The following is a 268,344-nucleotide window of genomic DNA, read 5'->3' as shown; positions in this document are numbered from 1 at the left end:
GCTAACTTTGAAAATGCCAGTCCAGTTCTAAAGCTTAAAATATTTCCAAAATCTAAGCAAGTGATGTCTTATAAATAATACAGCTTAGTTGCACTCTCAAGAAATGCAACCGTGCCCAGAGTTATCTTTTACTGTCTGCAAAAAAATCCAGACAATCGTTAAAAATATATCACTAATTATTTATGTTTATTTCCCCCCAAGTGGTCAGAATTCAAGGTTTCTAAGTTATTTCAGTGAGGAATTTGGTGCTGTAGCCTGGTGTCAGGAAATGCATAACTTCTTATGGGCCAGACCTGAGAGTGTCTTTCACACGGTCAGCACCATTTTAGTTGATGTTTCCCACTCATCTCACTGAGTAGCCAATGCCAGGAATGCTGTGGATATTCTGCTCAGCCCATTTAAAGTCTTTTTTTTTTCACTGTGGACTGTGCTTTTCACAGCCACACCTTTGGATGAGTTTTCAGCAATGTTGACAGATGTATCTTACCTTGTAGGGTTTCTCTTTTCTGACTTGGAAACACCTGCAGGGCTGTGCACAAAGCAGTTTGGACCCAAATCATTGCACTAATTCAGGGAACTGTCCTGTAATTCACTGCACAGGGTTGATGTGCCCCAACACAGTGAGCAGAATTCCTCCTTTTTTTTATGTGTGTGAAAAGAGAATTTTACTCTGAGAGGAACCTCTTAATAAAACAGGGCAAATCATTGCTTAGCAAACACTCATACTCTGCTAACATCTAATTTAGAAGTTTTCTGTGGAAAGAAGACACTTGTAGACAGTCTACCACATAATGAGACTGTATTTGAAGCAGACAGATGGAGCTAAATGAACCAGGAAAACCTACAGCACATTTAAAAAGATCTGGTGTAGCATAAGAATTTTTTTTTTTTTTAAAAAGGGGAAAAAAAAGGCAAAAAAGAAAACAGAAGATTGATAGGATAATCCTGAGTATCTGCCCCTTAAGTATTGGCTATCTGAATGGCAATTTTTAGAATTCAGGAATCAGTTATATCCACACATTCAAGAAGATTAAAAATTAACCAGTCTGCCTTTATGCTTTGGTATGGTACTTGTATTTTTAACAGTGACTTTCTGTAATATTTAGAAGACAATCACGCTGCAGAAAGCTCACGTATTGTAAGAACTTTCAGAAGGTATAAGAGCAAGGCTTTCTCTCTGAAGGATAATGAGCACAGGAGCACCCAGATGAATTTGTACAGCTTGTAGAGAAAAAGCACAAACTCCTCTCAGCAATTTCTGAGGGAAAAGGAAGTTAACAAGAAAGAGAAATTTGATATAAACATACCGTCTGACTCACACAAATGCTGAATGCCAGCAATTAAAACATTTAAAAGATGGCACTGCATGTTAATGCTTCTTCAAAGACAGTCCCTATTCTTCTCTAGTCTTGTGTAATATGCATCATCTCTGGGGAGCTGAAAAGTTTGAAGGGAGGTCTTCGAAATCCTGAGTGAATCATTCCTCCCAGAGACATTTAACTATTGCCATCTCTTTGCCATAAACCAGCTGATAACCCAAACTTGATTGTAGTAGCAGTGTGGGTTTCTGTTGCATCATTCCAAAGCAGAGAACCTGAGGATATGTTTATTTATTACTTGGTGAACAAATATATTCTCAACAGATGACAGCTGAGGATAACATCCCGCTTTAATGGCAGTTTTTCACCGTATGGTTTTTTTTCCACTTTCCCTCGTACTCACTTTGTTATTTTCAGTCTAATAATTTAGGCACTGGCAAAACAACCACTGAGGTGTAATTTGCACACTGATGCAATAGACTGCTAGTGTAAGCATGGTCTGAAAATTCTACAGCAGTGGCCTAGGGAAAAATGAGGGAAACCAGGAGGAAGTAAATGTGGGGAAAGAGACATCATTTACAGTATCATGACATTCTGTCTGGCAGGCACACTTAAGGAGTGATGGTGTAAGTGTCACTAACTTCAGGGTATACTTTAAGGTAAATAGAGTTTCTCTTTCAGGGAAATTAGTATACTGCATCTTCGCACTTTATCACCCACAAGGCATCTGTAAATGTATATATATATTTATATATTTTAAGAATAAATAAACTGCCTGCATTTCAGAAGTAAATGAGTTCTGGCTCTGGATAAGTAATACAGGGTTATGTTTAGCTCATAATTGTCTCTGTCACATGCTTCTCCCTAAGATATATGGTCCCTACTCCTAAGCTTCTAAAGCTTTCTGCTCTCCCAGTGATCTGGGGACTCAGCTTCAGGAACTGACACTTTCTGAGGAAAGGATGCAGGGAATACCTATACAAGTGAATTGGATCCATAGAGTAACCAAAGTATGGAACAAAAGTGCCACAGTGCAAGATGGACATTTGACACATGTTAGGAATAGCTTGATTTTAATTTTGTTGCTCTTGAACAGACACCTTTTTAAGTCAGTCAGTCGATCTTCTACATCCCCTTTTCATTTTCAAAATGAATTCCCATACCAGGAAGCTCATAACCAAAGCTCAAAGCCACTTTTCCATACCCATGTTCACAGACTTGGGCCTAAATGACCTATTGAATAATTTAAAGCAAACTGGAACCATTTTATGGCCTCTTATAGCAGTTTTTCAGCTGCTTTGAGCAGTCATAGCTGCATAAAGCAGGCAAAGTGAGTCCCAGGACCTGAACCAAATATATACAGATTGCTAGTTGTGATGTTTAAGCCAAGATTAAATCTATTTTTGTATTCATTTCTGTGATGTGAGCAAGCTTAGGGCGAAGCCTGTGATAAGAATTTTGCTAGTGCAGAAGTTTTTGATTACTTTGGTTCCTGGCCTTGCAAAGGCATTCACAGGGCATTATATTTTGGTCTTTTTAGACGCTATTCCTCAATAAGTTGATCCTATTTTCTTTGCCTTTTAAGGGCAAGTCTTTTTTTCTTTCTAGCCATCTGCACCAAACGATAAGATATGGGCCCTGAGGCCCTCTCTTTGGTTACACTCACTGCTATTCCAGTTTAGATCCATATTTAAGTTCTGAGATCTTTTTTTTTCGGGAGCACGTGGCTGGGAGCTGAAGCGTATTTAATAAATCCGTTATGACACACTGAATGAAGTAGAGAGCTGATGAACAGAGATTGATTGTTTTTTGGGCTTGAGACATATGTTTTGAGAGTTAAGTTCCATGACTTAACACGAACATTTAACTTCCACAACGCTCAACACAGAGCTAACATTGGCCTGGGCAAGGCTGGCAGAGCCGTCCTCTGAATTTCTGTCAGATCGCTAAATATGGGGACAAATAACACATTCTGTGTCTTCTGTCAACACTTTCATGGACTTTCTACCCTTAATTGTTGACTCTGGCTGTCTAAAGGAAACTGGTTTTAAAAATTACATACTGCTTCAGTCAAACACATGCAAGACAACTGAGGTTTTCATTTACAGCCTCCCTCGTTTGCTCTGTGCCACACTCCACTTCTTTCCATTCACTTAGACCCTCACAGGGAGGAATACAGCTGAAAATTAAGCAGGCCAAGTAAATTATATCTGAATCCCAGTGTGGGAATTTTGTAAGTTGCCTAATGGGTCTAGCACCTAATCTGTCTTTGTAGGAGACAACTAATATTTAACATTTCCATTCATGAGGGGTAGCTACCCAGGCTGCTTAGAGGGTACCTTAAATTTTTGCATGCTATTTATTTTTCATTTCTGTGTGTTCTTAAACATCTTCCTCTGTCTGTTTGTTGGCTGATAAATCTAGCTGTTATAGTCTTGGTGTAGACATCATTTATACCTAGAAAAGCATATCTGAAAATACATTACCTTTAAATAGTGGGATCCATCACATCTGAGCTCCCATGTCTGATAGCCAAAAAGCTCCATTTCATTTCAGAAGAAAAATTACTTCTGTCAAGGTAAACAGAGTGCATTATCCCCCTTTAATAACCATTTTTAAGCATGCTTCTGTATTACTTTTTTTCACAGCTGTATTGCAATAAGCCTTAGAGTAATTGCCAGTTCTTCTGTCTAATAGGTTCATTATTCTTTTGCCATAATTGCGGCCATTAAACGTCCAATTGTTAAATTTCCACTCCTACATTTACTTAGTGTTACATTTTATAATGGGGGATGTCATTACAGCACCCCAGTGGCTACAGCTGTTGTTCAAAGTGTTTCTAAAAGTCAATGAGATATATGTGAGAGATGTCTGTATTTTTGATTTTCCACAGATTCTTTCCACTCCACTCTGTCATCTTTTTTTAGCTTTTACAAAGATAGCTGCATTTAGCTACCCTTTACTGAAAGTTTAAGAACCTGACCTATTCAAGAAGACATAAAGCTGTGACTTCAATATTTCTAAAGCACCATTTTTTCACTTTTATGAAATGATTCATATATAACAAGGTGATGGAGCAAAGATTTAACTAAGGGAAATTAACACTTATGGCTTAATAGCTTTTCTCAAGCACTGATTTATCTTTTGTCACGTTAAATTTGTTGGGCTTTTCTCTTTGTTGTAGAAGAAGACTAGCTCCTAGGGTTACCTACAGCTGTGGTAATAAAACAACCTCTTCAGTGCCCCTTGCTTCATTAGCTGGCATCTCTAAATGTGTTAATAATGCTAGGGTTTACTTCTTGTTTGTGTGAGAGGGACTTCTTGATTTGCAATGTTTCTTTTGGACCTGTTAACTACGCTCTATTAAAAAAAAAAAAAAAAGTAAAAATCATTAGGAATCTTCTTTCTCATCATCTATGTGGTTTGTGTGTGATAACTGATTTCAATTTGTTTGGTTTTTTTAATAATGGCACTGCAAAATAGTTTTGAGGCACTTATACTAACACTTGCTTTAGTTTCTGCTGCTGACAAGCATGGAGAAGCTGTTCTGGAAAGTGCTGGTAACAACAATTGTCAGCCCCAATCAGCTTCCCCTATAACCCAATCTGTGAGGTTATCCAGCCTCTCTTTGGGATATAACTCCATGTCCCTTTAAAACTCTCGTAGGCGGTATGTCATTTTTATTGCTTAGATTTCACCCTCCTCCATAAGGGGTTGATTAAAACTGCATTTGAAATGTATGTCACATGAGGGGATTTTAAAAAAGACCACATTTTCATTCTTCACCTCGTTACCAAGCTATAATTTTTTTTCAGTGATTAACCTAAAATTGCAGGATTTCGTATCAGTATATGCAGTGTCTCATATCTTCTCCCTCACACATTATAACTAAAATGGTATTCTATGGAATATGATTGCTTTACAGAAGAAAATATATTTTTACTTAAGTACTTTCAAAGAGAAATATTTTCCCATCCAAAATCCTTCCCCTATTGTAGAACATATATACTGAAGACAAAAACAGAAAGAAAAGAGGTCACCAAAAAAAAACCCAACCAACAGCTTGGGTTTTTTTCCTGTATGGAGGAAGGCAAAGAAAATCCTCCCTGATCTCTACTTCTAAATTGCAGTTCAAATCTACATCATTATCAAAGTAGAAAATTGTTACCACATCATGTCTGTGTACATGACATTTATCTGCTTGTTATAATCATGTTTTCAGTGCTGAGGTACTGGGTAATTAATTCTTTCAGTGTCTGGCACAAGATTACAGTTAGACTAGATATGCCAACGTGCTGAAGATGCCATTCAAATGTTCTGTTCTCTTGTGGAGTTCTTTTTGAGCAAAGTAGATGTGGCAAATTTCTACTGTAATTGTCAGCTCTGCAGCTACGGAACAGGCTTTGCTTTCCAGGATCCCTTGATTATAAAACTCAAGGAGATACAAAAGCTGTGAGAAAAAAATCCACTGGCTAGGAAATTGAAAGAAAATACAATGGGATTAGTGCTTACATAAGCAAATAGATAGTAGACAATATTTCTTTAATTAATTTGACCTTGTTTTCAGCTCTTTTTGGGGAATTGGGTAGAATAAAACTTAAACACATTCTTTATTTACAATCCAGGAGTTCCTCAGTCAGCAATTATCAGATTGTGAATTTCAGATATTTCAACCAGATGTACAATTCACTAATAAATCATAAGTCATTCTGCGAGCCATAAAACTTAGTTAATAGTTTGTAATTCACACAGGCTAGAAATAATTCCCATTTACAGTTTTTCATTACATTAGTTGCAAGTATCATCATCTTCTCTCTTCTACCCACAAACTACAACGGCACTATGATGCAGAAATCATCAGTGCTAGCAAGAAGAGGCTGAACATGCTGTGCAGCCTGTAAATCTGTCCACCTATAACACCTATAAGAAGTGGTGGGTAGGCCTGTGAGGTTGGGGGAATACTTTGCAGCATAATCTGAAAAGTGCAGTAAAGCTTTTTTCATACGTTAATTAAAAAGTCCCACTCGTTCAAGGCTCGAGTATACAGTTCATGGCTTAAATTTCACTGAGGGACTGAGCCCATTCATGAGGTAAATGTGAAGGCAAAGTGCTACCTAGGTGAGGACCAGAGTGCTGTGTCACTGGGGTTTGAGTCCTGGATGGGGATTTGGAATGCATTGTGATCTTTCATAAGTGCCAGAAGGAATGTTGTCAAGGGTAGGCTCTTTTCTGGTCAAGCTCTGTGAAAGTGTGAGGGCTTCTGTCTCAGTGGAAAAAGCTGCTCCTCAACTTTGTGGAAGAGTTTTTCCTGCCAGGCATTGCTGAAGTCAGAACTGAAAGGCAGCAATGAGCCTGCTTTTATGGGGTTAATGAGGATCCACACAGCAGTGGTCTGGGAATGTGCTTCTCTGACACTGATGGTTGCCCAGCACCATTTTTATGGCTTAAAGAGCCAAAGAACCTTGAAAAGGCTCCCCATGCTGCTGGGGAGTGGGAGAGGAGTGTTAGTTGTATGGTAAAGTTGTATAATAAGTCATGCTTGTTCATACAACTGAAGGATGTATCTGTGGATTAAATAGGACCTTTTTGCTTTCTGTTCTGCATGAACACCATCAGCTACGTTCCAGCTGTGAAATCATTGCTAATGGAGAAAGAAAAGATGGAAGATTTGTAGTTTAAGCTTCAATTCCCAAATTACGGCCCTTGTTCACGTTGTACCAATTGCAAACGAGCCCAGTCCCTGCCTCTTCTGGACTATCAGCTGGAAAAAAAAAAAATCTCCTGTGGTTTGGGAGTTGAATGACTTTTATATGGTATTGTTGGTCTAGACTGTAACCCACAGTGGATCTGCTCTTCTCTGTACTGAAGTCATCCTAAAGTCATTATTACAGTGACTTTTTCTGACTGACTATGCTTTCACTCCTGCTATTGTATTCTTTTCATTTCTCCCCACAGTACACCAACACATCAGCTTGAGCTTGAAATAACAATAACATTTTAGATAGTTTATGACACAGCCTTAACCTTTTTTTAATAGCAGTTTTATGTATTCAATATTCTGCTGCTCTTGTTGGCTTGCAGTCTTTCAGAAGTGCTGGTCACTAAATAAAATAAAGTTCATATTTATTGCCGGGTGTCATCTGAAAGCAATCGCTCAAAACAGGAATTATAATGTCTTCTGCAGATGAAAATGTTTTTGTGATGGAAGTTGGCAAGGCCAATCTGTTATCATGAGGCATGGAGAAGAAAGGCCAGTGTTCTTGACTGTTTAGTGAATGCACTTATTTTCCTTCTGCAATTTTCATTATGGCAAATTGTTTGACCTAGCAGAGAGACACCTTCTCAAGGCTGGGATCATATTGTTTTGCTAGTATAATTCCATCACAGTCAACAATGGATATAAATGGAAAAATGAGGCAGAAAGGTACCACAGTATAGAGTGATATGTTTTCAGATCAGTAATCAGTGTCTATTTAAAATAAAATAGAAATATATGAAATGAGATGCTTTGACTCCATTTTATTAAGATGAAGTGAAGTTTTATTACTACTGTTATGATCAAATGAAGGAAAATAGGAGTAGTGAGAGCTATGCACAGAAGAATAAAGGCAAGCAGCTAAAAATCTGTTACATTAACCTAACAGTTTCTGACATTCTGTAAAGTCATTGAGATGTGATTTTTCATCCAAAGCTAAAAAGTTTCTGTGATAGTATTAGTTAAATAAAAAAGGAAAATGGAAGTCCTGTATGTTGTGTATATCTCCATTGGAGGAGACACATATGTCTGATTTTCTTTAGGACAGTGGGAAAGAATAAAAATGCAAATTTTCTCATCTAAATTCTACAGAATAAATAGCAAAATAATAGCTCAAATAGCAAAAATTATTTGCAGAATAGTAAGTTCTACAAACGAAAGCACCGCTTTTTCCATTACCTTGCCAAGTCAATACAGTGGCATTTAACTGTACATATTCTTACTTTCATTTTAAAATCGATTTTTTTTTTGTTAGATTTTCAGTGTAATGAAAATATCAAGCCTAGGGTCATTCTTTCTCCAATTTTTATAAAAGTTAGAAAATATTATTTTACAGTATAAACCAGTATGTGAAGGAGCATCAGCCCTTAATTCATACCTGTGCAGCCCAGTACTCACATGTGGTTACACTGGGCCAAATTTAACAGTGCTGAAGGAGAAAAACATACACAGGTTGAACTTATGAACTTCTAAAGACGTGAGGTGCTTGCTCATGTCTGTAGTTCCCCAGAAGTTAAATTGAATTATGCAAATAGGACCACATGTGTACCTGCTGTCAGGTTCCAGTTAATAAATGGCCTTGCACCTCTGTTATTTTCACAAAATGCAAAAAAGATGCTTATGTAGACACTTCTTAAAAAAAATATGAATAAAATTTTCTATGGGGTGAGAAAAATAACACTATTTAGTCTGGCTTGCTGTGAATCAAACTGCAAACACAGTGTGTAACTTCCTGAAGTTCTGAACTGTTTTAATTACTTTATATCTCCATATGGGTGTTGGACATGCATTGAAAGCACAGTTATTAGCCATTGGAATATATATTGTCCTGGGTTTTGGTGAGGTTTTAATTTACAGGGAGTCTTGGACACTTGTTGAGTGTCTGAAAGGAACTGGAAAGGAGTGTTTAAATAGGTCTGCTTGCTGAGATTTGCCCCCCCATTTACAGCCTCACAACATGGTCCAAAGGAGATGCAGCTACCTTAGCACAAATTGTAATCAGAGCCAGTGCTTTCACATTCCTTTATTTTAGATCCTGGCACTGCAGGTGTAAAAGTCTCCAGTCTTAGTTTCTTCTGGATGTGCAAGCAGAGCAGGGAGTGACGATAAAAAGAGATCTGCCTTGCCATAGACTAGGTCATGTCCAGACTTGGTGGTAGTTCAGACTACTGCAGGCCAGCTCAGAGAAATGGGAGGAAATACTGCTGTGCCCTTCCTGTCAAAGCCCAGGATTGATTTGGTTTTGGCTGGTCCTGCAGTCCAAGGTGGCTGCACATAGAGTGGAAATTGCTGCCTTGAAGCAGGGAAGACTTAGTAAAATTACATTATTTTATTCAGTCACTGCTTGCCAAGATATTTCTCTAAAATACAAAATTTTCGGTTTACTTATTCTTTTTAGAACGAGGCAAAGGCTTTTTGGTTTGAGACTGTAACAAATTCTACGGTTTCACAATCTGTTTTTTAAAAAGTTATTTCTGACTGACAAGTTACAAATCATCAATCTTCCTTGTTCTTTCCTTCATTGCTGAGATATATTGATAGTTATGAGTCATATGAAAAAGAATTCGCATGTGTAAGTGGTTACTGGAATTGTTAATACAGACAGCAATGATTTGCCACTGCATTGGATAAAAATGTATTTATGGAAAAGATCTCTGAGTGGGAGCTCATTTTGAACAGACAGTAAAGAGTGTCTTGCCTTGTCTATCCCCTCTTTTCTTCCAAAGTTCTGGGAAGTCTGCTATATCTAATTCGTAGATGGTTCTAAAAATTACATTTAAAAAGAGCTTGGAGGGGTTTTTTATCCGTTTTCTGAACACCCTGAATTTAACAGGCTGACATCTGAGATTTGCCAAAGAAACTCATTTAAGCTACAAGAAGAAAATACCACTCCATATTTTCTCTTTGGTTGCTTCAGCTGTATTTTTTCCAATGGAGTTAACCAACAGAAAGATGCTGACCCTGAAAATATGCACACCCATGATCTCATATCCTTGTTTTACTGCTGGTCAGACCATCTGAAGTCCAAAGGTTGCCTGTGTGATTCCCACAGCTTCTTGCTTGAAGTCTGGGTAAGCAAATAACAACCTGCAGGCATTCAGATGGAGCCCTGAAGTCAGAGATGTTGCTCACTTACCTGTTTAAACTGTGTACTATCTATTTACACTGCTGCATCAAAGTAATAGTGAGAACAATCAAGCTTACTGGGGTGGGGTTTTTTTCAGTGTTTATTAGGCTGTAGAGACTGTGCATGTGCTTTTTCCCAAATGCTAATGAGGATTCCTTGTCATGTGCAACAGGCACAATCCAGATGAGTGTGCTGGCTGCTAATTTGCCATTATAAATTCCAATCTGAAAGCAGTCAGGGGAGTGAACATTTGACCTAGTCTAAAATCGATGGAAACAGTCAGCTATTGACAACATTTATCACGTATTTTAGGAGAAAATTTAGTATCAAGTGGACAAATTAAGTTTGGCTCCTTCATATCTTACAACCTGTACTTTTGCAGAGATGCAATTATTTTAAGAATCCAAAATAAATCTAAATTATTGCCCGCTTCTGACAATCCCAAATCCTAAACTTTCCAAAACTGGATTTGCTCTTATCTTCTTTTCAGGCTTCGAGAATATTATAGAAGCTGGGTTTGCAGGCTATTTTATGTTCACAAAACCATCTTTGAATCAGCTCAAAATTCTTCAAGGGCGCACAGGAACCGTTCTCGCAGTAATTCTGGTTTGATTACATTGACGATTGTGACAGCAAGCACTCGTGACCGTACGGCAAGGGGCGACAAAAGAATAGTCTGTGCTTTCTCTACGAGTTACCACCGAGAACAGATGAACTGTCATAGCTTTTAGCGACAAAAGTCGTGTCCACATTGCCCAGATTCCAATTAGCCAACTTGGAACACGCTCCATTTGTCAGGTTTTAGGCAGCGAGCAGTGCTGTTAGCTGGAAGCCAGAGACACTTCTCAAAGACACTCTCTATTACTGGCATAACACAGGGAAATATTCAGTTGTTCTCTACCAGCTATAACTTTTGTTTCATCGGCAAGTATGGCAGGAAACCTGGCCAGGCTTCCTTGCTTAACAATTGTAGCACAGCTTTCTTTCATCAGATTTTGATAACTTCGTCAGAGACGGGCACCAGCCTCTGCATTCTGACATTGCCAATTTAATATAGCTCGATAAAATCTCTTAAACGGATTAAAAGACTCTGATAAGCTTCACCTTTTCAATTTTTCTTGATGCTTTGTGTGAGTGCCCTAGGGCACAATATGAATATTAATAATAATGTCTAAGGTAAGGTAGATCTGTCTGCCAAAACACACCGTTTCCATTCTTTATCTCTGTTTTGTTTCCACTTGTTTTCTCTGTCAACAGTGGTTGTTGAAGAACAGAAGCAGACACGTACCTAATCTTTAGGTTTCTCAGGGAAATGTCTGCCAATAAATTGTGTGAGCTTCTACAAAACTGTGTCTGAAACTAGTTACCCAGACTACAGTGACACCCAATCCTTGCATACCCATGGAGGGGCCATTCTCTCCCTCCTGGAAATCACTGGGGCAGAATTGTGTTGTATCAGCTGTGGGCCATCTCTCTCTGTTGGGGATGCTTTTCCAGGGATCATGTTAACCCTTGTAACCCCTTTAGATTATCAGTTCCTTGGCCCCTTATTTGTTTACAGTGCACCTGACACTCTTAGAGCGCAATAATTAAAGATATAATGGATATCAAAACACCTCCATCTCACTTATAAGGCAGGATCACTTAAAGAAGGAGGAAAGGGGTGTAATGCATAGATTTAAAATTCCATTTCTCATTCATTTGGTACCATGTTTTTTATTTCAAGTCGAATCTTTCCACGATTCTCAGTAATCTATCTGAATCAAATCTAATCTAATCATGTCTTCTGTGTAACCAGGACACTCCTTTTTCCCTTTGGTAACTTCCCCCCTTGCTGGTCAGCTGCTCAGACAAGAACAGAACTAAAATTCCATTTGCTCCCTAACAGTAGTGAGCAATGATTATTCATTAAGTCTGAGAAACATCTTTAATAGGATTTCTGCCTGACTCGATCATCTTTCACTGCCTTCTGGAAAGGTTTACCAAGAGATCCTATTTTTCACACTCCACATTCCAAATTGAATCTGGAGTCTAGTTGCTGATAGCATTAAGTAAGACAGAAAGTTAGGCAGAATTTAGATAAAACTCTGTCATGATCAGAAAGTCCAAGATGACATCCATTTCCTGACTTTCATCGAGCTCCTCATGCAAGTTCTGCTACAGATGACAAAGAGGGATTCTTTAATTTGCAGTAGTCGTGTACCCTGGACACAGAATTAGGAAGCTTCTCCCACTATTCTGGTTATGTTTGCTTTTTTGCCTTCATTTTGTAATTCATTATTACGATCCATTGTATTCACTTCTTCCTTGCCAAATATTTGTGGATGTTATAACGTTCCCCACAGCCATTCTTCAGCAAATCTTAACAGTTCTTTTAATCCTTCTTCAAGACCATCCTCTCTAACCTACACAGAACCTCTCAGGTTGTTTTTTTTCCTGAATCATGTTCAGTTCCCTGACCCCTTTCCAGTATTAGAGTGCCAAAAGCTGTGTCCAGAATTCCATGTGCATCTCACCAAAGCCAAGATGATCACCTCGTTGGGCTGGGATACAATAATTCCACAACACAGACTCAGTTGCTGTTTTGGCTGCTTCAGGTCGTCACTGCAAGGTTTTATTTGCCATGCTTGGCTGTCTCTTTGGGCTTTCCAGGATGTCCCTGCTAAGGAATTGCTGTGCTTCAAAGCATAACAAAGCACGACTTGGAGTTTTGGAGGAAGATTTTAATCCTTAGTATTTTGACTCATATTTCTAACACTTAAGAGGGTTTTTTTTAATGATTTCTCTGTCTTTGACTGGAGTATAAACCCACTAAATTTATTATGAAGTTATATGCTGATATATGAAATATAAGAAATATTTTATTTTCTGCTTCCTTTAAATTTCACTGTTAAAGCATGCTGGCCTCCTGTTCGTGGCAATTTTTGCTTGCATCCTGTTGCTAAGACAGTGATCACACCCGAGATAATTTCAATAAATTTTTAATAAGATTTTGTGAGCATTTTGCAAAGTCTGTTGATACATCAAACTCTAAAGACAAAATAAGTGCAATCCCAGAAAGACCTTTCCTATGTCTACTTTTATAAGCATTTTGCTATTGGTTGAGACCATGAAACAGAGAGTAAAAAAAAAAATATACAAATTCAATTTAGATCAGACAAAAAGCTTGGGAGGGTCTGTAAGGGGGAGATTAGAACTGAAAATGGTGATAGAAAAACCATCACCAAATGTTGGATAAACATTCTGAAATCAGAGAGGTGACATCCAATACAGGCAGAGCTCTAGACAGAAACACCAACACACTGAGAATTGATTAGCTGTGCAAAATCACTGCAGATAATTATCTGGCCATAAACCAGACAGGAATCACTCCACGAATGTGGTGTTGGATGAAAAAAGCCAAAGCCTTTCTGAAGTGTGGAACAGGGGGGTGATTTAATTATGCCACAGCTTTTGGTGCTGCTGGGGCTCCCCAGGACCCCTGTGCTCCATTTGCAACCTCACACTTAAAAAGTGTGGGCAGTTTGGTGAAAGCTGAGAGAATGCCAGCAAGACAAACACAAGGTTTAGAAAGGAGAGATGGATATAATTTGTTGCTAAAGAAGCAGCTGAATGTAATAATCACCTGTGAGAAATGTAATGAAAAAGACAAAAACGTGTGGGTTTTATTTCCATATTTCTACTTACAATAAAAAGGAAGAAATGGGTCTGTTTGGAACACATAATACTGTTCTGATGTTAAAAAAACCTTTTGATTTATGGGAAAAGAGGTTGGGAGCAGGCTACCTCTGGAAGTTTTGCAAGCTTTTGCCTGAAGATTTTGGGAAAAGGAGGTAAGATATTCCCTATTCTGAGTGAGGAGAACTCCTCTTAGACTCCCTATAGTCATATTTCTCTATTCACAGTGCTGTTTCCACCCCTCAGAATGAAAGCAATATAATATAATAATACTAATATATAAAATAATATCATATCAGAGAGGTTTGACTTGACACAGACCTTATTTTAGGCCCCAGACAGCCCCAGGATTCCCTCTTGCAAAGGTTGGTGTAGCTGGTTGTAGAATTACACTGGAGTCAGATTTCACTGATGCCAACAGTTCACTGAAAGCTTTTTGGTCCAGCAGAGTTTCCCCAAGGTGAAGGCAGAGATCTGGGGAAAACACACCTGTCTGTCCCCAGGTGAGTCTGACCTAGGGAAGGGTGATAAAGACTTTGGGCTCCCAAGCCAGAGATAACAGGTTTGCTTTCCTTCTTTAACATCCACACCACCTTTTCTCATTTCTCTTTTTTACAGACCAAACTTGAAAAAAAAAAACCCCAAACCCACGGTGCAGACAGCTCAGTCATGCTTTGAATCAGTAAGATAATTGTCATGATCATTTATTACCTGGTCTAATTTCTCATTAGTGTACTTTTCTTCTTGATATCTTCAAATATTCTTTTATTCACTGTTTTTTCTTTAACACATTCAGTTGCTCTTATCTTTGTCCAGCTCTGCTCTTTTGTATATAGTTCTCTCAATTTCCAGAACATTCTTGCTGCCCTCCATTCTTTGGGTAGACATTTGGGAAAATGTGCTGGCTGCTTGGCATTTTCCTTTCTTTATTAGCACGATTGTATTGTATTCTCACACCTTTCAGGAGTCTCAGCATCCTTGAACTTCAATATCCACTGCTCTGGGAATCCATTCTTTGGCATGCACTAAAGGACTAATGGGCACTACCAGGGAGCATCCCCACTATTTAAAATCAGCTCTTAGTGTGAAAAATTGAAATTATGAAAGTTGGATCCACGCTGAACATTCTTTGTCTCCGATCTTTGCTTTCACGACTCGTGAAATTCTCTCTTGTGTATTTTAATTTTCATGTTTAAACTCCATTATTTTGCCACCTTGCAAATACAAAGGAGCTATATCCAGGCCTTCTATATATATCCAGGAATTATAACCAGCCCTACAAATTATTACCTGTACACAAAGGTCAGGAGAGAGAGAGTCCAAAAGCACACACAGCTGTCACTGTTTTGTTGAGATGGGTGATGGGATTCAGGTAAAAGCAGTATGAGGAGTTCCCTCTCAGCCAGCTATCAAACAGGGAAACTGTGAACCCCTCTTTGCATTTTTCACACTGTTTCTCAAATGAAAACCAAGGCTGGGCATTAATTTGTTCAGGTGTGTGGTTACTGTGACACTCACTGGATCAGTCCATTGGTATTACAGATTTTAGTTGAATTCATCTGTGGCCAACTCTCACCAGTACTGGAGTTTCTTGCAGCCATTAAATTTGTCTATCCACACACCATTCCCACAAAGCCACTGGTACTGCTTTCTAGGTAAATGTCATGCTCAAAGTCATAAAGGTTTGTGGCAAATCCCCGGGTTTATAGGAACCCTAACCAACAGTCCCAAAGTGATGGCATATGCAGGGTGTCACATGTCACTTCAGATTACTGAGAGCAGAAATACCTGAAGATGGAATTAAATGAAATAACCTTTAAATAAAATTTAAAAAAACCAATAAATTCTCATCTGATGTGGCCACTGAATGTCCTCCTCAGCTCTGATCTGAAACGCCACTTTTTAGCACTCTCAGTCCCTTTAATGAAACAGTGCCAGGCAGTTGTGCAGAAAACAGGACATAGTGGTCCCAGCTAATAAAACCTGGAATTTGTTGGGACTGTAGATATAAAAGTTCATGACTGAGTGGTTTAGAGAGTAAAGTTTTTATTTGTGCTAGGGATCCATGAAAGACAGGCAGCAAGAGAAGTGAAACCATGAGATGCAGAGGTGTATGTCATCAGGTACTGATGCAGGTAGATGCAGGTAAATGGAACTGCTCTAATTTTAATTTAAAATAAATTTTTACCACAGCTCTGTTTACCATTACGCCATTTTCTGCAAAATTAACACATGTAGTACTTCTGGAAATTTGGATTTTGCAGATACTGCAGCCTCCACTTGTAAAACAGTAAACACAGTTTGAACTTGTCAGCCTTGGGAATGCCCCTTGAACCTTTCAGTTAATGGAAATTATGAAGCTGTAGAAATGTAAATAGCCATACAAGGGGAAATCTATTAATCCTATTACATTCTTGGTTTACAAAAGCAAAGAAGGACTGACAAACAGCACAGATGCTGCCTGTGCATTGTCTTGTGGGGAGATCCACGTATGTTGGAAAAGGGAATTAATACCCCACTACCCACTCTTTAATTAGCTCTTGAGGAACATGTTAGATAATGCAGCCAGAGAAAGCCATGTAGATGAAAGCAGGAGACAGTGGGCACAGACAAAGTCAGCTTATGAGTCATGACATGCAGTGTCCAGAGAACAAAGCAGAGACTGCAAAATGCAATACAGCAACAAAGCAAAAAGCACCTTCAGTGGTTGTATGGAGTGAGGTGGGCTTGCAATAATAAAAAGATTATTTTTTGTGACCTCCTATAAGGCTCCTCTTTCTTCAGATTATCAACTAACTTTGCTGTATTGATAATTCTGTAAGCAGAAAGGAAAAACAGAAGCTACTGTATTTACTGTGTACTCTTGGTACAGGAAAGAAATCACAGATGTGTATAAACAAAATATTGTATTTATTTTCTTTGCACTGCAGTGACTCTTAGACCACTCAGTCAGGCCAGACATGAATGGGTAGTGGGAACTGCAGATCTGCATTATTTTTTACCTATTCAGTCATCTCCAGTTTTCTTCCTGGGTTTTATGGGGCTTCAGATTTGGGCTCAGGTTGCAGAATTACCAAGAGAGTGGGATAATATAAACATACTGCAGTTGGCTGCTTAGGAACTAGGTGAAGTTGAGACTGATTTACAGGAAATTTGAACATGTGTCCTACTAGAGGAATGAGCAAAGTTGGTGACTCATTCCTGTATTAAGACAAGGTAACAACTGTGAAGACAGATACCTTTATTTTCCAAATCTCTTGAGTGGACCCCAAGTCAATCCTACTAAAGGGACAGTAAATATTGTAAGATCTGATTAGTGTGTAAACTGATGGCTTTATAACCCTAAAATCTTTATGACCCATCTCAGTAGGCAGGAAGGGTATGTTTTGACTTTGTCCTGGATTACAGTTGCTAGAGAATGACTGACAGCTTAGAAAATCAAACCAGCATTTTTTGTACACACTTATGTGTGTCTGTGTATGTATTTCAATCCATAAAATCTCAGAAAATGCAAAAGCAACTTGAGCACCTTGTTACTTGGTTCACATGTGGATTTGATCCAAGCAAAATTCCTGTTTGGTTCAGAAAAAATTGGAAAAGGATGGCAAAGACCTGTCCTTAATCATCAGAATAACATACATTGTGCTGGAGCAATGTCCCTGGCTGATCCACACACAAAACTCTCAGATATTTATCCTTTATCTTTCTGCCAGGATCTGAGTCCTTAGAAAATCAAGGCTGGCAAATGAGTAAAACTGAAAATAATTTTCAAATGCTTGGCTTTCAAGTCATTTATCAAAATTTGGGAGCCAAAAGTAGCTTCAGCCTGTTAGTGCAGCTCGAGGTCTGCTGAAGGCTTTCATCAGGCTTCCCTCTAAGCACATCAGTCATACTTTGGATATAAACTTGTCTGCTGAATTTCAGAGAGTAAAATATGTGTGTTGGTCCTTGCAGGATGAGGGCTTTGAACTATGGGCGAAACTTCGCAAATTGTTTTGTCACCGAATTGTTTTACAGGAGTTCAAGAAACATCTTCAAGTACCAAAATGAATTAATTTACAGCATCTGCTAATTGCAGGTACTGTAAATGCCCCAAAAACATCTTAATCCAATGAGGTAAACAGTATAGAAAGGATGCAAAAGTCTTGCAGCTGCACGCCATTCTTCAGTCATATTTAAGCTCATTTTTATTGCTTATTTATAAATCCCTAGAAATAGGTGTTTCTGATAGATCTGCTGACAGATCCTGAACCAGAGTCACACAAATGGCACACTGTAATTAGACAGGGGGAGGGGGAATGAGTCTGATGTTCTGCCAGAGCTCATTAAAACGGGTTGTGCACTCCAGTGCACAGAACATCGCTCATGACTGGTAACAGAGGAGCACACTACTAGCTGGATAGGGAGGAGAACATGGAATTATTTTTTCTAAAAAGTGGGGGAAAAAATTGCAGAAGAATGGGGAAGTAACAAGAAGAGTGACTCTTCTTTTCAGGGACTGAGATAATGCTGTTCCTGACCACATGTTGGCAAACCAAAATGCAATTGTGCTTTACCATTTATTAGCAGGGCAGAGGTTTACTGCCCAGAAGTGCCAAGGCCAGAGTCACTGTCTTTACTGCCTAATCTGACTGGCATTTGTTGGGCAAGGTGCAAAAAATTTCTTGGCAGATCTGGTGGTTGCACTTGCTAATCACGTGCTTTATGTTCCTGTGCATTTATGTTTGCCATCACAAAAAGATGTGTTGTGGTGCCTAGAGCTGCCATTTCTTATTAAAGATGATGCAGCTTTTAGGAAGCATTTCATTTGGGGGTAACTTTCTTGCATTCTTGCTCATCTTCGCTTTCTAACAGCCAGTTTTTGACCCTGAGGGATGCTCTTAAATATGTGGATTAACACAGATCACCTCTTGCTCCAGCAAAGCCAAACAAACAGAAATTGCTACCTGGCACCTTGGCTTTGCTGGGTTTACTTTGGCCAGACAGAGTGGACACCCTTGCATATGGCAGCAGAATTGAGGGGGGGAAAATGCTGTTGAAGGCAGTCCCTGACTCATTAAACTTACTCTGCAAACAAATGTTCTGTAGTTCACAGAGAGGTAAAAAGCAGTGAAGCAGGGGCATGCACAGCAAAACAGCCTCAGGTGCATTGATACCATTAAAAAAAAAAAAAGTAAATACTGTGTAAAGTACTAAGAAACAAATGAGAGCAGATGTAGACTTGAAAGGAGGGGTTACTGTTTAGTAACCAATTAACAAAATCAGTGTAATTAAGCTTTCCGTTAAAAATGCAAAAATATTTCCCTTCTGTTGAGTCCCAATAAGAGAAAGCTTTGGAGAGTTTGAAGGCTGCTTCAGTCACAGCATGGCAGAACAGGAGGCCAAATTTCAGCACCTCTTCTGTGCAGGTCTTCAGAGGTCTAACATTATCGATTTAATATTTCTTTGGCTTTCATAAACTTTGTCTTAGCCAGTGTAAGGTATTATTATTCTGTAAATCCTGTACCAAGCAAAATATCCTTCTCATTTATATAGGGCAGGGGAGAAGATTTGTCCCCAGCCAGATGTTTAGTTGAGCTGAAGAACTGCACAGAAGTCTCTTGAGTCCTGGTTCAGTCAGTAAATGGTGTCTCCCAGTAAATTAGGTTTGGGATTCCTTGTTTGACTGCTATTCCCATATCCTATGGACATACTGTGCTCATATTACAGGAACAGTATTATCCCTGTTCATTACTTTTTGATCAGGGATAAAAAAAATCCTGGATCCAGGTCTGATTTCAGATGTCATCCCATAAATATACTGGAAAACCAAAGCTGATAACATTTTCTCAGCAGGAATGGGTGAATCCAGACTTGTGAGCCAGTGCTAATCCAAATCATGAACAAATGACCACATATTAACATACATGCTGAGATGAGGTACTGACAGAAATGCTAATGAAAAACAACTCTTCTCTATTCTGGGGAAAGCAAATAGCAGAACCACCTCTAAGGCTTGCTTGGTAGCTGCTTTGGAGCTGGTGGTCCCATGTAGATTGACATTTGCTGAGAATCTGGGATAGAGATTCCCTTGTACATGGGTAATTTGGAACTGGACAAACCAAGATAATTGTGGAAATCGTGGCTACTTGGGAAGGAAAGGTTTCACCTTCTTTACAACACTTCCTACATTTACTCTCTTCCTCCTGCACAGAGTTTCTCTTTGTAAATGTATGAACAGGTGTTAAGATGAACCAGTGAAGAGGTTACAGAACATTAATTGCTGCTTTGAAGTGTTATCTCCAGGGAGAGTAAATTAAAACATAAACAAAGCAGGTAATAAGTATGCTCCTGAGGCAACAGATAAGACTTGCTTAGAGAAGTTTCAACACCAAGTGACCCAGCATTTCACTGCTGCTGAGGGAGCAGAAAGGCTGTACCACAGGTGGCCATTCCTGAAGTCAGGGAAGTATGTGAAGAGGATACCAATTTCCTAACAGGTTCTTCTGAAGTGGGTAGTTCAGAGCTGGTTACACCAGATCTTCACCAGAGGACTATTCTTTAATCAGCTGAATCTGCAGGTGTCTGTCTAAACGGGTGCTGTGGCTGTTTTGTACAGTGGAACTGGGGGCCTGGCACACACACTTTGTGTGGTAAACTTGTCCATCTGGTTACCTGAGAGCTCGTTACCTGATCAAACTAGGATGCTTGGTTACAACTCTGTCCCACCTGGCAGAGCACTTGCAACCTCGAAGCTTACCTGGCAGGTGAATGGAGTCTGGATAGAGGTGAGGAAACAAATCTCTCTTTGGCAAGGACAGGGTACAGGAAAAGGTTTTTATCCAATGTATGTAAATCTAACTCTTTTCTTTTGATCACAGGGCTCTCCTGAGCTTAGCTGTATGGCATGACCCGTTCAGAATCGAAGTGTTACAGTGACGCACGTCAGTGATTGTGATGAATTCCCAAGGGTTATTTCAAGCTCTGGTTTCCTTGCGAGGTTTTGGTCCCATCCAGTGATTTTTGTTTCAGTTCTGGGATTTGACATTTCATATTAATAAATGGTGTTGATGAGACAGTGGGCATTAATATCAGAGTGGGTAGGAGCTTTACTGGCCCTGACATTTGATGAAGAGCTCATCTACCTACATAAATCAGCTTGCTTGCTGGAAGACTTTGTGATGTGTTTATTTCTGAACAACAACACAAGCCAAACAGATACATCAGTAAAGGGAAAGAAAGAACATATCAACAGGAGTCTGAATGGGGAACAAACACTGATGAGAATGAAACCTTATCTCAGGTTGCAGGAGCTGGTGTTCCCTGCTGCCAACAGCTTTCACAAACCAGAGGGAGAGAAATGTTTTATAAAAATTATAAAGAAGTTGGGAGACCCCCTTAGATAACTATCCACCTGCATGTAGCTGTCCCTGAAAAACCAAACAGCAGGAATAGAATCCAATAAATGCTTATTCTTCAGCACGGCCAAATGTCAGCCATGGGGCTTCAGCAAAATGAGCAAGCTCTGTCTTGAGTAAATATATATATTAATAGCTTGGAGCTGCACTATCAAAGAAAAACAGCTGAACAGCAGAACAACAAAACAAAGAAGCTCTGAGGCCTTCCACTGCCTACAGCAATATGCAGTGGAAGATGAATACTCTGCTCATTTCCATTCTAAACTAAACTCTATCTTCAATGCCATCAATATTATCAGTGTCATTACTGAACTGCAGCGTGAATTTGATGCAATAACTATTAATTAGACCATTTTGCCCTCCTCCAACAACAGCCCTAGTGCATCAGTTCCTAATGGAGTTTATGTTATTTTATTTTGATTTTGCTCAGAGCAGCCTTTGTGAATTCTAAGTTACTGTAAGGTAATTGAAAGTACAGCAAAGGTTATAGAATACCCTTCATACTTTACCAGCTCATCTGCTTCACAACATTACACATCAGCAGCATAAACAGCCAACTCAATAATGAAGAATGCTGACATAAAAAATAGCACCCTAGAATCACACACTCTGAGTCTTTTCACTCCTCTCTCAGTGGTCAGCAAGGTGAACAAAACTGAGAATGTCAAAGAGAGAGTGCAAAGCAGTTAAAACTTCACTTTCAGAGGCAAGAACCACTCATCCTTAAAACCTCATCAGCTGTTCCATTTGTCTTATACCATGATGATTGTTCTGTATAGCTCTGATACTTCTGGGTTAGTTTAAACCTAATAGGTGTTTTGTTGTGGGTTTTTTTGCCAGCCTATAGGTAAATTGTCATCTAACTTGCTGGTTCAAATCCTTCCATTGGTACATGAAACATCAGTAAGTGAATTTGCATTGTAGAAGCACAGGTTGCTGCATCATCACTCTGCACAGGGAGTGATGCACATCTGCCAGTACTGACATTGCTGTGGCTTCTGCCTCCTTCAGTCATTGAGCAGGGATAGGACAAGGAATACACATCTTTTCTTATCGAGCTCTGTCTCATCTGCTCCTTTGTGTTTTCACAGTCCCCATCACAAACAGAGCTCAGCTGCTCAGCTTCAGCAAAATGAAAAAAGGAAGAAATCAGGGTTTCTTCTGAAAACCCAGCTCCTTCAGTCTGTTGCAGGAACCAGGCACAAAAACATTGCAAAGATTTCCTAATATTCCCTCCAACGCTTTGCTCCCTTTTCCTAAGCTGTGGCAATGACAGCTGTTTTCCACCAATCCACGAACATGCAAACTGATGTTTGCCTATAATCTTGGAAGGGGACAATGGGTTCTATTGATCATTGCTATTGTAACACTTGCTGCTACTGTGGGTGAGTTTCTGCTTCCCCACTCCAATTATCTAAAGTTTAAGAGCTAACCTATCAACCAAGGATGTTTTTATGTCTATACTCCCATAGATAGATAGGTAGATAGATAGATAGATAGATAGATAGATAGATAGATAGATAGATAGATAGATAGGTAGATAGATAGATAGATATTCTGAAGGAAAGCACATTCTGGACAAATTTCATTTCAGTAATTAGTGAGATATGCAGGTTTGGATTTTTCTAATGGAAAAGAAACTTCGATGGAACCCAATTTTTTTAAAACTGCAAAATGCCACGACTCATATTTGGTTCCAGCCTCTGCTTTTCAGGTTTATCATAACCACTAAGCCAACATGTAACTGGAGTGCAGGCATCTGACCCAGCAGCTCCTGTGCAAGCAAAACCCCCATTGACTCCCACTGACTTAAGGGAAGTATCTTATTGCTACTGATGATGAGTTTGAGTTCCTACAAGCGTGAAGCTTTAGGTCCAAATGTGCTGAGAGGCTTAAAAATATCTATGAACATAACTACAGATAATCAGTGTTGCTGAAATGTCAGGGAAGTAACTCAAAAAGCGTCATGATGCAGTTTCCTTATCACCAAAGTTATCCCTGAATGGAAAGAGAACTACAGGGGCTTCCCTAATCTTTTTATAAAATCATTATGGCTTCATCCCTTTAGAACACTTGATACTCTTGGCTCCCCGGAGTGGAACAGGAATGATGGGAGCACGAAGGATACTTAGCCCTGAAATCTCTGATTTGGAGATTCAGTCCAAGTTTTGCCCGAGTGATTTATGAGGTAGATGCCAGGAAGGAGCCTGGAGGATTTAGCCCTGTATGTCTCTCTGGTTTGGACTCACAGGTATTTAAAACTCCATTATTGTTTCAGTAAAGCTGTGTAAGAATCTGCTGAAAATGCTGCCTCCCTCGATTCTCAGTGTCTACAGGATATTTCTTATGATAAATATTAATAATTTTCAAGGACATGGATGAATGCATTTTTATAATTATCAAAAACCAGACATACTGGTTTAGTGTTTAAAATTAATTATAGTATGGAAACTAGCATTCCATAAGGGAATTACATTAACTCATCAGAGTGAGTTCATTTTGCCTTTCAATTTACATTTGTTAAATTTTATTTACTGATTTTGTATTTAACTTCTAAGCACTTAGTGAAATCTCAATTTTTGTAAATAGATAACTTTATTCCTGGATGTTTGATTTGATGTGTATTTAATTTACATCACCATATATTTGAACCTGTTACAAGATTCATAAATACTAATAACTTAAGAGGAAAATAAGAGTAATGAACTTTCAAAAAGTTCCTGCAGTTGCAACATTATTCATGGCATGAAAACGGAAAATTAGTATTTAAGAATTTTACATTAGTTTTCCTTCTTGATGCCTCAGTTTAGCATGCTACTGAAAGGCAAGGGTGGCCAAGAACTAGAAACAATTAAACAGGGGCCAGCTAAATGTTCCATCACCTTATCTGGTTCTCCTGTGTACTACCACAGGGATTGCATTCCACCCAAAAAATGTCTCTCATTGGCCATGCAGCATTATCTGCAATCTTTCTCATAGTGGGAATGATGATCTGATTACACTTAATTGCAGAAGCCTGTGATAAATGGGAACCAGCTGTTTAGTTAGTTTTATCAGGTTCCTCTCAGCGTTTCACCTGTACTTTGCAGATTTCTCTGTTGCCATAGGGACTAATTCCAGCTTCCCAAACTTCCAGCGCTGAGGCTGGGGTGAAGGTTACAGGTCATGGCTTTAAGTGAGCTGGCAGTGGAAGGATCTCTGCCAACACCTATCTGCAAGGAGCTCCAAGCTCATCTGGTGCATGAGAGAACAGCAACAAGAAGTGGAGATGAGAGAGACTCAGGTAAGGGTTGATGCGCCCTGGAGAGCACCAGTGGGGTAGGATGTTCTCTCAGCATTATTAATGTGAACAAACTGCTGGAAAGCAGTGTAAAAAAGTAAAAAAATATCATAGAGGAGGGTTTTGATGTCCAATGTGGAGAAGCAGGGAGCCAGGAAATGGAGGAAGAGCCTGTACCACAGTTGCTCACACGACACCTGCTTTGACTGAAGGTATTTTCTTTATAGTGTTTGTAGAGGTAAAGGCTTATTCATTCCAATACTTCTGTCTGACTCTCTCAAACACTGAAGAAAATTAATAAAGAAGTTGTCTAGCCTTTGGAGAGTTCATAAGGATTTGTCCTTTTTTTCTTCATGGTGATATGTCTTACTGCAAGGGGAGGAGACACTTTTTCCTTAGATCACCCCAGCGATCACAGCATGGGAGAACAGTCCATAATACTTCTAAAGAATTATTCCTTCATAAAATCATGTGAAAATCCGAGTCTGAAGTAAAGTGTTTTTCCATTGGAAGCCCCACTGTACCCCATGTAGGCCATTGTGAAGGTCCTCAGACTTGTGAGTTTTCAGTTTAATGATTAGTGAGGGACTCACGGCAGTTCCACAGTTATCATCACTTCAGCTCCAAAATCTTTAGCTGAATCCTAATCCACTGTGTCTTTTGGAAGTGGTTTAGGAACTGCAGCTCCCTGCAGAATCTCTTTTAGAGTCTCCAAAGGGTTACTAACATAACAGAATGGACACTATTTTAAGCGCAGCTCTGCAAATACGAGCTCTCAGCTCTAATAGATTCTACTTTAGAGTCTCCACCCAATCTCCCCAGTCTTTTAAAGATTGGTTTGCTTCTATTAGCAAAAAATAGCACTGATAGTGGGCACCCTTGACTGGTCTCCCTCGAAAGTCAAAATTGAGATAGTGTGGTGCCATTAGTATGCATCCTGGCTCAGAACAGTGTAACTGATGCAATACGTTTACAGCAAATTCTGAAATTTCCATCATAGTAAAGAGAAACTGCCATTCAATCCAGTGAAATGCTTTCTCAGCGTCAAAAGATGCTATTACCACAGGACTGGCATCATTTTTCATCTTAAAGAGGATATTAAATAAGCACAGCAAATTCGTGCAGGTGAGCCCACTGTACTAAACATAAAATAAAACCACGCATTGTTCAGGATGAATTATTTTAATGCTTATACCTCGAGTCAATTGGCCAATAACTTTGCCAATTTGTTAATACCTGCATTTAGGAATAAAAGGGATCTGTGTAACCCAGATTGCTATATGTTCCAGTCTGTTTCAATGTTGCCACAATCAGCACCCTTCAGTCTGTGAAGTATCTGCTGGTCAGCACTTGGTTTGCATAATGTGGTGTTACAAAGATGAAAAAAAAAAAAAAACAGGCAACATCAGCTGGCCAAAAAAAAAAAAAAAAAAAAAGCAAGAAGGAAAGGTTCCCCTTTTCCTCTTTTGAAATGTGAAGGCCAACCTTGCCTAATGATTACGAGATTTATGAACAATTCAATAGCAATAGACTGTAAAAGTGAGAGGTCAGTCCACGTGTACACAAAGACTAAGCAGCTTTGGGTGAGATGAAAGATAAGACAGAGATCCAGCTCAGAGCAAGAGCTGCATTTTCAAGACAGCACAGCACGCTGGTAGTAACATCTTTATACAGAAATACTTAGGTTTGAGTTTAGGAATGTATTTTAATCACACAGATTTGAATACATAGCCTCCCTCTTCATGGATCTTGAGCTCCAGGCAGGGTGCAGCAGAGATGTTATTTCCCTTTGCACCACTTCTTTATTAAGATTCAGAAATGATATTTCACTTACATTAGGTATGGTTGGGGAGCATCTATTGCATACTATGCTTTCTCAGTGCACCATCTTCTACTTCTTCTGCTAAATCCTAATTAGCTGGCTTGAAATGTCAGCAGCCATGGGCAGCTTTAGGCCCCCAAGCTTTCCTTTCTGTTTGTGTGAGTGAAACTGTGCAGATCAGACTTAATACTTTTCTCAATATCTCGCTTGACGGTCTGTGATGATGTCTAAGACCTTGTTTATCCCTGACACACCCTTCAAAGTGCTTCCCACCCTGCACTGTTTTCTATATTTGCTGCATATATTCTTTCTGCCCTACTCTAATCCCTTCCTGTTCCTCTCTTACCCTTCAAATATGTAAAGCTGTGAATAGAGCAGTCTTTTTTCTGGATATTAGTTAATAATAGCCAGACTGTGAAACTAAAACTTACAGTACTGCATTTCTAATTAATCAGAAAGACATGCTGTAAGAATACAGCTAGAGACAAGTAGCTGTGCTAGCAATCAGCCAGTGCTCTGTTGGAAAGCAGCTTGCCAAGCAGACCCATCATTAGCCAGTCACATCATGGACCTCTGCATGGATTGGATTGGGTAGGTACATGGTGGAACAGATGGTAGGGAAGAGTAGCCAGGGAGGATCTAGTCCAGCTACTCAATGACTGGACAAGAGAAAGTTAAAAGAAAAAAGAAATGAGTGCAAATGGTTCTAGTTGAAGATGGGAGGGCAGGGGGGTGGGGAGAGGGGGTGTTTGAGGAAGTTTGTGTCAGGTGTTAACAGGGCACTCTGAAAGTTCTGCAGTAATCACGGGCCCTGGGATGTTTCTGGTTCAGGTCTGCATAATTTCTTGTAGCATCTGCCTGGAGAGGTGATGCAAAGCCCCCCAAAAAGCTGAGGAAAGGAAAGTGAAACCCAGAGTGGGACCATATGCCCAGCACACTTGCTAATAGAGGCTGGCTCAGTGTCCCATGAAATGAGCCTGTGCACAGCCCATCCTTGTCTTCTGGGGAAGAGTGAAGAAAACACATTTTATTCTGATGCCCATTGGTCTCCAATGTGTCTCACCAGCTTTTGATGGTGGTAATTCAAGAGAGACTGTGAGGTTTCATAAATTATGGTAGCTAGAAATGTGCAGAATCAGAGTCAAGAAATCCTCCAAGCCAGCATCTATATGAGGTCTCTTTCTGCCAATCTTCTTTGAAACTTTCTTCAAGCTGAGATGGGAGAAGTTGCTATTGCAGCAATCCTCAGGTGATGCTGAGAAATAAGAACTCTGGGTTTCAAGAACTCAGGAAGGTTCAGATTTCCAAAACAGCCTTTCTAATTTTCTGTGCCCCTCTTTAGGCTTTGTGGGCCTCGATACCCAAGGTACAGAATATCCACAGCTATGAGGTGACAGCTTGGAGTTGAGTGAGCAGCATTCCTTACTTTGTACTACACAGCTCTCTCCTGGAAATAGGGATGAGGCCACGTGGATTTTGTGAGGACTAGTTAGTGTATAGACAATGCTTCAATGTGAATAGTGCTTAGGATACAATTTTTGAGGATCCAATGAAATGGACACAGTCAATAGTTTCTTTGATTAAAATGATTGAGCCAGCAAACAAACAGCACTGGTACATAATTCCTTCTCACAGAGGAAGAAAGTCCAACACTGTCCACCTTGCTTACCAGCACAATATCAAAATATATACCAAAAAAATCTCCAAAATCAGTGACTGAACATTGAGTAACTGTCACATTATTTTATACTAACACATCACACCCTTTCATTCACTTCTCTGCTAAGCTCTGCTGCTTCTTCACTGTTTGCAAGTTCTTGAGGCACCACCCAGCAGGCTGCTGGTGAGTTGGAGCTGATGTGCAGCTGGACCTGAGCTGCTCTGCACGGGCTGGGCGAGGTGAGCCAGCTTTACCCCAGAAGGCTTCGCTCACAGGTTCTGTGCCTGAGTTAACATGCCAGCATAGACACGCTTTCAGATTCCAAGCTCCACGTTTTTCCAGGCTGGTATTGCTTAGAAATGGAGAAGCTCTCATTTATCAGTGGGCAGGAACTGAAGCCGCCAGGATGGAGTAACCATTGCTGGAGAGAGATTGGGACTGTGACAGAGATGGAGCGGTAGGAGACTGAGCAGAGGAAACTCATACAACGAGCAAGAACAGCTTGTGTCACGTTACCACCTGTTCCTTTGACATCTGAATTTATGGTCTAAACCATAAATGGCCTAAGGCCTCATTTATTTGAAGTCAGGACAGAAGCAGCACATGCCCTACAGAGCTGAAGCTTCACCTTTCAAGGGCTGAGCACATGGAGGACCGAACAAACCTTACAGAGTTTGGGGGCTCTTGGTAACAAATAAAATGAGATACTTACCATACAAACAAAAAATATTGTAGATTAAAGGACATCAAAGCAGTCCCTTCTGAACTAAAATAAATCATAAACAAAAAGGAAAAATAAAGTGAATAGATAAATATGAGTGTTTGAGGCCAAATGCATCTCCCACCAAGGAAATAATCAGATGGTATTAAAAGTACTGCGGCAAAACTGGAGTTAGAATGTTCCTGGCACTGTATTTTATGGGAGAGAAAAGATATATAGTCATCACCTTGAATAAAATATATACCATAACTGGGAAAAGTACAGGATCTTTTAAAGTTCTGTCACTTAAATAAAAAGCACGAGGCAGGTGGTGGTGACAAAGGCTAGGGAATGTGATAACAAGTATTAATAGCAGTTCAAAGAAAGAAGGGTACAGCTGCTGCAGGAAATGTTGGATCCAGCTCTGCAGCTGAGCTGCACTTGGTCCTCTGCCCTGAAGTGTAAGAAAGAAAAATGAGTGTATGTAGCCATGGATTTGCTCTAAATCCGTGATTTGAGGATGCCAGTAGACACCCAAGATATCTATCCAGCACGAAATAGAGAAGACTTGTTTTCTGTATTTGGTTAGGAGTGACAAATATTGCTAATATGGCAGAAATGTTTAAACAAGGACACAGTACATCACAAGGGAAAACAATCCATCTGGTTTAGCAGCTGGTTTGAAGCATTCAGTTAGGCATCTATTGCAGTGAAGAAACTCTCCCACTGTTTCAGGCAAGTTCTTACAATGCTTGTTCATCCTGGTTAGAGGAGTTTTCTAGGGTGGTTTGCAGGACCAGATTTGGATACAGGAACTAATTTTACAACCACTGTGTTCTCTCTTGTGGATTCAGATCCCATGTTCAGTTGCAATTAACCAAGCAAGCTACAGAACCGTGGCCACTGCCTCTTTAAAATGACTGCACCCTGGGCCTGGGATCCCTGATATTTGCTAGCAGAAGTCTATCCCCATCTGAACCTGCAAATGGCTGCAAACAACACTGTCTTTAACAGGCAGCTCACCTGAGACCCTCCTTCAATTACTGTTGACTTCTTTGGGAAACAAGAACACTCAGGACCTCCCAGCAGTGAGGTCAAAGCCCCTGGGCTTCATTTAGGAATCTGTGTCTGGAGTGTGCTGGGTAAAGGGAAGAGATTTGTACATTACAAAGGTGGCCACTAAAAATTTCGGGAGCACACAGGGCTCGAGCATGACATTTCTGAGGCGTGACAGGAGTCAGTGACAGCTATTCTCACACTGTACAGTGATTTATTGCTCTCAATTAGCATATATGCTTACATAGTGATATACCATGTGGATAGTAAAGATGATTTCTATAAACCTGTAGGTAAGAACAGTAGCTATTATCAAAATAAGATCTACATAGCTTGGCCACTGAAGGACTTTACTGGATTCTGTGACTGTGCCTTTTCAGTTTGATGCTAATGGATCCCCTTGTTGCCACAGTTGTTGTTCAGCCTGTCATCATAAGTGATGTTTTTGTTTGTGTTAGTAATAGCAGGAGAGTTTTCTATCGACTCTCTAATAATACATAAAAACTGCAAACCAATCCATAATGAGCACTTATCCTTCTTCGCTTCCTTTTTTTGCTCTAATGCTTCTATCTGCTTGATAATTTTGTTGGTTTTTTTAAGTTTAGAAATTCTGTTCCATTTAACAGTTTGACTTCCTGTTGGTGTAGTCTTTCTCTGCAAAGGAACAAGCATGCAGACTCTGAAAACTGAGGCATTCAGGATCCTGTTGAGATCTCTTAAATTACAGCAAAGACATCCCCAGAATATTCAAATGTATCCAATCCCTTACCAAATTGTAGTAATTATGTTCTCAGTTGCTTTAGTCCATATGTTAAATCTGTGCTCTGTTTATAGACAGGGTGTATGTCTTCCTTCTCTTGTTTTGGTAGTGAATGGTGAAACAATAGGCCATGGAGAACAGGTTCTGGTCATCCTGTGGCTTCCACAAGCGGTACTGGGCACCCTCCATCTGTAGCCTCCTGTGCCAATTTCTTAATCTTCAAAGTTTCCGACTTTAGAAGTGGAATTTTGAGAACACTGTATATTCCAGGATATGTCTTTTTTAACTTCCCCTCCAAAAAAGTGATTAGAATGAAGCACAGGGTTTCAAGTGTGGTTTTAAAGCACATGAGTCCATTCAGTTGAGATGGACGTTGTTTCTGAAACACCCAATACCTATATTTATGCTTCCTAGATTGGGGAGAAAACTAAGAAACAAGAAAGAAAAAAGCAGCAGATTCAGCAGATCTTATCTCACTATTTCCCCCTTCTGTTTTCATTTGCACTTCTATTTCCATGCAATATTTCATTTCTTTATGCATCTATCACTGTTTGCTTCTGTCAGAAGTTCAAAGGCAGCCTGCTTTCATAAAGGAGAGACAGTATTGACTGATCTATAATATCGTTTCTACCTTTTCTGACCAATCCTCAATGCATATTTCCAGTTTTGAAAAGCATTTCATGAATCACTGGGCAGTTTGAAAAAATCCATAGTGTAGGTTCATTACTTTGTGGCTGCTGAGTGTTTTCCATTGGTTGTGTTTGCAATGCAAAAAAACTCAGCCCTTTCTCTCGGGAAGAAGAGGTTAAAATTTCATATATACATAAATAATAAAACAACACGGGGAGGTGATACCAGTGTGATATATTTCATTCCCTATATACCTTTGACTGCCCTGCTGTCCGTTAATCCACACAAACCTCCATCATATTCCAACCTCCTTAGCACCTTCAGTCTCATTTTTCTAGGGAGTCAGGCAAAAACCGCTTACTTGTCCCCTCTGAAATGTGGCACTCCCAGCCATCCACACAAATGTCACTGGCTGCAGGCCCAGGACAAGCAATATTCTGTTCTACACTAGTGATCATGGTTTAAGCTCAGACCTCATGAGGCTGCAGAAGTGAGAGCTTTATACCTCCTAGTGAGCTCCTTGCCCCAGCGAACAGGGAGGGATAAAATGGCTGTAGAAGGTGATTTCAGCAGGGCCAAGAGGTGCCACTCTTGAGGAGTCAGATCCAGGGCTTCCCAGACCTCAGGATTATAATGGTAGCGACAAAATGATGCAACTTTACCAGGAGTCACTTTGAGATTCACTTTATATTTTTAACAAACATTTTCTCATGTTTAGCCATCTGTAGAATCTTAGGAACTCAGATTCTTCATTTCAAAGGCATAAGGATATCAAAGTGGTCCTGAGACAATTAACCTCTCCCCTGCATTCTATTTTAAGCACTTCTATCACCAATATTTTTCTGAAAAACACATACACATAGCGTGATGGGAAATGTATTTAAGTGCTTTCAGCCCTCCTGCAGAGTGACACACAGAACTCACCTAGACTTTAACTACTTATATCACACCAGATCCTTTTTTTTTCTCACTCTTTCGTGAAGGGTAAACAAAAACTTCCTTTTTCTCACTCTCTTTAAAACTAGGCACAGATCTAAATCAGTTTCTAAAACATTATTTATTTATTTATTTATTTATTTTCAGCAAAGGAGCCACACTGCCATCAATGAGTCACCAAATAATTAAACATTTAAGACTGTCTGGGCTTTCGTTCTGAGGAGGTGACAGGGCTGAAGGGCAGCTGCAGCTCGCAGTTTGGAGGCATTCTGTGTACTGACTGCAGGTGCAAACACCCTTCCTTACTGTTGACTACCAGTTGCTGAGGTGCACTGGCATCCTCCACTCCAGTACTCAGTCCAGGCCAACCACAATGTGGAAAGCAGGTTTATAATTGTTCATTATATTAAGGTATAAATTATGCTATGTTGTCTCTACAAGAACTTCATGAGGAATCGGCCCCAGTTTGAAAGGGTTATTTTATATCTCCCTGAGGGAATCTCTCTGAAAGACAATCTGGGCTAAAATGCATTATAAAAAGGTAGTTATTTCATTCATCCAGACAGCTCAGGGGAAGTTGCTGTTTAAGCAGTTTTATTTAGGCATCAGTGAAAGGGCTCTGCTGCTCCAAGTCCATTGTCAGTTTTCAGAGGTTTGTCTCTATCTGCACCACTACTTCTTACATGGATTTCTCGCTCTACATGGATTTTTATGTAATCATTAGCATCTTAGGTCCTCCTGAAGCTGCTGCAAGCAGATTTTTATTCCATATGACTATTCTGTCAGCCTGTAGCTACCAGAAAGGTGAAAATGAGAAGGGTAAATTGGAAGAGGAGACAACCCAATCTCTTCCATGCAGATGAAAAGCTCTCCTCAGTCAGACTTTGCTATCGCTCTGCCATTTTTTCCTTCTGTGCTAGGGAAAGCAGCTGTTCATTTTTTTAATCTGTCTTTACCCCAGCTCTAAGGAGGAATAGAAATGCATGTTCAGTATCCCTTGCATATGGAAAATAAATTGGTTGAAGCAGCAAGTCAGATGGACTTTAAGAAGTTTTCAGTATTGACTCATTTCCAAGTTGATTAAATGCTTGTAAGTTCAGCCTAGGCTCTTCTCCTTGCAAGTCTAACTATTGGGTATACAGATTCATATCTACATGTGCACAGACTCCAATAGTGTTAAAAAAAACCCAAACCTCCAGATAGCTAGAACTATTAGTTCATAGGAATTTTAAATTAAATTAAATAGCTGGGCTGTTTTCCAGACGATTTCTAAAGTTCCCATGCTTACACAAAAACCTCCGTAGGATTTACATTACACTACTGTATTTGTTTCAGTGAGCATTTGACTGCCAAGAATACGGTCTATGACCAACATGGCAATCTAATTAAATATTTGACGAGCAGAAAGCTGGACATTATTCAAGTCAAGCATTAAATTAGAAAATTTAGTTTGTCTCCTTTATCAGTAGATTTTTAAATCAACCTATTCTACCAAAACCCATAAGTTTAATGAATTTGGTCAGACATACTGTGTAACAGATGTCTAACACACAGCCATGAGCCTAAATCATAAAAATGATGCTTCACTTCGGCATGGCAAAATATATTAGAAAGGCTCAGAAAGGTCAGTCACCAGCAACCTGCTCGCTGGTATTTGAGAAACAGCACTGTAAAATGCATGAGCTGCCTTTTGTAGTCTCTTGCAGGAAGCCTTGGAGAGCCACAGATAATTTGCTTTCAATGATTCATCAAGTTGGCCCTTTGTTTCACTAATTTGAGTGTCAAGTGCAACCACATAATAAAGAATCACCAAGACCCGATAAGATTCTTCTTATATTGCTCTGTTTGTCTTAACAACTGGTACTATTGAAACCAAACTCACAAACTGAATAAATAGCAAGCATGTGTGCAATATGGCATTCTTCTGTGAAATGATAAAGCGTGTTTACTGCGCTATCCGCTGACGTACCATACATTCTTGTTTCTTTTTACTTTCTTAAAAGGCGCTAAATGCTGCGTGCTGTGCCCATGCTAGAGGTGGCATTTGTTTCACTGTTAGTCCTCCAATGAATTAGTAAAGATAAAAAATGGATTTCCATGACAATTCCAGCCTTGAGAAGGCTGCTGTTGTGACCATGGTTGAGTTACCCTGCTGATGGTTTTCTCCTTAATGTAATTTTTAATACTATATAGCTGTGGGTTAGATGCGAAGCCATATATTAGAACTATTATTTCCATGAGTAGTTTCAAGTGAAATAGCTTCATGATTAGGAGATAGATTTTTTTTTTTTTTTTAAAAAACGCTGTCAGTCTAATAACTTCCTGAGAGATCAACCTTAAAATGGCTTGTTTAGAAGGGATACATTTATAGACGTGGGATTCCCAGAGCAAAAAGTCTAGGTAATATGAGGTCTACCAACAAAGTTTTCAAAACTGAACTGAACACCATAAACACAAACAAATAAAGAACAAAGAACTTTAGAAGGCTGCTTGTGAGACTGGGAAAATGTCCGCCTTCAGAAACCAGAGATGGCATGGGGAACAAGTCTGGGAGATTTGCTTTAGAAAACGAAGAAAGCTTCTGTCAGGAAGGGTTCGAAGCCGGTTGTTAGGGCTGGGGAAAGGTTCTGTGAGAGGGTGTTGTCAGCGCCGCGCGAGGAGTTGAGGGCGTCGAATTTATTTATTTATTTATTTTCTTTTTTTTACTAACGCGAATTTAAAGTATTTTGCCTGAACGCTGCCAGCCCTCCCAGGAAACCCAGCTAGCGGTGGGAAAACCGGGAAATTTCCCGCTGGGGAAAAATACGAATAACATAACGTTGGGGTGTGGAGGGAGTCGTGCCCCGGTGCGACGAGCAGGGCAGGGCAGAGGCCTGGGCAGGGTGAGGGAGGGAAGGAGGGAGCGGTGCCCGCCTGGTGCCCGCTGGAGGAGCAGCGTTGGAGCGGGAGGCAGAAGTTTTAAGTTCCACCTGCCCTGAAGTCGCCGCTGCGCCGGCAGCAGGAGGCGGGGGCGGAGGCGGAGGCAGGCGGGGCAGCCGAGGACCCGGCTCTGGCAGGCTCCGAGGGTCCGGCCGGGTGTAATTCCCCCCTAATCCCCGCCACGGCGGCGCTTCCCTGGCCGAGCCATGTCTGCGGCTTCCCCGCCATGCCGAGCCTAGCGGGGAGCGGCAGGACTGGCGGCCGGGAGGCGCACAAAATGAAGACCCTGATGGTAAGTGCATTGTTGGCACTGCTCATCCCGGCTCCGGCGGCGGGGAGGGGAGGGATAGAGGAGGGGAGGAGAGAGGCGCGGAGCTGCCCCGGGCACCCTGCACGCCCTCCATCCTTCCCCGGCTCTTCGGGATCGCGCGGAGGCCACCAAAACCTCGGCGGCGGCGGCGGCCAAGAACTTTCCGCCTGCTTTCTTTTATTCGTGTTGCTCGTGGTTTGGGGGTTCTGTGTCTGTGTGTGTGTGTGCGTGCGTTTTAAGGAGCGTATAGAAAACCGACCTGCTCAAAGGACGATGCTGGAGGTACCCGGGCGGTGTGTGTGGGGAGGAGCGCTACATCCCCAGCACTCCTTAAAACGCACGCATTGAGATGCCCAGAGCGGGGACGGCGGCTCGGGGATGAGGCGCGGGGGAGCCGGGCGCTCTGAGGGGAGGAGAGGGGAGGAAGCGGGGCTGGTGGAGAGGGTGGCAGCCAGGGGAGCGGGCTGGCGAGCGAGGGGGTTCCCCAGTTCTGCCGCACTTTTGCCGGGGTCCCTGGCGGGTGAAACTTGCTGGGGGGGAGCGGCGATGCCCGCCGGCCCCCGCGGCGTGGGGAGCCCCGCTGAGCCGGCCGTGTCTCTGCCCCCCGCAGCGCCACGGGCTGGCCGTCTGCCTGGCGCTCACCACCATGTGCACCAGCTTGTTGCTCATGTACGGCGGCATCGGCGGCATCGGCGGGGGCCACCCGGAGCCGCGGCGGCGGCAGCAGCAGCAGCAGCAGCAGCAGGTGGCGGCGGTGCCCAGCCGCCCGCCCGAACGCGGCCAGCGCCACCCGGCCCTGCCCGTCGGGGCCGGGCTCCTGGAGGGATACATCAGCGTCCTGGAGCACAAGGTGAGCCCGGAGCCGGCAGCGGGACCGCCCCTCTCTCTCCCGGCCCCGGGGGGACGCCGCGGGGGGACCTGCCGAGCTGTCCCCGGTGCCCCCCTTCGGATGCCCCGGCCCCCTGGGCGGCATCGCCATGCCCTGGCTGCCCGGGCTGGCTTCTACAGCCTTGGGGTGCCGTCGTGCCCGGCCCCGAGGGCACGACCGAACGGGGTCGGGACCCGGTGTGTGAGCCTGCGGTTTGGCGTTTGTGCGGTGCTGGTTGCCTTCTCCCTTGCGCGGTGGAAGAGGGAGGGTGAAGTGGTTTTGTTTCTGGTGCCGGATGCTATAGCGACAATACAGATGTGTGTTTATGGTGATAATCGTAAGGGTTAAAGAATGAAGTTTATTTACTGGAAGGGAAGGTCAATAGGTAGGTGTTTATTCTTAGCTCGTTTTGTCGTGGGGAACCACAAAGGGTGTCTCCGGCACGTATATGACCTTTTCATCCCCCTCCTGGGAAGCAGAAGTTGCCAACCGTAGTTTCCATTATAGAAATTGGGGGCACTTCTTTAATGGGGAACAAAATTATGTCCCTCCCCTTGACAGAGAAATTACCGGGCTGGATTGTCAGACTGTAATATGTGTTTACCAGAGATAGGCAGACTAAGCTTTGATAGCTCGCAGGACAGATGTAGTGACATAAAGTGAGCAAGGTGGCACATCCACCTTGATGAGATGCTTGATCTTCAGGAATTTTCTCAGAAGGCAGATTCCTCTACTTTTGTGCTGTGTTCAGTTTGTTGCACTTACCTGGAAACTCCAAGGTCTCCCTCTGCCAAAACCCCAGATAATGTTTAGTACACACACCTCTTGCAGTAAAAATTTACAGTAAAAAATAAGGGAAGTGAGGAATCTCAACTTTCTCATGTTTTCACATCCCGACTGACAACTTTCTGAAAGATAGGTTGTCAAACACGTTGCTGGGCTCAGTTTAGAGGTACTGTGTGAAGACTGGTGACTTTGATATACAGAGATTTTTATTGTTCCTTCTGGCATCACTTTCTATGCAAGAGTTATCTGTAGGGCTCTTAACACAGAAAAATAGCACATGATGGTGCCTTGTGGGCTTTATTTGCTTTCTCACATGGTTCTCCTGGAAATTCTCAAATGTAATGTCTGTAGAAAAAGCAAGTTTGGCCACAGGCTTCCTACTGTGTGACGTGTCCCCTTGTAATTCTTTTCTTCTTCTTGAACATGACTGAAGTGATAGGTGTAGATATATATGCACATGATTTCTGTAAACAGCAGTAATTGAAAAGGCATCTTTGGATTTTTAGGATGCATATTTGAGTAGCCCTCTGACACTGGTAACTTAACATTGGTTTCTCCTGGCTCACAAATACCCCCCATTAATAGACAGACAGAATCACTATTCTGTGTTTATTATTTTCCAGGGTAATTTTAATGTTTCCCAGTCTTTTGGAGAAAGATGATCCTCTGGTTTTTTAATATATTGTAATGTGGCCTGAACCCCACAGATACTCCATTTCTGAGTTTCATTTCACACAGCTCATGCCTCACGGTAATAATCTGCTGAAGGTTTAATAACTTTTCCACATAACTTCTGTGGGTCAAAGAGAATATTGCACAATCCCTGCTGTGTTCCCAGCTTGCTTTGTCTTATTTTAATGCACATGAGATCATGCAGAGAGCTCTGCCACTGTGGTACACAGAGCAGTGAGGGCACTGTATTACCATAAGGGGATGATGGGGGAGAGAAGGGCTTTGGCTCTTGATGGTGTATTTGTTTTAGTAATTTCACTTAATAATCCATGTACATGAGATGGATTTACGATCTCAGAACATATAGGTTTCCTGCTGAATAAAAAAAATGGAGAATTGAAAAGATCACAGGCACTGATGGTTTGGAAAAAGAGGGATGCAGGATCGGTGATGGTGAGAATGGGGAGAGAGATTGCAAGAACTGAGAAATGGTGAAACGTTTTCAGAGAAACCATGTGTTTTGGGTGGGACACTGGAAACTGCAGAGAAGACAGCCTGATTAACAGGTGTCATAAAAGTCCAGCCCACAGTGAGAGAAAACGAGGGAACCAGGGAGGTTTAAGGAATATAAAGAGAGGAAGATGAAATTCTCTAGCTGTGAGGAGGACACGAAGAGACAGGGAGGGAGGTCTGGAGGGAGGTGAAAAGCACCTGTTGTTTGAGGACAACGGGCTTGGAAAGATAAGGGAGGAATGACTTCAGTAATGGTCCCTGCTGCTTTGATAGCACAGAGGTGACGGTGTGACATGACAATGAAGGGTAGGTTTTTCACAATACAGCCTCCTTAATTTCCCACGTGGAATCTTGGGATTATCTGTCAGGTTGAATGACCTGAAGCTGAATGACCATTACACAAAACTCATCCCTGGTACGTGTTCATGCATGAGTGACAGTTAACAGCAGACTAGATGTCTAGATCTACAGATCTAGGGGCTGAAACCTGTTCTTGTTTCTGAATCTCATAGTTTGCTCTCTTGTAAAAATCTTATTTCATGTTTGTAGTGTTGCACCCAGATGTTGTGCATTTAATGAGAGTAATGTATGTAGAAGCTATATGATAAGTATTATAGAACTTAATAGTATTAGTCCATAATCACAGTGTGAGTATTGACACTTACAGGAGCTGTGTATGAGGCAGTAAAGACATTTCTCTTCAGGGATAAAATTTAACAGTTGTCCACATTGTGAAATATCATGTATTGCAAATGTCTGTCACTACCAGCAATGCAGCTCATTTAGTAATGCTGGAGGATTGTGTGTGGAGACTACTTACCAGAAAATCAAGGCACTCAGTAAAGAACCAGTGATTTTGAAATATAGCTTGCAATATTGTAATTACCAATTATTTTTCTCCTTTTATTTCATATTCAGTAAGAATTATAGTTTCTCATCCATTCTGCCAAGAGAAGCAGGCAGTCTCTGAGAAAACAGCAAAATATCTAAGGTTCTTTTTACTGGGTTGAAGAGACTTTTTTTGCAGGAGTTTCCTGTCTCTTGGTCAGATTTGTAATGTTTTGTTTCATGGTGCTTTGCCCTCGTGGTTTCTGCAAGCCCCTTATTTCTGTGAGTCAAGCATCAGAGATCAGAACCCATGTCCTCAGCTTTAGTAGCCTGTCACAGTTTAGCAGTGCACACTTAATGTCTGTTGAAGTGAACTCTTAAAACAAAAAAAATTCAGAAATGCCGTGGATCCAGGGATGCGAGTGGATTGCTGTCACTTCGCCTCTGCATGTCCCAGAGCAACAGCAATTGACAGTCATTGTTGGGGGATGTTTGAAACGAATAAATAGTGTGGGTTTTTTTTTAGTTCCCAGTAGCCAGATGTTGCATCCGAAAAGATCTCACATTTGGAACGGAGAATATGGCTTGCTGTTGAGAGGTCAAGGACTGAAATGAAGCGAAGAAGCAGCAGCTTCCCTTCTCCTTGGAGGAGCTGTTGCTTCCTAAAGAGGCACATTGACAGGGTGCAGCACTGCTTAGCTACTGCATCTGTTCTGCATTAGAAAGGACAGGAGTCCTACTAGACTGTCAGGCTGACATCTTTCCTGAATTCTTTGTGTGTAATCTTGAAATTAAAGAGGTTTTGTCTCTGGCATTGGGGGAGGCACAGTGGATAAGCCTTTCTGTCGATTCATCACAGCGCCAGCAAGAAATTACAATGCTAATATTTTTAAAGCAATTACTGCATACAAATAACAGACCGCTAATGAAAGTAGGAAACCTAGCACTGTTCCAGAACTTGCAAGAAATAAATATTTAACCGTTATATTACTGCTCGGAAATGAATGTGAGAACTCTCTGGGCAGTTAAAAAGCTTTTTACCCAGTATTGACTCAACAGTTGGTACCGCGAATAAAATATCAGTTTGTCATGTGTGTAATTGAAGGGCATTTCAAGCCATCAAGAATTTTGTTTCTTATAACATTTTTTTCAAAAATCAAAATCAATCTTGCAGACCAGATGCATGGTTTATTAGAACAACGTTTAAGTACCTTAAGAGTGCATTGAGATCAAGGTGATAATTTAAGTGATCACAATGATTTCTTAATTTATGATAATGTGAATCATCATATGCAAAGGAATCTTTGTGATCCCTTTAAATTAATGCAGATCAGAGAATTGTGTAGTTAATGAAGTGTTTGAGGAAGAGCCTTTCTGCAAATAGTGCTATGGCTCCTTAATCTCTGAGACGCAAAAAGTTGCTCTTGGAGGAAACTCTTTTTTCCAGGATAGTAAACTTTGTGCAATTAAAATAGCATGGGATTCTTGCCACGTTTTATATTATTTTTAGTAGGTATTAAATCAAAAGAGGTTGGCATTTGAATTTTTACCTGGTTAAACCATTGATGGTTTGGGGCTGAATAGTTTGAGGGGGAGGTTCACTAAAACACCCTTCATAACTCCTGTGTAGAGGTGAGAAGGAATTAAATTATTTTGCAGGCTTTAGTGTCTTTTAAGTGAATTTATCACTGAATCATAAAGTATCTTACAGCAAAACAACTTGTCTTGCCTGAGGTGGGATCAAGCCCACGGAGTTAAATAAACCATGTGCCATGATTTCATTGCATGTTCCTGTTTGCCCCTGAAATTCTTACCAGCAGAGGAAGGAACACAAACTTTATTATGCAATTAAGTGTTTGATGGAGCTTTTATTATGTGAGAGATCCACAAGGGGGAGACTTTATTCTAGAATAACCTTGTTTGGGACACTTCCATCTGTCAGAGACCTATGCAAGGTGGGAGTCCAGAAAAGCCCCGTGCTCAGTGTTTTGTTGGCTTCTTGGCTTTCTATTTTTAGGTACCATAGTTACCTTTTACACTGATAAGCTGTAGGTTTATTTAAACCCTTACAAAGTTGACAGCTTGAAGAAAAGGAAAAAAAAAAAGTGAATATCCACACACTCAACTTTTGGATAATGACTGTCCTGAGCTTTATATTTTCTTGCTTCTGAGCTATTGCTTTTTCAGCCTAACAGATCATAACATTGGGTTTGTTCATTTTGATGACCCTTGTCTAAAGTTTTGGGCAGTTTCTGTGTGCAGTAGATGCTAACACATGGTGTGCAATGCAGAGCACACCACAGTGGCAGGAGATGATGGTACATTTTCCTTCTTTGCCAGGTTGCTTGGCACCTCTGCAAAGAACCCAAAGTAGTTCTAGCCTGGCACTGCTCCTGCTTAGAATACCTGCAGATATTTTTAAAGGTTTGCACATAGGTATCAGTTAGCTGTGTAGTTTATACATTTATTTTATGAGTAGTAGTTGGACACATCTTGTGTAGAATTCTGACTCCAGTGTGGGCTTGAGAGAGATCACAAATGTTAGCTGTCAGGATAATAAAAACAAGTAACATTTTACAGTTATCACTATTGCCTAATTCTTCCTAAAGTGTTGTTAAGGATAAAATAGTAGGGGTAGTGAGTCCAGACAGAGGTCAGGATCTGTTGCTTAAAAAATTGTCTCAAAAGAGCACAGACACCATTAAATATTGAGATGTCCCTGAAAACTGAACGGTGTTTGGTGTGCCTCTAGTACATGGTGTTGTAAATGGTCATTAATGTGACACGATGCATAAGACCCAGTCACAAACTAGTTCTGATCATTTATTGGTGGTTGAGAAGATAATGGAGAGGAAATCGTTGTTGTAATACTGAAAACAAGAGAAAATATTGGAGTTTATACCAGGTGAAGATGTTACCTCGTGTATTCTGTGACATTTCGTGATGCAGCTTTATTCTTTCCTAGAAATAGAGGCAAAGAGATTATTTCAGAGGCTTTATCAAAAAATATTGATGATGGATTTCATTACAAACCTAAATAGGTAGATGGTCAGGTCAAGACAGTTGATGCAGAATTGTGGTTTAATTTTCTCACATTATAAAAAAGTCACATCTCACAGCAATATCTGATACCATATATGGGTCATAATATGCTGTCTTGTTTTTACAACTGAGACAAAAAGTTCTTTTTTTTTCTTTTTCTTGGTAGAAGGAAAACTGCAGAAGCATGGATATGTTTTTGTTTGTTTTGCACTGCTATTTCTTGATTGTCGGATTATAGCCTTTTTTGATTTCTTTGGACTATAACATTTATCCTGAATCGTGAGGAGTGAGTAAATGTGCTGTCTGCTTACCTGTCTTCTTTTGTAAACATGCAAAATTCTTAATTGGATGGATATACAAAACACTTCCAGGCAGGGAACTGGTGAGTCTCTGTCTGCTAGTGGGATTTGCTCGTCTCTCATGCAAAACCCCTTAATTTTTTTCCCCTCTTCGTTTACCTCATTAATTTCGATGACCACCTTTGTATTTCTAGTATGTGCTGAAGTATATTACATTTGATAACCATTTAAAGTTGCCATATTGTGCACCTCTTTTTCACATGATCTTTCACTGTGAGCATTTCAGGCTATTTTCATCTTCCTGCGAAGACAAAGTGTTCTTTTGAAGGATTTTAATCCTTGGTGGAAGCAGGTCTGAACTAAATGAGATTTCCAATGACAGGAAATGTAATTTTTTGCTCACTGCTGATGGATATCTCTCAATAGAGTTCCTTAAGCTCTCCCTTTCTGCTTGTCCTGGGGCATAAGTGGATATTGAGTGTCATCCTAACTATGTGATATCCTCAAAACAATGGAGTGCAGGTGGTTTCCTTTTGCCAGTGACCTTCCTTGTGAGTTTAACCTGCATTGCTCAGTAACGCTCCGTGTGCACATCCTTGATGCTGAGGTGGCACTGATAGGAAGAAAACTCGGTGTATTAATTGAGCTTCTAATTAGGGCAATTATGATCAAATCAGCAGTCGTTTGGTGCTGATATAAGCAGATGTGACAGCACAAAAGCTGCTTTGAAGGTGAAGGTGAGGCATCATGATATTCACCTCACTCTGTTTCACCTCCTCCCTGAGCAATCTCCATTAGGCATCACTCTAGTTAAAGCTTGAAGTGTTAATACCAGGTTAACTACTAAAGTTTGCTACCAGCTGGAAAAGCAAATATTTTCCCTTCAGAAACTGCTATTAATTGTTCTTCATTGCCATTCTGAAAATAGCCTAATACATTTAAGAACAAAAGTCACATAGGAAGTGAGGAAACGAGTCAAAGCTGAAACCTCCTGCCTTCGAGAGAGCCTGTTGGCAACAGAAGTGCAAAATACAAATGGAGAAGTGGAGCTCTGAGGTGCCCCTGGATGGTCTGGATGAAAGCCAGAGTTGGGGACTGAGAAGCAGAAATTCCTATAGAGAATGTAGCATTTGAACTGAGGTTAGGCCAGCCTGGTCTGTGTCTGGGCTGTATTCAGAGAGACACAGAGTGTTAAAAGAAGCACAATGTGTATATTAAGTGCAATAATAAATATTGAATCCTTACTGGAACCTTGTGAGAACACTTCAGAATAAGATTGGGTTGTTTTAAAACACAGAGAGGGCAAACTAATATATTTCATGGATTACTAGAGTACTTTTTCACCATGGCAGCAAACTAGTGCAAAATATTCACTGTCCAAGGAAAGGGAACAGTAATAGGTTTATATGGTATACTGGCAGCATAGGGCAGGTTTTCTTAATTTAGATTTAATAATCTGGACTGTTGTAAGTAACACAGAACAAGAATATATAAATGTGTGCTTTGACATTGAATACAACACATTAGGAATTCATTGGAGCTGTACAAAAGTTTCCATTACAGAATGGGTGGCTTAGTTAGAAATAACATGGAAAAGAAGAGGAAAGTGTTCCTCAGTGACAACTCAGTATATTTGGAACATGCCTTTTTTTTAGGCAAATAATATATTTTGATTTTAGTATGTTCTTAGCATCCTCAGGTATCGGCATGATGTTAATATTGCAGAAACAAAATATTCTGTAAATTTTGTGCTGTTGGGACAGTATTGAATTAGAATATATCTTACCCTCAGCTATAGCAGGTCATAAAAGTAGATGTAATAACACTCAGCAGAGCATCAGTCTGAGAGTTATCTCTAAAGAAAAGAAAAATTCCTCAGTGCAAGGTTGTGCAAAGGTACATCTGTACCAAGCTTTGTGCACAGGGGAAGTTAAAGGACTATTGTTATGCTTAAGAAGTGGCTGGCTTAGAAATAAGGTTCTAGAGATTGCATTCATCACCCAAGTAAGTACATGCTACTCACCAGTTTGCCTGCATGAGGTTAAAACGTTTTCTGCGGGTTTTGACACCAAGCTGTGTTTTGCAGACAGTGACAGGAGTTACACCCAGGCTCGTTACCTTCCGGACTTTCTCACCTGCACCACGGTCCTCTGTGGATGGGCGTTTTTATTCCGTTTCAATAAACCTCACCCCTGTGACTTGTACAAAAAAAAACCCTCCTGAGGAAGCCCATGATTGAGGCAGAGGACAGGAGGATGAAATGATGCAGAGATTCCAAAGCTGGGTGGGGGGAGGCTGGGTCAGTAAGTCTGGGAAGTGCAGTTTGAGATGGGATTGTCAGCTTGAAATTGGGCAATTCTCAAATGCAGTAGTGCCAGGGTCTGACACTGCATTTGAAATACCAGCTGTTCTTTAACCTTAGCCATCCAAACTGTATACACCTTGTATTTGCAGAGAGTGGACATTTGGCCACACAGGGATGTTTAGCAAACATGATCTCCAAGATTTGTCCACGGTCTTTATGAAAAAGCTTTTGGCCAAGTGCATGGAAGCAGTGCTTTCCCAGCTTTCCTGTTCAGCCTTCCTGCAGAGCTCAGGGGCTCCCAGGAGTATGTGCTGTGGTACAGCCTGTGCTATCCCTTCCCTGCTCTGCTCTGGCTTTCAGTGTGGCATCTTTGGGTCAGTCCTTCTGATGCTTGGCTAAATTACATCCACAGAGATTGGAATAACGTCAGACGTGCTCCTGAATTTTGTTGCTGTCCATTTTAGTCCTAATACCACCGTAAAAGGGTTAGTTTTACACAACTCAGCATATTTGGTTGACTCCAAAATAGAAGCATAAAACCTCAAAATACAGCCAGTGGTCTGAATGCAGCTGCCAGAGTGACGCAGAGTCAGTACTGCCTGTCCTTCCTCAGCTCGTCTGAGTGTGCCTGGATAATTTCAGGTGAACTCCTCCCTTTTAAAACCAAAACATACTGTGTTTTATTTAGATAATTTCTTCCTCAGCGCTTACATTTTATAAAATGGTCACTGTTGATGCTATTGGTGACTGCCCAAAACACGTTTTACAAATAAAAAAACCTATGGCCAAGGTTTCACCGCTGTTTCCACTTGTCCATCTCCTCACACATTCTCTTTGTAGCACTGCTCCAGATTCCCCTCCTGTTTTTAACAGTGATTCACGAGCCTTACAAAGGCCGAGACAGTTTGTTTGAACATCCCTCGCGTCATCCCAGGCTGGGATGTGAATGGGACCGTACATAACAGCCACGGCACTTCAGTGAGGGTTTTTCCGAGTGCCAGCTGCCGTGATGTGCGAGCATATGCCCGTGTGGGATGCTGCCAGCGGAGGAGAGCAGGCTCTGCCCTCCCTGAGAGCTGCCTGGGGGTGCCTGGGCTGTGCTCTGGCAGCGCAGTCGCTGCTCTTGGCGCGTCGCTGAGCCAGAACTCGTGAGCTGGAGTGAGAGGCCGGGTTTATTACCCTGGGCTCAGCAGCACCTGTGGGGTGGTTATGAAGCTTCTGTGAGTCCCTGCAGTCGGCTCGTGGGCAGATCTTGCCTGTGTGGGTGTCGTGGGCAGTTATTTGCTTGCATCTCCCTGCGAGAACCTTTCCAGTCCACATCCCAATGTTTTCCTAATCCCGCTCCAGAGGAGCATTTTCACTCCTCTGCCAAGAATTTTCTACCTTACACAGTGGGAGAATATAACTCATAGTACCCTTGTTACTTCAGTTTTGGTCATTAGATTGCCACATGTTGAGTACACTTAACACAAAAGACTATTTTTCATAATTTCTGGTTTGTGCTGCTGCCTAATATGATGGTGTTGTGGATCAGGTTTTCAGAGTTTGAAATGGGACACTAAATTAGGTTCACAAAGCATGATTTAGTCATCTCAGTCACCACTTAGGACAAAATCTGCCATTGTCACTGGACAGATACTTGTTAAAGAAAAGATTTTAATTGCTTTGCTTTAGAAAATCATGTTTGAGAAGGAAGCTGTGAGGTTTTTTTGCTTGTAGCATGTCTATTTCTATATGCATAGGGTTATTTAATTTGAAATGTTTGTGTTTTCATTTGTGCTATCTGGCATTCTTACCATGATACATTTCTTTGGAAATATTGATGACTTTATCTTAGTTTTGGTCAGTGAAGAATTTCTGCTGATAGGATAGTTAGTAATATCTTCATTAATGAGAGACTGCTGAGCCTTTGAGCCTTAATGTTACTCTTTCCATATGTAATTATCATATTAATAGATTTAATTTTGATTTAATTTTTATGAATAGCCAAAAGCTCTGGTTTTTTTACAAGTAGAATCAAAACTAGAACTACACTTCTCACTTTTTGCTGTATCTGCTTTATGTCTCAGGAGCAGTGCAAAGAACCAATGAACCCAGTTACAGATATGCTGAATATTCTTTCCCAGGGGGAGTGTTGGTGTATCCCTGATGGTTTAAGGGCATAATTGAGGTACTTTGTGCAGCTGGTAGATGTGGAGGAGGGATATCAAGGCCAGGAGGGTATCTCTGGTATTAATGTGCCTGATTTCTTGCAGCACAGTGATCCCTTTTGATCTGCAGCAGTTTGTGCCATGCAGAACAGCTTTCAGGGTGTCTTTAATTATGCCCGTGGACGTTTTTTTGCCTGGAAAGTGAAACGAGGCTTTAGAATCACCTTTCCCTCCCAGCTGTGCTGATCTGAAACTTCACACAGCTTGTTCACACACCTGTCAGTGGAGGGATCGTGTTTCTGCTCTCATGAAAGCCACGGAATGTGCAGCATCCTGGGCTTCAGCAGAAGGTGCATTTGGCTCCCAGTTTTTCTTGCCAGAGCTCCCGGTGCTGCCAGGATGGAATAGCAAGAGATCCTGTACATACCTATACATATAACCTGTAATAGCACCTCTCTTCACATCAGACCTGGGTTGGAGACAATTCCCAGGACCTGAAAACCTGCCTTTGAGGTTTCCTGTGGCTGTGGAACGCAGTGAGACACCAGGAGCACTTCAGAAGTAGAGTTTATGCTAAAAAGAGAGCCATTATGCTTATATCAGTGCTCTCAGACACTTATAGGATAAATTGATTGATGATACGATGCATCAGCTTTATTAAAGTTTCTCAGAAATGATTTTTTTAAATTATGCCACTTCCTAGGGATATTTTTCAGTGTGCTATGAGGATGACATATCATATTTGTAGTGCATAATGTGAAAAAAATCGTTTTTACATGACAATTAATGTCCTAACATTTGAACTTTCAGGTATGGTGGTTAATTTTCATGGTCTGTGGCAAACAAAAAAAAGAAGAAGATTGATTCTGTTTGAAGGTGCAAGAGGTGATCTCATCCATGTCATACTAAGTCCAAGGACCGACAGTTATTTAAGTTCTCAAAACTTTTTAAAATTGAGTGTATTGTTCACAGGAAAATCTTGTGACTGAGAGCAGAGGTAAAACCAGCTATAACAGAGCAGTGTGTAAGACAGTTTCTAGTTTAACTGAATTTGAGTCCCATCCCTTGTGATTGTGAATGATGAGGTTGCATCTGCTTTTTTTCTCCTTTTTTTTTTTTTTCTGAATTGCTTTTTTTTTACTATGCTCTGTGCAGAGCACCGAGACTTTGAAATTCAAAAGAGAAGCAATCTTTAAAAAATAGTTTTCCTCGGAAAACAAATAGATCTGTCCAATTATTTTTTTGTTTCATATCCCGTGCTTGACATCAGTAAAACTACTGAAAATTACATTTCCCCGTGTTTATTAAAGTTGTGCTCCTATGCAGTAATACACATAAGACATCTTATACTGCCTTAAGGATTAAGTTAAGCTCCTTTGTCAAGCCTGTTGGTGTGGCAGGACTGTTAATCTTTCACTGTCAGAGTCTGGCTAGATCCTTCTTTAGGCTGAGGCAATGTCTAAGCGCAAAGAAATTAAAACAAATCTACTCCCACTGTATTTATGCTTTCATATTTTTGCACAGAGCAATCAATAAAAGGAGGTGCATATTTCTATAAGAAGATTGCATTTCGAGCTCTCATTTAGCAGCATTATATTTGCTTTATGTTTATGCTTGTGAAGTACGGAGGCGAAGTCGACAGCGTTCGAAATATTAAATTCATGGAAGTCACTGGGTGACAGCTCGTTGGAAGGAGGAAAGGGGATAATTCTGTGAACCTGCATTTCCTAGTTTAAATTCCATAGAGTTATCTACGGTATGTTCATGTTTTATTATCACGTCAGTAATTACTCTTGCGTTTTCCTTTCAAATTACAACATTAAGTCACCAAAAAAAAAAAAAATTTCCTGAAGTTGCAACATATTTAGACATGGCAAGGATTGAAACAAAACTGTATGGAAAGAATGGTGAAGCTGAGAGGCAGATTTAAATTCATTCTGAAAGATAAAAGCCCCAACAGGGTACAAAACTGGTAGTAGGGAACTACAGTATTGTGCTATGGGTGCCAAAGGTTTGCATTGCACTGTGGGTGTCTGTACCACCTAATTAATGTTTTTCTGACTAAAACTTGTGAAGAGGAATTTTTTAATAATCATCTGATAATAGCCAACTAGTGCAATTTGTGCAGATAGTCATCCAGTGAAATGAAACAGGCTGTTTGTTGAAGCAGTAGGTAAAATATATTAAAAATAAGCTTTTGAGAGTGATAGGTGCCTAAATTATGCTTTCCTAATCAGGCTATATTTAAAAAAAAAAATAGGAAAAGAAACTCTTAACAAATAACAATTTTCTTTTACATTCCCTTCAAATACAGTTTCAAGTGGCTGTTTTTATATTTTACACACATACAACCTTCCCATTTTCTGGAACAAGAGGTTCTTTCCCTTAACTCATTAAATAATAAAACTTTGTGCTTACATATCACCTTGCTTCTTGAGGATCTCCAAGTGCCTTAGAAGCATTGAATGGAGGCTCCTGCCCTAAAGTACAGGAGTATTAATCCCATGTGACAGAGAGGGGGATAGTGAAACAAAAAAGTTTAAACTGTAGTTTTGACCTTGAGTGTCCAGAGAGGAATTTCAGGGAGGACTTTTGTAGAGTGCTGAAGCGTTGAAAACTGAGGGGACTCAACCCAAGCAATCACTCTGAGATGCCTCACTTTGAGACGTGGCTTGGAGGTGAAATTTCAGACCTCGTTCTGTGCAACACTGAAGTTCCAAACAGTGCGTTGGGAGAGTTACGTGTAAATCATTTGAGTTCCTTCTCCAGGAGCTGCTGAAACACATATATTGAGAATTACAGGAGTTGGAGATTACACAAGAGCTTTCTGATCTGTTTTCTTGAGCTGTATAACTCCCCCAGCTTCATCATATGTGGCAATGTTCAATGCCAGATTTCCTCCTGTCAGACACGTAGAGTGGTTCCTTAAGTGCAGATCTGGGGGGGCTGGTTGAAAAAGGCTTTTTGTAGACCACACTTCAGGTTTTTGGCTTTCAGGTCCTGTCAAAGTGTCATCAGCTACACAGGCACTTAAATAAACGCCTTGATTTTTAGAGCATGTTGAACCACCACAAACTTTGCAACAACTCAGGTGGCTGGGGCAGGTTAACCCTTTAGGCTTGGTAGTTGATGTGCACAGCAGGGCTGCACATCACAGTATTTTGGGTTCCAGTAAACCTCAATGAGGCATGCAGATACAGGCACTGAACAGAGTTAAATAGGCACCCTCAGGTCCTTTGGGTAACAGTGTGTTCATCACACTGGCACCAGCTACTTGTTTTACATTAATTTACTGTGTCTTGAAATATTTGGTATATATTTTATTATGTAGTGTGTCTGTGTGTCGTGCATTTGGTATTTATTATGTGACATTTTATTAAAAATATATTTTAAAATCAAACACGTGAATTTTGTTGAGGGGGAGGAAGAATTGTGACAGCACATCTCAGACTTTTTTTTTTTTTTTTTGCATATTCAAATAGTCCCATCTTAGTTTAAAGCAAAACTAAAACCCTTTTCTGGCTCCAGAAGGCGACCCAACAAATAGGATGATTCAAAATTTACTTGGATATAAATGTTGTCAGCAACTGACTGATAATTTTGGAGTATGAAGTTTATCACAGTCTTAGGAGACACGAGTAGTATTGGAAGAGCAGGAACAAATCTTACCATGTACCAGTAAGGATCATCCTTAAGGCCTTTTAAGGCAGAAGGAATGTTTAGGCTGCCAGCTCCTCAACCTCTGGGAATGCTGATCCAGAGTTTCCTTGGACAGAGTTGTGGCAAAATCACTTGTGTTGTGACTGTGTTTGATCTGGTAGATTAAAATAGTAGATCTCTTTAAATTCTGTGGACTGTAGGGGCATCCACTGTATGCTTGGGATGTTGATAGCCCTCAGTTTTCTTTGCCTAAAATTTGCCAAGTCTAAAGAGCAAGCACAGAAATTATAAATACAAGAGGGCAGATACAAAAGGTTTCAATTATTTTATGTATGGCAGTAGTGAGATATGAGCAAGTGGGTACAGAAAGACAGGATTTATGAAGTGTGGCCTTTGAAAAAAACTCAGGTCACCTTTCAGGCTTAACATTATGCAGCTGAAGATTAAATGACCTCAGGGTTTTTTTTTGCTTTCTATGGATTAGGAATAAATATTTTGCTCTTCCCTTTCAAAGGGTAAAAATAAAGATAAGACAGTTCTATTCTTCTCATTTAAATTAGGAAAGTTTGAGAAGAGAACTGCAAGTAGTGAGTCAGGTTATCATGGATAATAACACTGCAATAAAAGCTGCACTGCACCCTCTTCAGAGTGAAGGTGTACAGACCAGGCCATTCTGATTAGACACTGAAATACACATTTTCCTGCCACAGCATTGTAGCTTAAGCTGGATACAAATGGTGAACCCTGACAAATAATCCATCAAGTGATGTTGAGACTCTGTCAGGGAAAGCAGCCTCAAACAACTTCTTTTTTTTCTCTCTCTTTATTATAATCCATCACTTCTTGCTGTGCATCTCCTAACAGTCTTATATTGACAGGCACTCTTGTAACTTCTCTCCCTTTGTATTCCTTGAGAGAACAAAAACATGGCATTGGGTGACTGAGGCTATTCCCACATGCTGCTCTGCAGAGCTGGGGAGAGACACACAAGGTCAGGAAATGCTGTGAATGAAATACCACTATTCAAAAAGCCCAGCCTTGCTTCTGCTAAAACTCGGTGGAATTCTCCCCTGGAAATCCATGGAAGCAGGATTAGTGCCCAGGTCTGCAGCCCAATCAATTGTTATTAGCAGAGGCTGCCAGTGCTGTGAGATGTTAAGCATCAGCTGCTGATCACCTAATAGAGCACCTCTCTTATGTTGGCACACAAGATATTTTCTGATTCTGCTTTGAAGTGTTGAAGTCTATAGATCAATAAAATGTGAAGGCAGAAAAGGGCAAGGGTCAGACCAGCTCTGTCGGATTCATACAGATTAGGAAAAAGAATGGCAGGCTGCAGTCCAGGGCTAAGGGTTGTTGGGTCCCAAATACTGCCTACACCAAGCGTTTCTGAAAATCTTCCTGTGTGGGTCTCACTGAAGGAGCATGAGAACTTACAATGCCACAAGAAATTGGAACCACAGTGTTAATACATAATTGGGATTGGGGAAATATAGTTGTGTTATTTTGCAGCAATTTTTAGGATTCTCTGTGTTAAAGGACAACAGTGATATAAAGTGACACTTGTTTTTCTATCTGTGTCTACCTTGTAATGAAGCATAGACCTTCACAATGCTATTGTCACATCTTATTCTGATAGTATTTGTGCAGCAACCATTTGTAAGGAATTCCCATCTGAGGGTTGATGTGTCAGTGGTCCTCCTCACATCTGAGGGAATCTGTATGGTTTTATGAGCAGTGCCAGGATTATACTCTTGGTGAAGGATCTGGAGGACAGATCCTAAAAGGAGCAGCTGAGGGAGCTGGGGTTGGTTAGTCTGGGGAAAAGGAGGCTCAGGGGTAACATTATTGCTCCTGAAAGGAGGTTGCAAACAGGTGGGGCTGGTCTCTTCCAGGTAGGAAATTTCCTCCCTGAAAGGGTGGTCAGGCACTGGAGCAGGCTGCCTGGGGAAGTGGTGGGATCACCATCCCTGGAGGAGTCCAAAACACATGTGAGTGGGGTGCTTAGGGACGTGGTTCAGTGTTGGAGGTGGCAGTGCTGAGTTAACAGTTGGACTCAGAGGTCTTTTCCAACCTTAATGATTCTGTGGTTGTGTGACTGAGGGACACTGAATCCTTGTTTTTCATTCTTGAAACCAGCACTGAGCTCAAGTCCCAGCAGTTCCCCAAGAGGCCAGAACTTCCTTTCATAAACCACTGACCTTTCTTCTTGATTATCTTTGAGAACGGGTGCTGTCTTTCAGTTAATAGAACTTTGTAATCAGGGAGCTGAGAGGGATAAAATAAAATGACAGTTTTTGCTGCTGGTTAGATATTAATGGGAATCCTGAATGCCTTTTAAATATGTTAGTCTAAATCTGAGGAAATGGAGAAGAGCTCTTGTGTGTATTAAAAAGGCTGGGAAAACAAACAAACAGAATAACCATTTGTCTGATGAGATTGAAGGATGTGTCACACAACTTAAAACTGGAGATACAGGTACAGGAACCCTTTATGACTGCAAATCTACAAGCCTTTGTATACTTCTGTGTGCTTTTTTTGAGAGATTTCCTATTTTAAATAAATAAATAAATAAATAAATCCTGTTTGTAAATACTGCTCCATGGTAAATGACTTTGGGTTTAGTCCTGTAGTTGAGACTGCAGGAGGAATTCAAACAGCAGAGTATTCCTGGAACTGAACTGTATGACTCTCATTGCTTATTGAGTGTTAAAACAGCTCCGTGCCATCTCTAAATTTATTCTCTGCTTTTGGTATTATCCTTTGCTATGGTAAACAGGATAGTTCAGCTCTGTGCTGCTTGCAGCAGTCTGTGCTAATGGGTAAGGGAAAGGTTGGTGTGAAGTCATTCTTGGACACTCAACAATCTCTGCCCACTTGAACACCCCTATATAATATTTTAAAAGTATGAAATGCCCTTAGTGTAAAATAGAGTCAGGCTGACTAGTCCTAGTTTGAAATCTTTAGATTCAAAACCCCAGCATTTCAAGTGTATCCCTCTCTGTCTCGATGTGCCCCTGCCAAGAAAACTCAGGCACCACATCCTGAGGTGTTACAGCCTTTCCATCACTAGGGAATATAGTTGATAACTTGGTCAAGGCATTAACAGTGTGTTTTAGGTGGGGATTAAAGGTATGTGTCTCATAAGCTTTGCTCTAGCTCCCACTTTCAAGCACTGAACTCTCCTTCCTACAGAGGCTGTTGAGAAATAGTGAAGATTTATATATAAAACAAATGCCATCAGCACCATCACCTGACCAGAGATTCAAGAGCCCCAAGGAGTGCATATTTTTTGTGTTAAGCATTTCTCTCAACACTGTGCACATATTCTTCTAGGACACCTCCTCTGAAATGGTGCTTACCTAATGCTTTGTATTGAAAGCAGCATTTAAAAAAGCGAATTATAATTTGGCTTTAGTGAGTGATGTTTGTTGGTTCATTTGCTTTCTTAGTATAGAAATGAAGATAGCATTGACAACAATAGAGAAATTGTTTATTCAAGGCCAAACAAAAATTAAACTGCTTCAAGCAGACCTTACTGTTATTCCTGGCAATGGACTAGTTGGCTTTGAGAGCAAAGCAAACAGGACCCAGTTACAGAATAAGGTGTTTATTTATGTTAACCTTATTCCTTTAAGCCTTTGTGCAGAGCAGGCTCTGAGGTGCCAGGTGCTTTCAAGCACAGGGCAAGGAGACACTCCCATTCCGTTGATTTTCTTTTACCATCATGTACCTGCCTAGCACTTCCATAGCTTTTCCTAAAGTGCTTTGAGCCCTTAGGGTAACAAGTGGATCAGTGTTACGACTCTCATTTTAAAGATGCAATTCCAGGTGATAATTTCATTATAAGCTAGGCAGCCCAAGTTGAGTCTGGTTTGTCCAAGAGGGCAATTGGTGATTGATCTCTCACTTGAGCTTATCTTGAGCCTTATTTTCTCTCTCCTGTCCAGCTGAGGAGGGGAGTGATGGAGCAGCTTTGGTGTCCAGCCAGGGTCAACCCACCACAGATGTGTTCACTTTTGAGTTAAGCCTTTGTCCTACAGGGTTGCATAGCTCAACTGTTAGGTGCTGAATCCAGGTGAAGCATCATCATCATCCTTGGAAAACTATACACATGGCATCACAACCAAGGGTCTGTATTTTGCATGCAATTGCCACGTTCTTTTCTTGTGGAACAATTCAGGGCTGTTAATTTTTATTTTACCTGGTGTAGCATATTTAACTGCAAAAGGAGCAGGCATTCTTTGCTGTGTAATCCTGTGACACACGTGAAATCACCACTGTTGAAGATATGAGTGAGGGTACACCAGGTTCACTGTTTTCTCGTGGATAAAGCATTTGGATAGATTCATCCAGCTTTTGAAATGGCTCAGTGAAATGCCAGTTCAGGTTTGTGCTTCAGAATGGTCCATCTTCTTACTTGCAGTAAAAGTGAGGATATGGATAGGTTGGGATACAGATGGGATCTGTAATTCACCTGTAGTGAAATTGTGATACATGGTGGATTTGGTTTGAGAAAAGAAATGGTTTGTGCTTTGAAGCCCAGTGATGACAATATAAATCAGCTTTTAGTTATGTTGTAGCTGTGTTTACCTCAAATTATTTTCAGGCAACAGTGCTAAAGTGGAACATTTGTTCCAAAGTCAGAGAAACTAGCTGCTTGGTCTTCTTCCAGTAAAGGTTAAATCCTGTGTTGGAAGAACAGTACTCTCAAAAATGCCAATTTTACTTGATATATCATCTCAGTATGAATTTTTTTTTAAAGTTCTTTTGCCTGTGTGTTATTTTCTCACCTCAGTGCAGTCTGCTGCTGTGCATTCAAATGAAATATACCATTAAGATATATAATACATGAAAGCCTCTCCTCTAAAGCCCAGTGAGACACATTTTCTCTCTTACTAGTAGATAGTGATAATGTAAGTCTCTAATCTCATTAGTTTGATAAAAAACACCCCATAGCACTTGGGTGCTTTAAAAGAGCAGAAAGTAAAAGAGGCATGATTAAGTTTGTAAAAATTGGAAGGAAAATGTTTCTTTTGAGGTTACAATACACTTATATTAGTTCAGCATTAGTGTTCTGAAAGACAAGGGAAGAGTCTTTGAAAACAGTATTTGCATTAATATGATTGTGATAAAACTACAAAAGGGCATGCTGATACCTTTTCCCGTTTGTGATTTGCCTTTCTGTCAATATTCTTTATGTTGTTTATCTTCTCACCCTCAATGAGAAGGAGCTGGCAACTGTTTTTGTTTTTAGCCAAGGTATTTATGATTATTCTCAGGTGTGTGTTGCTACTCTTTGGCAGCTTAAAGAATCTGTCAGCTCTTCATAAAGGTGTTTAGTAAATAGCATTATGGTTTTGTTCGAGCATTTAAATCTGACCGATGAGTTCATCTATTTGTTTTTGCAAAAGTCTGTTAAATCCATTTATTTGATATTTTGGCATAATTGCCTGTGCTTGTGTTAATGCTGTTTTCCGGAAGATTAAGCATATGCTATAGAATCTAAATTCCGGTTTCTGCAAGGAAATTGGTGATGAATTCGGTGTTTGATTTAGATAGAAAATTGAGTTTGATAAGGAAGGGAGAAGAAGCAAGCGATAAGGAAACAAATGTCAGATGAACTCTCCATGTATTTATCATTCACCTGAGCAATTTTCTTCTCATTCATAGGTCCATCCTATGCTTCTGAATGTCACAAGTCTCTTACTCCTTTGTGCTGCTCTTAAATGTAAATGTCATCTTAAATTTGTTTATCAGCCTGTTTTTGTTGAAAACATGGAAAAAAGGCTAAAAGGTCAATCATATTTAGCTTAATACAAATTATTTTCAGTAATTGTATTTTCACTCCTCATTGATTCTAATGGGACATAATATATTACATGTGCCCTAAAATCAATATAAAATACAAAGTACTGTTTATAGCATTATGAGTTAAAAAAAAGAGAAATACCCATTAATAGTCATGTGATTCATGTATGTGTTTTATTAACTGCACAGTATAATTTATCAGATATAGTATACTGAACTCCAGTGAAATCAATGAGAAATAGGTATGTGACTATTCACTGTGCTCACTTATTGTAATGGTTTGGTTATTTAGAGCTGCTGAGGGTTTATTACCAATATTCTGGCCCCTTTCTCCACCTCCTTTGAGGGAATTCTCTGAAATTCAGTGTTTTTCCAGATTATCCTCGACCACACCTTCAGTAGTGCATCCTTGAGCAGCAGCTGTGTCTTCTGGAATGTTAATGACTGGTACTTCCTTGGGGTTATCTTGGTTTTCATCCCGAGTGTCAGGCAGCCAGATGTGGTGAACACAACATTAGGGATTCCAATTATGTAGACAGAACTTTGATCCTGCACTCTGTTAGAATTTATTAAATGAAAATGCCTTGCGCTGGATTTCTGATGTTCTGGAGTCAATACCAAATTCATCACTGACTTCTGGGGGGCATCTTAGGTAATAAATACTGAAATGTATTCTGTGATTCTGTTGTTATTGAGGAGAAGAAAATCACTGTTTACTCTGGGACAAGCAAGCTGGGAGATACATTTCCTTCTGCTTCGTTTTCCCCAGAACTTCCAGTTCTGTAGAATTGAAGGCCACAGTCCTGCTAGCATATGTGCATAAATTCAGCTGCTGAGCTGTTCTAATAGTTGTGTCAGTATTTTATTTAGTAATGCATGTGACAGGCATCAGAGCTTGTACTGTAAACTTGCAGATTTAAAAGCAAAGGGCTCTGTAATAGGAGCTAAAGGACTGAGTTGCTCTAGCTTGAGCTGTGATGGACTGATACCTGTGGTAGAATGCATTTATACTGGAGATATATATGCAGAATAATAGAACTGTAGAATAATTTAGGTTGGAAAAGCCCTCTAAGATCATTATCAAGTCCCACTGTTAACCCAGCACTGCCAAGTCGCATATATACATATATTATGAGATCATATAATATATTATTGTAACTTGCACACTGAAAACTATTTTGGTTCCTGGAATATGAGAAAAACTGAAATATGGAGGAACTTGTGTCATGAATCTTAATGCTGTAGCAAAGGGGTTCTTGAATTAGAAACCTGACTTCTTCATATACCATCTACTTATGGCTTGTAAGTGAATTGATTAAACACCTGTCTCCCATCCTATACATCCATTAGCATAACCTCTGGCTTTTTGAAACCAGAAAATGTTTTCAGGCTTTGTAGCTTTTCTTCCTTTTGGAATAAAATTATTTTTTCAATTATTTTCAAGATTTCAGTGTAACTCAGCTGCTCTGAACATGATGATCTGGTATCATTCAGTCTTTTGAACACTTCTGCAATATTGGTCAGATGATTCCTACTGCCTGCATGTGGCTGGAACTAACAGAGTTCCTAACTTTCCTCTGTGAGTTATATCTCTCACTCTGGGTGTGAGGAAAGTCCTTTTCCACGTTTTTTATGTGCCCTTTTATTAACTTAATTCTTGGTATGTTAACTCTCTGTACAGAAGTGCAATACAGGGTCTGTTTTTATGCGCAGACCTGGGGAACGGAGTGTAATCCAAGCACTTTTTAATCAACAAGTGTAGTTTCATTACCTCTAATAATAGCTCATTTACCCACTGCCGGTTTTGTGTTGCAGAAGATGGGGATTGAAATTCTCCTCCCTGTATCTGTGAGCTGAAAACCACGGTGCTCTGGGCTTACCATCCCTCCGGGTGCTGTGCCTGCAGTTCACCCTGGAATTGTCCCATGGGAGGGTGGGGGGTTCGTGCTCCAGCCCCCTCCCTCGGGCTCTTTCTCTCCCATGAGCTCCTCACACTGTCCTGTCTGCTTGGCTGCTTTTGATCACCTTCCTTTCTGAAGGAAGGCTTTTGAAGTCAGGAAAAAAAAAGCTGAGCTTGTTTTTTCTGCTCCTCTCTGAGGAGACACATTGGAAGGACTATGAGATGTGTCCCCACTTACTGAAGAAATTTTCTTTACAAATTATCTCGTGTCAGTATCTGTTACATTTTCTAGCACTCTCTTTGAGACCTGACCGTTTGTCTACCCCATAAGTGTAGTTTTCTTCTTTCATATTATAGTGTCATGCTCTTCGTGACATTTTGCATTTTCTTGCCTTTAGCCCCTTTCTTCTTCTTTTCTTTCTGCTTTCTGCTTCCTGCTTGGTTAGGTAATCCCACTTCATGTTTTGTTTTACCTCTGCCTTTCAGTTTTCCCAGACTTCAGTTGTATTTTTGTTCTAAATACATCTCGGAGGCTTATGGCACTAATCAGGGCTTATGATGCTTGTTTTGCCTATTACATATAATAAGGATCAATACCTCAGCTTGATTCCTCCTAAGACTTCCATGTCTTCAGCAGGAATTAGGTTTGAGCCCCGTAACTCTGGCTAATGCTCGACATCACGTCCGTAGTCCAGCTACTGAGGACAGATTTCCTGCTCAGAAACAGATGGAGATTTGGGAACTGGAGCTCCTCCACAACCACTGTCAAATTTCCCGATACTCTGAGCTCTCAAAGCAGCCTTGCCTCCTTGGAGTAAATCCAGTCAGGCATCCAGCCTGGAGCTGGGCAGATTTTCTCTAGTCCTATTTAATTACGCAGGTCTATCTGTAAATTGCATTTCTGCAGGTGCATTTCTTCTGTCATAGAGAGTTTTAATCCTAAAAAAGGGTGGTTTAAATTCAAGCGTTAAAGAGATTTATGGTAATTACCTCCCCGAACTACACTGTAATACCAATAAAGTTAAATTTGATGCTAGTGCCCAAATCTTCGTATTAGTTACTAAATAAAAGCTATCCTATATGGTCTGGTCAGTTATTTGCAGCTGTGAATATTCATTTGTTTGTGTATCAGGTGTTTTTATGGGTAGATTGTTCATGAATACAGCTGGAGATACGTTCTGACATCTGTAAACATTTGTAGGTGATTGCATGGAGAACAAAACTCTCCTTCTAAAATCCTGATGGCATTGAGTGTCAGGAATGTTCCAGGATATAACAAATGTTATTTTAGCTATTTATTGGGTAGATGAATAGCCAGCACTTTGGCATTTTTTAATGGGCATTCATAAATAACTCTATGGGAGAAGGGTAATCCTTCTGAGCATTGCTCTATGTCATCCTAATATGAGGCTGTGGTTTGTGGAGAAATTAATGGTATTGAGTATACAAAATTACTTTAATATGCAGTAGATTTCCCTGTGTTTTGAAGATCAAAGGAAGTGTAAATATGAAAACAAATAGGATCTATTTACTTATTTTGCTCTAAGATAAAACAGAATCCCAACTGAAATGAAATTTATTTTAATTATTGATTTAATGTCAAATAACTTGCATGGTAAGAGTGTTTCCTCATTTGTTGTTAAGTGACTGGAATGGATCTGAAACAGTTGCATATGGTTCATATAATTTATATTTTACCAGTGAGCCATGTTATAATAATACTGAGAGGATGAATTTCTTTCATCATTCTCCCATACTATGCTGTATATAAAGGGACCAGCCTTAAAAACTTTGATATCAGTGTATCTGGCTTCTTTTAGGAACTGCCTACCAGAAAACAAAAGCATTTGAAAAAAAATATATTAAGGGGTTTTTTTTAATTTTAAGTATTTCAAAATCAGATTTTTTATATTTTATATTAACATATTTTGATACCTGGAAAACTGAATATAAACTGAAAGCTGTACATATATCAAATATAAGTAACTGAAGTGTTTACCTCTATCTGTACATTTTTCAGGCCAGGACTCATCCAGCTGTTTGCAAGCAGTTCTCTTTGCCTCTCAGGTAGTGCCTTTACTGTACAATTTCAAATTCTTAAATGAAAATAAAACTCCTGGAAACCCCAAACTTAGTTTATAGTGTAATGTTCTGTCATGAACAGGCGTCTGATGCACTAATTTGAGTTCCAGCATTAGTGCTGTGTGGTACAGGATGTCAGGGGTTCAGTGGATAATCAGAGCAAGTCACATTCCTCTGTACTAACAAATTGGGTTATTTTCAAGTGTACCATGTTTTCAACTTGATAAATGTTTAATTATGACAGCATTTAATTATGTGCTCAAAATCCAAAGATTGTGTTTATCATGAATTATTTACTAGGATGAAGATTTTATTCAGGGTGGTTTTTTTTGTTTTTCAGTATAGATTATTTTAGGAAAAGGGACTTCAAAGTCGATTTTAATACCTATTTAATGCCTAACTGACTTTGGCTTTCTCATGCTTCACAGACCCTTTGGGGGGAGGTCATGATGTTTAGTCAGATAAAACGTGGCACTGCAATTTGGAAGCATCAGTGTGTTGGGTCTCTGAATATTTGAGGATACCTCACATGTGGGATAGAGCAGCATGTGAGCACTGACTGGGATGATGCTGACAGACTATTCAGTGACTGCTGTTGAGGCCCCCTCCTCTCAGCTGCAGTTTTAAGTCTTAGTCCAGAAATGTCCACACACTTTGGGGAGTTTTTAGTGCTTTGGAAAGGTAGTGGCAGGAAGCCTGACCTTAATTACAGCTGTGTTTCAGTGAGGTACCTCCACATGTGGGTCCTTCTGTGACTTCTGTGAGAATAATGGCACATTTAAGCACGTGCCTAACAGTAGCTTTTGATTAGTTACTGTCAACAGGATGTAATCCACAGAAGGGGCATTAGTGCTTTTGTACCCCAAAATGAAGACCTTGGCACAAAAAGGGGTCCTCTTGCCCCATTTTCAGTTTAATGTTGTACGTTAATGCTATGAAAATGCATGAATTTTTGTGCATTGGTGGTCAAAGTCTGTTTGGAAAGGATCAGAAGGAAGCACAAAGTCTTTTGGAACGGAGAGATCAGTTTATACTCTGTGTACATCAGCATGCACTCCATGAATCTACAAAGTACAGGTTACAGAGTGATTTTTATATTTTTTTTTCAAGGATGTTTAAATTCTACTTACTACATTTGGTCACATGGGCAGAGTGTGCTGGACTACCCTTTCTCAGATAGTAGTAGTTTGCTGTGAGTGGAAGGTCTGAATTTGCATTGCCTTGGCCGGAGAGCCAGGGAGAAATGAACACTGGGATGTTGTTGGTGAGTATTGTCCCCAGGGAACTGCAAGTATTTATAAATTTATATCTTTATAAAATTGCAGAATTTAACTATCCTTCAGAAAAAAAAAAATTATTTTAAGGCACAGGTAGGGAACCAAACCTAAATGTGTGGGAAGCTCTGCAAACGTGTAATAAATAAATCAATTGCCAGACCTAAAGGATGTGAGGACTAAGTAAGATGAAAGACAGTAGGTAAGGCAAGAAGTTGCAAGGTAAAGCATAAAATAACAGTCAGATGTTGTGTTGTGTCTGAACTCTGAGAAGTTTTTGTAAGTGCTAGAGGGGTTATAGGTACTGTTTATCTTATATTGGTACAGTTATATGGATAATTTAAATAAAGTAACTGTATCAAACAGACAAAAACGAAGAAAGCTGAAGCATCACAGGATTAAATAAGCAACTGAATTACCTACAGCTGTTATATGTGCCTCTGCAGTGGAAGGTTCCTACATTATTGCAAAATGTTTTGAAGGTTGGAAACTGTAATCCAGAGTGATTTGTCTGTGGGTAGAAATGAGGTTCTCAATACAAGGGTGAGGATGTATGCCTGTGTGTGTCACTCCTGGTTAGGTTGGATGGGTGTGTTAGACAGAATAAAATCTTCTACAGTGTTTAAAAATATACTAGATGAGATTATTAACTGCTTACTAGGCTGCAGAGGAAGGCTGAAATATCTCTTTATAGTACTGATATCGAGGCAATGTATCTGATGCCTGTGAAACATCTGCTGTGGGGATTACCTCATGCATCAGGTACATTGTTCAGTTGATGTCTGGGTGCCTGTTGCTTTCTCAGCCCCCACCATCCTGTGCCCTTGTATTTGGTTCTGATTCATTAATACAAAAGGCCATGTTTTTCATATTACTCCAGTGTGTGTGGAACGATCACTTCAGGCACACGGTGAGAGCAGGATTTTTTTGGAGCGTGCATTTCAGTGGCATTCGAATATTAAAGAATTTTAGCATGATAACAGTTAATTTTTAAAGTATGTTCTGAAGGAGCCTGCTCTACATTTGGTAGAATAAGTTTTGAAAGAAAGGTTCAGCCTCGTTTGGGTCGCTGTTGTGACACTGTGCTCATCAGCTGTGCGACGCTGCGAGGCACTTCAGCGTCTGTCAGACTTGTAATCTGATGAGCTATACTTGGAATAAACCTGAGTTGATGAAACAATCAGTGAGCCTCTGGCACTCTCAGAACTGATTAGTGAAGACCTGGCCGGTCTTTGCTCACGTGACACGTTAACACTGTGCTGTTTATAAGGCTGAACCGGGGAGGTTTTCCATCCTGAGGGCAGGGTCACCTCATTTACAGAGAGCACACATCCTGCAGGACCTGGCAGCGTTGTGACTATGTAGATACCTCACTAGTTGTTGACTGTTCTGTTGTGGGGTTTCTTATTGATATTCCAGACAGCTCTGGTCATTTTTCCATGGGTATCAGTAGTGGCGGTGACTGCTGAACGCGCAGCGGTGATTGATTCAAATTTATGCATGTTAATTTTCAAACTTTCTGTCTAGACTCCGTAAAATCAACCAGTCATCCAACTGAGATAGAACTGAATTTCAGGGCGTTGCTTGACAAACTCTACTGACAGCTCGTGACACACCCCCACAAAAAGCAGTGACTGCTTGCTCCGTAGCTGATGTGTGACACGTTCCACACCCTATTTGGAATATTCTGTTCCGTGCATTAGGCCTGTAATAAATGCATGTGACTTGGTTCAGGGAGACAAGCATGAGCTTTCGTATTGGAGGAGGATTTGTGCAAACCCACTGATGTGATTACTTGCATATATCAGATTATGGGATTGGTCCTGAAGTCCGTGGATTTGCTGGAAATTACGGTCAAGGTTTGTGACTTTCATCTGCAGGCAAGCAAGGATGCTACAAAATAAACTGATGTAGAGCTGTGTAGCGTTACACTGAGTGATTTCAGCCAAAATCTGTCTAATAATAATTCAGGGAAATTCAGGGATAACTTTGGCACTCTACATTAGTATCAAGTAATTATCTCCAGCTAAGATAAAATGAGGGTCAAGATTGGTTCTGGCTATTAGAGTGTTGCTTGCTTTATTGAACATGTTAATTTAAAGCTGCATTAGGAAGAGATGAAAAAAGAAAAAGATTCTCCAAAGTGAATTTCTTAGTGACTTTTCTGAAAGACTGGTCTCAAGATGGTTTTAGAAGTTAAAGGAGGGTTGTTTGTAATTAACTCTTTATGTTGGTTGGATGGACAAAAGCTGCCATAAATTGATACTAGTGGAATACTTCTTGTGTGTGTGAACTTACCTCATATTTAGGGCTCTTAACTGGAAAGATCTCATCTCTTATTATAAAATAATTACACTAAGTTTATGATTTGGTATTTTGTAAAACTCCTCAGAATTATACATATGGGAGAAAGATCACAGCCTGGTGTCCTATCCTGACGTGGTTGAAACAGTTTGCAAATGTGCAAAATTTTAATGTGAGATTGTTTTCTTCAGTGAGGAGAGTGCTGCAAATCTCAGCTGATACGAGTCTGTGACTAAGCCAATTTCTTTCCTGTGTGAATACATTAACTGTGAGGATAATACCCTGAGAAATCCAGAGGGCCAGTTCTTCAAAAGTAGTTTGATGAAAATTTGCATTAATTTCAAACAGATTTAAGTGTCTATCTGTTTTAAAGATCTAGGCCAAAATATTTTAAAATCCATAACGTTAAACAGGAATAATGGAAGTTAACATCTTTTGACTGTGACTAGGTGTTATGTGAATGTATTGGTTTAGCTGTCCATCACTACTGTGATTCTCACCTAATTCTTTAAACTGGTATTTGCATGGAGGTTTTTTACAGCTAATCACTTTTTTATAATGGCCCCTGTAAATCCAAATACAGAAATATATTCTCAGTTGTTTATATTCCTTCTTTCTAGCACAAGAGGAATGCCTTAGAGTGTGAATTTGCATCAGAATAATTCATAAAGCAGTTTGTTGCAGGGCTATTTATTTCCTCCCCAGCCCTCTCACAAAGTAGCCACAGCAGAATTATGGATATTGAGATCTTTTCGTGAGTTACTTGTCCAGTTGTCCCAAGAAGGCAACTGGATACTGGACAGTGGTTTAGTAGATTGTGGGGGCAATTTAGGAGGCATTGCCTCAGAATGCAGCTGGAGATGCCCAGTGCTAGGGGCAACACAAACTCATTAACATAAGTTTCCACGCTCTGTGGGGTTGATGAAGAGGTCCAAGCAGAGTCAGACAGTGTGTGTGTTCATCCCAGCACATCACAGACTCTTGGGGAGCTCCTTTCAGCTCAGAGGAGAAGAACTACATGTGTTGGAGTTGTTGGTGCCACAGCAAAATGTTTTAGAGAGGTTGGTGTCCAGAATATATCTGGACTATATCTACATCCACACCCAGTAGTGGAAGATGCAGTGTTTTCACGATAAAAGTATCTTTGGTTGCACTCCTGAGTTGGTTTGGTATTTCAGAGGAACGGTTCTGTCAGGGTGAGTCATTTCAGATTTACCAGTAGATACTCCTGTCTGAGCAGCTGTCCTGCAGAGAGGTCTGCTGCTTTGCTCCTCAGACAGCTTTGTGTTGTGAACATCCTGGTCCTTATCAGCCCTGTCAGGAAGCAGACAGTTTGCTGCTCTGTCTATACATTAAACTGTATTCTGAAAATGGAAATATTTGGAGCACAGAATGCTCTGAGTAAATATTCCGAGCAGCACGAAGTAGTGAAAATAATAAAAAGACCCAGTCCTGCAAAGTGATAACTCCATTGAAGGCGCCTCATGGTGGTGGTCCTGTTTCTGTTTTCCATGTTACACATTGTGGAGAACTGTTAGTGTGAGGTCTGTCTGTACAAACACTGAGGAGGGCATCAGTGAGAACAGAGTTCCCTCTGTGTTGAAAATGTCGTGCCTTGGATGTACAAACAAAAGAGAACTTCTTTTTAATGTGGTTTTTATCAGACCCCCATTTCCCCCATTTCTGTTTTAAAATGTGCCCTCTTTTGTTGGGACTGGTCTACGTGCACTTTTTATTCCATTATATTCACATTCCTAATGGAAATAGTTGTCTTGTGCCACAGGCATAGATGTGTAGTGTCAAGATGCCTTATCCCAGAAATGCCTTTTATTCTTGTTTTCGAAGACCAGCTTATCATGGAACAAACACCATTGTACCTCCAGGTCTCCATCCACACCAAGACAATTGTACACTTTAATTATGCTTTGTAATTAAAATGATATGACTCGTGCATGTGCACTGTATTTCAGTGAACACGTTGCTTTTGATGTATTTTTTTTTAAGATATCCACCTTATTTTGCAGCGTGTTTGTGCACAGTCCTACCTCTCAGTACCAGTAGTCTCTTACATGTATCTAAGTCTCTGATGGTGCTTTGTATCCTCAAGTCATTTAGCCCTTTCTGTGTTCCTAATGACGTGGCTGACCCCTCTGAGGCAGTTCCTTGAAAGCAGGTAACAGTTTTTTCCCCTGACCTTGACCAGCAGGCTGCCTCTTGTGCTCAGCTCTCCTGGGGACACAGTTCTGTTTTCCCTCAGGAATGCGAAAAAGTAATTTCCCCAGATAACAGCCAAAAACCCAATTAAGCTTAGATTAAAGAAAAGGAGGATTTATTGGCATTTTATGGAATGGAGAAAAAGGAAAATAAGAGATCGGAGATATTAAATTGCCTGAAGTGGAGACAATGGACTGCCCGGTTGCTAACACTGCTCTTCAGTTTACAGAATAATTGGTGGAATTTTAACTGGGTTTAGCCACATAACAGTAAAACATTGTCTCTCCCACTGCCCAAAGCCATGTCTGTCTTTTTTTCTGCCAGAGCTGGAGAGACTGTGACATGCTGGCTTCCAAACACTGTGTGAGGCTGGAAAACCCCCTCAGTGACTTGGTCTCTGAATTTGATGTGAAGGTGTCAGTAGTTACAAAACATGTTTATTTTCCCTGTGGGATGCTAAAATACGTGCAAATTGGGCCAAGTGCACACGATTTTAATTTCCGTTTTCCGAGTACATTGTGTTTCAGCACATGCAACACCTTCAGTACAATGTATTTCACATCTCATTGTGATCTTCCAGAGGATCCATTGTCTTCTCATCACCTATTTGAATGGGACACGAGGTACTTCCCAGCTTGAAACACAAGAAAATGAATTATTTTGCATATCTTTAATTAACCCTCTCTTTTGTGTAGATTAAGATTGCCTTTAGCAACTGTCAGGTTTCTTGGCCAGTTGAATAAACAGCTTCTTGCATGCATTTCAATTACTGCACTTTTATATTGCTAATGAGACTAAGCAACAGTTTCTTGGAGGCAATCTTAATTTAGCAATTTCATTCACATTTTTATACAGGTGGAGTGCTCCAGCTATGTAATTAATGGTGCCACCTCAGCTTTAGAGTTGGATAGAGAATTAAAAATCAGCATGACAAATACATCAGGTATAATTCAAACTGTGAAACCACGTTACAACTTGAATTATTTTCATACCACAGCGCCCCAAACTGCTTTGCAGTGCAGGGTGTGCACAGTACAGACCATTCTGCCCTGGGAAGGCAGCAGCCAAATGTGCAGTGTTTGACTTGGGAAGGTTTGGTCGTGGCCAGAGCAGGGCTGTTGTGAACAAGCCGTGCCACCTCCACCTCTGGGAGCACTGGAGGGCTTTTTTATGGCCTCCTTGGCAGGGTTTCCTCATGGCAAAGAGGGCGTGTGAGCCTTGCAAGGTGAAGGGATTGAGCTTGCCAGTGTTATTAATACAGCCACATTCCTGCAACAGGAGGATTTGTAAGTGAACCTCTTAGGTGTTTTGTAGTTAGAGAGGGGAAACGTGATTAGAAGTAATTCTCACTATGTTATTAAACCCAGGGTCCAGCTTTTTGGCCAGATTGGTTCCCAGAGGACCTTGGAGCTGTTGTATTAGGAGAGCAGCCAGGGAAATTCCAGGGTCAAATGTAAAACAGCATCAGGGAAGGTCAGAGGGATGCATTTGCAAGTCAAGAAGACATTGAAGGGGATCTAATTATAGGCTTAATTGCTGTAGGTAATGACAATTCAAGCTACTATATTTAACGTAGCCTGGATAGTATAACTGAGGTCATCCAACAAATGAATCAACAAATCCAAAGCAGATTTTCAAGAAAACATTTAGAAAGGAATGGAGAGTCCTAGACCTGCTGAAGCCAAGAGGACTTTAATCAGTGAGCCAGGTTTTCAAGCAGAGCCCAACTTTCACCCTTATGCATAGAAGGGCTGTGGCTTTGCTTCAGGAAAGCATCTTCAGTGTGATAATTCATAAATTTCTAGTAATATGTCTGCTTATCACGTTGTTGGAGCAGTGCCTGTGGTACTCTGTGGGTTTTAGAGCTGGAAGGTGATCAGGGAACTCTGGTCCCACTACCTGGGGCACGTGGGAATGTTTTATGATTATTTGCCCCTTTTAATCTCTCCCCATCTGAACTACCTATCTGTCTTCATAAGAAGCTTAAACATCTCTATTGAACAGTGCTACATAAGTGCAGTAGCTTGATGTTTTCAAGGAGGAGACAAACAAGGGCCAGTGAAAGACTTAACTTAGGTGGGTGAAGTTAGTTGTGCTTTCCTAATTGTCCGTATTTGTAGTTCACGAAAGCAGAAACGATGTGGGTATCAATTCATGGTCTGTAAAACAAAATCACATTTTCAGTCTTGCATTTCAGTCAGTCTCATTTTTATGAACTTTGCAGTTGTGTTTCACTTGGGATGTATTTGGCTGCTTGACAAAGTGACTGGAGATTTATAATTCCTTATTAGTAACTCAAGGCTCTAAAGGGAATAACAGAGTACTTATTTACTTTTCTAGGTCAGGCTCATGATGTAGGAGTTTAATGAACTTCTACTAAACAGGAATTGAAGCAGAATTAAAATCTCAGAGTGCATCTGTCCAATAAGGTTATTAATCTTATTTTCTATAGGTTAGATGTTTTTCACTTGCACAGGGCTGTTTAGGCTGCACTTTCTCAGTAATCAGCCAAGAATATGAGACTGTCATACAGAACCTGGGATTAAGTCAATGCACTGATGTGATTTTGCTCTGAAATTACATTATGTCAAATAACTGTATTTATGTATCAGTGTTTAGGGCGGTGAGATCCCAGTTCACATGTGCTGAAAAAGAGTTTGTGATTCATGTTAGCAGCTAAACTATTGCTGCAGTTTGGATGCCTCTCAGATGTTGTTTGAATCAATAAGGTGGGCACTTCTCTGTCGAGAACACATTGAAATCTGTCCTCAAGAAAAAAAAAAAGGTGCAGTAATTTGTACTTCCCTGTAAATGTGAAGGGAACACAGCGTTTCATATTCTTCCAGGAGATACACCTTGGGGTTTACTTGATACTACAAAATTATTGATGGAGATAAAGGTGCATGAAAGGAAAACAAAAAACATGTTACATGACTACAGGCATGCTTTGCTCTGGACTTGTATTGCAGGAAATACCCAACATCTCCTCTTAAATCAAGAGTTTATGTTACATTCAGAAATGTCTGCGAATCAAATGTGTAAAACACAGCAATGTACTTGAAGATCCTAAGTATTTCACTTGATACTGTTTAAGCCCTGGAGGTGTAACTGTGTATGGACATAAAAGGCCAAATCTACATTAACATAGGTTTAAGACAGAATATAATCATATGAGGGGGAAAAAACCACAAAAACTTAAATGCAAACCAAGAGATAGTAGAAAACAACGAGTGAGGGGCTGTCTTAATTACCAATCTTTATGCTTATTTATAGCTCTGAGGAAGCACCTCCCTTCATGCTGTCACAAATACTGGTCCTGAAATAAGTTTCTCTGCCCTTTTCTCAAAACTCAGAGATCAAGGTCACCTTGGCAAAAAACCAGCTAGTCCTCAGTTAAATTACCAAGGAGGTTTATGCCATGGAGAGTAGCCTGGTGGTTCAAATGCATATCCACAGGGCAGGAGCCAAACCCTGCATTCGTCCCTGGTCAGAAGTGATGCACAATTCTTTCCCTAAGGATAAAACCCCCATCTTTAAACTGTCATCCAGTGTGGGGGTCACTGCTTTGTGCTTCCCGTTGGAGCTGTTCCTCTGGGCTCAGAGCTGAGCAGGTGTCCCAAATGCTGGGAAGAGCTCGATTAAACCACTGCTCTTTCTGCCTGTTATCCAATGACCGTTTTACATGGAGCTCGTGGAAGTCCTCAGGGCATGGACTGGCTTCTGGAGCCATCAGAAAAGCGTGTTGTACAGTCTCTGTTCACCATCTCTCCTCATTATTCACATTAGATTTTCTCTGGCTTATTTTTGCATTAAGTAATGGAAAGGAGTATTGAACTTTGAATTAATTTTCTGCCTTACTCCTCATCAACCAAGTGGCCAACTGGCAGAGAGTGCAGAATCCTAATTACTCTCTGTGACATAAGAAAGAAAAAAGCACCTCAGATCCAAATACCAAGGCTCTAAGGGATATATGAGATAAAAACAAAATGGCCTTTTATTAAGCAAATCTGATGTGGAAGAGAGGGAGGAGGGATTTTATATTTGCTTTCCTGTTTTTGGCTAGAGAATACTTGACTCAAAAGCAATAAACTACCATTATTCTTACTTGTAAAAAGCACTTAAGCAGAACTTCAAATAGTAAGATGAAATTCCTCTTTAATAATAGTCAAGTAAGGCTGTTCCAACGTGACAGCTAAGCAGAGAAGTGAATAAAGGAAGCTTTCAAAGCATTACTGGTTTTGTGGTTGGTCAGTGGAAGGACCAGTTGTAGTTGTTTGTTTGCCACAAAGAAAGGCTGAAGAAATAGGAAATTTTAGAGCTTTTGAGGGGAATGCCTTTTTAAAATGGCAGTGGGGATTGTTGCCTTGTTTAGGATGTGAATAATGGGAATAAATTTTTGAGTGCTACTGATGATGGCGATGGGAGGACCTGTGCTAAGGAGCCAAGGAGATGCTGAGAGAGGAGAAGAGATGTGATACAGCCAGGCACTGTTGTTTTAGAAGAGACTCTAATGCAGAAGCATTTGTAATGTAAATCTGGTGGAATTTGGCATGATTATGCAGGGGTGATGCAACTTGCCCAGTCAAAAGCACTTTTTAAACTGTATAGCTGCTCTCTGCAAAGTCTGCTTATTTCCTCCATAATATACTTGTTTTGCTGTCACAGTAACATGCCTCTAGAATGAGAATTGCCTAAGAATGGGAAAGGCTGAATGCAGAGTAAGATTGTCTCTCTTTCTCTTTGGGAGGGGTCAGTACAGACAATAATACAATAATAGCATTCCTGTCCTATTCATTAATATGTTTTTGGGGTTTTTTTTTCCACTAAGATATATGAACTGCCTTGAAAACTGGGTCAGCCTAAATGCTGTCACAAGTGCTCATCACCAAGCGTGTATTGCTGCATACCTGTCACACTCAGCTGCTGAAACGGATTTCATGAAGGGAGTAGGGTAAAAGGTGAAGCTCAGCAGGATCACTGGCTGTGAGGGAATCACACTTCTGCAGCTTGTCTGGTACAAAACAAAGAAAATGGGCAAAACTTTGCTTAATGCTGATAAATACAAATAGTATTTGGCTTTTTCTGTTTAAACTGATATTTTTTTGCTAGTCAAATTTATTTGCGTACACTTGGTAATTCCCATGGTGGATTATTCTTGCTGCTTAAGAGACTGAATTTATTGATATATCTAGACATGGAAATTTACTGGGAATCGCTTGAAACCCTTTAGGGGTTGAAAGTTCTTTAGATGGAGTTAGTTACAGTGTAGTAATGGGATTGTTGGTGATAAATCACAATGTTTACATATTTACTGCTCACCAAGGAAGAGCTTTTTAGAAGATTCTCTTTCTTTTCTATGCCAGAGCGAAGTTCCGTGGGTGAAAGCCACGGTGTCCACTCGTGGCATATCTTTGCTCCAGCAGCTCTTCATGATCATAGTTCATCACAGTTTAGGATTTGGGCTGGAGAACAACAGCATCTCATGCTTGGGGAGTAGTAGCACGTATGATAGACACGTGCTCCTGTGTTGCATGTCAGTAGGTAGCTTGCCAGCCTGGAGAGAAGCAGAGTTAGTGCCTTCCTCACTGCTTAACACAAGCTGAAAGCATCCTGTGAGATGGATCACAAGCTTTTTGTGTAGGTAGGAAAGTGGTAGGGAGCCGTAGTTACAGTTCAGCTCTGCAGCTGAAACCTGCCTAGAACTAAGTGGCTCTCATCTGCATCTCTATCTGCTCAGTCCTTGGCTTTTTCCCTTCAGGATGCCAGAAGGCAGTGGTGGCTTTGTGATGCAAATCAGTCCTACCAGGTCTAAGAAGGTAACTCATTCATTCAGCATCGATTTTTAAGGCAGTTTGTAACTGTGTCTCTCATTTGGCATGAAGGATTTTGCCAAGCCTTTCAATGAGACAGTTACAATCTCACTCGAAATTTGTCTAAAAAAATTTCCTTTCCCGTTGTCACTCCGAGTTGTGAGTGCCAAGAACTGGACTAAGAGACTGAAGCACAACACATTCTCTCTCCCAGGGTGAGAAGAAATTTTGCCTGCAGGAATGAGGTGAAGAGTTGCTGGGTTTTCCTGAGGAGGGAGGCAAGAGGAGAGGGGACAGAAATGGTCCAAATGACCACCAGGACGTGTGCCAGGTGACTCATTAGGGGCTTCTTCTCCAGAAGCAGAGGTGGAGGGGAAGCAGCACAATAAAATCTTTTGCCAAAGTGGGAAGAGTGAAGCAAACAGAGGCTCCAGTGCATCTGTTCTCAGGTTTTCCTGCAGGTCTGATTTCGGGGAGAAGGACGTATCAAAACTGAGGCAGAGGAAATGCTGGGCTTAGTTGAAGGCAGAGCATTGATCTCCAAAATCCTGGTGGTTAACAGGGAGAATATGATGCAACACTTCCCAATTTGGACCACTCAGAAACTTCTGGGGAAAGAGTTAAGCAGCAGTATCTCAGTTGTGATAACTGCAGTCTGAAGTGGGCATATGTGTGACCATTATTCACACATTCCCTGGATATCATATCTCAGTCATTCTGAGAAACTTGTTCTCCTCTACTTCTATCACTCACGGTGCTGGAGATTTAAGAAAAACCTGCAGTATTGTGAAATATATTTGTAGGTTTAACTCATAAGCAACTCTCACTGAATTCAAAAGAATAAAAATCAACCCAGAGTGTAGACCATGAACTTGTAAAAAGATAAAAAAATATGCTTTATTATAGTAATGTTTTTTTAACAAGTAAATACTTTCAGAAAACACATTTTTTAAACTGTCCGTAAGCTGCAGTTTGTCCATGTGAAGTCTTTGGTAATCTTGTTGCTGATAGCAAATACAAAAGAAATAGAAAAATAATTTAAACCTATGGCATGCCCAGCTGATTTCTTGTAACATCTTAAAATTCACATCCACACCCTCAATTTTTGATCCTCTCCTTCACACTTCAGAATGAATTTCAGGATGTGTTCTTAATTTACCATAGATGCTTCATTTGTGTTGTATCACTGCAGTGGCATATACGTGACCTAGAGATTTTAGCCTAGAAAAAAAAAAGATGTATGGGGCAGTGAGCAACCATGGAAGAAAGGGAAAAAACACAGGAAAAATAGTGAGTGGAGAAGCCTGATCCAAAGGAGAGAGAATTCAGGGATGCCAGCCTGCCTTGGAAAGCTTGGTGAAATGCATGAGACAGTTGGAAACAGAGTTGTAAAGGGGAAATTTAATCTCCTCCCTAAAAGACAGCAAAATTTAACTGGATGAAGGGGAGCCTCCTGTGATGCTGTGTGGCTGATTTTCACAGAGAATGTTTAATTCTTTCGGATATTGCAAGACTGCATTTACCACTTTACTAAACAGAAATTGCTGCTTGGGAAAATCTGTTTATAAATGTTATTTTGGAGGGTGTTGGCGTCTTAGGCAGTCCTGAGGCTTCTTTATCCACTTATACCTGACCTGCTAAACAACTGCATGTTTTCCTTCACTCACTAAGCTTTAGCTGAATAAAAAAACCCCCTGCCATTACTTAGTGAAACAATCAGATAAGAAAAGGCATGGTATTAAGATGAATGGTTATTATGTGGAAAATTATTCAAGATAGAAATATTCTGCTTGCAGTTCTATTAATTTTATCAATGCATATATAGTGCACAGTTATGGTATATGAGGATTACATACACCCAGGTGCAGTAGACTGCATGGTATCTACCAAATCTCTTACCCTGTAAATAATTTACATTTATTGCCAGGCTGAATCAGAATTTTCCAATCTCAGAGGAAAATAAAGTCTTGTCAGTCCATCATGTTGTCATTATCACTGGTGCCTACTAACTGTTTCCACAAATGGGAAAGTCTAGAATGAGATAAGTTGATTGATTCCTGGAGCCAATTTGCTCAAATTGCAGCTGTCTTTCTCATACTTGATGTAACATTTGCTCAGGGTGAGAAGAACAAAGAGAATGCTGGTACTTGTTTGTGCTCTGGGCTAATCTGGAAAGAGTGGAATTATTTATATTTTGTATCCCCCCTGCTAGTCTTGCTAGCAGGGAGAAAGAAGGCATTTCTCTGCTGTGATACTCACAGTGCTTAATTAATACACAGACAGAGCTAAGCCCTGTAAAAAAAAAACATAGGTACGTTTTGGGGATTTTTTATTTTGTGTTTTTGTGGGGGTTTTTTGTTTGGTTTAGTTTGGTTTTTGTGGGGTTTTTGGGGTTTTGTTTGGTTTTGTTGGGTTTTTTGTGGGTTTTGTTTGTTTTTGTGGTGTCTTGATTTGTTTGTTTGTTTTGGGGTTTTTTTGGGGAATGTTTTTGTGGTGGATTTTGTTTTGTGGTTGGGTTTTGTTTGTGGAGTTTTTTTTCTTGAAAAGAAGAGAGGCTGACCTGCTGCTAAATCCCAAATTGCCAAGAGTAACACAGGGAGTATGCAGTTATTTCTGATGAGGATTGTGTGTCAACAATAGTGTTTTGTGGGCTTGAAGTTGGTCATTCCAGTCTTTTATTCAGGAGGGATGAACACATTGTAAAATATTGCAAGGTAGTGTTGGATAACTGATCTTCAGACAGGATTAAAAGGCATCACTCAGATCATACAAGAGAGTCATTTCAACGTGCAGGACCCACAGAACTGGGTTGCTTTAGACTGTACTAATCAGCAGATAATCAATATGTACGTAATTCACATTTCCACACACTGCACAGCACTTGCAGAGCCTGCTCTTGGTAGGCAGATGCTGTTGAGGCACTTCAGGGTGGTGATCAGTCCGACTTGCGTCACTTCCCTAATTTGTCAGTCCCGCTGACAGAGCCGCTCAGCAAGAAAGCTGGGCCTGACGTGAAAAGTTATGCCTTGAACTTGAATAAAGGGTTTGTCTGTGAGACACGTGCTGCCTCTGTAATGCAGATTTCCTCTCTTAAACATTCACTTCAAAGTGTTTTGCAAACTACTGAGTGCAGCAGCAGCAGCCACAGAAATAAAACTGCAGCCTTAGCTGCCACTAGGGTGGCACCGGTGTGGTACTTTCTGCCCATGGAAAAGTGGAGACCTGGGACAGGATTGGTGCAAAGGAAGCCTTTTGTGAATACCACAGTTATGGCATTATGCTTTTAAGCTGCTGCCAGCCCAGAAATCTGCTTTCTTTGGGTTGTTTCTTGGCGAACCAGAAACATCTTCCATTTATGCACACTTAAAGTGAGCCCTGAGCAGCACGTGTCTTTATTAGCTCTGGGGGAAAACTTTCCTATTCTTGTATGGCAAAGGCCAGGATTTATTGCAGCATGGTGTGGAAAGAAATCAGTCATCCATGATGTGGAGTTGGACATTTTCTCTTTCACATGGTTTCTCCCTTTTTCTGCCTTGTAAGCCATTAGCCCTTTCCTGCATTTTAGATGATGCATTTGCATTTTCAGTTTGTACATTTCTCTTTTTCTGATTTTGTTCTTCATTGGGAGATAAGAGGGGAATAGAGATGAGAATTAAGGGGAAAAGTGGAGAGAGCACTCCCACAGCCACACCAGAATGGTCTGGGGAGAAGTGGTGTCTTTAGATATGTCTTTGATACCTGGGTACTTGGGAACTATGTCCATGTGGATGAACTAAACATAGAAATGCCAAAATACTTACAGAGGGCCCAATTTACAAGTCATGTATCATTTTTACACTGAATAACTGATTTGTCTTTGCAGTTAACACCATTTATGTCTGAGACTAGAACAGTGAGTGTAGTGTCCCTGCTTGCTAGCAGTTCAGGCTTGGGACTGTAATGTAAAGTATAATGTCAGGCAGTGCCTTGCCTTGTCTAATTTATGGCTTTGGAACAGCTTGTTACACACCCGGTGTGGGACTGGGTGACGGGAGTGAAGAAACCCCCACCTTTCCATGTGCCCTAACAGCAGACTGCCAGGTCTGCAGAGCTCTGCTGCATCAAGAGTAGATTAAATCTTTATTTAAGAATCGCAGGATGGTGATAGTGCTCTTAAACAGTAGCTGCTATTAAAATGTCAGCAGTGCTGTCAGTCACCACCCCAGTACCTGAGTTAACACCGTTTCCCCTGGTAGTGAGAATGGAAAGCAGGTTGCTACTTACAGTGAACTATTGTAAATGAGGAGCACAGATCTAATCCTTTTTGATATGGCTTATTATTCATCTGTATGCATGTTGTATTACTTCAGGGGTTGCACTGACCTCCGGATTTCATGCTCCTGGATTTCACTTCTTGTGTTCTGTTACATTTTTATGCCGTATTTTGGCAATCTTGAGGCTTAGTCATACACGTGGAAGGAAACGTGAAGTTACAGATAACGCGGTGATTGTCCATTTTATGAAGACTTTAGGGCTTTGTCTGGTGAGCATTGTGCAAAACGGCAGATACTGATATCTTAACTAATTATTCAATCAAAGATTTGGCAGGCCAGTCAATGGGAACGATGTACAGTGGACTAGAATTGATCACACTTCATTTCCCATCAATTGGCAGAGCAAATGGTAGCTCAGATGATAAGTTGGGATCACTGCCAGTCATTTTTTGGGCTCTTGCCTTCCTTTTTTTTTTTTATTTTTTTTTCCTTCCAAATGAGAACCCCCAGACTATTTGATGAAAGTGGATGCCCTCTGATGTTGGTGAATAAAGCTGTGCAGAGTTTTTGTGGCCTCTGAGGGACGGTGAGACTATTTCTGGCTCCATAATTGATGCTGCTGCACGGTCCTATAATCACCTAACCTTATTGAATTGTCCCCATGTGAAGATTTGATTTCAAATTTAGTAATCATTATACATCATTTATCCTCACATAGATTACAGGTTCATCTGTAAAGTGACAGAATTTCACCCCAGAGCTCTTTGAACGTTCGGCTCTTCACTTTTGCTCCTTTTGGATATGCTTGTGACACTTCCAACTTTGGTGATTTACTAGCAATTAGTAGAGTTCCATGACAGATTTATTGCAGCCTTCCAAAGAGTGATGGATCAGATGTGGGGCTACAAAGAAGTGGTTCCCTAGGACTTTTTATTTAGTACAGGAACACAGGGTTAGATCCCATGAAGAGCTTTGGTGTGTAAAGCACGACTTAACCCAATTAAAGCTCCACTCCTAAACCTAAATGTAAAGTTTCAGTTTTAAAAAAAAAAATAAAATCTTTCCTTAGCTGCTGACTAACCTTGAAAGCACAAAAATGAGCTTGCTGTTTCCTCATTTGAATTTCAAGTGAACTGGATGCCTACGTTTCTTTTTCTGCATCTGCCAGAATCTTTGCCTGGTTCCTGCGTAGGGCTGCTCAGGAGCTGAAAATTAGGATTTCTTTCTCCCAAATGCTCTGCTTGGCTTGGCAGACCCACCCCACATTCACAGAGGCAGAGAGGCCCTTCCCCAGCTGGAAGGGACGATGCCATCTACCCGTAGGTGTTGTTTTTAGATCACCCTGGGCTGGAAGGGAGCTCATCCTTGGAGTGAGGTTTCTGCATTCCAGTTTCTGGGGTTGTGGTGTTTTGTTCCTGTCAAAAAGGTGACATACTGTTTAGCTTTCAGGGTAGAGACTGATTCCTTTGGAAACGGTGAGTGTTCAAAAATAATCTGGTTGTGACAAGGCCAAATGTTGTTGCATTAACGAGCTTTCCTTTGAAAATACATTGATCTGTCCTTTTTATTTGCTTTCCCAGTTGTCTGTTGCTCAGTACTAATTGGAAAAAAAAAATCTTATTTCTGATGTGAAACCATCCACATGCTCAACAAATATACGTTGAACTAGAATAAACTATTTTAATAACTTATTTTTTTAATTAAATGCAAATGTAGCATCCTTTGCAGCCAGTTAAAGCAAACATAACCCCCAGCACATTTAGCATGTTAAAAAGAAGATTTTTGCTGTGTTCCCCATGTTACACAGTAATTAAAAAGGAAACCAGCTAAGCCTTCAGAACCTGTCCCTTTCTACAGAATGGAATTAATGTCTGTTTAACTGTACTAGTAGGGCTGTGCTGTGATTATTATTTTTGATTATTAAATGTATTACTAACTGTAAAATTATTTTGATTATTAACTGTACTAGTAGGGCTGTGCTGTGATTATTATTTTTGAGGGGTAGAAATCCCCCACTGTCGCTTTGTTCTGTGTGTGTGTGTGTTTGGGAAGGAGAACACACGACAGAAAGGGGGGGGATTGGAACCACGCTCCAGCTGTAACTGGGTGCTGACACATCAGTGGGGTTTCACACGTGGGTTCCCAGGATGGAGGCTGTGTTCCCTGCTGACAGGAGCTGTGCTTTCTCCTGGGAGCATGTGCTGTTTCCTCCTCGGATGTGCCAACCTGGGAAACAGGTGGAATCCCCCACTTTGTTCACAGGGCTTTTTTTTTTTAGGGTGCCAGGTTGCCAGCTGTGCTCAGTGGGCTCTCTCCCTGTGAGCAGTTCAGGACACTCGTGGTCTCTCCCCGTGCCCGTGACCGAGCCAGGATTGTGCTCTCGTGCCATCTCCTGGCAGATGTTGTCACCCTGCCTGCCTCCCTGCCCTGCCCCATGTGTTTGTCACGCCCCGGGAGATCAGTGGGGCTGCAGCTGCCCTTGCGTGGGTCACGTCCTTGCTCAGCGGAGTGAAGCAGTTACACCTGAGGAGGAGCTGGTCTTTCTCTTCTTAATTCTTTGCTCAAAGATCCCCGTGCAAAAAGCTGTCGACACTCCGGTGTTTCTCCCCTGCGAGAAGGCAATATCCTGTCAGGGCATTCAGCAATGGTGATCTGAAACAGTGAAAGATTGAGGGATACTCCGAAAAAGTATCTGCAGTGTAGTACTTCGCCCTCTTCCTACCACCTTTTCCTTTTCCTTCTTCCAGCACCACCACCATCATCCATCTTATCATAGCATTTTGGGCTGAATTTCATGGACATTGTGTCACTAAAGGCAGCAGTGCCATGTCATCCACCTGTTTTCTTTTCTTTCTGTCCCTGCCTTGTTTTGACTTCTCTCTGCCTCTGATGTTCTGATTGTGAAATGGATCCCAAGAGTGACCCAGCGAAATACCCTCCAACCCCCAACCCAAGAAGTGAGCAGAAGTTGTATAAATGTCACTGCCAGGTAAATGCACTTCAAGTGACACACACATCACATCCAAGGAGTACCATTTAGGACTAATAACGTAAAATAAAAAGCAGATAAAGTGTATAAAGCACTCAGAAATCCCCTGTGACTCTGGGACTCCACATTTCACCTCTTTGCAGGAAGGTTTTTATTTCTACTGCTGCTCACTAAAAGATGATTCTCTTTTTCCTGAGTTCTGTATTATCTGTCTTCAAGCTACCTCTTGCATTTTCTCTGTGGCACACCCTTCTACACCTCAGATTCCTTGACCAAATGCACTGGGGAGCTGTGAATTTCAGTTTTATCATTTCCCTATTTGAATTGTATCATTTCCACAGCTACAGATAAGCTACATCTTTGAGCAGGGAATGTCAGTGAAGAGTGTTAGCCAAGTGCCTGGGAAGGATGCTTCCCTCAACTCAGGTGATGGTACAGCATAAATAAAAGCATTTGTGTGGCACAGCACAAGGGCTGGCACAGTTCTGAATGTCTGGGAAATATATAGATATGGATATGGGCTCAACTCTACTTCTAGCAAGGGCAGCCCCCTCTCCCCCTGTAATTATCTGACTTGCTATCAGCTCTTTCCTGGCTCTGTTTTTTCAGGCCTCTCTCTTCTCACTTGCCCTGCAGCTCAGGGTGCCTTCCTGCGAGACAGACCTTTGTTACTCTCCCAGCCAGCCTTTTGCAGGCTGTTCCCTCTGAGATTCCTGTTAACCTCATCCTTTTCACCCACACAGAAGATGGTTTTGACACCCTCCTGTGAATTGAAGAGCACCTCTTTGGAGAAGCAATGCCACCTTGGCAGGCAAGAGTGCCAGCTCTTGTACTTGATTGTCTAATTAACCCTCCGTGGTAGGTTCATTTCAGTGCTACATGTTTCCATCTACAAGGTGTTTTAATTTCATATTAACCCGACAAATAGACACAATACCAACATCCTGATGGGTAAATGTGTTTATTTTTGTTTCCCGATCAGGCTGTGATAATAGTGAACAATTGAAGAGCCGTATTTGGAATGCTACAGATCCTTTAAAAAAATCCCAAGCACTGAAAGAGCTGACCCCTGAATTGAAAGGTTTATTTTTCAAATGTAGTCCAAAATCAGTTAAAATTATAGCAACACACAGTTGCAGATACAAATGCAAATTTTTAAGCATGTCTTCAAAATGTTTTCATGTGTTTGTTTTCTGAAACTGAATAGACAAATATTTTAACACAAAACACCCTCTCTTTTTCTTTTCCACATACGTGCATGGGAGAAATTCACAATGAGTTTCTGCACCCTATAGCTATTAAATTACATGGATGTTCTGGCCATTTTTGCTGCCAGTACCTGTTTGCAACATCTGTCTTTGGTGTCAATGTGCCAGTGATTATGGAGGCTGCCTTGGGATCCTGCTGTGGAGCTGGTGCATCCTCAGAAAAACATTTTTAACTCAGATGGGGTATCTTCTGGTGCGGGGAGGGGAGGGAGAAAAAAGAAAAGGTTTTAAATCTTCTTTTGTTTTCTGTTTTCTGGTGTACTGTTAACTCAGAGGGACAGAAGCAAGACCATATAGAACAGCCTGGGTTAAATAAAACAGGCTGATGAAGGTTACATGGGGCTGGCCAGGTGAAAATCGAAACACTGTGAGGCTGAACATTTTTGACAGATTACCAAGCAAAGACATTTAAACAAAATCTTTGAACAAAGAAAGACCCTTCAAAAGAATAAGGAGCGTTATTTTTTTATTTCCCTCTTACTTCAACAAGGTAGAGAAATACAAGACAAAATATATTTTAGAAAAATTCTCTGTGGGGACAGTAACTTTCTAATTAGAGATTTGGTCTTGCATTTCATCTGGCCTGTTCCAGGGGCTCTGCATGCTGTGTTTTGGTAAAACTGGATGCCATTTGAAAGGCTGGCTTTGTCCCAGCAATGCCCATCCCATTATTGCCTTGTAGTGATGATAGTTGTAGTGAGAGTTCAGATGCATTTGTATGAACCCAGTAGTGTGAGAGCAAGAAAAAAGTGCTTGAATTTGAAAACTTAGGCACAGACTTTAAGGACCAGTGATGCTTGGCTTTAAAGCTGGGTTAGATTAAAAAAAGGTTACCCTGTGAAACTTGAAGCTCAGAAAAAAAAAAAAAAAAATCCTGCATAGCTGTGACAGGTGCAGAGAGAGCATCTGAGGGCATATCTTCGTGAAGCCTCTAAACTGGAAGGAATTGCCAGAACATACCAAAGGAAAGGAGAGAAGTTGATGTGAAAACTTTGTGAAGCAAAAATCTGAACTGTCCAATACCTTTCCTACAGACCAGTGAAATAATTCCTGTTTTTCTGACACTTCAGTGATAACAATTTGCATAGTTAAGACACCATGCCCGTGGCTTTATTGCGTTTTAGTGCAAGTACTTCAGCTACAGAACAAAAGTAAAGCAGTTTGATATAATATGGATGTCTATTTGCACTCCTTTTAAGATAAACATTAGGCAATAACCATTTCTTTAGAGCCTGTGTATTGTTCATATGATTCTCTCTCTTGTCTAACAGCTCATGTTCATCAACGTGATACATTCTTGCCCGATTTTCCAGTTCTGTCTTTCATTGAGGATATTCTTTTCTTTCTCTTGATTGCTTTTTCTTCTTAGACCATTACTCTAGTTGATAGCTTCGGGTTATCATTGCATCCTATCTCCCTCTCCAATAAGCCTGTGATTGATACTAATCTTCCTCGTGGGACACGTTTATAGGATGCAGGATGGAAAAACTACTCTCTAAATCTTAGCTTTATATGTGCTGGCAATTTGCAAGGTTGCACCTTACATTCACTTCAGGTGGCTTAGGGGAAAACATCAGCTCCTGCTAATCCAAATTTCTTCCTGCTAATTCCAAAATAAGAAGTGCACCCCATGTACCAAAAGTTACTTTGCTCTTCAGTCTCCTGTGCTGCTCGCCTGTATTTTGTGTAACCAGAAAGGGCTCGGTTTCTGTGGGTGGTCAGTGTTCTGTAACCAAACTCATGCCTTTTCTTTTCAGTGAGAGAAGCCATATTTTAATTAATCTAATGGAAGCTCTTGACTAGCAGGCAGTCCCCTGAAAAAGAGTTAATGTGCCAGAAAACACTTCACACAAGCAGAAGACTCTTCATTGACTAATGTGCTTAACGGTACTTTCTCTAAGAAAATCATCCCAGTGAAAGCTTTATGGAGTGCATTTGTTTTGCTATTTATCTCATTATAATATAGCCTCATGCTCTGAAATTTAATTAGGTATGTCCGAGGACCTTTTGAAAACAGGATTATTATATTTTTTTACTGCAGGTTTTTGCAGATGCCCATCAGTATAGTGTCATAGCATTCCTTGGGGGAAGTAAAACTCGAGCTGCTGGGATCCCTGGTGTGATGAATGTGCTTGCTGAAGTTTGGCTATTTCACTGTCTTATCAAATATCTGAAGGCAGGGTCCAGTTATGCAATTAACTCAGAAGACTCAGTGGGAAATGAAGATGCTAATGTTTCTGCAGCATTTGCATATTCAAGCTCCACAGCCCAAGAAACAAAAGAGAAGCAATAAGAAATTCATTTGTTTTATCTTTTATCTTTTTAAACAGACATGCATTTATCTTTGTGAACAGACTCGCCAGACCCCTTTTTGAATTGCAAAGTTTTTGCTGCAGACGCTTGTTATTTGGATTTGCATAAGGATTAACAGTGTTGGGCAAGTGGTATCTCCTAACCCTTTCTGTTTACTTGTGTGATATCAGTCGCTGGGATATAGTTTTCAAGGCAGTCAGTGCTTTTAGTTCAGTGGATAATGCAGTTTGTTTTCATGGCAAATTCTCTGACTCTCTCCAAAAGTCTAGTCCAACAATAATTATAAATGTATTTGCTCAGGGATTTTTTTTTCCTCCCTCTTTGCCAGCTCTCTGTACCTGCAGAAGGTGCTCATAAGGGTTAAAGGATCAAAATTTATTAAACATGAGGGGGGGAAATCTGAGCTGGCCTGCAGAGTGTAGAAATTAAGCTACACTCCTTATATAAACATACATGTGAAAATGTCATGGTCAAAGCAAAAGTCTCTGAGATCAGAACGTGGCACCTTAAAATCAAAGCTCCCAGAGACTTTAAAAGAGCATTTACCCCAGCAAGTTCAAACCTCTCTTTATGCTTCAGGTGTGTTTCAACCTTGGTTTTTTGCTCCAGCTTTTCATGCACAAAAGTGTTACCTGCACTATTCCAATATGCATCTGAATGATTTTTACTGTTCAGAGAAGACTGGTTTGATAACATCATTTTGTAGGTGGGACTTGAAAAACAGCAAACTCTTTGTGCTTGTACGTGGGGTTTGTGTTTTTTTTTTCATTTTTGATTTATTTCATCTTATTGTGACAGCACTGTTCCACCATCAGTATATTACAGAGCAAAAATAATCAAGGAACTTGCATTATTTTCACAAGAACATCTCTCCCAGAGTCCTTGCATTGTGGGAATCACCTCTGAAGTGCACAGCTGTACTTCACTAATGAGACAGCTTGAGCTGCATTGACTTACAGAACAGAAGTTACTTGGCTAATATGAAGCTTCAGGGTTTCTCTTCTGCTTTCAGGTGGTTGTTGGGAATTTCTCAGGGAAAAGTAGTTTTGGCCTTACGGTTTTTATTGTTTTAGAGGAAAATATTAGGAAGGAGGCATACATATATTGTTTCTATTGGTAGCTTGCTGATGAGAGATGGACGTAGTGGCACGAGAAGCTTTACACCTGGAGCAGTGCTGATGACAGGGACCCACAAGAGCTGGAGCAGCTGGAGCAGGGCTGGGCATGTCTGGAGCTCCTGCAGGGCTTGGGGTGGCTGCTGGGATAGGGGGATTGTCCTCAGAGCTTCTGGGAGAGGAGCAGAGGGAAGGAGCAGCCAGCCCAGTGGAGCAGTGGTTCCAAGCCAGCAGCTTGTGAGGAAACCTCAGAGCTGCTCAAAGCGACAAGAAAGTAAAAGAGTTGAAGCTGCCAGGACAAAATACTGTATTACCAGCCAAGACTTAATTATTTAGTGTTGTTGCTGGTGGCTGATGACCCAGCAATCAAGAGCAGGCCATATGTAACAAATTGCATCGAGCGTGGGGTGAACTGGGGGTTCGTTAACATCGCCTGGGAAATGCTGATTCAGTTCCTTGCTCAGGGCAGGGAACCTGAAAAGCCAGTCCTGAGGTAACACACAGCGAGTGTCACGAGTTGTGCTCAGGCCAGGCACGATGGGCACCGGGGAGGGGAGCCCTCAAACTCCTGCCCTTGCAATCACCTGCTTTGTAACAGGAAGAGAAAGCTGGGCTGCTCCCCAATGAGGTCACTTCTCCTGAAGCAGGAAGACTGTTTATAAACACAGAGTTCATGTGTCCCTTTTTCAGCCATTCATTTAGCCTTAGAGTGAATTAATTCAGCCTTACAGTGAATTAATTCAGTTGAAAGCAGAAACAGATTTGCTCTCCTGTACATCAGTCTTTGTTGGTACCGCTGCTCTTGCTGTCTCAGTCAGGTTGGGAGCTGTTGATTCAGGTAGTTAATGCAGAGAGGAGCTGCCCCAGAGCTTCTCCTTCCAGCTCAGACAGGAGGAGATGTGCTGGCTGATGATGTGCTGCAGAGGTGTTGCAGTGCAAGGGAAACCTTTTGCTCTTCCAGTCTCAGATGCTCAGTTAAAGGTCATCCATCCAAAACGAGTTTGGGTGTGCTTTAACCTTTCTGAGTCTCTCTTGCTCTCTCCCAGTACACTTTGAAATCATCTGTAATATTTCCAGATGGATCTATGAGGAGTGCTCCTGTTCGTGAACTGACAGGTGGTCTCTTTAGCTGAACTCAGTAATGAGCTGTTCTTCTCTCCAGGTCTTTTTTTCTTGTTTTGGGTTTGGGGGTTTTGTTTTGGTTTTTTTTTTTGCTTGTTTGGTTGGTTGGTTTGGTTTGGTTGTTGTTGTTGGACAGGTCATCATTGCCAAGATGAAATACTCTATTTTTTATTTATAGAAAGGAAAGTTTTATACTGCTGATAATGGGGTGATCTGAACCCAGGGGTCTTGAAAGTAGATCATTAAATAATATAGGAAAAAGCAGGTTTTCCAGTGTTCCTGATTTTACTGGAAAGAATTGTCTTGTTTTCTAAATCTTCTAAATCGAAAGACTTCTATAAGGAAAAAAAAAATTATCATTTGATTTCATCACAAAGAAAATAATTGTATCTGAGAGTAACATGTTTTGAACCAGGAATAACATTTTCCCATTGATCCTTTTCAAGCAGTTGAGCACTAAAGTGTCTGAAAATAACATTTTTCTATCATTGGGCAATGCAGATTTTTAAAGTCAATAACAGTGCAAATTGCCTCCAATTGGAAAATGCAGAAACAACTGTGGCATTGTTTTTTTTGGTTCTGTTTGTTGGTATTAACCAAGTCAGGCGCACATGAAAGAGCAGCAAGCACTTCCTGGGCTATAATCTATGGAAGTGAAAGCTTCCTTCCAAAGGAGTCAGCTTGGCCTGTGGTACTTGGAGCAGTTGCACTTGTTGTGGTCACTGAGGTGCTGTTATGGGGCTTATCCATATCAACATTCACCTGCTCCCTTTATTCCCTTGGGATAGCCTTGGAAAAGCACCAGCTGGTTTTGCCATCTCCTGGGGCTCCTGCACTGGGAGCTTGCTGTAACCTCTGTTCCCCCTCTCTCCACGTGAGTCTTGAGCTGACTGGAACTGAGAGCTGATTTGGGCAGCTGTTTGGGCCAGTGCTTGGCTTGTTCCCTGTCTGAGGGTGCACATGAACTGTGGCTGCTGATTGACAGTGAGTACAATTAAATGTCAGCAGCTTTCACATTGCATGGCATGTTACACTTCGAGTTACCTAATGCAGGTACTATAAAACTCACCTACCTCTCACCCTGTCCCTTCTCTGGGTATTTTGAAGCCAGGCTCCAGAAATATACCTCGTCTGTCGTTGTTTTACCTTTCTTTTTTTTTTTCCCCAGTTTGCTTTTTTTTCCAAAATATCACTGTAATAATTACTGTAACAGAGCGCTTTCTGTGGAGTTAATGTTCTTCTGGCTTAATGGCCCCTGGTTATTCTCAGGCCATCAACTTTTCCAGGCTGGTCATCAATCCCAGAGAACTGCCTCGTGCCTGCATTATTATTGCTTAAATACATGACATTTCTGGTGCCACTGCTGCCTCCCAACGCTATAGGTATTACAGCCTGTAGCTTTTCCCCCCCCTCCCTTGTTTTCAGTATTGTCAAGGCATTATAAACAGCTGGTGTGAGAATGTTGTGGCTGTTGGCTGTGAATTCCTCTGACAGTTTTGAGGTGCGAGTTTTGTGGCCTTCGACTGAAAGAATCTGAGTGAGGCGACTGAAAATGGCTTGCCTGGAGCAGCTGCAGGGGCTCAGCCCCCATGCATCAGTCAAGATGTAGTCAGGCAGTACCTGAATGTCTCACCTAAAGGGACTTCTCACCAGAAGGAACATCTTTCAATCAAGATCTGGGACAGATGTTCTGGGAGGTGTTAATGTTTATTCTGTTGGCTCAGCCCTCCCATCCCCAGGTTTCCCCAGCTCCGCTGATGGTCCCCCTTGTTTCCCAACAATTGATGGATTCTGTGGCAGACTTTTTTAAAAGAAACAGCTCAATAGGCCAGAAAGCAGCAGAGATTGTATAGGTGAAAATGCCTTGCTATGAGGGTATTCAAACCTGTGTGAGTCAACATTGGTGCTGACTACATTTCCTTTAACCTCATTAGCACTTCATCTTGCTTTCCCAGGCATGGTGGTGGAGCAGCCAGTTCACCTTAGAGCCTTTTGCTAGGTAATTCATCAAAGTGGCAGGTGAAAGCTTAAAGGAAAATGCATGTAAATACTGCATTAGGAACCTGGGCTCACAAAGGCATGAACATTTCTACCCATATCATTAGCTCAGGATTGTAGTCCTTAGATGTGAAAGAAAAGGGACTTTGCTGATTGGGGGAGATGGAGATACAAGACTTGCCGGTTGTATCTTTGCACAGATTGTTATAGTTCATTATTTTCTCTTCAATTGAAAAGCACTATCATTCATTAGCTCTTCTCATATAAAAAAAAAAAATCTCAGACTGCAGTAGTAACCAACCACTTATTACTTTCAAAATTAAACGTAAGTTACTACACTAAAACACTCCCATCAAATTCTAGGGGCCAAAGCTTTTTCAAACAGGGGACTGAGACGATGTCAGACCTAGGTTATGTGTCCTTTTCAGCTTCAGAGTTTTAAGCTGTGCCTCCCTGCAGACTGAGGTAGTCATTTGATGCCTGTGGTTGATAGTAAGGGTGATTTATAATCCACCATAACTCCTCATTGCTAATAAACCTACCAGGTTTCCACTTGGAGATGTGCTGGCTGTGTTTAGGTTGCTCTTCAGAGCCAGTGGAGATTGTCCCCTCCAGTGCCACAGTGCAGGAGGCAACTGCTGTGTCAGCAAGTGGTGTGTCTGAATTCAAACAAGCCTGTTACTCACCAGGAAGGTACTGGAGTGATGCCATCCTTTAGGGTGGAGGGTGAAAAGAAAAATCTGATGGACACCCTTAGGGAAGGAGATCAGTAGATCAAAATGATTGAGCAACTGCAGTTGAGTTTCTCCGCCTGCTTTGGTTTGGGGTTTTTTTGCAGTGGGGTTTTTTGTTTGGTTGGATTTGGGAGGTGGTGGGTGGGTTTGGGTGTTGCTTTTGGTTGTTGTTTTTCAGAGAAACTGTAGCACACCTTCAGACAGTCTTTAATTACCTCACAGTTCCTTGTACTCTTGTTAGAAAGTAGCACTTTGGGGATATTGTTAACCCTTTGCCCCTTTTTAGTTCTCATGCTGAGCAGCAGGCAGTGACATACTCCTCTAATTGATACCTATATCAGTGGCTTACTCCAGGAATATGATTTATCATGCATTTTCATTTTCATGAGAGCTTGTTTTACTGTCCTCCTTCCATTAGGTCAGCACTCACCGAGCAGGCACCTCCTGTTCCATTTTACTGTGTAACTTTTGTGCATGACCTGACAAGCCAGAAAAAGTTCAGTGCACTAACTCACTGCCATGCCAAATGTACACAGACATTAATGACCAGCTCTGAGTGCTGAAGCATAAATGAGGTGGTACAAGAGCACTGCAGTGGTTATGGGACCAACCTGCAAATACCGTGGAAGGACTGGGCCAATGTATCACTCTCTTCCCCAAGCACAGTGTCCTGACCCCAGGGTTGAAAAGCTATTCACACATGAACTTAGGAGGACTTAGAGTTGATTATTTCCTGAAAAAAAAGTAGAAGAGGAAGAGTAAAAAACACTCCAGTTGTAGCTTGTTTATGGCAAGTGGAAGAACAGCCCTAAGCAGCTGGGAACAGTACAGAAGCTGTTGTCATTTCTGTGTAGACAGTGGAAAGGAGGATTTACACAATGGGCTCAGCTCCACAGAGGAACAGTAAAGGCTAATACACCTACACCACATTTCCCCCACCTACAAAACCTGCAGGTAAAGCATCCCCAGCCAGTTGGGAAGGCTGCTGGGAGAGATTTACGTGAATTCCCTTGCGATTTCTGCTGTAGAACATGCCATTTCTGTGTGAAACCGAAATGTGTACTGAAAAGGAAGATGTCAGCAGCTAACGCTGAGGTTCGTGTGTCTTTGCAGCCGCTGAAGATGCACTGCAGGAGCTGTGCCTTGGTGACCAGCTCCGGGCACCTGCTGGGGGGCAGACAGGGGGACAGGATCGACGAGACCGAGTGCGTCATACGGATGAACGACGCGCCCACCCGCGGCTACGGCAGGGACGTCGGCAACAGGACGAGCCTTCGGGTCATCGCCCACTCCAGCATCCAGAGGATCCTGCGGAACCGCAACGAGCTCCTCAACATGAGCCACGGCGCCGTCTTCATCTTCTGGGGGCCGAGCAGCTACATGCGCCGGGACGGGAAGGGCCTGGTGTACAACAACCTGCAGCTCATCAACCAGATCCTGCCCCAGCTGAAAGCCTACATGATCTCTCGCCACAAGATGCTCCAGTTCGACGACCTGTTCAAGAGGGAAACCGGGAAGGACAGGTGAGAACCGAACGCGGATCCGGCTGGGGGGGATGTCACACGGGATATAGTAATATAATTTATATGTAGCCATTTCAGAGCTGCTCAGGGGGACAGTCACGCCCGTTAAATCCTCTGCCTCGTGAGTTGTAAATGTGGTACGGCGTGTCAGACAGGATCACTGGTAACGTAAGTGAAAAACAGGCATCAAAATGATTTGTATGGAGTATGGCCTCACCAGCTCAGAGTACCAGAATCTGGAGGTAGTGTTTGTACAGCCAAGGAGGCAGGAGCTGTTTAAATCTCACTTTGGGGCAATCTACCTTAAAGTTTTTTCACTGATTCTGAAAAATTAAAATGGATAGGTTATGTTTTCTCATAGAGGAAATGCCACCATTCAGTGAATTATAATAGCTGTTTATTGAATTTAAGCGTTCTTGGAACATTGCAGCTGTAAAGCTTGGTGTAAAACAAATAAACATTAGTCATACATTAGGTGCTTCAGAACAGTTCATCTTATGTTTGCAACTGGAAAATGGAAAGTTATTATGATAGTTACATCTTTATGAGACTGTTTATGAGACTTGTAGGCTGATCTTCAAATCAAATTTTTAGTAAGTGACCCAGTGCGGGACTTGAGTATTTTCACATACAGTGTTTGAAAATGGGCCTTCAAACCAAGCACTTCCCAGCAAGAAAGACATTTATTTTTAATGAACTTCTATTTTTTTACTTATTAAATATGCTGCTGTAAAAATGGAAAACAGGGGTCCCCACTTAGGCACAAATGAAGTGGTAGGTATATTGTGCAGTAACTCATGGGGAGATTTTCTAGCTTACAAATACAACACGTAGACACCAGAGCTTGAAACGGGGCTCAGTCCTCTTGTGGACAGGGAAGGCTCAAGAGCACAGAATTAATTTTCTGGGCTACACAAAAAAGGCAGAACCAGTGTTAGAGGGAACTGTTGTATCATTTGCTTGGTATATTTGCTGCCTTGGTCACACCCCACGTGGCTGCTTGTGAGCTCTGCTCAGTTATAGTGGGTCAAAGGATGGATCTGAGTTTGTGATGGACTTGCCCTCACACTGGAGCACAGAGTAGCTCAGTTTGTTACCAGTCAAGGTCCTTTTTATTTCATCCTCAAACTGGTGTGCATGGGTCTCTGTCAGGACAAAAAGGAAGAGATAGGGGAGGTTCCCTGACACTTCTGATGTGTTTCAGTCTTTTCCAGAGAAGGTGAATTAAGCATTTGAACCCTTCAAGAAAAGGGTTATCTTTAGTATTTACAAAGGCATGAAAGCCAAACAAAGCTGTAACTGCACTGTAACACAGGGAATCCTTTCCTGGATTAGGCTCTCAGTGCAGGATGTCGTGCAGTCCCCAGTTCTGGGGGACAGTTCACCTCCTCTGCTCCAGCCTGGCCAGTTCTGCCATGGGGATCCAGGGTCCCGTCCCTTCCCTGACACTGCCAGGGTCCTGTTCTTATCCTGACACGTGCTGTGCCATTTTCAGGCAAGCTGCTCTTTCTGGTTCTGCATCAGCCACCCAGAGCCAGAGGCCTTGTAGTGAATGCCTGATCAAAGCACTTCTTTCCCTGCACAGGCACCAACCGGACTCGGCTCCTCAAGTATTCCCAAGGCGTTTGAGCCGTTAATGACATTTTAACAAGTTCATACCGGACTCAGTCGTGGGCACCCTGAATTCCCAGGGTGAGTCAAGGGCACTCTGGTGCCAGCAAAATTCAGCCTCGGGAACGGGCCCTGTTGATTTTAATAAACTGCAGGCTCTGCTGTGTGTGAGCCGCTCCTTTAGAGGGCACAGACAGCACCCTTGAAGGACTAAGAAGATTAAAACGGGAGATGAAAATAAATGAATAAAGCAGCACAGAAGAGAGGGAAGATGAAAAGGGAACACGGGTAGGAAGGAATTCGTAAGGGGAGAAAATTTACGTGGCTGTGGGGGCAGGAGCAGCCTGGAATGCTGCTGTTCCCTGGGAGGTTTCTGCTGAGCCCTTGGCATTTGTGCCTACAAAAAACAAAGGTGGGGGAGAGAGAAGCATGATTGGGAGGTTGCAACAATCAAACTATTCATTTCTGTCTTGAAAAAAATGATGAGGAAAAAAAAAGGTAATAGGATGTATTGTGCTTTTCGGGGAAAAAAAGCTGATTTTGAAATGAAGAGAAGCCTTCAGAAAACACTGCCAGTTAAATAGTGTGGTGAAAGACAAAGGCTGCAGAGCGATATACTTGGCATTATAAAGTAACTATACTTAAAAATAACTTTATAATTGAATAAGGGTACATTAAGAAAATATGATTCAGAACCAATATTATAGTCATTAGATAAAAGAAGCATAAATGAAATAACTGCAGGAAGAGTATTTCCATAGAGATTATAAATGAGATTTTGGTGGAGCAGAAAGGCCTTTAATTGTAATTTAGTGTGCACTACAGGATTATCAGCGCTGTGTGTTAGTTCATCATATAAAAGAATATCTGATAATTTCCCCTAATAAGCACATGACAGTTCTTCATATTCTTTCATTACAGCTGATTAGGTATAAAAGCAGTACTCTTTTGTTGGACTCTTCTCAGATCTTTTATGAAGAGGCAAGACACTACAACCCCATTTCTGTGTTGCTGTCCTAGGGACACGGTATTTAAAGAGGTCAAAGTGGTACTTGAATCAATTTTTAAATCTTTATTTGATTGTTTAGCTTTTAAGCTAGTTTATTTCTATTCAGTTACTCTCCTGTTTATTGAAAACGCTAAATTACAGTGTGAGGGTGTGTAAGTAAAAAAGGAAAACTAACCCAAGAGACAGCCTAGCTGGGTTGCCTGACCTTGTGCAGAGCCTTTTGTCATGGTCCAGCTACACTTGTTCCCTGGGATTTGGAATGTAAGGTGTTAGGCACCTGGAACAGCGGCCTTGTGCAAGCTCCAGAGTACTCTTAGCCTGAGCATGTTCCTGAATTACCTACTGATTCACAGAAGCAAGTTTTGTAAGCTTTTCCCCACTCTTCCCTTTCCTAATAGTTTTGAGCCGAAAATCCTTATGTACTGGTTTGTGTTGTTGCAGTGCCTGAAGGTCTGTGCTGAGCTCGTGCCCCAGCTGTGACGCTGTGACAAACTGCACCACCACCCCCCAGCTCCACACTTTCAGAGTCAGAAAATAAATAAGGGCCCGTAATTGGAAATGATGAGATGCTTAAAACATGTCATTCTCCAAATGCCAGCCTAGCCTGGCAGTCTGTATGTCAGGAGCAGTAAAAATGTGTGTTTCAGGAGTGCACGTCACCCACAAAGGACAGGACAAATAAACGAGGCTCATCCTTCAGGCATACTTGCTGAAAGAATTCCCTTATGTTTTAGAAGTGTCTTTCGAGCAGCCAGCACTGATACCACCACTTGGTTTTTCTCTTTGCAGCAGTCTTAAAATTCCCTGAGGAAATGGGAAGCTTGGTACAAGGCATTCCTCAATCTGACAGTGCTCTGAACGTCTCCCTCCTCCTGCCCTGTAGGTGACCTACTTGGGAGCAGCTTGTTGTGCATTAGCTTGGGAAGCTGCGTGGTGGCTCTTTTCGCCCGAATGAGATATCAGTGATTGCTGGCACTCGCCTGCAGTGGTTTTTTTGTGGTCTCAGGTCCCTCCTTCCAGGACTGTTCCACACTGTGCTGTCGCTGGGTAAACTAAAAGATGGCCTTGGAACTCGGGTCAGAACCTGGGATTCCCAGGTGGCTTCTCCAGAGAGAACCTCACGTTTTCTGCTGTGCTTTTTTTATTTTTGGTGGGGGTGATGTCACGAAGTTTCCTGGGTATCAGGCAGGTGTGGGCGAGAGGGGGTTGATGAAGGTTCCACATTAATCCCATCTGACACAGCGCCCACGCCTTCCAGGAGCCTGGCCTTGCTCCCACACTGCCTCAGCTTCAGCAGGAGGTGAAGGGAGAGCCAGGCACTGTGACAGGCTGTCAGCAGGAATCCAGGGCCTTTTGGGGCTGCAGATAACACAAGCTTGAACTTCTTCCTGCGGGACTTTTCTAGCTGAGTGAGGAGCCATTAGGGAGACCTGGCTGTCTTCTTCTTTAACAGTATTTGAAAGGAGACCTTTGAACTCCTTTTCTCTGGAGCAAATGCCCTCCTTTATGTGCCTGCATGTCTAAGAGAGGTGCCAGCCCCTAACCATGCCCTTGTGACACCTTTAAGACGTGCTCCTCACTGGCATTTCCTTGATCCTTCCATTCCAACACTGCCAGCCCTCCCACAGCACAGAGCCAAGTGCAGGAACTTAACACAGGACTGGGAATTCCAGTGCACGTGCCAGGCAACCAGAAACCACCACAGGACCCAGCTCTTACGCACCCAACAGCACTGGGGAGCAAATGAGAGGAAGGGGAAACATTACTGTTGCCTTTTTGCAGATAAGAACCTGTGACACTGCAAAATTGAAACACCATTTGCAAATCCAAAATTACATGGAGATACCTCCTGTTTTGCATAAATAATGCTGGGATCAGTTGAGCTTCTTTGAAAGCCACCTCCCAGCCTGCAGAGAAGGCCAGGGGAGGGGATGGCACTCGGGGCAGGCAGAGGGGTAGCTCCCAGGGTGAAGGTTGGTTTCCCAGGGTGAAAGTATACCAGGATGAAGGTTTCCCAGCATGAAGGTTGGTTTCCCAGGATGAAGGTTGGTTTCCCAGGATAAAGGTTTCCCAGGATAAAGGTTTCCCAGGCTGGCTGTGGGGACAAAGGCAAAGCTGCAGCCCGATAAACTTCCTGCCAGCAGTCACAGCGAGCGGCTGTGGGAGCTTCCAGAAACCCAAATCATGGGTGGGGTGGGAGGAGAGACAGTTACAAGGAGCACTCGAGGCCAGGTGTCACTCACACAGACAGGCTCCTTTGTGTGCTGTTCCCACAGCATTTTAAGCAGCCCCTTCATCTCCCCGTGATGCATCTTCCTAAGCACTTAGAGTGCAAGCTCCATTAAGTGATTACAGATGTGTACAGATTGCTAGCAGTAGAATATAAATACAGTGCATGAAGTTTCAGTCACTTAAAGTAAATTTACCAAAAGGTCAGCTAAATATTAACATTGTTGTGCCCCAAAATTAATTACAGCCAGGGCGGTTTCTGCATAGATGAGGCCACTGGCAGGACACACTAAGCAAAAATCATTAAAAGATGAACGAGCAAAGCAGTCGTGGTTGCCCAGGTTTCATGGCCTTTCATGAGAGTGGGGAAAAAAATTGCTGTTTCAAGAAAAACAAACAAATAAATAAGCCTCGAGAATTATTTGTCAGCCTAGAAACTTAATTCTGTTTTTGCTTTCAGGAAGATATCCAACACTTGGCTCAGCACGGGCTGGTTCACGATGGCTATCGCGTTGGAGCTCTGTGACAGGATAAATGTTTATGGCATGGTGCCACCGGATTTCTGCAGGTAGGATCTTTGTTTTGGAACCATTATTAGCCAACAAAGTTAATGTTACAGATAAAAATCAGAATCTTTTAATTTTATTTTTTTTCCTGCAACGTGTCTTCAGTCCTCTTAGAGCAGTTAATTAAGACGTCCCGCAATCTCATTCTGAAAACAACAAAAAGAGTTTAATTATGTTATGGAAAATATTAAAAAAATTTTGTTTGTAGTGTGGGAGAATTAATCCATCTTGTTGGTTTCTTTCAGTCTCTGAATATTTATCAACTAAAAAGTAATGCAATAATTGGCATGAAATTAATCTGAAGAAAGAAGTACTGGAAAACATGACTTTTAATTTGTTTTTTCAAGTTCCCCCCAAATTAATAAGAGGAACAGCATTCTCACAGTGACTAGTTTCTAAATTGAACTTTCTGTGCAGCAGAAATTGAGATTGTTGCATCTTTGTCCCATGAATCATAATTTTACAGTAAACTAAATAATCCCCACCAAACGTCTCTCCCAGAATGTGGACACACAGAGGATCAGTCCTGTTATTAATTGCCCATTTTGGGGCACAAGGGGTGTGGGCCACAAGTGGTAGAAGGAACACACAAATTGGCCAACTCCAGGGGCCTTTCAGGGGCAAGGGGAGCGAGGCTGCAGTGCCAGGTTAGTGCATCTGTCAGAGAACAGGACTGCTTTGACTCAGGACTGCTTTGACTTTCCTCTGAGAAAAGTCCTCCTGACTGACTTAAAAGGATCAGTCAGGAATCTGCATTTGTCCTGGGCACATCCCTGAAGAAATCACAGCATAAAATGTCAACACTAAACTCCACTTTGTGAGGATTTCTACAAATTATAACAAAAGACCGATGATAAATGCTGTGATGTACTGCCAGACTTCATCATGAATCCTCCAAGGAAAATAACAAACCAGATCAGATATGCCAGACAACACAAATACCTTCCCCAGCACAGCATCTCCGTTCCCCTGTCATTTCGGTTGGCCAAGACATATTTCTTCAGTTTATGCAAGTGGTTGGTCTGTCCCAGTCCAGAAAGGGCTGCATTCCAGTGGTACATGGAAATAATAATTATTAAACTGATGATCTAAAAATGCTAGAAGACAGCATTTCACTGCAGAATAATGCACAGTCCTGACTTTTCAGCCAAAGTCAGGATAATTTAGATACATATACATCTTTTAAAAAAACCAAAAAACCCCAAACAAACAAACAAACAAACCCCAAAACAAAAACAAAAAAAACACCAAAAAAACCCCAACCAAACAAAAAAACGAACAAAAAACCACTAAACCCAAACAGATTTTAAGAGAGGCTAAAAATGTCCCTGAGGCCACATGAAAGGTTTTCATGGAATTGATACACTGAAATCGAATGGCTGTAATGTTAAATTATAACCCAGGAAAGGCTGTAAATTAATCCTGCCTCTGGTGTAATAGTGCTTACAGCCTGCATTAAAAGAAAAAAAAATATCTTAACATAAAGGTTCGCTCACCTGGTTGTAAAAAGGAAAAAGGTCATTTCTTAATCAAAATATTATGAAGTGTCTTTACTTCAGCTTGATTCCCCAGATGATGAAGTAGTTGCCATGCCTGGAAGAAGCTGTCCATGAAGATCTGTGAGTGTCTTGCTATAAATACAGTTAACCTTCTTAGTTTGCTCTTCAGCCACTCTTTAAGAAGTTAAACAGTGCCTCCTTTCAAGGAAATAAGACAACAGAACAGAAATAAATAAATACACTGTAATTGTAATAACTCTGTAATGTGTGTGAGAGAGGGTGTGGGTACCCTAGTCACTGTGCAACAAAGAATCATTAAGATTAAAAGAAAAAAAAACCCCAAAATCTTATTTCTATTCAGAGTTCACATCACCAGATTTGAAATTTCAGCAGATTCTTTTTTAAAGCATTAATTTGGGAGTAAGTAACAAGGGTGGTGATCGCTGTGGTGGAACTGAATTAGTGCCACATCTGTAACGTGAAGGACACCTCAAAGGTACCGTGAATATCACACTGTTGATTCTGCTACAAATTATTAGCTTAAGATCATTAACCAAATTGCTTTGCACCCGTGCAGGAAAAATAGTCTAGTGAAGGAGTCTGGAGTACTGAGTAAAAGATTTGTCACTATTAATGGCAACAAGGTGGTTTAGATTAATTCCTATTTACTTTCACTGGACACTGAGTTTCAGAGCTGAACTGGAATTGGGGTCCTGATTCTTATAAATTTTTAGTAGTTTACAGCAAAGCTATATGAAATTTCAACCCCCTTTACTTTGCTACAGATTTATGCTGTAGTAAGGGTTAAAGGCTTGATTTCTTTAGAGTGTGTGCACCTCTCACTCTTTGGTCACAAGACAAACAAGCCACCTTGCTGTATTTTTTCCAGTGCCCAGGGATCCAATCCTGGCACTCACTGGAGCAAACTGAGCACCCCAGATGGGAAACCTTTCCCTCTCTGAGCTCCCTTTGGCAGCCTGAATTGGGACATCGAGGATTTTCCTCTCGCCTCCCTACACCCACCTGACAGTGGTGCACAGATACCACCACAGTCCCTGAAGCTTTCCTTTTACAGCTTTTAAATCTAGTGTTTTCTTACCTCCCTCTCTCCACTCCCAGTTCCTTTAAATCAAATGCAGAGAAGCAGTTGTTGGAAGTTACATCTCCTGGAGCTCCTGAGGGGCTTGATGGAAGAAGAGGGGCTTGCAGGACTCTAAGCTGTGTGGGAGATAGTCCAATGTGCTTCATCTCAGTACCTTAGTAACAAAATGCATAAATGGTTTGGAAAACAGGGCTAATAGTGGAGGTCAGGGAAATGGGACCCTGGGAATAGAAGGCAAAAAAATTACCCGGAAATCTTCATAGTCCTGGCACAGCACCTTGCCCATCACTCAACATATTAATGACACTTTATCCAGCCTTCAGAATATGAATTATTTTACAGAGTGAGTGAGTGCCTGTAGTTTTAGAGGGTTGATTTATAATGGCACTTCATTTCTAAAGGAAGAGGTTGACCGGAATGTGATGCGGCGTGGCCTGGTTTTCCTGCCTTGTTTCTTTGGAGGCAAGCAGTGTTCACTGTGCCTTCAGCTCTGGCTGGGGGTGGATACCATCTGTGGGAAAATGTGCACTCAAGTGGCAAACAGCAGCTGACTGACACGGGTACAAGCACTGACACGGGTGCTGTGCTGGCAGGCTACCAGGAAGGAAATATAGGATATTTCACAGAGGAACTTCCCCACATCCCTCCCAGCTGTGATATTAATATGCATGCAGAGTCTGACAAAACACTGATTAATGTCCAGTATCAGTCAGTGATGAAACAGCATCTGTTTTAATGTTAATAAATGAGTTGGCAAGCAATTTCCTTATAGAAATTACTCATGCATTTCATCTGCTGGTGCCACGAGCTAATTGCAGAGTTAGAAGATAACACGGCACAGTTAATTTGGGTTATGGTGTAGTTACTCGAGCCGCAGTTCAAATCCAAAGTTTACCAGCATGCAACCTCAGGGAATCCAAGAACCCTCAAGAACAGAAGATTAGAATCCACCTTCCAGAGTCTAAATGAGAGGCAGAGACCTATTTGTTTAGCAGTTCTTAACGAAAATAAATCACATGAAAATGTATCCTGTTCGATTTACAGTAACCATACAAATTATTCATTTAAGTAAGTGACAATAAGAAGAGGTCCAGTGTATCAAAAAAGTGAAAAAATTAACTGAAGACTGACCTCTAATAGCTTAAAAGTATTAAATTTCTACCTGAAGGGTAGTTTTTACATTACAAATATGTTTTCTGTAGGTAAGGTAATGAAGGATTTTGTTTCACTCTTATATATTCCGGTGAGAATATATTTAATAAGCTTAGAATCCATCTTATTCTGGAAATGTAATTTTATTGTTATTCTGTTGTTGTAAGATTGATCACCGTGTTGGGTTGCGAGGAAGCCTGATGGATGGAATTAAAACGTTAATCTAAGGCACAAATGGGAAGCAGCAGCAATATCATACATTACCTCTGCACACACAGTATGGATAATGGCAAAATAAGAAAAATTAGAGAATTGCTTAGGTGACAGAATTACAAGTAAAAATAATGGCCAGGACAGAACGCTGACAGACTGTGGATGCATTCAATTGAAAGTGAGCTTAAATATTAGCTCTTCAAAATGGAAATAATCAACTGTGTATTAGAGCTGACAGTCTGGAATCTGCATGAGATTTCTTGCTCTGTACTAGGGTCCTGTTCAGCTCAGGCTTTAACACAGAGCAGCTCCAAGGCTTCACTAAATGCTGATATTTGGATTAACTTCTCTGCCACAACAAAATACTTGGTAGCAACTGTGGAGAGCGGTACAATTGGGTTATTCTGTCTGGAACAGCTTGCTCTCTTTGAATTCATGACAGAGAGGGTTGTGGGAGTTCTTGTCGGGCCAAAACGCCGTGCCCAGAGGAAAGAAAACATACTGGGCACAGTTTAATATAGAGATTAAAACAAAAGGAGAATGAATCACTCTGGCTTATTATAATACAAGTGTGCCTTTTACAGACTGCAGCATCAAAACACTGAGGTTAGAACGGTAAAATGAACTTTATCCTAAGTACCTGATTGGTCTTTGGAGTACCCTGTGTGTCACCTCGTGAGTTCTCGTCTCCTGCCGGGTAGTGCGAGCAGGGTCCCAAGGTCAGAGGGAGAGTAGGGGTGAACCGTTTCAAATTTTAGCTCAGACACTGTTGTAAAATAAAAAAAAGAACCCATTTGTGCATCAGCTGTTCTGCTTACAAACCCAGCAGAACAGCAGACTGTGTATCACTGACCTGGCACGCAGATGCACTCCCTGAAGGTGTGAAGGTGTTCCCTCGCGTGCCGCACTGGGAACGTTCAGCTGAGCCGACACAGATAACCACCTCCCCTCTGTCCTCTTCCCTTTCTTCCCCCAGTTCAGTAAATACCTCTGCAAGACCTTTTACAAATCACAGCCTAGATACAAATCTCTTTTAAAAGCAGTTTGCTTCAAATGTGGTGTGCAGTAACGCAGGCCCTGCAGCATTCTCCCTTGTTTCTGAGCTACTGCTGCCCTGCGTTTAATTGGGGGGAGGATTAAAGGAGAGCAGTAGAAAGAGCAAAGAAAACACCTCTGCTCCGTTCTCACGTATTAAATATGCAACAAAAATACAGCTGCCTAGAAATTTAGTTTAACTGGGAGAAAAAGTGGATTTGAGCCCGTCAGTTTATTACAGATAGCATCCTTTCAATCAGTGAACAGGAACATCTTGGGCTTCCACCTGTTTTCTTTTATTTCCCACAGGGATCCTAACCATCTTTCAGTACCTTACCACTACTATGAGCCTCTGGGACCCGACGAATGCACAATGTACCTCTCCCACGAGCGGGGCCGCAAGGGGAGCCACCACCGGTTCATCACGGAGAAACGCGTCTTCGAGAGCTGGGCGCGGACATTCGACATCCGCTTCTTCCAGCCAGACTGGAAACCAGAACCACGCCCTGGGAACCGCCCCCAGGCCAAACCGCTGGTCTGAGGGGGGGTCACAGTCACAGTCACCTTCTGTGCCAGCCTTTGGAGCTCCTGGGGCAGCACCGCAGCCCGGGGGACGGGGGAACAGGGTCTGCAGCCGGGAAGTTGGGATGGAGGAGCAGCACGTACCGAGAGTACTTTCTGTGGAACTGCGTTATTAGCCCAGCACGTGGCCCTTTTTGGGCCACCTGACCCCCACCCATTCCCGTGTGTGTCACGTGATTTGTGAAAAACACCTCGAGTGTCGTTACCGGATGGTTAATTCATTACGGCTTTTTTAAGTGCAATGCCACTGAAATTTTCATAGTGAAAACTTAACAGTATTTATTTAACCGAGGTTTTTATGCAACCTAGGCCGGTATTTTTCTAATTCACAGTTACGTGCTTGTTTATCTTTCATAATCTTTCAAATGCAAAATTAATACTGCTGATGGTTTTGAAAGGCCTAGCTTTTTATTTATAAAATTTGTTTGAAATATATAATTCTATATAGCATGTAATGAATATTTGATCAGGAAATGTTGCATTTCTTCTAAAAATTTTGGGCTCCGTTCCAGCCTAAAGCCTTTAATGGCAAGAGTGGTCCCATGTGCAGATCCAGCTCACTTTACATCCTGACATCTCATGTTAATCCGAAAACGGTAGTGAAAATTCTGTTTGATATTAATGTGCATTTGCTGCTGTGCCATCAAGCTGCTGGTTTTTAAACAGGGGTGGGAGGAAGGAGGGCAAACAAAATTTATCACAGAAAAAACAACCCCCAACCCCCACTGGCTATGGCAGCGTGCTTCTCAGCGAAGACACCGGGCTGAGGCTGGAGGGGTTGTGTTCTGGTTTGTCACTTGTTCTCCTGCAGGAGGCTGGCAGGGACCCTCCTGAGGCAGCAGACTACAAAACCAGGCCACAACTGCTTGAAACAACACGAGACCCAATTTCTGGAATGAAGAAGTTAAACCACCACAATACCAGCCATACTCACCAGAAAGGTCACAACACTGCACCTGCAAAAACCTCTGCCTTGCACAGTCCCAAGATCATCAGCGAGCTCAGAGATCCTGGATCACACTGAAGCTGGGATGTGAAAAGAGTTCCACAAGTACAGAGTTGTATTCTTGAAAAGAGCAAAGTTAAACTTGGCAGTTTTTTTCCATGGAGTTACCTGGATGTGCGTGGCGAGTCCCTGCGAGCCAAGGGGAAGGACAGTGCTGGTGCTGTGTGTGGAACCTCTCAGTGGGAATTACTGGGTTACATTTGGCTGGTGAATAAAGAAGATTTCAGTTACATCATTATTTTTCCTTTTTTGCTTCACAAGTCTCAAACCTCCTAATTTCTTCGAAGTAATGAGTAACTACTGCATGAAACATACCTCAGGTGATGGAAGGTGTCTCTCACTAGACAAATGTGAAAGCTAGAACAAAGATACTACCTTTAAACATCTAAATCCGAGAAGCTGAACCTCAGAGGTGATCCGTAGAACTGGGACCAAACTCACTATCATCATTTAAACCCCCTTTTAACCCATGGTCTTCCTCTTTCCAAAACTGAATAGCAATAGCTGCAGCTGCCTGACAGATACCCTGATCCTCTGGGGACAAAGTGAACTCTCCTGTCAGGGGCAAAACAAGAGCCACTGTCCTGCTGCAGCCCTCCCCCTGTATCAAAAAGTAAGGAACTATAACCTGTTTTGCCTTAAAAGCTTTATTTGGGTGTTCTTCCTGGTACACACAGAGCCTACAAACAATGCCAGTTGCTCGTAACCTGTCTCTCGTCAGCCGGTGTTCAACTCCCCCTCTTTCACTGACGGTGTTTTATTCCTTCCACTCGACTTCACTGCGTTCTACAGAAACCAGAATGGATTCTGAACTGATGGTAATTTGAACATCCCTGTCAGCGTGTGTACTGGGGCATGTATCCAGCAGATGTTGCTCCAGTTGATGGAATCTGTCAGATTGATTTACAGGTCGTTTCTAATGTGACTGGCAAGAGATGGTACAGATCACAGGAGGTCCTCTGATGCTACCATCCTTGTTTTATTAGTGATATGGTAATAAAAAGATCTTGTCATTCTAAACCAGAGCTCTTAGTTCTTCCATTAATTGAGGGCTGCAGGATGTCTGTATGCTGTATGTTTAGTTATGTTATCGTTAAAAAAAAGATCATTTAAAGATAGATTACACTGGTCTCTTTCAGTATTCAGTAGAAACAAGGGGACTTGCCAGTCTCCACTGTGTTCCACATGCTTGTTTCCTGTCTGCAGGACTGGTCAAATAGATAGGTGAAGCATTAAGAATATAAAGAGACATGGGATGAAGTGACACTAAATCTCCTAACTTGTAACAGAGTGAAGCTAAGGATTGTAACTTATTCCTTGTTCGGTTTCTGTTAATAACTGGTTTTGCTACCCACATACACATCCAGTCTTTCAAACAAAACAAACCCAAACTCACTTTAGTCTCACCAACCTCCCATGAAGCTTCAGCAAGGTCCCCCATCTAATTACAGAAAGTATGAAGGAGCATTTTCTACAAGTAAGTCACACCTGTATATATAAAAAGGAACTTGATGAAGCCAAGGGGACAGCAAGTTTTGAACAGATCACACAGATTTATATGGAACATAAATCGAGTCCAAAAAGCAAAGTGCAAAAGAAATGTAAATAACTGTTAAAGTGCTGCAATTTCAATTAACAAATTAGTGATCTATTTCTCTATAAAAGCACAAATCTTTGAACTGCAGGATATCCTGCTGCATTTTGGCCTGAAGTAAGGTTTTATGGCCTAGTTACAAACCGAACAGATTTATGACAGAAAACGCTGTCGGCCCAGGGATGGGTCGTACAGAGGAGGCACTGCTGCCGTTCTCTGCTTTCTGCTGTCACCTCACACTCTCCTCTGTCATTTGATCGACCTGCAGCACATCTTTTCACAGATTAAAAGCTGTTGCAAAACAGAGCTTGCAAAAGAGACACCAGCAGCTTTCAGTACCTTTGGGCTGTGACGCGCGATGTCGTCGTCATCGGAGCTGGTTTTCATCCCGAGGAGCTGTAGCTCTTGGGCCAGGATATTGTGCAGCTGGGACCGAGAATGATAAAGAAAACAAGCAAGAACAGAAAAATACCAGAGCTGTTCTGTTTCTGTTCTGTTGGCACAAGGGCTGCAGGATGCCCAGCTGAGCATCGTGGGGGACAAAGCCAAAACCAGGACACGCAAACCATCCGTCCAAAGGGCTGAAGCACCTCGGAAAGACAAGTTAACACTCTGTTCCTGGGGAGGGAAAGAAACTGAGACTAAGTTACAGCCTGGGAATTAGACTGGGGAGAGATTCAGGTCTGCTGACTGGTTCCCCTGGCTCGATCCAGTAGGACACATAGTGGCACCGCCACATACACCTGAACAGGCCTGTAAACTAATAAAATTCTTCTGGAGGTGCTTGCCTGGGTCTTGTCCTGCTGTATTCTTCAGGCAGACTTCACAGGAAGCCAAGTGATTTTTACCTGAAATAGCTCCAAGGTGACAAGGAAACAATAATATAAAAATAGCTGGAAAAACATTGGGGTGAGGTGAGGGGAATCTGAGGAGTAAGGAATAAAATGTGGCTTGTGCCATCTAGCTGTATTCCCCTGGAATGGGAAGGTCAAACTCCAGCTCAGGTTGGAGCTGACTGAGTGGAATGTCCTGCAGAGAATATTTTCAATATTCTATGAATCGATCAGAGGTGCCACAAAAACTCTTGGAAAAACGCTGATAAGAATTTCTGATCTAGTGAAAGTTAATTATTTAATTTGATGCAAGGAGACAGTTTCTAATTCAATTAATAACACAGGAATTTAAAAAAAAACCACATAAAGAAGCAGTTAAACAGTCAAAGAGTGCTTGTAAGACAGCAAAAGGTACTGCAGAAGAAAAGGAAGTACAGAAAACTTACAGGTACCAATAGTTCCACCTTCCCCAGAGACATCAGCTCCTACTGATCACTGCAAAAGCACACCTTGCATGTCACAAGCATAAGATTTTGTAAAGAGAAAGGAGAACGGGAAAAAAAAATGTTAAGGACTATTTTCTTCAATAAAAACCCAAGAAATACGAAAGGGCAGATGTCTAAGATTGTGAAAATGTCTCTGTGCTGAAGCAGTAAAGTTTTAAAACTCAATCTTTTATAAAATGGCTCTGCTTATGCTAAGTACCCTTAAAACCACTAAAGTGTTAAATGTTCTCTGCACTGAAAATGACACCAAAACATGAAATGCCAAATGGTGCCCTTTGATGACCACGTGGGTGGAGATCCAAGTGGAAACAAAGATGATGGCTTTCCTCTTGGTGGGCTGTGGAACAGCCTCCATGGCAAATGCAGGTGTGTGGAAAGAGCTGTGAACCTTTGCCAGCCAGGGAGCACACACTGGCAGCTTTTGGAAGCAAAGCCCTGCCTTGCCAATCTGTTAGGAGTTTTTCCAAGCTCTCTGAAGCAGTTGGACAAGGAGACACAGGCGATGGATCCACTTGGAGTTCCACAACTAGCTTTGCAAGGTGTCTCTTTAAAAAAGACTTTCAAAGAAGGTATGGTAATACAGAAGGAAAAAAGTGAAAAAGAAGATGATCCTTACCTATGGAACCTGTCTGAACATGGGAAATAAGGCTAAGAGGACACAGCATCAGCTCAAGGGCACAAGCAGAATTCCACGGGAAAAATGTCACAATATATTTTCCTCTGGTTTTCTTTGCTTTTCACTTGGGATCCAGCATGGGCCATAGGATACAGGAGCTAGACTGCATTTAAAATAAACAGATTAAAACCATGAAAAAACGTATCCAGTGAACATCAGCTTGTACAGTAAAGGTCAGTTCCAGCCTTGCCAAACCCTCTGTGTGCCAAGCCAGTCACAAGATCAAGCCACAGGAACTGCACTCTCCTTTTACTGAGGGCAATGCCAAAGCACCCAGCACAGCTGGAGAGCAAGACTGGGCCCTTTTTAACAGACACAGAAAGTCATCTTAATAATCTGGTTTCTGAGAACAGGTTTATCTCCCATAGGAGATGCCCAGAGATATTTCCATCTGCCAGTTTCTTTACACAGCCCAGACAAGTGTTTAGATAACGTCAGGAGCTTTTAGGACACTTCCTGAAGTACAGGGAAGATAAAGGGAATTACACATATTTAGCAAGGTTTTAAGGACTTTGCTGATTTAACTTTGCCTGTCAGATTAGCTGGAGCCTGTTAGGATCCAAACATGCAGCATGGTGAGAGTCAATTAACAGCAAACCAAAGGAAATTCTGGTGGGAACCATTTGGTGTGGCTGAGTTTAAGTAAAGCAAGAGCTCGGGTTGGGTTTATGTTTTAACAAACAGGCAGAAGGAGTGCATGGATTTATAACCTAAGGGGATGTGCTTCCCCATTGCATCCTTGCTGTAACCAAGCTGTACACAAGGCCAAAAGTGAAAGTGGGTAGTGGTAATTCAGTGGGACTGTTCATTCATGTGGGTTGGACAAAACTGGAACATTTTCCACCACAGCATTATTATTATTATTATTATTATTATTATTGCACTGTGGCTGTACATGTGTAGATGTGCACTCCATAAACACTGGGAAGCTGCTCCTCATCCCTCCACTGCAGAGAAGGAGCAGCCTAGAGAAATCAGCAACCTTCTGAATACACAAAAAACCCAAACAAATATAGTGTGAAAACCTGTACAGAATACAAAGATCCATTGTAATGATACACTGATGACCCCACTGACCCTATTTGCCATCCTACTTGTATTACAAAGCCCAAGGGAGGTAAAAGGGGACCCTAAAATTACCACAGTTTGAGTCATAATATTTTGAGCTACAAACTTAACCTGGACAGGAAAACTAGTACAGGAAAAGTAACTTAATGAAAACAAAAAAGCAGTATCTAATGCTTGGTGAGACTCCTTGTTGTAAAATATCCAAGCATTTGACCATATAACATTATATTGGATATAAAGAAAGGACAGAGCATCAGGCCTGTTGGCCAAAGCAGCCAAACTGGCTGGGTTTCTGACAAGGCTTCGGTGTTCTTTGCACACAGACATTAAAAGAAAGAAAGGGGAAAAAAAAAAGTTAAAGCTAAAATTCGCATGAGGAAGGAGACTTGGCACAATCAGACATTAATGGATGTACATCCTTGAATGGAAACCTTAAATACTATCAATTTAATCACTCAATCAGGCAGAAATCCTCATTAAGGGCGAAAAAGTAACTCAAAAGAACTTGCAAGTGAAATGAGCTCTATGAAATGCTGATTCCAGAGTATGTTATGCAGCCTATGCAAGTTTTCATCATAAAACACCAGCACTTTCAAGATGCATTTCCTGACAGCTTTTTACTTGGAAAAGTTCATGGAAGGAGGGAAAGCAGAAATAATACTGGATATCATTTTCCATGAGAAACATTTCTCCATTTTGTTTTGTTGGGTTTTTTTGTTGTTGTTGTTTTGTTTTTTTAATTTGCCTTTCACCACTTAAAAAATGCAAAACCTGTTACACTCATTACTGGACAGAAGTGCTGCAGGGATGGTTAGAAGAGTTTTTGGGGCTCATCTGGTCGAATATTGGGAAGAGAGTCCTGCAGGACAACCACCACTGCTACCGAGCCACGACTTTCCACCCTGTCAGCTCCAGCCTGAGTTTGATCTTCACATGGTTCAGAAGACACTTTAATTATATACACTGCTTTTTCCTACACTTCATAACTTTATGGACAGATTAGTCTCTTGGGTGAAATATTTTACGCTTGTCTCAGACCAAGGGTGAATTATTCTGGATGATATAAAAGTCTCCCAGGTCACCCAGGGCTGTGTGACACAGATGGAAGATCTGTACATGGGGACACTGAGCTTTGGGTGTGCCCAGTCCCTGTCCCCAAACCATGCACAAAGGCTGTCACCTCTGCAGATGCCACAGACTCTGAAATGCACCATTCCCACCTTGTGGACTGCCATCCACTTCATATATTTTTATCAAGCCCAAATAACCTGACCTCACACAAGCTTTTCAGTTCACAACGAAACAAAGCACTGGATGAAACCTTCACTATTCACCAGAAATCAGCAGCATCTCCTTTCCCCATCTATACTGAATGGATAATTAGCTCAGTTCTGTGGAAGCCTTCAGAAACTTGTTTTTATTCCCTCCCTCTAAGAATCCATCAGAGAAGAAAAAGCAGCAGCTCTCAAGCTTTTAAAATACCATGAGTGACTTCCCTTGTCCTGCCTCAGCTGGTCCTTCAAATCACTCCTGTGGGAATGCAGTGAAACATCTCCCTGACCTTATCACTTAGCAAATCCTCTCCACCCGAACCTGGTCTTAGCTCCTTCCCAAATCACTCACAGTGCAACTCAGCCCTGCCTCGGCATACACTGATGCCCCATCTGAAGGCAGATTTGACCACAAGATCCCTTTACTTCCAGTACATTCTGTGGATGTGTCAGCTGAGAGTGGAAATCCCTGACTGCTGAAACAAGAGACAGAAACAGGCTCAGTGTGCAGACAACTCAGCAAGAGAATTAGAACCAGATTACTTTTGCTTTTCTGTAATCAATAACACAAACCAGCTTTTAGCAGGGAAAAAAACCAACCAACCAAAACAAACCAAAAAAAGAGAAAAACCCCAAAAAAAACCAGCCCACTCTCTCGAACTAGAGACGCACTTTATCACTAATGATGTTTGCAAAGATACTTCTGAGCAGAGAACAGAACAGCATTTCATGGTGACAGTCACATAAATATGAAAACTGCTGGCACAGACCAAGAGACACTGATTGTCTCATCACTGCTCAGGCTTCTTTCTCCACTGATTTTTGCAGGAATCTCACTTTTCAGTCTGTTATGGAGGTGCAGCTCAGACTCACACACTGGTGTCAATATTTGGGCACTGCTTGGCCTGCAGAACACGGGTGGGTTTGTGAGAGAGGGCGACCTGGCTGGTTCCCAGAGCCCACATCTCAAACTGGGTTTGAAGGGCTCTCAGGGATCATGCAAAGATTTCAAATAAAAAAATAAATGTACAGAACACACTTACTTACAGACAAGTCTGACATTTCTGTGCTTGCTTTCAGCACTGTAACTATTCAAAGAATAAAAGTTAGGGCACCACAGGAAATGCTGTCTCATAATTGCAGCACAGGTAACTTTGTGGTGTCTCTGAGAACGATCCATTTAAACTCACACTCTGTGCATACAAAAATGTTATGCCTGAAGCAAAGTTTGCTGCATTCCAGTCCAACTGTTGTTCTCACTTCAATTTAATCACCTTCACAGGCACACTTACTGAGTGCCTCTGTTCATAAATTGCATTTTAATAACCCACCTAATTGCCTCCTTTTCCCCATGCAGATAAGCTTCTAAAAAAGACAGAATCTTTGGTATCTTCTGCTACTGGCAAAATCCTGAGTTCTGTAGATGTTCCTATCACTTCCTGCAAAAGGTGGCAGAAAGAGGGAAAAAGAAAAATTAAATAAGGCCTGAGGAGTCTGAGTAAAGTGTAACTGCAACTGAAGCAAGGCACAAAGCTCCACCAACTTCACTTTATCCACTTTTTAAAGGGAGACAAAACTTGCCTATTAAAATGAATATTTGATTAAAAATATTCACTGCAATTGAAAAAGAGTTGGATCAAGAAAGGAAAGCTAAGCAAATCCTCTAAGGAATTCTCTAGGATTCATTTCTGTACTGCATTTCTACATGGTCTGCCTACAACAGATCTTACTTTTTTGCATTACAGATTGCTGAGGGGGGAAAACAAAAGGGTGTTTTGATTTAAAGAAAAGTCACCATTAGATCAGATTTTGGATATGAAGTCATTGCTTTTGAAGGACAGTATCCAAAAAAACACAACAACCAAACCAACCACCTCAAACCCAACACACTGTGAGGAGATCCAGAGATCCCATCCAGCAAACAGAGCTTTTCTCTCCCACATTAATTTGCACTGTTGTTGGCAGAGGGGATCTGTGCACCAGTTGCATAAAAGCTTATCAGGAAACTGGGAAGAAATCTCCAGTGTTACAAACGCTTTTATTTTAATCCCCATTCCTGGTGCTTTGCACGTGCTACTGAAAACAATTCCTGCAACAAAGAGGTGTTAGCAGGCAAGGGTTTACCTCCTGATAATGGATCATTTCTGTCCCTTCATTCTCTCCAAGACCAGAAGATACCTGGAGAAGACAAAGAAGGCTTTAACACTCCAGAGATGCACCAGAGATGTTGCTCTGCAGCCTCCCAGCTGCCACACAGCTCTGACGAGTTCACCTCTCCCAACCCGAGGCTGGGATGCCACAATCACACTGAAAGAGAAGAAAAAAAAAGGATGAAAATCTTTCTGCACCCAGATTTGGGTGTGCTGTGCCACATGAAAACGCTCAAAACGATATCCTGAGTTCTTGACTCTGATGTAATGTGTGATTACAGATAATTCCTGATGACTCCTGGAGACACAAACCCAGCACTTACACCTGTGGATGCATCAGGTCAAGCTTTATTATGATTAAAGCCAGAGAACAGGTTCCAAAAGCTGCTCCTGGCTCCTACACGTGCACAAATCCACTCATTTGCTCTTCTCTTCACTAGTTACCAATCTGTCCCACAGACAAACCCCTTTTAGCACACATTCATCAGGAAATGTCCAAGAAGATCAAATCAATAGGCCAAACCAGAATTCACAAAGCCCAGGCAGTAAAGCACGTTTTCCAAGGGCTCAGAAGCTACTGAACACAACAGTGCAATTTATAACATTCTTCATCCCAATGCCAGGAGTCGATTTTCTCCTGTGCAAAAATCCACTGCAGTGAAAATCCTGAAAGCATCCAACTCCATATTCTATGCAGGGAAAGCACAACTCACCTGTGAAGGGTTTCTAATGGACATGGTGAAATAGTTTCGCTTCTTTTTTTGCATTTTTGAAGCAGATTCAGCAAGGTCATTATTTAATTTTTTTTCCACTTTCACCAACTCACAGAATCCTAAACTCAAAAGGTGAGTGCCTAAGGTGGAACGACTGATCTAAGGGTTGCATTTTACAGGGAAGAAAGAAGAATAAGAAAAAAAATCAATATATTCTAGAGATATTTTTATTTTTCTGAAGAAAGCTTTCAGTACATCATGCCAAAGTCTGCAAAGTGGCCTAAGTTTTTATTGATAAAATGACATCTTAAATAACATTCTACACAATGTCCAGCTCTTCAGTGATAGGTGACTATTTCCAAGATTTACTTTGAAGCATGGGGAAAAGAATCTGCCCATTTACAATTCAGAAGCAACCTTGTCACTGGGTTTAGAATCCTGCCCCTTTACAAGTTTAATCAGAAAGAAAAAAAAAAAAAATGCTCAGAAAAGCATTCAAATAGGTTTAAAACCAAACAAAGTAAAATAACATTAAAACCATTGGTTAGAATCTTTCCAGAAGGAAGGGGAAGAAAAGATGACTTCAAAAGAACCTCCAGAAAGTGAGATCTCAACACTGTTTTTCACCACAACCACAATCCACCTGCAGAGAACACATGTTGTGATACCCAGGAACCCAAACCCAAAGTAGCACAATCTTGCTTGTTCCAGTTCAGAAGACGTATTTCATGTGCTTGATTCCGTATGTCTTGAAGAAAACCAGGATGATCAGCGCCCAGAGTCCTAAAATAAACCCTCCAGGAGGATGCCAATCCTTTTGTTTTGGTTTCTGAAAAAAAAAAGAAAAAAAAAGACAAACAGAAAAACAAAGTGTTAGTATTTAGCTCTCACATTAAGCAGTGCACTGTGTTTATCAGTGAAAAAAAATAATCCTTGCAGTGGAGAAAAATACCAATAAGCTGCATCTCTTCATAAAGTAGAAGCATCTTCCTTGGTGATGTGCTGGAGAGGCTGATGGGAGGCAAGCTGTCACTCAGGCAGGGAGGTTAAATACCACAAAAAGGCCACTGGAGCTGTGCCTGAGCCACCACTTGGTATCGTGGGACGTGTTCAAACTCATTTGTTTGGACAGATTTTTCCTGTATCTGGTCTCGTGTTAGTACCAGAGAACAATGCAGTGAGTATGAGAGACAGCTCCTGCAAGTCAAAATGTGAGGGAGAAAAGAGAGTGTTGGTTTTGCACCTCCTGTTTTCTCCAGCTCCTCCTGTACTGAGAGTTACGTGAGTAAACAGATACCTGGCCACGTAAGAAGCCAACACTCATCGTTACAGGAATAACATAAAACAAAATAGGATTGTTTCTGATGTCAGTCACATTTCCCAGGGGCCCCATTGAGTCTGCCGTTCCTTAATGTAGAATTACAGTCTGCAATTCAAACATCTGTCCCACTTGAGCAAATTTTTCATCTTCGCTGCAATTTAAGGCCTTTTCTGTCTCACACTTAGCAGTCAGACAAGACAAAGCCTGCCTGTCCTCTTTCTTCTCTTATTAAAACAAAAATCCAGATTCTCCACATTCGGTGAATGGAGAAATGGATTGTAGGAGATCAGAGCTGTCACGTGCCCCAAGATCTGTCTCTGGGGCCAAGAATAAGGTGAAGTTACATGAATGCAAAATTTTAGTTGAGAATATAATGACAAAAATACCAGAATGACAGGTATTTAGAAGTATAACTCAGTCCCTCGTGCCTGTGCCTACTCTTGCCCTCAGCAGGTATGTCTTTACAGATCTTCTAGGCAGAGATCATTAACTATTACGATAATAAACACTGAGGTTTTTATTCCTGCCTTGCTGGAAGATTTGCATTTTGTCCTTGTACAGAACGGGACACAAGGGGCACAGGGCATTTTGGTTTTGTTGCATTTAAGTCAAATTTAAAATTCTCTTCCTGCCAGGTGAGTAACTATCACAAAAGATGGTGCTGTTTCAGATTCAGCATCAACAGAAGCTTGTTATTCTCCTCTACGTGTACCAGGAGGCTGGTGAATGTAATGCAGTGAGGAACAGTTTGCAGCGTCTGTTCTTTCAAAACAGCTTTCCTATCAACACAAAAACAACGTTTGGTGATTGCTCAGCTCCCATTTTCTAAACTGCACACTTTTAGCTTTAGGATTTTTCTTGAAGCGCCGGGCCCGCTATTAAAAAGTAGAACAAACAGTCGCATCAGCATCACTTGAGACGCCCCAAGAACTTGGCAGTGTGAAATATGAATGCTTTTGCTCTGGTGGAGGAATCAGAGAGAGCCAGCGTGGTGATTTCATCAGCACCAACAGCAGCGAGCCCAAAGCCGTGAGCGGAGCGGGTGTCCCCGAGCGCCGCCGGTGACTGCCACCTCCCCGGCACCCGCCACACATCCCCTCAGAAACACCTCTGCCAACCACCTCCTCCTCTCAAAAGGCTGCCAGCACATTCTGAGAGTAACAGCACACGACACTTCTCCCCACAAAGGGACTTTCTTGTTTAAATCCTCCTAATTAACCCGTAACTCCGCATGCAGATTGCGGCGCCTGCTCCATCAATCTCTTTGTGCCATCAATCTTCCCCCTGCTTGGATCTCAGACGAGGATCTCGCCACAAAGTGACACCTGACCCTTCCAGACAAATGACTTCAATTTGCAGGCAGTGACACTAAAAGCCTCTCTCTCCTGCTTTGTATAGAACAAGTAATTTAATTTCTTTAAAGAATTTATATGAATAAATATTTATAAGGTGATCTATGAGCGCGGTGTTCCATTTTGTCATGTCATGCATTGGAGATGTATTTGAAGTATCCACAGAACTCTGCAAGGAAGCAGAGGCCAGTGCAGCAGTGGCTTTGCCTGGGAAATCAAGGACATACATAGAGTTGGTTTAAAGTCACGGGATGCAATGTTGAAATGAGAAGGATGAAAACTACGAAGGCATGACAAAAATCGTATCAGGCTACTCAAAAGCTACATCCTCAGTAATCTTAGAAATAAATTATCTCAATAAGAAAGATTTACAGACCCAGAAGCTGAAATCTATGCATAAATATTAACCACAATAAACGGGCAAAAAAAAGATGCAACTCTGTTGAACACCTGTAAGCCAATAGTGAGGTTAATTGAGTACAAAATTATATTGAAATATGCCTGTATTTTCCACTAGGGACACATGCACATCAAAACCTCATGAATACCTAAAAGGGGATTACACAGATTCGAGTCTAAACCTACCAAATATCCCTGCAAGAGCTGAAAGAGCTGATTTTCTTTAAATTACCTTGCTCACAGATTCCCAAGAAAGTTCCTCACTGAATTAAAAATGTACTTAACTGCCAAACTAACAAGTTCATCCTTCTAAAATCCTAACAGATACACCACAGAAAACTCTGTCCAGGTGGGCACATCAGCTCAGCAGCAAACAGTGCTGAAGTTTCCTTTTCAAAAAGCTGCATTTGGCACCTGTGAATCACACCCATCTGCACGGGAGATGGAGCTGCTGCTTCCATGAATTTATGTCAGCAAGTTGTACTTCAGTAGCAAACAAAAGGTTTTCTTTTTAGATCCACATAGTGGGAAACCAAGTTCAGAAAAGACAGAATTTCTTTCTATGCTTATGTCATAAGCAGTGACATAGGATTGATCAGAAAGCATTAGTGAAAATAAAATTTTTCGCAGATTCCTTAAAAAAAAAGAAAAAAAAATCAGTAGTTCTCCTAAGAACATTGCCTAGTTCAGACTCTGTAATTAAGGAGAGGATAAAACAGTGTATTTTCAAACTGGATGGGTCTGTAGGGACCTGAATGGAAATTATCCAAGACTTTCGATGGAGGTGTTTCATAAAACATGCAATATGTGTTACTCCAATTAAAATGAGTTTTATGCAAAAAAATAATAAAAAAGTATTACTGCTGAAGTGGTAATGAGATTAAGAATGGTTAAATTTTAAAATGTTACATGAGAAGAGAAATAAGATTTAAAACATCATGTATTGACATTTCATGTGGAAAACATCATGTTAAATTTATCATTATAAGCCAAGAGTCTTCCAACAGAACTTCTTTTGTCCTCTGTAAGGACAAAAATACTGGTACAGTGAGCTCTGGGTTAAACTCAGATGTGGCAGCAGTGCATGCAGTAATTCCCAAATGGAAAAGGGATACACAAATTCTTCCATCTCCTCAAGCATCTTTTCCCCAAACAGAGCTTTAAGAAAGGGAGCATAAGCCTAAAAATGAACGTGCCCATCACCCTCGTTCCAGGGGATGCTCTCCCCAGCCTGAGGCAGATGGTGTGTGTTTGTGCCACGAGAGCAAAATATCCCTCTGCAACTGCACCAAAATAACACATCCTGAGCACTGTGCGTGCCAAGGAGTCCATTAAAGTGGCAGCTATCGGATTTCCAATTAATCCCTGCTTAATTCTCTCTGCAGTTTCAGCACTGAGTGCCCTAGACCCAGTCTTGGCCTGTTTATTGCAGCACGTGATGGAAAACATCCCTGAGGGTTCTGGGAGTCTTGCACTCACTGGGGTGAATTTTATGTATTTTGGGGTGCAGACTCCTCTGGGTCATTCTCCATTTAAATGAATGTTTCTATTTTTCCCACTCCAACACTAGAGATTTTCTTTCAAGGTCCCAAACAGTACACTCCGTATTTCCTAGAGGCACTGCACAACAACTCAGGTTCACTTGCCATTTCAGAGTTTCAGACTGGGGAATCCTTTCAATTCTTGTGACAAAGCAAGACAGCAAAGTGTAATTTCAGAATGAATTTGTCTGCATCACAAGCAAATCACAGCATACAAAGTATGTCCTCAAAGCTGTTAGTGGAAGTCTGCACTTCTGGTTTGTGGGGTACAACTTGGATTTTGGAGCCATCTAGTAATAGTTTAATCCTTTCTGTGCCCACAGCAAGATTAAAGTCAGAGGAGAATTCCAGCATAAACGGTGCCTGGTAATCCACAAAACAATTTAAAGCACTTTTGTTTAATCTTCCAGTTTGTATTAACCACGGTGCCATGATTACTGATACCTCAAATATTAATAGAATAATGAAGAAAGTTCATTCATCAGCAACAAAAGGGTATGGGAAAGAACAGCAGCTAAACTCCATTAACATCAATACCAACAACTGCATTTTTAATATTTACTCTGTATAATCACTGTAACATAGCAATACTGTTATGATAGCTTTATTTTTTCATTTCCTTCTAAAATACATAATCTATAAGGGCTTTTTAAAAAGAGCTTCTACTTATTACTATCTACTTTCAGTGTTATCTCCCAGTATTTCATAGCACTGTAAAGTGCTTTTAGTGGTTTAACAATTAGTCATTAATCTTCCAACCTGTGATACAAAAATAAAATATAAAAACCTGTAATCAAAGAGAGCCTTCCCAGCACCAGCTCTTACCTGGTCATAGGACAATGCTTTATTTAGGAAAAAAAAGTCCAACTACATCCATTTAGTTAAGCATATTGTTCTTTATATTTTAATCAAATTCATACCCATATATATGAAGCCACAATCATGATTTTTCACCAAAGGACACCTAAGTCCACAGCAAATATGTGAATTACATTTGCAAACACAAAGGCTCATGCCAAGTGAAGCAAAAATACCACATGAGCAGCTTAATTAGGAAGACTTCCTATTCAACACTCAGTCACCACTACTTTGAGAAGCATCCTTCTTTTTTAATATGCTTATATTTAATTAATTTAACCAAGAGGAGTATTATTAACAAAAACAAGACTTAGGGCATTCAGTGCTCAGTGCCACGAAACAAAAGATAAACTTTCTGAGGTTCTTACACTGGAAAGGGTCAGCAAATGACTTGGATTTCCCTCAGCACCTCTCTGAACCCCAAGGTGAGTGCACTTGAATGCTTTTAAATCCATATGCTCTAAGGCAGGTTTTTCTCCTAACCTCGTAAAATTAATTGCATGCTTAGAACTCCCATTATGAAGTGTAATTCTGATCATTCAAATTCAAGCAACGTTTTGTCTGTTTATATGGAGAAACCATGATGTTCATAAATTATTTTATGATGGTTCTAACCACACTTTTTTTTCTGGATATCCCATAATTACATATTCATTTATTTTCAGGTGACAGGCTGTAGAATTACATTAGTTCTCATACTCAATATGCAATCAAATATTTCAACAGCTACATTTGAAATCCAAATAAATATTCCTTATTCACACAGTTTTTGATGCTTATTTCTCAAATCTCTGCAACTGTAATCTGTAGAAGTTCTCCTTTACCCTAAGCTGGGTGCTACATTACATTTATGTGCAGTGAAACCCCACATTTTCTAATTCCAGCTTGCACAGCTTAAAACAGCATTACATTTAAGAGGCAAGCACGAAAAAAATGAATGGAGGGAAAAGCAGGGCAGAGGCAAAAGATGCCCTTCACATTTATAAGAGCAAGATCAAATGGGGTTGTACTTTTATTACAAGACAGTTCCATTTTCAGTAAGGAACCAGTGCATTCCAGCTGGTGACAGATTGGTTTGTTCCCCACCACGACCCAGCTTTTAAAGGTGATTCTGTGTTCAGTGGTTTTGTACTCCTAAGCCAAATCAGTGTTCTTATCCAAGTTTATGTCGTGTGTACTCTTCTATGGGAGCAGGAAAAGAGGGAAAGGAACAGGAACTATTTCCTGAATCACAGCCTCGTGCAAAGAACGTGCCCGGGAACGACGATGCGGGTCCTGCCTGCTCTGTCCACCCAACTGCTCCACTCCTGGAGCCTTCCTTCATTTACCCCTCCCACTCATTCTTCAAATGGAAATGATTTCATCACATTTCAACCCTCTGAATTGTTTAGGAAAACAATTCTAGACAGAGCACTGGAGAGCAGCCTGCCAATATCTCTATCTCTGGCCATTCATCAGTCCTGTCAGGAGCTGTTGAGTTACAATGCTGAGCTCCTCACAGCGTGCTACTGAAGAGTAAATAAAATATAATTAACTTAACGCAAAAAAATCACCAGTAACACCTAGAATTACACGTTTAAGTGGGATAAATGTGGGAAGATGTTTGGAGCTAACAGTGCTTTCCCCTGAGGAAAAGCATTCACAGCACTGCAAAGTAAGTCAAGATTGATAACATTTGTATTTTTTCCTTATCATTGTGAGCTTATTGGTAGCAGCTCCTTTTCATGCTGCATAAGCTCAGAAGAAATACAGTAGACAGAAAAAATCTAGCAAAAACCTCTTACTGCTAATTTTATTACTCACTGAAATACCACTGAAATAAACACTGTCCATCAGGGAAGCTTTCATGTGTAAACAATAAAAAAGTAATAATAATGGCCAGTCTTCGCGAGCGAAGATCCGGGGAAGGTCTTTCCACCTTCCAGCCTGCGCATTGGATTTTTTAGGTGAGACACAGTGTGCGCGGAACTGAGCCCACCCTTTAATCCTAAGGTTCATCTGCCGGGGCCAAGCGAGCTTGGACGGTGGCAGCGAGGTCCTTAGGACGTAGGTGGGTTGCCTTTAAGGGCTGACGAGCCCCACCTGCCCGGGAGTGGCCCTGACCGGGAATCGAACCCGGGTCTCCGCGGTGATAGCGCGGCGCCTTTACCCCCTAGACCACCGGGGGCTCCTAATAAAAAAAGTAATGATTAATAAAAACTGTACAAGGTTACGTGAGAAATGAAAGTGTTACAGAACACTGAACAGACACCAGGAAATGGAATTAAATCTTGCATCTTGGACAACCTACCAAAACATACTTCAGTGATTTCCTTTCTATAGGAAGGTCCTGATCCTGCATATATTCAGTGACAGGTAACACAAGCTAAGTCAAGAATTTAATCTTACACTCAAATTGTGCATGTGCTTACACACACACCAATGTCATCAGGTATTAAGTAATAAAATAAGGAATAAAGACTATGCCAGTCTCATCCCAAATGCAAAGCTCAGTCCACCAAAGATTCCTCCTATGGAGCAGCAGAACTGATCTCCAAACTGAAAGCAATTCTGGGACAGTATTTCTGCTGTTAAATACTGTATTTACCATAAGAAACAGTGGTTTCATTTACCATTAAAAGGCTTTGCTAAATCAGTTTTTCCTTTAATTAGGGAAGTCCTAAAATTTATTTCAGTTCAGCCATAAATTTTGCATTACTACACCATAGCACTTCATAGGTTTTCCTCAGACAGACAAGATATATAATTTTTTAATTTAATAAAGATTAAAAAAAATAAATGTAGCAGTAGCTCTTCATTCCATTATATTTTCAGCTTTTAATTTACAATAAAAGACAATTAATAAAGTATTTTTTTAAATGTAGACTTTTACTGCTACTGCTTACTATCATAATAATAATAATGAACATGATAGTCTCTACAACCCCAAAATTCTACTGCTAGGAATTATGCTTTCCCACTAAGGTTTTTGTGCTTTAATTGTCTTCATGTAATATTGATACTTGGCACTTGGATGTAATTAAGAATAGGGGAACCGTTCTTAGAATATGATTCCCATCCATTAGGTAAATTTTCTCACTATGACATGAAAATTTTCATCTACTTAATTAGCAGACCTACTATTTCCATGGCTAAGTGCACCTAAGCTGTGTTTTATGATGGCCCAAGGAAAAGAAAAAAAAAAAAAAGGTAACCACAACACATCAATTATGCCTCCACTCAATTGTACAACTATTTTAAAATGTGTGAACAGTTAAGACAAAATTGAAAAATTACCATAATAGGCTTTTGACACTTCCCTGCTTAAGCAAAAATTAATTCTAACTCCCTGTTTTTATGCAAAGCCTTTATAATTTCTCTAATCTCAAGTTCCCATGAGAGAGAACACAATACTTTCAAGTATAAGTATGTGAGGCTTTGGCATCTTCTCTTTTTAGTTATGCAGTTTATTTGATGGAAGCCTAAACTGCTAAGCCTCCCTTTGTGCTTAATATAAGCCATCCTCAGTGGAAATACAAGTTAATTTAAGTAAAATGAAATTTTAGGAAGAATGCATTCTCCTGCACAGAAAGCTTCACTACAGCGAAGCTTTTTTAAAACCCAGCATCTGCTTCCTGAATTGCTCTAGAACCTGTAATAAAAACAAACTAAAAAAAGGAGCAAAGAATCCGGGGTTATAAAAGACAAATGAGAATGAATGCAGACCAAGAGATCACCAGAAAACTCTCATGGAAGCAAAGATGACGAAAAAAGCGAATTACATCCTTAAGAGAGGACTAAAATGCTGAGAGTAAAAATGGCTGAAGAGATAATTTTAGCAGAAAAAAAAAAAAGCTGACATTAGCCAAGTTTATCATGACCACAGAGGAAAGCAAAGAGCCTCAAAGCACAGAACTCAAAAATAGCCTGTGACAGCAGCAGGCCTACCACCAGCTGCCCGAAATAGTGAGATAGCTATTGATACTTTATCTACAGCAGTGTGCAACGTGATGGCAGCAACCCAGACCCCTGGGACACGTGCATGTTGGTGCTTCATAAGGGCTGCAATCCTGTCCACACCTGCTGTAACCACGTGCAGGCACCGACACCCCTTAATTGTGCTCCTCGGTTTTACTCTCCCCTCAGTCGCCGCGTTCGGAATAAACATCTCCCTTTTTTTTTCCTTACCCTTCCCGATGGCCACCACAGCCCAAAAGTAGGGAGAACACAAATAAAGGATCTGGGTGCTTTGTGCAGGAGGCCAGAAGAGATGAACACAAGGGAGCTTTCCCAGCCTCGGCCTGCAGGTCGGAACCTCTCGCCGTTAACGCCTCGGGTCGCTTTGCGCCGCCGCGCCACTTGGAGTTCGCTTCAAGCTGCAAGCGCTTTTTGAAGCTGCCTCTGTAAAGCCCCCACAGATGCAGCACAACAGAAACAGTAACCACTGCCTTAAAAATCACAGCTGTGAGCGGGGGGTGAAGCACAACAAAAGCGGGTTCGTGGCTCGATCGGTCCCGCGTCAAAAACAAAGACACGGCAAAAATCAATAGTGCGTATTGAAAGGATCTCTGTGCTCACAGCATCTTCAAACACACGGCTGCTTCAGCTGGGAAAAGGCACGAATCAATTTTTTTTTGAATATCAGAAATATCAGTTTTTTGAGTCCACAGTCATAGCGCCCCTCCAAACGCAGTTATTTGAAGTTCAGATGAGTAAACCACAAAGATCTACAGTGCTTCTTTATAAAGCCTGGCACGTTACAGTCAATCCCTGAACCTTTTCCTTCATTTTACGTCTTAAATAGTGCTTATTAAAGAGAAACGGTTACAGGAATTACCTCTTAAAGAAGCTGCAAATCCAGGGTGGCACCTCTAACAATTACAGCTACTGCAGAGCCAGGGTATCTTTTCATATATTTTTTTTAACACTATATCTGACAATTCCATATGCTGGTGGGCATGAAACTGATGTCTCATAATCCACAGAAGGGATGATGCTGCAGTCACATATAAAGCCTCATATTAGCAGTATTCTCAAGGGCAAGCTGAGCACTGCCATGATGTGCCCAAAAGCCTTAAATGTATTTCCATTTCAACTTCCTAGAATAACGATTATTTTCACTCTCTCTCTCTCTCATCTGCTTGTGAGAAATATAAACAAAAAACTTTCAGGGAAAACACAGCATCAGCTGCATCCACGTCTGCTACTGCATCTCCCTGAAGAGGGGACTGTTTTTTTGAGGGAGAGCACGGACTAAGGGTCACTGTCACCTTGCTGGGTGCCACTTGGGTGAAGAAGGGATAAATTCACATTCCAAGACACGACAGCAGAGACTGGATCCTAGTGATGCACAGATGAGCTCATTATCTACATGCACTTCAAGTTTTGATAACTGCTCATCTGACTGTTCTTAACAGGGTGTGCAACAGGCAAAAAGAGTAAATTCTTTTACTGGTTTAAAATATACTTTGGTTAAATTTTTTAAAAGTGCAAGGAAGGAGGTAAAGTTACATCTTTTAAGGCATAAACAGAGAGGAAAAGATGACCATGCATGCAACATTTCTGGAAAAGAAAAAGCTACCAAACACCATCTCAAGATGTCTCTGGGAAGCTGGAACAGGCATGGCCAAACTTCCCCTTGTTGGCTTCCAGAAGCTGTTCAGTGTGGTATTTCCAGCAGGAAATGGTTAAAAACAAGAACCCCACAACTGACTGTTCAGGTTCCTCGTGCAAGATCCCTTTCAGTGCATTTAGTTATTCAATCCATTGTATTCGGTATAATTGGAAAAATTTAAAACTCCATTCAGTTCCCCTGTAATGCTTGGTCAGCAACAAAAACCACTCAGGCCTCTTCTCTGGCTCTGCTGAGCAGTGTTGTGTGCAGACAAAGGAAGTGCTCCCCACACATTAATATTTTGGTACTCTGGCCTTACAGAAATGAAGTTCCTCATAATTACTACTAGATTTTTTTCAGATTTGGGAGGCAGCATTTGAAAGAAAAGTAATTCTAAGATATTTATCTTTATTCTGTCTTGAAGACTAAGAGGAGAGCTTCCATCTAATACTGCAATTTAACAGAGAGATAAACCAGTAGAACTTCGATCCTGGCCAGGCAGAGAGTGATCACCCACCAGAGTCCAGTGGGAAGATGGAAAACAAGAGACTGCTTTACTAAGTCTCTGCTTCCAGAGGGTTTCCTTATGCTCAGATGAAAAGCACAACAAAAGCAGCCATGCCTTGTTAGTAATTTATATTAACTCCACATCATTGTCTTCTGAGATTGAAAAAACCCTGATGGACTGGTGGATTACATTTGAAGGTCCTGAATAGCATTACTGACTCTCCAGGACTTCACTAGATGGAAAAAAGAAAAGCCTGAAAGTCTCTGGTTGAATGTTTTGCCAGTAAAAGATCTGTGCTATCTACAACCAAGTCAAGATGGTGTTTGGTGATTTCTTGGAGTGAGTCAGAGACACAGGGGACTGTGCCATTCTTAATCTGTGGCACGACACACACAGAGCAACTCAACTTTTTAAATCAAACTTAGTATTAGAAGAAATCTTAGGGAGTGAACTTCAAAGTGGTAAGAAGACAAAACCATCTTCAGCATGTTGCTCAGAAGTGCCTGACCAGGCAGGTGTCCCAGTGCAGGCTGACACATCACAAAGTTTTCTGTTGGGCAGCCCAGTAATGTATTTTAACGAAATAAAACTGGGCTCTGATCATTACTTTCTAATGTTTGCTATGAAAAATTCCATTTTCAATAATCCTCAAAACATTTAGCTCTGGAAAGAAAAGCATCCCTGCCTGAGAAGACCGGTGTCTGCGCTAGCAGGTGCAGCAGAATTTGGAACTTTTGGTGAAAGGTCACATTTTATCTCTGACACCATCGAGCTGAATACCACGACCAGAGTTCTAAAAAGCAAGATATGCTTTCAAGTTACTTTCAAACACAGCTACATGAATGGATTTTCAAAGAATGCATAAATAGCTGTGTCTAAAACTTTACACATTGAACCTGACACATCTAAGTATCACAAGTTGCTTTTGAACCTCTTAGCCTGTAAAGACACAGCAAAAATGCAAGTATCACTTATCAAAGTACTTTAAAACTTTTAATAAATTATTATTCATAAACAAAAACTAATGTCTGAATTTTAAAGTTATGCTTTCAAGACTGTACCAACGTGTGATGGTTTAATTTTCATATTGAGTGTTTCACTAAGATCCTAAGCCACACAACCCCACTCTAATTTAATGTTTGTGAAAATATTTCAGCCTGAGAGCTAAAATTGTTGTGTTATAGATAATAAAAAAACACTTTAAAAAAAAAATCTATACAGCATTGTGTGTTCTATTTTCTTAATACCGTCTCAACAATTTCTGGCGAACGCTGCAGAAGAAAAGCTCCGTCAATTAAATCTGCGTGAAACCAGAATAACATCAACAAATGCAACAAACTAACAGCCCTCTGCTATGTGAGAATGAGCAAAAAAATTAATCCTCCCTCAGGTTACTGAAGGCATTTTCCCTGAGGCTGCTACAGAGAGGCAGCAGAAAAGCCCAAACCAAAGACACACGAAGCTCCAAAGGGAGGAATTGCATCCAACATTCCCCTGCTCGTTCTACCATGAGAGAAAATACCTAGGAACTCTTATTTTTAAGTAAATCTGCAACTCTAAACCATGTCAGATTTCAAGTAAATTGTGCAGTTGCACCTCCAGTTTCCTGAAATACCACCCTTGGTTAACAGCATGTTCATTTATCTGCTTAGTGGTTGGAAATGGGCTCAAATAAGCATGCAAGTTGATCGTGGTCTGAGTTTGCTGTTTCATTTTGTTTTCAATTATAACAGCATCAGGAGACCTGGCATTTATCTGCTGCCTTTCATCAATAAAACATCCTTCCGTCAGTAAGACACCTGGAACCATTTAAGCCTCTTCAATATCCCAAATCCCAGTTAGGTAAAATACGTTACCACCCTGACATTCTGGTCACAGGCACTGGCACTGAGGCCAGGCACTTTTATTAATAAAATACCTTGCTGAACTGCAAGGCCAGCAATGAATATCCCTCATGACAGATAAAAACAATCTTCCCAGATGCAGCTTCCCCTTTCCTCCCATCAGACCTGTTCTGACTAAAGACAAGCAGGGAATTAAAGGAGTCCCTCCTTTTTCTTCCCATTATGGTTTGAGGGTTTTTTTGGCCTTACTATCCCTAAACTTGGCTCTACACAAAGAACATCATTCAAAAAGGGCTGTCTTATGTGGGTATTGTTCTGAAAATGCAACTTTTGCCATTTTACAAGTTTATATTGATGACTGCACTCCTTTATCAAGCGCTAGTGGTTTTTTATTTCAGTTAAAAGCACAAATTTTTCCTTTTTGTTTTGGAAAAGGGAGAAAGCTACTTTATTTACTAATGTCTGATTTTGTTTTGTTTTTAAGAAGGAGTGCTCTAAACGTTAGTATTTGTTTCCATTCTGCTATTTATTTTCATTTTTTCACATTTGTCTTTTCAATTAACCATGGTCTAATGCATTAAATAAAACATGTTTCTGACAAATGGAACTGTCAACATTATGGGGTTATTATTCCTTTGGTTTTAGATTGCTATAATAATAAATAATTACTAGTGCCACAAAGTTTAAAATCAATCCCAAATTCAGATTCTGGGCTTCCTTTCATTAAACAGGATGTACCAAGTCTGAAATTTTCTTGTGGAATAATCAGACTAGAAATCAAAAGGTAATGTCTGCCTATAAGTATAATATTTTTAATACATGAGGGATGAAGTATTGAAGAGAATGTTAGAAATCACATGTAAATACCCAAGGAAAACCTGTAGCATATTAGCAGTGTCCAGGTGAATAGATTTACAGTGAAATTTGGACAGTATTAACAGCCATGTTGGCTAACAACTATAATTCAAATGTACTTCAGCATTATACTGATTTAAGATACCTGTCCACCACTGTGAAGTTTGAATGTCTATTTATGCTACAAATATGCATTACTGATGCCATTATTTCTGTCTAGAGGTGAACAAGACATGGGTTAACATGAGAGAAACCTTCCAGGTGATACAGAACCAACACCAAATGCCCACATTAAAACACAGGGATTATGCATTTGGATACAGTGTCACAACACCATAAGTACTATTCACTGGGTTTACTCGTGTCATTTTTTTATTGCCCTAGCACTGCATGTCCCAGTTGTCCCATGTCCCTCAGAAAGGGTTCTTCAGGCTGTCTGCAGCCCTGATTCACCAGGCACTGGTGCAGTGATGCTGTGCTGGTCACAGCTCCTCAGAAAGGGCATCCCCCTCACACACAGCCAGGGCTGGGGGCCAAACTCCCTGTCACGAGAGCTCAATAATGCTCTTCCTTGGTTTCTCTGCTTCCAAGACATGTTCAGTGCTGTTGGGTCTGTTCTGCTGCCTCGTGCAGCTCTGCAGCACTGGCAAATCCAGCAGGCAGGTAAGAGTACATAAACCCAGCTTTCTGCCTTCCCACGGGGCAATACTGCAATATTGCAACATTCCACGGCCCTGGAACACAGGGGAGCCAAATGAACCCTCCCTGGTTATTACCCACCTAATGCTGGAAAAACACTGCTGTGACATTTTGGCTGCTCGACCATCTCAAAGGTTAATTCTGTTTCCTATTTGAAATTTTCCTCTCGCTGAGCCTTTCCACGCACTCTCTATTTACTGATTCCAAACAACCCCCAAACTGTTTCACTGCTCGCTCTCACTGTTAAGAACATATTGACTGGCTGCCTGCTCTGCTGTTTAATTCATTTATGCTGAGAGTCAGGCATGGAGACAGAATTTCAAATGTGACATTTGCAGGCTGCTGGGTCATTTGAAGCTCTGACAACACCAGGGGAGTTCCTGACATACAAACTGGTCCCGATTTTCAATCTTCCATGTTCTGAACACATCACAGATTCTTCCCGAAGGGGCAGATTTCAGCCAGAAGTTTTTAAATCTCCCCCGTGTTTACACCTCGCAGAGAAGACTTGTACACTTGAAAGTTTTAAAATAAAGCTCATGTTTCCTTTATGGTAAAGCCAAGCACTGCCTGCAGCATGCAACTCGACTGCTTAAAAAACACTGACTGGCAGAGGTATTTGGAAAGATCTACAAGAATAATTAATACTAATAAAGTTGTTTACAGAATTCCATTAGGGGGCTTGGTGGACTTTTATTTGTTCCTGTTGATCTTTAGGCATTCAAAACCAGCTCAGTCTGAAACCACAGCTCTGTCTAACATTGTCTATCTGGCCTGTTGCTACCCTGACCAAAACCACTTCCCAGTTTTCAGTTTGGAAGCTTTTTCCCTGTCTCAAGCCAGTGAAAAGACTGTACCATTTTGGCTCCCATGATGAACTGGCATTATCTTGCCCAACTTTCAGGTGAATTTTTCAGAGTATACCTGATAACCTGAAAGATTCCATCCTGCCAAGGTACCAACTAGGCAGTAATCTGACCTTGTGTGGTCCTGACTTAAGAAAATGGTACTTATTTGTTCCTGAAGCAGGAGTCACATCTACAGAGTTTAAAGATTATTTATTTTATTGAGAACATTCCAAACAAAAAACCCTGTGCAAAGCAGAAAGTCAGGTGACCCTGCCACAGCCAGAAATAAAAATGGTGCTAATTCAGAACTGTATTAGGAGGAGAGATTGTTTTTCCCCTCGTCATGACAATTATTCCATAATAATGATCCCATACTTTGGCTGCTTTTTCAGGAGGGGGAATATGATTTAGGTCAAGATGCAAATTTGAAGAAATTACTGGTTTGTTGGTTTGTTTTTTCTTTTCTACCAGCAGACACACAACAATTCTAGCAACAAGATCTGAAGTGTTAACTGTGTCATACAGCAAGCATCTTTCGTTGCCACGTTCAGAATGAGACGTTCATAATTTAATAGTTGTCACCTGAACAAGAGTATCTCGTTTATACATCCTTCCAGTATAAGGACATTAATTCTGTGTGACCCAGAAAAGCAGTTTAAGTCTTACAGATGTTCTTTGTTTTCAAAGAAATGTTTCAAACAGGAAGACGTACCTGGTGTATGATCTGAGCTACGGGAAGTTGTTCAGCGTATTTCAGGGGTTCTGCAGCCAACTCTTCCTCTGGAAACCTGCAAAGAAATTAAGTTCACATTTGTCAAAGCTAGTACAATGTCTGCCAAATTAAATTGCTGAAATTGGGAGTTTCAGGGATATTATTTTTCTTAAGATGAAGAAAAAGTGTATTTTGTGACGGTAATGGAATATAATTCTTACAAAGTTGAGCAAAAGAATAAACTTACAGTAAGCAGAAATGTGTGTAACATTGTGGATTGCTTCCCTGACATAAAGCACGAATTTAGCAGCAGAAACCTAAGAAAACCTTTACATTTAGTTTTAGGTGAAACAAAGCACTGGTGGAAGCTGGACTGAAATCCCCACGATAAAAAGTGCCTTGTGCAGGTTAACAATACAAGCTTCTTCACTCCATCCTGCCAACACAACTCAAACATGACCATCTCCAAGGGCAAGAGGGATTATTCACCACCTCCCATTTCTGCTGCAAGTGACATCAGCGTTCAGATGTGGCAGAAGTTCAATCTCACAAATCTATTTCCAGTACAGTAAGCAGTGTGCACTACCAGTTACCAAAAAGCCAAAACATTAGTGTGAAAAAAAAAAAAAAAAAAAAGAGTGGAATACTTCACAAAGAATATGCATCATAACCCTTTAAACTCTGAATAAACTGTAGTTGCAGTCAGAAAATCAGAATCCATAAGCAGTCTCTTAGAAGAATATTTAAATGATAGTAAATTAATCTGAAAGCATGCTTTAAACCCTTCAACCACCCTGCTTTCATCTACTGGAACTGCACAGCGTGTGCTATATTTTCAAAGTATCACTCAAGTTTTTCATCAGCCATTCCTCTGTATTTCTGAGAGTTCTGAACACAGGAATTTGAGTAATATGAGAAGAAATGAAGGTGGGGGAATCTCAATAAAAACAGACTTTTCTCTAAAGTTAAAGCAGAATTATTTTCAGACAGAAATTGTGGCCAATACATTATTTTCCAGGCTCAAATTACTACCTTATATCCATTCTGGTCAAAAATCATACACATTTGCTGGGTTAATTTGCCTGCAGAGCAGTTGGCAGGCAAGAGGCACAAAGTACAGGCTCAGTCTCTGCACTGGGAGCCACCAAGCTGTGGTGAAAGAGGACAGGAAGAGCACATCTCCCTTTTCCACTGCTGAATTTCTGCTTCTGTTCTGCTGGGAGCCTGTGAGCTGACACAACACCTTGATTTTTTTTAAGCCATTTTTTTCAAGCCGCAGTTCTCGACGTGAAACAACTGTACACACACCACACAATATTCATCAGTATCTCCAACACTTCTCTCTACACTCTTTACAGGGGCACTGGAAATCTGGGGAAAAAAAAAAGTAACTCAAATCCCCAAATTAAACACTTTAAGCTTCGAGGAATAGCTAAAATTACTATAATCTGAATATTAGCGGAAATAAAAGCGAAGCTTGACTGTCTGTTCCGTCAAGGACCTTGTATATATTTGGCAATGTTTTCTGTCTAGACAGAATCTGCATTCCCTTCCACAGCCAAACACCCTCCTTGTCAACTGCAGAAAAAAAAAAGGCCTTTCTTCAAATGTCAAAGGATTAAAAAAGATAAAGCAAAATGATCAAGATAATTTTAAGCCTTGGGAAGCTTAACTGAACAAAAATAGGGAGGGGAGAACAGTATGAACATGTATTTTTAAGTAATTAGATTTACATTGAAATTAGGCTGATAGGAGCTTTTAAACATCGAGAAAGACATTTTATTTTTTTCTCATTTGCTTTCTGAAAAAAAAAAATCACTTGAACTACACTACATTTTTTATATAAATAAATGATAAGATACAGATTAGGGTAGATATGCACATTATAATGTATTTACATAGACATCTACACTTATATACCCACACTACAGTATGTTTACAGACATGAACATAACTATTTTGGGAATAAAGTTCAGAACTGCTCTCTCAACATTTTTCCTAAAATGCCATGAACTTTTTGCATCTGTACTCAGTGATGTTCTGGCTGTCAAGTCTACAAAAGAGTTTTGATTCTTCTCTCCTCCAGATCAGCCTCCTCAACTGGATGAGCACACACCTCAACCTTTTACAAGAAACTGTACAAATTAAAGCGTGGGAGATCAAAACCCTTGACAAAAAAAGTTCTAACTCACAGTAAATGATCTCTGCAAATTTGATAAAATAGAGTCTTCGTTGTGATGATGCTGCAGTGCCACCACCTAAAGCCACCCTGTGGCAATTTGGCACATCCATGACTTCACCATGGTCTTCCTGAATGCTTTGCTTCCACTTCTTTTCTTTGATCAACTACCAGAATATTTCAACACATTTTTCTAGTGTTGTTCTCATAACACTTCTACTCATGGTTCCAACCAAGAGTCAGACCTGAATTGTTATTATATTCACTGTCCGTAGCTATTTACACAGTGGAAAATTAAAAGCACTTAATAGTGACATCTTTTTTTGGTAAAAAGGGTAATTATCCTTAGAAGTTCCATTGTCTTTTAAGCAAAGTAAAAATTTTGTTAGAAAACAACAGCTTTTACTGATCTAATTTTCCTATCAAGTGATATTATTAATAACCTTTCTAGTTTTCCTATCAAGTGATGGTACCTGTGGCAGAAACAGAACTTTGTGACAGAGGTACCTTCCAGGCCTCTGTGTAACTACATCAGTCAGACATCCCACTTTCAGAATTCATTTTAACAGGTATTAGCCACATAAATTCCTTGAAGAGAATTATATTACTATGAAGGCTCCATAAATCTCATTTTCATTTCTCAGTGCAAAGACCAGTTTAACGGTCTAATCCTTTGTATAACAGGTATAAAAGACACCTTCCTCCACATTTGGGTTCTTTTATCTTACCAACACAATCCTCCTGACTTGGTCTCTCCCTTTCCCAGGGGGACACAAGTAAATTGATTGTTCTCTCCAGAGACAATTTCCAGGTGCCTGGGGTGGCATTCACTTTTGCTCAAAACTAGTTATGTCGGGAAAAAAAAATCCAAATACAAGAAAACAACACCTCAGTTGGTGGAATCTGTGCTCAAATCACATGTAGCTCAAATTGGAGGCCATGACGTCACAAAATTAGCTGGCCTCACCGTATTTGGTTCACTTACATTTGACACTTAGAACCTCCACAAAACGAAGGGCTAAATCGCTGCTTTCTACAGATTTGTTTAATTTCTTTCAGAGCGATTCTGTTACAGAAACAAAAGTCATTTTTCGTTAATTAATTTTCCGGGAGGAAACAGCCCTTTCTGTGTCAGTTGATGGCGACAGCAGAGCGCTGCCAACGGTGCCAAGGCGAGCTAACACAGTGGCAGCATCAGCATCGACAGCACCACCCCTGACAGCTGGCAATGCAAAGCATAAGGAGATCTCCATTTTCAGGGAGAAGACCAGAGAGAAACATCAAATCAGAAGAGAAGTGGGAAGCAGCAAGAGATAGCAGAATAGGAGGAGGATCTTGAAAAATTCAATTTAGAAGTTATTTTTACGCCGCCACCGTGACCGCTGTTGGATGGAGGAAAGGGAGCGTGAACCAGAAACTGTGGAGAGTGAATCTAAATCCAGTAAAACGTGTCATGATATTTAGTGAAATATCTTATTTGCTATTTATATTTGCGTGCTCGCTCCGATGGGGAAAATCCTGTGGAAGTTCTGCACGTGCTAAATAAAGAAAAATAAATTCCTGGAGCACCAGGAGGTGGCACACCAGCCCAGGGTCTGCTACACAGAACGGCTGCAGTGGCTTAAGGGCAGAGATATACTTCATCTCATGCAAGTATTACAAAAATTCAGGGGGAAGAACAAGAGCAACGTGACCACCAACTGGTTTGCTCGTGGCTATTGAGACACCCAAGAGACAGAAAAGTGTAGGTAACACAAAACCCATCTGTTGGCAAATATAAACACTCATTACAGCAGGCAACAGGACTGAAGGTAATATTTCTTCCTTCTTACATAGCCTCTAGGTTTGATGGTTCACACAATTTCATGCATATGACCCGTGCACAGGTAATACTGCACCTCTTTTGAAACTACTGTTGCTCCATGGTAAGCCCTCATAAATAACCACCTCTCTTGGTAACTACACAAAATGAAAAGTCAAGAGTGTAGAGGGGGTAAAAAAGGCTATCAGAGACAAAAAAATGCATTATGGAAGAAGGGGGTTGGGGAATCACCATCTTTATTTGCTGTGGATGTAAACAAGTTGTACTGTTGGAAGATGATTTCTGAATGGGCATGAAAACACTGGAATGGGTTTGTCCCTCTTCTGGAAGTATCTCAAAGCAGAAACAGTGCAAGTGATGGGACAGTCAGCATGACATCAGAGGGTGCAGATAACACAGCAAGGCCTAAATCACAATACCCAAGACTGAAAGGCTGAAATTATTAATCCAAACCTGTGTATTGCACTGATGGCTTTATTGACTGTAAATACACGAACACACTTGCATCTGGCAATAAAAAGCAAACAAAATACCAGAGCTTTATGCACCACATCAGAAAAAGTTATTAGCTTTCCTATTAAAGAGAAGCTGAAATGGGCTATGTCGGGTTTGAGTGAATGGTTTTTAAAATTGGCCGTTGAGAAATTTATCTACCATATCCATAGTACAGAAGATTAAGAATTAGACCTTGGATTAATGCCAGCTACTTGATCTATCTGCTAAATCCCAACTGCACACTTATTTAAGAATTGGGCATGTTTAAACAACAGAAGCACTAAAGTTTCAAACTAGAAAAGGTGAGACCATGGTTAACTCTGCTCTTCCCCAACAAGTGTGCTGACCAGTGCTCTTCTTATGTTTATAAGGGAATGCAAGATCTGCCTGTACATGTTTGCCACATGGGGAGTCACAAAGAAGAGAAGCAAACACTGGAGAGCATCATCATTCCAGGGAACTTCCTCACAACATCTCCTTCATGGCACAGTTTCTTCAGTTAAGGGTCAAAACAAGTCTTTGTTCTGGTCTCCCTCTAAAGACCTAATTTAGAAATGCAAAATATTTCCTGTAATCTGCTCATTTCTTGTCACACAAATGTGAAAGACTTTGACCCAAACTAGTCATACAGACTTATTCCTGGAGCTTGAGAAATACCTTACACCTCTGAATGTGCAACGCTTTCTGTTGGACCCCATCATAAAAAGGTCTTCTGGTGTTCCCAGAGTCTGCCAGACACATTGAGTTGCTTCATAACCTGGATAAAAATTGACTGTGACAGATGTTTCCTCTGCCTTTCTGTGATCCACACATAATTTCTGATCTGAAGAGTTTCAGGTGATATCAAGCCACATATTCTTAATCATCCTAAGATCCCAAAAAGTGGTAACACAAGTCTATAGTGTTTTTTAACACAGATTGACCAACAATGTCTCTCTCCTCTTTTCTAGCCAATGACTTTTGTCAAAATAGGTTTAGTCTCTGTTCTGCCTACTCCTATTTTTATACTGAGGCAAGACAGAGGGAAGGAATTAAAAAGAATATTAGCTTAAGTAAGCAGAACTGACTTTGCTGCTACTGGAAAACACATGACCTGTAGGGCTTCATTTTGTTATCTCAACTATTCCACATTTTAGGTAAATTAGAAAATCTCTTTTGAATTAATTTAAAACTTCCACATGACCATGCTGCTGAAGCACAAAATGCTAATCAAAAGTTGGAGATAAAGAAGACCTGCTAAGTCTCTCCTCTATCACTGAAAATCACCATTTAAGTCCACAGCTAAAAGTAGGTACTCATCACTCACTGCTAATTCATTCTCACACCAGGCAGGGTTGGGGGATAAAAAACAGAACAAGGGTCTCCATCAGATTCTCCAAACTTGGGGCACTTTTATACAGCCAAGTCCAGCAATATCAGAGGAGCTCCTGCTGATGGTCCAAACCAGTCAGAGGAGAACATTGCCCACCTCACCGAGCCAGCATTCCACCCAGTTTGAAGTGCTTGTGTGCTGTATCTAAGAACTGAGGCTGCACACTTCACCTTGAGTCCAGTCCCTCCTAACTGCAAGGGAACCTGTTTACAGGAGTGGTTAAACACACACACACAGGTTATTATCACTTTATGACCACTTGTCTGGAAACCCATGATTGAATTTCACAGAAAGCTCCAAGAAAAAAGACCAAATCCTCCCATGGCACCACATCCCACAGGCAGTTTAAATACTGCTACCAGTGCATGTTGAAATTATACTTTCAGCTGGACAAAGCAAGCTTGTGTTCATTTTCCACACCTGAAAGTTTATCAGCAGTACCTGGTCTTTATGCAGACAATTCAACACCACCTGCCAGTGCACCGAAAGACAGGAAAATCAGCAGGAAGATAATCTGAAATCAAAGAACTAACATGGGAATGTGCCTGGACAGCAACTCCATTATTTCGTGGCCACAATTAATCTTCACAGCAAAGTTCACATTTTGTTTAATGCTGCTGTTCCTTCCTGCACATATTCAAACTAAACAAGGTATCTGCATTGGTTTGTATTGTTAAACTTCTCAACAAGCACCTCCTAAGAACCCCATAATACAAATATTTTAAAGTCCCAATATTTCTACACCCACGGTACGTGCTTCTATTTCTTCAGTTCATGAGTCACACAATGTACCACCCAGCTATAATTTCTCAGATTGCTTATTTCACTGCAAGGATCTGTCAAAGCAGCAGTGGCAACCCCTGCCCTCTGCCCAGCACCATCTTCAGAGCTTCCACCTCACCCCCTCCACTTCAAGCTTCTGACTTTGTTTTTTTGCCCCTTTACTCCAATTAATCAAAGGAAATAACTATTTGGGATTACAGAAATCTTGTTTCTGAGGGACTCTTGGAGACCATCCAGTTCAACCTCCCGACACCAGGTGGGGTCAGCCACGGCTCTGTCTGCTGAATCCCCACCACCTCTCTCTGTAACTTGGCCCTCTTTGCAAACATTTCCCGTGATGTCCATTCTGACCCTCCCAAGCCACAGTGCCTCTTGTCACCACAAGAGGAGTTTACCTTAACCACCTCAGTAATTGCACTCCACTGCAGCCTGCTGCTGCATTTCCATCTTCTACGGGGCAGCAAGCCCAGACCTCTCAGCCACCTCTCTCAGGATGTGTGATTTAGGCACTGACCCCTCCCCACTGTCTCAGCATCCTTCCTGAAGGGGAAGGCCAAATGCCACACACAGCATTCCAGGCAGGACTTCAGCAGTGTCAAAGAGAAATAATAATAATAATATTGCTCAACCTGCTAATCACACTCCTCCCCACGCAGCTCAGCAGGCAGCTTGCCTTTATTTGATGATGACAGCACTGTTGGGTCACGTTCAACCTGGTGTCCATCACCGCCCCCAGATCCTTCACAGCAGGGCTGCCAACCAGCCTGCCAGCTTCCAGCCCCTCCTGACAGGACTTTACAGGGAAGACACCACTTGAACTTCTATCTATAAATGTATAAAAGAACACAGATATATCGGTGCCAAGAACAGACCCAGATTTTCTTGAAATATGCTATACCCCTGGCACTCAGAGAATTAATCATAAAAATTACAGTTCTGGGCTTTTGAGAAATGGTTTGCTATGCAATCAAGTCTCTCCTGAATACTAGATGTTGCTTTTGATCTTTTTTTTTTTCGCTACAACATGATCAGTAACACATTTCCATAAAGCAGGCAACCAAGATACACCAAGAACTGCAGAACACTCCATCACAAGGCTTAATCCACTGCTTTCCTCTCTTTCACCACAGCTGTTCCTCTCTGCAGCCAACTCCAAGAGTCCTAAGAGTGGCCACAGCAGGTAGAACTGAGAAGCATTCCAATCAGCCAGCAGGAAATGTTTTAGTTCTCCTGTCAGTGCATGTACCCAGGTAACATTATATTGCTAAGCACATTAGAAGGGCTTTTCCTCACAGAAAGCTGCACAGCATGTATGCAGCTCTTGAGCTTTTTATCAGTCTTATCTGCTTGACTGTGATTTTCTGTTATTTATAGATGACTTGGGCACTACTTTTGTCTGGATTCCGGTTTTGTTTGTTCTTGTTAATGGCAGATGAAACCTCTAGCTCAAATACAAACACTTGGATCCCATTCTCTGAGGCCAAGGTACTGCAGGGTACTGAGCCTGCTGATGTTGAACAATGAATCTACTCATGTTTGACCCTGTAAAGCAATCATTCTTTTTTTTTTTTTCCATTTTATTATTTTATGGTCTGCCTTTCTGTCCTCACTTATTTCCATAGTACTAGAACCAGAAAGGACTTGTCTCCTGTCCACCACAGACCACTGTGTATTAACCAGAATGTCATATATTAAGTTCAGTGACTTTACAAACTTTACAAACTTTATAGCCTTGAAGCCCATGTGATTTTGGTGGTCTGCCCTCAGGAACAAAAGCAGAAGCAGCAAGTCACACTCGGCCTGGGTCAAGTACATGGCACACCACTTGCTAACCTCCCAACAGGCACAGAAATTTGGGAACTCCCCTGCCTGCCCAGGCAACCCTGCGGGAGAGAGAGACACACACATCATCTCCCTGCACTCAGCTCAGGGCTGTACTGATTCCAGGATCTGCACAGGACATATGTCTGCATTTGCAATCCATTCCTTGTTACAAACCCACGCAGCAGGCTGGACAAGCCAAAACTTCTAATATTCCAAGGTGGTTTCCAATCCAAGCACTTGACAGGAAATCTGGCAGCTCAGAACGTGCCATGTGCAGATTCCCAAATTCCCTCAGCCTCTCCTGGCTGGGAAGGGACAGATGCAGGCTCGGAGCGTGCCACAGGCTATCAGCACCCTCTCACTCTGCAGCCTCCAAGGCACCAGGCTAAAGATGCTAAGTAATATTTCAGCAATCATCAGAGATCTTCTTTATAATGTAACAGAGAAAAAGCTACTTACCATTTCACATAAGTTCCTAAAAATTAATTAGTACGTTTTTCAGGAACACCTATACGGGTCGGACCTCGCCCACAGTAAAAATGGGAGTTATAAGAATTATTTTGCTTGCAAAAATGTCTAACAAAGATTAATATTAAACAGTTTGTTTCAAAAATGGGACTTAAATTTATACAACTAAACCTTCAGTACTCAGTTATGCCCAAACTTAAGCTGACCATGACTTTCTAAGACTGTCCTATGACAGCAGAGTGTATGCAGTGAATGGGTTCATCTGGTTTTACCTTCAGAAACTAAACACAGGAAAAACCAGGAAGTTCACCTTTTTATCAGAGGATTATTCATGTTATTTTTTTTAAACAAATGCAAGGGTTTACATAAAAATTATTTACAACTTTAACTAAAGACTGAAGGCCTAGCATTACTAACCTGATCTCAGTCTTTACCTCATTCCTGTGGTAGGTTCTTCCATTACTTAAAAGTCATTTCCTGCAAACATTTACAACCCACAGAAGATTGTATCAGTAAATCTGAATGTTAAGCACACATTATCAGCAGATACTACCAGCAAGAGACTGTTGCAAAGCAGAAAAGGACCACAATGCCTGTCACTCAGTTTTTAGGACTTCAGGAGCTCAGCACACCTCAGGTGAAAGAACAATATCTCCAGTGCTGCTAAAGTCCTTCACAATCCACACATAAATATGAATTGTCTGTGAGTGTACACACAGGCACAAAAGGCAAGCCTGAAACAAGAATTACAAGTTTCTTGGTTCGTTTAGCACAGATAACGAAGGCAGACTCCTCTTTCGCCCCCTGCAGATGGAATCAGTAACACTTACAGGAAGAATGGAGAAACTCCAATTGCACAGTAATATGCTCAAGGAAAAGGATCCAAATCGAGGGAAGCACAGAGAGAACGCAACAGCTGAGAGAAGGTTTTGTTCCACAGAATTTTGGAATGCTGTACATTATCAAATACACGAGGCCTGGTAAAGAGCTTACATTTCTGTCTTGCACCTTTTAAATTCATATTTTAAATGTTTTGTGGAAAACAGCCTTTATTTCCAAACCAGCCGTTTTTTCTTATGTTTTCAGGAATGTTTAATATATTTGTCACCAAAGCTGTCAGAGTACTTTGCACACAAGCACCACGCTGACAGGTTGTGTATTTTTGTTTGTACATGGTCACTGCTCAGCTACAGAGGATCCTCACTCATGAGAGGACTCCCACAGACTATTGCAACAGAAGCAACGAAAACCATGGGCACTGATTTTTCAACTATCAAAGTATTTTAACACACATACCATGAAGCCCTTCTACTTGCATCAACATATGGTTCTACTCTGGGTTTGGGGTTAATAATAACAACCCAAAAGTGCACGATGGCAATCGAGTATGCTGCTCCTCTACCCAAGGAAACTAAGAAAAAAAAACATTTTCTTTCTGTATTTAAAGTTTTAATACCCCTGCAGCAACTTTTCTATGTGTATCTTACAGAGGCTATCCAGTCTAACAAAATCTTATTGCAAAACTCTGAGTATGTGTTGACTACTTGTGGCAAGTATATGTATTCTTTATGACTGCTAGTCAGTTGAGATTTCATGGGCATAGCCTGTTTATTATACTTTAATATCTTATTTCCAAAAAAAAAAAAAAAAAAAAAAAAAAAAAAAAAGAAATCCACTAAAAACCAAACATGAAAGAAAACCCCACAAAAAAAAACAAAAAAAAAACCAACAAAGAAAACACACAAAAAACCAAAATAAAACAAAAAGACAAAAAAATCAAAACAAACCAAACAAAACAAACCCCCCCACACAAAAACCTATTTTAAATGAATGTGGCAAACACACCCATCTCCACCTTGAAATGAAAAATTCCCATTTCAGTAAATGGCAGCACTGCAGTGCCACTGCCCTCTGAGAAGAGCTGGCAGCCTGCAGTCTGTTGGGAAACTCTGGGAAAATAGGATTACTGACAAGAAAGTGAGAGTGCTGATGGCTCTTCATAGGTAGAAATTCCCGGGGTCTTCCACTCATCTCAAGAATTTGCTGGGTTTTGTTATTCAGAAACTTTTGCTACTCGTGGCTGTAAATAACCAAACTGCTAAGGTTATGGTATTGTCACCTCAGGAGGACAGTGAAGGAGTACAACCAAGGTTTGGGGTTTGTTTTGTGCTTTTGTGGTTTGTTTGCCTGTTTTTTTAAACAAAACAGAACTCCTGATTTGTTTACATACACATTAACCCCCACACACCAACCACATATAGTAGAAAATAACTTTGGCACACAGTATAACCTTATTCACTGCAAATTGACAGCAGCTTATTGAAACTTACTGTTTGAAACCTGTTCTTCAAACAAACAAACAGTTTTAATCGTGTGTACACAACACTGCTGGAAAGGGAACCAATTCCAAAGTGAAACTGGTGTAGGATAAACTGCAGCAAGAGAGATCCTGAGAGAGAACTCTCCAAGCAGATGCCAAGGCTGGAAATGCCTCAGTCAGCCCCTAGGAAGGATGTTATGGCACAGCAAAACACAACAGAAGCTTCTGCTGCTGCCTCTGGGAGCCACCACCCCAGCCATGAATCCACCAGCCCACACTGTAAGAAAGGCAGACATTAAAGTATCAGCCAAAACCAGAATGCACTTTTTTTTTCTTGTATGTGGAATGACAGGTTTAAGGTAGCATTAAATATTAAATTTTAATAACTATTGTACAAAACTACAAATGAAAAAAACCACAGGATATATTTGGGGGAATATATATATATAAAGACACCTTTTCCCCTAATTTATTCATCTGGAAAGAAGCACTTTGCAAGGTGATTTATTTGCTTGCACCACCTAGTGGGGTTTAGTTTAATCTCCCCAAACATTCAGAGGTCAGTCGGTGTTCCTACTTCATGACACCAGTGACAGACCACACTTTCTCACAAAACACTGTTTCAAGCCTGCATGACCCACTGACAGCTCCACACTTCTAAGCTTCCACACATCTATAAAAACACAGTACAAAATAATCCTAGAAAACAATACCTGCTTTGCTTGCATTGAGTTCTGCAGGGACTTAACAGAGATGTCACAGAAAATCTGCTTCACAACGTAATGTTCATGAGTTTCTAATCTGAAGTACACGTCGACAGCACCTTGTCAGAGCACACCATCCGTAATCTCCAGTGCCTGAACAGATTGTAAGGTGATAACAAGGCCACACACTGAGATTTGGAAGATTTCTCCAGGGGGGTTGAATCAATCTGGCAGAGGCAGGCACGCAGCGCAGAGATCTGCCTGCAGGAGTGACAGCTCACCAGGGAGCAGCAACCACCTGTGACACAGTCCACCTGCAGTGGAACAAGCACCTCCACTGCCTCTGTGGTGCTCCCAGGTGGTTGTGCCCCAGCCTGTGCTCATGAGCTGGCTGCTTTACAATGCACTGCCCTGGCACAACATTCTACTACACGAAGTCCAGACACACCAGAAAAGTTCATCAGGTCAAACCCCAACCCATAACGGACAAGACCTCACTGAACATGACCTTTAGGGCTTGTATTTAAACACTAAACTGATCCTGTTTAGAATACATTCTTCTCATAGTTGCTCCTAAGAAAGAATTCCACACTGTAGTAAGAAGTCTGTTACATTTGGTGTGGAGCAGAAGTCATGCTATAGAGGCAGTACAGAATGGTTTCAGATGAGGCAATTAAAAAGGGAACAGTGCCAAAGCGCTTCTAGATCTTCCACACGCAGTTTTCAGAGAAGGGACCCCAAGCATTTACAGAAATTCACACCACCTTTCTTTTCTACAACATTATTTCATGTTTTCAACTTCATCAGTTTCAGTTCTCACCTCAGTACAGATTTGTATTTGTAACTCATACAATCACAGATGAGGAAAAAATGCTGTGCCCACTTGACAATAAGGAACTCATCACAGATGTTTCATCTGGATGCACGGGAAGACTTCAGGGAATGATGCAAGACTTCTTACCCTCCCATAAACTTCCATACGAGAGAAGAGGAGAGGGAAACATTTTTGTTTCATGGTGGTTCATAAAATAAATCTGTTTATTCAGAAACGATGCCTCTTTTTTTCCCAAAAGAAACAGATGCAAGCAACAACCGCCCTGACATGCACGTACAGCCCGGGCTATGGCACTGTCTAGGACAGTTAAATACCATCTACTACTAAACAACATAGTCCTTTGAAAAGAAGGCCAGAAGTGAGTCAGACTGTATTCTAAAAAAAGGACAAAGTGTTTGTTGTTTCCCTTTTTGTATTCAAACTTTCAGGTTGTTTCAATCCTCATACAAAGCACTCTTTCAGGATGGAACATGAAAGTGATTGTTTCAAAGTTTTCTTGTTTGTTTAAGGTTCTAACGCGGACCCTTTTGTTCTAGGAGGACTAAGATCAAATTTAAGACTTCAATCTGCACAGGGAGTAGGAAAGAAAAGATGCTTGCACCAAATCTGATTCTCAAACTACGAAACAACGTGTAGGCAAAACACCAAACCTCCCACCCCTTATCAAAGCACTGCACAAGGATGACCCCATTCAAAAAGACAAGAAAGACAAGAAAGGTACCAGAGCTCAGCCTTTAAATCAATCCCTGGTATCAGAACAGAGGTGCAGACACCAAGGCACAGGTCACTGACTGCACATGTTATTTTACGTGTTATGAACAGGCAACTCACGCCCCTAAACCTATCCACGCTGCTCTTCCCTGGGATTCTGATGTCCAAGGATTCTCAAGCTGCCTTTGCCACCCCTGTTCTGGAGGGCAGTGCTGTGTGGTGAGCTGACCAAACATTCCATCCCATGAAGGACTTGCAGCGTTCCCACTGTGGGGTCGTGTCAACCAGCAGGACTTTTGGTCACGGTGATACCATACAGGACATTTTTAAAGCTCACTTTGCTGCACAGGTTAAGGCTGCAGTCACTCACAAAACCATTTTGCAGAGGAAAAAAAGGCAAGAAAAACCCCTGACAAATAACTCCTCATAAAACTTCCCATCATTTTTAACCGAATTTACAGAAGTATCTCTTAAATAGGGTCTAATGTGGGCTAAACACTCAAAACTTCTTTATTAACAGCGCTCCTCAAATTTAAAGACAATCTGCTGCTTATCAGGGATTTCTAAGATAAAAGCTGAACAGTAATCATATTTGCCTTAAGATTTCATTTTTATTTTTTAATGTTTTTGAAATGGCCCTCATATTTTCTGTTCCATTTCTCCTCTTTTTCTCAGCTTACTTTCTAAAGCACTGCTGGTTGCTATGGTAACTTTGGCTTTTTTTTTCGCCCCTCACTGTTCATGCAGGTTTTCATCAAACCCAATGACTTTTTTTAATCTTATCTACTCTCTAACAATAGTTCTTTGACTAAGGTGCTGTATACTGCACCAGATGAGAAACCTGGTATTTCACAGCAGCAACTGAAAAATTGGTAAGTTTTGCTAAATTCTGAGAACTAGCAAATAAAGTGGGTTTTTTTAGGGGTTGGTTGGTTTGTTTTTTACATGTCTAAGTTTCTTTCTTTTAATCTGTATATTATTCAGGTAAAATATATTAATTAACACACCAGTAGATGTAAGATAAAGCAATTTGTAAAAACAATAACACTTAAGGAACAGAAACTTTTTTTGGAAAGAAAAGGAATCGCTGTTGTTTCCCAAAGACTCAGCAGGACACAGCTAAACTAAATGTTATTTACTGCACTACCTCTGCAGATTACAATCAGTCCAAACCTCCCTGTCACAGAAAAAAAAATACTTCTGGTCACTTGGATGAAATATTTCTGAAGATTAGCATGCAGTCTGTTGATCTCTAACCCACAGGAAACAAACTGCACAGACCAACAGACAGATGAAATAGATGCAAAGGCTTGAGCCATTTCCAAAGCTTCTTCACTAAGATTCTATTTTAAATCTGGTTTTTTCCAATAACATTTAAGTTTAGGGTTGAATTATTCGATGTAGATTTGGTCTTAAAGTTTTGTTTTTCCCTGTATTAATGCAGAGGAGATGAATTCTTGATATTTTCTCCAGACAAGGTTATCTTTTTCTGCTCCAGGCAGGAAGAACCTCTCAGGAGTACTCACCATCTCACCAAAAGTAACACACACAGCAATTCAACCAGGCTGAGCTGATCAAATGACATGAAATTATCTCAACACCCAAGACTGAACATTAAAAAATAAAAAAACCCACACCAAGTTATTACCAACAAACAGATTAACCACTCCACTCACTAAATGAGGTCCAAAAGCATCGCTGGACTAAAGTTTTACTCCATTATAATTACCTGGGCCCTTACTTTGTAATATATACAGGCAAGGCTGTGTTGGAAACAGTTTGGTTCAGGTCAGCAGAGAAAGCCACTGAAATTAGAAGAAGTTACTGCTTTAATATTGTCATTCTTTTAAACAATACCAAAAATATGGGCAAAAGAGAAAAAGGCTTTACAAACGGAGAAAATGAATATTTCATAGAATTCAAGGCTGAGAATGATTTTGTGTTACTTTCTGTGGAGATGGGTTACATCCAATATTCACTTGCTTCAACAATAATAACTCACCTTTTTGTTTTTTATTATGGTTATGGAAATTTTCCGTAATTTCAGTTTTTATAATCAGGAACACATTATGGTTTTTGACTGGAGTAGATGACTAACACCTATACTGCTGTTATTTCTGATTGTACTGACTTCCTGATTCCCTCCTCTCCTACTAACTTTGTTTTCCATTCAGTTTGTAAAGAAGCATACCTAAGAATCACTCCTCTATTTTACAAGGACAAACGAGGATAAATAATCTACAATTTGCTTCACTTCATTTCAGCAATTTTCTTTCCTTTCAAATCCCTGGCCAAGTCGGTTTTATTATATAATTATCCTTTTGTATGATTCTGATTACCTCCAGCAAAATAATCTGATTACCAGACGAGCACAGCAGGCATAAAATGCATTAATACATTAATTACTCCCTGTTGCAATTTACACTGCACCAGTTTTCCTGAGACTTCCAGTTTGTTACCACGTGCAGGAGGCACATTCATTTGGCACGTTAAGGATGGGGGGATTTCCTCAGTGGGTGGGATTTCCTTCCCAATGATATATCTGTATCAGCCACAATCTCCACAGCTTTCTCTTGCTCTCACAGCAAGATCCAGGCAACAGTCACACAGTGATTAGGTCTCCTCCATAGCTGCATTTTAGGATATAATTACCAAATGTAAAACAAGCTTCCCCTCCCCCTGCTTTTTTCTTTCCAGTCTCGGTGTATCTTGAAAATTACATCCAGAGAAAGCAGAAAGAAACAGTCAGAAAACAGTAAAAACAATTACCTGGGATATCTAAAAACTCGAGGAAGTACCTGCTGGGTGATGTCCTACCATAAACCAATTCCATATCACACTTAGAATAATCACCATTATTCTAAGGCATCTCTTGCATCTGTTATTCTCATCCATAACGCTCACATATGTGTACACAAAATTCAGTGCAGTGATAATGCTAATATTTTAAGAACTGCACTGTAATTTTAAGTGTTTTATATTTACTATTAGCTGAATTTAAGAACAGCCAGAATTTGGCACAGAATTACCAACTGACTCATGTACAATCTCCCATAGTGTTAAAGAAATAATTATGTTTGCACAGAACCTCAAGAGCACAATATAAGAAGAATTTTGTGACCAGGATGGAATCCCTCTGTCTGCAGAATTTGTACACCACTATGTTTGTTTTGTCCCCCACTCCATCACCAAACTGGAAGTGTCTCCCTCTCCATGACCTTTCTACAGCTTCTCGTGCTGCTGGAATGACAATTGGGAAAGCTGTTTCCATGGTGCTTCTTAGATGTTTGCTCATTAGTAACTGAACAGACAAACACCCCTCACAGAAATTCAACAATTATTACTGTAAATCATTTAGAGTGACACTGATGGAAACCACCTCTGAACCCATGGCATGAAAAGCCTTCCTGCCCCAGCTAGCCTAATACTTGCTCCTGTCCTTCCTAAATTACTTTATAAACCCACAGACTAATCAGCAGTCTGATATTTTTCAGAAGTGCCATTAGACTCGCAAACCATGTAGGAGTATTCTGATTTAAGGACAATTTTCCACCTAACCACATTTTTTGTGTGCACACACAGTTTCCAGTTTTAAAACATTACAGCAGAGTGCAGATTTCTCCATTTTACAGACATGCCATATATTTTTATGGGGACATTTGTAAAAGCTCCTAAGCATCTAATAAGATAGAAGTCAGCTCAGAATATTTTGTAATAAAGGACCTCTTAGTAAAAACGATATCAGAGGGAAAGCACACACAAAGGAGAGAGGAACTAGGGCAGTCTGTTTGACAGCTGAGGAAGAAACAGGGGTTACATCCTCTATGGCTGAGATTTAGAGCAGTTTCACTGAGTGGCTGTTCTGCTCCAATTCCCCAGTTAAAATTTAGACCTACAGCAAGAAGTCTTCATTCCTATTTTATTCCAGCAGGAAGTCATGGTTCAGACTCTTAAGTAACCAACAATAATAAAAAAAAAATACTAGCCAGTGGGGAACTGTGAAGCTTAAATATTATGTTACAGTTAAATTGAGATAAACCTTACAGTAACTACAGGGTTCACTGTATTCTCACAAACCAAAATGAGTTATAAATTGCTAACTATTTAGAGGTGTAACTTTTGTCCCACTATTTCAAACAGAAAACACACTGCTGAAATTTTAGAGCAGCTGAAGCATGTCTATGGCAACACATCTCTCTTGCAGGTAACACAGGACCAGAAATCATCCAGGAAAACCAGTAACCCTTTCTGATTTTTATCTCGCTCAAATTATTTAATACAACCATAATATTACATGCACCTGTCAAATTTAAATAGCTTCTGTGGAACTAGAAGGAAAAACATACTCTTATCTACTCCTTTCATACAGTTTACACTTAGCTAATCTTTCCAATTGCAGGGAAAATCCAACCATTCCTATCCAGTGACCTCCTCCGACAGCAAGTTCGGTTTTTCTAAGCAGAATAAACAAACCCGGCCTTGGCTGCAGAAAATGCCACGTCCCAGGGCAGCAAAACCACTCTCACTGATGGTTAACACGATGGGGGTACTCAGATTCCTCATGTTAGGTGTGAATTCAAACATTTCAGCCTGGAGAGGAGGCTCAGGGGAGGCCTCACCACTCTCTCCAACTCCCTGACAGGAGGTTGTTCCCAGGTGGGGTTGGTCTCTTCTCCCAGGAACCAGCAGTAGGACAAGAGGGCTCGGTCTCAAGCTGTGCCAGGGGAGGTTTAGGTTGGACATCAGGAAGAAATTCTTTCCAGAGGGAGTGCTCAGCCATTGGAAGGGGCTGCCCAGGGAGGGGTGGATTCCCCGTCCCTGGGGGTGTTTAAGGACAGACTGGATGTGGCATCAGTGCCATGGGCTGGGAACCACGGTGGGTTGGATCAAGGGTTGGACTTGATGATCTCAGAGGGCTTTTCCAACCCAGTTGATCCTGTGATTCTGTGATCTGGCAGAGCAAGACCAAGAGCTAACCCAGCTCTGTGCAGTGCCCTTCCACACTTTCCGAGGCTGTACCAACCCAAGTGCCTGTCATTTCTCCTTCCTTGCTGAAAAACCAACAATCCAATGAACATTTTTTAAAATACTGAGATAAGAAACATAAAAAGAGTGAAAACACACCATCAATTTAAAGATTATCATCTGTTGAAGATTATTCTGAAAGATTAGCAGTGTTTTCCCTTATCCTTCAATCAGTGTCTCAAACTGTACCAATACACTGTCAGTATTATTCTGTCTCTTCCTCTGCATCTGGTCCCTCCAGCATTGACTTTTTTGTACGTTTTTCACATAGCAATTACACAGAGAATTACACAGAAAATACCACTGTAAAATTAAGAACCCAGCTGCAGAAGGCAGGGGGAAGGTGCATCATTTTTGATTGTTTCAGGTTCTGATAAACCACTCCCTTAGTAGTCAAATAAATTTGTAGTTCAGCTACACTTCAGCAACATTTTTTTAATCCACTAGGAGTAGAAATTTAAAAATAGCTATCATGTAATTCAAGGTATTAATGCTAAAGAAACTCTGAATACCAGTACTCAACATTTATGCTTTCTTTCCCCACAGGAAAGGAGATTCCAGCCTCCACTGTGGTCTTGCCTTCTCTTGGGAACTGCTGGATTGAACTATTCACATCTCAGCATTTGGCAGGGATGGGAAGAAGACACGCTCTCCCTCTCCAAATTTGCTTCTAAATCCTCATTTCATCACCAAAATGCTCTTCAAGTCATGCTGTGCTTTCACTAATTGTGTCTAGCATGCACAAAGCAAAAGGGTAACTCCCTAAATAATCTGGAAGTCCAGATTTTTGGAACTTTTGGAAGTCCAATTTTTGGAATTTTTGGAAGTCCAATTATTTGAACCATTCCCACATCCATAAGAAACACAAACACATAAAACCCACTTTTGTCCTCCATTCCTTCTTGTTTCTCCTGGCATTTACCAATACCAACCCTTCATGCGACCAGTCTCCTGCCTGCAAAACCCTGAATAAATCCCATTTTGCACTAAATTCTTTGTTTACAGAATTATTATGTTTTCCTGAAAGATCAATCTTACCACACAGGTAATATTTTGCTGTCCTGCAAATTCTATAAAATAATCTTAGCAGTAGCTTGGGCACTTTGGTAGACGTATCCAGCATCTGTTATTTCCCCTCCCACACTTTGTATAGATTTCTGATACTCCTGACCAAACACATGAAACAATCTCATTTCATAAAGTAGTATTAAACAGTGCTCAGCAAGCCATCTGTAAATCCAGTGCTTTATGTGATCACAATCGCCTTTTGTAACCACCTCCAGTTTTCTTTCCATCCTTTGATGCAATTGTGAATTTCCTGCTCCCCTGACAGCAGAAATTCGCCCTGGCCTATTCAAAGATAGAAAACAGATGCCTGGCAATAATGCAGTGCCTTTTTTTTTTTTTTTTTTTTTGAGCTCAGCTCTTCTTTCACAATTTACATTTCACTTCTTTGCTAAAGCACTGGGGCCCTCAGTATGCCCAGTGGGCAGTGTAAATTCTCTGAATTCTCTGAGCCCTCAGAAATAAGCAGTGCAGGGAAACATCTCAGTGTCTTCCAGCCCATCTCACAGCTTTGTGAAAACCAACAATAAGGCTTCGAGGGCTTGTATTTAAGTAATAAATTTAACAGCTCTGCTGTAAGAGCTTTGGTTCACCAAACATTGACTTTAGAAAAGTCTCTCCTATTGGGAGGGCTGGAAGATGCAGACAGAGATCAGCTCATGGGCTTTTAGCCATGGTTAAATAAACATGTTGTGAAGGCAGATTGCCCCTTTCTCTCCAGCAGCTTTGGGCAAGACACAGATTTTCAGTGGCAGAGATTTCTGACCATCCAGAAGGTTATCCCTCAGGCACTCAAAAAAAAAAAAAAAAAATCAAGTGTAAGCTCTTTCACAACGGGGAAAGCCCCAGAGCATTTTCCCATGGCTTAACACCACACAAAACAAAAAGCAGTGATGGTGCTTGAGCCTCAGAGACCTCATAGTCACGTGTCCAGATTAATTTCTGGGGCATAAGGAATGCTAATGTGTGCTTGGCTGCTAAATTCCAAAGATCTGGAGTCCCATAATCACTGCTTCCAGATGCCTGGTTGCTCTTTGCCCTCAGTTTTTAATGCTTCCTAGAAATCACACAAGAAGTGTGTCCTAACAAACATCAGCAGTAGTTCTGGTAGTTCTGATGGGGAGTAAATAACAGTAACAGTTTTACTGAAATTCTCACCTTATCTCAAAGTGCTGAAAACATGCCAAAATTACAAGAAATTTTCTTTCTTTCCTGGGTCAGACTTATGCCAAATCCTACAGCTGTTTGCACCATCTCCTTCAGCAGAAATACACAGTACCCAGCTACAGAAGCACCTTAAGAACAGACATTCATTTATATTTAGCACCTGGGCAGCAAAGCAAGAAGATCAAGCCAGGACCTCCACATAAATAGCACCAGAAAGACTAACAAGCACTTCAGGAGACTGCAATTATAAAGCAGCCCACTCACCTGCAAAAATAATAAAAATAATAGCAGGTAAAGATCACACAGAAGAGGTGAGGAGGAAATAATGAAATGTTACATAGGAAAGGTGAGAAAAGGAGTGGATAAAGGGGAGGAGCAGGGGAGAAAAACCACCTTGATTGAACATTCTGTGATTAATGGGTATTTTCAAGCTATCTGGATGATTTAAAATCTACTGGATATACTTAAGACCTCCCAGTAAATCTGCCATGCAACCATTTTAGACATCACCTGTCCACTGCCAGTCAACTGGCACACCTAAGTCACTTATGAAGAGTATGGAGCTTCTGGACTTGATTAAAAGCTGAACTTAATAAAAATATTGCCACTGACTTGCATGTGCTTCACACTACCTCTCACAACAAAAGGTTTCTTTGCTGTCAAAGTCTATTAAAATTCTATGTATCAATAACTATATATAGGTTCAGCAAAGTGGCCTTGTACTGAAAATGTGAAATGATAGAAGCACAATCTAATAGTTGAAGGTTTCTCACAGAAAACATGCAAGATGCCACACAAGACAAAAATTCAGGGGAAGGGGCGAAAAATCATTGGGCCAAAGAAAACCTGGACTCAAGAGCTACAGTTTTGAAACAGAAGTGGTTTTTTTCCTGGCACAAAGCATGGTCAAAGAAATACTTTCAAAGGAATAAATAACATATTGTTCAAAGCTGCCTTTTGAAAGATCTTGCTAAATAGGGACTGTAATTACCAAGCATAACACTTCAGTGTACTTAAAGTCTTCCCAACACGATTTACACCTGTGGCTGCTTTTGATATTGTCATTCATCCTTATTTATTTTATACAGATGTTATACTAGTGAGATTGTACCCTCCTATACAATTATTCCTTCTATAGCATTCATATTCATTCTAGTTGCACAACCTTGAAAGGATCTTTTACACTTACAGCTATAGGAGTTTATGTATATGTGGGTATTTACACATGGAACTGTCTTTAGGCAAGCAACAAAACCCCAAATGTACTTACAAAATACTTCAGGAAATACAGCAATAATATTTAACAGTAAGTATCAGTTCACCCATCTTTAATTACCTGCAGGCCATCAAAACACACATGGATCACAAAATCCACACTTACCATTAAAACAGAACAAATCTGTAAGACATCAGAGGAAAATGCAGTGTGTGTGTGTAACTGATTGGTGTGCTTCATGTCATAAATTATCAAACCCATCTGCAATGTTTCTGGAAGAACAGTGCTACCTGGAATTAACAGCTTCTTCACCTCACTGGCAACTCAGCAGGGGCCTGCTAACTTTTAAGTTCTTTTTCCCTGTTTACATTACTCTGAAGCTGAACCATGAGGGTGATGTCCAGCAGGAAAAGTGGAAAATCAGATAAACCCCTGCCGTTTTACCCCCTCAAATTCAGCCCAAGCAACAAGCGAGACAAACTCCGGCTTTCCGTGCCCGTCTGAATTCAGGCGGGTCACGCAAGGGGGGCGAGGGCTGAGGGCCCCAAAGCCACCCCATCCCATCCCATCCCACCCCATCCCATCAATCCTATCCCATCAATCCCATCCCATCCCATCTCATCCCATCCCATCCCATCAATCCCATCCCATCCCATCTCATCCCATCCCATCCCATCAATCCCATCCCATCCCATCCCGGCCCCGCCCGCCGCGCTCCCTGTGGGGCGATGGCGCCACCTGCCGGCAGCGCCCGGGAACGGGTCAGGGCCGCGTAATGATGAGAGCTTTCGAATTAGTCCTAAATTAATCCTAAAAACGGTTTATAAACCCTAAAAGGACTACAAATCTGAGGCACCAGGTACAGACTGAATGGGGGATTTCAGGACACACCCAGCCCCTCTGGTTTTAAGGGAAGCCCACTGAGCTAAACAGCATCTACTCGCCAAACAAACAAACAAACAATCGACTGGTTCATAACGGGATTCCCCCAAGGCTTCAGGAACACACAAGGGCAGCTTTACTTGTTACTGACATCAAACTGAAAATAGCTGGTGGAAAAGGAGAAAGGACAGCAAAGAGATGGAAAAGAGACATTAACACACACACACAAAAAAATAGATGGAGAGAACATTAGCTAGTAAATACAGCAAATGAACCAGTTACTCATCGTTATCCTGTTACACAAGCGTCCTTCCTAACACAAGTGGCCAATTTATTTATTTTTAGGAAAACAATCACTGCCAGTAGTATCACAATTCCTTGTAAGAGAAGTATTAAATACAAAGCCTAATTCTCAAAAGCAATGAAACCAGGATGGTTTTATATGACGCCGTCTTTAATTCACTTCTTACTACCCCCAAGGGAAATATTCATCCCAATTTTTACCAACACTTTCTGCTGATACAGATCTTTTCCTCACGACAAGAACTGAAAAAGAGAAAGTGTTTCAAGTGGCTGTGGAGTTACAATCCAAGTTTAAGGGACACACTCCTAATTTATTACACATTCTAAACTCTGCAAGGCTCCTTCTCCAAAAATGCAGGATTTCTTCTACTCCTTAACATGGACTCTTTGCACTTGCATGGAGATGCAGACAAAACATAATCAGCTGAAGCCCCAGAAACCCTAGACTGTCAGATTTCCTGCTAAAATTGGCAGCTGCAGACTGAGTCAGGACTGAGGCAGCTGCAGAACAAGCCCTTTGAAGTGAACACAGCTTAGACTGAAACCGCTGCAAAGAAAGGAAACAGCAGAGGAACCTTCTCTTTATTTTTTTTAAAGCTTTTACTCACAAATATTCACCTACCACTACGTGGATAGAAAGAAAGCCTCTTCTCCTGGTTAATTAGCAGTTGTTCTTTGTGAGAGTCTCAGCCCAAGCCAGAGGAAACTTCAAAGGCCTCGCTCGTCGAACGTCACGGCGTGTGCTCACCACGGAGCTGCCAGTTCTGATCTGGTGGCACAGCCACGGCTCACGCTGGGCTTGGGAGTGGATCTGTACAGCCAACTAATTGCTAAGCAATTGTGCAACAAAAGAACAAACTCCTATTGAGAAGATTTGGCAAAGTCACAGCGGTGGGCGAGATGAGAACCTGAGCAATGTGCTGGCTCTACAACCCCGATCCACGTTCACACCTCACGTGACAGCACCTTCCTCACCCATCATCTGTGTCATCAGTGGCTTATCTCCTTTGTCTGGTCGGTTTTTAATGCCCTTACCTGCACACATGACACCTGCAGCTTTAAAACAAACAAATCACAGCTAGCACAGCACAAACTACTTCAGACTGTGTCAGAACTGCAGTCTGGATTTCATCCTCCGGTCATGCTCAGCACACAGATATTCTGTAGCACTCTACTGCCACCAGCATGTAAAAGGGAAAGAAAAAAGGTATCAAGCTAACAGTGTGTGAAGAATAAAACAAAGAGGACATGATTCATAAAGGAATGAAGCCTGGAGACTACACTAAATTCTAACCAAATAAAATGTGCACGCTCAGTAACCAATGCAATGTATTTGTGATCTCTCAGTTACTTCTTGGTAATTACTTCTTGAAAACCTTAAAGGGCCCGAGTTCAACTCTATATGAGATTTTCCTTCTTCATGAAGGCTTTTAAAACAAGGTTGGGCATGAACAAGTCAGAACTAACTTGGAAGGATTATTTCATTTGCAGTAAGATTGGTTTAGTTCTCTCCCAGTGATACCAAGAAGAATAAAGCAGGCTGTGCCAGCCCCAGCTTTCCCCAGCTTTTTTTACACCAGAGTGACAACAGCCATTGCACTCCCAAAAGGCACAGGCTGGCTGAGAAGGTTAAGAATATGCACTCACATTCTTTCATTCAGGAGTCATTCTTACATTAATTTGGGACAATCAGTGTTAGCATCTACTCAAAAATCACATAATTTGTGTTCTGCCTTCTCAACATCCTCAGGAATAGATGTATGTTTATAATATTCTTTAACTAAACCAGAGTAGTTAGTTCTTGTAGATCAGACCCTCCAAAAAATGCATTTTTAAAAAGCATTAACACTTTCAATTAATAAATTCACTTCAGGCTGTAATTCTTACATTTTTTGTAGCTACACAGAGCTGCCACACTGAGATGACTGACCTCAGAATCCTGTAAAAGGAATTCATTAAGCACTCCACATCACTATCTGCAAAGCTATATCACAACTTTTCAACACCCAACCCATTTCCTGCCTCAGAATAAAAGTCTTCCAAAATCTATTTCTCCTTTTAATCACCCACAAATTAGAAACCCACATGGTAAGTTTTCATCATGCTTTTAAACTAGCAAAATGTCTGGTTCTTGCCAAAAGATTTTTTTATTCTTCAGAGAAAAAAAAACAGATTTAGTGTCACTAGACAGTGTTTCTATGCTAAGGAGTCATAAAATGAAAGACATGTATGGTAAGTACTAATGCATGTGCTCCAGATAAAAATACAGCCTGGAAATAAAATAAGGAACTCACTAAACCTTGTAGGGTATTTATAACTGTGAGGATCAGAGTTACTGGTGTCTTTAAAACAAATAAAACTGCTTTAAAATAAATAAAACTAGTTTTGAGCAACAGTAAACGAGGTGGAGAATGACGTACATAAATTTATGTGTTGAAGAGTATTTCATCCCTGATATAGCACATTATTTCAGTCCTTTGTTTTCCCCCTCCTACAGGGCAGTATGATGAAACACAAAAGATGTACCAGAAATGGAAGTACAATTCTGTATAAACTCTAAAGAACAAGCACATCTTCTTTTGCATGTTCCCAATAGGTGGCAACAGAATCCCAAAAATACAAAGAGGTTTGTACTCCTTTTTTATTCATCCACAAAGTAACAGAAGCCCCGTTACAACTTCTGTCAATGAACTTGCACCAGCGATTTTAATCAAAGGGATCGCTGCATCTCAGCAACAGAAATTCTCAGGGGAGTAAAATGGCAAAAGCCAGAGAGCTCACAGAGCAGAAACGAAGCATTTATTAAAAAGCTGGTTGTTATCCAACAACTTATCGATGGTTTACACACAGAGCTTACCTCAGGGAGCGGGCTATCACAAGCAGGAATTTACAGTAACAAAATGTTTCTGAGCACTGAAGAAGAAACGTTAAGGAAGAAAGCCAAGTTTTCAGACAAATCAAGCCTAAATAATGACCACTTACTTGCTCTCAAAAGCAGCCACGTCCCGGTCCAGAGCGAGCGTCTCTGCCGTGATCTCCACCTTGCGCACGCTGCCGAAGAAATCCGTGATCAGAACGTTGCCAGGGTCCCGCTGGAACAGATCGGTTCGATGCCCGGGCGTGGAAACACACAAGCTTTTTGGACACACCTGAAACTGGAGAGCAAGGTGGACAATCACGTCCTGTCCCCCATCCATCATCCCCCATGCATCTCTACGTGCACCTTCCAAAATGGAATTGCTATCAAAAGGAAGATGAACGGCACATCAAACTGGCGCTGACTTCAGGAAAGGCTCCACAGCTGGAAAAAAGTGGTTGAACAAAAAAAAAACATTAAAAGGCATAAACACCTTGATTATGCATTTCAGAAAACCTTTATCCTGGCAATAATTGAGTTTAGAAAAGCTTCTGTGAAAGCCAACCATCAGTTACATTTAACTGGTAGAGGCACATACTATATTTCTGTATTTTGTCTCCATATCAGATGCCCCACAGCCAGCACACACTGCAACACCTGGAAGACACACACACAGCACTAACAAACTGTTTTCACTGGACTCAATTCTACATAAAGATCTCCTTGCAGAAAATAAGAAGATATAATAGTAAGAGATGTATTGCAGCATTCAGGACAGCATGCCTATTAAGTAACAAAATTGTTATGTAGATATTCAAGGCAATACCAATGCTACAAGTAGATGAAAAGCAGCCTGAGGCTTTCTCTGGACTCTTTGATGAATGTGGAAAGCTGAGTTCATGTTTCAATCATCAGAGACACTCAAACCTCACAACCCTGCGAGGCAGAGGCTCCAGAGGAAATGCTGCTGTCCATGGAACTCACAGGCAGCCCACACACCACCTGGTAACAGTGCTGGTTTTTGGGAGCCCTTGTGCATCCCAGCAACAACAGAGCATTTAACACAATGGATTCATCACACAGGACTAAGAAGGATGCTCTCCACATGGGTGCTCATCTTTCTTAATCTTAAATTCTCCAAGCGATTTTCACAAGCAGATCCATCAGTCACAGGATCTAAACTGCACCATGGGTCAGCTCTTACAAGGTTGCATTCCTATGACAAAACCACAGCTCCTAATTAGCTCCATGCAAATGCAACTTCAGTGATTCCAGATCATGACTGACAAAACCTCTGAGCTTCAGGTCATACTTCCCAGCAGAAATTCTGTGCTGAGCCTGACACAAAATGTATTGGCTTTTGTTGCTCATTCTCTTTGGACAACAAGCCCTACATTGAAAAGGTTTCCCAGAGAGGAAACCTGGCTTTTCCTCACAGAGGGCAGATTCTATCTCCCCATTCCTCCCTCCTGCTCTATTCCAGTTCCTCTTTTACAGCTTGGTTATTTTGTCTAAGCCCATGGCATTAAGCAGCTTGTCCAGGGAGACTTTCACCTCTCCATGAAGCACACACACCCCGAGCTCCTTTTTAATGATTCCCAACTCTCCTGCTGGCAGAGCATCACACAGCTGCTGAAGAAAAGACAGGGCAGATCCAACCTTTGTTATCCTCCCTGTGAAGTGAAAATGAACTAGATTCATCAGCATCATGCTTCCCATACAAACCCCCCTGTCAATGCACACACAAACCTTCTAAAGTTCCATTCTCACCAAAATGCTATCAATTTTCTCCAGCTCTGCTCCTGTTGAGGGCATAAACATAAAAACTAGGCCTCTGAAGTAAACTGTAAAAGGTATTTGTTTTAATCCCACCACTTGAAGCATAAATTTCTGCTGCAGCGATACCATCAAGTCTCTCTGCCAAGTTCTTGAGAGTACACATGTCCCAAAACAACTGCATCAGCACTGGAAGTGGGAAACTGATCCTGCACCCAACCGTTTCTAACTTGTCCCACAACAATTCACCACCACAACACGCTGATATGAATCTTACACCAAAATGTGCAATGGCAGTGAGAAGACTTCAACACTAAAAACCTACCAGTGTGACAAAAGGAGGGCTGCAAACAATCACACCACAGTGCAGTGACACCAATAACTGAGGTCTTGTGACAAAGAGAGAAAAGGCAGATGCTGGCTAAGTGAAACACATTTGATCCTGTATCAATTTTTCCAATTTTTAAAGGAAGATTCTATTCAAACAGAGCTAAACAATTCCCTCAACATGGGAGCTTTGTTACCTTGACTTTTCTTAACAACGATTTTCGTTTATGACAAACGACATCTCATCTGGAAATTTATTTGAATCTTATCTTAAAAGTTCAAATGTGTGACATTTCAATTCAGTCTTCGCTTTCTGAGAACTGTGATCAAGCCTAAAGTCAGTCATCTGCACAGCTTTATGCTATCCCTTAGCAACACAGATGGAGCAGGTGGGGAGTAGGTGGAGTGGATTGTGGAAAAAGATGTCTCATTCTTTGCAGGAATGCAATATCCAAACCTTAGGTGGATGTGAAGAGAAGCTGTTTCAAGAGTGGCTTGAGAAAAGTAAAGAGGTGATGGGATAGAAGCAGTGTAACAAATATACAATACTTCTAAAAGAGCACACATTAGACATATAAGAAGATCAGATAACTAAACATCAGTTAATTTAGTTTGCCAGAAACTTAAGTTATCCTGAGCTTGGAAAGCGTTAATTTAGATTTAAAAAAAATATATAAATAAAAATCAGACTTGGATAAGCAGTAAGTCTGTATTCTTAAACTAGCTAACACTGACAGTGCATTCCAGTGCCAAAGTATCCCCTACAAGTGCTGCCAAAAAAACAGGCTTATATCCTTACCCTGGACTAACCATTTGTCACTTTGAAACTCTTGGATGAAGCCCTGAAAAGCATCAACTCAAACTCAAGTGGTCAGGTTTGCAGGTCATGGCTCAGGACACGATCCCTGCATGGTCTGGGCTGGAAAGGACCTTCAAGATCATCTGGTTCCACTCCCCTGTCATGAGTGGGGTCACCTCCCACTGCACACTGGGCTGCTCAGAGCCCCCTCCACCCTGGCCTTGAACAAATCATCACAAATCACGACATATCTGGGTCCATCCTCTCTCGCTCCTAGAACAACAATCAGTAGGTTGGTGTACGATAAGATGACTTACCTGATGTGAGGAATTTACTCTTCCTATTTGGCACAGAAGCAAAACCAAACACACCATGAGGTATCTTCTCCAAAGAGCTCCAAAGGTAAACTGCTTGGCCAGTTAACAAATTCCTGCACTCTTCAACAACCAGATTAACATTCTGCTGGCTAGACCAGCTCTGTCCCTTCCCAGATGGTGTCTTACACTGTAGGAAGCGCTGTTCCCTTTTATGACCTTCTTTAATTAACACAAATTCGTTTTCTGTTAACAGTGCTATCTGAATGAACAGGCTAGAAGAAGATACTGAATCAATAAAGAATTTGCATTCTCTTCTTTACCAAGATTTATTGCAAAGTTATCTGTATCCCAGAGTCAGAAGGTATTAAATCATAGGACACAATTTCATTCCCGTGGAAGTAAAAGAACCTTGAGTCTTTGCTGCTGAATCAATCCTGTACCAACACAAAATCTGTCGAGTGTGGGCTGCTCAGAGAGAATTCTACCACACATGTAGCAGCCAGGCTAACACTGTCCTCTGCAGACAGAGAGTGGCATCAAACTTCTGAGCAGCTGCTGCTTTTACAGAAGTGAATCAAAGACAGTGAGTTGTGTAAGTGGTGGCTCTTGGACCCCTGACGCAGCACATCAGGATTTACAGCTACAAGGTACCAAAATATAATGTATGACTACAAGAAACTAGTGCTGGAACAGGAATAAAGGGTTAATAGGGTCAATAAAAGAAGGTTCCTTTTTATGTCATCTCACCTAACTGCTACAGAGGCATTTCCATACATTCTGTCATAGGTTATCTGGTTGGCTTCTTGTTTTCCTTCTGCCTCACAACTGAAATCTACAATAACATTTACCTAAGATATAAATTATAAGTCCAAACACTGATGGATTTGGACATATCTTGCTCTGGAATCTAAGCAGATATACAGATAAATTAGTCTCTGCAGGCATTTGTGATCACACATTTAGAATTTTAACTGCTAAATCACTCTTGCAAAACAACACCAACTCCTGCCCTTCCACAGCTGCAAAATGTCTGCTATCCATTATGCTGGTTTTAGAAGCCTCCAACTATCACTTTTCACACACAAATACTTCATTCCATTGAAATGAATATTTAATGAATATTTTATTAATTTTTCAATTAAAAAAAACCAAAATCTGGCTAGTTCCAGTTAATTTTTTCTGTAGCCAGCAAACCACTTTCAACCCCTTGAAGTGTTACACAACTAACAATGGCAAGAAAACCACCCTTCCCCCAAAGCTGCTTCAGAGAAGAAACAGCAGGAGCACAGAAGGCATTTGGAGAAGCCTACAGACAAAACAGATTAGTTTTGAAGCTGTTAAAGTCATTAGCATATCCATGAATGTTGAGTACTCTACTTACCAGGTCATTCATATTTGTCTGACTGGCAGGATGAATTTCTTCCAAGAACTCCAGCACGTAGAAGGTGTATCTGTCCATGAGATGAACACCAATCCCAAGGTCAGGCTGATGCTTCAAAACAACACAGGAGAACTCAGCATTCAGGAGGGAACAGAATGTAACAGCACGATACAAAAGCGAAGAATAATTTTTGTGTTCTTAGGCAAATTATGCAAAGAAAATTACTACCTGTGAAGCAACACATTGCTGATAAAGTGAATAATACAGTTTATGTATAATTCTGGTAATATCTGTGTTTTCCACAAAGCAGGGAACTCTTCTTCTTAATGGGTCAGCACAGATTTGAGGCTGCCCTGACCTGCTCAGGACTTTGAAAACAGGGCTGGGAGAGCCAGCGTGTCCTCCAGCAGTGCAGGTGATCCTGACCTGCTGCTTCTGGTCTGCCTGAGACCCCTCCTATTGCTCCTTCTGGAATTCAGCTGGGAAATAATTACAGCAGCTGAAAGGCAGTGGTTTGTCTTGGTTTCTGTGAAGGTTAGATTGAATATTCCTCACACACATCTCTCAGCAGTCTTACCATAAGATTTCTTCTTACCCAAGGCAATGTTTGAGCTGGTCAGAAATCCCTCATTAGCCTGGTTCTCTGGGACAGCACACAAAAACTGGCAGGCAAAGTACACTTACAAGTGTTGTCAAAATGACACTTTGGAACTAAATACCTTCCAGTTCAGCAATTGGAGGGGAAATCCTTAGATAAAGGTCAAGAGGAACCGTGCTTTTAACACAAGCTTTCTGAAAACTGTCTCCAGGATCACACAAATCTACTTACTGATAAAGAATCTTCTCCTACTTGGCTGCTAGCCAAGGCCATTATGTTGGGTGAATAAAACCGTTCGTACATGGATGCTCCTTGGCAAGTGTCAATAATAAACAACAGCTCATTGTACCTGAAAGAAACAAAACCAACCTCCTCAGCCATTTCTACTTAAACAACATATCCCTGCTTTGCTCTTTAGTTACCAGGACAGCTGCTAGGAACCCCAGGGATGGGAGAATTCACACTGGCTGGCTTTCAGATGTGAGTTTACTCAAAGCAACACATCTGAGCAGCTCTAACTGCAGGAAGCTGAAAGCCAAAAACAAAGCTCTTCCTTCTGAATGCAAACTTTGGTGCAATTTCATGGACAACAGATGGTATCACTGCTGCAGGTAAGCAAGGCCTACCAGTGAGACTTTGGGTATGTACAGGAAATACAGTATTTAATGTCTAGAGAATGCTCATTTCTTACCTCCTCTTCTGCCACATTTGTTCAAAGGCATCAGCAAGTTCTACATTGGTGATTTCCTCAGAATCCTGAAATTTTAGGAAACCGTTTCCCCCATGGCCTGACAGAAAAATCAGAAGTTAGGCAAGTGTGTAGGTTACAGGAAGATCTCAGCCTGGGGGGCCATTTTTCTAAAATAAGGCAAACACAATTCTCTTTCTCCACAGATATTCCAGCAGAAGGAATCGATACAGTAAGAACACTACCCATACACCATTTCAAATGGAAACTATACTGACTAAGTACTGCCTTACAGATATTTTCTCTTAATTGTATTACAAACAGAAAAAAACCCTTTTTGTTGATCCTTTCCCTCATTTGCACCAGTGATGCTTTCAACAAACCCCCCCACACGAACAACAAACACCAATAAACTGCATCCAGAAGCCTGTGATCACCTGTCATATATATCAGAATATTGCTTCTGTCATCAGAGAGAAGCCGTTTAGACCGCGGGGTGCTCGGTGGGATCCTCCCCGTCAACACACGCAGGAAATTTTCCACAGTGACCTGCAGAGAGGAGCCCAAAGTCACTTTCTAAAGATAAGAAAATTAAGCAGCAGAACATTAAAATACACAGCATATCTAAACAGACAAAATATTGCACGGTATAAACTGCATAAATCTGTTTAAGGCCTTACTGCAGGTTCACAATCAGGTGGTACTTTTTACTTTATTCCATTACCATCAGCCTGCTGCTTTATTATAGCCAATAAGTCCCCCACTATTATCATTTCTAAGTACATTCTCATTGATCTGAAAACCTGTCAGCACTTAGGTTCACTCTGCCAAAGTGGCTCATGTACTCACAAAATGCTCCCAACATTATGGTGGGTTACCATGGGAAAACAAAAGTTTGAATTCCCTCTGCGACTCACAAATGAAAAAATATTAAGTTTTTCATCACTGTTACATAAGTCTGAGTGATCAGCACACCCCAGCCAGATGGGGACAGTAAGAAATCCTACAAAACACCACTTCATGTGGTGCACACACACAGCTCAGATGCCAGTAACAAATCCACAAACAGAAACAAAATATGTTTCTCTGTTTCATGAGTGTATCTGTATTTCAGTGCTGTGCCTTCACTTCTTTCCATAAAGTTTCAGAGAAAAAAATATCTACTATATGCTGAAATATGCTTCTGTAAAGCTGTAATGATTACACAGCACAGTTAAACCAAGAAATTAATGTCTAATTTAAGATCAACTGGTAAAGACATTGTCTGTTTGAAGGAATAATCCACAAAAAGGAAGGTGACAGAATGAAGACTTTTATATAGTAATTACTTCATGGTAATGATTAGGTTCTAGCTTTTGTTTTATTTTAAAAGTTTATGCTAAAGATTAGGAATTGAAGTAGGTCTCCCAAAGAAGAGAAATGTCAGTAATAGGATTCTATTCCTAACACACACCAGGAGCTCCACACATCCTTTCAACTGCGGATTTAAAATAGCCAATAGGCTAAACATGTTTCTAGCATTATAAACTTCAAATAAAACAAACTTCAAACACAAAACCAAAGATCAGTGAGGGGAGGGAGGGGTATTTTAAAACCTATCAGTTGATAATAAAAGCCCAGCCTAAAATCAGAATTATGAAAAGCTCTTCCTCAGATTTCACAGATGCTGCATAAATCTTTAAACCAACACTAAAAAATAAAGACCCCAGAGGTTTTAATTAAAGCACAGTTACCTCATAGCTCCTGTAATCCACCTCCACATCATCTCCATAGACGTTGAGCTCCATGTTTTTGTGGCTGAACACGGTAGCCGGTTTGGGATTTCTGGGATTACAGGCCATGTCATCTGCCAGCATCAGGACAATGTGGCTGGGGAAAACAAGACCAAACCATTTCAGCCACTCTGCTTCCACACAACAGTCCAACAGGAATTACAGCAATGCTGTTTGATGGTTACAACAACAGCTTATAACATTAAAAAGGTTCTGGAACTGCAAAGGAAACTTTGCTTAGTTATACCCTATTTCCTTATGCACATCCTCACTGTAATGATGATATCACACCTAAACACAGCTGGCTGTTATTTATCTGCAGGATAAAGATGAGCATGAGAGTATTTGACATTGGAAACTTTAGGATACAGGTTTGCCTGGACCTAGGCTGACAGAACTCTTAATTAAAAAAAAAAAAAAAAAAAGGAGATTTTTATTAAATCATTTCATGCACCACCACAGAAGAAACAACAGCGTGTGTGCACCTTCTCAGACAGATCAATTAAAAACATTGTGATAATTCTTAATTAAATTGAGGAGCTCCTGAACATTTCTGAAACCATTATACTGCATCTGATACTCCACGATTATCTGTGCTAATGGAATTCTCCTGAAGAACACAAGTGGGCTGACACCAGACAATTTGTTGCCTTTATAGTACAAAATAAAAAACAAAAAACAACCCAGCACTTCACAGGACCAAGAAAAAAACAAACCCAGCATATTATGAAATAATAAGTAGTCCCCAGGCATTGTTGGTACTAAAAAGAACGTGCCAAAGATGTGTGGAATGAGCCTTTCCTGCAGATAACCTGTCCTGGGCACAGCCCCTCCTGCACTGGGATCCTCCTGTTCACCCAAACAACTCTTACAAAAGCAAAGCTCTGCATCCTGCAGAGAATGCTCTTTAATTCACACTCGATATGAAGCTGTGATGACAGAAGCCAGAGGAGGACAAATCATCTTCCTAATAAGTTTTGTTGTTGGAGGACAAACATATTTAAATCACACAGTTCCACTCAAAATAAGGCTATGGCACAAACCTCTCTAAAAACAACCAACCCCAAGAATCAGGATGTTTATTTTTAAGATGTGATTATGAGATTTCTTGGGAATTTTGTTTTGTGGGGGGTTTGTTTGTTTGTTTCTTTGGTCTTGCCAATATTTTGAACGAAGTCTTGCAGCAGTGAAACAAAAACAAATAAAGCAAGTTTGTCTAAGGAAGAAACCTGTTCAAATCCATGTAAAAACTGCTGAAAAAAGTAAAAAGTAGGTGTTCTCTCACAGCACTTCAGCAGGGCATTCCCTTCCATTGACAGCCCCCAAAGGCTTTTAAAAATTAGGTTTTAAACTCCTCCTCTTTCAAAAACTAGAAAGTCACTCTGGTTTATTTTTTCTTAAATAAACACAGAATCAGGCAGTTTTCACTGTGCAGACGTTGCCCTGGTCAAAGCCTTTCGTTTAAGGACTTGGTGCAGTTGCAGATGTGGAAGTCTGACAGCTTCATACAGTCAGAGTCACTAAGATGCTGAAAGGACATTAATGTACATCAAGAGTGGTATCTCAGAGTAGCACTGTCATTGCTGAGTGATTCATCAATCTTCCCGTTATGCTTTCACCAATTTACCAAGTGGCACATTTTTTTAGTGGCCAGATCTAACTGGCCTGTTCCAAGTGGGAGTTTCACCATCTTAACTTCTTGCTCTTCCTTTTGAACAACACTGCTGCACTTTTCAAGGCAACTGAGGTGACTGCATCCTTCCTTTTTGCTTTTATCCCGATAAACTGGGAAGATAAATGTATTTGTGTAGTGCTGCAGACAGCATGAGAACTTGAACAGCACATTTGCCAGGAATCTGGATTCACCAAGGTTCCCTCACCTATCAGGAATGCCCAGCCTCTTGACACTTCTGTACACTGAAAGGGTGTTTGCCACATGACGATAATTAAACCAGAATCGAGACGTACACACCTTGAGAAGAAAGAAAAACAGCACGTTAAATAATGTAAAAGATACAGCCTGGCCTGGCAGGTTGCATCAGAAGACAACAATTACAGGAATAAGTAAAAATAGGAACAGATCAGGAAGAACATAGCAACACCAAGAAACCCATGACACAAGCTGTATCAATCTTGGGTGTACCAAAGCAAAGAAACACTGACAATAAAAGTTAAAAAAAAAAGTTATTAGCATACTGACTCATGAAAAAAATTGTCATAAACCCTAACTAAGTATAGAAAGTGGCACTTTAGGGAATAATTCAGCAGTAGTCAGTGGATAAGCTGACTTTTTTTCATTTGCTTTCTCCTCAGCAAATGGAATTAAAAATCCAAGGAAGAGGTCTCATCTCAATAGCAAACCCATTCTGAGAGCATTCTTGCACAGAGGCATAAGTGAACTCATGCAGAAGGCACTCACCAGGGAAAATACACTGAGGACATTTGCATTTAAGGAGGAAGATGTAATAAAGTAAGAGCTAAGTGAGTTCTGTCCAAAATCTGAGCACAAATTCTCAAAAGCCCCGAGGGAGTTCAGGTTCTACAGTTCTGGCAGGCAAAGGGTCAGGGCTCACTCATTCCTGTATTTACAAACTCCCTAAATCAGACATTGTTCTGATTCAGAGATTTCTAAAAAACTTCTAAAAGAAGAGGTGACTTTAAAACCATAAGAACAGAGGTGCAGGAACAAGCATTTGGACAGTTTCTTAATTTTGCAGTTTGAAATGTGGAGTTTTAAGTTACACTTTATGTAGCATCTTCTCCTGTAGTTTTTTTCCCATAAAAAGAACTGAGTAGTATCTTGAGTAACTACAAAAATTCAGCCTGAAAGGATGCCCTTGTGTCCTGATCATCCTGCCAATCAGGAATTCCAAAAAGGCCCACGGGAATCAGGCTGGGAGAACATTTGCCTTTCAGCAAAATTTAAAGCTCTGGAAACTAACTGTGTCCAATTTAGCTGAGACGTTTCAAGGTATTATTATCTGCACCTTCCCCCCACTGCCTCCCTTACAGCCCCGAGGAAAATGTGTCTAAGCTTTAAATAAAGCTATTCAGACTGAAGAATTTAAATTTAAACTACAGGTGAGGTGGGAATTGCAGCAGGATCCCAAGTCTGAAGGGCCTGATAGCTGTAAACCTCTCCCTGTTCTACTGCTTCAAAAATTAGTAGGAATTGTTATAAAACTTAATGATGAACCACTGAAAAAGAAAATATAACCAGCAGAAAATCTGTTCTGGACAGAAAATACAGCTCCTTGGGCTTAATTTTTTCACCTTGTGTGGTTTTATGGGTGCTAATAAAAGCACCTATTTGTTAAGAGTCTTAAAGTATAATTTGATGTTTTAATAGTTTCAAGTACATTGTAGAATATAGAAGTTATTCCTTCTAATTCAATTAGTTCCTGTTAACTTTCCTTTTATATGGCTCGATTTTAGTATCTGGAAAACAAACAGCTGCTACTGTGTAATTACAAGAGTGTTCTGAAACAAATTAGTCATTAAGACCTGAATTGTGATTAAGAAGCAATTGTGCAGCATGATTCAAAGCTAATAAAAGATACATGGCAAAGGAAAAAAAAAAAAGAATTAGGATAAGAACAGTTGATCTAAACATTATGTTGCCTAAACTGATTTCATTCTAAGCCTGTTATCACAAGTTAACAGATTGAGCAAGAACAAAAATGAGAAATAAATTGTACCTTTCTGGCACAAGAGACCACATTTCCCTGGTGTCAGAATTAAAACTTTTCTCCCATGTGCAATCTGTTAATTGAACTACTTTAAAGCTGTCAGAACTTTTGTTTGACGAACCGTGCCATGTAGCTGGACACACTGAGTGCCTGAAATCCAGTCTTACTGAAAAGATAATTTCATTACAGTGCAATAAATTCGCAGGCACATTTTCAAACTCATTCATTTCCAAGTCTCTATCTTTCCATTCCTTTCGAGTGAGCAGAACTCTTCAATGACTGTCACAATTGTGGTCCCTGATAAAAAAACTGTCAACTTTACTGGAAGAAAACAACTTGGACCATGCTTACCAAAACCGCCCAGTTATTTGTATGTCCACTTCTAAAGAACTGTTCTGCTTGCTCCTGAAAGATGGAAAAGATGTTACTTTTTTTTTTCAGCAACAAGAAATGACCACTCATATTTTTGTTGTTTCCACAGAAGTGCTGAATGCAGACGCTTACCACGCATTAACACTGAATAAACCTTAGAAAAGGTTTATTACAAGAGAGGGAGAGAGTTTTTATGCTGTTTTGTACATTTGACGTCAATTAGTTGCTTCCAAGTCCTCAAACTTGCTACTTAACAAAGAAGAAAGAACTATTAGTCACTTGCAGCTTAGTTAGAACAAAAAGCCCACACATCTCTATTCTAAAGGACACTCCAAGAACAAAATAATATGATTTATTGACCTATACTTTCATCCCTAATGAGAAAAGGGGCTCGGATTCATTTCTGTTTTCAAAAGCAGGTAAGTGAATCTGCAGTTTAAACTCATTTTAAACCCAGGGTGGGCACATTTATCTTCCAGAATCTGGAGCTACGACAGCAACCTTCTGTAAAATCTGTGTTCCCCGTTGTTCCCTGCAGCTGAGAGGGCCCTTTTTCCTTAACATAAAACGGATACAAAACGGGAATAAGACTTTCCAGAGGTAAGGGAATGAGTTCTGTCATAGGGCAAGAATCCAGACCTGCTGATTCTTAAGTCAGGCTCTGTTAACTCTGAGGGGTACTGGGATGGTCTCACACAAAACACACAGCAACAAAAAAAGTGTTTGTTCAAACATATGTAAAGCACGTTGTACTTCAAGCAGCAAACAACCCGCAGTTTCATTAGTCACCCAAAGGCTCTAAAAATACATCTATTGTTTGGGGGAGGATTTTGGTCTTATCAGTAATTAATTTCAAGTAAACAGCTCGCTAATAAAGCAGGATCCAAAGGCAAACAACACTCCAGGTGCAGCGTGGGCACCGTGCATGACTGAGGGATGAGATGACTCCCACCCGACAGCCCCGGCCGGGCAAACCGGACCGGCAGAGTCCGGGAAACGCCGACCACGAGTTACATTTGCGGGGTTAAACACAACACGAGTTTCAGGAACGACGTGCGGGCGGACTCAAAGTCGGGGGGGAGTGTTAACTTCGAGCAGCTCGAACAAGACAGACAGCGCCTGCCGAGCCCCGCAGCGCCGCACCCGGCACATGGAGCCGGGCAGCGCTGTGCCCGGGCACTGCTGAACCACCCACCGAACCCTGCTGTACCAGTGCTGCACCCCCTGTGCCCGCACACCGAACCCTGCTGTACCCGGGCACTGCTGAACCACCCCTCCCTGCACACCGAACCCTGCTGTACCCGGGCACTGCTGAACCACCCCTCCTGAGCACTGCTGAACCAGAGCACTGCTGAACCAGCCCTCCTGCACACCGAATCCTGCTGTGCCCGAGCCCTGCTGAACCACCCCTCCTGCACACCGAACCCTGCTGTACCCGGGCCCTGCCGCACCGCCCCTCCCCGCACTCCGAGCCCCGCTCGTCCCGCCCGCCGGGCGTGGCCGGGGTAGGGCCCGCCCGCCTCCCGGCCGGGGAAGGCAGCGCATGGCCCGCTCCGCCGCTCGGGGAATTGACAGAGCGCTGCCAGCGCAGCCCGAGCGCCTCGGAGCAGCTCCGCGGGCAGCGCCGGCCGCGCGGTGCTGGCAGGGGCAGCGGGCAGGACATGGGACAGACAGCGGCAGCGGCAGCAGCAGCACGGAGCCCGCCCCGTGTGTCCGCAGCCCCCAGTAGCTCCATACCTGGACGCCGCCGGCCAGCGCTGCCCCGCAGCAGCCCAGGAGCAGCGCGGCGGTGACCCGGGCCCGGCACAGCCCGGGCAGGGCGGCCGCCATCGCACCCCGCCCCCTGCGCTCACGGCCGGAAGGCGGGGGGCGGCCCCTGCGCAAGTTCCGCGGGCGGGGAGCGCGGCCGGGCCGGGATGTGCCGGGTCCTGTGCCCCGTGTTCCATGCTGTGCCCCGTGTTCCATCCTGTGCCCCGTGTTCCATCCTGTACCCGCTCCCGTGCCCCGTGTTCCATCCTGTGCCCCGTGTTCCATCCTGTGTCCCGTGTTCCATCCTGTGCCCCGTGTTCCATCCTGTGCCCGCTCCCGTGCCCCGTGTTCCATCCTGTGCCCGCTCTGTGTCCCGTGTTCCATCCTGTGCCCGCTCCTGTGCCCGCTCCCGTGCCCCCTGTTCCATCCTGTGCCGGCTCCTGTGTGCCGTGTTCCATCCTGTGCCGGCTCCTGTGTGCCGTGTTCCATGCTGTGCCCCGTGTTCCATCCTGTGCCCTGCTCCGTGCCCAGCCCCGTGGCTCGGTCTCCACTGTGTTCTCTGCAATGCCTGGGCTCTGTCCAGGTCACCAAGAGGGCAGGGCCGAGGGTGCCCTCAGGCCGTGGTGGCCGCAGGGCAGAGCTGGCTCGGAGCGGAGGGGACAGACAGGGAGCTCCTTTGGCAGGGGAGAGCACGGGGTCTAAAAGTAGGTTTTAGTCAGGGAGCATTGCTATAGCCTGGCCTTCAGTGCGCCTGTCCCTCAGAGCTGAGGAATCATCAGGTTTTTATTTCATCTATTGAGCCACTTGGAATTATTCTTTTATTTCCACTAACTCAGCTTGTCACCGCTTTGTTCAATTGCCTGATGCCTTCCATTAGTGAAGATCCAGAATCTGCCCCAAACCATGGAAGCTATTTTCCTGCTCTGTGTACTTGTCAGCGGTAATGACTTTCTCAGACAGGAGCATATTTCCATGTATTGATGTTGGATTTTCAATAGCACCGTGTTTGCTGTTTGAAAGCATCGCCGGGTTCCTTGATAAAAATAACCACCTGTAATTAGATCGCCTTTTTCTGCCTAAAGCTAATGAACCCACTCCCTTTCAAATACTGTAACCACCAGCTCCCATTGTGCCTGAACACGTCTCCTGTGTGAGCCTTTTATGAACCCACTAGGAAGTGCCATGGGCATCAGTGTCTCTTGGTGCCTGCTAAAAGCTGCACTGTTTATCTTCTTGCAACAGAAAACTAAATGAATTTAAAGCCAGGGTCAAACCTCAGCTTTTTCCTTGCCCTTTCAAACGTTTCCACTTAGGTCTCATTCTCAGCTGTGCTCAAGATGAGTCAGTAATTCTAAAGAATGGGCAGATATCCTTCCAAGCGTGTGCTCACGAGGTTTTCATAAACTGGTGAGTTGATTTCATGGGCTTGGATTTGGATATCACCTCACTGCCCTTCAGCTCCCATGTGGAGTGGGTCAGAAAACGTGACAGAAGTTCTGAGCCTTTAATTGAACTTCTTCCAGTTAAGCTTACTTGTTCTTTGCATCTATTACCAATGTTAGTCCTTTGGTAACGTGCATTTTGGTCAACAGCTTTTCCCACAGAAATAATGTCAGAAGTATAACCTGCTGATGCATCTTAGAACCAGGCATAAGTCCTGATGTTTGAACCACACAAAAAGTTATGCCAAATATGGCCAAAAGGCAACTTCAGCTTACCAAGAATTAGTCCTGATGTGAGAAGTAATGAACACCTTTTCTGTGAATAAAACTTTAAATCATCCTATTTGCTTAAAACCTCTTGAAATTTTTATCACAGGTGGCCTTAGTTTTTTCATGTTCTGGAATACTGGACTTTGCAGCTTTAATAACGTTCTTTTAAGGTCACTGTGTAGGGTTTGCTACATAAGAAAAAAGGAAATTGGGGGGGGGGGAAATCAGGAAAATTTCTGTTATGTGGCTGCTGCTGTTGCTCAGGGATTTTGTGCAGTTCTGCAGATGACAGGAGGGTTCAGCTCCTGGTGGAAATCAGAGCTGCACATGCAGGCTCTGGTGTCACATGCTGGCTGCTGCAGGCTGAGAGCAGTGTTGGCAGCCACTGCAGTCACACTGCAGGTGTTACTCGTGGGCTGGAGGTGTTCAGGTCATGCTGCTGCCTGAGTTAGGGCAAACTCAGCTGCATAAGCTCATTGGAATATTCCAAGAGCATGGAATTATTGCCTCTGATTTATCTGCCGTGTAATGTGGTGCAGAGTTCGCCTCTTTAGGTCTGTCTCTGGTTTGCCTTCTGGATTCCCTTACCCTGCCTGAGTGTGTTCTGTAATGGATCTATTTCTTCTCCTACTCGTGGCTTTTATTTCTTTACAGTCTCAGTCTTTCTGGGCTTTAGTATTCATCAGACATGCCTGAGTGTGCCAGTGCTTCAGGCATTATTCCTGGAGGTGGTATCACTTCTCTTTTTTCTTTCCCAGTAAGACAGTACCAAAAGCTTTGTCCTCAGTTTTTTTTTCATCTTTATTCCCTTAGGCAGCTCTCGATACAGACTTGGTGTTTGCTTCCATGCCTGCACAGGGTTGGTTTTTTTTTTTGTCTAGAAATTAAGCTCTATGCTGTTTGCTTCTGTTTCTTCCCTCTGCTTTGTTTCTGTGCTAATCACAGTATTTTTTCATGCTCTGAGTATCTTCAGCTTGACCTTTGCCACAGCGTGTCTTGTACCTCTTGCTGAGTAATTAGAAGGGACACCAGATCCTAAACCAGGGATTTGTGATACCAGAGTCCACCTGACACTTTCTGATCCCAAACCTGCCTTTTTTTCTATACCAAAATACCACTTAAATATCTGTATTTTTATTGTTATTAACCTTGACTGTGTTACCTATCTGTATAAGTGTATCTCTTCCTCCTTCTGTACTCTTGATCATTGTTCTGTTTGTTTTCCTACTTTTTTCAGACCTGCATCATGATTTTCTGCTGTATAAGAGGAAAAAAATGTATGTTTGGCTGTATTTGTTACGCTTCCAAAAGAAAAATTAAAAGGACCTCTTGCAATGAAGCCAATAAGAGTGATTCTTAAGGAACCATCAGGAAGAGCTTGACTGTACTATCTCACTTAAAAATGCAGATTTATTGCTTTCTTAATTTTGGCTGTCAGTACAATAGATTAAAAATGTTGTCACCCAACCAGTCTAGTGCAGTTTGGTATCTGAGCTGATAAAATCTGGGCTATTTTCAAATATGGAACCTGAATGAAACAACAGTAATCAAGTTAATTATTGATCTCACTCCTTTGGGGTTTTTTTCCCTTTCTGTTAGTGGAAGACTGGCCTGACTCCAGAACATTTGTCCTTTGAAAAGATTTACAGCATCAAATAATGCTGATAAAAATTGGGCAAAATGAATGTGGTGAGAATAGCACACAGAATCTGGAGAATCAGAACTTCCAAAGGAACATTACTTGAAGGAAGCCTTTGCTTCTAATATTTCTGAGCTGAAAGAGTTGTACTGCACTTTATCTATCAGCAGATTCTTTTTGTACACTGGTTACACACATCAGACCCCACCAACACTTTTTGTTCATCCACAGCATCAAGTTGCTTAACTCTACACTGGAGTCAAACCAGACACTATTTTTGACTGTTGTTTACAAAGTGAGATCAATTTTACAGGCCTTTGGAGGTCAGAATAGAACACAGGCAAAAGCTTCGGAGCCTGCAATGAGATTCAGTTGACATTTGTTCTTAATGAATTAACCACCTACCTTGTCACCAGTTCTGTCCTGTCACTAAATGATGCAAACATCAGCAGGTGTGGAGTTTCCATAATGGTGAATTGTGTAATAAGCCAGTATTTCATCTTCAGAAGACGTGAAGTTATGAACCATTCCAGCAGCTTATCCTGTTGGTAAAAAAAAAAAAATAAAAAGGTAAAATATGAGAAAACAAATTGTGGGAAAAGAGCAGCAGCTCGTTTAGATAGTTTGATAGGTGCAATAAAATATTTGTTAGTCATGAAATATGAATGCACATCACCTTTGGTCTCAGTGCATCAATATTTTTCTCAATAGAAAAAGCTGAAAATGTTTTGTCAAAACATTCTCATTTATAAAGGTAACAAAATACGTGAAAAATAAACCAGTAAAAAAAAAAACAAACCCAAACACTATCTTCTTAAAATTACCCTCTCCACTGTATTTTTCCATGAATATTTCAAAAGGGTGCGTTCCCAATTAGAAAATTCATTGGCTTCTTAATTAGGAACCAGATAAGAATCTTAATTAAATTGCCCTAAATAAAGCTTTAGACTTTAGAACCACAATCTTCCTCCTGACTTCAAGCAGTGGGTATAACACACCGTGGTTTAGAAGCATTCAGAAGTCATCATTTTTATTCCACTACCAGTTCTGACATCTCTGTGATAATTCCCTCGTGTGTCCCGACTATCTGAGTGTCCTCCCTGCAGGGATGGAGTTGAAGTGGTCTCAGCTCTGCTGGTTAAATCAGCTCAAATAAAGGGCTGTGTTTGCTCTCCCAGCCCAACACTTCAAGCTATTCTGTGTACTCTTCAACTCCTCCACACAGCCTGCAATTTAAATATATCCTTTTGTCTTCCAGGTCATTGTCTTCATTTGCAAGCAAGGGAGTTGTTTTTTTTTATTCTGTTGAGGTGAGAAAATAAACACAAAATGTTTGGGGAAAAAAAAAAAGCACATCAGCTTTACCTGGAAAAAATTAGTATTGTGAAAATCATATTAGAAATAAGATCTGCAGCGAGCACCGAGTCAACTTTGAAAAGGGTTGTACAATAACAAGTACAATAACACTGATTAACATTAAATATTTGAACAGTGTCTAACTCTGAATCCAGTGCATTGCCAGGAAGGGTTATGCAGATCAATGTGTGATGAGAACTGAAATGTTATTAGACCTGATTAGTGGAAGAATGCCCTCGAGATGCAAAATTTAACACAAATCCAAAAATAAGCCGTTAAGAAACTCAAATATTTTCAATGGAAGGAGGAATTTAGTATTTAAAAATGTAAATATGCAGGATTATTTCTGGTTTTCCAGGAGCTATGGAGTAGAGTAGGTCAAAATAGTCCAAAAACTTTTCAGGCAAAAGCTTATTTGTATTTTTTAGAGCAGCTGCTCAGCTGTGAACAAAAGTGGCAGCAGATTTCCACTGAAAATCTGCTCCACACTGAACAATTTCCCTGTCTGCTCAAACAGTGTAAAAGCAGAGCTTTTTGTTCCCTCTTTAGCTGCACCCACCAGGACAGTGCAGAGCTGCCCTGGATCAGGTGGGAGGTGCTGATGCTGAACTGAGCACTTGGAATCCGAGAGATTCCAAATCCACGCTCCTGGAAATTAAAAGTGCCTCTTTCCATGAGCTTATTCACCGGAAAGTGTTCCCAAGCTGAAATGCCAGAATGACTTTGTAAATTGAAATCATGATGCTGGGGAGCCAGACCTCGCTGTGATTTATAAAACCCTGATGAGATCTTTTCTAAGTCAAGGGGACCATCAAGAAACAGCCCCAGTGCTAACAGGAATGAGCAACACATGAATTTGTGCCTGTCATTTCTGTGGGCCTGTCCTGTCCTGTGGCCTGAGCTGATTGCTAAATACAGGTGACATGAAAATGGAAAAGCTGCATTTCATGCAGTTAATGACCTTTTAGATCTGAAGACAGGCATTTGAATTTACACGTTCACTCGAGGTGATTGATTTCTACACGGAGAAAAGGCACCCAGCAGTCAATCAGCTTCAGCTAATCAGGGCCTTAATGGGTGCATTTGCAAAAGTATCACCTTCCTGCACTTTGGTAGCTGTCAAGGATTTCCTTAAACAAAATTTTCTCTCTTTATGACATTATGGAAACGCTAAAAAAAAAAACTTGCACTTTAGCTGCATCTTCATGTTAAATATATATCTCAAGAAAATGATAATACTTAACCTGGTACAGAAATATAAGGATTCCAGATTGAAGTTTCACAAACAGAACAAATTAAGATTATCCTTTTCAGAATAATGACATTAAAATCATGATATAAGGTGAGGGGTACATAAGTTTACTTGCTGCCTAGCTTCAGAATAAAGATGCTTATCATTTGACTCTGCTAAATACAAAAATAATAAATACTTTTTGTCTGTAGAGCACCTCTTCCTGAAAGATCTCAAAGCATTCAGCATTATGAGATTTTAAACTCATTTAAGAGATTTAACTTTAAGCACTTTTAATACAGATTCTTTTCCATGTGTGGGTTTTTGTCACATAAAATGAAGGAGGCTGAGCATATTTTGCCTTCCTTTGTATCCTCACCTAGGAACCAGAAGATTATGAACTGTCTTTTCCATTTCCTTACTTAATTCTGTGTCTAGTTATGATGATCTAAAATTGCCATATTTGTTTTCAAACCCTTTTGTGTACTAAATTAATCTTCACTCATTAGGCTCTTTACCTACTCTGAATCCCAGAAACGAAATGTATTTTTTCCTGGGTTCATAAATTAAAAATCTGGCTTGGAAAGGAAGTTTGTGTCTGTGTGTGTTGGTAATGATGAATGGTCAGGTCTGTCCTTTTTTCCCAGAAATTGCTCCTGACGCTGTTTCCATCCAAGAAATCAGCTGGGGAAGCTGCACAATCGACCTCTACAAGTCGTGTTTTTCTCTCTTCCCTCACCCACAGGCTGCCAGAACAAAGTTTCAGTAGAAAGGCAAGAAAATGCAGTAGAATACCATTAATTGTCAATCAACTTATACAGAACAATAAAATGTCAGCTGCACTAAAGGGGAACTCAAAAAATTACTTCCAAAACTGATTCAGAGGTGATTTAGTTGTATAATGTAGAGAAAGAAGTAATTTAAGGGATCTTTGAATATTCAAGTCTTTCCCAAATAGTACCAATTTAGCTGTAAGTCAGTGATCACTTCTTCAAATACCCAAGAGTCAAAATAATATATTTTTTTTAATTCCTGACCGGTTTTTAATAAATAAGAAAGCCACAAGCACTGAGTTTGTCACTTGTACAGCTCCATCATTTTTTAGTGATGTGCCTCTTGCAGCAGGGAGTTCCCATAGGAATTTGGAGTTCACATTAAACCACTGCTCTGGTTAAAATCTTTCTCTCTTTCTCTCATGTCTCTCATTGTATCTTCAGGTGCAATTTCCTTATCTTGCCTTTGTTCTGCATTCTGATTTGTATCTGATTATTATGTAATGTGCCTATTTTAATCTCTAGATATTGCATTCTATTCACTGCAGTGAAAGAACAAGAAGTTAAACCGAGTTCAAGAACCTTCAATTATCAAAAAAATTACTCACTTTAAGCAAAATTAACCCCTCCCCCCAAAAAAATGTGTTCTTTATAAAAGAAGTCAGAGTTGTGAGCCAATGTCTGCCTAAATTACAGCCTTCCTGGGCTTAGAAAAGTCATTTGGACAGTCATTTCCTACTTTATTCTGCAAGATGAAAACCAAAGAGAGCTTAAGCTCCAAAGGAACGAAGTTCTTTAACCATGAAACAACCACCAGCAGTGGCTGACTGACATTTTGACAGCTACTGCTCTGTGGTGAATGCTGAATACACTCTGAATATGAAAACAGGTGACTTTGTACCAGAACACTGCAGTTATCACCATGGTCACTCTCAACAGGAGGACAATAATGCCAACATTATTCCACTGTGAATCCTAATTATAAAAAAATTGTCGTGTCCCTAATCAGGATTTTTTTTTCCTTGGCATTTATTTTATTCTTTGGCATCCACATACAGCCTGCCCAAAGTTAATAGTACTTGTGTTTGACTACAGGGAAACAAAAATCTGTATTTGTGAATGCCCAGAAAAAAAAGCCCATCCTGGAATTCTTCTTGACCATAGGTAAAAACAATTTTTATCCAACTGAATGGCACTTTTTTTCCCCTTTAATTTGACATCACAATGTTTTGTGCCACTGTAAAAACGTTGAAGGTTCCTCAGCATGAACAGTCCCTGAAATAATTACCTGACTCTTCTGGGCCCTTCATGCAGGAAGTTGGTGTTACTTTCAATTCATTTAGCTTTCTAGTAAAAAATAAGTCAAGATGCTTATCTTTTCAAGAGCTGTACTTTGTGAAAGATGATTTTCAAGGGATAACAAGTTGTAATGCCATAAGGCACTGGTGTGTTTAACCAGTGAAATAAAGCCCAAATGATAAGGAGCAGGGACTCCCAAATTCGAACAACCTTCAGCTCCCCAGTGCTCCCAAGATGAGGTTTAATAGCTGTGCTTGCATTCTTTTCTATTTCCACCACCCACAAGTCATTATTCAGTTCAAGCCTATTTTATTAACTGAATTTTGCCGTGGGTTGTTGTTGTTTTTTTCCCCTCCAGCTACACAAACTCCCTTAGCTCATAAAGAGCAAACAAGACGACCTGAAATTCTTATTTGGGGACAGTTTATAGATTAGAAATTTAAAATCTGTGGTTGGATCCTTAGGATGAAAAGGCAGGGAATTCAAGACTTCCTTGGGAAAAAAAAATCAAAATCACACAGCATTTCTAAGCTGCTAAAAATTCAGTATCCATTGATTTGGGCTGTTTATTAATCAGTCCCTGAAAAATGGGACAAGGAAAACCTCTGCCCTTTATCTCTCACAAACTTGAGGACTTCCTCAAGTGGCAACCCTGAATTTATTAAGTTACATAATGCTGTACAATAGCCTCATTTTATCTAACCATCATAAGCCAGATCGAGGATAAAAATTTAAATACAAAAGTGTGTATGATAATGGGGAATTATTTAAGGTGGAAAAAGAAATGCATCAATTTGCCTTAAAAATAAAGATACATAAGAAAAACATCTATTGCAAGCACTAGAGGCTGCAAGAAATATAAGTGAGAGATTTAAGAACTTTTAAAAAAAATGAGAAGGGAAAAAAAAGGACATAAAATCCAACCAGTAAGGGCGGTGCAACAGCATTTTAAAGAGATGTTTTTTCTGAATAGAAGAGAAAGAAAAGGATCCAAACAGTATTATTGGAAATATGCTCGCATGATTTATCAAAAGTAATCAGAAGACTCCACCAAATATTTCTGTTGCGTATGTAAATGATGAGGTGATGTAATTATAGCACAGCACGAGGGGGAAACATTCTCCACTTCCATTGTAGTAAGGTAAGTTTTATAAAGAGTGGTCACTAAAAATAACTGAGTGAATCTGCAGGTTTGGGTAAGTTGTACTGGAGTTTTAAGGCAGCTGGAAAGGACAGGAAAGGTCACAACAATGATCACTCTGTAATTGCAAAATAAAAGCTTTGGCTATTTAGTTTATCATAACAAAGAGTGACCTGACCATAACATTTTTTTTAAATATCTGATTGAAATATAGATCCTCAGACTTTTAAGCAGCACAATATTCTTTCTTCCCTCCCGTGTTCTGTTCATCTTGGTGTCCTTAAAAGCTACATAAAATGGTAATTCTGGGGCTCAGTGAAATCCAGATCCAGAGATCAGGTTTTTCCAGGTAGATTTTCCACTACCTTTGATTTAGTGATTTAATTCACTTTAGTGACCCGTTTCAGCAGAAAAGGAAAAAAGCTCTATCAGAGTGGAAAAGAAAGGGGAGGGAGAACATCAGGTTTAAAGAAAAGTTAACAACACTGTAGAGTTCAGAAGTGGATTTCTCATTAAAATGTAAAGATTGTTCTAGCAATGTTGGATTAATTTACACAACACTAGACATAATATGGGTCTGCAAGTAAGTTCTGAATTTACATTAAAAGGCATATTATTTCTGGATCAGACTCCTATAATTCAGCATATTCTATCAAAAAGGCTACATGTAATTGTTTTACTTACAGGACCTACAAATTCCAACTGTCCACACATCAGCCTGGATAAGCACATCAATCCAAGGCCATTGGTTCTGATTTAATAAAGCAGAGCAGCAGCTTGGGTGACAAATGCCAGCCACCAGTGCTTGAGCAGGGACTGGGCAAAAAAAATGAGCATTTATAAAACACTGGGGTGTTCTGAAGTGATTTTTGAAAACGTGGAACCTAATTAGGCTCTGACTGAAGGCTATGGGTGTGAGGTAATTGGTTTAACCAAGAAGAAGAGAAGGGCCCAGAACACCGTATTGCAGCTGATCCCATACTAATTCCACATTAGTGCAGCTCCTGGAGGAAACGAGCAGAGCGAGCACGGGATCAGCCCAACGGTGGAGGGTCCACAAGAAGTTTTCAGGATGGATTTACAGAAATGTTGTCACTTTGATAGCAAAATTTCCTTCTTCCTGCTGGAGCTTCTGCCCCTCCAAAGCCTCACCAAAGTGATCCCCCTCAGCCTCAGCCGGGGATGAGGAGCTGCCTGGACCTTCAGGAGCGGGCAGTGCTCTGGAGCTCAGGTGGATGTTCCCGGTTCTGGGAATACCACGGAATGCAAACGCTTCTGTGGTGTTTCCTGATCAGATCCTGCTGCAAGACAAACAGCTCATCTTCCAGCAGCTTCCCTTCTTGTTACCCACACACCTGAGATGACAAATGAGCCAGCTTTGTGTGCCCACTTCGTTAATCTGCGCTTAATCTTTCACTGCCAGCGCTCCTCGGAGCCTTTGAGAAGCTCCGTGACCCCGTTTCAATAGGGGGATTTGGCTGACAGCAAACACATAATAAATGACTTCCAGGAGGGGATACCCTATTATTAGATCCAAAAAAATATTTTCTGCTAGCTTTATTTAACTGAGCAAAGGGCCTGGGAGCCCACGGTAAAAAAGCAACGAGCAGGACAAGACGTTACACAAAAATGTTTCACATTCCTGAGGATGTGAAAGGAAATATTTTTCTCTTACCAACCCAGGATGTGGGATGAGATACTAATTTACCCATAAATGCTGAATATATAAAACTATCTATGCTGAAACCCTATAAATGGAATTTATCTGAGACCATAATACAGATGCATTTTTTTTGGATAAAGAAACAAACAAGTTAAACCCACAAAATGCCAAAACCACAACTCTCTCTGCCTAAATAGAATGGCATCTTCCATTAGCCCTCTTTCCTTAGGAAAGACATTATTTTAAGAAAATATCTATTTCATTTAATTCCGTCTTCCTCTTGCCAAACTTCATTTAAGGTCTTTTAAAAGCAATTACATCTCATACCTTTTGGTTAGGACATTGGAGCCTACTCTACTTTTTACTCAGTCAAAATTGAGGTCCTGTGCTTTTCCATGAATTTACATCTGGGTGTATTAAAATCATAGCAGAAGACAGTAGGGTTAAAGCCACGTCCAGATTTTATGGGAGGATGAGGAAGTCTGCAGATGAATGCTGATTAAACTCTCCAGCAAAGACTAAACTCTTCCTTAAACATGAGAAGTGTCAATCCACAGGATGACTTGGAAAACCAACCAGTCCAAGTTGTCATAAGAAGATCCTGGGAGTGTCTCCAGAGCAGCGCTGAGCAATTTGTGGAATGAACAACGACTGGAAGGCTCTGGGAGAAAGGGAAGTGTCTTCATAAAAAGCTGGAGGCCTGGCTGAGGAAAGGGAGGGCAGTTCAGCTACAGAAGCAGCAAAACAAGGATTGTGGCTGCAGCTGAGAGGGCATCAGTTTGTCGAACTGATACTGAGCCACAAATCATATCCAAGGACAGGGTGCTTAAAAGACTCCTGAGATATCCTATGACTGAAAAATAGGGAGATACAGAAAGCAGTTGCTCAGTGTTCTTTGTAAGTTTGCAATCAGATAACCTATTTCTTGTTAGGGTGTGCCCCAGCAGGACTACAACGATGTTGTGTTAGAAAAGAAAATAAAATTAAAATCTAATTGAACATCAGATGATATCGGACAGTTCATCACTGAAATAATCTACTCTGACTTCCAGTGTGTTACAGAGCATCAGGGACACTATCCCCTGCTTAGCACTCCTCAGAGTTCATGGACAATAATGCACCCTGGCTTGGGCTCCCCAATAAAAGAGAGATGTGGATAAACTGGAGTGAGTTCAGTTAGACAGCAACAGAGATGGTCAGGGATGAGAGACTTGTCCTTGAGGACAGGCAGAGGGAACTGTTCAGCCTCTGGCAGGCTTAGAGGGCACATCGAAGCACCCCTCCAAGACTTGATAGGAGGTTGTCATGAAAATGGAACCAGGCTCTTCACAGTGGTGCAATGGTGGGCAAGGGACAAACTGAGACGTGGAAGGTCCTAACTGAATAGATGGAAACCCTTTCTCATGTCTAGGCCAGCCAAGCACGGGTTACTCAGAGATGTTCTTCAGTCTCCATCCTCGGAGGTTTTGCAAGATGAGACCAGATAAAAGCCCTGAGCAACCTGATCTGACCTCAAGAGCTGCCCTTGCCCTGAGCCGGGAGGCTGCACCAGGGATAATTCCAGGTCTCTTCCCGTGACCCGCCGATCACAGATCACTGATGCTCCTGACTGATCGTAGCTCGTGGCCTTTCGCCAGCCCGAAGTGCATGAAACGTCTCGCTCTTCGAAACGCCAGCAAGCCCTGCTAAGGGCAGGCAGAGACCGCGTTATAGCGGGAAGCTCCAGCAGCGCCCAGCCCTGCCCGCCGCCTCCCCGGAGCGCAGCCCGGGAGCCGGAGCGCTCCCCGCCGGGGCAGCCGGCCCGAGGCTCGGGGCCAGGCACGGCCCCAGGCTCAGCCCCAGCTCAGCCCTCCCCGCCGGCATCCCCGAACTTTGGGCGGCAGGCTGAGCACGCCCGCCCTCCCCGCGGGGGGAGAACGCGCTCCGCTCCCTCCGTGCAGCGGGGCCGGGGGGCGGGCGGCTGCCTCCCTCCCTCCTGCCTCCCTCCCTCCTGCCTCTCTCCTGCCTCTCTCCTGCCTCCCTCCTGCCTCCTCCTCCTCCTCGCCAGGCTCCCGCATTGCACCGCCGCGCCGAGCCGAGCGCGGGGCTCGGGCTGCCCCGCCGGCCCCGGCTGGCGGAATGAGCGCGGGCGAGGCCAAGGAGTACCTGGCCCGCAGGGAGATCCCGCAGCTTTTCGAGGTAGGTGAGGCGCGGCGAAGGGGACGGGGGGGATGTGGCGGCGTTTTCCGCCCCGTCGGGGCGTGCTCCGCGCCGGGCGGGCAGGGCTGGGGACGCTGAAGGTGGCTGGAAGGACGGGGCGGTCGCGCTGCCCCGGCACGGGTGGGCTCTGCCCGCCGCCCACCCGCGGAGCCCCCGCGGCCGCGCCCCTCCGGCCGCCGGGCTGCGGCACGACCCGCGTGTCCGCGGGGCAGAGGGGAGCCCGGAGATGCGGGAGGGGGGCATCGCCCTGCGGTCCTGAGGGAAGGGAAGGAAAAAAAGGCAGCGTGGTTTCGTTTAGCTTCCCGCAAGTTACCTGCTGCTGATGGCTGGTAGATTACTTGGCTGTGCGGTGTGGATTTTTTTTTTTTTTTTTGGTCTCTGAATCAGACATCCTGTAAATCTATAGAAAAGGCACACAGACACATACGTGCTTTCCCTTGCCTGTGCTAAGGAGAGGCGTTTTTCTGTGTATTTGGAAATCACGGGACGCAGAGCACGCTAATGTCTTAAAAACACAGCCAGAGTGTGAATGGTTTAGCAAGAGATGCAGACAGAACTGGTTTTCTGTAGAGGTTCCGAGCTCGAGCTAGAGATTTTTAAAAATTGGTGCCTGTCTTCTGCACAAATCCATGGCTAGCTGCTGTGATCAGTTCAGTAGTGTAGTAAGGGCACAGATGCAGAGAAATGATAACCTATTTTATAAGTCCAAATGTGTGTAAATAACAGTCGCTGTATAAACTATAAATAACAACTGAGCAAGTCCTGGATTGGAGCTGTTTGTGTTTACTACTAATGCCAGCTATAAGCGTCAAGTTTATTCACACAAAGATTAGGAAGAGCACAAAGGAATGGGAATCACCCCGAGAGGCAGTTATTGTTCAGGGGAGGCTGGATGCAACGCCCTTGTGGAGAGGTGAGATGATGACTTATGTGTCACTTTGTCAAGGAAAATCGATTCCCATGCGTCGGAGGAGGGCCTGGCAGTGCTTCCTCCACGCTCCCCTCAGCGCTCGTGGCTAGGATGGCTGCAGAATTAATTCTCTAGAGAGGGCTTCGAATTCCTCATCAATTAAATCAGGAACCACCTATGAATTTCGGGGATGTGGGTTTGGGGTTTTCTTTTCCTGATCGAGATGATATTTGAGTATTTCTCATGATTTTTAAAACCCCTTTTTTTCATTGCCCGTGTGTTGACAAGAATATGAATGAGGTACTTGTGAGTGCACTGGCCTTTAAAGAGAAGATACATTTTAGTGAGGTCAAAGACTACAAAGAATACGTAACTTTTGGGGCTCTCTAGCTTGGGTTGCTCTGCCTGCGCTTGGCAGTGGTTGTTCTAAGAAAAATATAGAGGGTTTTTTGCTATGGTCAGGTTTTATCACATTGCAGAGAGACAAATATAAAGACACAGCCATGAGCTTCCCGTTCTGAGTCATTTTTATGACATTGGCAAACCAAAATGGGACGATTTTTGCAGGCCTTGGTTTTATGTGTTGGCTTGAAAAGGAGAATCTGAATGTACAAGGAATGTGGGACTGCTGTGTGGAAAGTCAAAGGCAAAGTAAAGGTGCTTGTTTTTTTTCCTGGCATCTACCATGATAAGTGTGTATTTCTGATCTTACATTTCAGAGCCTGTTGAATGGATTAATGTGTTACAAGCCCGATGACCCCATTGAATATTTGGAAAGCTGTTTGCAGAAAGTCAAAGAGCTTGGAGGGCCAGAAAAAGTGAAATGGGACACTTTTGTCAGCCCAGAAAAGAAGACCCTGCCTCCCCTCAATGGAGGACAACCCAGGAGGTCTTTCCTCAGGAATGGTAATGTATTAAATGTAAAACTATATTTCTCGTACCGTGTGTGGTTTTACATCCACTGCTGAATTATTTTGTAGCAGATCGTGCCTCATTCTGATTTTCCACAGGCAAAGGAGTCAAGAATTCTGTTTCCTTGTGTTTTGGCATTTGTTTTTCTCCTTCCATAACGGCTGGTGGGCAGGAGAGGAAATTGTGATCACTCTGCAGCCAAATGAGGGATGTTTGCTGTGTCAACCTTTAAGACATTAGTGGAGAGATTTCTCGGAACCTGCTTCAAACATTTGCAAAGATGGGGCAGAGTTGGATCAGTGCACTTGGCTTGTATTTTTATTTGGTTGTAGTGGATGACAAACATACCAACTTCAGTGGTTTTCCTGGTTTATATTGGAGCTACGTGCTAATTTCCTAAATACGATGCAAATTATAAACTCTTAGGAAAAGGTGCATCTCGTAAAATCCGAGCAGCTGTCATACCAATACCTGTAATTATTTTATTTGTAACGTTAACAAAGAGCAATTAGCTCATCTTTCAGTTGCCATAGTTATTCCTCCTTGCCATGCAGCATTTCATTTCACTAATTAGCAGGAACACTGTGCCTGTGTACAGCGTGTGTCACCAAAAGAGTCCTGCTTGACAGTGCAGCTCATCTGCACCGTGCAAAGCTTTGCTGCTCAGAGGCCACTGCTGAACTCTGGGGGCTGCGGGCAGATGTTCACAGAGCACCTGATGTGCTGCTGAGGAAACTCCAGAGAAAATGACTCTGAGTGGTGGCAATTTAATCAATCAGCTAAATAGAGGGGAATATTTAATGCAGCAACAGCAGACGCAGTGGGAAATTAGGAGATATTCATGCCCGTTTAAATCTTTGTACACACCAGAGTTTGAGTTTTCTGCCTGTCCTGCAGTCTCCAGTGGCTCTCACTGTTTTACAGTGCTGCCTGACAATTCCACCTTCCCGTACCGGCGCTATGACAGACTGCCCCCCATCCAGCAGTTCTCCATCGAGAGCGACACCGACCTGTCCGAGACCGCCGAGCTGATCGAGGAGTACGACGTGTTTGACCCTGCCAGACCTCGCCCCAAAATCATCCTTGTCATAGGTATGAAAGGGGTCGGGTTTTACACACTTTTATCTCTGTTACTTTGCCCTTTGGTTTGTCCTGCAGATTCAGTGATCGCCTACGTGAATTTAAACACGATTTTTTCCGTCTGCCCGGTTAGGAGCGGGAAATTGTTGGTGCTGAGGTAATGGCATCCCAACTGCAGGCGTTAGTTAGTTGTGCTTTCTCCCCAGGTTCTCTCCTGTGAGCTGTTTAGTGGCCTTTCTAAGCAACTTGTGCTTTCCAGCCTCAGGCAAGCATAAGTTATTAAAAAATACCTGCAGTTTAAGCCTAAATCAATGGTTTATTCTGGTTTTGAACTGAAGTTCTTTGAGCTGGTTTCCTTGTCATCTGGGATAATTATCTTCAGAAATTTTACTGCCAGGCCTAATTCTCTGAATGGTTTAAAGAGCTCCAGCATGGGTGCCAGGTGATGGACAGCTACATTTTTTAGCCTATAAAGCTTTATTGATATTAAAGAGAGATATTGCTTCCATAACAATGTACATGTAGTGTAGGAAAAGAGAGTCTGTTCTGGTGTGTTTTGATTGAAACACATTACTTTGTGTAGCAGGGCAGCCATTGTCCATTCTTGTACAGTATCAAGAAGATTTCTCCTCCCAAATTCAACTTGCCATGGAGAAAGCACATGGAATGAATAAAAGAATAATTCATATACCAAATAAAAGAGGAAAAAAGAAAAAAAGCCTGCTATTAATTTCAAGAGGCGAGGACTGCACACACAAAACCTGTTGCACATTTTCCATTTTGTGTAAAATGGCAACAAGAAATTCAGTTAAGCAACATATTTATGTCAGATTAGTGATAACAAATCATCCTGCCTAGCTCAGGTTGTGGTGCCATTCACTGTTAGGGACTGAAATGAAGTTAAAGACCTGTCCTCTGCTTCGCAGAATAGGTGAACTTTTCTTTATTGATGCTTTTTAGTGCTTCCATAAAGGTTTTTATAACTTCTTTGCTTTATGAAATCTGTCACCCTCACAACGAAGCTGGCAGCTCCAGGGCAAAAGAGAACTCAGGAAGGTGGGGGTTTGTTCTTGTTCTGCTTTGCAGAAGAGTGCATGACTGGATTTTGGAGGGATCAGGTGGAACCAGCCAGGCTGGCACACAGCTGGATCACTGGAAAAATTAAGTTTCTAAGGCATTATAATGCTGGGAAACTAGATTGTGGTTATAAATGTGCTTCCTAACGTGCTTTAACAAACACATTTTTACTATTGATACAGCCTGAATGTAGAGATCTTAAAATATGAGTTACCTGGTGTCATTAGCTCAGTGGGTTTTAGCTGCTCTTTGTTAAAAACCTGCACTCTAAAAGAATACACTTTCCTTTGGTGATCAAAGCTTAAAGGCTGGATCAAAGACAGTGCTGTCAGCAAGCAGCTGCTTCTTGATCCGTTAAATACAGATTTTAAAGGCAAAAGTATTTACAGAAATCTTATTATTAGATGAATTCATTCTGAATTTACAACAAAATTGAGATTTTGAGCTGCTGGTGACAAAATCAGATTAAAACAGCTGCTTCAGTAAAACTTCTTGGGCATACAAATCTTCACTGGAGACCCCTTAGCAAACAGAATTTTAGATGCAACAAGTGTTCCCTGGCCTAGACATCTTCTAGAAATATGTAAAATAATCACACTTTTCTTGAATGCTGCATAATCTCAGAATAAGTGAAAAGAACAAAAACCAAAAGTGATTTGGTTCTCCTTTCTTATGAACAGTTTGTCAGAGTGATTTATCAAAGAATCAGGAATGGATGCACAGTTCAATAAATTACAATGATTTCCTGTAGGAAGTAATTTTGTCCTATCTCTTTTTCCCTTATTTTATTATTATATTTCCCTTATTTTTATTATTCTATTACCTGAATGTTTCCCCTCAGAATGTAAATGGATAATCCCAGCATGCTGTAAAGGGATAGATTTGGACTGAGAAAAACAAACTGTGGGGGAAGTTTATGAACATTAAAGCAAACACTTCATTAGTTATTTTCTGATCATTCAATTCAAATTGGAAGAACAGAAGTGCCAAAGTGTTTTGGTTTTTTTTCTGCTTCTCTTTAATGGCAAAGCAAAGCTCTCCCTGCCTGGAGTGTGAAGTCCATCTGCTTGTTTCAAGCAGGTTTTTTTTTCAGCTCTTTTATGCTTTTACTTTCATTGTGTTGCCCTATTTTTTAAAGTTCATAAGAAATGTATCTTTTTAATCTTAAATCTTTGTCTGTTGAAATAAAATTCAGTGTTCTCACACAGAATTCCCCAGACTAGAGCTGTTTAGTGCTGGGAACCATTGCCAAAAGATTGGGTTTGGGTGTGCTTTGTTACACAGTATCACACACTTTTCTGTATATAAACAGTTATTTTTGTTCCCTGCTTTTACATACTGGATTCCAGGTTCTCTGTTCATCACATCATGACATTTCCTCTTGGTTCAGATATGCTCTGATTGTTTTAGAGGCATTCTTGCTTCTGCTGTCCAGCTGACCTTCACTTCAGCTTTCCCTCTGGTGGAATGGAGCTGTTTGTTGTGACTTTGATACCTGTTTGGTCTGGGTTATACCTATTGATAATAATATTATTATTAAACCTATTGAAGGGTCTCTTTGGGTTGTCCAGCAAGCTGAGCCTCACAAACTGCTCCTCTGGGAGATGCTTCAAGCATCAGCACCAGGAGTATTCATGGTTCAATAAAAATCCTTGTACCAAATCACTATGGAAACATCTCGGCCGATTATTTAGTATTTTTCTGTACTGTAAAATTAGGAAACCTCAGAAAGTTGTGCAAGCACGTTTAGGAGCAGATTTTATTAGTCACTTCATGACTAGTCCATTGGTGTAACTGGGTTATTGAACTAAGTGTGATTCTTTCTGACATGAGTGCAGTTCAGGCTATCTGGCTCTGCCTTTGGATTCGTAGAGTTCAAGAAGGGAAAAGTTCATTTTCTGTTCCTCTGCTACAGACCAAGAAAAACCCTGTGCCAGGAACAGCTTTATAAAATGAGGTCCAGCCTAAAAGAGTGCATTGGGTTTTATTTTGCCACTAGGTTTGGTTTGTTTTTTTTTAAGCTCCTATTCCAAACCATTACCTTTGTGATCTGGTAGATGAGAGGCAAGATTGACTCTAATAATGGCTGAAGAATTGGTGCCCGTAGCAAAGATTCCAAGTTCTTCTTGGAATTTTTGGAATTGGAAGATTTGGTTCTTCAGGTGAAAGGTTGGTTTAATGCCTGGCTTCCAACTGACAACAGGTGGCCCAGGGAGCGGCAAAGGGACGCAGAGCTTGAAAATAGCCGAGCGTTACGGCTTCAGCTACATCTCGGTGGGGGAACTGCTGAGGAAGAAGATCCACAGCACCAGCAGCAACAGAAAATGGAGCCTCATCGCCAAAATAATCACCACGGGAGAACTGGCCCCTCAGGTACCCTGCATACGGTATCTACGTGCTGCATTAACGTGCACTGGCAAGAAAATTTCCTTTACAATATTGAATAACCAACTCCTTTTGTCTGTGCAAGGAAACCACCATCACTGAGATAAAGCAGAGATTAATGCAGATCCCTGATGAAGAGGGGATAGTGATTGATGGATTTCCCAGAGATGTTGCCCAGGCAATCTCCTTTGAGGACCAAGTAAGAAACTGGTTTTTATTCTTAAAATATCCTTAAAATATCAACTTCACGTATCTCTACACCAGTCAAGCTTGTGGAAATCTTAAGTCAGGTTCCAAGAAGGAGCACTGCTCTTTAAGTCTCTGCAAGTACATAATTACAGGTTGACAGAAGGTTATTCTTTTGCTTTATGTTGTGTTCTGTCCTGTCTGAAGACAGACCATTCTGCAAAATGAAAATGTGACAGTATAACCAATAATCCAAGGCTATTGTCTCACTCATGAGAATCCTTGCAAGATGGAGAAGAAAACATGAAATCTAACCATGAATTTTGTTTTGTATCTTAGTGATTTGGAAGGGGGGAAAACGTATTTCCATATCTGTTTGTTCAACTTAATCTAAATTAAGAGAAACAGACTTAAAGCAATGCCTGTCTTCACAATGCTTTTAATCTCAGGTTTATTGCAGTGCACTGAAAAGTCGAATAAAATATGAGTCAAAACTGCTCATCTTTTGCAAGGTTTCATAAACCAGAAATTATGCTCTTTCTTTAGAAAATTACATCATTTTGTTTGTTCTGCACTACAGTTCTAGGGTTTAGTCAGCTGAAACTGCTTCCTTGAGTGTATTCACGTGCTGTTTTCATGGGTGTATTTTAAACTAATCTAAAAATACCTAAACTGAGTGGAAAAACAAACAAGTTTATATCATTTTCTGATGAGGCACTGCTAGCAGAACAGTTATGGTCACAAGTAAAGGTTGCAGTTTCAGAGCTGAACTCTTTGAGTGCCTCCATGCAGAGCATTCCAAAGTCCTTCCCAGTTGCTGGTGGCTGCTGTTCCTGTGCTCGGAGCGGCACTGCCAAGGCAGAAGCAATGAAACAAAGCAGCTAATGAGGCATTTCATTAGTGTGCTTTTACAAGGTATTATTCTGGGCAAAATTTAGAAGACTGAATTGGGGAAATTAAAGGAAACAGGCAAAATAGTTATTACAGGAAATAGCGATGACTGCCAGCACTCTCTCCTCACGATTAACCTAAGAGGAGACTGTTTTATGAGGGAAGCAGCAGAAATGAAGGCTTAACAATCATTTCCTTCTGCCATTTTTATTTGTCCAGTAAAAGATGTGACAGTGGGACTCCTGTGCATTTCTTGGGGCTGTGGTTTTGTGCTGATGTTGTTTATGATGGAAGGAAGGGGAATACAAAACCCAATGACAGGAATTGAGTGCTTTGAGTTGTCCCAGGCTCAGCTTCTCTTTCTGCAAAGGGAGAGCAGTTAAAAACACTGGGCTGTATTCTCAGAGAGTTCCTTCCTTTTCAGTCAGTTGGGATTGGCTCAATCCTGCTCCTCAAGGCCTGATTGTGCCTGAAAGATGGATCACTCCTTAAGTCTCTAAAAAAATCCAGGAGTGCTTCATACAGGGGCACCTTTCAGTCTTACCACTCTGAAAAGAAATAGCTTACCAGAAGGAATCCTAGACCTTTTATAGGAGCACAGGGAGGAAAATGTTTTCTGTTTAGGCTCCCTCTCTGTCATCTCTCATAGCAGCTGATCTGTTCCATGAACATATCTGAGGCCATGGAAATGAATGTGCAAAGGACAGACATATTTCAGCTCTGAACATCTGTGTCTATACCAGTGAGATATATTCAGTGTTTTATCGTGGATTTATAGTTTAAAGCCATAAAATATGCTTGTTGTTTCTTTACAATTCTCTGTTTGGTAAGCCATGATGCTGCACACATAAGAAGGAAGGCCTTGTGGGAAGGAAATGGGGACTCTCAGCAGCAGTGCTGCTCCTTTTCCTTCCCAGGCTGAGGCTGACAGTAACCCACGGCACGTCAGGTTGTTCACATTAAACATGCAAACACTTCCAAGGCACTCAGAGAGTCCTCGATGGGAAGTGCAATTGAGTTGTGGAGAATTCAGTAATTAAGTGTGGTGATAATTTGTGTAGGTCTGCAATTAGAGATGCTGGGGGGTTTTTCCACAGCTCAGAAATGCTTGCTTTCCAGCAGTGTGGAGAAGCACAGAACAGAATTGTTCTCATTAGCCACAGGATGAGAAGTAGCTGAAATTTCAGCGAAGTTTTGATGATTAAACAGCAAGACAATTTTAATTAGGTCTGTTCAGCCACGGAGCATCCTTTGAAGAGAAGGGTGAAATCCCACAAGATGCAGGTGGTCAAGTCATACCCGTGCCTTGTTCTTACAGAGACATCCCCTGTGGAACCCTGAGATCTGTCAATGAAGAGTTCTAAGAACTGATTCTGAGTGTTGTCACTGGTTTTGTCCTGGGTGAATGCTTATTCTTACAGGTGGTCCCTTTGAGACCAGTGCAACGCTCAAGTACCTGAAAACAGCAGAAAAGTTTGTATAACACATACAAATTCTTTGCCACTGTTTACACAAACACAGTCTCCAAGAAGATGTGTAGTAAGAAGACCAAAAATAAACTGGGGGGTGGGAGGGAATGTGAGGAGCAAGTTCTTAAACTGAATGGAAATAGAGATGAGCAACACAGGATATTGAGAGAGCAGGTAAGGCTGGAACAGAGACTGAACAAATGTGAGGAAAATGGGAAGAGTATAAACAAAACAGGCTGCAAACACCTGACATAGTTCAGGAAAGCATGTCTGGTGGTTACTGGTCCTAAGAAGTCTATATTGTTTTATTACACATATGTTGTTCCTGTGTGAGAAAGTATCTGGACCCAACGTATCATCATAAAGAGACAGGGAGTCAAAACTTGGAGCAGATGTGAGCTGGTCAGTAAATGGTGAACCAGGAGAGAGCCTGAACATTTTTTGTATTTATTACTACCTGGTTTTCCTCAGTAAGAACTGTGGAGTTCAGCAGGAGGGGAAAGGACAGCTAAGGCACCTGCTTTCTCTGGAAAGCACATGTAAAGTCTAACTGCTGTGTTTGCAGTCATCTGTAATGTAACACATTATTTATGCCAAATTAATTCTTTCAGTTTATGGCTCACAGAGCTGTTCCTAAGACTTGACACCGTGTGAGCTTTCATAGGCCTCTTCATTTTGTGGAAAAATCAAAGGAGCACATACTGAACTCCAGTACCTGTCCTGCACAACAATCTGTTACAGAAACACATGGGGATAATGACTGCTCGGTAAACTTCACTTGTAATTGCTCTTGCTGCTACCAGCACATTTTTATCCCTTCGACTCATCCACAAGCTGAACTTCTCTCAGGGAAAAAAAATGTTATTTTTAGTAAAGGAATCAAAGCAAAACAAATGATGCAAACATTCCCACACATAGGTATAGCTAAAAGATGAATTCCTCCTTATTGTGTTGGCAGACTCTGGTGTGGACAGCGAGTCCTCAGCACGTTGCTAGGCAGGATTGTATCAAACCACGTTGCATCTGGGTGACTAAAGTGCTTAAGATAAAGCAATGTATCATCTGCAGCACTCCCAGCACTTCTCTGTCTGCTCACATCTACAAACCACGAGTCACAAACGCTGCTCCCAAGCCGTGCTGTCAGTCTGGAACAAGTGAATTAGAGAGCACTTTACACATCTCAGGGATCTTACATTGAATTTATGCTGCTTTTTTTTTTTCCCCCCCCACTGCTTTTGTATTGAGTTTTATCGGTGTCACTGGTCCTGTCATCCCTATCTTTTGAGCAGGGAAGAAGTCTGTAAGCTGGCATCAGGGATGTTTGCAGATTTTCAGCAGGGTTTGCCAGCCAGCTCCATCTTCAGCTGTGAGTGCTCAGCCAGGAGCACTTCAGTTCTCTTGGAACTTTTTACCAAGGTGAAACCAGGCCTGGATTTTTCCCTTTGAAAACAGAGTTTAATGAGTAAATTCCCTCATTGGAAGTCTTAGGCTGTTGCCTTTCCCTCTCATTTCTCAGTTCCAGAGAGCAGAGTCAAGGCTGCCAACGCTTTTGATGGGCGTGCTTTTAATAAAGCCCTGAAGTTCCAAGTTGTGGAGAAAAAAAGAAAATGAAAACATGAATTTTAATGTCTTAAAATCAAATAGAACTTGCAGTTGATGTATCTCTCTGAAATACAGGATATTTTCTGCGTTTTGATCATTTTGAAATCCTTCTGCATAGCATTTGGAATTTTTAATACCGATGTAATATGAAATATTCGGTTTGATCCTAGGCATGGAACTATCCTAAATCACAAACTTCTAAGCTCTCCATGACCTCTGCCGAGTGCAAATAGTAGAAAGGTGTTTAGATTTCAAGGGCAGCACTCGAAGATGCCAAGGAGAAGATGGTTTATTTACCATTAAGCTGTCAGTTTGAAATTCAGCGAGTCAGCTGCAGGCCCAGCATGCTGAAGCATTCTGAACATCCTCCTCTCCAGTGCCACTGCAGTGAAACTCCCCTGACTGCTGTATTGAACTCAAATGGCTTGGGAACAAACTGCAGTTTGGCTTTCTGTGTCATCTCTCTCGTGGTTTTTCCCATTTTCCAGGAGAAACAATTAACTGTATTTTACAGTTAGTTTCAGTTACTGCTTTACTTTGCTTTGTTTTTCCCCCCCACTTTCAGCCATTCACGGGTGTAACTTTCCTTCCTATCTAAGTAATTCCTTCACTCATATGAAGCTTCTAAGTGTACAGGTGTAGTTTGCTTAAAATGCATAATTAGTGATTATTTTTTAGTAGTGACACAGATGTAGAACAGGTGTTAGAATCAATGGCTGTTGTCAATGACTGATGGCAGCCTATCTGCCAAGCTGCAGCTGTCACAACACCCACTGTCACCGGCCAGGAGCGAGGGCTCCACAACGCTGGGCGAGTCAGTGCAGCCCTGTGGGGAATCTTGAGGGGGAAGGACCTGTGTCTTCATTCCATCTCCTCAACTTCCAGCTCCCTGTCCTAAATCTCCACTCCACTGATCCAGTACCTGGTGGTCAATGTGAGCAGTGGGAGTGCTACCACATCATCAGCACTCTGCTTTGCTGTCTTTGACCCCCTGAGTTCTGCTTTCCTGAAGCCAAGCCTGACCAGGCAGCCTGTGGAATGTTCTTGTCATCATCTGCCTTCTCTCCTGGAAGCTGGAGCAGTCTCCAGAGAAAGACAGGCAGTGGTTCCATTCTCTGCTTGGGTGAGAGGCCCTGGAGCTCAGGTTTGCTGTTTTGTTTTCCTGGAGCTCAGGTTTACTGGTTTTTTTCCTGGAGCTCAGGTTTGCTGTTTGTTTTCCTGGAGCTCAGGTTTGCTGTTTTGTTTTCCTGGAGCTCAGGTTTGCTGGTTTTTTTCCTGGAGCTCAGGTTTGCTGTTTGTTTTCCTGGAGCTCAGGTTTGCTGTTTTTTTTCCTGGAGCTCAGGTTTGCTGTTTATTTTCCTGGAGCTCAGGTTTGCTGTTTGTTTTCCTGGAGCTCAGGTTTGCTGGGGTTTTTTTCCTGGAGCTCAGGTTTGCTGGTTTTTTTCCTGGAGCTCAAGTTTGCTGTTTTTTTATCCTGGAGCTCAGGTTTGCTGATTTTTTTTCCTGGAGCTCAGGTTTGCTGTTTTATTTTCCTGGAGCTCAGGTTTACTGTTTTCCTGGAGCTCAGGTTTGCTGTTTGTTTTCCTGGAGCTCAGGTTTGCTGTTTTATTTTCCTGGAGCTCAGGTTTGCTGTTTTTTTTCCTGGAGCTCAGGTTTGCTGTTTTTTTTTCCTGGAGCTCAGGTTTGCTGTTTTGTTTTCCTGGAGCTCAGGTTTGCTGTTTTTTTTCCTGGACCTCAGGTTTGCTGTTTTCCTGGAGCTCAGGTTTGCTGTTTGTTTTCCTGGAGCTCAAGTTTGCTGTTCTTTTTTCCTGGAGCTCAGGTTTGCTGTTTTCCTGGAGCTCAGGTTTGCTGTTTGTTTTCCTGGAGCAGGACAGCTCATCATCCATTGCTGCTCCTCAGGAGAGGACCAGGTGTTCTGAGCTGAGGGTGGATGGGGGTTTCTGATGAGTGGTTCTGGAGCTGAGGTCCTATTTACAAACAGGGTTTTTTATCAGTTCAGTGGAAATCTGAATCAGTTCTCCCCAAACACACCAGTCTCTCTCAATCATCAGGGGGGCTAATTACGTGCTCTGGGCAATTTGCTGGGAAGTTGTTTCTTGGGCAGTGTGAGTGTGGTTGAGAAGTAGTTACCAGAAAAACATTCTGCCTACAGGATTCATTCTTTGACAACGAGATTCGTGGTTTTGCTTTCTTAAAACGAGAAAAAAACTATGCAGACAGCCCAGTCAGCCAGCAGAGATGGAACTGTAAAAAGGAAATCAGTAATTACAAGGGAGAGCACACGTACCATGGACATGAACTTGCTTACCAGTAACCTTTGCCAGTAAGAATGAAATGCCCTGTTAAATTACTGGCACTTGGTCATGAGCTATCAGTTTGCTCAGGAGTATCTGCTAGAACATACCAGGAATTAAGAAATGCAGCATTTTCATCTCTTGCCTAATGAGGACTAATGAGAGAGAGTGTAATCATCTTATTTCTAGCAAACAAGCACACTATTCTCACTAACAAGAGGAGATGTAGAAAATATCCCCAGAGAAAAGAGAGCATCTCTCCACTTACACTGTTTAATGTCAACAACACCATCACCTTGCATAGAATGACTCTCAATTTACTCCTGGTTCCAGTTTAGGGAGGAGATTCAGACCCAAAGAGAGTAGGATTTACTTACTAGTAAATACTCTTGTAAAAAAGGAGAGGATGTACCCACATCCTCAGTTTTTTATTCTGAGTTGATGCCATATGCTCTTCAATATCCAATAACCAGAGACCTGTCTGTTCCCACTGGCAAAGATTCTCCCTTCTGCTGACTTCCAGCTAGCCAAAATTCCCTTCCCTGAGCCCCCCATCCTACCTCACAGGCCTTTCTGGACGTGACTAAAACCCTCTGCCCTCAGCATCAGGTGGGGAATCAGCAAGAAGGAATCCAATCCTCCTGGCTGTGATGCTTCCCTGCACCTTTCCTACAAGCTGTGCCTGGGAATAAAACTCATTCCCCGACCATAAAACTCAACAACACTTCGTTCCCAGTTTGCAAAATAAGTTTCTTTTCAAATGAGTCACAAAGAAGCTTTTCCTTGGGTAGGAAAAAGCAATTTATATTCATATTTCCTTAGGAGAATAGATGTGTTTCTAGAGGAGTCCACAGATTCAGCCTGGCCCGTTGTGTTCCAGCTCAGAGTGTTTTAAGCCTGCCTTGCAGAGGAAAGTGGAAGCAGAAAACCAGGAGTGAAACATCGATAGCATTTCAAGGTTGCATCCTGAAGGTTGGAAATGCACGTAGGAGGAATAAATTAAGTGCTGTTAGGTCTGTGTGCCTGAGGATGGAGGAGAGATGTTCCCCTTTTTTTGTGCATCTTGTGTTTATTACGTGCTTTTCAGCCTCTTTCTGGGGATAAAGATGCATATTCTGCAGGTAAAAGATGAATTCACGGACACAGCACAGAATCAGAATCTGCTTTGTGTTCCTACCTCAAATGTGCTTGAATTATTTTTTTTTTTACTTCATTTGAAACCAGGCTACTTGAACTGAGAATTTTAAAATGTTGTTTTCCTTGACATTTTGTTTCTGTGAGTGAAATATATTTTGAATTACAGAACCCAGAGTGTCAGGAAAAAAAGTAGTCTTAATTCCCGGGATTCTGAGGGTGTCCCTTTGGTGTTGTTGCTGTTACTTGTAAAAAACAACAACAACAACAGTGCTGAGGTCCTGTAGACAACTTTCCATTTTTAAAAGCAAAAGGAAATAATTAAACCGAACTAATTAATTATTTGTCCGGGTTGTATCTTCTCAATACCCTCATTTTACAGTTAGGGGGGAAAAAAAAGAAATTAAGGCCAAGGAATGCTTTCATGTTTTCTTAAATGTGAAGTGACTTCTGCTGTTTCCATCACCTAACAGGCTTTGGAATCCGCAGTGTTTTCGTTCAGATTTTATCTGTGTCATAATTTGGGGGGTTTTTAACTACTGCTTGCTTTCTGAGTTCCCAAATTCCTCGTTACTCTTCCAGTGCTACTGAAGCAACGTTAATTTAACAGAGCTACTTCTAATAATGTCCGTATTGCACTGCAGTCTAACACAGAAACTTACTTTCAGAGTCTTTCATGTGAATAATTATGTGCCTTAAAGCTGCTGTGTGGGAGTCAAATTAACTGCCATAATTAATTCATGCATGGAAGGACAGAGTAACTCTGTGAATTCCGTATTTACAACAGTCTGCAAAGGGAAGGAGAAGTTACTCTGGGTTTGTTGACTTTGAGGTAGGAGAGAGCTGCTCTCCCACTGCAGTTATTTCAAAATAATAGGTTATAAGGTTAATTGTTTCAAAATCTAATAATTACTCAGAAATAATTACCAGAGCTAGTCTTTCTGTGGTTTGTGTGCTCATGTCTCCAATCATCTGCGATGTGTGTAAAAAATAATTCGATTTTCTTTAAAATCCTTTTTAATTTTCTGCAGTGATAAAGAGGCCACCGTCCTGTTGTGGCTGGTGCTGCTTTTCAGGCTGCCCTTCACTGGTTCAAAAAGGCTCTGCTTTTTCCCCACTTTCTGCTTCCTCCCATCCATACCCTGCTCTGCTGGTGACCTCATTTGTGAAGGCTGATGAGCATCACCCCAGGCTGCAAAAGTTTCTTTTGTTTGTTTCTTTTGGCTTCCTAAGAACCTTTTTCTGCTCAGACTGACAGTAAAAAAAAGTTGTATTTCCTCAAATGACAGAAACCCAGCTAGGTGGGATTTTTTTATTTTTTTATTTTTTGTTTAAAAACTTGGTTATTAATCTTCCAGATTGTCCACCTGGGAAGTTTTGACTATTCAGAGCAGGAATGTGGTTGTCTTTGTGCAATTTTAACATCCTTGGGTAGAAGGAGTTGGATATAAAGAGTATTCAGAAGCTTAACTGGTGTGTTCTGGCCCTCGACAGCAATGTATTAGTAACAACTGTATAATTAACAAAAATCACTGTTTACACAGCAGTAGTTAGAATACATGGGGATGTTTTAGTGGTAATTTTGCACAGCTCAAATTTGACTGTCAGATTTACATGGGATCAAGCTGAACGAAGACAAAATTATTCAGTAGGGAGAAAACATCAAGAGAAAACTCTCTGTTTTGGCATTCCTGAGCATCCACCACCATTTGCAGTGTGAGTAAGGAAAGAGCAAAACCAGATGTTATGAACGTGGTTCGTGTACACCTGTTCATCCACACCCATCTTTAAAATCCTGTCAATTCTCGTGGAAGGCTGAACCTGCTGAAGGTTAGAGCAGGGATGGGTGTGACACAGGCCAGTGGTCACCACACAGAGAAAAAAGGGATAGGGGCAATTAAAATCCTTTGGGCTGCCACACCCAGCCTCTTGAAAAGGGCATTTAAGCTTTAGTGACATTTAGAGAAAGCAAGAAAGTGTTTGGAGGAACTGTGGCTCTTGGAACAGGGGCGTTTTCACTGGGGCCAAGCCATCAATTAGCTTGGTAGTGGCTGTGGGGTTTTAAATAATATTTTATTTAAAGAGTTTTTAGGTGGAAACCGTACAGCCACTTTCCTGCAGAATATGGGACTTGCTCTTTTAAAAGAATTCAGCTAAGGGGAACCTTCTGCTAATGCAGATGATGAGCACAGTCTAGGGAAGGTAAAATGTTTTCATCGATCTCTTCCCTTAGCGTTTCAGGTGAAGCAAATCCATCAACCCCCACATCAGATCAACGAAGCCCCTCCTTAAGCCTGCAGATTTCCCTTCCAAAAGACAACGGGTGGAGGAGTGGTGGACAGGCAGCCTAATGAGACTTGTGAATTGCTCCTTCCCCAGATCTGCAGCCCGGATTTGGTGGTGTTCCTGGCCTGTTCCAGTCAGAGGCTGAAGGAGAGGTTGCTGAAGCGCGCGGAGCAGCAGGGGAGACCCGATGACAACCTGAAAGCCACCCACAGGAGGCTGATGAATTTCAAGCAGAACGCTGTCCCCCTGGTGAAATACTTCCAGGAGAAAGGGCTCATCATCACAGTAAGTCCTTCAGAGTGTACCTGGGAAACCTTCGTTGTCGTTTTGGGATTAATTCTGGTTTTAAGGATGAGAGGACTGCGATTCTTGGAAGTTTTTATTCGTTGTGGGTGTTTTGTGACTCCTGTGGAAAGCACACTTAGCTCTTCAGGAAAAATGTGCCTTTGTGGATAAATCACGTGGGGCATCTGGGTAGAACTGCATTTCTGTGATGGGACCTGTGAAACATTTTTTTCCTGTTGAAGTTCCTTCTACTTTTTAACTCTGTTTCTTGAGAGTTCTAAAGATAAGTTCAGCTTAGACATCCTCTTTTGTGTTTGAAGAAAGCAGGTGTTTAGGATGGGTGTGGAAATGACAACATGGCCTGTGATCATTGTATGTCCACTAAGGGCAAAGAAACAGCACATTTTCACAGGAAAGGAGGTACAATTTTGGATGCCATTTCCATCAGAAGGAGGAAGAAAGAAAGAAAATAACCCTCATCTTGCTACTTATAATGCTGAACCTGGGAGACAGTGCAGATGGGAGCAGTGTGAGGACTAGGACAGCATCAAATAGAATTACAGCAGCCTCGTTCCTAGAGGAGTAAATCCTTGAGGCAAGGTCAGTGTTGTCCAGGAGGGAATAAAAATATTTACATTTTTCTTTAATCTTCACCTGCACCTTGTCACTGCTGTTCCAATTCTGCTCAGGGGCAAGAGGCAGGACAGCTTGTCTGATGGAGTGTTACAATTTTACAATCACAACTCAGATTTTATACATGTTGTTCTTCATCGATAAACAGAGCAAAAGAGAAAATAAAAATTCACTGCACTGTAACTAAATATGATTAATAAATATAATTGTCATCTACTGTTAGACACTGTGAGCTGTATTACTGTAGTAATACAGTTTTGGACAGGGAGTATGTAAATAGGTGAATGGCATTTCTTGTTTCAGTAACTTTGACCAAATATTAAAACATTATGTCTTGTTTACCCAGACAATAACTAACACACTAGTTACCTGCTGGGGGAGGAGAGCTTAATTGGATGAAATTATAAAAGGGAGAGCATGTAAGTGAATGTAAGGGGGGGAAAAATAGGCCTGGATTTCTTAAGACAAAAATCCTAAGCATGAAAAGAAGGCTCTGGTCCTTATTCAAACAGCCAGAAGGGCACAGCATCGTATGGCACACACAAAATGCAGATTTCTCTGATACCTTCCTTGTCCCACTTGTCCTTTTAGGGAATTTACCATGCCTATGAAAACATTAAAATGACGTTCAGATTAGTCAGAGGGGTAAAGGGAACCCAGAAAAAGCAGCTGAAGCTGGAGAAGGCTTTGGAGCCCAGATTTAGAAGTTAAACAGTTGTGGGTGAGGGAAGGAGCTGTCTGCCCTCATAAGCATCAAACAAGCCTAATGGCTGTCAACTGTCACAGCAAAATCCCCCACGGAGCTGTGTTACATAAATTTTCCTCTTGTTTTGGTTAAAAAAAAGGAATTTTGCTGTAGAACTTGCACGTTGACGTGAGTTTTATCTGAGGGCTGTGACTTAGCAAAACACTGATGAAAATATCAGTTATAATCTCTCTCCAAAGTTCCTGTGGTGTCACAAAGCTGCCCAGCTGCAGCTGTTGCTTTGGGCTTTTTTCTGTTTGTTTGGGGATGCTGATGCCAAAGGATTTGCTCTTAGTCTGCCTTTAATTGGGGTCCAGTCCCTGGAGAAATGTGGGTCCTGCAGTCCTTGGAGCAGCTCTCGGGGTCAGAGGAACCCAGAGAGCCTTGGGTGCCACCTGGAGCAAACCTGCAGTGTTTCAGAGGCTTCTCCAATCAAACAAGGAATGTGGGCAGCTGTTTGTGGGAACTTTGAGACCAGAGGTTTTGTTGGAGGTTCAGGAGTCCTCCCTCTGTTTTGCTGTAGGGTTCCTAAATCTTTATCTGGCTCCGTGTATATGCTTATACGATGATTAAAAATCTTCTCTACAGGGGAAATGAGAGGAGGGATGGCATCCTTTTTGATAATTCCAGGGGAGTTGAAGCCTGGAACAAAGAAGCAGATCTCTGCAGCCACAGGAAGCTGGTATTAAAAAATGAAAGCTCTCTGTGTCTCTCCTATATCTGACAGCTCTTTTGCAGAAAAACTGGGCTGTGAGGAAGGGCCTGGAAGTGTTTCTTGTAAAACTGCTGAGCTGGAGAAAGTTTATTCATGTTCTGATCACTGCTGGGTTTTACACTGTTAATGTGTTACTGTTTTGTGAGACATTTTGAAGAACGTACAAAAGAGGGTATGTAAATGAGTTTTGTCTAGAAACGAGTCTATAAACAAACTGCTTGTAAATATGTGCACATTGGATATGGGAAAGATCGATGAATAATTTGTGCCTGTGTGGAGAGCATGTACAACATAAACAACTTCCCAAGCTTCACAATATTTTCATCCTCCCATTTTATGATTTCTGTCGATGTGGAATCCATTTCTGGGTAAGCTGATACATGGTTTAAAATTAACTGGCGGGTTTTTTTACGGATCTGAAACTAAAGCTGAGATAAGTAATTAAGCCAAGTTATCACGCAGAGAAATGAACTGTAAGAGATGTTTAAAATAACGTGTCCTAAATATTCTTCAAGTTATTTTAAGTGGTTCATCTTTAGGTAATTAAGCTGTGTCCTTTGGGTGAATATTGGCTTCTGATTTCGTTCTTGTGGTTAAAGTGGTGCTTAAAGGAGATTAATTTCTCTTATTTAGATGAGATATATTAAGAAACCAGCTTGGAAAAAATACCTCATCTCTGGGAAGGCCTTTTTTTATTTAATATTTGGCACCCATAAGCAAAGTTTCCTGTCCTAAACAACCACTGATTTTGTGAACATCCAGCTGCATTTCAGCCTTTGCACTAAAGGACAAAATACCACTTTCTTACCCCCAGTTCCACCAGTGATTTCCAGCTCTGATGGCCACTGGTGGATCTTGCCCATGCAAAGTTTATAGTCAGGGCCTTCCTGGTTTTGTGGCAAAACCATTTTGCTGCCATTTGGTGGAGAAGATTTGCCTGTCAGCTCCTGCAGGTTGTGACATCCGTGCAATCAGGAGGGTCTTTCAGCTCTCACAGTATTATAAAAATGTTACCTCATCTGGTGGGTTGTGCTCTACAATTCCAATATTTAACATCCTTATTTCCCGAATCTATCACTTAGCATCTAAGTTGCTATTGTTAGCCATTGGTAACTGTTTCTGTTTCCTTATTCAAGTGGCAAGTGAATGTTTCTTCTGCTGGAAATCATTGTCAGCTTCGATTCAAAGGGGCACAGCGAGGCTGAGTGACCTGGCCCCTAGTGCTGCAATCCAGCATCAGCCTGCAATTATTTGGGCTCCTGCTCCTTCTTTCCTGTAGATGTCCTGCATGAAAGGCAGGGGAGACAGAAGAGATTGTACTTTCTTGTTTTTTAAAGTATCATAAATATTAATTTATTCGTGTTTGGGAATGCTCAGGTATTGTAACGATGGAAGCCGCTGAAGTGTCAAAACTGTCAGCAGAAAGTCTGATGCCATGAATATTCTGGACTTGTGGTATTTTCCTCCAGAGTTCTGCAGTCTCATTTAGGCTCTCTGAGACAGGGTTAGGTGCAGCTGCAGTGCTGGTGAGAGCTGAGGAAGCTGAGAAGCTGCTCATCCTGCTGTGACTCAGGGAACACCTCACACCAGGCAGTGCTGGAGTGAGAACCTTACAGTCACTGCTGCTCCTGCATCTGGTGGCCACCAGCGTGGCTATTTTAACTGTGCTACATCATTTAGGGTCAGGACAAACATCTGAGGACGTCATTGCCTCGTACCATGTGTAGACACCACCTGAAATTCTTGGCAAAGACCCTCCTGTGCATCCCCTGCAGTTTGTCCTGGCTGTAACTAAACGTGTTTCCTTATCCTCTTGCCCACTTACCATCTTTTCTACTTGCAGAGTTAACAGCTGCACCTTTCCATCTCATCTAGTGCTGTGGTTCGTTCCATTAATGGCCAGTGACTGTGACTATCTGTTCCCTTTGCTGTCACCATCTCACATTGTGCAGTTCAGCAGTTTGCTTAAACAGTAAAACAGGAAAAGAAGCCTCACCAGACATAACTGTAACCCTGCAGTCACAGGCACTGCAATTTGCTGTGAGGAAGGAACTGTTGTCTCCATTCTCAGCTGTTAATCCCTTTTTATGCCAGCACAGTCAGTCACACCAGTGGTGGGAAAAGAAATAAAGGACTTAATGTCTAAAATGTGGCATCTTTTCCCTGTGACTTGCTGTGATCAGTTATTTTTATCCAGGGTGGTTCATGCATATGATACCCCATGATCCATTTTGTTAAAAATGTACTTGCTAAAATAACATTGGGTTTAGGCAAATCTTAAGGTTTTTTTCCTTATGTGCTCAGCTGAATTTCTCCTTCCAGCTTTAACCAGAATGTCAAACTGAAGCTTCACATCCATGTTTTCAGCACCAGCACTTCCAAATTCTCTGCTCTGTCTAGCAAGCCATGTCTTGTCTTTTCTTGTATTCTGCAATCCATTGTGTTGTGGTAATAATGTACTTTTTGGAATGTCAGGGTCATCTCCCTCTCCTGCCACTGCAAGATGCCAATTAGGCAATGTAAAAATACACTTTTGACTGGTTTCCCACTGTGCCCTGCCTTCTGGGCTTTTTTTGGTTCTGAAAAGAAGAGGCTTCTCTGTAAATGCAGAGCCCCCACTAAAAGGGAACTTGGAATGTGGGCAATACTCTTTTTAGCCAAGCTGAAACCATGGCAGTGTTTCTTGCAGAGAGGACACTAAAACCTTCAGCTTACACTCACATTAGTGAGAACTGTGGAAATAATTTCTTTGATAGCTGCTTGTTAAGCCTGCCCAACGATTTGTTATAACCCCAACCTGCTAACATACCTTCTAAATATTAATTATTCTGCAGGTTAAAGGTTACACTGAGCAAAGTTCAAGCAAAACTGCAAGATTCCCTTTTTTCCCCATGAGTTGCCCGAGCATGGGGAGCTTGGCTGACTTTTACAATAAAGGCAGTTACAGCAGTTTTTGTAGATGATGTTGTATCAATACCTGAGATAAGTTGTTCAGCTTGCTTTTGCAGTAAATTATTGACACCTTCACAGTGTATGAACGGGTTGTTAATAGGCCCTAAAGGTGTCAGGTGTTCTGTGGTGCACTTAGCTCACACAAACAGGTATGGGCAGCCAAAGGGAAAGGAAATCATATTAAAAGAGAGATTACAGAGGCTTCATTTTTATCTTTCTTGGGGCTTTCTTCCATCTCTCTCCTGCAGCACACGCTATTGGCACATTACATGCATTTCTTGACCTCATCCCTGTCCCTTCTCAGGCTTCATTTATAGAGTGAGGGTGAGTTTTCTGATTTGTACTTTCATTTCCTTGATCAGCACAGGGGCCATTCTCTGTCCTACTTGTTGACAAGGCGGTCCTTGGACATTTATCATACTTTTAAAAATTCATTATATTATTTAATTCCACCCTGAAATATGTTTCATTTAACACCCTCTGGGTAGAAATATTGTCAAAAGCTTTAAAAAAGTCTAATAAATTCTGTCCATCAGGTCCACTTCATCCACTTCTTTTAATGACAGTTAAAAATGCTTTCAGCCTACATAATCCCGTGGGATTTTGTCCTACATTTGTTTCCAAAAAACGCTATTTATCCTGGATCCCAATTGATTTGAATACACAGGAACTGCGTAGCTGGGAGTTAACATTTATTTTTGTCTTCCAAGGGAAAGAGAAAAGCTGGTAATTTTCAAATGTTCCAGTCCTTCCAGTGTGAAATTCCGCTCTGAGCGGCCACAATGAAATGATTTGCGTTGCCGAGCTCTTTGCCGACCAAAAATGTCACATTATTTCCTGAACTCGGCGCGGATTTGGCATCTGAACCGCCCACAGCAGCTCCTGCTGGGGCCTGTGGTGCACCCTGTGCCTGTTCTTGCAGCTGAGTCATCAGTTCTCGTGCTTCAAGAACCCGCTGCGTTCGCAGCCGAGATGAGCTGGGCACTTTTCCTGTTGTCCCTCGGAAAACTGGGATGGCACGTGGGAAACTGTGCCCTCTGGAATGATTGTTGCCAAGGCATCTATTGGTGATTAGACAACAGTATTTTAATGTTTTGTGTTCAGGATCTCTTCCATGAACAGCCAACAGGAGAAATGCCCTCAATCTTCAAAGGGAAATATTTGGCTGCATTTGGCAGCAGCACCAGTGTTTTTCTTTGAAGTGAAGTGCAGACTGTCAGTGGAAGAAAATAGGATTTGTAGGAAGAAATGTCTTTTCTTTCTGAGTTTTTCTAAATATAGTTTTTTGTTTAGTTTCCTTATTTGAATGACTTGCTGTTGCTTGCATGGACGTTTTTTTGGGAAGCAAGTGTTGCTGTCTGTTTGTTCAGGGTGTCTGTCTGGGCTGTGGGAGCTGAGGATAGAAAATTGTTTCATTTTGAACAAAAGAAACAGAGGCACAGGAGCTCCAGGAGCTCTACAGGCACTGTAATCAGCTGAGTCTTCCCCTTCCTTTGGAGTTTGGTGCATTAAAGTAAAAAAATCAAACCATTTATCCTGGTCCCAGTGTAAGATGATCTCTCCCTCAGGCTGCAGGTTTTCCTGGGTTCTAAAGGAACAGAGCACCAAATAAATCATAGAGCATCTCTTAACTCAGCCTGTAATTAATTTGCCATTTAGGCTCTTCTGGAGTGATGTGTCTGGGTGCCCAACACCACTGGCCTGTTTCTTTGGGGTACCATTTGCCTCTTTAAAGGCAGTTTCCTTTAAAAAGTAAACCCACAGTGAAAATGACTCCAACAGTGGAATGTATATTTTCTTTAGAAAAAGAAAAAGTGTTTGTGCTTCCAAGTAGAATATACCTCTACCTTGAGATATGCTGCATAAGCTAAAACAGCTCTTTGGTTTTAATTAAACTCCAGAAATAATTAGTATAAGTTGACTGTGCTATAGAAGCTGCAGAATGGATGTAATACCTGTCAAGGTGCAAGTTGTCAACCCTTTGTAAAGTGAATCTGCCCACAAAGTTTATTTGGTGTTGGTATTTATAGCTTGCCTATGATGTTAAATGGCCTTCAGCTTTAAAAAGTTTAATGAATACAAGGCTGGTGGGGGATAATGCCTGTTGGAAGCTCAGAGACCTTTGAGGAAATGGAGAAGGTGATGGCAGAAAAATTTGGAAATAAAAGGCATTTGGAAATGTTTGCTCTCCACATAACAGTCACCTTACTGGGAACAGAAAAATAGGGAAAAAAATAATATAAAATATCTGTGTGTATGGGGGTGCATGTTTATATTTTCACTTTTTGTGGTATGAGGCAGTTAAATCAGCTGGTAGTTTCTGTTATAAGCACGTATTTGCTCTTTCTTGAGGTCATTTCAGTACTCACTAATGTTGCTGGAAGACGTTATTCAAATTTGATAGTTTAATTTTAATTGCTTTCCTTGCCACAGAGGAGTCTGTCTGTGCACCTGATGCGCTCAGAAATGACATGATGGGTGGCTTCAGATTGCACCTATTTGGAGTAAATGAGTTTGGGATCCACCAAAGGCAGCAGAACTGTCAGCAGGAGGATGCTGAGCCTCGGGCTCGCTCACAAGCAGCAGATACTCTGGTGACAAGTGGAACTTGAGAAACTCATGATGGACCTGGGAGGGCTCTGCAGTTATTGATGAATCCTCTCTGGAACTCCTGTGGTTAAAAAACCCTGAGGTGTTAAGTGGTTTATTTGAGATGAGCCAGAGTATTCCTGAGGATTGTAATGACAGTGTTGGTGTCTCCAGCTGATTTCTGTCTGATAGCAATTTGTGACCTCTGCTACTTGCATAACATTTTAAAAATCACTGGTGAGCTCCAGTGTCATTTCAGTTGCAGTTTTTCTTCTCTGGGTGGTGAAATATAAAGTAATCTGAGATTTCAGAGTGTTTGGTGTAAAAGAATGAAAATATTATTAGAACTAGAGAATGGATTAAAGAGAAATATCTCTCTCCTCTGTTCTCACGCCCCTGTTGTGGTGTTTTGGAGCTTTGGGGGTTTTTTAAGAGTATTGCAGCACTTCACCTTTGAGTATTATTTATATTTAGTGTTATTAGATTCTATTTAGTGTTTACCAGGGGTAAAATAAAACTAGTCCTTACTTGTTTTCAATCTTTCAGGAGCAAATCCTTGCCTAAGTCAGTCTGAATAACAATAGTGTGTTCTTCTGGTGACATCTGTAGCCACTGGCACCTGGAAATCATTCCAGTCCTTTGGATCTCTTCATGTTACTGGGATTGTCGACTTTTTAACGAGAAAAATGCCAGCACTTAAAGGACAAAGCGATGCAATTTGACTTCTAATTTTTAAAAGCATAGGATAACTTTCATACAAGAAGCCATGCTCTCTTTTTTTTGTGAATAACCCTGAGTTTTTTGCTCTGTTGCAGAAGACTCCCCTGAATTAATTCCTAATTCGATTTGAAAATAGTAATATTTTTCTTTTCACAACCAACCTAAGATTTTCAAATCAGGGGAATCCATTGCCAGTTGTGATTAATTAAGCAGAAAAGACACTGTTGTTAGAACAAATGTTGCTGTTTGCATTCCACTGCAAAGAGCTGGGCTTTGAAGCAAGTAGGGGTTTGTTTTCAGTGAGGAAAGCAGCCTATTGATTTAGTCCTGCTAAAAATACAACTGTTACTGCTCTTTGTGAGCAGGGTTGCTTGAGTACCTTTTACCTCTTATTCAGGCCTCCAATAATTATCAAAGGTTTTCAGGTGAAAATGTTCAGCAGTTCAAGGAAGGGCAGATCTAACAAGGTTGCTTAGCTCCTTTCAAAAATAATTCCTCCATGTCTTGCCTTCCTGGGGCTCAGGTATCAAAATTCTCTTTTTTTGAGGGGAAAACTGAGTCTGTGTCCGAGCTTCAAATAACTGGCTTTCCTTGGGTGACAGTACAGGCTCTGCTTCCAAAGCCCAGATTTTTCCCAGTACTGGAAGCACAGCTGGTGTTCTTTGAGGAGGGAAGTGGATGTTTCATGTTCTCAGAACCTTGGGAACATTGTGAGATTGATCATGTGTTTTTTACATGGATTATTCAGGGAAATGAGAGAGCAATCCTGTCACCTGTGCAAGTGTGGGGTGACCTCCACATCCTACAAGGCATTTCTTCCCCAGCATATCTTACAAACACTCTATTTTGATCAACAAGGACATTGCAAAGCTGCTCTTTGAGGATGGATAGTAAATTGCCCAAGAGTAGCCCCATTTAAGACCTGTTCTTCCACCACCCTGGATTTTGGCACAAGTTAAAATGTCACCCCTCTAGTAGGTGAACACAGATCCCTGCTTTAGGAACAAACAAAAAGGACTTTGGGTTATGATAAACTGGGGTTTAAACAACTCAGTGTCTGCCTAAAGGGAGCTGGTTAAGTGTCATGCTGTATTCTGAGGGGGATGTTTGGAAAACAGCTTCACCTTTATTAATATTAACTTCTGCAGTAAAATCCCTAGTGGGGTTGGTTCCTCTCTCCGTGGCTTTTCCCTGCCTGTTGTTTTTCCCAAGAGCCAGGCAGGTGTTGCCAAGACATCTGGAAAAGTCTCCACAGTCTTGGACTGAGCCCACGAGCTTGGAATTGATAGAATTGACAGGAAAAGTCACAAACCCACTGTCAAACATGACACCTGGCCAGAAAAAGAACCTGTCAGACAGAGCTGAGAAAAAAACCTGGGAGAATCAGTATCAGAATTCAGGCAAAACATAGAATAAATGAGGGGAAAAAAGATTAAAATGCTCAGAAATTGATTATTTGCCTTTTTAAAGGAGCTTTTCCTTTCTGATTTTATGAATTCATCACTGAGCCATTACACTCCTGCCAGTGTGAGGGTGAGGAAAGCTCTCCTTTCTCTCAGCAGGGGAATTTCAATACTACTTCACTCTTTCCTAAGGGTTTGGCTCAACTGCTCCAAGAAATTGTCCACACACGAACATCACAGTAACTGTGCAAACAGAAGGGTTGCTGTCAGGAAGGCTGGGGCTGAGAATTCCCACACTGATGGGCAGCCAGGGAGTGAACAGAATCAGAAGTGTCTGATTGCCAGCTTCTGCTTTTGGTTTTGTTTTTCAGTTCGATGCTGACAGAGATGAAGAGGAAGTGTTCTCTGACATCAGCTCAGCAGTTGACAGCAAACTGTTTGCAAACAAAGAGACTGCAGCAGGTGAGTGAATGCAAGGTTTGAGGAACCACCCCATTTGTTAGGCTGCATTTGGCATTGGTTGGGTGCTGTTCTCACATTCCAGGAGAAAAATAAATCTTTTTACACTTGGGAACTTCATACAACCCATCAAACAACTTCTCTGCAAGTGAATCTTAAAACAGTGTGGCAAGTCCAGTAAACTCTGTTATTAGTACAAAATCTTCATCAGTGGCTCAAGTGCAGTTGTTTCAGTTCCAGCAGTACCTCAGTGCTCCCCAGAAAAGCAGTCCTGGGAGATGAGTGATTAAACTTGCTCCCTAATTACAGATACTAATTCTGAAGGTGTTTGGGGCTTTCATTTATTGGTGTATTTATTATTTGTGGTTACTGAGGCTTGAGTGTCTTCAAAGGAAAAGCCTTTGAGGGGCAAAGGACTGCAAAAAGAAGCTAAAAATCAAAGCACTGAAAATCTGCAACATCTGTCAGAAATATTTTGCTGGAGGGGAACAGACACGTTGTTCTTTGGTAACTTCACAACTTCTTCTTTTCACAGATGATGACATCCCTGACTGTTTTCTAAATAAACCATGAGGGTTACATAGGTAGATGATGCTATAAATGTCTTCTGAAACAGCACACAAAAAGAAATTTCTAGGGAAATGCTGCCCTGTAAAATGTACCAGCTTTATTGAAACAAATATTTGATAGATATATAGGAGAGAAAATCATGTATCTGATCTCTCCTCTGTTTGAGGGAAAACTCATCTCCCATAAATTGGCAGGCAGAATAGATTCATTTATTTGTAACTCGTGAACCACCGTTTGGGCCCTGCCAAAGGAGGAGGAATTGCTGAAGCACAAGGAAGTAGCAACACATCTATCACCTCTTTTTGACAAAGGGGAGATTATTTTTCCGTCCTGGAAGGCATTTGCAAAGAGCAGTGCCTCAGCCAGGAGGGTGAGGAGCTGAGAGGGGGTTCTGAGCTGTCTGGCTACAAAAACCACCCAAAGGGCTGCTTGGGATAGTGTTGTAAATGAGACACAGATGGAGGATCAGGTTGGGGGGCAGGGAGAGGGCAGGGACTGCAGGGGAGGGTGGGGAGTACAGCTCTGTGTTGGTAATTTGGATTCCCTAATTAAATAATCTCGGTGCTCAAAGAGCAAGAGGAGAGGAGGGTCATAAAGGTGCTTGCTCTGACAAACAGCTTGACAAGACCTAAACAATTTGCACAAATTGGTTGGGGTTCTGGAGGAGTTCCAGCCAGTTCCTTGGAAGTCTCATCTACTTAATAAGTCCCTCACCAAAATAATTGGAGAGCCGTGAGCTCCAGCAGATGCCACGCCACAGTCACCTAATTGGTGCCCAACCTCGTAACAGTGAGGAGGTGTGGAGTAGGATTTCCATCAGATCAGGGATTTAATTTCTGGAGGTTGCAATTCCAGCATTGCCTTGATCTCACTGTTTGTCTTTTAACCTTCTGAGTGTTACTGCAAGGTACTGTGGTTCCTGGTAGCTTCTGTAAACAAAGTATTTCTAACATTTCTGAGCCCCCACATCAGTCTGATTCTCATGTTATACCTGCGAAATCCAGTTGTACCCAACTTTGTGACGATGTATGCCGAAAGAAAACAACTGACATTTTTATGGATTAAAATACATTTTGCTCATTGTTGCCTTCCACAACATGCTGAGGCTGTTGCCAAGAGCAACAACCTGTCAAGAAACTCAACAGGGGAAGGTTGCAGTGAAATTTGTGTTAGAAGCATCTTACTGAGAGGAAAATTCAAGTGTAATCATTCCAATGCTGATCAGTCCTTCAATAAATTATTTCTGTAATATCCCACTTGAAACTTATCTCCTAAACATTTGTCTTGCCCAAGTGCTTACATGCTACAGGTGTTAATTGGGTTATCAGGGTCTGCTTCAGAGCATGTTCCATACCATAAAAAGACATTTTTATTTTATTTTATTGAGTTTACCATGCCATTGAGAGAAGCAGAGTGTTTCCCAGGGTAGGCTCAGATTATTTTTATGACAAGTGAGTGTTGACCAGTGCAAATACTGGAGTTGTTAAAATGTGAGTGGAGATGTTTTTGAGCCAGTGAACTGAGTGGAGTTGCCGGCAGGGTTGGAAATAAGTAAGGGGTTTAAGCAAGGCTGGGAAATGCCTGAGCTGATTGGCCAGAACACGAGTGGTCCGAGGAGGAGACTCAATTAACTCGCATGATGGGGCAGAGATGCCTCGTGATGGGGAGGTAAATCAGCTGCAGATGAATTTAGATCCGTCCAGTTTAGCCTCACTGTATAAATGAATTCAGTGAGCTGTGAACAAGCAATGCTTGACATTTGCACTCATGAAAAGCTGAGGATGAACACACTTGCAGAGGAAGTGCCATGCACCAGGCTCAGGACACTGGAGTGTTTTGTGGGACCACAGGCATTTACAGCCATGATCCCCTGGGCTTTGGGGTGGATTCTGTGGCAGCAATGACACACCTGCCTGCAGCAGCCCAGCTCTCTCAGCTTTCCATGACCCAACCTGGGCAGTCCAGCCTGCAGTGTGAAGATACAAAGCATGGCACAGAAAAGGGAGGGCATTGTAGCTGATCTGCTTTTTTCTTTTTTCATCAGCCTGCACCTCCCTGGAGAGCTGATTATTCGGTTAATAAAAACTTGCAAGTGATTTATTTTTTAATTGTGCAGTAGTGTACCTAATAAAATCCTCTCTCCTTTCCCTAGGGAGAACACAGGGCACATGACAATGTCCAGGTCCCCCTTGCCTTAACTTTATTCATGCAATTAAGGAAGCATGTTTTAAGTCCTGGGAGTACCTTTGCAGATCAGGTGCTCACAAATTATTCCTCTGTGGCAGTAAAACTTTTATGCACTTCCTTAATTTTTTATTTTTTTAACTTGAGTTTCCCCTTTTGCAGTTGATGAAGCTGCTGAGATCACTTGCAGTGGGTTCATAGCAGCACGGGAAGGCTCTGAGTTAACCTGAGATAATTTGGAAAGGCAAGCCCATGACACAAACTCAGCAGAATGTGCTCCCTCCCAGAGCAGGCTGAGCTGGAGCAAAGCAAACTGCTCCTGGTGCCCCAGGGATGTCACAAAGTACCCTCACATGTGCCCTAATGGCTTCATCTGCTCCTGGGAGCTGCCATTTACTTTAATTCATTTCTGGCAGCTTTGTCTTTAGGCAGTTTGAAGAGGGAACAGAGCTCTGTGCACTGCTCAGTGATGGCTGGTTATGGGGTTTGCATTAAACCAAGAAGAAAAACACAGCTTTTCAATTTTCCTTGAGTACAGCCCCAAAAGAAGGTGTGTTTTCCCAAGGACACCGGCGTCCTAGGGCAAGAAAAACGACCTGAGGGTGCTTGACCACATTAAAATTGGATAACCATTATGGCTTTTATCACTTAAGATACATTATGCATGAGGATTCATTCTCAGCCTGACCTTTACATTTAGGTTTGCAGCTCCATATTTCATATTAATGTTTCTAGCTAAGGACACGGACTGCTCTTGGTAGTTAAGTGACAGTTAATCAAGTGCCTTTAATAAAGTGCACACAAGTGCCTTTCAAAGTGATTGATGTGCCGGTGCCAACTGAGGCTCAGTAAATTATATTATCAACAATGACACGGTGTTAAGAGCGAGATGTCAGCTGTGTCAAATAAATCCAAAAATGAGGATTCTCTCAGCAGCTGGAAATCTGTTTGGTTGCACAGGTATTAGGTATTTTCAAAAGGCCACAATGTGTAAATGCTGCATGTGTACATGTGGCACTGTGTGGTAGCAGGAGGGTAATTGCTTTCTGTAATTTTATTTTTTTATAGCAATCTGATAAAGCAGAGAGGAGCACTGGAGAGTTTGGAGAGAACCAAACCAAAGGCAGCAGCAGATGGTAGATGCAGGTCTTTCCCTGGTGTCTCTCACGTAGTCCAAAGAGTTAAATTGAAGATTAATGTGGCAGCAGTTGTGATGCAGATTGCAGAATCATCCTCTCTATGGAGTTACACTTTGGTCATCGTGCCACCCAGTTCCTCTCCTCTGTTCTCTCCCTTAGGGATATTTAATTCACCATCTACATAGATTATTACTCTGTAAACTTTAAAGGCAAACCCAGATAACACAGAAATGTATCTGGCACCAACTGAGCTGCAAAATCTGTTACTGATGGTGCTTGTTAGAGAGAGAGACCCACAGAAACAGCTCCAATGGGGAGAAAACACCAGGTCAGCAACAGATTTAAAACTCTCTGTCCTCAGTGCCAGCAGGAACATCACACCAGGAAGGGACACCTGCAGCCCAGGAGGCAGGGAGTTGTTTTCCTGACCTCATGGGTGATCTTGTTTGGCTGGGGACAGGTGGGCACGAAACAAAACACACCTTACACGTCCCCTGGTGTTGCTCCCCACACGAAGTCAGTGATTGGACTCATCTGTGGCTCCTGGCTGGTTGCAGTTTTTAGGTTTCTGTGTATCTTTACAGCATTTTTTATTTAAATAACACTCCTATAGCCGTGTGCTTGTTGATGTTTTAATGTTTGTTGAACACGTGCAGTGTTTGGTTTGGGGCTGCACATTGGGGAGGACCCAGGGGACCATTCCTTCCCTACTGCCCAGGATTCTGGTTTAGCAATGGGAACCCCCTTAGATGACCTTGAAACCCCAACCCAGCTCAGCCAGGTCAAGGCTTCTCAACAGCTGAATTTTGGCATCCCACTTGCATGAGAAGGGCTGATCCTACCACAGGAAGGTGATGAGGAGAAGGGGCAGAGCCACACAGTCACCTTAGGAAGGGTTAGGATGGGATAGAAACGGACTGGAGAGCTCTGGTCCCCTGCCAGCATCACTCAGTGATGCCATCCCCTTATCTGCTAATCAGCAATTAGGCAGTATTTCCTTTCCCTCTCCCAAACATGCTTTGTATTCTCCCCTGAGTGTAGCAATTTAACATTTACAAGTCGTGGCACGCAGAACACCCTGCCCAATAAATATGCAGCGCAGCTAAAACAATTCACCAGTTAGCATAACCCCTCCTTCTCAAGGTTTGTAGCAGCTCTTACGGGTGCTTTGAAGGCTTTGTCAATGAAACACCATCCCCCCCGGGTGCTCTGGCACATCTGAGCGCTCCCTGGGATCAGTTTTTGCACAAGTACAGATAATTGGAAATATTACAGTGTTCCATCACGTAAAGTGAACATTTCCAGGCCATTTCTGAAGTCTGATTTTCTTTCCTATTTTAGGGCCAAATGAACTCGACTGCAGTCTGATTATGGATTCTGGAGATGCTGTTTATACTGAATTTGACTTCGAGGACCAGGTAATTTTCTGTATATTGTGGCCTCTCCCTAGACAGTTCTCTGGTTCTTGTGAGTACTGTGCTGTACAATCTGTCTGAACAAGGTGGGGGAATTTAAGGGTGCATAAGACAAAGGGCTTCTCAAGTGCAATATAAGTAAATTCATGGTACACAGAGGTTGCTTTCTGGTTAGGAGAAAGGGTGAATATTATTGTGGTATTAAGAGCCTCTGTCTTCCATCACTTGCTGAGTTTCCTCCACAAAGGCACATGTGGCAAGCAGAGTTCCTAGAATGCACTGTAAGTCTGCTGGATTTTTAAGAAGAGGAAGTAAAACATTTTTCAAAAAGAACAGCAGGAAAATATAAGGTGTGAAATATAACTACAACAAATCAAACATTCTTCCCTTTGGAAAAAAGGTTTTTAAGAATTAAAACCAGCAAAAGTGAAAGCAGCCTTTCTGCTGATCCTGTTGAATGCTCATCTAAAAACTAAATGTTGGGAAGTGTTTGCCTTGTAGAAAGAAGGGTAGAGAGGGGGGAAAAAAGGTGTTTGCAAAAAGATAACCCTTCCTTGTGGCCTTCTAAAGCCAGTGACCAAATCAGGGCCCACAAAAGTGAATTTTCATTCAGTGTTGTGGGATTGTTCTTGGTTTTCTTTCACAGTCTTCAGTGCAAGACTTTTATCTTCATCTGCAACGTGTTACATGTTCTAGCCCTATTCATTTCTTTTAATTTATAGATCCCTTTTACTGCTCTCTTTGGCTTAGTTATTTCAGTCTTGAAAAATCATTTTAAATCCCATTCTATCCTAAACCCTTCTTAAAACATTCTCTGCCCAGGATACTCTTGAATTTCTCATCATCTTCATCTTGGCTGTGCTGCCTTTTTATTGAAGGGTTTAGGCCTATGAAGCACAATGTGTATTTAAATGATGTTTGGCTCTGCTTTTATACCCAGTTTATATGAGCTGCCTTGTACAAATATAATGAAAATAAATACAGGGGAAAGCCATTGCAACCAAGAGGCCTTACCATCTAAATTTTGGAATTATGCAAGCAAGGGTGGCATGCAGAAGCAAAGAAGAGAGTGGAGATTACCATAAAGACATAATTCCATCCATCTGCCCAGTCTGGAAAACAAAATGAGGAATTACTCTCTGGAAGGGAAGATCAATAACTAAATTCAGGAGTGAGGAACCGCTCACATTGAGAGCTCGAGCTCATTTTGACCGTGGCAGTGATTTAATACTCCAGTGATTTACCACATGCTGTTTACCGATTGTGGGAAGCATCAACAACCTTTACCGGGAGAATCTCAAGCGGAAAAAACCGCGTGTCTGGATACAAATGTGTCATGCAGGGATGTGACTGCACAGGAAATCTGTCATGAGAGCGTGGGGGAGAGGGAGGCTGGTTCCTAAGCAACCCTACCCAGCTGAGCTGCTAAAAATGGGCTGGGGTTGGGGTTGGGAGAACGTGGTGGTGGTCGCTGAAGTGGAGGAGTCGGGGGTTCCACAGTGTGTCCTGCAGACAAAGCCACAGCTGGCAGAGGGTGGCACTTGGCACAGCTGGAGTGGACACACAGATACCTTTGCATTTCCTCAGGCTTGGAATGAGGCAGGAAGATCTGCAGCCAACAGAGGGACAGGGTTCTTCAGATGCACAACCACTTCTCCAGAGTGATGTCTGACTGGAGGCAGGGACAGGAGAAGGAATGCTGTGGTTCCAGCTGGGGATGGATCATCAGCTCGTGTAGGAGAGCTCCAGAACACACCAAAGGGCTTCCAGAAACACTTGGTGCCTGCAAAGCAACACTGGTGCAGGCTAAGACCTGCCTTTTCCCAAAGATTGTGCAGGGGAGATGGAATTTAAAACAGCTCCGAAAAAGCTTGAGCTTTGTGTTGTGCATTTTATTAATGAACGTTCCATTCAGTTCATGGAACTAAATTAAGAGCAAGCTGTGGGTTTACTACTGGCTGTGCATGAATGCTTCAAGAACACCCATAATCACTGAGTCCCTACAGCACTGAAAGGCAGGAGAGAAATACCCACTGAAAGAAAAAAAAAAAGAAACAATTGTTTCTCCAAATCACCAATAACTGTTTTTCTGTTGTGGTTTTGTTTTTTTTTCTCATATCTGTCAGATCCTGGGTTACAAAAGGAATTTGAAGACTTCAGGAATATATTTTGGGCAACTCATTTTTGAGGGCAACAGCTTTACAGAATATTCTCAGTTTGCAGAGCTTGCTGTCATGACGAGTGTCTGATTTAATAAGAATTGGCTTTGCTGCTGGAATGCTCTCAAGTGTGATGAAAGTTTTTTACTGCTCACTGTGTTCCTTTATACTTGCCATTCAATCTCTCAACTTTGCCAGAGAGGCTGTCAATATAATGCCACTTGTTTCCAGAGATCAGACAAGTTTTATTTTTAACAATTGGATTTTTAATTAGAAACCTACCATTTGGCTTATTTCAAGTGCACTCAGGCCAAAAGGGAGTATTGAAAAATTGGCATGAGTGAATCCTATCAAAGAGCTGCAGAAGAAAAGAGCATCCCAATTATTTTCTCATGAAAAGAAGCCTTTCAGGACAACCTTAGCTACTCTGAGGAGTGTTTAGACTAATTAGAGAAAAAGTTAAAACACACAGTCAGGTGACTGTAGAGTGAAGAAACTCCTGAACAAGTGCTTACAGGATTGATAACTTTACAATTTAGGAAATGTGCAAATCAGGTAAACTTCAAGTAAAAAAACTCGTAAGTACATTTAGCCTCCTCTGGGTATTTGGGACAGGGAATGGTTTGGGTTGGAAGGGACCATAAAGATCATTTTGTTCCAACCCTCGTGCCACGGGCAGGGACACCTTCCACCAGCCCAGGTTGCTCAGAGCCAGGTCCAACCTGACCCTGGACACTTCCAGGGATGGGGCAGCCACGACCTCTCTGGGCAAGCTGTGCCAGGGCCTGCCCACCCTCACATCTGCAAAATGTGCAAACACATTTCTGTGGCTTCAAGGAATTTGCCAGTTCATAGCTGAGGCATTTCCACGGCCTTGCAGTGTCAGAGTGCTTTTACTGATGAAATCAGGTAAATGCAATAGCAAGTGCAAAGAAGAGATTGTTGGGGTTTTTTGCCTCCCAAACGTGTCAAAGACCTAGGAAAAGTAGGTGTAAAAAAGGCTGAAAGCTAATAAAAGGTTTTCTGTTCAGCACTGACAAGCAATCTATTGAATTTAAAAGCATAGCCCAATCTTTTCTGCAAGTGCAGAATGCTTTATAATTAGAAGGTGTGACAGCTCACTGCAAAAACTCACGGGCAGAACCAGAATGGAGGAAGGAAAAAAGCCCTGAAAGAGCCCTCCCCTCGTTGTAAGAAGGCAAAACAAGCTCTTGATTACAAGTTTCTGCCATGTAGTGACAGTTCCTTTTCCAGCTGGCTGGGATGTGCCATCCAAAGCAGGGAGGGATCTGGGCTGCAGGGGAGCAGGAGGAACTGGGGCAAAGCAGACTCCAGTGCCACCAAGACTATTTACAGGATCTCTGGCCTGGCTGATCAGCGGGGCTCGAAACTTAAATATTCAGGGAAAGTCCTGAGAGCCTTTCCAGTGCAGAGGCAGAACATAAATATTCATACAACTGATGGGCAGCAGCAAATTGTAAGCCTCATTTAGCTAAAGCTCTGTGGATTAAACCAGAGACCATTCCCCTCCATTTACCGTGTTTCCTGTCAGTTGTCACTTTGTTTTGGCTGCATTTCCTCTGCTTGGAAAGGTTTGATGCAAGTGATTTGTTTAACCCTGGGGTTGGTGTCCCAACACAACACCTCCATCAGCAGAGGCTCCATCCCCTCCTGAAGATGCCTTTCAAAATTAGACAACCAGCAGTTTTATTCATTGATCATTACAGGTGTTGGTAAAATGACCAAGAGCAGCCAGAAGCCATTTGGGGTTTTTAATGCTGGACATTTCTGCAGTGCCCATTCCTCTGTCACTGGTGGACAATTTGAATTACAGGTTCTGGTTATACTGAGGAACTGATTAAAACTGGAGCATGGGACAGAAAAGAAAATGAGGGGAAACTCAGCAGATGGTTGTGAAACTCTGTTCCCTCAACATTTGTTTTTATTAAAGACCACTGAAAGGTGGAGTTCAATCTAGTCTGAGAATATCTGCAAAAAAGGGATAATGAATAAGCACCCAAAGACATGAAAGAGCTGGAGAGGCCTAACTACAGAGAAAAGATGTTTAATAGAAATGTACTGAAGTCAGTGAACAATCTGTTCAGTTCAAGTTGCCATGGAAACTATCCTATTAAATGCTTTTTAAAAAAAAATCAGTTCTAGAAACAAAGTACTACGGTTTGCCTGTTACAAAATGCATCCTGAACAAGCTCCAAAATGAAAGGTGTGTTTTCAACCCTCCCCTCTCTGCCTCTGTGATTTGGATATCTCACTTGACTGGTCCTGTTCACATCAGCCCAACATTCCTAAAGGCAGCTCCCAAACCCCTTCCTCAGGAACATTTGCAGTCATAATTCCTATATTTTAAAGCACTGCAGAAGAAACCATTTTTTTTTTCCTCTTATGCTTCTTAATGGCTGTTAAAGTACCTGCTGTATATTTTTACATTCACACATAAACCTGCAGTGACTGCAAAGATTGCTGTTTCACTGTGTGGGATACAAAAGTGCTCTGAAAATCACTTCTTTGTGCTGTATTGAAGCAAGAAGAGTGGCCTCTCTGGGTGCATTGGAAGTTCAAAAAAATTCCCTGGGTATTTTCAGAAAGCCATATGTTTCCTATGTGGTTTTATTTTTTTCACTCCTCGTGTATCCCGTGATTGTGCAGTCAGTGTTAGTCATTTTGGGCTAAAATACCCCAAAAAAAGAGTGAAAAGTGGCCTAGTTTTGGAACTGCCTCACAGCAAGTCCATCTCAGAGCAGTGGACTAATTATCTTCAGATAATTAAAATCCTGCTTAACAGAGAAGTTCTTTATAAATACTATAGAAGTTTCTTATTGAAAGTTATAAAACTACCTAATAATACATAAATAAGTGTTCTATTAAACCTTGAATATCCATTGTCCAACGTTAAACAGAGAAGGTCTTTGAGCAGCAAAATTTGAGTAGAAGAGTCAGTTTTTATCTGAATAGCAGCAGCTCACAGGATCTGAGGGCCACACACTGCTGGTCTTATTTTTACAACACCCTGTTCTAGTCCAAGATCTTTTTTCTTCTTGAAAACTGAATTGAGACAGGCCTGACAAAAAACCTTTCTTCTCTAAAGTTAAAAAAAAAAACAAACCAGAAAACACCAAAATGCACGCACACACACACAAAAAAAACCAAACCAAAACCAAACCAACCAGCCTCAAAAAGTGATTTTGAAGCATAAATCAAATTTCCTGGTAAAAATCTCTTCCCAGGGTCCATTGCCCTCACAGAAAACCTGCAGAGAAACAGTGTCACTTTTATTTGTTTAAATGATTCGTGCCTGGCTCATTCCTTTGAATATTTACATTCTTAAATTCGAACTTGAAAATGGAGAATACTTTTAGGCAATAATCGTGTTCTATTTTAAAGTCAGTCTCACTCTACTGCCTCTTTTCTCCTTTATCCATGATTACTTATCCACTTCAGTAAATTTCTAGGAGGAATTCCTGTTACACCTATGAAAAATCTGAATAAAATGACTGAGGCACTTTTCACCACTATTTTCCAGTAGCATCCAAGCAATAATGACGTGACAAGGGAGAACTTTCTCCTATTCCACGTCACAAAAAGAACCCAAATAACTGTGTCTGGAACTCTCATCTCTGAGAACAGCAACGAATTCCCACTCTACCAGTCCTGCTGGCCAGCATTTGTGATTTCTCATTGATTGCACTGTGCAGGATGTGCAGGATCCCTTCCTTTGGACACTGAGAAGTTGGTCCTCACAGAACCGATATTAGAACTCATAGAATGGCCTGGTTTGGAAGGGACCTTAAAGATCATTTTGTTCCAACCCCCCTGCTTTGGGCAGGGACACTTTCTACTAGACCAGGTTGCTCATTGTCCCACCTGGCCTTGAACACTTTGAGGGATGGAGCATCCAAAACTTCCCTGGCAATTTGTTCCAGTGCCTCTCCACTCCCACAGAGAAGGATTTCTTCCTAAGATCTACTCTAAACCTGCTGTCTTTCAGTTCAAAGCCATTTCCCCTCGTCCTGGCACTTGGAAAAATTCCTTCTCCCGCTCTCTTGCAAGCCCCTCTCAGGCACTGGAATGCTGCTCCAAGGTCTCCCCAGAGCCTTCTCCAGGCTGAAGGATCCCAGCTCTCCCAGCCTGTCCTCCTAGGAGAGGTTCTCCAGCCCTCTGAGCATCTTGGTGGGCTCCTCTGGACTCTCCCAGCAGGTCCCTGTCCCCTCGTGCTGGGGCTCCCAGAGCTGGATCCCACACTCCAGGGGGGGTTTCCTGAGGGCAGAGTAGAGGGCAGAACCACCTCCCTTGGTGAGAGAGCTGTTGAGATCTACAGATAAGCAGATAGAAGAAGAAATGCAAACTGTGCAGAATATCCATTTCAATTTGTCAATTGCTTAATTAACAGGAGGAGGATCAATCAAGTTTTTCTGGTTATGAGAGCACAGGAGGTGAGTCTCTTTTTTCAGTGTTAATTGCCATTTAATTTTGACACCTTTGATTCCCCCTGGTATTTAAATGGTTACTTGGAAGGTGAAGTAAATCAAGATGTGTGTGTGCAAGGTCGAGTTTTCAGGTAAAATGTCTTTATCATATCTGCAGTGAGAATTATGAAACTGGGGGATTAATAGGCTTGTGGATAATAGCTCCTTTTGGGATGCAGAGCATTCCAGCAGAAGGTAAATGTAAATCAAATCACATCCCCTTGCATGAGTGTGACAATTTGGTGTGGTAAGTAGTTGACATAAAAACCAGTGGGTCTTGCCAACTAAAGAATTTTTATTTTCATTTTAGACTTTTCAGAAGACCTGAGGAAATCAAACATCATTTTTGTTGTTGGTAAGTAGGATTCCTAATTTAACTGCCACAATCCCAGTGTCATTGAGCTTTGATTATGAGTACCGAGCAGTTTTCAGATTACAAATTCAGTTTACAAATGCAGAGCAGGAACAACATATTTCCAAGGTCATAAAGATGGATGCCAGAACGTGGGGGATTGTACATAAGAGTAAGTCAATGTGTGAATTCTTTTTCCTAATTAAAAAACCCCCACACTATCAAGTTAATAATAAATGACTGTCAGTTAGGAGCTGAAGTCTGATGGCTGTCAATTGTACACAGGAATTAAAGAAACCTCTGAAGAAACCTCACAGGAGCATCACAAAATTGGGGGTGGGGGGAGAGGTAGAAAGACAAGCCCCCCAAATTCTCAAGTGCTCAGGGACAAACTAAGATACTGTTTGGAAGATAAAGGGGAAAAAAACTCCTTCCTCCCCCACTGTTTACCCTTGAAAATTGTCCAAAAGGGAAAGAAATAATCTAATTAGCAAAGATTTACATTAGGGCTAATGTAGGAATTAATTGGAATAACAGTGAAGTTGGATTAATTAAGGAACAAAAACAGAGTAAAGCAGAGATATTGAACCAGCAAGTCAAAAAATACAGGAGATAAGAGCAGGATAATAAAAGAGGCAAAGCCAAGGTAAATTTGACCTGTAAAATAAAATTCCAGAGCACAAAAAAAACCCCACACAGGTGTAAAAATAAATGCTGTAATACTCAAAATTTATGTATCTTGTACACACACCAGAAGTAAATAAATAACAAAACCCAAACTCTTTATTTGTCCAGTGTGTGTCAGACCTTGAATGACCTGATCTAATTCAATTTATCATTCCTTTATCATATCATTTAGCCCTGTTTGAGTAGGTTTAACCTGATAAGGTCCCTGGCAACCTAAACTGTGCTACAGTAACTGCATTTCAGAAGGCACAGGATGAGCAGTACTGATAATTAACCCCCATCAGCCCAAGCACTGAGTGTAGAAGCTGAGGAATGCTGATTTCCACACTTCCCATGAAATGAACTTCACGTTTTCTTTAAAAAAATGAAAACTCAGTGATGTCCCAGGACCTCACATCACTCCAGGTCATTTTCTGATTAAAATCATCTTTCAGAAAAAAAACCAAACACCAAAACCAGTGTTGAGGGTTTTTTATTGTTGAAGAGCCATTGAGGAGCCTTCAAATGCCATATTCTGAAGTTAGGGCTTATTTTTGCTTGTATAAATAATACAAATTGCCAAACTGAACAAGCCCTCCAAAATCCTAGCTTGAATGTAAGGACAGATTGACTGGGGTTATTTTGGTTCCAGGTCTGACTTCTGAGGCTCCACTGTTGCAGGTTTCCCCTGCAGGCACTTTTCCCATGACAGAGGGATGATACTCATTGTGATAACAAGGTCTAGGAATTGAAACATTTGGAAATGAATGGTGGGACTCTCTTGTAAATCCCACTGCTGGCACCTTATGTAAATGTTCGTGATATTTTGGTGTGTGATAAACTCGTAAGGTTTAAAATAGAGCCGTCTCAGTCTGCCTGGGTGGCACTTTTGCCTGATTACCATTTCTGAGAGCGAAGCTGGCTCTGGAACTGCTCATATTGCTTGTTGCTGTGCCTGCTCACTCACAGCAGCAGCCCCAGCTCCCTCTGTCTTCGTTAATTCTTTGGGTTGTGAGTCAGGGCGGTGCATTTGAGTGACCTGCCCGGGCTTCTGGTCCTTCTCAGGCTGGGGGAGGCTGGGGCAGGAGGGAGGGCTGAGATCCTTTGCTGATCTGAGGCTGGCTCAGTGAAATATTCCCAAGTGCTGCTGGGACAGCTGTCACGTCCCCAGCCCACCGAGAACACTCCTTGTTTCTCCTTGAAGCCTTTCCGAAGCCATAATTAAACAGGGAAAAGTAAGCACCTAAGTCAGCAGTGCTGCCAGAAAGTTATTTACCAGGAGATCCCCTCGCACAGGCAGATGAATCAACAGAGTGGAAGGGAAAGCTGCTCTGAGTTGCAGTGGAGCCTTCTTAACCGAAAACAATCCTTTTGCCGGCTTTTGTTTCTGCTTCACAGGCATAAACAAATAAACTTCGTTCCAAATAAACTTTCTTCAAGTAAATTTTCACTATTTTTCTTCAGAAAAAGGCATAGATTTAATAATAATACCCTCTAAAAGAACAATTTTTGCAACACTGCAAATTGATGGTGAGCTTCATTGCTTCAGGGTTAATTTGCTGTTAAAGCTGCTTGTGTAAGGATATACCCTGAGCCAGAAGGAAGCATCTGATCAGTAAGAAAACACACTTTTATGTTCTTCCCCACCTTCAGTCACATGAGATACTTCAGAGGGCGACAGGACATTAAATAACACTTTAATTTCAGACGTGTAAATTGTTGTAGAGGCCAAGTGTGTGCTCAGCCCTCCCCTCAGCTCAGGCCAAGCAAGAAGTGCAGCCTCATTCACTGATCAGAAAGCACAAGGCTTGGTAAAGAGGGTCACATACGGTTGTTAAGCAGTAGAATGCTTTGTTACTCGTCAAATGAGTCTAAATTATTAGCAGTGGCTATACAAATTAGCGTTTTCAGCACGTAACATATTTAATTATGTCTTTTCCTCTTTAAAGAGCTCAGCATTTTAATTTCTGCTTTGTTGGAACCCTCCTAGAAAAGCAAACATGGTCACTTTTAATAAATTGTTTGGGGTGCACCCATTGGTGTATGTACATGTATGGTGTCATTCTGACAGTGTTCTCTTTTAAAACACTAACAGACAAGGGTGTTCGAAACACATTAATTTTTCTGAATATTACCTACTAAACAACCAAAAATTATATTGTTATTTCTAAAAAGACCTCTAGTTTGTGTAGTATATGAAGGGAAACTACGACATTTCTGGTTTGGCTCTACATTCAGAAGAGAAACAGTTATATAAGAAACAGAGTAAAATAACCTTTATAGCTGGTGCTTTTTTAAATACTGTAGATATATATACCAAATAAATAGGATTAAATCACTGCACTGCCAGCACATTCAGTGCCAGGAGACAGAATGTGTAAACATGCACGCACAAACTCACTGATCTGAAAAACCAAAACAGAACCAGGAATACAATGAATTGCTGCTCAGACACTTCATGGACTCATCACAGCTAATTCGCCTGTAATTTCTCTACATCTGTTTCTTTGTGGCCACTCCTATTTTTTCCCCTTTTTTTCTTCCGACCGGTGCTTTTACAAAACCGCGACGTTCTTCACATCAAAGCGGTGGAAGAACAGAACGCAGCCCACGTTGGCGAGAAGACGAGCCCGTGGACAAAGATGGTTCTAGCCAAAATTGCAGCACAGGTGCGATTCTCACACCAGGGGCTGATAATTGTCGTTGTGAAGCTGAAGTAAAAGGCTGCAGATCACAGCAAGACAAGCCCCTTCCTTTGATGCCGCTGCCTCGTGACCCCGTTTTTAATCTCGGCTACAGGGCCGTAACTCCCCTGAAAATCACCTGCTCGGAGCAATTATTTCTTACATGGAATGCCAAAGCTAAGAAGAAAACTCACTCTATTGTGACCGTGTTATTTGTGGAAAGATAAGCAAACAGGAAAATCATGTATTTTGTAGCATCTTCCTTGCACATGGCAGGGCTGTGTAGTTACACTTGCAGTCCCTGCAGTTGACAAATACACAACTCACACGCTGAATAAAACTTTAAGAGCTTGAGCACTGCCTCCCTACAAGGGTATAATTACCTCCTGCTGCAGGAGATCTTCTGAACAGATCTGTCAGAGACTGCAAAATTGCCACCACACACGGTGGATTTTCTCCACAAACTCCCAAAATCGGCGCTTGGCTTTCCCGCCCCCACAGCCCGGCGCCATCATGGCCCCTCAGCCCTCAGGGCCTCACCTCGGCTCCAGCGCCGGCTCTGGGCTCACCGCCACGCCAGCAGCATCCCTGGCAAGAGGCTTCCAGCAGTTCCCATGGACTCTCCATCTCTCCAGCTGGGTTGGGGTGGCTGCAGCACCTCAGGAGGCGGCTGAGAACGCCTTTGTCTTCTCACGCCCTTGGGCGCCGGGGAGAGGAGGGAGCAGCGCTGAGGCGAAGGCGGGGGGCGAGCCATGAGGTGCCCAGAGCAGCCCCACACAGGCAGGGCTTTGGGGCTTTAGGGTGGTGGCCGCTCTCCTGTCCAAGGAACTGGGAGGCTTGAGGCACCATTCGTGCCAGGAGGACACCCCCAGTGTTCCCTGGGTCACTGTCCCTCACTGTGAGGCGAGCACAGGTGCAGGCGCCTTCCCTCCCTCACCTGTGGAGAATCCCCTGAGCAGCTTCACCTGCGTGTCCCGTTGCCGAGGTGCCCACGGTCCCTCTGCCTGTTTGGCTCTGGGCAGGGAGGGCTAACATGCTAATGCTGTTATTCTTTTATTTATTCTCTTCTAATCCAGATATTTTTTTATCCCTCACAAAGGCGGGCCCGGCTCTGGCAAAGGCAGCCAGTGTGAACAGCTAGCCAGGAAATACGGATTTTCTCACCTGTGCACCGCTGACCTTCTCCAGAATGAGTTGTTGTCGTTATCGGAGAGAAGTAAATTGATCAAAGACATCATGGAATGTGGTGAACCTGTGCCTGGTGTAAGCAGCAGTTTTTATTTGGGGCCCTGATGGTCAAACAAAGGCAGTGGTAGGTAGATTGTCTGAAAAGGTGGAAATAAGATACTGGAGCCGATGATTCCCATTTCAGTAAAACTGATCTGTAACCCGAGGTAGAAGTTTCCTCATTACCAAATCTGGGGCACTTGTTTCCCCTTTCAGTGCCAATATTTCTTTACATTTCAGACTCATCTAGGCAGTAAGTTAGACACGAAGTACAGTGAGACAGACGCATTGCAAAATGTAAGTACAGGAAACAGTCCTTTTTATAGCTGTGCATTTCAGATTCAGAGCTGGTCCTCCTGGCAGCTCTTCTAAATCACAGTACCTGCAGCAGTTCCCTGCAGGGCTGGCTGACATCCCGGAGTGGCTGGACTGCAGATTAAGGGAGGCTGTAAAGGGTGTTGTTCTGAGCCGGACTTGACTTTTACGTGGCAGTTCTGCAGCCCCAGCTCTTGGTGGGTCATCAGCAAGTGCAGCTGGATTGGAGGATGTTTGTTAATGAAAGATACTGGGAAGTGCTGCTCAGGGGAAACTAAAAAGCTGTGCTCAGGCTTGATTTTGATTGCTTTGCTCTTCAGTGTGTTTGGTCAGATGGGGTCACTTTCCATGCAATGTAATTATATCACTGACATAGCAAAATGCAGTCAGATTGGGAAATGCTGCAGCATTTTCAGGTACCTAGAGGGCACTTGGGAACTCCTGGGTGGGTTGCAGCACTAGATTTGTGTGGCATAGCTGGCCCTGAGAGAAGAAAAAGTAGGGTACCCTGCTACCTGCAACACAGGAAAACACCCTGCATTCACAGGGCTGACTTTTAGCCAAGCAGGGCCATTTTCAAGGGGGTAGCACGAGAGTCAGTGTAACAAACAGAGGTATCAATCTTTGTCATCAATTAACCAAATAACCCCCTTTCTTTCCTGTGCAGGGCATTGTCCTGGAGCTGCTGAAGGAAGCCATGGTTTCCAGGCTAGGGGACACCAAAGGATTCCTGATCGACGGGTACCCCCAGGAGCTGAGAGATGCAGAAGAGTTTGAGAGCAAGGTGAGCCTAGAATTGCCATGCTGTTAGAACTCCTGTTAAGACACAGCTCTACTTCTGGGGCTGCTTGGGTCCCCACCTTCAGCTGATTGCAGCAGGGACGTGAGAAGAGCCAGTCCAGCAGCAAATTTAATGCAAACCAGGAACAATTCCCGTTTCAGACTCAATTTTCTGCTTCTAGTGGATGGCACCGTACTTATTACGAAAATCTCCTCAACCACAATTTGCTGCAGGCTCGTGAAAGCACGCACCTTCCCAGGGAATATTTCTTCCCAGTGAGCCAGCCCTGCCAAAGCTTTGCTGCCACTCGAAACAGCAAACCCCAGATTCCATTTCTGTGGTGAGGAGCAGGTGGCAGAGCCATAAAAAGAGCGTTCTGCAGGTGGCTGCGTGGCACTCCAGAGAGCTATCGATCTCCTGGGGATGTGCTAAGACCCACTGAGAAGGCTCAGCCATGCTTTTCTCAGCCTGCAGAAAGCACTCCCTGTAAGCCCTGTGAATGAATTTGCCAGGGTTTGGGAGAAGTGGTGAAGCAGGGAAATCAGTTAGATGTATATTCCACCATATTACGCCCCACAAATGTCCTAAATAAGTGTGAAGGGTCATAAAAGCTCAGTGAATCACCTGTTTTCTCCCTGAAGCTTTAGCTGCTCTATTTAGTTGTTTACCACAAAAGCCTAGCAAGGCACAGGCATCAAAAGCTGGACAAAACAGTGGGCGATGGGATTTGCTGTAGAAGCCATTCACCAAAATGTTGATCTGGTTCCTCTGCTAAAATGCTGTGGATCATTAAAAAAAACATTGGAAATTTCTTACATTTTGTGTATAAGGAGGAACAGTTTCAGCAGTGCTCTGTGTCTGGCAGGCACGCATGTCATGTCCTGTGAACTCTGCTCTGTGTTATGATTTAGAGGGTGCAGTGTCCTGGCCTGAGGCATTGCCAGGCAATAAGCCCAGTGCAGAAGCAGAGCCCCTTTCAGATCCTGCAGTCCTGATCTGCCTTTGACATTTACACTAAAACACAATTCAAGGAGCTCAGGTGGTCATTCTGAACGTGCCAAGGCACCCCTGTTGTTCCTGTATCCCTTTTTCTCAGGGTGGACCTGGCAGGCTGAAAGCTGCTCAGTAAAACTGTGAAGTTTTGTTTTTTTAAGTGAGTCATTGCTGGGATAATGCTCTGCACTTCTTCCTGATGAAAAGAGGTGCACATCAGGCTTTATTAATTAATGGCAGCAAAGTACAGGTGAATAATGCTGCATATGATCATAAAAAGCGTTATAATTATTAACAAAGAGCTGTTCTGTTTAGAAGACATCGAGAACAGTGCTTATGCTTCAAAGTTTGGTAGCTTTGACTGGTGAGCTGTGTACAAACAGCTGATTCTTCAGCCACTTTTGCCCAGTTCCTCTCTGTGATACAGCTGTATTTTTTACCCAGCCATAATTCTAGAGAAGCAACATCTCCCTGTTCCCTCCTCAGTCTTTCTGCTAGGTGAGAAGTAGAAAACAATTAAATTATAAGTTCCATATCAGCAGGTGGAAAGTACCCAGTGTAGACAGGATTGTTTGGCTTCCTGCAGATGTCCCCACAGCGTGTCTTATTTCAGCTAAATCGTGGTGGGAAAATAGTAATAAAAAAAAAAAAACAAAACAAAAACCAGCGGTAGTAAAAATTGCTGTAATATCTGACCAGGGCACTACTCCCACTTTTTGTAATTTTTAACTTGGAAGAGTGACATTTCTGTAATGGTTTGAATTCCAGATAAAAGCCATATTGAAAATTTTGAGAAAACCACATAGATTTTTCAAATCAGAGCCTGTCTATCAAGCAAGATACACTTACCTGATCCTATCAGTCAGGGTATTCCTCACTGCAAGGTGATGATGTGACTGACTGGGAAAATGAATCATTTCCCATTTGTTTTGTTATAATTTAGAACAGGCCATGGAATTCCTCACGTGAAACTGTGGAGGAAATAACTTCTCACTATCCATTACACAAAAAGAGCATTTATTTAAATCACTGATGAAGCCACATCTCTTTTAACTTGTCTATGCCTCTTGCACTATTAAAACTTCCCTTGTTGGCTTTTTTTAATCCCCAAACCCAATGCTGCCACTGCTAATAGAAAAAATGGGCAGATAGAAGTCTGCTATTGAGCTGTCCAGCACAATCCCTTGGCTTCAGCTTCTCTTAGAAAGCCACTGAGGTCGTGGAAAGGTCAACACAACCCAGACATCCTCAGCCCAAGGCAGGAGGCCTGGCATGAAATATTTACCTTTGGATTATTTCCTCCTTTGAGGGCTGTCAACAAAGGTGACAACAGCAACTTCCATATAGCAGCCATTTAGACTTCCTTTGCTGCAGCAGTGCTAACAATATCATTTTTATGTGCATATATAATGTTTATAGATAGTATTATGTATATATAATGGTCACTGGTGGGAGCAACAGTGGCCTTTTTCCAAGACTTCCCACTTTTTCCTGAAGGGTGTTCTGCCAAGGGGAGGACTGAGAAAAAGACTTGAGAGTGTCTTTAACAGATAACTGCATGGAAAAACGATCCCATTGTTTTTCACTGGCCCTGTAACACCTATATTTTACTGGGTAGAGTGGCTTTTAATCCCTCTGGACTTGGCCCAGCAGTTGTTGCTCAGAGCAGACCTGGTGTCAGTGGATGGCAAGATTTATGCTCAATGACATGCAGATTTTGCAGTGCATCAGGGAAAGGATACACTGAAAAAAAAAGGAGGATTTATTTAGAACTTCTGGCTCTCTCCTGAAATATTGTAAAGAACATGTTGCTCTTCCTTGCCAGTTCTTTTTCACCCGTAAATTCTGTGGTATCTACGATCAAATGGAGAGAGAGAGAGAGAGACAATTATTAACTGTCTCTGCCAGGCCTGAGAATAAAAAGAAAGAAATCTGTATTTATTTTCTCTACAGAAAAGGACAGACTCTCCCTCCTGACTAGTTTGGCACTAACCAAACAGCACTAAAGGGTGGGCTTCTCATGGAATCTGGGAATCTCTTGCCAAATTGAAAGTGCAGAGAAATAAATCACTGCCTTCCTTTATGCCATGGGTGGTGATAATGTGGGTACACTGCAGATAAAGACATAAAGTACTGTGTGACATAAAACAATTCCCAGAGTGTATCCCTGTGAACACCTGATGGTGTTCTGAGCCTGTCAGTGGTCACCCATCTCCACTGCAAGTGACTCCTGCTCACTCAAATACCAAGTGCTGATGAATTCCGTGATGACTCTTCCAGTATGACCCAGATCAAGCTGATTTCCCCGGGCCAGTGGTTTGGATCCTCACTGTTCTGCTTTGTGCCCAGGTTGGGGAGCCAAGGCTGGTGCTGTGCCTGGACTGCAGTGCACACACCATGAGCAGTCGCCTGCAGATGAGGGATCAGAGCAGTCCCAGCTCCAGCAGTGCCCAGGCCATCCAGGAAGGGATCCAGAGCTACTGCCGAGCATCACGGCCTCTGATCGCATACTATGAGAGCAAGGCACAGTTATGCAAGGTAAATTGCTTCACCTTTCTCATCAAATCACCGCTTTTTGCCTCCGTTATTTGGAGTGTTTGGAAGATCCGGTCTTGTTTTACTCTCCCCTGCTTTGTTTGCAGCTTCTCCGAACTTCTGAGTTCCACAGCACGGTTTGAGAGGGCAAAATCACACATTTGTGCTTAATCTGGGAGCATGGCCTGAGTCACCAACTCATCTGTACAGAACCTCTTACTAAACACTAATTCTGGAAAGCTTTTCTTTAAGTATTAGGATTTATTTCTTTGTAAGGGCTCTCAGAATTAGGATGAAAGATGATGTTGAATCCAAAGTCCTTTAGTTAAATTTACAACTCTGACAGTGCATATCCTGAAATAAAACAGGCCTGCATACAAGAAAGACCTTTTTGCTGGAATAAATAACATAATAATTTCAGTGAATTACCTCAGTTTGCACCTGCTCAGGATGTGATATTTAAAGCTTTTATTATTATTATTTTCTAATCAATACTTTACAGTGAAGCAAGAAAAATTCCATCAGTGCCCTTAGCTGATGTATGTGCTAGCACATCTGTAGCCTTAAAAGGGATGTTTGGGGTTTTTTTTTCTTTATTTCTCTGCTCTGTCATGGCAAACTATCCCTTATGTTCAGCTACAGAAAGATTTAGTCCTGCTGTTCTGTCTTTTCCTAAAAAGGAAAGAATCCAATAGTAATTTCTGGATGTTTTATGGCATCTTTTTTTCAGGAGAAAAAAAAAATACCCCAAACTTTTTTCTCCTCTGCAGAGTTCCCAAAAGAGAAACGTGCAGCTAATTTATCCTAATTTATGCAGCCCTATCCTGACCTGAGAACAGAGCAAATAATACAGAGCTGAGAGAAATGGAACTCAGAGTCCTGATTTGTGTCCTTTGCTCACCCCACAGTAAGGAAAAAACAAAAATGCAAACAACCAACCAAAAAAAAAAACAACCAAACAAACAAAAACCCCACCAAAACATTCCAGTTTGGAAACACACTAAATATTGTGAAACAAAATAATTTTTTTTTTTCTGGAAGGAATTCTTGCTTTGGAAGTTTAATTAGGCAGGCTGGCTTTGTCATCTCAAACTGCAGCTGGCACAGTGATGTCCCTGCAGTGCCCAGTCCTGCTCTGAGCAGGACCCACTGTGGTTCTTTCCAACCTCTGTTATTAAATCCTGTAAATGAGCATCTTACAAACCTATACAGCAATTTGGAAAATAAAGACAGATAAGCACAGTTAAGATTAGGGGTGGGTATGTTAAGCTGAAGAAAGGAGAGAGGGAAGTTTGCAATTCCCAGGACACAGGGTTGGTTTCTTATTTATAGCAACAGATTTTCCAGATGGCCAAGCATTGACATGAGCAGCCACTCCGATGTTCTCTGAGTGGTGAAGAGAAATTCAGGTGGAAGGCACAAAAACTGACAATGATAACTTCTGAGCAAGAATATCAGATATAAATTAGGACTGCACTCATATTTTTTTGGTGAAGACTAGGCTAAAATAATCCTTGTTTTTTTGTTATTTGTAATATCATATACATGCACAGAAGACTGAGGGAGTGGATGGTGAGATCTCAAGACTATTAGAGTTTAAATCCCTCTTAACTGCCACAAAGACTCAGCATTAACCTTTTCTAGCCAGCTCACTGCAGGGTGTGACTGAGCACCAGTAAATTGGAGGTGAAATAGTGTTTAATTGTACAAGTGCTCGTGGCTTGTAGGGCTTGACTGTAGCACCCAGCTCCTGCTTTGCCCTTCTGGAAGGGAAGGTAGTTGTGAAGAATAAGTTAGAAAATTTTCAATTAATTTTTTTTTTTTAAATCATGTTTTGGGGATTTAGTTTAATACTCCGTAATTTTTTTTCACAGTCAGTTCCAGAACCCCCACCTGCTGCTAAGGGCAGCTTTTCAATAAACTTTCAATATTTGCTTTTCAATAAACACCTCGCACTGGACATGCAAGGGCTGAAAGCACCGCTCACAAAAACACCCTCTGCAATCTGCCTGAGCCTGTGGCAATCAGATGTTTCAGATCAGTGACATGAAATGCACTGTGGTAGCTGAAATAAGCAGGTAGATGCTGTTATTGTTCAATTTACTTCTCAGGGATTTCCAAGTGAAAATTTAGTGGACACCTCCTCGTGTTTTGACGTGGCTAAATGTAAATCCCTCTGAACACCTGGCCTTCTGTCAGCCGAGAAGAAAGGGAGGGGGAAAATGATTGTTTTTAATATCTGACTCATCTTTAAAAGCCCTTTCCCAGTGACAGTCTGTAGGAGGGTAACAAGGAACAGAGCAATGTGTTGTAGTCAGGCAAGACAAGGCTGCTCCTGCCTCGCTGCCATCGGCACCTGGGAGGTGTCTGAAGGGCAAGATCAGAGGACTGAAGGTGTCCAGTGCGTGGCATGGACACAAAACTCATCGCCCACATCAGCTCAGGGCTGCCCCACGTGCTGCAGGGCACCCCCCCAGCTACTCCTGGCTGCAAACATCAGTGCTCTGGGCTGAAATGCAGCTCCTCTTCCTCAGCAGGGCAAAGTTAATTGGTCTTTTTTTGGTGAAGCACAGCCCTGACAGGCAACTTGAACAGAAAACTGAATTTTTGGAGCGGGGCCTTTGGAAAGTGTTCTGTATCCCAGAGGTGTAATTTTGCTTTCAAACCCGAATATTTAAGAGAAAGAGCTTAAGCTCCTCCATTTGATTAATGTACTCTGCCACAGATGATGGAGCCCACGGGACCTTCTTACAGAAATCTGTGCAAATAAAGTGAATAACGTGGGTTGTGGAAGCTGCTCCTCTACATCAGGATGCTTTTAACACAAAACAGAGTAACCTTCACTTTACATTGGCTCAGCGTGTTGTGTCAGTGCTCAGATTCTGAGAGAATTCCTGGTGACTTGATCAAAACTAATGTTTTTTTTTTCCCTGCCTCACAGGTTGATGCGGAAGGAACACAGGAGGACGTTTTTCTGGAAATCTGCAAGACAATTGACTCTCTGCTGAGTAGGGAAGAGGCAGCATTTTCAACAGAAGCGCAGTGATGGTGTGCTCTGGTGTGCACTGGTGTGTCCTGATGTGTGCACTGGAGTGCACTGGTGTGCCCTGGTGTGCCCTGGTGTGCACTGGTGTGTTCTGGTGTGCACTGGTGTGCACTGGTGTGTTCTGGTGTGCACTGGTGTGTCACTGATGTGTACTCAGCCTCACCCACAGCCACGAGTGCACTGCTGGTGGAAGCAGCCCTGCTGTCTTGAGAGGTGTCTGGGATTTGTGCATGTGGTGTGTCCTTGTAGATGAAATGTCTGTTCTCTGTTCTGACAGTGGGAAGTGCTCCGTGTGCAGGTTGTTTCCTCGGCTCTTTGCTCTCCAGGGGCTCAGAGCAGGCAGGTGAATGGAACAGCAGCTCTGCTTTGTGTTTCATCTCCTGCCTTGGATGGGAAATGAGGCAGTGCTTGGCCAGCAGGGAGCTCTCCAGCCCCCCCAGCTCTGCTCAGCATACTCATGTCAAGGGCACTGCATACAAGTTTCCCATCAGACATTGTTTAATTAACAGTTTTTTGATACTTGTGGTGTCACTAAGGCTGTTCTCTGTGACAGGCAGCTGTAGGACAGCTGGAATTAGTTCAGCTACAAGTCAAACTCCTCACACATCCCCAGAACACCATTGCACCGAGGAGAAAGATTAACTGAAGATACAGTTGGATATTGTGGAAGTCTGTCAATCCATCAGTGTGGTGCACACCCCATTTCTGAGAGAGTCCTGTCTTCTGCTGGGGGCTGCAGGAATTTACAGCTGTCCTGCAGGCTGTGTGAGCTGAGGAGAGCACAGGGACTGTGGCACAGCTCAGGGTGCTCAGCAGTGCCCCAGCAGTTGCACTCTGGCTGTCCCAGCCTGCAGTGACGATGACTGTGAGCCACAACTACCCCGTCGTCCTCAGATCGCACCTGGGAAGGATTCCAAATGCAAAATTCACACCATCATCATCATCATCACCATCTGTTGTCTTGTACTGCCATTGCCAAAATTTGGGGAGGGGGGGATGTGTGTGTGTGTGTGTGTGGGGAGGGTCTGGTGGGGTGGGAAACCAGCAAAAACCAACAAAAAAAGGAAAATGTCAGGGATTATTTGATTCCTGTTGCTTGCATCCTTAGTAAGTCATTTATCTGTAATAACTGCAAAACACTCTGTGAGAGTCACACGAATATTTCTGTTGGGGTTACCCAAAATATTGTGGAGTTTCTCTGGTATTACTGACAGCTACACAAAAGCTTGTTTGACATTCCTGTGAAGTAACTGCATCCTCTTCCTGGAACTCCTGGATGAACTCACAGTGCAAGTGGGTTGCATGATCGCTCGTACCGTCCAGGTTGTACTTTATGCAGCGGATTTGCATTTTTAAAGTTAACCTTTCTTGTAATGAAGACATAATACAAATAAAACCACGTGCAAAAACGAGGAGGAACGATTTCTGTTACAGTACATGTGGGTTTTAATCCTTTTCCAAGCACAGTACATGAGTTGAAAATAGAGCTCAGCTCAGCATGCTTACACAGTCTGTCCCTTCTGCAGTCAGGGCACCTCCTTGGTTCCTTTTCTTCCTGGAAATGCCAGTGCAGGGATTGTTCAGGGTCTGCTTTACATGTGCTCTGATCCTTCACATCCTGGCTCTTCCTTCTTCCCTGGGTCCTCCTACAGCCCACCCTTCCCCTCTGGTGCTTTGGGAAGTGTTTCTCCAGCTGCAGCCCAGGGAGCACCAGCAGCTGCTGGTTGGTTGGTTGGTTGGTTCTTTTTTTTTTGGGAGGGGAAGGGGGTGTTTAAAAATCTAATGATAAAAATTATTTAACATACACTTTAATTTTTATTTCTGCTTCTTTTTTTTTTCCTGTGGGAAAACAAACAAACAAACAAATAACCAAAAGAAACGCCATGCTTGATTTGGTGCATGTGCATTAGATACCTATTTGCATATATATGCAAGAGAAGGAGCTGTATATGCATGCAGAGGGAATATATTAATATTTATACATAGTTAATAAAAGAGGACTTATCCAAGACACTCCTTTCTTGGGTGATTCAGACTCGACACCATCCTCCTGCTCCCCAGCTCATCCCACTGATACCACCACGTTTTGTTCTCTCCAAGCTTCCCTGAACTGATGACTCTTCTCCTCTAATGTACTTTCATTCTTTTATTCCAGTCATTTTTCCAGGGTATCAACAGAAAGTGAGTTATTCCCACAGATTCTGTCCCTGATAATACACCCTCACCAGCTCTGGTTTCCTGCAAAGACTGTGAATGGTGTGGAAAGCACATTTGGGTGGTATTTGAGAGTCTCTCAGAGCAGTATCAATCTCAATTTAAAAAACATCCTGTCAGGTTTTGTGTTGTATTGTTTTAGGGCTTATTAAATTTATCTAAGCCTAGTGAGATATGTTTACAGATGCTACTTGCTCAGTGTTTTAGTAACTCTACTGTATTACCTTCTGAAGAGATTAAATGCCTAAAAACGACTTTTCCCGAAGCAGAAAACAGCTACACCTGAAGTTACTGCAAAACCTCGTGCTGAGCCATTTGTAATGAAAGCTGCTGGGTGCAGCCAGCCAGTTATCCTTCTTATTGCCACCTTTTAAAGTCAGACCACTCTGCTTCCTCCCTAATTGCTCTGAGTGTTCCACTTCCAAAGCCACTGGAAGTCACAGCTGTAAAACAATCCGGGTGTTCCCGACTCACAAGCTGTCCACCCCAATAAAAAATGTATTAAATATGTCCCAGGAATTACAAAGCTGCTCAGACCATGGGATCCAGCGTGGCCCCAAGGCTGCTGAAGGAGGAGTCTGGGAGGTGGGAAAGGCTCGTCCTGGCTGGGATCCCACCCAGGGAGCACCTGCAGGAGGCAGGGACAGCTCCTGCCAGCGACTGCCACCTCATCAGGGACTGCACAGAAAGGAAGTCACGGCAAGCATTCTATGTATAAACAGACTGGATCCACAGAGTTTATTTCTCACAGTTCTCCTGACAATCGAACATTATTTAAGAACATACTGTATACACAGATAAGAAGGAACATACAAAATGTTTTAAATGATGCACAACAAAATCCAGCAGTATAAAAGAATGCATGTGAACCCTTGCTCACTGCTCAGGCTAAATTTAATCACTGTTTAAATAGTAATAAAAATACAATCTTTCATGGATCTTGTGCAGACTACAAAAGAGGAAAAATTATTACCATATATATGATTTATATTAGGCAGTTTTTCTTTGATGAGTTGCACTAACAACTCCAAATACAGAGGCAGAAGGCTGTGTATTTTATTTTAAAGGAGTTAATGTCGAGTATTAGAGACTTTACACAGTTACTAGCACTGGCACTTTTCACCATATTTTGTACACATCACATGATCATCTTATATAACATTACATTTAAAAAATATATCTGAGTGACAATTTTATAACATTCACACACCATGAGCTGGTTAAGGAAGCAATGCCACAGTTGCCCCCTGTAGTGCTTCGCTGTTGGTAAATTAGAGTTCATCGTGGTTTTAAAAAAACAAATTAAAAAAATCGAAAGTCGAACATGATCAAGCAGCTCCGACTGAAGAAAGGCCTGGAACCAACCCTCGCCCAGACAGGGAGGATTTTTAGAGTACAGCCTAGAAGCAAACACTGTCATTGGTTAAAACCTCGCCTAAAGAAGTCAGTTACTGTGCTGAAAACTATTTCACAACAAAACTGCAAGCTACTAAACTGGTTTTATATAAATACTTCATCTCCTCTGATCTCATTATTAACCAAGTTCTTCGAAGCCTTTGGAATTTTCCTCTGCCTTTAACGTGTGCTCTCAGTTCTGGCTCACCCTTTTTGAATGTTTTTCTCTTTTTGCTCAGATTCACCACCCCCTAAAAAGTGTCTGACGTGGTGAGAAAAGCCTCCCAGTGAAACCTCCTGCACACCAGGAATGTTCAGCTGCTGTTCAGTGATCTACAGAGCCATGACAGCCCCGAGCTGCAGTTGCACAAGTGCACCCAGGAAGCTGTCACGCTGTGAGTGACATTTCAGGGAAAGCAGAGTCTTTCCAAAATGTGCACAGAGTTAACAATGGTGCCATTGTTATTTTGCCAAGAGGACAGGAAACCCAAGGTGGGAGATCTGCTTCCCATGTCATCTATTTGCTGGAAAGTAGTTTGGGTCAAGATAATTGTAACTGGTGCCCTGGGACATGCAGTAGTCTCTGTCTAAAAATGTCTCTGCTCTGTAAATAGGTTCTAACTGGTGATCTTCCTTATGAATCTCTGTTTCATGCAGACTGCAAGGGAAAGAGAAAGATAACAGTTTAAAAGTCAGATTATTTCCCTTAACTTTCAGAAACAGCCATCACATGAACTGATCCATACCCAGCTGGGTACCAGTTCATTCAGAAAGTGTAATTCCCCCCTCTGTTCAACAGTACCAAACCTATCTTATTAAAAAATAAATTATACACCCGGAACTTGTTAAAAATCTCTCTCCCCACAAACACTTGCTGAAGTATCCTCCCTTTCACCCAGCCAGGATGTGTGTCCCGTGCTGGAGCCAAGATTTCCAGCACACAGCAATGACACAAGCAGGGAGCTCTGATCCCCTGACCAACAACAAGCAGAAGCTGCTCACCAGTCAGAACAGGAATCACAGAAATCCAAGGACATCTCCTGGGGGCAGTCCTGGCAGTGCCACCGCACCCCCTGGATGGGTTCGATCCCGCAGTTGTCGCACTGTGGGGCAGAGGGGAGAGAGCTGAGAACCATCCCCTGTGGGACAGGACACACCAACCCTGAGGAACATTCCCTGTGGGACAGGACACGCCAGCCCTGAGGAACATCCCCTGTGGGACAGGACACACCAGCCCTGAGGAACATCCCCTGTGGGACAGGACACACCAGCCCTGAGGAACTATCCCCTGTGGGACAGGACACACCAAGCCCCGTGTGGCCACGAGCCCTCAGGCTCTGCAGACCCTGAGGATTCATCAGCCCTTCTCCTGTTTGCTTCCCACTCCCCACATGCTCCATCTGCACGTTGTCCTGCTCACCCAAGGCAGGGCAGCCCTGCCTGCAGACACTTCCAAAAATCTGAACTACCAAGAGCGCTGCAGAGACAGGGCTGAGAGGGGAACAGGGCTGTGGGAAACAGGCTCATCCTCCACCAGAACCTGGAGTTCTGTCCCAGCACAGCCTCTGGCACAGCAGCTTTTCTGGTCACAACTCCTCCAGCCCAGGGGTACAAATGGATTTGTCCCACCTGCAGCCCTCCCTTCCACACAGGCTCTCCCAGCTCGAGGGCTGGTCCTGAGGAGGGACTAAGTTAGGAATAATGCTAAAACTGAATAAAAAATATAAACTGGTTCCAGTTATCTGAATTTGAGAACCAAGGCACTGGAAACCCTTGATCTGAATTTTTGTGCTTCAACTTCCCTGTCCCCTGTGAAACAAAAACAATGCTGTGCCTGTCATTTGCTGATGAAAAAAAAAAGAAGTATTTCCAAAGTGCTCTGATATCATAGCAATGAAAGCCATAAAGAGCCCCCAAGGCACTCAACAATTCCATATTCAAAGCAGAGTTTGAATAATGTGCAGTAAATGAGGCTGAGGGCCACGCAGAACCAGTGCTGCTCTCAAGGGTTTCCTTAGGGGAGGCCCATCCAGCCCAAGGCAGAATTCCTGAGGGAAAACAGAACTGATCACCTCATTTCCCAGCTTACTGTAATGCAGGAGACAATAAATTCAGGGTAAAGAAACTTCCAAAGTTCAGATGCTTGACAATGTGTAATGCCAATTTACTTCTCAGAATAATTTGATGAAGCAAAAGCAATGAGTTTGTTACCTCAGAGTCTGCTCTGCCTGATGAAGTTTTGATTTTTGGGGGAAGAAAATGCTAATTTGAAAAAATCCCCCCAAAACAAAACACCAAACACACCCTGCTGGCTAAAGGCAGCAAAAATAAACAGCATTTTTTATTGTTAGATCAATGTTGGTGGTCTAACAACTGGATTAAGTTTGTCCATATCAAGTGATGAATCTGTCTCCACTCTGCAGTCATTTTGAACTGCACCCTGAACTGAGTATCTCTGGATTTTTACAGAAATGGATGTTAGGAAAGAAACATTTTAGGTAAATATTGTTTTGTGGCCTTGCTTCAACTTCAGTGAGTTATTACTTGATAGGATTGTGAAGTTGCTACAAAATAAAGGAAATATTAACCTGTGACTGTTATTAAAAATCTTTGTCCCTTGCTTGGCCTCAGGAGGAGGCAAAATAACTCCTGACTCAATCAGAGAACAATCATGAATGATTGTTAAAACAATGCAGTGTCCAGTGGAATCTGTAATGACTTCACAGGGCTCCATGACCAGCTGCATTTCCCTAACAGTGAGGAAAAGAGGGAATGTTTATTCATTTCCATCAGCATCAGCATTCAGAGCCACCCCAGAGTGAATGATGGGGGCTGTTTTTATGGAAGGAACTGAGGGGAAAGCAGACACAGAGAACAAGAACTGAGGAACCCAACCTGGATGAAACCAAATCTTCCCAAGGAATCCAAACCACGCCCTCCTGGAAAACTTCTGGACTGCTCTGAGCGAGGGGAGAACTTCTCTGGCACTCACCTTGAAGCCCACGTGCTGCACAAAGCCACTCTCTGCGTGCATCTGCTGCAGCTTCTGCTTCTTCAGCTTTTTAAACTCCAGCAGCTCTTTGTACTCGGGTAACTCTCGGTATGTCACTGGAATACTCTCTTCATCCTGGGCCAAACAGAAACAGCCTCACTTTGGGAATGTTGGAACAAAATCTTTCCAGAAATCACTGTGTGTGATTAATGATCACTGAGAGAAAGATGGCAATCTATCCTAACATGCTGGGGAAATATTTCTACAAACAAAGCACCAAGCAGTGCACTCAGCACTTACAGGTTACTTTCCATTTTTATGCTTTATTAATTAAAACAAACCCCCCAGTACCCCACAAACAAGTGTCTCCTGGTGAAGGCCTTAGCTGTGGTAGAAAGACAGCAGTGCCTCACTTGAATGTCTATTTTGGTGGGGTTTTTTTTCTCATCTTAGAAATAATCCCCTTGTCCAGGCACAGCTGCAGCAGGAGAGTCAGCTCTGCTTTAAGACAAATTTATTGTAGCTCTGCACACTGGGCAACAGATGATGCAGCAGAGAACTAAAATTTCAGGTCAGTTTTATCAAGTTAATTGACCTTTCTCTTCACTCTTCACAATTGCACGACAATTGTTTTATTGCAGCAGCTCTGCTTGGCAGATGTCACCTGTGTGCAAAGGCACAGAGCAGTTTTCAGACCCTGCACCAGCAATTAAAATTCCTCTAATGTAGCCTAAATCTGTCATTTCTTCTTACAAATCTGTGAAGATTGAAGATCCTGTATTATTGACTAAGTTAATTAAAGGAAGTGAGGGAAAGAGGCTTGCTCTTTAGTATTAAATTGCTAAAGGCCTTCTCAATTATTTAACTGTAATTATGAACTTAGATGAAGGACTAGGCTGCCAGTGTTCAGAAAAATGATGTTTAAATGGCGTGGTTCAGGTGTGTGGTGATGAGCTACATCCCCCTAATATAAAACAGGGATTTACCTTCCATGCAAATCCCAAGTTTCTCTGAGGAAAAACCTCCTGGCACCAAATAACTGTATATTGAATAAAGTGTTCTTTAACAGCCCCCTGTGTGGACAATCCATTCTGCAACAGCAAGCAGCTCCATTCCAGAATAATGAGACTACTCAGAAAATTAAGAAATCATAACTGAAAAGCAAATGAACTCTGCTGGGAATGCTGTTTCTTCGCTTGGAAATAACTCATTTACACCAAAATATAAATTTTTTTCAGGAATAGTTTTGCCAGTCAAAAATACTCAGGCAAAATCTTTGGTCTTGGCACAGGAATGGCACCTGGTAATTCCACTGGGAAAACCTGATTTTCCTGCTACACTGCATTTCTCCTGCCCAGTGATGCCAAGTGTTCTTCTCCAAGACAGTGACTGTCAATTGGAACATTAGAACAGCGTCCTGCACACTCATTTTGAACACAGTTTATGATCCTCTTTTTGCTTCCAAACTGCTTTTGCTTTTAGAATAAACCCCAGGTGATTTACGGTGCCCACATTTTTTAGACTGAGACACCACAGCAAAACTGAAATGTTTTAGAAAACTGGTCAGAACAGACAGAAAATATGAAAATAATGCAGACCAAAAGCAGGTGTGCTCAGAAACAGTTCCACTGCACCTCCTCTGAGATGCTTTTTGCTTCCCAGGCCCTTTAAGGTTCCTACTGGAATATGTGAAGTTATCAGGAGTGTGTGCAGATGAACTAAGAGACCACCAGAGAACACTGAGTGACAGTGAAGATGGGATTTGAGCCTGAGAATGAGGAGTGAATCACTGGGTTAGGATGTCTACCACGATGTGCCTCTAGGAACACACAAATGTGGTTGTTGATTGATCGACAGCTCAGCCTGTCAGTTCACACGAACTCCATCACCCACTCAGCCAGCAAAAGGCAACAAAAAGCAACAAACAGCACCTGAACTCTGCCAGAGCTCGACACAACTTCCCTAAGCACACCTTTAACCAGGATCTCAGCTACACAGTTAACAGCAGTTTCAAACCCATGTCATGCCAGAGCACTTTTGGAAAACATGCAAACTAAAACCTGTTTGAGAGCTGTTCCAGGACCAGACTGTTCACGTGGCCTCTTCTCCAGACTTCCCATTCGCTCTCAGTATTTATTTGCTCAATATTTATATGCTATTTATCTGATCCTATCATCCACTAAACAAGGGCAAGAAGAGAGTAAAGCAGGACAAGGTGTGATTTGAGGGACGTACCGACACTTCCTCTTCTGCTGCAGTGTCCATGTGGCTGTGAAAGCTGCATCTGTCATCATCCTCATCCATGTAAACGGGGGGTTCATGGGATGTCATGAAAGTTGAAGGTTTGAAAAGGTGTTTATTTAAAGGGTGTTGCCGTCTACTCGATGACTAGGGGGGAAAAAAAGGGTGTATTTTTAAAAATGGCCCTCGGTTATTATTTAAACTTCTCACCAACTTCTTCTATTTGTGCCTTAAAAAAAAAATAATCTAAGCCCAGGTTAGTTATCCATATTTCTCTCCTAGTCCAGGAGAGGGAAAGCAATTCATTCCACCATAAAAGCCTCCTAAGAGACAGAAGGAACTGCTCTCTGAAGGTTCTTTTTCACTGTCACCGCATGGAAAAGGCACCTAAAAAATATCAGGTGAGATAAATTCCTCCATTAGGATATATCTAAAACCTCTCAGCTCTAATGCTGCCTGAAGGTGTAGAGAGCATGCCAGGCACTCAGCCCCTATTACTTATTCCCCAGCGGGAGAATATTAAATAGCAAAAAGAAGAATTTGGGGTGAATTAAATCAACTCAACTTGGCTGCTTTGCAGGCTGGCATTTTGACATTTTTAACGTCCAATCTGACATTCCTCAATTTAGGAAAAGAAAAAAATATAAAATCTGTGTGAATCAAAAAAGCAGAAATATTGAAAAGAGGGTTTTTTAACGAGAGGCTTCTCACATCCAGATAAAGCATCTGGAAATCAAGGCAGGGACGCTCTCTGTGCTTATTTGGTAGCCCTGTTATGCACAGAGTTGTTATGACCTAGGAATTTACCTGAGGAGTTGAATTCTCTTTTCAACATGATCTGCCTCTGCTAAAAAAAATGAATCCAAACACTGCTTAAAAGCAGACAGTTAAAACCCATTTTCCCTCTGGGAAATGTATCTTCTGGATTAAGCTTAAAAGCAGGTGCACTGCTGATATTATATAAACATTAAAGTGAGAATGATAAGCCATAATTGAAGAACTGAATGCTAGAGCCCTAAATCTCTGATGCAGGTTTATTTTCACCCCCAGTGGATAATGGTTACACAGGAAAATAGACTTTGCTTAATTTCCTGCAGCACTTGTCAGCAGAGACATCATCATGTCATACGAGCAAGATGTTCAAGAACTGAACAGGAACCACTTGAAAAAAGCATCCTGGACAATCCCCATGGAGAGGTGCAAGGAGTTCCTTGTGAAGCCTCCCTTTTGACACAATTCCTGCATTCCCTTCCTGCCACGCTGTGTTATCTGCACTGGGGAGCTGGGAACAGCAGCCTGGTGAGTGCTGTCAATTGGGCTCTGAGCACACAGCTCTGTCAGCAGCCTGAGAGCTCAATTCCCCCACAAATGCTGTTTGTTTGGTGGGTTTTTTTCCATCTGCTGTGCTCCTTGCACAGGCTGCAGATAGGAAATGGAGATGCTGCCTCAGAGCAGGGCACTGTGACCCTCCTGGGGAGGAGGATGTGAATCACACAAATGGGAGGATGAGCTTTGTCCTGCGTAAAAACCCGAGGAAAACCTGCAGGAATGGGAGTGTTGTTAAGAGTTTTCTAGGAAATATGTTTTATTCCTGCTCACAGTGGGGCTAAAGAGCTTTGTGGATCACTGTTCCAATTAAAATGTCCCCCAGGCACTGGTCAGGTGTTCCCACAATTTATCCAGCAGAGCACAGAGTCTGCAGGAACAGCCTTTCCAAACGAAACCAAGAGGAAGGAAGAAAAGCCACGTCACCAGGGTAATCTGGAGTGGTCCAGTTGACATGAAGGACTCCCAGGATTGCAATTTCCAGAGCTGAATTTTGCACTGCTTTTGAAATCAGGATTTTTATATCACACGACAGAAACTCGCCCCAACTGTGCAAGTCATTTGGAATTCTGGCAGATGAATCTCACCACAGTATTTAAGGTACCAGCATTTCCCAGCTGGATTTTTGGGTTCTTCTGCCAGAAAGCACTTTTCCAACAGACAAGGTGGCAGACAGAGCCATATATTTTAAGGGATTCAACCTGCAAATTTGTCTTTTTGCAGAATCAATGTACAGTGCTCAACAGTATCCAGGATCAGCACCTAAAGCATGTGACTGGTCTGCTCAGAAACTGAGTCTTTTCTTTTGCAAATTAACCTTTCTCAGGGCCATCCTCTCTTCTCCTCCATTCCAAGCTCAGGAAAAGCTCTGTATTTTAATGGCTGTTTACATGACCCAGCTATTTTAATCACCAAAACAAAGCATGACATTTCAGTCTGGAGCCTATGGTTGTGCTGATCCAGTTATATTTGATGTGATATGGGTTGGTAATTAGAGGATTACTGTATAGTATGAATTACAGACAGGGTTGTCATTATCACTTCTTGATCAATTATAGTAAATTCACCAATGAGGAAAGGACCATAATCCAACCCTGTTAGTTCAGCTGCAGTGCATTCTCTTTTGTGACCCTTAAGAGCTGTCAGTTTGAAACCAGAATTACCATCCCCTCACTGCACAGGGCTACTGGCAAAAGAAAAAAGGTTTACAAGTAAGAAATACTTGCAAGGTGCAACTAGTTAGTAAGAATGCACTCATCAAGACTTAAATCTACTAAAAGTGTTAATGATTTCCACCCAACTTGCACATAAATGCAAACACAAATACAGGATTTCTGCTGGAATATCATCTCACCTTTCTGGAATATAAATATAAGTTTGGAGTTCTTCCTGGAACTGGAATACCAGCTTTAGTCAGCTTAATAAAATATTTTTGCACTCTACTGGCAACCTAGGAAAAAAACCCAAGATGCAACAGTTAGCTGTCAGATGAAATGGAACTGCTCTTCAATAACCCAGAAGCAGAAATGTGATCAGAGCTGAGGAAATCCTGTATATTGAAAAACTTCACTGTGCTTTCAGCTGAACACAACTGAAATGGGACACATTAAAATGCTGTAAACACACAACATCAGCATGTTTTTACTTCTCCTCAAAATGGAGACATTCTGTCAGTTCAGGGGGAGAATTCCAGGAGTCAGCTGCAGGAATATTTGGTGTCTCCACATCTCAGTCCTTTTGTGGATCTCAGCCCCAGTGACAGAACTAACTCTTCTGTCTCTGATGCTCCCATTTGCAGTGTGGAGGAGCAGGAAATTCAGCACTCCAGGGTAACCCAGAGTGAGCACAGCTGGTGTCACTGCACTTTCTGCACAGGATTAAATGCATGCTGTCCAAATCTAACCAACACCTGGGTGTGGCAGCTTTGCCAGGGGCTTTGGGGCACTTTGAGAGTTGTACTGCTATCAGTGAACTGCAGGCCCTGCTGTGACATTTTGTGATCCCTGCAAATACACTGAATTCTCTTTACTGGTGTTAAGAAAAGGAACTACTTCTCCAAGTGGTTTTGTTCTCCAAGTGGTTTTGTTACCTGCTTTGCTGTCCTGTTTCCCAGTTCATCAGCAATCTTCTGCCACCGGCGGGACTCCACTTCCTCTGGTGGATACTTCAAAAGCAACTGCTCAAGTTTTTTCTAAATCAACAGTGAGAAAGAATAAATACATTTTTCCTAGCAGAAGGATCTCCACCCATGTGAGTCTGAGCTCCCAAGTGCTATAAACACTGTTCCACACTTTGTGTGTCATCCCAGGGATAAAAAGGAAGGAGTTTCCCGTTACCTGTTCCTCTACAGTCCACAGCTGGTTAAAGGTTTCAGGTTTGGTCTCATCACAAAGTCGCCCCCTTATCATCTGCTCCAATACAGGACACAAAATGGAACAGGTGTTCAGAGAAAGGATGGTCAGGATAAAGGCATTTGAACCCTTCTCCTCCCTAAGTAAAACCAGACCCACACCAAACAAACCCAGGGGAATTTGAGGTAAAATTTGCCTGACCCAAAGGGAGGTTCCAGGGTTTGAGTAGATGGATGACATGGCACCAATAATATGAACATCTGAGGTGACAGGTAAGATTATTCACATATGCATATTGAAAATAATAATAATAATTAAAATTACTCTTCTGTAAATTTCTTTCTTTCCTTTTTAATAACTACCTGTGGACGACTGTTGGTAGAACCTTCTGGACCATCGCTTAAAGGCAAGACAGAGTACGAAACAGCCTCTCCATCCTTCTTGGGATCCAAAGGACTTTTTGGTCTTGCAGGTACCCCTACTGCAAGCAAAGAGAGAATTACTAACCCTCCCCACTGGCCATTCCTTCCCTGTGACGTTTGCCCACCTCGCTTTACCTTTGTCAAAAATCAGCTTCACTCTCCGGCTGTTCCGTTTGCGGTTCTTGAATTCCCTCTCAAAGTTCCCAAGGCTAGTGGTGTATTGGTCCCAGGCAATCTCAGGGAGCTGAACAACTCTCTGAGGATATGGAAGACCCATATCAACCTGAAAAAAAAAAAAGCAAAGTGAAAAGCAATATTTGACACCCAAACCAAAGCTACAAATACCGAGACGTGCTGCAGAGCCGACACCGCCTGCAGCCAACAGCAGAATTGGAAATGAGAGCTTGTGGAGTGCCATGCAGCACACAGGGTTTGGAAGGAGAAGGTATCTTTGAAGAATCATACACAACAGTGCATATAAAATATGCAGCGGCACGGTCAATGATGGCTTATTGAGCAGAGAGCTGGGGTGTGTCTGTCACAGCTGAAATCAGGGGTCTCCTGCTCCAACACCCTCTCACTGCCTATCTGCCTTGGGTTAAACATGCCACTTGCTCAGGGTCTGCACCTTTCTGAACACAGGAGCCCAGAAGATCAGGAGTTTTATCTCCTGAGAAGCCTAAAATTCTCCCATGGAAGAACTCAGTGTCCATTTTGCACTGATGTGACTGCCTTACACCTGCTGTAAACTCATCTCTCTAAACAAAGCTCAACTCCACCATTCCTTTGGTCTGGAGACAAAACCACACCAATACCTCCAGCTACCTTCATGAAGTGATTATCAAATGCAACACTTCCATCGACAGCAAGGCCTTCCCTCACAGCCAGGTTCTCCAACCCCAGGAAAAGAACACCGTGGAACACCCCCTGCACCCCTCACTCCAACACAGCCAGACTGGGGGGCAGCTTTGTCACTGGCAGATGCCCCACAGATAAAGTGTTCAAGCTGAAAACATGTTCTCAGTATTCCTGTTTTCAGTATTCCTGTTACTACTGGGTTTTTTGGTGTTTTTTGTTTTGTTTTTAAAGCTTCCAAACAAAATGTTTCCGTATCCAAATGAACTCTCCTCTCCCAGCCAATACTCTGGGGTCTGTAAGTCAGGTATGTTTTCTGCTGTTCCTTTTGGGTTTAGACTCTGAACTGTTCTCGAAGAAATACCCTACCAAGTTCCCTCAAAGCACAGCATTTCATTTCTCACGTCAGAAAAACTAGGAATTTTCGATCTGATACTTCCAGTCACCTACAGATTTCAGGTTGCCTTAAAATGCCTATTACAACTTTAAAAATTACATTTCTACGTACCAAAAAATAAGGAAAGAGAGTGTATCTAATAAAATCATTGAAGGCCTATGTCTTACAGATCTAAGAAGGAACCAAAGGGCTATTGCTGCTCAGCAGATAAAGGACTTTAAACTTAATTTTTATGCAAGTATACACCTGTTATTTATGCAAGAACACACCTGTGCTCCCATTTCTACAGATGATGAATTACTAGTTATTAAAAAAAAAATAAAAATTCCGAGTAAGACTTAGGAAAAGCCCATAGAAATACCTTCTTCTGGAGTCTTTCCACAAATCCAATAGGATCTTTCAGTGCTTCTCTCTGGTGTCTGCCTAAACTTTCAAGGTCTTGAACTGCTTGAGTCCGTTGAGCCTCGAGCACAGCAATCGTCTGTAACAGTCTCTGATAACTACAGAGACAAAGGAAAACATCTCACTGTGTTGGCCTCGCCCAGCGACCCCCAGCTCAGCTGAAACATTGCATTTTTACACTGCATGGTGTTGGAAATAGAGCAGATGGATGGGAAGTTGGAGATGGAATAGAAACCCGCACAGAACAAAAAAAATAAATAAAAATTAAACTCTCCGGTGGTTTCTCGAATTGTAAATTCCGGGCTAGCTAAAGCAATGTGGTATCAGGGACAATCTACATTCATGTTCTCGACAGGTGTGACCAACAAGCTTTGCTTACCAAGTTAAAAACACCACCAAAAAAACTCGACCTAATTTCTCTCTCTAATTTCTCTCATTTCACTGTCAGCTTCCTTCCACCCCAACAAAACTGACTGCAGCACAGAACTCGAACACTCTGCTCCACCACGCCCAGGCTGGCTTTGGAAACTCTCAGCATTTTGTAAAACCCCCTCCCTCAGAGCAGAACACAAGAATCATTTCTGAAAGGCACCCACGAAGCAAAGAGCAAGCAATCTGTAAAATAAACACACACAGGACAGATTCCACCAGGAATACAGAAGTGGAATAATCTCAACACAGCCTTTGCAAACCAATTCCCTGCATTCAAGAGCTTTTATCAGCTTTAAAAAGTCCCAGCTGACTGTTGTGGTCTGACATCCATCCCAGCGTCACCCACGGCCCCCCTTGCTGCAAATTGTTGATGCACCAACTTCATCTCATGAAAATAAAGCCCAAAAACAAATTGGGTGAGGCTGGGAGAGGGGGGAGTAAATGGCTTCAAGCACCTTCAAACATTGGAGCCTCTGCCCAGACACCAGCCTGCTGAAAAAGGGTCATTTTCTTTCCACTCAAAACATAAAACACAGCTCTACTTTCTGAAGTTTGAAACTAAAATAATGTTTATAAACAGGAGGATACAATTCTGTCATAAATTGATTACTAATTACATTAAATAGGCCATTAATATTGGGACAGTACTGGCATAATTTCACTACTGGGAAGTCACACCTAAGAAAAGGGCAGGTATTTGTTTAACATTCTTTTCTGGGCAGGTATTTATTTAACATTCTTTTCTGGAGCTCTTTGACCTGGTTTATTCAAACTGTATTTAAGCAATTGCTTTTCTAAAGGAAACGGAAAGAAAATAAAAACTTCATTAAAATATTAAAATACACAGAATTAAAAAACCCAACCAAATGTTGGGAGATTTAAAGGAAGGGATAACTGAATGATTCACATGTGTAAAGTAAGGGATGGAATCATCTTAATGAGGCAGCCCTAAATAATTTACCCTGAACAGGAAGAGATGAGTTTACATTTGGGGAGAAATAACAAGGAAACACGAATATTGAAGCCCAGTGAGTTCCCTCATGAAAACATCCACGTGACCCCACTGGCTTCATGGCAATCAGCAAAAACACCAGGATGTTGGGATCCTTGGAAAACACGACACGAGATGTTGATCTGTGGCTACAGAGCAGCACGACAGTGAAATCATTCAAGAGAGAAGAGGGGGTTCTGAACAAACTGCTTCCTACAGAAACATCTCCCAGCGCTTTTTTTATACTTGGAGCTATTTACTTTAACTTCCACCATCAGTTTTTACAGATTAATGTATTCTGGAGCCCAGGCATAAGGCTGCAATTTTATCAAGCCATTGTCAGAACCTTAAAATAATGTTTCTACACAGAACACACCACGGGAATAATTGCCAGGACTATTAAAACAAAAAGAAAAAAAGCAAAAAAAAAAAAGCCAGCTAACAATTTTACTACTCATCTTTCCAGGTTCTTTGTAAGTAAGCACAGTTCTGATTCCAACTACCTGGTGCAGTTGTGTTAAAATTCTCCAAAATTCAAAGTCATGAAGGCAAAGGAACCAGAACCTCTGCTGCAAACCTGGCTCCACCTTTCACTGAGGAAAAAACAACCATCTGTAACTCATCCAACTACAGCTCTGAAAGATGTGCCAGTAATCACCAGTGAAAATGATCTCCCATCCTCAGCCAAAATAAACCACTCATCCAGCTGAAAATGCCTGACCCGAGCAACCTCCCAGCACTGACCCAGTGACACTTCTCCTCAGGGCTACAGAATCACTTGTTGGCACATAAAAATCCCCCAGCAGCAGGAAAATGTTCACTGCAGAGAATGGAACTGTGTGTTTCCACAATCCCAGTACTGAAACGCTCTTGCCAGGTTTTTAAATTATTTTCACTGCCAGGAATCTTCCGGTTCAGCACTCGAATCACGGAGTGCAGCACAGAAACAGCTTCAAACCCCTGATGAACGTGGTTTGTCGAGGGCCTGGTATTTCAAAAAGAAAAGTTCCTTCTTCCAGATTGGTGCTGATCAGCAGGAATTCCTGCTGATGCCGTTTTTCTTTTGCAGTGATAAGAACTCCACGCTTTCGGAGCGCTCCCTGAAATCATCATCCCAGAGCAGGGCCAGGTTTCTGCACGTCCTGCCACAAGCAATTAGTGTTGATTTCCATGATGAGCCTGTCCTGGCAGGGATCAGGCACAGCAGCCTCCTCTCCTGCTGGGACAAAGCCTGACATCAGCGAGGTGGTGCCTCAGTGCCACCCGTGTCCATCGTGGGGCTCCCTGCTGACATCCACCCACACCTGCACTGCCACAGCCACACCACAGACTGTGTGTGCTCTGCACCAGCAGCTGACAGCAATCTGCAGAGAGCACCAGATGCACAGGGAGTCAATCTGCCTGAACAACTGCAGCTTTCCTAAATTTACTCTCGTTTTTTATCCTAAACGGCATCAGCCTGTCACTCAGCATCTTGAAATGAATTATTTTCATTATTACATTAAGGGTCATTCAGCCAGTCCTTCCATGCTTTCTGAAGGTTTCCTTTCCCTTTAAACCTTCATCAAATGAGTGATGTGAGAAACTGAACACTGCAAAATGAAGATTTGAACTTTAAGGCAGCTAATTCAAATTAGTGGATGGCATAAAGGGGCTGTTGATTACATTCACACCACGAGGAAAAAAAAAAACAAAATCAATTCAAAATCAATATCCAAAGTCACTTGAAATTACTTTGGCAACTTACTTGCCTCACATCATTTAGTACCTGGCAAAGAAAAGTTCTTTGATACCTAAATAAAAAGTGATTTATCCTCCTGACTTGTAAGATGCTGTGGTCACCAATTCCCACTCCCAAAACCAACTGCACTTCTGCAGTTCACACTGTGCTAAGATGTACAGTTATCATCAGTTTGAGGGCTTTGACAGGAAAAACATCTGTCCCATAATTCTGAAATACTGCTTAGCTCCTGTGCAGGTAGGAATTGTTTTACATGGAGGAGGATACATGTCTCAAAGCAAAACATGGCTAAAATACACGCAGAAAAAACCCTTGTTAATTTGTATTTCCAGGAGCTGCGACTCCAGACCTGTCTGCATCAGTCAGCAGGAGGATGTGAGCAAGTCTTTATTTCATTGCCATCTGCTGGCACTGCAGCAAAGTGCAGATTACAACCTGCTCTCCAACACCCAAGGCATTTATTACTCTGGGTTTTGGTCTAAGAACAGCAATTTAGGGGGAAAAAAAAAATTCCCTTATTAGATCCTAAGACAAGAAAGTATTGGATATTAAACATCAGTCTGTAAATGATTGTAGGAAAAGGGAAACATTAATTGCACTTGGAATTTCTAAGTTACCCAAGGCAGTTCAGGAGGCTGAGGCTCCCTGGAGAAACCTGGGCAGTCAGATCAAACACAACCCTGTCAGCTCAGAGCAGCACGGGGGGTTTTGGGTTGGCTTCTGTTTGTGCTCCCAGATCACACAAAATGCTCTGGGCTTTTTAGGTTGGCCCCGAGGTCTTTGCCAGGGTCACAACAAAACAATTCTGACACGGAGGTTTCTTGTGAATTATTCTGATACTCATCCTGGGGAGGGTTTGCCTTGCCTAAAGCCCAGACACTGAGCAAGGTAATCTGCTTACAGCCACTTCTACAGCTCACCCTGGAACTGCTTCCTCCCCTGCCTTAACCTCCTTACACACCCTGTCATTAATGGACTTTCACTACCCACATTTAGTATCCAGACCTCTTAAAATACTTCAAAGACAAGTAAATAATTAAAGTGCACCTCCATTTTATCACTATTTCTGGCTGCCATCCTCACACCTGTGTGAAACAAAGCAGAGCCAAGCCAAAAAGCACAGTTTTCTACAGGACATTTTTAATAAACATAACGAAAAATCCCACTGCAGTGTCTTATCTGGATGCAAAAGAATAATTTTCCACTCCAGTTTTACCTGCCTTTTAACTCTCACAGCTTCAGATTTTCTATTTCAAGCATCTGACCAGTATTTTATCAGCTATGAACCCCTGAGGTCCCCTTCTTTCCTAAAATTCTTAACTCTTCCCCAGAAACACAACACCCACTCCCAAATTCCTACAGGTTTTTAATTCTTGTCAAGAGCTGTCCAACACACCCAGCAAGGTTTGGCATCAGCTGTGCAAAGCACCTTCACCAAAATATCCACATTTCCAGCAGGTTTCCCCAATTTTTAGCAGCAATTCCCCTCAAGTCGCTGAATTACACTCATGAGTAGATGAATGTTCTAAGAGCAACACAAAGCATCCTTCACTCAACAACCTTTGGGTAAAAAAAGGGGAAGAAAAGTTAGAAATAAGGAAGAAAATTGGTAAATGTGTATTTTTGTTAGGGCTCACTTTACAATAAACCATGGACACAGCTGGTCCTTGGCTTTGGTATTTGTTGCATTGCACGATTGCATTGCACTTGATATTTATTTCCAACTGGCATTTCCTACACCCCCAAACCATTTTTATTATTTACTGATACTTAATTTTCCAGTTTAGATGAATTTACGAATGAGGAGCCTTAGCAATGGTAAGCAGGCAGAAAACTGATTTTATATATTCTTCTGAATTAAAATAGTCAATTTGGTGGTGGTGATAGCAGGGTTTGGGGTTTTTTTATATATAATTGTGTATTTTCTGCTTCCATGATTTTTGATCCATGTTGATCAAAGAAGTGGGAAAGACAAGGGAATTCCTGTGTGTCCCCAAAAACTTGGCAGCTTGGGAAGGGCAGAGCCCACGGGCACTGTGCCTACAGGAGAAAGCAAACAGAACTCAGCTGTTCCTCTTCCCATTCCACAACCAATCCATCAGCACACACATCCAGAGGTGCTGCAGAGTCCCCACTCTCAATTCCAGGCCTTGGCAGCTCAGGCACAAATTGAAAAGCAGGGGAAGCAGCAGAGAATTCCAGGGGTGTGGACACAAATACTGTTTGTACTGCAAACCCAAACTGCAGCTGATCACAAACTCACAAGTTTCTAATGGATTTCCATCACATTTCTATTTTGCAGATCAACTTCTACGTGACTTTACTTGAAGATAATTTTATTTTTTGGTCCTTAATTAGAACACAGACTCATCTACCAGACTGCAGAAACCACTCTCTGAAAAAAACACCCATTTTCCATATGTTTTAGTTTTACAGGAATAGGCAGCTTAAGGAAAAATATCACTGTGTGCCACAGCACTTCTGTGGAACAAAGGATGAATTAAAACACACTGCAATCCAATACATGTGGCACAGATGCATTTTTTAATTATTAACTTCTATTTTTCCTCACCACTGAAAATGTATACTCATCAATTCTTCTATGTTGATGTTACAGTCTATGAATTACTCAGAGGTATTAAACCCACTGCTACAAAAAGATTTGCACCAATTCCCTTTCTTCCTTAAGATGAGACAGAGTCAGAAACAAAGTCCCCACGGACCAAAACTCAGGAAAATGAAGTATCAGCTGAGATGGTTACAGAGGAACGTCAGGAGTACCTGAGTTATCTGCACATTAACAGAAATGTGTGAACAATTTTACCTCAGCTGAATATCTGGGGATAACTGACACAACTGATCTAATATTATTATTCTTAGCCAATGTACACGAAGAGGGACGTGGATATTTTTATCTTTCCCACTGAAGTTAAAAACGTGGTGCAGGCCAAATGAGAAGATTAGAGAGCTGGAAATTTAGGAACAGGATTCCAAAACAGCCACACCTCAAGAATATTGTGAGGAAGGCAGTTCTGGAATAACTGGTACTGCAAGGGGCACCAAACCCTACCCTGACAGGCCAAGCGCAGTCAGGTGAACTTTGCTGCTTAATCTGATGCTTCAGGAGAAAATCTGTGAGTGAATAAAATACAGAACCTACAGCACAGGCAGTGTCACAGGTGTTTCTGTTCTCACATTTATAGAGTATTAAAGGTGGATCAAAGGACAAACAGTACTGCCATGAATTATCAAGTGGATGTTAAATCTGATCCTACAGGGTCCTCTGTCACTCCAAGGTCTCTGCACCAACCCAACCCACCACGGGTAAGAATTCACAAGACTGGCTTTTCAGAGGTGTATTAAAATCTCCCCGTTAATCTGTCTCCATTTTCAATGCCAGTGCAGCTCTCCTGATTTTAAATACTATCAAGTAATAAAGAGACACGAAAACACCCATCTACTGAGCAAACACAAGGTTATTTAACTGTTGCAATTAAATGCCTGTGGGCAGCTGCTTGTGCATAGTTTTTTGTTTTATTGATCTCACCTACAGGTCTCAGTGGTTCCTGTAAAGCCAACTGCACTTGGCAGGGTCCCAGAAATGCCCTGTAGGTGAAAACTCATCACTCCAGTACATTTTCATGGAGAACCCAGAGCTAAAAGTCAAACAAAGATTTTTTTCCCCTCGTGCAGCCCCAATAGCTGCCAAGCAGCTCCAAAGGGAGTGCAGAGGAAAAATAAAAAGGGCACTAAATGAAACATTGGGCAAAGGGGAAAAAGTACTGAGAATAAAATAGTGAACAAGGCAGAAAATTAAAGGAAGCTACTGCAGGATGAGAAGGAGTTACACTATAAAAAGGTAGAGCAAAGAGCCATGAGAAACTCCTGAGGAAAGGCATATGCAAAATACCAAGCCCAGCATGTAAAATTCAGCAGTGGAAGAAGATTTAAATCCACAAGTTCAGTCTTGATGAAAGCATCTCAGGAGAAAATGCAAAGGGTTCTGAGGCAGAACACAGGAACAGAATTCTCAAATGGGCACCAAACCAGATTTCTCTGAGAGGAATTACAATACACCAAAACTCCAATTATGTGTGGAGCAACAGCAAAAGCAACATCAACAATCCTTTACAGCCATACAACCCCCTAGACCAGTCTGTTATTATCCACAAGAACGGCTATGCTGTGGTAAAATTTCTGTTTAGAGATCTCATCTCTGTCCTTGTAGGAGAGATCTATTTTAATAGAGGGGTTGTGGAACTTCCATCAGTTCAGCCTTCTCCCTGAACAACAACATCCTGCAATCTGTGATGATTACTTTTCCCATTACATAATCCAGTTTTCCCAGAAATATTAATACATGAATGTTGTTTAAACATGTCAGGACTCAAAAAAAAGCAGCAAAATTCATACAGAAATCTGACAATGTACACTTAGTTGTCCTCCTGGTAGCAAGTCTTATCAACAGCTCTGGAAGGTTTTGGTATATTCATATTTTATCAGTGTCACAGTAATTTTCTGGAGAGTGAACACAGCTGCATGAATGGGTATGTCATCAAGCCACACAATGCAACAAGAAATAATGTAAATTTACAGCTATGGCACACAGGAAATAGAGATTTTTTTTTCTTCTGTGGAGCATTCAAAGAATGGTATTAATGCCTTCTTGGAGAACTCTAGACAAGATGCTGATGACCCTCTGAACTGGCTTGTAAAAGAGAACAGAGACCCAAACCAGGGGAAAAATCAACCCTTGCAATCCCCAAGTGATGAGGGGCAGGACAGCCAAGCTGTGATGAACACACCACCAGCAACACTTCATCAGCCACACACACCACAGGCCAAGGGAGCAGCCTGGGCTTGAAGCTGAACCTGCATTAGTAACATGAGAATCCTGGAATTCTTTGTCTCTAATTCTGCTAAAACTGCCTGATGGCACCTCTGGAATTCTTTTCCCAATAAACACAACCCCCCCTGTTACTCCTGTATCTGTCCTACCATCAGCCACAGCCCCATCACATACAGATACAAAACCAGCCAAAGAGGCCAAAGCACAACAGTCCATTTCTCCAAATTTTAACTCAGGGAACAGCAATCTGTTTTCTATCTACCAGGGAAAGTGGCCACTTTAGACCAGTGGCTGAAGCTGCAGGTATCTGACCATCATTCTGAAATCACAATTTGTCTAAACCATGCTCAAATTCCAAATTTTCCGATTCAAATGATTTATTCAGATTCAAGACTGAACAAAATTTCTTTATGAAATAACTCAACTCCCGTATCAACCCCCAGCCACGCTGGATTAAACAATCATCCTGGATTCACAGGAACTGCTGCTGTGACCATTTACACAAACTGCTACCAGTGGCTCAACTCCTCATAGGAAGCAAACTGGAGATCATCTGCACTGTCAGAACCCACAGCCAAACACAGAGCCCCTCCTGAACAGCAAAACACAGAAGTCAAAGCAGCGTTACAGAGGCTGTGAAACAAAAACTGTGTCCTGATCTATTATCTGAAGGCAGGTTTTTCTCCCTGAAAACTTTCTTCAGGGAGGGAGTCGCCCTCTGGTTTCAAAAATCTCTCTCCCACTTCCCACAAATGTATAATTCCCACAGTCCTACTTACAGATGGCAAACACAAAAACAAGTTAGTGCTCTTTCCTGATGATAACTGGAACATGCCTATGTTTACATTTAACAAATATAAGTAGCAATGTAGACATAATTCACCCTGGACAAAGTTCTGAAATCGCTGCATTTGATCAATTAATCTTCCTGAACACAATAATGCTGAGTCTTTCCCATGACACTCTGAAGAAAGGATCTAACCTTAAATTCCATTATGATAATTGCATAAGCTGTATTTGCAGTGCCTATTGCATAAATATTGCTGATAAATCACTGAAATCTAATGAAAGGTTATGATACCTTTGGTTTTCTTTCCAGCTAGTTTTTAAGAGAAAAGCAGTAACAGATGCATTTTTAGACACACAAAAACCTCCCCCCCACCCTTTAAAAAAAAAAAAAAGTTCTGGCTAAAGAATTCCTATTGCTAGAAATGTATAAACCACATTGCTGTACCATACTGCATATTAAATAGAGTTTAATTTCGTTTGAGGTAGAAACAAGGAAGAAAAACGAAGACTGAAGAGTACGAAAATTATAAAGCGCTTCAATTTTTTTTGTGTGTGGAAGGACTTTAAAACACTTAATGATTTCTCTATTTTTTTTGGGTAAGAAACAAAAGCAGAATTCATGGTTACCATAGTTACACATACTCTTTGTTGTGTTTCAATGCCACATGATCTGACTCAAAGTAATACACATCGGGCTCTTCCTCATCCTCCTCTGCAGGGTGGATGTTGGCACTCTCTTTGGCAGATGGGACACAGCCAGCAACAAGCCTAGTCTCAGAGAGCGGCTTCCTCAGCCCGTCACTGCCACCATCCCCCGCGTTACAACTCCTCTCCTTTTCGTTCTGTTTGATTTCTTCGGGCTTTTGGGGAGATCCATTGACGCTGGGGATACCTACAGGTCCGTTCTTTTCGGCAGGGCTAAGGTTGTTCTCCTCCAGCTGCCCGTTCTCTCGGCAGGGGGAGTTGTTTTTGGTGGGGCTGCCTCTGGCGGGGCCGGCCCTGCGGGGGGAAGTTCTCAACGTGTATCTGTGCTCCTGCAGGTCCAGCACGGACGTCACCGGGGCTGGGCCGCAGTTCAGCACTGCAGGATGCGCTTCAGGTTCACCTGAGATCGACGATGCACTGTCGTGAGGAGCGCTGGGGCTGCCGTTGGTGTTGTCAGCGCACTGTTCCTTAGAGGCACTGCTGTCTCCCACCACGTCCACCTCCTCCTCCGAATCCCTCAACAAAGACGGCTGGAGTTCCGGAAAAGGACCCCGGGGCTGGCTCATAGGCCTGACTGCCACGCTCCTCGGGCAAGCAGTCATTTATTATTTTGTGGTCCTCCAACTTTACCTGTTCTTGAGAGTTTGTGCAAGGCACATAATGGTCTACAACGCCGTCCTCTTTGCCGCTGTTAAGCGGCAACGAAGAATGGGCAAACGAGTTTCCGTTTTCTGCTACCGTTTTGTCCTTGGGCGGGCGGGCACCGGCGCTGTTCTGCTTGGCGTTCCCATCGAGCCGGCACTCGTCACAGCTCAGAGAATTGGAGTCCCTCTCCCCAACTCCATTGACAGTCTGATAACCCGCAACCTCCTCGGCCGCCGCAGAGTTGTGAAACCCCTCTGCGCAGGCGTTCACCTTTTTAACTTCCCTTTTCTCACAGTCATCCAGTAGGAGACACCGGCAAGCCCGCCTGGCGCCCGCGTCATTGTCCGACACGGAGCTCTTGCGCTCCGCCGGCTCCTTCTCCGCTTTGGGAGGCAGCTCCTCGGAGCTGGCGGGAGCCTCGGAGCGCAGGCAGCGCTTGATCCTCTTCAGCACGGGCGACGCGGGCTCCGCCGGCCGCCTCTCGCCGTGCTCCGCGGGCTGCCTGTCCGCATGGTCCTTCTCGGAAGCCGACAGCCCTCTCTTCCTGGGGCTCACCCACGGCTCCCGAGCGCTCTGCTGCTTCACCTCAGCGGCTCTGCCGCCGTTGGTGCCCCTGGGAGCCGGCACGGCCTCGGGCCTCTTCTTTGGTGAGCGCGATCGGATCTGCGGATGGGGCGAGACCTCCTCCGGGTGAGCGATGCTGCGGTTCCTCAGGGTTCTGCCACAGAAGTTTTCATCCAAACCGTTCAAACCCACTGTAGATCTTGTCACACGAGTGGATCGAGAAGCAGCCATACTACGGCGAGTCCCTAAAGTGTGCTCATCCTGATCCGCTCATTGGGAAACCTTCAAAAAGACGGAAACGCAACAGTCAGAAAGAAATATTTAAAAAGCACCTCCAGGCCCAGCAAATCCACGGAATATTCTGTCACAGACACACCAGTGTAAAACTGAGCAAGCCCTGCAGTGCATTCACACCACTCCTTCCTGTGCTACTTCTTTGGGTCATTAAAAAGTTTTCCATCCCAGCTACAAAGTAGCTGACTTGGTATTTGTGGTTGTTCTGGCTTCAGTACTCGTGTGGGAATGTTGTTCATATTTGTGCCTTATGTAAGGCTGGAATGTTCCACTTGGGCTCTAGTCATTAAAACACACAGGTTTTATGTATTGTACCTGTGTGATAATGGACTGGTATTATTAATTGTCTGTTCTGGTAAGAGGTAGGAGCTGGCACTCCTAATATCCCACCATTTCCAGTTACATGGTTTCACACATTAAGAAGTAAACCATTAAAATCACATTTGCTCGCTCACTTGCTGCTTAAAGCAAAACCAAATCACTTATTAATGAGAACTGCAATTCTAATTTAACAGGGAATCAAAAAAAAAACAGAGCACGCCAGTAAAAAAACACTTACAGTCATTAAGAGTAAAAATGAAATATAACAAAATCTCTGACTCAGAATCATACAATCATTCCACTTGGAAAGGACTCTGGAAGGTAACCCTGAAGAACATCAGGACTAAATTCAGATGTAGCTCCATGGGACACTGTGCACCAGCTGGGTCTCGAAAACACTGAGCACAGACATCCCACAACCTCTCTGGGCAATTTGTGCCAGTGTTTGTCTTTACAATGAAAATATTTTTTTCCCGTGCCCAGGTATGTTTTTACATCACTTACAACCAAAAGCCTGGCTCTCTCAGTAATCTCTGAGGTATCAGAAGGTTTCCCAAGTCTCGTCCCCTTTTAAACTTTCCATACAGTTGGTGAGATGAATCATCACCTCCATCAGAGTTAAGTAAATTCAGAGTCAAAGAGGAGTTTGAAACACCCCATTAGAGAGTGTCTGTATTTCACATTTCAGGGTGAAATGCAGGAGTGCTCGGCAACCTCAAAAATAACATTTTTAAGAGAGACCAGTTCAGCCTTACCCTTCTATTCATTTCACCTTTAAAAATTCAACGTGTCAAACTGCACATCCCCACAGCTCTGTCACGACAGCCATGCTAATGAACAGATCCACATCTGTGCATAGTGCCAAACTCCAGATTATACACACCTGCTCAACTGACACTTGACGTGGAGACTTAAAATTTTAAATATGGAATCAAACCTTTCCCACGTTACTTAGAAAGAGTTTCAATAGGTGTTCTTCATTTTCAGCCAAGGAGATAAAAAAAAGAACATAAAATAGCAGATTTGTGAGAATTTAAGTGTCACATGGTCCCAGCACAGAAGAGAGAGAACAAGACCAGCACACTCTTAACCAACACAGTTCTGTTTGACAATTCACAGCAATTAGTATGTTTGGGAATTCACAATGCAAGTGGTATTTCTTAATGAAATGTACCCTAAAAGTATTGCCTGTAAGCCAGCACACCATCCTGTGTAACAAGGAAAAGACAGTTACAAAGGGGAACTTCCACGTGCTCTCCAAACTGCACTTTATTTGTGCTGCTCCAACCCCCTGCTCAGCTGTGCCTGGCAAGGTGCACTGTTTGTCCTCCTGGAAATCCATCTGAAGAACTGCTCCAGCACTGACTCCCATCCTGGCCATTTAGGAGTGAAAAAAGGGTGAGTGCCCAATGCCCCCAGAGAAAATGAAAATAATATGGCAAAGGGCAAACGTGCAAAACATCAGTGGCTGACTTGGAGAGAGAGAAACATTCTGTGTGGTCCATAAGGGGTTTTTACACCTATTTTCCACATGGATAAGTTTGTCTGGGTATTCTCCCTTTTTCTGCACAGCAGCTCAATGGTTTCTGGAGGGTGAGCACACCTGGGGTTGAACCCAAACAGGAAAAGCAGGTTTTATTTACATATTCCACTTCTCCCTGGTTGTTGCAGCACTGAAGGATGAGCACCTGAGACCTCAAATCAACACCAACGGCATGAACTAAACCACATTCAAATGCATGCTTGGGTTGGTGGTCACTCCTGCACTCAGCAGAAATCATATGTAAGAATAAACTCTGACTGATCTGCTGGTTTCTAAAGAAAATGGAAAAACTTACCATTGCAAAACTAGAAGAAATAAAAACTTCTGGCATTTCATACAGCAGACTCTTCCTGTGCCACTCAAATAATATCAAATAATATCAAATAATATCACCATTGCTGATTTCCATGTTGTAAATCCAAGGGCTTTACTGGTTTATGCCATCACATTAACAAGACTTTGAAAACTGTTGAGAAAAAGACAAAGATATCAATAAAACACCGCAATTACTACACTGAAAATGAAGAAAAATGCAACAGGGCACATAAAGAGGAAAAGCTTTTTTAAGAATTATCCATTTTAGAGGTGTCCTACATAAAGAAAGAACAGCATGCTGTAAAGTAATTAAGAATTTGAACTACTAATTGAGGTTTCCAATGCAAAGTATCTTTCTGGGCAGTTCCTGAGTGAGTCTCTGCATCACACACTGAGTGTGTAAGCAGATGTGTTCAAAGCTCAGAAGGTATTTGAAGAGACACAGGAACACAAGCAGGGAAAGGTATTACAACTAATGAGTTAGGAACTGCATTGTCAAATGTGGTTTATAATTAGATACACAGTGAAAACCAATTATTTCTGCTCTTTAATTTTCACGAACTGAGCAAAACTCTGAACGGGTGTTGGCCCCAAACCCCTGAAGAACCTTCTCCTACACGACAGGACTGGAGTTCACATGAAACCTGTTCTTTAAGAGAACCCCTCCTGCTATGGGGGCACCATAAATCACCAAGGAGCAGTGGTTACTGGAGCTTTCTTCACAAAAAAGAGCTGATTTTCACCCTGACACTTCAAGCCCTCCGTGATGCTGAACACAAACTGACAGGTTTCTCCACAGCTTTTATATTTAGGTTACTGGAAACTGCCTTTACTCTCAACCTAGTTATGGTTTCACACTGCTAAGAGGAGAAAATGAATTCACTATTAAGCTGCCAATTCAAAATATAAACTAAGAGATTAATTCTGTGTAGTTGTAGGAATTCAGTAACACGGGATGTTGCTGCAGTGATGTCACACGAGGTATCACAAATTCCATTCTGCAGATAACCAAATCAAATCAGGTTGCAATTATTCAGTGGGATTTCTTAATTTAACAAGCAGCAGAGAACTGTCAGGATAATAAGAGGAATAAAGAATGGAAAAAGGAGACAAGGAAAACCACTTGAAAATGAAAGTTACTTAAAAGCCATTTTGTTGCCTTTCCTAAAAATCCTTTTAAAGACACACGTGGAGACACCAAAAGTACTGAACAAACAGCACAAAGCACCCAACAAAACCACCAAAGCTCAGCAAGTTGGTTAAAAATAAAAAAAAAAGAACTTGCAGCCACTCAGGATTTGCTGTTCAGCAGCAGTTTGAAGGGAGGGAATCCTTAGTTTAGGAAATTAGGAACTTTAAGTGGGATACACTGAAATGACTGCACCTTAATTACAGCTTAAGACCTAGAAAACAATATTTCCAAGGGCTTACCAAGTGAACAATTAAATCATTTTTCCCAGAGAGTTTTCTTGGAAAAACTGTTTTGACAATTAACCATTATTCCTTTACATGGCATAACCAATTACAATGACTTTTTTTTCACATAAAAAAAACCCCAAATCTTCCATGGCAGATGAAGACAAGACCTGAAACAGCAAAAAGCTCTGTGATAACCGTGGTGGAGCTTATGATGGATAAATTAACATCACATACAGCAGCAAACAAACAAACCCCAATAACTCTGTAAAAAAATGTTTTATTCTTTTTAAAAAGAAGGAAATCTGTGCTGGATTTTACATCACCTTTTTTCAAACTGTAACACTTCGGAACAGGCATCACTTTCACCCAAACCTTTCTAACACCAAGACCCAGAACTTTGTCTGGGAAGGAGAACAAGTGGAAATATCTGTACCAATTACAATAATGTGTGGTTTGAGGGTATAAAAGTGTGCATAATTTACCTAGTTTGAGACAATGCACTCTCAATTATCTGATATCTCAACCCAAAATATTTAATTTTGAAACCTAATGATTTTCTAGACTTACTATAACTGTATTAAAACACTCAGAAGCCTCTGTGAGCCACTGGCCACTGTTTAGTCAATGGGACTAATTATATTGTATATAAAAGGACAGCAAGGTAAAAATAAAGAAAATAAATAAATAAAAAGGTAGAATAGTAGGAAAAACTTACCAATAGGTTTTAAAAGCTATCAAAGTAGCAAGGGAGGTGTTTTATTCACAATCCAAACTGGCTAAGAACCAAAATGGAGAGTTCAAGATGTTATTTTTCTTCCTTAAAATAGATGGGTTCACCAGGGTAGACAAACCTACTCTCGTGTAAGAGTGAAAAAAAAATCTTCAGAAAGAATCTTTTTATGGAAAATTATTTCTACTTCTTTGGAAGTGGGGGGATTCATGGGGAGGATGAGTGTGATGGAGGCATCACCCCTCTCCCAGCCCAACATTCCAGGATAAGCTTGCAAAATGACTTTGTATAAAATTAAACACGAATTCCACGAGTGTGACTTTGCAGGAGAACTCCAGAAAAGTACCCACTGTATCAAATCTCTTCTTCTTGAAGCCTAAAAACACTTCAACTGCTTTCAGTTTCTTGTACCTTGGCCAAATGAGAGTTTGTGCTGAAATTACACACTGAAGCATCTGCCTCAGACTGATATTCCCACCCTCCTGTCTCTCCCCTGAATTCTCAGTCAAAATAATTAGTCATTTCTGTGCACAAATATGGAAATTGTTTTAAACCCCTCTTACTGCTTGAGACACATCTATTTCTTCAAGAAGCTTTTCTACCTCCGTATTTTGGAGTAAGGAATTGGAATTTGGCAGGGAGGACAGAATTGCTGGTGGAGCTGAGGGGAATGGAGGGGTCAGGAGAGCAGCTCCATCAGCAACACGAGTGGATGCTGACTGGGAATCCTGAGGAACTGCTGGAAGATAAAGGGATTACAACTGTGAAAAAATGCAAATAATGATCAATGACTGTACCACCATTTAATACAAATTGCATTTATCCTGAATAAAGAGAAAGCTTCAGCTAAACACCCTTACTGAACTTATTTATTGACTCATATGTAGTCAATAAATACTAATATGCAGTCAATAAAGTCACTGTGTCTGATACAATTAACTTATAGAGAAAATTAAAACCAGACTATGAAAGAAATACCTTCCATGTCCCAGTTAACCTCATTTATGGCCCATCCCTGCCTATCCTCATCATCCCACCTCCCCACTCCACTTCATCATCCCAGCTGAAAGTCCCACTCTAAATCAAAATCTGCCTTTTCCATGTGAAACCATTCCACTGCTAATTAGCTTTCCTAATTGTGATCCAAAGAACATCTCCTCTGCAGGGTTACCAAAACATGTGACCAACATCTTGGAGATCCATGAAATCACACAGGTTCTTGAAAAGCTCATTATGAAATTAATTACACTAACTTGATTACAGTAACCACTCATCACAGTGTTACTCCAGCAGAACAGACTCCAGCATTATTTAATCTCTTACCCACAGTTTTATATAAATAGGAAAAATATGATTGCCTGAAGGAGCGATTATTGCAATCTGCAGAAAATATCCAGCATTAAAAAACCTGCTCTTTCCAATAGGTTGGCTGCAATTGTAAGGGGCCATGGAGTACTTAATAATCCTGCTAACAGTTAACAGTTTACCTTTGGGAGAGCTGCCAGTTCTTCACAGTCCTGAGGTGTTTACTCCCAGGTGCATTTAGGGGGTTGCCACCTTGGGCAAAGGATTTAAACATTACCAGTGATAACAGTGAACAAACAGAGGGACACTCGAAGGGTTGATGTGAATTATAGCTCTGAATGCTTCAAACACCTTCTGGACACACTGGGGGGCAGGGACAGAACCCAGAACTATCCCAAAATCACAGCCTGTCCCAGCCAAGCTGTGGCCCTGTGGTGTGTTCTCACCCTGCAGGTGCATTTTCGTGCTCCCAGAATCACAGCACCCCTTGCCCCAGCACCAATCCCCGCACAAGCAGCCCTGTTCTCACTTGCCTCGTGTCTGGTTTCTGCTGGCAGTCATTTGCAGGAGCCCCAGCTGTGTGCAATGCTGCTGTGGCTGCACTCAGACTGACTGTGCCAGTTAATCCAACTGTACTGCAGCGACTCACATCTCTGGGGCACGGCCAGCAGGGAACATCCATTTTCCACAGGGACTGCCTGACATGCCACAGCTGCTGAAACGTTTCACTGCTGCACCCCTGTGCAGTTGTGGCACTGCTCAAAACGGTGATCTGCAGCAAGAGGACCCGTCCCTGCCTTTTGTGCCAGCCTCCCATGCAGGACATCGCTCGTTTCCATCTCTTTGTGCTGGTTGGTGTGACTGCAGATGGCCTTTGGAGCAGCTCTGAACGACCCTCTCTCCTCAGGAGGACTGGAGGGCAGACAAAAATCTTCTCCCAGCACTTGGGCACCCCAACAAAACTGCAGATATCAGCACTTAAAAAACATCTTACAATTTACTCCCAGCTGCTTTGCAAATTCTGCCTCAGAGCTGACACCGAGCTTGGCAGGCAGAGGGTTCACCCCCCTCTCCCTGGGTGTTCCCTCTGTAAATGCTCCCAGTAAGAGGCTGGTGCACACATCCCATCTCCGTGGCTGGGCAGTCCCAGCTGGGGAGCACTGAGGGTGGTTTAAATGCATTTAAATTAGAAACCACTTTTTAAAAGCTCTTAAAAGAGCAGAGAGCAGCCCCTCCTGCTGCACTGCTGTGAGCACAGGAACCCACACCTGCCATGTGAGCATCACCATGTACCCTGTACCCTTTCCTTTCATTAATTACTGCTAATAGGGGCCTTTATTTGAAAATACACCAACTTTATTATAAGAGTGGGCCCAGCTCAATCAGCATATGACTTTTTCTAGGTGCTTCTATTTACACCCAGCTACTTTCAGACAGGATAGCTGGCCACAGTTTTCTTGATTTATCAGTGCAGTGGTAGCCTAGTTTGCTTTTTTATTCTAATGTACATAATTCAAACAGAACTATGACTGCATCCTGTGCAATCCTGTTTTATTGGATTGCCATTTTGCTTTCTTCTCTTGCTTGCTCAGGAGGTCATTGCAGGCCAGTGCATTCACTGATAAACAATCTGCTGCCTTTAATTTCCAAGGTTTTCTGTGCTCTGCCTGGCCTCTGCTGACACTGCTCGCTGCAAATACAAAGGAAGTTCTGTCTGGCCTACATTTACATTTAAAATCTCAGCCTTTTAGTTACTTCCTCAACATGAACATCTTTTTCAGTTGAACACTCTGGCATTAAATGTCATTACTGCCCTGTAAAAACGCAGGGAGTTGTTTGTTCTTTCCCTGAGACCACTGACCAATAACCTTAGGTCTGCTCACTGGGATTTTTCACCTGGATGCAGGCCTGCTCATAGGCTTTGCAGTTCCTACAGCCCTCAGCACAGTTAAAATTCAGACCAGTCTGATCCACACTTTTTTTTTTTTTTTTTTTACTCTTTCCAAGTCACAAATTTATTCTCTTGAAAGGTTAAGCCAGAAGACACAACTTTTCCCACAGTGCCACTACACATCAGCTGTTCCTTCTCCATGCATCTCATTCACTTGCTAAATATTCATATTTTAGAGGTTTAAAATGCACTGCCAAGTATTTCTGAGACTTTACACTGTTACTCTGAGCCTGCCATTAACCTGCCAACACAGTGCTGAATTATAACTCCAGTTTACCCTCTACTTTTTGCTTCCTTTGTGACAGAAGGGATGCCCAGGTGTTCTGCTCGGATTCCTCACTGTCCAGCAGGGGTTTGTTTTGCACCACTCAGCTCACCATTTCCTGCAGGTTATGAGACAATTTACTTGCAAACTTTATTCACTTTTCCAGCCTCTTTTCCCAGGCAGGGTAAAGCCAACTGTGTGTGCAGTCAGTGCTCAGCAGATGGTGAGGCGAGAGCTGCTATATTTAATACCTTTACAGCTCCCAGCTATTCTTAGCTCAGACTCTTCTTAAATCAGATGTGATTTCTATCTATTTACTAAACCTCAACGACTCTCTCTGCCATGAATTTTCCCTGCCTTCCCCTGAGCTGCCATCATTTTTTCAGCATTCACGCTACCCTAGTGATGTATTTGTAAAAGAAATGGAAATTTTCATTTCTGCAAGTGGCTATAAAGACCCACAGGCTGGCAGAGAGGAAAGGCTACAAGATTAGATACCCAATGTGGCTTTAACTCCTTCTCCAGTCTGCCTTCAGTTGGTGTTTGGGTTTGCTTTTTCTTTAATTAGCAGCATAAAAATGTGGTTTTTCACTCAGAGCTCCCCCTTCCACCTCAGTTTTTCTGACTTTGCCTATATATATTTTTCCAGGGATGGAGAAAAAACAAAATTAATGGTATTATTAATGCTGGAAAGGTCTTGCATGCAGAAAACATGCCTTTGCAACTACACTGGCAGGGGTGCTTCAAACAGGTAAGTCAGCACTAGGTATGTGTTTGCAGCTGTATCTACCCTGGATTTTAAACATCTCCAGTTATTAATTCAATGATACAGGGCTAATTATGTCCACATTTTAACAGAGCAGCAATTAGGGCATTTAACCTTTTAAATAAAAATACATGTCTGGCTACGGTATCTCAAATTCTTGCTAGTATTTATTGCCACAAATCGAAAGGAGATGCTCCTTTTACCATTCCTTGCCTTTATTCTGTGCAATCAGCTACAAGAACTGCAGGAACACTCAAAGCCTGTTCAAGTTCCAGGTTCAGCCACCAGAGAATTCCTCACAGCTACAGTTCAGAAAATTTTTTAAGAGTACGAATTTGAAAATAATCCCTGAAAGCAGTTCCAAAGTTAGAAATCACACTGATTCACTCTGACAGTCATGTGCACATTTACAGTTATAAAGAGATCAAGCAGAAGGCTCTATATGGGGTTCTTTTTAATAATAGATCACTTGCAGTTTGCCAGTGATGTCCTAAAAAAGCCTCACTGGCTCTTTCTGGCAGAGTTTTTTCAAATGAATCCTGTTCCTTCCATGCCATTCACAGAACTGCTTAACCTTCTTAAAAACATTATAAAAACAACCCTGATTGTCAGTTATCATGGGGAACATCTACAATTTCTGTGGAAAAAACATGAGATTGTTCAGCTGTGAACAACTGCATTCCAAAGCATGGCCTATGTGAGTCGCAGATTTTTACCACAGAATGGTTAATATTTCATGTCCTGACCTCTTTCTAACAATACTCCCCACTATTTGCTTGTTCTGACACCTAATGAAAACTGAGCTGGTGGTTTCACAGCAATGCCTAAGAAACAGCTGATTTCAGCTAAGAGTTGGTTTGGGTTTTTTTGCATAAAGTTATTTTATTCTTACGCATTGATTCACATTTCTGACAACGAGCCTCTGTTTCTATTTTAATACCCATTTTGTGAGATCTCTCTGACTCAAGACAGTGGGGAAATAAAAGAGTCACCAGATTTGTATCATCTTAGCACCTGATGAGGGTCCCAACACCCTCCAAATGCTTATTTTTCACAAGATGACCAGGAGCTTTCTGAGTTTGCCACAGATACAGTTGGAAATTCTTAGAGCATTGGGATTCAAGGTTGAAATGACCATCTTGTACCACCCAAAACACCTGCCTGTTCCCACTTCAAACGCCCCTCCTAAATCCCAGGCCAGCACTGCTCCCTTCCTGGGGTCCTCTGTGCATGCACTGCCTCATCCCTGCTCAGCTGAGGAAAACGTCAACACTTCTTGGGGTTTAATTGGCTCTTAGTGGTGAGCAAGGAGCGACTCTGCAGTGTCTGTGCATTTAAACTAAGGAAATAAAACCCTAAATCCACATGTGAGTTCAGAGAACCAGAATTAAGGATGAGTCGATGGGGGCAGGAGCCTTTGTGGAAGGTTACACATCCACTGACAGCAAACAATTCCTTCAGAGACTGAGCCCCCTGTCAGCAGGTGGTTGGGTTCAGAAAGGTGTCCACTCTCACCCCAAGTGGGTAACTCTCAGAAGGGTCTCACCATTTCACCTCCCAGCTACTGCCAAGGTCTCTACCCCTGCTCACTCCTATCCCTTCAGACACCTCCCAAAGGAGCATTGCCTGGGTTTATTTTGTCCAAGGCACCACCTTCCCTGTGCCTTTCTAGCAGGCAAAGCCACGGCCATCCCTGCTCTCACTCCTCATCAGCAGGGTGGATCCAGAGGCTGGGGAGCCCTCCCTCTTTAATTCTGCAACAAGACTTGCCAGGCGAGGTTTCACTTTACCCTTAAAGTGATTTAATCTGCAGAAAGGAGCAATCCCACTCCCCTGGAACCCTCAGGAGCATCATCCTTATTATTCCCACGTATTTGCTTTCGAATTCCATCCGATCTCACAGGGAGCTGATTGAGAAAGCACAAATCCTTACAAAAGAGGCATTTTCCTCCTGGTTCAGCTTCCCAGACAGGCTCGGTGTGATGGTCAGATGAGCACAGGTGCCAGTGGAGAGCAGAGGCCAGGGTATGTGTTTTGGTGCCAGACATTCCCTGGATCAGGTTAGCTGTAATGTGAAACCTTCCCCTCAGGCTCCACCCTGTGCTCTGGAAGCCTAAGCAGCACAGTTACTTCTGATAACTTGCAACTCTAAACTTCCAGCATGAGGATAAAGGTGTTTTGTACCTGAGGCACAGGAAATAATTCAGCCACTGCTGTTTCTATCTGTACTGCCTGGCTACAACCTCACATCTGCTTCCTGCAAAGCAGGGGGGGCACAGTGTCGTGGTTTACTTCATTTTCATTCTGGTTTACTGTTCACTTTGATAGAAAACTGCTAAAATTCTATTGAGAAGTTAACTGAAATGCAGCTGATGCAAGCCAGCACTGACACAACCCGAGGGGAAAAAAAAACCTCAACAGGAACTTTCTATATTCTTATTCCTTACTGACTCAACTCTTTTTGACATCTTCTCATTACAGCAAATAGAGCCAGGGAAGGTCAGAAAGCAACAGCTGTCCAGCCCTCAAGAGAAGCTGATTTCTGAGCGTTAGAAAAGCCAACTCTTGTTTAAGGCAGTCACACGAGCAAAGCCATCGTGCAGCCCACGCACAGCCAGGGCACGTTCCGGGGGGGATGAGCACCCAGAGCTGCAATTCCAGTGGGTGCCACTCCTGCAGATCAGCCCTGCTGGCAGAACAGGCAGCAGGAGGAGAGATGTCCACATGATTAGTGGGTAGCAGTGGTGTAACAAAGCTGCAGTGACACATGAATCACAGCTGGAAATGGTGCTGTGAAGATTGCACCGAAAAGCCTCTCCAGAGCTGTCCTGTTCCTCACAGACAATGTCCCCACCTCTGGGGAGGGTTTCTGTGGGACAACTGCCTGGGCCGAGTAAATACAGACACCTTTCCCTCCATCACCTGTCAGGGAGGCAAAACATTCCCCCTACATTCAGAATGCTGACTGAAGAGTAAAGAAACCCTTCCTGCAATATGGGAATTCTCCCTAAAACCCCTGCTGGGCTGTGATGAACCACAGATATTTTCACATCACCAGAGATGTAACTGGAATTCACAAGGAACCGAAATTTTAAGAAGAAATTAATTACCTCTATGTGGGGTTTTTCTGAGGTGCAGTCATAAAAAAAGACAACAAATCTGTATAATCTGAACCAAACTGTCCCCCACAAAGCAATCCATTTGTGAGAATGAACCACAGAGGATTCTGGAGCATTTGCAAAATTCTCTTTGGTTTAACAACTAAGACCTTCAAAACACATGTCAAGACACACTGAGATAAGACTTAGAATCTAAAAAGTCTTGAAATGAGCTGTAAAGAAAAGAAATCTGAAAAAAAGATTTCACTTTGGGATGGGAGAGGTGTGGGGGAGCTTTACCTGCACTAGGACACCATCAAAGAGTCAATGTTTCTCACTGTCCTTTTCAGCACTGGCTGGCAGATGACACATCTGTGAAGAACCTTCCTCATCTGAAGTATTTTAGGAATCCTCTTAACAAAGGATCGCTGGATTCCCAATCATACGATCCAGAAAAACTCCCAGCTGACCTCTCTTAAATGAAATGATGTCAGTGCATGAAAAGTAACTGCACTACTGCAGCCTCTGCAGTGATACTGGGAATAATGGCTTTTTTCAGCCTTTCTGCATCTTTTTTCACAATGCACTGGATAGAGCAGATCAAACCAGAAAAGTTGCCCAACTGAGGACTGACAAGACCTGAGAACATCGGGTCAGGCCCCTTTTCCTGCTACTCTGGTTTTTGAGGAAATACCCCAAAAACAGTGCTGGCA

At 41.9% G+C, this 268,344-nt stretch overlaps 4 protein-coding genes and 1 long non-coding RNA gene across 6 annotated transcripts; 2 read left to right on the top strand and 3 right to left on the bottom strand.

The window, feature by feature from the left end:
- The first annotated feature begins 35,182 nt into the window (after positions 1–35,182).
- Positions 35,183–102,206, top strand: ST6GALNAC5 (ST6 N-acetylgalactosaminide alpha-2,6-sialyltransferase 5). 2 transcript variants are annotated; one of them, XM_050307291.1, is made up of 5 exons: positions 35,183–35,331; positions 35,960–36,199; positions 88,773–89,182; positions 94,492–94,599; positions 99,908–102,206. In XM_050307291.1, exons 1-5 carry the CDS (start codon positions 35,266–35,268, stop codon positions 100,137–100,139), a joined length of 1,056 nt encoding a protein of 351 aa, XP_050163248.1. In that variant the 5' UTR covers positions 35,183–35,265; the 3' UTR covers positions 100,140–102,206. The 2 variants fall into 2 exon arrangements, with proteins under 2 accessions (XP_050163248.1, XP_050163249.1); XM_050307292.1 differs by lacking the exon at positions 35,183–35,331 and adding an exon at positions 35,414–35,631.
- An 8,058-nt stretch (positions 102,207–110,264) lies between these two features.
- PIGK (phosphatidylinositol glycan anchor biosynthesis class K) lies at positions 110,265–166,127 on the bottom strand. The gene is made up of 11 exons (XM_050307290.1): positions 166,012–166,127; positions 164,254–164,307; positions 162,094–162,185; positions 160,175–160,310; positions 158,879–158,990; positions 158,445–158,541; positions 157,985–158,102; positions 157,156–157,266; positions 152,681–152,853; positions 126,528–126,603; positions 110,265–110,826 (listed from the first exon to the last, which is right to left on the bottom strand). The coding sequence occupies exons 1-11, from the start codon at positions 166,102–166,104 to the stop codon at positions 110,710–110,712; spliced, it is 1,179 nt and encodes a 392-aa protein (XP_050163247.1). The 5' UTR covers positions 166,105–166,127; the 3' UTR covers positions 110,265–110,709.
- Positions 166,128–166,838: 711 nt separating this feature from the next.
- Positions 166,839–170,471, bottom strand: LOC126635770 (uncharacterized). Its single transcript, XR_007627795.1, has 3 exons — positions 170,373–170,471; positions 169,780–169,916; positions 166,839–167,056 (listed from the first exon to the last, which is right to left on the bottom strand). It is a non-coding gene; the product is annotated as an uncharacterized LOC126635770 (long non-coding RNA).
- Positions 170,472–178,847: 8,376 nt separating this feature from the next.
- Positions 178,848–231,725, top strand: AK5 (adenylate kinase 5). Its single transcript, XM_050307288.1, has 14 exons — positions 178,848–179,015; positions 180,666–180,852; positions 181,783–181,950; positions 185,219–185,388; positions 185,486–185,599; positions 195,356–195,547; positions 205,676–205,766; positions 210,998–211,074; positions 217,639–217,681; positions 218,025–218,069; positions 222,516–222,679; positions 223,626–223,742; positions 227,082–227,270; positions 230,209–231,725. Exons 1-14 carry the CDS (start codon positions 178,956–178,958, stop codon positions 230,311–230,313), a joined length of 1,722 nt encoding a protein of 573 aa, XP_050163245.1. The 5' UTR covers positions 178,848–178,955; the 3' UTR covers positions 230,314–231,725.
- Positions 231,726–233,233: 1,508 nt separating this feature from the next.
- On the bottom strand, positions 233,234–261,288 carry ZZZ3 (zinc finger ZZ-type containing 3). The gene is given in 14 exon segments (XM_050307287.1): positions 233,234–234,580; positions 234,925–235,025; positions 236,915–237,049; positions 239,150–239,302; positions 241,836–241,931; positions 242,571–242,672; positions 242,818–242,889; positions 243,195–243,313; positions 243,390–243,537; positions 244,868–245,006; positions 254,353–254,969; positions 254,971–255,906; positions 258,078–258,248; positions 259,529–261,288. Coding segments are annotated over 12 exon segments (2,712 nt in total). The 5' UTR covers positions 255,856–255,906; positions 258,078–258,248; positions 259,529–261,288; the 3' UTR covers positions 233,234–234,435.
- Positions 261,289–268,344: the final 7,056 nt, after the last annotated feature.

Source organism: Myiozetetes cayanensis, unplaced genomic scaffold (genome assembly GCF_022539395.1).
Source record: "Myiozetetes cayanensis isolate MyiCay16 unplaced genomic scaffold, myiCay2020 scf12, whole genome shotgun sequence".
Taxonomy (NCBI): Eukaryota; Metazoa; Chordata; class Aves; order Passeriformes; family Tyrannidae; genus Myiozetetes; species Myiozetetes cayanensis.
The sequence above is the reverse complement of the archived record's forward strand: the minus strand, read 5'-3'. Positions and strand labels throughout refer to the sequence as shown.

Coding starts and splice junctions, on each gene's coding strand:
- ST6GALNAC5 (XM_050307291.1), top strand. CDS start 35,266: ATGCCGAGCCTAGCGGGGAGCGGCAGGACTGGCGGCCGGGAGGCGCAC. Junction 36,200..88,772: donor TCAGCGTCCTGGAGCACAAG/GTGAGCCCGGAG, acceptor GTGTCTTTGCAG/CCGCTGAAGATGCACTGCAG. Junction 89,183..94,491: donor AGGGAAACCGGGAAGGACAG/GTGAGAACCGAA, acceptor TTTTGCTTTCAG/GAAGATATCCAACACTTGGC.
- PIGK (XM_050307290.1), bottom strand. CDS start 166,104: ATGGCGGCCGCCCTGCCCGGGCTGTGCCGGGCCCGGGTCACCGCCGCG. Junction 164,308..166,011: donor CGCTGGCCGGCGGCGTCCAG/GTATGGAGCTAC, acceptor TCCATCTTTCAG/GAGCAAGCAGAACAGTTCTT. Junction 126,604..152,680: donor GTGGCTGCTTTTGAGAGCAA/GTAAGTGGTCAT, acceptor ATTTCTTTGCAG/GTTTCCAGAGGAAGAGTTGG.
- AK5 (XM_050307288.1), top strand. CDS start 178,956: ATGAGCGCGGGCGAGGCCAAGGAGTACCTGGCCCGCAGGGAGATCCCG. Junction 185,389..185,485: donor CGGGAGAACTGGCCCCTCAG/GTACCCTGCATA, acceptor TGTCTGTGCAAG/GAAACCACCATCACTGAGAT. Junction 195,548..205,675: donor AGAAAGGGCTCATCATCACA/GTAAGTCCTTCA, acceptor TTTGTTTTTCAG/TTCGATGCTGACAGAGATGA.